The sequence below is a fragment of the Lissotriton vulgaris genome, chromosome 1_1 (assembly GCF_964263255.1).
Source record: "Lissotriton vulgaris chromosome 1_1, aLisVul1.2, whole genome shotgun sequence".
NCBI lineage: Eukaryota > Metazoa > Chordata > Amphibia > Caudata > Salamandridae > Lissotriton > Lissotriton vulgaris.
The window spans coordinates 974,097,797-974,386,154 of record NC_141685.1 but is presented as its reverse complement, the minus strand read 5'-3'; the positions used below and the strand labels follow the sequence as shown (position 1 = coordinate 974,386,154).

The 288,358-nt window shown below is 47.3% G+C and overlaps 1 protein-coding gene across 1 annotated transcript; it reads left to right on the top strand.

Annotated features, from left to right (window-relative positions):
- Nucleotides 1-107,255: 107,255 nt before the first annotated feature.
- On the top strand, nucleotides 107,256-281,995 carry LPAR2 (lysophosphatidic acid receptor 2). Its single transcript, XM_086960218.1, has 3 exons — nucleotides 107,256-107,824; nucleotides 235,591-236,342; nucleotides 280,317-281,995. Exons 2-3 carry the CDS (start codon nucleotides 235,610-235,612, stop codon nucleotides 280,613-280,615), a joined length of 1,032 nt encoding a protein of 343 aa, XP_086816344.1. The 5' UTR covers nucleotides 107,256-107,824; nucleotides 235,591-235,609; the 3' UTR covers nucleotides 280,616-281,995.
- Nucleotides 281,996-288,358: the final 6,363 nt, after the last annotated feature.

The window sequence follows — 288,358 nt, the reverse complement described above, 5'->3', positions numbered from 1 at the left end:
CATGTAGAGCAACCCCAGGTTCCGCAGGCCTCGACCTGCATGCTTTAAATGATGCTAAATTTCCAGGAAAGGATCGAATCATTGTTGAAACTGGCATTGGTGTCTGTATACCTGCCGGTAGCTTTGGATTAATTGCCCCTAGATCTGGCCTGGCCCTGAAAGGTGTACAAGTGCTCGGAGGAGTAATTGACAGTGATTATCAGGGAGAGATTAAGGTTCTCCTGCTTAATAGCAGTGAGACGGATTTGTTCATCAAAAAGTCTGACCGTGTTGCTCAGTTACTGATTATGCCTGTCTTCAGTGGTGCGATCAAAAAAGGCTCTGCCCCAACGTTGCTAACTGTGCGAGGACAAAAAGGCTTCGGATCGTCTGATCTTCCTGGAGCTAAGATATGGGTGCAATCGCCTAAAAATCCTCCTGAACAGGCTGATATTATTGCGACCGGTCATGACAACACCGTTTTGGTGATGAAGCCAGGGAAAGATGGCTGGGAAGCTGTCCCAGCTGATAAATGTTACTTACGAGAATGATTAAGGTCTGTGTTTGTATTCTTTCAGATCATTCTTTGGATTGCTGCTGCAGGATGTGTCGGCGCTGGACTCCTTTTGGCCTGCTACGCCGGGAGAGGAGAGGATCCACCGACGCCGGTTGATGGGATAATTCGAGCCCCGCGGTCTGCGTGGGCAACTTCGACCAACTTCTGGATTACACTCGCAAAGCGGGTGACGAACTCTCCACATTTCTGTCTTACGCCCATGAAATCAGTCACTGACATTTTAGCGACCTGTTTGGTTGCTGTCCCTGCATCCACTGAGACTGTGCGACATATTTTTAATATATCTAATGCCCGACCTAATGTTATTCTGGGCGACTTTGCGGCCCACGAATTTTGTCCCTCATGTACTGCTCTTCCAGACCTTGATGTCCCTATTCATTCCCGCATTACTACTTTTAATATTACCCCTGGAGACCTATGTTTCATCATGACTTGTGACCCTAAAGCTATTACTGAGTGCTTGAAGCTGAAGCTCCAAGCCGCTACCTCCTTTTCAGCCCATCAACGTTTGTAATGTTCAAAGAGACTTCCGAATTCATGTCTTTCAGTTAAAAATAATATGACCTGTAAACGTTTATTAGTAGCAACTAGCCATTATCGTTCAATGTTATTGCCAGCTGGATGGCTCTTCTCCTGCGGGAATTCATCTTGGCCCTATATTCCTGCCAATATTTCTGGTGGCCCATGTGCCATCACTAGATTGAGTTTGTTAATGTTTTCCTCACATCCTACTTCACATTCCCGTATTGTACGTGATTCAATGTCATTGCATGAAGATTGTGATTCCTCTGTTCATCTCTATTCCAGATCAGAGTACCTTGGTTTAGCTTTTTCTATCATTGGAGTGCCTGCATTGGCCGTTTATAATGCCAAAACAATCGGCAAAATGGCCTGTTGGATGGTTAAGTCCATTAACCAAACTTCCACTGTTTTATCTGACCTCTTATTAGATGCCCAAGGTGAACGTAGAGCTATTTTGCAAAACAGGGCCGCCATTGATTATCTTCTGCTGAAACATGGACATGAATGTTCTGATTTTGAAGGTCTGTGCTGTTTTAACTTGTCTGACCATTCTAAAGCTATCCAATCCCATATTGACAAACTCCACGACTTGACTGCAGAAATTAGACAACATATAGATCAGGGTTTCTTTGACTGGCTTTTTAATTGGCTGCCTGACTTGCATTCCTTACGACAGATTTTAGGGGGGGTTATTGTCGCTATTTGTATCCTGATAGCTATTTGTTGCTTTATTCAGTGCATCCCTTCCTTGCTCCAATTTTTTAGACTTAGTAAGGGTCGTAGATCGATTAATTTTGTTTCCTATTATTCTTCTACTGATGTTAGTTCCATTTAGTTTGTGGTTAATAGACTGGAGTCAAGGGGTGTAATGTAATGGCTGCCTTTTTGCTGGCTCTTTGGAGAAGGAGAATGATGGAGAGTGACTCCAGCCTATCACCCCCATAGCATAGGGATTAGGACTATAGACAGGGACCCTGTCTTACATATATTAGGGCATTTTCGTGCCATTTTCCTTAAAGTAAGGCTTATGAATTTAAGTTAGGGGATAGATATATAAGTATTAGTTATGATTTGCTCATTTGCTAACATGCTGGGCTATTTTCCATGGAGCTATGCATATTGTGGGCTCCGTAGGCCTTAAACGAGACAGACTCCATTTTGCTTTCTGCCCGGTAGCCGAGAAGGCTTTCTAGGTCAAATGTAGTGTTTTAGTTTCAAGCTGTTGTTCGCTTGGAGAGAACCGGTTCAGGCTGACCCTTATCGAAGGAATGTATTTTTCTCCACTCCGAAGACACAACTTCAGGCCGGCCGGCTGGGAAAGTGTCCTTGGTACGGGGAGGTACAAGAATTTGGTGGGCGGCAGGTTACTGGCCGTGAATTTCCATGAAGGAACGGGCTTTGATATTAGCGAAGGTGTTAGTCAGTTTGTCAGTTAGTCCGTAGGCGGCATCTAGCCGTTAGCATCTCTGCCATTATTCATCTTATGGTGGACAAGTCGCCATCTTTGAAGTCTGAGAAAGATTTAAGACCGAAACTCTCTGAGAAAGACTGAACGAGAAGCAGCGCGGAGCGCACTGATACAGAGAGAGAGAGACGGTAGCTAATAATCAGCAAGGTTCCGGTGTCCTGAAGGGAAGCAGACGAGGTTTAGCCTAGCGGTGCAGACATGTACTTGTGACGGCTGGGGGTGACTGCAAGGCGAGCCAGGATACAGAGACGAGAAGGGAACCTAGATGACTGCCGAGTCCAGACTTCCCACTAATCAGGTGACCTCCGCCTAACTCTAATAGAATGTGCACTCTAATCTTTACCTTTTCTTTGCAGAAGTTATGTTGCATAGTAATGTGATTTGTGTCTACTGTTAATAAATATCCTAATTCTTATGGAATTATCGTGTGCCTCATGTTCATGTTCAATCTTGGTAAATGTATCTCCTAGCCGAGCGTTGTTTATGTGAGCGGATGTGAAATCCCGATCAGGTAAATAGTGATCGAACAAAGAGGGAGTGAGGGGACCTTTGATGCCAAGAATAGGAGGTACACCATATAATTTGGGAACCGTATCAAACGTCATTATTATAGTTTTATCCCGAGTAGGTAACTGAGATATTATCCTGATGATTGTTCATAGGAATGTGGTCGTCGTTGATATACGGCGTTAGTGAGAACACTGGGGAGGATTACCAGTGCCGATACCCACAGGATTGTGGCTTGAATAAGTGAGAGCGCTAGGAGGTCGAACTAGCGTGTAGTTTCGCAGGATTGCGAACGGTTTGGAAAAGGGAGCATTGGGTTCTGCAGGCCCATGTGTAGACGCACCGGATTGTGTGTCAGATCTGCCCTAGGGTAGACCGGTCTGGGTCAGGGTGGCCGCGAGACCAACTGATGTGAATAAGATATTGTAGAAAATCTATGTATATTCCCCATCCTTAGGTACGACCTATATATATATATATCCGTACATCTATCCATTGTGAATACTGTCTAAGGAGGGAAGGTGAGTACGTTTTGGCTGGGTCATAGGGGCCCCTGGGGGCTGATCCCATTTCAACGGAAAATCCAGCCATAACAAAGGGTCGTAGCCTTTTTCACATATTTTCCATGGAACAGAAAAAGCCAGCAGACAGGATCACTCCAGTGTGTTTACAGCCTTCAGAGGAATTTTAGATCTAACTTTTAGCTGTTTGCTGTGCTCTAAATCAAACAGTCTAGGGTTAGAGGACACTCTCTTCACCTTCTTGGCCCCCAGCTCTGGAGCACCGTGTAGAGGTGCCTTAAAGCCATTCACTTCTTTGTGGCTTGCAGAATAGCAAAAAACGAAATCTTTTACCGCTAGTTCTTTCTTCCTTTCCAGATTTCTTTAAAAATCAATATCAGTTCTCCTTCCTCTGGTCTTGTCCTCTGGTCCAAGAAGTCCATGTGGGCATTACACAAGCTTAAAATAAAATCAAATCAACTTAGATTTGGCCCTACACAATTTTGGCTTGCCCACATCTACTTCCTGAGGCTCCAAGCAGACACTGAGCTCTATCTTAATATCTCAAAATTCCTTTCTCAGAAGGTTTACTTTTTAGGCTTCATTTTAGCCACCCCGATGTCCTCCCTCAATCTTCTCTCAGAATAATTGAAAAATATGTGGCACTGCTCCTGAAAATGTTTTAACCCAAAAGATAATTTGTGTTAGACGTGGTGCTTTCTGCAGGGTCATCCCAAACTTTCTGCCTTCAGCCTCCTGTTTTCTGAACACACTTTGTTGGCTTTGCTCACACAGGTTTCGGATGCAGCTTAAGTAACACAGCACGCTGGGGGTGAAGATGAGTGAACTAAAGACTTATCACAGTTCCTACCATTATCAGAAATCCCCACCCTCACTGAATGCATCATGGTCTTGGCAGCCATTAATTATTATCTGCATATATGCTTTGGGTGGCACTACCAGCAACTTTCCAGTCACAGATTTGTATATGAGTGAGAAATTATTGACAGGGTCTATTGGCCAGGATATCTAATTTCCCCGCTTCAAATTTAGCTAGAGTGATAATTACTTACCGACTGGAAACATTCTACTTGGACATATCCTTGAGAACGACAGATAAAGGACGAAACATGAGTCGACAGAAATCGTTAAGGAGGAATTAACAGCAACATATCCACAGATTGTCACTGAACAATTACACCTATAAACAAGGGACCAATAAGCAACTAAGATTGTATTGAAGATATAATGTCTAACCCTTATGTGATACTTATTTGAAGTAAAATTAAAACATCACTTACCTGAATGTTTGAAGTTGATATGTGAGACATCATCTCTTTACTATCTAAGAAACATAATTGTTATAGATATTACGATGTACCAATGAACATACAAATGGATTTAAAAAGATATGGCTGTAGATATTTATACATAATGAGTGTTTCACTATTCTGTATTTTTTTTGTTGGCTTTTAGGACTCTGCACACTTTACCACTGCTAATCAATGCTAAAGTGCATGTGCTCTATTATTAAAGCATAGCAGAATGGGTTTACACCCAATTGGCATATTCAATGTACTTGCAAGTCCCTAGTAAGGTGGCACTACATGTTCCCAGGCCCTGTAAATGAAATGCTACTAGTGGACCTGCATCACTGGTTGTGCCACCCACTTAGGTAGCACTTTAAACATGTCTCTGGCCTGCCATTGCAGCCTGTGTGTGCAGTTTTAAACTGCCATTTGATCTGGCAAAATTGCCTGGCCCAAACTTTCCTTTTCAATACATATAAGTTACCCGTAGGCTGGCCCCTAAAAAGCCCACAGGGCAGGATGCAGTGTATTTAAAAAGTTGGACGTGTAATTTTAATTTGTACATGTCCTTGTAGTGATAAACTCTTACATTTGTTTTTTACTATTGCAAGGCCTGCATTTCTCACAGTATAACATCAGAGTTACTGTATTTCATTTAATAAGAAGTAACTTCTAATTGGGACCAGGTGGACAGATCGAGTTTGGTGTCTAAATAATTGCAATTAAAAGCCCTCTTTAATGGTAAAGTCTGATTTTTAATAACAATTCTGAAAATGCCACATTTAAAAGGTTTAGAGTCAACAGCATGCAGCACACTGCTTCAAAAATGTGTTGGAACTTGGCACCCTGGTCCTCGCAGTCCCGCTGCACGCCTGTGCGATGTCCTCACACTGTGGTCCTAAAGTCAATCTTAAAACCGGCAATCTCCCAGGGCTGGAAAAAGGCAGACAGCGTCTCTAGCCTCGAGCGGCAAAATATTCAAATTTTAGTTTGTTTTATTTCTGAGATGTTCACTTACTTTCCAACTTGACTTAATTAATCACAATAAAGTTGTCCAAATATCCATAAGCTTCACACAAAACAGTTGTGCCCATTTAAAAGTTGGCATTTTCCTGACTTAGCCATTTGGTGTCTACAGCCTGTCTCTGGGTCACATAAGTAAGTGTAGTTGACACTTGGGCTTTGTGTATTCCTCCTAAAAAGTCACACACAATAGGGAGCTTAGCTGTGCCTGGATGGGCCATCACTGGCAGGATGGGGGGAGCAGCTGAACTCAACCCCACTTACACTTGAACAGGCTGTGTCCTGTCTCCACACAAAGAGCTGCATAACCCCTGTAGTTTTTCTGGAGCCAGGTCCAGGAAGGCAGGGCACCTTTGCACCTCAAAGGCCTACCTCTAGAACAAGGGTCTTCAAACTGGGGGGCATCCTAGGGGGTCCTCAAGTGATCCCAGGGTGGCGCCAGGCTCTGGCCAAAAGAAGCACTATGCGATAACAGTGTTGTTTTAAGCTGAGAAAATGCCACCACCAACATGTTTTACCATGTATTTCCTAGCTGGGAGTATGTGTCAAAAGGGAAGGGAATCCAAATACTCTACCAAACTCCCGCCTCCACTTCCGTCAATCACACTGTGGATACTTGTAAGTGTTAGTAAGGCCTACCTGACCAGAATAGTATGTTTGGCAATCATGCATTTGATTGCATTTTTAAAACCTTAATTGAATTTAACTCCAATGTTTACATAAGTCTAAACATATTTAAACAATTGAATGGAATAATTGTGAAACATTCTGAGGAGGCCTGATGCTTTTTTTCCCCACTCTTCAGTACATTTATGGACTTGTGGACTTGTGGATGCTCTGCCAGAAAGAAGGACTGGTGTGCTGCTGAAAGGATTTTCACTCTACTGGACTGCAGCTTTGAAGGACTTCTGTCCTGCTGTCCTGATCTGCTGACCTCTTGCATGGGTGAGAAGGACTTCAACCCAGAACCACAGAGTGACCCCAGAATGACTCCAAGTGCTAGTTGACTGGTGTCCTGATCTGAAGCCTCAGGAACAGAACAGGCTTCCAACAACCTTGTGCCTACACCTAGACTTTTACACTTGTGAGTCTACCTTGCAAAGTGGTGCCACCACAGTCCTGGACCCTTGGAAGTGATTAAGGCAGGAGTCTTCAAACTGGGGGGCCTCAAGTGATCCCGGGGGTTGCCTGGCTCTGGCCAAAAGAAGCACAATGCTGACAACTGTACCTTGCTTTAGGCCCAAAAAAATGAGCTGCAACAGGCCGCTCTGTAATGGGCCATCACTAACATTTGTTGTCATTTATATCCTTGCCGGGTGTGTGTGTCTAAAGGGAAGAGAATCCAAATATTTGTCAAAACCCCTATGTCTAATGATCACACTGTGGATACTTTTACATTAATAAGGCCTGCCCGACCAGAATAGTATGTTTGGCAATCCTGTTTTTAATTGCATTTTTAAAATGGTAAAAGAACTTAACAGCATTGTTTAAATAAGTCTAGACCTATTTAAACATTGCCAATTTAACAGAATAATTGTGAAAAGTTCTGAGGGGGGCTCCTATCATTCCCCCCCACCCCCACTGGTGGAGCATGGCATTGAAAAGTTTGAAGACCACTGGCTTAAGGTGCTCTACTAGCCTCTGTGACTCCAGCGGAATCGAAGTATCTCCTCTTCAGCGTGGCACAACTCTGAGAAGAACCGATGCGTCACTGTTGCTGCGTGGATTGGGCCTATCGCAAAGACCTGCATCCCCGCTGCATCCCGCAACCTCTTCAGAACCACTCGTGAGCAGCACATCCTCATCTCAGGCCCTCGCATCCCTCAATGACTGCAACCTCAATGACGATGATGGACATCGCAGCCTTGCAGCTCCTCTGAACCAACGAATCGCCTGACTGCGCGATGCATACTCGATGCAGGACTACACATCACAAGCCCTCGTCGCCGGGATCCTCAATGATGACACAGGTCCTCACATCGTAGTCTCACCGCATCTCAGACCATTGCATCACTTTGACAGCGCAACACATCTTCTGTGCAGATTTTCACAACGCTCCGCTATCCAGGTTTTAAGTACTTTGTTCAGCAAGCCTAACTGGGTCCCTGTAGCCGGGAGGTGCTCTATTGCAGTCAGCCTGAACCTTTAACTTTGTTTTGGTCTGGCGCGACCAGATATCCACAGTTGGCGCTTTGTGCTTTTTGGCGTCCTTTTCAAAAAATCTTTAAAACTGCATATCTATGGTTCTACCAATTGGATTTTTGTCACTTTGGTCTTGTTTTACTTATTAAAGAAAGCTCCGTTTTTTTGTGGCATCCTTTTATGCGGTGTTTTTCACTTTATTACTGTATGACGTGTTCCACAAATACTTCACACATTGCCTCTAAGCTAAGCCTGACTGCTCTGTGCAAAGCTACCAGGGGGTTGAGCACAGGTTAATTTAGGGTTGGCTTGTGACTCACCATGACAAGGATTGTGATTGCTGCTTGACCAGTGTTCATACCCCAGTCAACCAACAACCAAATATCTTTGCAAGTGAGATTGTGTTTTCTGATTAAAACTACCAATGCAATCTTAGAAAAAATCCTACATTACAGTTCTTGTAATGGGTAGTAGACCTATCTGAGCCGTACATTCGTATATGCAGTTGTTATCGCTGAACGTGATTGGAATGTTTTTTTTACAGTGGTAGTTGAAACAGGAGTTGTGATATGCCTATGCAATCTTTGGGGACCAGTTTGACAGCGCTGTCCATTCTGTTACCAAACTAATGGGCAAGATATCTCTTCAAGGGGTCAAAGATGGGAATTGATCAGCAACAACAAGCACTGGAACCACAGACTAAAGAAACAGAACATCTTAGGTCAGCTTTACTCTAAACTTGGCGTTTAATGATGCCACCAACATCGAAAGCAATGACAGCATAGCTCTCAAAAATAGAGGAAGTCTTACGGTATAGACCGACCTTTGGACAGAAGATTTGTGACCCTGCCCAGTCATTCCTGGGTGGCAATACCGAAGAAGTAGAAGGTGGTCAGGCCAGAAAAGCTGGACTCTTTCATTTTTAATAGGAGGGAACTTCCTTTCCTTTACCAGTGCACAGAAAATGTTTTTCATTTGTAGAAAAATATGTGGCACACCCTCTTTCCCCTTCCACATCTTTCTATCTTTCATTACTATCTTCCTCCCTATAAACTGTTATTTTTCATAACAGACAAAGGGTGCATCTAAGCCAGACTTTCAGGATATCCACACGTGGGAACTTTATAGATAATTAACAAAAAGAAGAAGAACCCAGAGTTAGTTCTTGTTGGGAAAATATGACAGAGATCAGTACCTTTTGGGGTAACTCATGATGATCCTGTTTTCGTCCAAAGTACTAATGATAATCTCCACACCTCCAGAGCACAGGCGTAAATTTGAATATTTACTTTTTGGGGTCTTTTTTAAGTCTGAATCAGGGCCTTTATTTAGCATGTCAGAGCACTGTAAGTGGTCCTTCTATGATTTACATTACAAAACACATAGACAATTGTTTCTAAGTGCAAAAAAAAAAAAAAAATTGGGCTGTATTGTGTTACTGATCAGTGGGCTGCAGATGTACTATTTTTGTTCGCTATCAGCCCTTCGATGTCTATTGCCCATTTGTAAACTTAAACATCCAGCGTAGACCTTTCAACAGAAAAGAAACTCTGCTTTCTATGTGGCGTTTCAGTACCAGTGATTGGCAGGGTGGCAAATCGTCCTCCATTTTGCAAGTGTTTCCTGCACTCGTCGCTCCGGCTACCCTGCCCACACAGAGGCAATGCGGGATGCCAACCGTCCTGCATTTTGATGCCTGCCACTCTTGAGTCCCTCAAAGGACAATCATTAGAGGAGCCGTGGGGCTGCCAGGAATGCCACAGTGAGCTGCCTGGCAGGGTGCCCAGCTCTCACTCTTTCAGCCCTTTGTTATCTGTAAAAGGGGTGGTTGTTGGGGGCTGACAGGAAGGAGACACAGCCCTGGAGGGGTCCTGCACCATGCAGCTTCAGACGCACATTCAGCTTTAGAGAAGCTAATACTGCATAAGCAGCCCTGAATGTGTGAAAGAGCACAATGCTGGGGTCCTTTAGTGGGAATATGCTTTTGGGATTATTTCCTCCGGTAAACTAGTGGAATGAGGCACCAAGAGAGTATGATTTGCCCAGGATCAAACAGTTTGTTGATGGATGAAACCCGAGACTTCAGCACAGTTCTACTTGCTCCAAACACTATAAATTGACCACGATGTTGCCTTTTGGCGAATATCCCATGAAACTGGGCACTGTCCCCCTTTCTCAAATAATATCCACTCCAGTGTTTAAACGACACATTTCTACATTTATTCTAAATACTCTAGTTCTTGCTAAAAAGGAAATTGAGGAATATGTTCAAAACTGATTGCCACAAAGTACACATTTTGACCAAATGTGGAGGCTGGGATTATTGTTCCACAACAGTTTCCAACTAGTCCACAACTAAAGTGGCAGTGATTCTGATTGCAAGACCAAACGACTCCTCTGGCCAACCCTAGAAAACTGTTTCTATTTTCAGCATATTTAAGGGAAGTGGGAAGCTGATATTAGATGTCACGAATCTAGCCGTGGGGGGCAAAAGAGCGGGTTGTGATTATCACTATCCCTTTTTATTGTACAACTGGGTCTCTGGTTCCATGGCTAAAAAATTCCCACTGGACCATATCTGGTTCTGTCATCTGCCCACCCCAGTGACTTCGCAGCTCATTAGGGGTCCTATAAAGGATTGTTAAAGCACTTTCTACCTGTATTGAGGTTGCTTCCAATCTCCCCCATATTTTCATATAATGAGAAAAAAACACATAAGTAGAGTATGAGACCTTTTCTTTGCTTCCTACAATAGGCTTAATGCTCTTTCACACTATTTGGATAAGAGAATTGTTTATTTTCTACACATACCTCTCAAAAGTTGTGAGCAGTCAAGGCTTATTGAAGGAGGTTGTACAAGGACTTGAAATAAAATATAATATGATATAATAATGCCACTTAATAAGCTCAGCATGTGGTTACAGTTAGTTATATATGTTTTAAGATTTCTTTGATTTAAAGTAGGATGGTATAGAATGAGACACCAAATACTCAAGCAAGAATCATAGCCCTTCACTGCTCCTCAATGAAAACTCACACACACAAAGGGGCCTACTCACAAACTGTATTATGTACTTATGTTATGTTATGTTATGTTATGTTATTTTATGCAGATTTGAAGAAGGAACTATCACCCGGAAGGGTAACCTGGCGCTGAGCAGGCGTGAATCTAGCCACACCGAGAGCCCAGTGGGACTACTTGAAAAAAGAGGTCTTCAGTTTCTTGTGGAATTCAAGAAGTGAGGAGAAGGCTCTCACGTGTAGTGGTAGGTCATTCCATGTTTAGGAGCAATGTAGGAGAAGACCTCTCGGCCAGATCTAGTTTTCCATATGTATGGCATGTGACCAAGTAGGAATCCCGGTGAGGTGAGGTGAGGTGTTTGGAAAGTTTGTGAAAGCCTATGCGATTGTTGAAGTATGCTGGTCCAGTGTTAAGTAGTGCCTTGAACGTGTGGGTGAAGAGTTTGAATAGTGCTTGTTTGTGAATGAGGAGCCACTGGAGCTCCTTCAGGTGGGGTGTGAGTGTGGTGTGGGAGGTTGAGTTATTCCTGCTGCCAAATTCGGAAGGGTCCGAACCATGTTGGGGAGTTTTTGTTGAAGGCCACATCCAAATACAGTGGGTGGGACTTCATTAGATTTTCAGGGAACTTTTAACCACTGCCACAGAGGAATGACGGGAGTCCCACCAAGATCTAAATCACTCCCTTTGTCTTCATCCAGTGGGCGATTTCAGTCAGACAGGAATTGAACTTGATCCGAGTACTGGACATCTTGCCCTTGAGGACGCAAATGATTTGCGTGGTATCATTTTATGAAAGTAGTATGTTTTGTTATACTACAATAATACTACAAACATACTACAAAATGCTATTCCCAAATCTATGTGCAGAATTTCTGCTCCTGCCTATCTTATCTATATCTGGGTGGAGATCTACGACCCAACTGCCAACTCTCCGCACTATGGTCTGTTGGAGGGGAGGGACTGGAAAATAAGGAATACTTAAGATTAAAGGGGAGGGGATTTGAGAAGAGTAAGGAGGTGTTCAGGAAGGGTCAGAAAGGGGTTGCCACCCACCCATAAAAGAATAAGTGGATTGTTAGTCACAATCAGGGCCGGACTGGCTGTAGCGGGCACCGGGGAGTTTCCGGGTGGCCCGGAAGGGTGGGGGCTGGCTCTGCAGTGGTGGGGGCCAGTTTTGCAGCATTGCTGTAATATTGGCCCACTGTTGACCGATCTGTTTACTTTTGAAATAAAAAGATTTATAAAAAAATAAAGAAAGAAAGAAATAAAAACAAAAAATATTGGCCCACTGTAACAAAAGCGGCAGTGGTGCTTTGACACTAGCACCACCACCTCCCCCCTCTCCTCTCCCTAGGGCCTGTTGAGAGGAACTGCCAGGGCTAGTTGCTGTTCCCAGAACGGCAGTGTTCACAATCTGCACTTCTAAAGTTACCACAGATAAAAAGGGACTCAAAACAGCAGTAAATTACTCCAGCTCAGAGATGAAGTGTAAATCCAGCAATTTCTTTTCATTAGAAACTTACAATCATGAGTTTGCCTCCATCCCTTTTCTCAGGGGGTGAAGACGCGTAAGTGTACACGTTTGAGTAATTTTACGCTCAGATTTCGTGAATAGCCAAAAGCAATAAAATTACTCAAAATTGTTAGAATAAATTACACGTTTAAATTACTCAAAAGTGTAATTTACCCTATGTCAATGACCCCAAAAATGTCTCCGCTTGTTGAATGTGTCCTGCGAAGGGAGCCACAGTAGTGGTTGGAAAAAGAGCGTTGGTCCAATGTAAACTCTGCTTTTATATACTGCCTTTTCTATCAACGCATTACCTGATGCATAGTGATAGGGCCAGGGTTCTGCCTGCCGTGAAGAGCGAACTAAATACTTCATTGTGCCAAGCGGCAATAATGTTGTCAATCAGTTCCGTGTCAAGACACATTGACCTTATAGCCCTTCTGGGTCTAAATACCTGTTTATCGACGCTTTGGGCAGCCTGTGTTTGTGTTGTTCGGATCGGCAGGCTGCCCGCCCATCCCTTTCTGTTGGTAGAGGTCACCACTGCAGGCCGCTCAAGGTGTTCAATGAGGAAGAGAAGGAGCAAGGTGTGTCTGCGCTATTTATAGAGCCAGGAATTTGAGACGCTGCCAGAGCTCCAGTCGGTGCTTTTATTTAAATTGCAGGTGATGTTTGCACAATGCTGCAGTGCAAACGTTAAGGCCTGGTGTCAATGACCACACACAGCCACGCGCAGTTTGTAATAAGAATACACGCCCAGTCAGCAGTCACTGGCAGAACGCAAAATGGCGGGGCCCATTGCAGAATGTGATGAGGGGCTCCTGAGTCTCCCATATCACACAGATATTCATTGGCCGTGGGCTGAATGGGGACCCTCTACAGGGTTGGCTCCCTCCCCCCTTGTCGCAGGAGTTGCAGGGGCCTGTGTTACAAACTAGGCTAGTATAAGGCGCTAGTTTGTCACAGTGGGTAAGGAAAAGTTTCCTCTCTGATGTCATGGAATTCCATGGTGGCACCAATTGTCCCTGGCCTTTGTAAATTCGTGAAGCAGTCTTGTTGTGTAACTGGGTGATTTTTTTTCAAACGTGGCAGCTGTTGGAAATATCTGGTTTTCATTTTTGCGTGAAGCTACATTATCCGTCTTCTTCGAAAGAAGTGATGGTGGGTGTGGGTAGGCCGCTGTTCACTACCACCACAGGTAGGGTGACCAACCATCTGTAAATTTCACAGACCATACATGATTTGGATCTCACGTCCGTTGTCCGTGATGATACCTTTTACGGACACCTTTTGTCCTCATTTTGGAGTTTGAAGGAAGCGGCGCTGTTTACCCTGTGAGGAGCCTCAGCTCACTGATGGGGTCACCTCACACTCATCCTCGGAGCTCAAGAGTAGCCACACCCCGGCCTCTCAAGGATTGGGACGGACCCATTGTCATTCTATATGTGGCTGATTGTCACATACAGAATGACAATGGGCCAGTTACGGCTGTTACTGCACGTAGTGGCCTCCTCCTGCATCAGTCTAGGGCAGGGCATTATGTCAGATAGAAGGAATGTACACAGAGTCCTATGCTGCTACGTATGGATACCGTTTATGAAAAGATGATGGCGAAAGAAGTTAAAAAGAAGGGGTTATAGTTCTTTCACAGTGTCATAATTTTAGAGCTGCCGAATTTTCAATATTATATTCAATTAAGGCATGGCTGCTGCTTTTTTCTGTCATGCAACTAACAACCATTGACACAGCCAATACTTCTGACTTGTTTTAGGTATAATGTTACGTGTCGTATTACATATCTTGATGCAATGACAGCAGAAGCAAAATACCAGTCGGGCGGCACACTATGCTAAGCACAGATTTTTAGCTTAGCTGTTTTTAGCCACACCCTAACTACATCGAACACCCCCTTTGGAGAGCCCACCAGTTTTTTCATCCCACTTAAAGCCCTGGAAACAACATAATGTCACAGTCACCTCACGTCCTGGCACTGTGCATCATGCAGGACTCATGACTTCAAGGTTTTCAGATTGCCTACATGCAGGGGCATAATGAACCCTCCCAAACCCAACCCCTTGCTTTAGGAACTACAGCAGGGCTGGAGTTTTCGATGGGTCTCTTCTGTCTGAAACTCTGCAGACAAAGGCTCAGCTCATAATTAGGGCTCCCTTTTTCCCGTTTTTACTGATTTCTACAGATAAATACAGACAGGAACCATTGTGTTTCCTGTCTGTATTTATTTTTAAAAGTGGAAAAATGCTGATATCGTGTCTTCTTTGAGTGACTCCCTTTGCTGGGATTAATGATTTTCAGGCCAGTAGCTGTAGATATTGGCAGCATGGGAAATTACAAAACTGAATGAGATTTGTTTAAATTACAACATATCTCAACATGTATTTGTGCTATTATGCTAATTTTTTCATGTGGGGTTACTATTCTTTTTATTTTTTGCTTTGTAATGTGCTAAAACCTGAAAGGCCTCAAAGTAGGAGTGCACATTTATCTGTTGAAGAAATGCAGAAATATATGAGTTATCCCCTCATGTGTTCACAAAACACGAAATAAATATGGATAAATACCAATAAGATGGTCAAAAAATAAATATGGATAAATACAGACGGAATTGTTAAAAAATAAGTACCATAAAATCTGGAGCCCTACTCATAATTAATGTGAAAAGGTGGGTGAATGAGTAGGTGAAGAGATGGGTGGATGGCTGGATGATTAATGAAAGGGTGAATGGGTGGATAATGAGAGAAGATGGATGGATGAGTGAGTGGAAGGATGGATGAGAGAAAAGGTAAATAAATGGATGTATGGGTGGAAGGGTAGATGGATGGGTAAAAGGGTGATTTTGCACTCATGCCAGTTGGTCACCCTAACCACAGGCAGAGTCACAGGAGGGTACATATCAGTTGGCGCTGTGAAAAGAGAACACATAACAGGCATAAATAAGACTTGTGAACAACAAGCACTTAAATTGCACAAGTTCTTGTATTTTTGCCATTAGTAGCTGCGTCAGGAGAACAGCTGATGCGATGTGCCCTTAAGAAAACCCTACCATATAACATTTAAACGCTATTTCATAATATCTTGTGGAAAGTAAACCTTTTTTCCAAAATAATCTGGTATTGGAGTGGCAATGGAAAATCACAGATCATAATCACCTCATAACAAGCAATGCTGGAGCTTGAAATCACCCTCTCCCTTGTAGTTCCCAAAGACCATCCCGCCCACTACCAACACCTACAATGCACTATCTGACCCTGCACACAAAGGTAAGTCAGACGAGAAGCAGCAAGACCAACACGGCTACTGGCAAAAGAAAGCACCAGTTCGAGCTTCTGTCCCACACTGACGCCGGCGCTTAGAAACGGAAATATTAGCACTATATAGACTAGTCAGGATGGAGAGCTCTGCACATAAAAAGATAGGATATGCCTATCTTTTTATATGCATAATTCTCTGCCCCGACTGTGGAGTCTCTACAATGGTAAACTTACTATTAAGTCAGTGTTTGTGAATATCAAAAGTAAAGTAAACGTACACAAAAGTGTATTTTTACCTTCGTGAATTAAGTCCTTCAACTTCAAGTGCTCTTCTGGAGCAATTTAGAAAAAAAAGTAGCAAAGGTCTGGTGCGTAGATTCATGCACCTGCGCTGCTGGCATATATTTACAACTCTCTCCATATTTATTAAAGTTCTATTCGCCATTGAAAGCTACACTGTTGGTAGATTTCCATGCCAAAGCTTCTGTGCCCTAATGCTATACACAGAGATCATCCACAGAAAGAACACATTTTTGAACTTTTTTGTTTCTGTTCAGGTGAACTTCAGGTGTTTGTTAATAGCCACAAATGTCCAAGTTTTTGTGTTCTCTACATTTAACTTGGCACTTTGATTGAAAGCCCCTCCCCAAACTCATCATCCATGGCATGGGAAGACATGCTGATGCAAGTAAATCTGTATATTTTGTGTAGTTAGTGAAGTGTCTGAACAGAAATATCTGCAGGTATTCAGCTTGTAAATCAAAATTTGTCAATTCCTAGATTTTCTCCAGTGCATTGTGACCTCAGATTCCATTGTTACTCACAGTGCCACACTTTACACCACACACTCACTATAATCTAGGCAATGGGTAGTGTTAATCATAGGGATTTTGTCATAAAGAAATCTGCAGGTCTGTCTCAAGCGGCTAAATCATGTTGATCACTGAAGGAAAGACAGGACGATACCCACCCCTACTGTTGTGCCCATGTTTAGGTCGAGCCTATCAGATAGTGCTAATGTCTGGCTAAAAACGACATATTGTTAGCTTACAGTACTCTTAATGCCCGCCCATTGCTTTGTAGTGTAGTTCCTATATCCCTGATTGGCTCTGCGCATTGGAATAATATACACTATAGTTTTGACATAGGACTGAGGTCAGTATGTATCTATTGAGTACATTAAACTTAATTACTTGTGTGTGCCAGCTAACTCAGAGGCCACTAGAAATGTCTCGAATGAACAAGAAGGGATTAGTTTCTGACAACCGCATAAACATGACAACTTTATTTTCCTTACAATCGGAACAATCTCAGAATCGTGGAAACAATAGATAACCGTTTCAATCAGTCAATTGTGCATGTTTTGTTTCTACAAAGTTTACACAGAAATATGTAGACGGCGTTGCAATAAAAAGGGTTTATTGAACAGTCTTATTTCTCATGCAAGAGATATGAACTGCAACAATCGTAAGACAGAATGTGAAGTATAATACATACAGCGTTAGCAGTAGGATTAAATATTGCTGCAATAGCATGGTCTGTAGCTATGACATATATTCATAAAAATACATACATAAATAACACAGGCTAAAATACTCATCTGGTGCTTCTAAAACAATCCTACCCCAGTGTACCTAACTTAAGTGTAGTACGAGCAAAGAAGTAGGTGCTGTTCAGCTATGGTTTAGTTTAGCTATAGTTTAGTTTAACTATAGTTGCCAAGCGTCCCTCTAGGTTCTAGTCTGCTCCATACCTTAGAATGAGAGAGGTTGGAATCTCTTTCCCGGCTCTCGATCTCTAGCACCCTGCAAGGGGAGTCCGAAACAATTCAATTTCAATTTGATTGAATATATGATTTGGAACTCCATAGAGATCCACATATAACAAAGTGACAAAAGAGCAGTATGAAGATAAAACAACATATTAAACCAGCTTATTATTGACATGGTATAACAAATTTTCATGCAAATCATTTAATACAATTCTAAAAAGCATTTAAAAATTTTTTTAATTCTATTGCAAAAAATTTCATTGGGAGGACAGAAAATAGCATCAATGAGAGACCTTGCTTATAAAATGCCCAATTGTATGCATACTGGTCTCACCCACGAACGACGATAAGCCATTAGGGCAGGACAAAAAACAAAACATGTACAGTATCTTGGACCGACGTATTACAAAAACTGCATATGTTAGAGATACCGTACCATTTGGCCAATAACTTATTCAAAGGAAGGAGATCCTGCCTTAGGAGTAGCCAAAAACGTCGCAAACCATGGGACATGTTCCAAGAGGCATAAGGTTGTAATTGTCTAAATAAATATGAATTAACAACTTGAGTAACCCCCTTCTTTAAAATGGTTGAGTTGCGATCCCTTTCGAAGCTTAACTTCCATGTTGCCTGTTTTAATGTAGTTTTTAGCTGTTGCACAGAAAGGTCAAAAAGGGTTGCTTCCTCCAGATCCAAGAGTATAATAGCCTTCCTAAAGTTCTTTATGAGTAACAAATACTCTTTTAGGGGACCCATTAACTCTTTTTTAATGAGAGATCTTAGTGTGGCTGGATTTCCTTTAATTAAACAGGCAACCCAACGAATCACTCCTGCCAAACCCTGTACCCAGCCATTTCTTAAGCCAAATTCTAATCGAAGGGATGCTGCAGTGCAACTGTTATTGACTGATGTTAGATTTCTCAAGAGGGAACCCTCAGTAACGTCCAAAAAACCCCATTCACCTAAATCAATGAGTTCTATACCGTAGAGCAAGGTTGCAGGGATTTTTGCCCGGAATGCTTCTAAAAGATGCACGAAATGTCTTTTACTGGTTGGTTTATATAAGGCTCTCAGCCCATTTCCCTGCGACTTTGCTTTGCGGGAACTGTTATCTATATGGGGCTTGTTACTTAAATTGCTACTAACTATTTTACCTAGAAATACATATGATTGTACACTTTCCAATTTTTGACCTCCCAGCTCCCAATTGATGTGACCCAATTTCTGTTTTTTCCTCCCCTCCATACACATTACCTTGCTCTTAGAAATATTTATTTTCAGATAGTGTGCTTCGGAGAATACGTGTAGGGCATGCAGACGGTTATTAAGGCCTTTCGGGGTAAGGTCTAAGACTAGTATGTCATCTGCATACATTAAACAAGAAATGTATGTGTCTCCCAAGCGCGGAGCAATTCCTTCACAGAGGGATATGGTGCGGGGAAGGTCACTAACATAAAGAGAAAACAAAAGGGGAGCTAATAGACAGCCCTGTTTGAGACCATTGGCAGAGGGGATGGGCTGGGAAAGACCCCTTTCTCCCCCCAATAGTACTCTACACCAAGTATTGTCATGCAAGTCCTGTACCAAGTCTAGAAGCCTGGGTGGCATACCGAGGGCAGATAGTTTTTTCCACAGCAGTGGTCGGTCGACCTTATCGAAGGCTGTGGAAAAATCTATAAAAGCCACATAGACTCTCCCTTTTCTGGCTCTAACATATTTATCGGTTATTACCTGGAGGGCTGTTAAATTATCCATAGTACCGTGGTTCTTCCTAAAACCAGTCTGTTCGAGTGGGAGTATGTTTGAATGATCCACCCAGTCATTTATTCACTTCAGTAAACATCTTGTAAAGACCTTGCCGATTGCATCCAACAATGCAATCTGGCGATAGTTTTGAGGGGACAAGCGATCACCCTTCTTAAACAGTGGAACCAGGATACTTCCCTTCCAGGAAGGTAGAACCTTGCCTCTCAGTAGGCAAATATTAAATACGGGACAGAGTAATTTACTCCATTTGGCCCCACTTTGCTTTAGTATAGAAATGGGCAATTCATCGGGGCCCATTGCCCCAGAGCGCCGCATTTCTCTGATGGCTAGGTCTATGTCTTTTTCTGAGAATGGTACCATGGGCAGACTATTCTCCTTTGGCCATGATTGTGGGGCCACAAAGCTATTACTTGCATAGACGGTAGAAACAAAGTCCACCCATATTTGTTCCTCAATTGGGATGGGGAGAGGTCTTGTTCTCAATCCACACCCCTCACCTATAAGGGACCAAAACTGCCTCATTTCACCGTTAGTAGAGGCTTCTCTTATTTTTATCCAAATGGCATCCTCTTTTTCTTTACGTATTGTGGACAATAACCTTCTCCTTTTCCTTTTTAACGATGATATTGTTCGTGCTGTATCAGCAGACCTAACTAAATATTGAGCCCTTACTAATTTGTTGATTTCTATATTGAGCAATCTCAGGGGGCTTGGAAGTATTCTAGCAGACTTTTTCTTATTAGAATTTTTAGCCACCTCTATTACTGCCTTCATAAACAAAGAAAAGTTTTCAATTTCCAAACCATACCAGGAAGGAAGATCATTTATTGCTACATCGAGCAGTCCCTCCAAATTTCGTTGTGCTCTTGCATTTCAGTGACACCTTCCTGATTTAACGCCTAAGTTTATCCACTCACTATTTAAAGACCACTGATCACATTTAGGGGGCTTTACATTCACAAAGATAAAAATTATTTTGTGGTCACTGAACGGCGTTTCAATAATGCTGAGATCCTTCAGTAGCTCAAATGAGTGAGTCCCCACTATTACATAGTCCAAAATCGATTCACCCTGATAGGATTTATGCGTGAAGTTGGCAGGGGAATCCGAGGGGAGTCTCCCATTTGCAATAATTCCATCCATATCTGCCAGCTCATTTAGGAGTAACTTGCCTCGTTTATTTGTTTTAATATTTTCAGGGAATAATGCCGGAGGAATATGGAGAGTTTCTTCTTTGAATTTATCACAAAATAAATTCATGCTTAAATTGGAAATTTTGCAATTTAAGTCCCCTACTAGAATTATGGCAATCGCGGGGTCTTTCTCCCTAATACTCTGAACGTAAGAAAAAACCTTTTTCAAAGTTACATTAAAGCCAGCTTCCGGTGGAATGTAGGCATTGATCAAAACTACGGGTTTAAAAACTTCAGTGTTGCCACAACTGAATAAAGTTACTGCTTGAAAAAGATTGCAGGGGTCCATATAGTGGGCATAATTCCAATTTAGTTAGTTCGATAAAAGACAAGCTATCCCCCCACTGGCATGTCCTCTCTTATTAATGGTGGCACTGCCTTCCAATACAAAATAATCTTTCCCTGCCTGGATTTTATCTGGGCACCATGTCTCCTGGAGGCATATTATATTTGCCTCCAGAGACAGGAGGAATTGCATTTTTTCCGGACTATTTTTTAAACCAGCTGCGTTCCAAGATATTATAGACATCTTGTCGCTAAAGATGCGGATTAGACGTTTGGTTGTTTAGGGGTTTTCCTGCAAGAACTCCGGGTAGCCAGTTCCATTGATGACTTTCATCTCCGGAATCAGGTTGGCGAGATAGCAAAGGCGGATTAACATAGGACACTGAACGGAACAAGTCAGAAACAAGGGAGCTGGATTCTTGGCGAGGAGAATGGCAGCATCTGGTCAGGACGTCAGTTGGGGACTGGACTTTCTTCCGAACTTGCCGTGGTGAACCGCGTCGTGCAAGTAGGCAGTCGAACCGGGGACCGAACCGTGGTTTGCCATGGCAAGTGAAGGCATATTTATACCTTGAAGGTGTTTAGGAATGCCAGTATTGACGTACAAGTCGAGCATAAGACCGTCATGAATGAACCCCTAAGCAATAGATGTTCATGCATAATAAATTAGTTCTTGGAGAAATCAATATCCAAGCAAGGGGAAGTCCTAAAGGCTTAAGAGTCTGGTTTTCCAAGAACTCGCTGTGACGTAGATGAACGGATGTAGGTGGCCATACCTGTATTTGGTTAGCATGAGCAATGCCTAAATAAGGGCTGGATTTCTATGCTTAAATAAGGGCAAGTGAATTGTACCTATATAAGGGCATAAATCAGGAAATTCATACAGAATCTAAATCGACACACAACAGCTTACAATTGGTTGGCTTTATTGTCACTCCTATTTACTTGCTTCCTATTCGATAGCTCACCTTGTTCGCCTTGTGTTTGCCTCGACCCTGGAGCATAACCTCTTTACTTGTATCCTCTACCGCTCAGTTTGAGAGAACTACATTTTCTTTTGCTTAAGCCCACCATGAGAGTGCATGTGTTTTCTAGATCTCTACCTCATGAGTTTTCCTCCTTTCTGCTTTTCATGTGATTTCTCATTCTTGTGCTTTCCTCCTTTTCGTCGTGTTTCGCTCTCTCATTGTGTGCTTCGCCATCTCCCTGCCCCATACTCAATTTCACAGTCTCTTGCTTGTACACTTGTTCCAGTCCTCAATGTTGCTCTCCCTTGTTTGCTGCTTTTCCTCTCCCATCCCACTTCTTGTCGCTTCTGGCTCCAACCCGCTCCTCCATTGCCACCAATACCTGAAGTTCTATTTTTTGATAACTTTTATTTTTTATTTTTTGGGGAGAAGCTGGCAACAAATTGCTGCTGTGAGTCCTCTTTTAAGTAAAGGCACTTTTGCGCTGCTTCATTTTGATATTTTTTTATTTAACGATCCATCTTGGATCAGTACATAAGAAAAACATGGCGCCTGTGTCACACCCATGCTGCATGATGCTTGTGCAAAGCTACAAAATGACATGCTGATACACTATAGCACTTTTATTTTACTTTTGTTCATGCTGTACAGCCGGTGCCGTACACCATGAACAAAAGATATTGGCAGAAGAAATAGGTTGCAAGGCGAGATCTATTGGCTTTTGCCAGTGCTTGTTAATCTTACTACAAAAAAGCCTTAATGAATAGGTAATTGGTGTACGTCTAGGCAATTTTAAATATACTATTGGAGGCCCCTCACAGCTCATTGACAAACTACTTTGGGTTGTTTAATGAAGCGTTCATGTGTAGGCGAATCATTCGCTTTGGAGATCGTAGTAGAGATGATTCAGTGTCCTAGCAAGAGCATCTAAGGCAGGGGTCTCCAAACCGGTCCTGGAGGGCCCGATCCATTCCAGATTTTTTAAATTACTACATGTATCTCAATGGGGATATCCCAAAAATCTGGCATGGATCCGGCCCTCCAGGTCCGGTTTGGAGACCCCTGATCTAAGGGGTCCTCACTGCATGTAGAGCAACCTGTCCAGAGTGAAGAAAAACACCACTGGAAACTGATGAAGCATGCCACCCCGGTGGGTGAGGGTCCAGTGTCCTAAAAGGAGGACTCCTTTCCTGAATCTAAATAGGTGTAATGTCTACACTAGTACAGTAATAATTAATGAGTGATCCGTGGTTTAATATACTCTTGTTATTTTGTTGATAATAGCTTTACATTAGGCATAGTCACTGTCACGTTTCCCACGTCTCTGTTGATATACCCAACTAGCAGATGCACCTTTGTCTCCTGATGGGAGGGTATCTCTAGAATTACACCACTGCCTTTTGAAGATGTCCCAGATGTATCTTCAGAGCTTCTTGCAGATGTCCCAGGTTTTTCCAGATTTGCATAATTTTTTTCTGAAGATTCTCTTGGTGTATCAAAATGTGCTTCCTTGCCTCTCGAAGGTGCCCCAGGTGTCTCCAGATTTGATCAAGTGCCTCTCGAAGATACCCTAGGTGTCTCCAGCTTTGATCCAGTGCTTCTTGAAGATCTCCCAGGTGTCTCAAGATTTGATGCTATGCCTCTCAAAGGAGGCCCCGGTGTCTCCAGATTTGATCCAGTGCCTCTTAAAGATACCTCAGGTTTCTCCAGATTTTCCCACTGCCACTTGAAGATCCCCCATTTGTCTCCAGATTTGATTTGGTACCTCTCAGAGGTGCCCCCAGATTTGCCCAGTGCCTCTTGAAGATGCCCCAGGTGCCGTCAGATTTGATTCAGTGCCTCTTGAAGATGCCTAAGGTGTCTCCAGATTTGCCCAGTGCCTCTTGAAGATGTTGCAGGTGCCTTCAGATTTGATCCAATGCCTCTTGAAGATGTCACAGGTGCCTTCAGATTTGATTCAGTGCCTCTTGAAGATGCCTAAGGTGTCTCCAGATTTGCCCAATGCCTCTTGAAGATGTCACAGGTGCCTTCAGATTTGATTCAGTGCCTCTTGAAGATGCCTAAGGTGTCTCCAGATTTGCCCAGTGCCTCTTGAAGATGTTGCAGGTGCCTTCAGATTTCATTCAGTGCCTCGTGAAGATGCCTAATGTGTCTCCAGATTTGTTCCAGTGTCACTTGAAGGTGACTAAGGTGTCTCCAGATTTGCCCAGTGCCTCTTGAAGATGTTGCAGGTGCCTTCAGATTTGATCCAATGCCTCTTGAAGATGTCACAGGTGCCTTCAGATTTGATTCAGTGCCTCTTGAAGATGCCTAAGGTGTCTCCAGATTTGCCCAGTGCCTCTTGAAGATGTTGCAGGTGCCTTCAGATTTGATCCAATGCCTCTTGAAGATGTCACAGGTGCCTTCAGATTTGATTCAGTGCCTCTTGAAGATGCCTAAGGTGTCTCCAGATTTGCCCAGTGCCTCTTGAAGATGTTGCAGGTGCCTTCAGATTTGATCCAATGCCTCTTGAAGATGTCACAGGTGCCTTCAGATTTGATTCAGTGCCTCTTGAAGATGCCTAAGGTGTCTCCAGATTTGCCCAGTGCCTCTTGAAGATGTTGCAGGTGCCTTCAGATTTGATCCAATGCCTCTTGAAGATGTCACAGGTGCCTTCAGATTTGATTCAGTGCCTCTTGAAGATGCCTAAGGTGTCTCCAGATTTGCCCAGTGCCTCTTGAAGATGTTGCAGGTGCCTTCAGATTTCATTCAGTGCCTCGTGAAGATGCCTAATGTGTCTCCAGATTTGTTCCAGTGTCACTTGAAGGTGACTAAGGTGTCTCCAGATTTGCCCAGTGCCGCTTGAATATCCCCCAGGTGTCTCCAGGTTTGATTCTGTACCTCTCAAAGGTGCACCAGGTGTCCCCAGATTTGCCCAGTGCCTCTTGAAGGTATTCCAGGTGCCTTCAGATTTTATTCAGTGCCTCTTGAAAATGCCTAAGGTGTCTCCAGAGTGTTTCTTGAAGATCTTAGGGTTTCTTCAGATTTGGCCAAGTCTACCTTAAATACATTGGGGCTGTCTCCTACTCTGTTCCAGAAAATCTATTTTTCAAAGTATTGCTTATTTAGCACCATGGGCCATATGTATCAAGATTAGTAAATGCAATTTCCAACTTGCAATTTAGTCAAAATCACAATTCCTAATGTATGAATGTTTTCCAAGTGGATCGCAAATTGACCAACCTCATGAATATTACTAAGGTAGGCTGCAGTTTCCGATCCATTAGGAATTGCCGACATCACAGGGATGGTAGCCTGCTTGGGTCAGCAAAACACCATTCCTGTGATTGCTTTTTAGGTCTCGCCTGACGTAAGCAGCACATACACTGCTCTCGTCATACGAGGCTTCTTGGAATTGAACGATTCCAGAAGCCGTGTCCCAGCTCCGCCTTCAGTTTTGATCTGTGCGCATTGTTTGGTGTCACAAATTGTGCCAAAGGCAGTGCAATGATTGCATCGAAGGCATGTCAATCCCTCCTTGTTGCCACCCTGTCTCCTCTTAGCCCCGCCCAGCCGGAATGGATCTCTCACTTGCGGCGTGATACTGTCTCCTTCATTAGCTGGGTCGCACTCTTTCTTTTTCATTGTGAGCGTGAGCCGCAGCTTGAGCACTTGAGTCTCTCCCCTCTGCACACTCCGGCGTGATACCCCCATGCTGCAAGTGTGTACACAGTGCACTAGTCGCACCTAGAGTTGGTAATAGGCCGGCTTTCTCCCCGCACCACCGGTGTTTTAATGACCCTGCCAGTAGAAAGATACCCCCATCACATAAAGCTGGCATTTTAGACCTTACCTGTCCATACTTCAAACTGCAGTGCAGATATAAATAGAAAGCACTGCACCATGTGTTCTGCGGTCGCGCTCGCGATCCAGGACTGACACTGACTGACTGACTGACTGATATTGACTGACTGACACTGACTGACTGACACTGACTGCCACTGACTGACATTGATTGACGGACACTGGTTGACAATGACTGACTGACACTGACTGACACTGATTGACTGACACTGACTGACTGACACTGACTGAGTGACACTGACTGACTGAGTAACACTGACTGAGTGACACTGACTGACTGAAACTGACTGACTGACACTGACTGACACTGACTGACCTTGACTGACTGACACTGACTGACTGACAATGACTGACTGACACTGAATAACTGACACTGACTGACTGACACTGGCTGACACTGACTGACACTGACTGGCTGGCACTGACTGGCTGACACTGACACTGACTGACAATGACTGACTGACACTGACTGAAACTGACTGACACTGACTGACTGACTGACACTGACTGACTGACACTGACTGACACTGACTGGCTGACACTGACTGACTGACACTGATTTACTGATACTAACTGACTGACTGACAGACACTACTGATTGACACTGACTGACACTGACTGACACTGACATTGACTGTGACACTGACTCTCTGACACTGACTGACACTGACTGACTGACTGACAGACTGGCACTGACACTGATTGGCTGACACTGACTGACTGACACTGATTTACTGGCACTGACAGTGACTGACTAACAGACACTGACTGATTGACACTGACTGACACTGACTGACTGATACTAACTGACACTTACTGACTGACACTGACTGAAACTGACTGACACTGACTGAAACTGACTGACACTGACTGACTGACTCAAACTGACTGACTGACACTAACTGACTAACACTGACTGACTGACATTCACTGACTGACACTGACTGACTGACAATCACTGACTGACACTGACTGACTGACAAGGATTGACACTGACTGATTGACACTCACTGACTGACACTGACTGATTGACACTGACTGAGACTGACTGACTGACACTGACTAACTGAAACTGACTACCTGACACTGACTGAGACTGACTGACTGACACCGACTGCCTGACTGACACTGACTGACAATGACATTGACTGTGACACTGACTGACTGACACTGACTGACTGATTCACATCGCCCTCAATTCTCACCCCTACACGGAGGTGCCAGCCATTCCATTTCTCAGAGGTGCAGGGCGCTCATGATACACAGGGGCCACATATGTACACAATCATTCGAGGTACTCGAAAAAATGGAAGAGGACACACATGAACCCAGAGGTACAAGCCCTGTTCACTGTACATGGAGGTGCAGATTGTTCCCAAAAAATACAGACATTCACTGTACTTTAAGATGCAGTCACTCACTGCACGCAGACATAGGCGCAGAAATAAGAGCCACGGTCACACATGCAACACAGACCCTTGGTGTACGTAGAAATAAATGCAGGCACATATTGGGTGCATTCACTCACTCTGCACAGAGGTACTCAAATCAAACTTGTACAAAGTGGCTCTTACAGTGCACATCGATACAGACTCTGGGAGCTCGTGCACTCAGAGCCTCCCCCTATACACAGGGGTACAGAATTCTGCTGTACACTGACAAACCCTACATACACAGTCAAAGCACCATCAGTTTACAGGAGATACAAGTACACGCCGTATGCAAACATCCTCCCTTGGCCTTCTCTTACCCTCGGTTCCTTCCTGAGGCTGTGCACATCCTTCTTGCCTGCTGAAAAGCAATATTTCTCTCCAAGTGTTCCCATACCTGGCGTGTCACACAGTTTGGTGCTTATTTTCCCTCCATGTTAAAGAACAGTAGCTGTTTCAGTACCCAGGCTAATGTGCTGCATAGCTAAATACATATAAGGTGCCAAAGGCGAGACGGAGTGCATTGCAAATGCTTGTTAATAAAGCAATCTTTTTCTTTACAATACAGCTTGTTTCCCTCAACGGAAATGGGACTGCGTTTGAAAAGAAAACGTTATTTTTTTGTTTGTTTGTTGAAGAAGGCGCAGTGGTGCTATGGAACACTGCCGTCTCTTAAACACACTTTTTTCACACTCACAGAGGGGAAATAATGGTGATAGGGAAATGGAATTCAGTCGCAAAACATGAATACGTATCATTCCGATTTGGGATTTTACAGGGACACCCCTTCCAAATACCGAATCTGTATTTGGCTGCAAACTCAAAAAGCAATCCGGTGACATTACTGAATCGAACTTTGGCTTGCATACATACCACATGCTATTTTGCTGTTGCAAAGGGGTATTTTCTAAACACAAAAAAGCTTAGTACATCTGGCCCTATATTACCTAACACAGTAGTAAGAATGTCTTATTTTGTTCAATTTTCATTTGTGGCAGTTATTGCTGTTTTGTGGAAAGGTACAAAACCGTGTTTGCATTTTTTTGCACACAGATAAAAGACGAACTTTGACTTCTAATGGAAACTACTGTCCACTCTTTCTAAAATATAATCTAGTGCCCATGCCCACCCCGGCGTAAATGAGCAGCCCTTTGGCCGATGATGAGCAACCGGTCGCCAGCTCGCGTCACACTGCGCCTGGAACAGGAGATCAGAGCACATGTCATAACTGGAGGGATAGAAAGCAGCTCTGAGGGTGTTAGCAGAGGGCCCCTCTCCCCCCAGGCGCTTGCACATCTGGCTGGGCCACCCAGAAGCTGGGCCCCACTGAAGCCCCTCACCTCTCAGCTGGAGGCTTCCCTGCCGCCAAGGGTCTGTTGTTGCAGCTGAAACAGCTTTTCTGTGAGAGTAAGGATCAGGGGTCCATGTTACCCGCGCCGGCGGCGGGCTGCTAGTTACGTCATGGGAGCTCGCGCGACCTGCACCTTTGCGCATCTCCGCGAGGGAGGCCGCTTTTAACTGCGCACCTTTGAACTACATGGGAGGCAGACTGCAAAATGCACCCTGACTGAATGCGCACACTGGAGGCCCCCGGTAAAACTGCACTGCTGGACTGCTGCTTCAATACTCACTCACGTGGGAGACCGCAGGATCGAAACAAGGATTGGCAAAGGCAATAGGTGTCGCCTTTGGACCTATTAGCTTTGCCAATTTCTTTTGGCTGGGATGTATAGCCATCGGGACGGTGTGCAGCATCTTCAGAAAAAAACGAAAAAAAAGTTGCAATGGCAGCCGTCATTTCACTGACGACACGAGTGCATACGTCAGAGCGCCATTTGCTTTAATTTTTGTATTTACAGATTCAAGATGGCAGACGTTAACCGGATCGGTAAATAAAAACACAAATAATTTTTTAGGACATAAGTGCCAATTAAAACAAGCATCGGTAAAGCCGATGGTCCCGCCTACAAGACATATTGGCTTAGGCAATGATTTCTAATCGTGCTGCACAGCAGCGCTGAACTGAAAGTAACGCTAAAAAGAAAGTTCTATTACTCAACTGTCACATCGTGTTGCATACACAGCCAACACCGATGCACTTATGACACATCTACAAAATAAGATGAGTGTAGTAATGATGAAACGATGTGGGTAGTTAGAACGCTTTTATTCATGAAGAAGAAACCTTCAGATGCCGTCAGCTTGTCAACATGTGGCTCGGCTGCTATGTCAACATTCTATAGCAGGCGCCGAGCTGTCAGAATGGACTCCACCAAGGTGAGGGGAAGGACAGGGGGGAAGTGGGGAAAGGGCGAGGGGAACATTCCAAGTTGCAACACATCATCCTCCCTAAGGGAAAAGAAGAAGAAGGAAAAGAAAGAGAAAAGGATGGAACCGGAAGGGCCGGGGTGAAGGTAAAAAGGAAACACCTCCCCCCATAGTCCTGGCCCATGGTCTTTCGCAGAAGACCCTCAGTAACTCTCAAATACTTTGTGTTCACATTACAGATCACGATCTCATTATGTATTGTTTGTGCCAATGAGGAGAGAGCCTAGGTCTATCACTCTTCCTGTCTTGTCTGACCCCTCCATTGATGTCTCCACCCTCCATCCTTCTTGAGCCTGACCTAGCTTCTTTCCCCCCTGCGGGCACCACCCGATCATGGCTCCATAATCTACCATCCTCCATGACTACTGTGTTCTTTTTTGGCATTCTGATGGTACTGGGAGCATAAAACTTGTCACCCCCTTTCCTTAGTCTCTCTGGTTTCCTGACGTAGACATTTTGTCCTCGCTGGAATTCTCTCTCCTTGACTCCCCACTTCTTGTCGTACCATTCCTTGTATTTCCATTGATTGGTCTCGATCCTCCTCTTGATCTCTTTAGGATCGGTCTCTTCTATTTGTTTTCTTCCCATCCAATTGGGGGTCAGCTTCGTTCCAGCTTTCCTCCCTCTCAGTAACTCGAATGGCGTGCATCCTGTAGTAGACTTTGGCGTGGTGTGATATGCCCATAGCATGTCTCTTATGGCTTCCTCGATGTTCTCCCCAGCCTGATTGGCCAACTGCATGCACTCTTTCAACATGCGGTTTACTCTTTCCACCTTGCCATTAGCTTTGGGGCAATACAGTGGCGTGCGGATATGGGCTATTATTATTATTAATATTATTATTCATAAATTTTTATAGAGCGCGTAGTCACCTGTGAGTATCCCAGCGCTAGGAACAGTAAACCTGAGGGTAGTGAGGGGCAAGGGGGTGTGGTAGGGATTTATGGAAATAGGAGGGTTTTCAGACGCTTTCTGAAACGTAGATAGTTGGGTTCTGTTCTTATCTCGTGGGGTAAGGCGTTCCAGAGACGTGCTGTATGAACCGAGAAGCGTCTTCCACCCGTGCGGGCCTTCTTAAATCTGGGGATGGTGATGAGATGTTCCTGATCGGAACGAAGAGATCTTGGGGCTTTGTAAGGTTTAATGAATTTAGCTAGGATCGGAGGTCCTTTGTTTTGCAGCGATTTGTGGGCCAGGCAAAGGGCTTTGAACTGCACTCGCTCCCTAACGGGGAGCCAGTGGAGGAGCCTCAAAGCCGGTTTGGCTGAGGCTCTGGCAGGAGTGTTGGTGACGATCCGGGCAGCCGCATTTTGGATCCTCTGTAGCCGGTTCAGGGTGGCCTCAGGAGCGCCCAGATAGATGGAATTACTGTAGTCGATCCTGGAGAGAATTAGGCCTTGGATCAGTAATTTTTTTGCGGTAGGAGGGAGTAGGGGCAGGATCTTTCGAATTGATTTGAGGAGCCCAAAGCATGTCCCGGCTACTTTTTTTGCCTGTTGTTAGACGGAGACCCAGAGGGTCGACCGGGTACAGAGGGAGAGGCCTCCGGTGAGGGCCGTCTCCGGCGATCGTACAGACAAGTAACTTCCCCCCCACAAATGGACACCACACAAGGATGAGATCTGCACACTTTATATAGGGTTCTTGAGGCAAGGTTATCAACGATACAGTGGGGGCAGGACACGAGGATCCTCCCAATTCTAGTCTCTGTAGGGTAAGGGGTAGCGGGATAGTCTTGGTACCGGTCTGGTACAGGGGCGGCCAGAAGGAGCTCACAATCCTCGAGCTCGGGGGTCCGCAAGGTCGGGCCGCGGCAGCGCCAGCAGGCTAGGATGATAGTTCTCGGCAAGGGGGGCCGCGGCAGCGCCAGCAGGCTAAGATGATAGTTCTCGGCAAGGAGGGCCGCGGCAGCGCCAGCAGGCTAAGATGATAGTTCTCGGTAAGGAGGGCCGCGGCAGCGCCAGCAGGCCAGGATGAAGGCTTTACGACGAGGAGGGCCGCGGCAGCGCCAGCAGGCTAGGATGAGGGTTCACGTTGCAGAGGGGCCGCGGCAGCGCCAGCAGGCCGGAGCGATGGTTCACAAGGATGGGCCACAACAGCGCCAGCAGGCCAAGGCGAAGGTGCACGTTGCAGAGGGCCGCGGCAGCGCCAGCAGGCTTCAGGGATGGTTCACAAGGCAGGGCTGCGGCAGCGCCAGCAGTCCGTCAAGGATGAGTTCCTCTAGGTGTCTCTCGACTCCAGGATACAACTGCCTTCCTGCTCTGGAGCTGCCCCAGTTATAGGTCTGGTCTCCTTTGATGTCCGGACCCTCGCGCTTGGAGGTCGGGAGGTCCGGGATGAGGGAGTCCAGACAACCAGCAGGGGGGTGGAGCCAGCGCCCGGGGAGGCCGGGGGCGATCGACACCTGGCGGGGGAGAGCCATCGACACTCCTTTCTCCCATTGACCTGCCAAGTGGTCTCTTCACCTCCTGGGTGGATGGTGGTGCCTCGATGTCGGGGCCTGGCCAGGCCCTGGGTTGGGGTCGAGCCGAGGCCACGCGGCCTCGTGATGCAGTGTCCAAAGATGGCGGCTGGGCCGGGGCAATGGTGCTGACGGAGGCCCGGGCCAGCCGACACTGGGGTGTTCGGGAGCAGGCGTCCCGTTGGGGACGGGTTGCGGGTTGCCTCGTGGGTTGCCGGGATGGTTCTTTCTGGGGATACAGGGAGAGCCGGCGTCCGGGCCCTATCATGCGGGGAGGGAGCGGGCCTTTCACGAGGCCTGTCCAACATGCGTCCCCCCCAGCTGAAGGCAGGGAGAGTCACCCATCCTCTTGGGTACTCTCCTCGCCGAGGCGGAAAAAGCGTGACAGGCCGTCCGCGTTGGCGTGGTCCTGGCCAGGACGATGCTCCACAGTGAAGTCCATCCCCTGCAAGGAGATGGACCATCGCAACAGTTTTGGGTTCTCCCCCCGCATTTGCATCAGCCACTGCAGGGGTCGGTGGTCTGTCTGTACCCTGAAATGGGTACCGAAGAGGTAGGGCCGGAGTTTCTTGAGGGCCCATACCACTGCGAAGGCCTCCCGCTCGATGATGCTCCAGCGCTGTTCTCGAGCCAGCAGGCGTCGGCTGATGAAGGCCATTGGCTGATCGACTCCCTCGGCGTTGAGTTGAGAGAGGATTGCCCCAACGCCATGATCTGAGGTGTCCGTCTGGACTATGAATTCCCGGCTGTAGTCGGGGGCCTGGAGCACGGGGGCGGTGCACATGGCGGTCTTCAACTTCTCGAAGGCCGCTTGACAGTCCGGAGTCCATTTGACTGTTTTGGGGTTTTTCTTGGAAGTGAGCTCTGTGAGGGGCCCCACAATGCTGCCATAGTCCTTTACAAACCGCCGGTAGTATCCGGTGAGCCCCAGGAAGGCTCGGACCTCGGTTTGGGTGACAAGTGGTTGCCAGGACTGGATGGCAGCGATCTTGAGCTGAAGGGGGGCCACCAGACCGCTCCCCACTTGGTGTCCGAGGTAGGTCACGGACCCCTGGCCAATCTGGCATTTGCTGGCTTTGATGGTGAGGCCGGCCTGCTGGAGGGCGTGCAGGACTTCTCTGAGGTGGTGGAGGTGGTCTGCCCAGTGGCGACTGCACACAGCAATATCGTCCAGGTAGGCGGCGCTGAATTCTTCGAGGCCCACCAGTACCTGGTTCACGAGTCGTTGGAAGGTAGCTGGAGCGTTTTTCATGCCGAATGGCATCACTTTGAAGTGGTAGTGGCCATCCGGGGTAGAGAAGGCGGATCGTTCTTGGGCCCCGGGGGTGAGGCCGATTTGCCAGTAGCCCGCTGTTAGATCGAAGATGCTCAGGTAGCGGGCGGCCCCCATGCGGTCAACTAGCTCATCTGCCCGGGGGATAGGGTGAGCGTCAGTTCTGGTAACGGCGTTCAGGCCCCGATAGTCCACACAGAACCGGAGCTCGGGGGCAACGCCCGGGGCGGCAGCCTTGGGGACCAGTACGACTGGGCTGGCCCAGGGGCTGTCAGATGGCTCGATCACTCCCAGAGCCAGCATTTTGGTGACTTTGTACTGGATGCAGGCGCGCACCTGATCTGGCACCCGGTGCGCCCTGTGTCGAATAGGTGGACTATCCCCGGTGTCCACGTCGTGAAGGCACAAGGGGGTGACCCCGGGAGTGAGGGAGAACAGGTTTGCAAATTGTAGCAGGAGAGCTCGATAGTCTTGGCGTTGCTCCGGGGACAAAGCATCGGAGAGTCTGACCCCTTCCACTGAGCCATCCTGTTCACGGGTCCTCAGTAGGTCAGGGAGGGGCTCGGAGTCTTCCTCCGTCCCACTATCTGTCGCCATCAGTAGGCTGAGTTCCGAGCGTACGAAGTGGGGTTTGAGTCTGTTGGCGTGGAGGACTCGTAGGGGGTTCCGGGAGGACTCCATGTCGATTAGGTAGGTGACGGGGCCCTTGCGCTCTATCACCTTGAAGGGTCCTGTCCATTTGTCCTGTAGGGCACAGGGTTCGACCGGAGACATCACCCAGACTTGTTGTCCCGGTTCGAACTCGATGGAGGAGGCATGCTGATCATACCATTTCTTCATGTCCTCCTGGCTGGCTTCAAGGTTGGCTTTGGTTAGCTCCCTGAATCGCCGGGTCTGGTTGCGGAGGGTCAGGAGATACTTATATACATCTGGAGGAGTCTTCTGGGGGGCCATCTCCCATCCTTCCTTGACCAGGCTGAGGGGACCCCAGACGGGGTGTCCGTACAGGAGCTCAAAGAGGCTGAAGCCCAGGGATTTCTGGGGGACTTCTCGATAGGCGAATAGGAGGCACGGAAGCAGCACGTCCCATTGGCGACGTAGGGGTTCTTCTAGGCCCATGATCATTCCCTTGAGAGTGCGGTTAAACCGCTCGACCAGTCCATTTCCTTGCGGGTGATAGGGGGTTGTGAATTTGTAGGTGACCCCGCACTGTTGCCAGAGAGACCTCATGTACTTCGAGATAAAGTTCGTGCCCCTGTCGCTGACGACTTCCTTGGGGAAGCCCACTCGAGAGAAGATCCCCATCAGGGCTCGGCCTACCACGGGCGCTGTCACGGTCCGAAGAGGGATGGCCTCGGGATAGTGGGTGGCGTGGTCCACCAGGACCAGGATGAACCGGTGCCCCTGTGCCGTTCGCGGGTCCAGGGGCCCCACAATGTCTATTCCCACCCGTTCGAACGGGGTGGTGACGACGGGAAAGGGTTGCAAGGGTGCTTTGATCTTTCGGCCGCTCTTCCCGCTGGCCTGGCAGGTGGGGCAGGCCCGGCAGTGGTTGGAGACATCATTTCACATTTTGGGCCAGTAGAAGTGGGTTACCAGGCGGTTGTACGTTTTGTCTTGCCCCAGGTGTCCAGTGAGAGGGACATCGTGTGCCAAGTTCAAGAGGAAGTCTCTGAAGCGGAGGGGTACCACCAGCACCCGACTGGCCCCCAGCTCAGCAATTCTTTGCTCACTGTAGAGCAGGTCATTGTCCCAATAAATCCAGTGGGCCCCTGAGGTGTCTCCTGCGCTCTGGGCGATGGCTTGCTGCCGGAGTCCCTCGAGGGAGGGACATGTTCTCTGCTCCTGTCGGAATTGTTCCTGGGTGAAACCACCCTCTTGACCCCACTGGGCCAGTTCGGGAAGGTCCTGGAGCCGATCGGGCCCTTCTTCGTTTTGTTCTGGAGGACTGGCTCCTAGGGTGGCTCCCTCTGGGACGATCGGGGGAGGAGGCTCTGGCCATTCGGGTTCTTCGGGACTGGGGATGGCGCGGGCGGCCATGGACCGGGTCGATACGCAGGCCCATTCAGGGAGGCCCAACATCCCCAGGTGCTCTCTTCTTTCGACGGCTGCCCAGGGGGAACTTTCGAGGTCGCTCCCCAGGAAGCAGTCCACGGGTGCATCATCGCGGACAGTTACTTTCAGCATTCCGGACACTCCTCCACACTCGAAGGGGACGCAGGCCATCCGACACAGGCTTTCTGAGTTGTCGGCTGACCGGACGGGGCAAAGGATGTTTGGCAAGATCTGGTCCGGGGTCACCAGATGACAGCGGACTGCGGTCACACTGGCCCCGGTGTCGCGTAGGGCTTCAGCCCGGCACCCATTAATGTTGACCCACTGGCTGTATTTTTGCGTGTTGGCGGGTAGGGGGGCCCGCGGGATCATGTCTCTTTCCCCTAGGCAGACCAGGGACATGGCGGCTGGTTCCCACTCGGGCTGGTCGGCCTCGTACTCCTCAGGGTCTTCTGGGGTTTGCTCTTCTCCCAGGGCGGCGGCAGCGACCTGGCGGGGCATAGGGTTCTGGTTCTTCGGGCAATTGGGATCATTGGCGTAGTGGCCGGGTCGCTGGCATCGGTGGCAAGTAACGTTGGCCCGGAAACCTGGACGCATCGGGGGGTTTCCCCTGCCGGCCGGGGGCGGGGCGTTGCTGGCGGGAGCCACCGGGACGGCGTCTCTGCCCCGACCCTGGCCTCCTCCTTCCCCTCGGGGGCAATGGGGTCCTTGGGTGGTTCTGTTCGGTTCGCTGGGCCCGTTTCGGGCAACTCGGGTGCTTTCCCATCGGTCAGCTTCGGCGGCGAGTTGCCGAGGTTCAGTCAGTTTACTGTCGAGGAGGTGCTGCCTGAGCTCGACGAAGCAATTGTTAGAAAGGTGCTCCCACACAATAAGGTCAAAGAGTTGCTCGTAAGTGGTCACCTTGCTGGCCTTGATCCACCCCTCGAAGGCTCGGCTGAAGAAGTTCACGTACTCCACCCAAGTCGTACCCGGGATCCGTTTGCAGTCGCGTAACCGCTGGCGGTACATCTCGGGCGTGAGTCCGTATCGAGTGAGGAGGGCGGCTTTCATGTGGTCATAGGATGTCATCTGATGGTCCGGGAGTTGCAGCAGGGCGTCTCGCCCTTCGTTGACGAACCTCCCCCATAACCCGGCTCCCCAGTCGCTCCGGGGAATCCGGTGGGAGGTCATGGCTACCTCATAGGCTTTGAACCATTGCTGGATATCATCGTTCCGGTAATACTCTCTGACGACATCCTTGGGGATGTGGACTTTAGGGTCTGTAGTGGCAGGAGTGTTCGGGCGCTCGGGAACCCTGAGATCTTTGTTCTGTTTCCGAAGCTCTATTTCTTTTAGGTTGCGCTCATGTTCGTAGTCTAGCTTTTTCTCTACTAACTCTCTCTGTCTTTGTTTCTCTTCCCGCTCCTCTCGGAGCCGCAGGTGTTCCAACGTTATTTTTTGTTCCGCCAATTTAAGTTCTCCATCTAAACGAAGTCGAGCCAGTTCCAATTCATGGAGCCTGCTTTTTTCCCGTTCCCCGATCTCCTCCGGGGAGAGACCCGATCTTCTTTCTTCCGTCGGAGTGGTGCTCGTTTCCGGTGCCTCGAGGCTTTGGTTTCGGGGTACGGCCGTACCCGTCTCTGCCCAAGATTCCAGGGCCTTTTTGAAGTCTTCTTTCGTGCTCAGTCCTGTGGTAGCAATGCCTAGTTCTATGCAGAATTGTTTTAGTTCTCTGTGGTTGTACTCTTCTAGTTTCTCCATCTGGAATTTTTCTGTGGTTCCGCTCTCTTTTGTTGTCATTGTGGTTGAGTCGTGGGGTGAGTTACTCTCTGTACGATTACGCGTTGGTTCGGATCGCGCCGCTGGCCACCAATGTTAGACGGAGACCCAGAGGGTCGACCGGGTACAGGGGGAGAGGCCTCCGCTGAGGGCTGTCTCCGGCGATCGTACAGACAAGTAACTTCCCCCCCACAAATGGACACCACACAAGGATGAGATCTGCACACTTTATATAGGGTTCTTGAGGCAAGGTTATCAACGATACAGTGGGGGCAGGACAAGAGGATCCTCCCAATTCTAGTCTCTGTAGGGTAAGGGGTAGCGGGACAGTCTTGGTACCGGTCCGGTACAGGGGCGGCCAGAAGGAGCTCACAATCCTCGAGCTCGGGGGTCCGCAAGGTCGGACCGCGGCAGCGCCAGCAGGCTAGGATGATAGTTCTCGGCAAGGAGGGCCGCGGCAGCACCAGCAGGCTAAGATGATAGTTCTCGGCAAGGAGGGCCGCGGCAGCGCCAGCAGGCTAAGATGATAGTTCTCGGTAAGGAGGGCCGCGGCAGCGCCAGCAGGCCAAGATGAAGGCTTTACGACGAGGAGGGCCGCGGCAGCGCCAGCAGGCTAGGATGAGGGTTCACGTTGCAGAGGGGCCGCGGCAGCGCCAGCAGGCCGGAGCGATGGTTCACAAGGATGGGCCGCAGCAGCGCCAGCAGGCCAAGGCGAAGGTGCACGTTGCAGAGGGTCGCGGCAGCGCCAGCAGGCTTCAGGGATGGTTCACAAGGCAGGGCTGCGGCAGCGCCAGCAGTCCGTCAAGGATGAGTTCCTCAAGGTGTCTCTCGACTCCAGGATACAACTGCCTTCCTGCTCTGGAGCTGCCCCAGTTATAGGTCTGGTCTCCTTTGATGTCCGGACCCTCGCGCTTGGAGGTCGGGAGGTCCGGGATGAGGGAGTCCAGACACCCAGCAGGGGGGTGGAGCCAGCACCCGGGGAGGCCGGGGGCGATCGACACCTGGCGGGGGAGAGCCATCGACACTCCTTTCTCCCATTGACCTGCCAAGTGGTCTCTTCACCTCCTGGGTGGATGGTGGTGCCTCGATGTCGGGGCCTGGCCAGGCCCAGGGTTGGGGTCGAGCCGAGGCCACGCGGCCTCGTGATGCAGTGTCCAAAGATGGCGGCTGGGCCATGGCAATGGTGCTGACGGAGGCCCGGGCCAGCCGACACTGGGGTGTTCGGGAGCAGGCGTCCCGTTGGGGACGGGTTGTGGGTTGCCTCGTGGGTTGGCGGGATGGTTCTTTCTGGGGATACAGGGAGAGCCGATGTCCGGGCCCTATCATGCGGGGAGGGAGCGGGCCTTTCACGAGGCCTGTCCAACACCTGTGTTGCAAACAATAGGTCTTTTTCGAGCCAGACGCCTAAGCTCTTAACCTCGGGTTTTGGGTCTGGGGGCGGGCCTAAACAGGGTGGCCAGATGTTCTGTGACCAGATGTTCTGTGACAGGGAGAGTCCCTTCTGACCCAGGAGGAGGATGTCGGTCTTTGAACCGTTAAGTTTGAGATGGGATCGGTTCATCCATCCTTGTATCTGCGTCAGACAGTTGTAGAGGTCCGCAGTTTGTTGGCTTGGGTGAGATAGGGAAACCACTAATTGTGTATCGTCGGCGTAGCTGACGATGCTCACTCCGAAAGGGATGACAACCTCCTCCAGTGGGGACATGTAGATGTTAAACAATGTGGGGCTCAGGGAGGAGCCCTGAGGTACGCCACATTGGAGGGGTTTTTCGGAGGAGCGGGTGTTGTTCTCCCAAATCTGAAAGGACCGATGACCCAGAAAGGACGATAGCCAGGACAGTGCTTTTCCTTCCACGCCGACACTCCTGAGACGATGAATCAGGAGTTGGTGGTTGACGGTGTCGAAGGCCGCACTGAGGTCGAGGAGGATCACTGCTACTGATCCTCCAGCGTCGAGCAGTGCTCTGGCCTCTTCCACCGCCACCAGGAGGGCGAAGCCGGTGCCCTGCCCTGGGCGGAATCCCGTCTGCGATCTTTTCAGCCGATCATTGGTTTCCAGAAATTGTGAGAGTTTTCTGTTTACCAGCTTTTCGGCGACCTTGCTAGTTCCCGGGAGGAGGGAGATTGGCCTGTAGTTGGCCAAATCCGCGGGGTCAAGGGAAGGTTTCTTCAATAACGCCTTGACAACTGCCACTTTCCAGTTGGGGGGGACGACTCCCTGTTCCAGCGAAGCATTGATGAGCTGGGTGAGGCGATCGTGGGAGATACTCTCTTGAGGAAGCGTAACGGCGCAGGGTCCCTGGGGGAGCCGCTTTTGATGTTATTGAGCGTGCTTTCGACCTCCTCGTCGGTCACTTGTCCCCAAGAGGTGAGACAGGGGGCGATAGGAGTGTTATTGGTCTCTTTTTCCTCGCGCGAGTTGGTGGTTGGAATTGAATCAAGGATTTTCTGGATCTTATCTGTGAAGAAATTAGCTACTTTATGGCATTTTTCCTCATCAGCCTTGGGGTCTGGTGGGATTCTGGGTCCGGAATCGGGGACTTTGAGGAGTTCTTTTAGAATAGTGAAGGATTCCTTGCTGGAGCACGCGGAATGTTCTATTCTTTTTTGGAAGAATAGACTTTTGGATTTTCGGAGGGAGGTTTTATAAGTTTGTAGAGCAGTTTGGTAAGTGTCCTTTTTATCCTTAGCCTTATCCTTCCTCCAGGAACGTTCCGTTTTCTTACATTCCTGTCGAAGGGATTTAAGCTCCAAAGTGTACCAGGGAGCGGGGGTAACTCGTTTGGTATGTTTGAGAGTAGTCGTTTTGGGGAGGAGTTGATCCAGTGAGGATGTGATCCAGAAATTGAACTGGTCATCGGCGATGATAGGGTCACTGGAGAGAGTCGGTACAGAATTAGCAAGGGTGTTAGCCCATTCCTCTGGGACAAGCTTGTGCCAGCGTCGATTGGTGACTCGGGTTTTGGAGGGTTGTGGGGGGGCTGTGAATAGATGGCAGAAGAAAGGGATTAGGAAATGATCTGTCCATGGGAGAGGAAGGGGGGAACCAGTGGTAATGTCCGTGATATTGGTCAGGACGGGGTCCAGAAGATGTCCCGTGTCGTGGGTGGGTCCATTATTGACCAACCGAATGTTAAATGACCACAGGTCATGCAATAGATCGGATGCTATGAAGTCTGTCGGATCTGCGAGGTGGAGGTTAAGGTCGCCCACTAGGAGAATGTTGGGGGCGGAAGAAGCTAGTTGTGCCACCGTCTCCGTAAGGGCGTTGATGAATTTTCCTGGTAAACCCGGCGGTCGATATATCAGCAGTCCCGTTATGGAGTGAGCTGGGGAAGTTTGGAGAGTGAAGTGGCAGCTTTCGCAGTCTTCAATGTTTGCATTTCTGGTTCTGCAGACAAGGCGTTCTTTATGGATTATTGCCAGTCCCCCTCCTCTCCCTTTAGGTCTATGCAGGGTTTGGATCAGGTAGCTCGGAGGGAGAGTGTTGACGATGTCAGAGTCAGAGCTTGCAGAGAGCCAGGTTTCTGTGAGAAACAGTACATCCAGGCTATGGTCTTGTATCAGCAAATTGGTTTCATGCGCATGCTTGGGGAGGGAACGGCAGTTAAGAAGGCCCATCTGTAGCTCGGGCTTTACCGGAGTCTGGGTGCCTGGGTTACAGCGTGCGCAGTTGATATAGGGTTTGCCTTCTACGTGAGTGTAGTGACAATCCGGCTTTTTCTCCAGGTGGAGAGCCCGAAGCGTATCACTTGTGTACACCAGGCGCTCAGGCGGCGAAACCGGCAGAGTTCCTGGGCCTGGGTCCGGCTGGGCCCGGACGGGCCCAGACGGGCTTGCCTTAGGCACGCCTTTATGGAAAGAGGGGGTGGGCATGGCCTAGCGGGTAGGCGTGGCCTCGCGTTATCAGCGATGGCGTCCATGTAATGTGATATGGAGCAGTCATTCAGAAATTCCTTCATCTCTTCAGAGATCAGCTGCACCCCATTGTCCGTTACCAGTGTTAAAGGGATTCCTTCTCTCAAGAATACCTCTTTCAGGAACTCAATGATCGCCTTTGTGTTCACATTGTGGACAATCTTGCAGGTTATCCAGCTTGAATAGTAATCCACCAGAACCAGTAAGTACCAATCCTGGGGCCCTTTGCCATGGATGGGCCCGGCTATGTCGAAGCCTAACTTGTCCCATGGAACCTCAGGAACTTCCACCGGTGACAATGGTGCTCGTCTAGTGACTTTAGACTTGTCACTCAGGCTGCATGCGTAGCAGTCCCGCACTTTGTCCTCCATCTCGCTGTCCATTGCTGGAAACCAGTAGTCCATACGTAGTCTAGCTTTGCTCAAACTACGGCCCAGGTGTCCTTCGTGCGCTAGTTCCACGATCTGGCTCCTTAAGGCTTCCGGCGGGACCAGTTTCCCAGACTTGAGTATGAAATTTCCTTCAACTGATAGGTCTTCCCGCACGTTCCAGTACGGTTGGATCTCGGTCTCCATATCCTTGCACTTCTTTGGCCATCCTGTGAGTATATGTCTCTTCACCTTCTTCAGTACTTCATCTTGTTCCATTTGGGTTACCCATGCATTCTTTTCCACCGCAGCTAGACTCATCTCCAGGATTCAGTCACCCTTCAACGCTTCGTCCTCCTCTCTTCCTGCTGGTGCTCTCGATAAAAAATCTGCAACCCTATTTTGTTGCCCTGGAATGTAAGATACTCTGAAATTATAGGCTTGCAGTCCCACAGCCCATTTAGCTATGCGGGGCGTCATGCTTTCCATGTCCTTCTTAGTAAAAAGTGAGACCAGAGGTTTATGGTCTGTCTGTACTTCAAATGGAATACCCCAGATGAAAAACTTGTAGTGACGGATGGCCCAATAGACCGCAAGTGCCTCTTTTTCGATGGTCGAATAGTTTTTTTCTGATGAAGTGAGGGTTCTTGATGCAAAAGCCATGACTTTGACTTTACTCCCCTCTCTTTGCGCCAATGTCGCCCCGATTCCTCTGTTGCTGGCATCAGTCGAGATGATGGTGGCTCCATTCGGGTCGAATTTCCCAATGAACAGGGCTTCAATGATTGCCCTTTTTATGCTCTTCATGGACATCTCTTGCTCCTTCCCCCAAGCAAAGACACTGTCTTTCTTGATCAATTCTCTTAGAGGCTGCGACACCATGGCAAAGTCCTTGATAAACTTAGCCATGTATTCAGCAAGTCCTAAGAACGATAGTATGTCCTCTTTGCTATTGGGTGTGGGAGCGTCTCTCACTGCTCTGACCAAGTCGTACTTAGGCTTGATGCCACCGAGCTTACTCCTAGCTTGCACTTGCTTGGTTTGGTGGTGAACCCAACCTCTTTCAACTTCTCTAACACCTTCTTGGCCATCTCATTGTGTTCTCCCACGCTACCACCATAGATCAGAATGTCGTCTTGGAAACAGATCGTGTTCCTGCAGTCTTTCAGCACATGTTGCATGACTCTTTGGAAGGCCGCGGCTGCTGACGCCAAACCAAATGGCATTCGCTGAAACTTGAAGTTGCCAAAAGGGGTGGTGAATGTCGTTAGTATTTGCGAATCAGGATGAAGCTTGATTTGGTAATATGCAGAGGACAGGTCTAATACACTAAAATACTTGGCCCCCCGGATCGTGCTTAACATTTCACCGATCCTGGGATGGGGAAACCTGTCCACCAGGATATTTGCATTTAGATCTCTCAGGTCCACACAGAGTCTTATGCTGTTCCCTCCATCTTTGGCCATGATCACAATTGGGGCCAACCATGCTGAACTCTCAATTTCAGTGATGACTCCTTGACTAACCAACCTTTGAAGTTCCTGCTGGAGGGGTTCTCTCATGCGCAATGGTATGGATCTAGTCTTGTGCACTACGGGTACTGCCCCTTCCTTTAGAATGATCTTGTGCATATAGTTCTTAAATACTCCCAACCTTTCGCTAAATACCTCCTTAAACTCCTCGGTGAGGTCCCCCGCTATGCCTACCGGGTTGATCAGTAACACCTGCTCTTTGTTGTTCGGGTCTAATTTCATTCCCAACTCCTTCTGGTGTTTCCAGCCCAATAGGGTCGAGCCACTAGTGGATACATACACTTTCCCCACCGTGTGCCTGTCCTTAAATGAGATTCTCATTGTCACCATGCCCTCTAATGGGATTCTTCCTTTGTTGTACCCCTTGGGACTGATATCAGCTTGCATCATTTTGACAGGATGGTTTGCAAATGTATCCTCAAACACACTTTTATCTACCAATGTGTAGGGTGAACATAAATCAGCATACATACTGAACTTTACACCATCAAGTAAAACATCACATTTGGGATAGATGTCATCATTATTTTCATCCGCATCCCCCACTTGGAAAATAAAAGATTTCTCCCCTGCCTCTTCCTGGGGAGACTCCTCTATGGCATTCACCGCTTTGCTGGGAGCCTTACACACCTTGGAGTAGTGCCCCCACCTGTTACACTTCCTACATTGTACATTTCTCTCCGGGCACTTCCAATTGTTGGCCAAGTGATTGGGACTACCACATTTAAAACACACCATAGTACTGGTCTTACTGCGAATCATCTCCTTACTCTTGTCCCCTACTTTACAAATGGTTTCACCCTCAGTGTGGGTCTTATTTTCCGCCCTCTCCTTGTTTGTCCCCTCCTGTGATTTCATTTCCCTCATACATCGCGTGGTGTGTTCTAGGCCCTTAGCTATATTTATGGCTTCCTCTAAGTTAGGGTTCTTGGTGAGTAATTCCTCTTGTGTTTTGGTATCATTGGTGCATCTCACGAGTTGGTCTCTAATCAACGAGTCAGTGAGTTGCCAATTCACATGTGGCTGATAAACCTCTCAACACTGCTATGTAAGCACTCACCCTCTCCTCACTCTTCTGCACCCGCTTAAAAAACTTATGTCTTTCCATCACCACATTTATTTTTTCTTTGAAGTGAGACTCCAACTCCCTTAATGTGCTCTCATAGACACTGATACCCTCCACAACTTCTTCTTGATCATCCTCCACCAACCTCCCTGTAATATCTTCATAGATTTTCCTCCCATGTGTGCCTACATTGTGGAGTAGTATGTGTTGTTTCCGTATATTTGAATAATTACTACCTCCTATGGCAATGAGATACGATTTAAATATGCCTTCCCACCTCCTCCAGGGAATAACAGGTTCTCCTAAATCATTCAGGAAAGGTGGAGGCTGACTCATACCTGCGCCAGCCATTGCCATAAATTACCTTACAGTTCCTAATTCACCTTTCAAAGAAGAGGGAGTAGAGGAATAAATGGTGAATCTGAAGAGGTGCACTGAGAATGAGGTTTCCTCTGTGAACAGGCTAGTAAAACCGCAATATTCCCCCAACAAAACACAATTTCCTACATTACGATGTGATTTCAGCAAGACCCAATGTTGTTTCGAAAGTCCTCTTTCTTTTACTACTGTTTGTAGTCAGAGTAACCAATGGAAGTGCAAGCCCCCTCCCCTTGTTGGCGGGAACTTCCTGTGGAGAAGCCTCTTTGGAAGAAGTTCCTGTCAGAACGGAGATGCTTGAAGAAAGGATGACCCGAGGAGAGCTGCTCTGGTAAATACGTGCTGCTTACTCCTAATTTCCTTTACACTCGAAAAGTTTTGCCTGGATCCCTGATAGAATGCTGTGGCCGCTCGGATTGGGGGAAAGTACGTCGGAGGAACCGCTATTCCGTCGCCTGGGACCCAGCTGGTAATCGCGCTTGCCCTGCGCCTCTGTTTATGCCAAGGTGAGGTGTTTCCAGAGCGGGCGCAGAAAACAGATCTGCGCGCCGTGAGGTGACAGAAGCGCTGCGCGTGTGTGAAAAGTCAGTCAATAGGTCCGCAATCAGCCCCTTTTTCCGCCACTCTATTGCGCCAAAATGCGCCGCAACAGTTGGTTTTGTAGCTTTCCCTCGACGTCACTCTCCAATAAACGACAAAACACCCCCTGTGCCCGACCTGACACACAAGTTAACCTCCTTCCACACAGAACTTTAGTGCTTTAACGCAGCTCTTCTCATGGACTCGCTTTCACTCGAGTCAACCAGTACCCCCTGTGCCCGACCAGGCACACGAGTGAACTTCCTTCCACACAGAACCTAGTGCTTTAACGCAGCTCCCCTCATTGACTCGCTTTACCCCGAGTCAACCAGAACACGGTAAGTCCTTCACAGTATTCCTTTTCACACCGATGATACACGCGTCAGACCACAGCAGTAAATCACTTAGCTCTTATCTTCTAATCACCGTGGACTCCGTGATACTTCCTTTGACAAGTAATCAATTCACTCCAGGGGAACGGCATCCACTGTCCCTGGCACAGTCTCCTCACCTCGTCGCCATAAAATGTAGTAATGATGAAACAATGTGGGTAGTTAGAATGCTTTTATTCATGAAGAAGAAACCTTCAGATACCGTCAGCTTGTCAACATGTGGCTCGGCTGCTATGTCAACATTCTATAGCAGGCGCCGAGCTGTCAGAATGAACTGTACCAAGGTGAGGGGAAGGACAGGGGGGGAAACGGGGAAAGGGCGAGGGGAACATTCCAAGTTGCAACAATGAGCATTTTTTTCTTTTTATACACCGTTCAAAGATGAAATAGTAAATAAAATGCCATGAATGTCGTATTTAAATGGCACAAGAATGTACGAAAGGCAGTCGAGCGCCTGCAGAGGGTCCAACAGAAAGACAAAGTCTACTTGTAAATTGAATTTGAGAGGTAGCTGGTTTTTAAGAGCAAAAGTGTCTGCCACTGCATCATCAAGTTGTAATAGTATTAATCAATATACTAGAAAGCATTATCACGATGGGGCGGCTCCTCTATTAGGGCGAAGGAGTGTTGCCCCACTGCTTTCTCGCAGTGCTAAAAGCATAAACATAAATTGGTATTTTAAATACCATTTTATATTTCAACTTCTCGCGCTGCGAGAAAGCAGAAGGGTATGCCTGGTTGGGGGCAGGCGGGAGGGTATGCCTGGTTGGGGTTGGTGGGTGGGCGGGCTTGAGGAGTGGCTTGTTGTCTGTTTGGGCTGCCCTCTGGGGCCGACCAAACCAGTCATGCGCACTCTACATTTTCTCTATGAAGGCTGCATGCAGCCTACATAGAGAAAATGGACTCCCTCCAGGCGCCCGGCTGGGTGCTGTCCGCATCAATCTCAACGCTACCATTGCAGCGTTGTGATTGGCTTAGGGAAGGGAGGATGCATTCCTGTTAATGCTGAACACAGGACCACTGGAGTCAAGCTATCCTGGCTGATGACGGCTGATAGCCAGAAACCGGTCCTAGGATGCTTGATTCTGGTCCAGGGAAGACATGGCTTGGCAGTTCGGGCTGGACTGTTCTCATGAGGCACAGGGTCAAGGCTGATTTGCATATGGCCATGCCTGAACTGGGGTGGTGTGAAGTGCAAAAAAACGATGGATTTAGGCCCAGATCTCTGTATTGGGGTGAATGTATAACATTGTTCTGCATTCTGTCCATCAACTGTTGTTTTTGCATTTGAACACGGGACCAGGCCAGGAGCGGAGGCTGTGCAGGACCCAATAAGGTACGTTAAAAAAGTGTTTTAACCACCCCCCGCACGAACCTCCACAAGACCCCCCACCTGCCTGCCCCCCCACCTGCGAGTCATGTGAGACGCGACTGATTATCAGTGAGATCATTTCCGTGTACTAGCATTCTGCATATTTGCCAGTAATACAGGATGTGGAACTTGGGTTGTGTATGCTCATCTCATAACATTGCCCTCTATACCATTCAGTGTAAAAGTCACTCCTGGAGGGGACTATGCTAGAAGCAGTGCTTAATTTGAGGTGGTGGTTTCAGGTGCTGGGCACTGGGACTCAATTTTCAGCACCAACACTTATGACAGTCTACCATATGGTGGCCATGGTTGTCTAATTTCGAGAGCAACACAACAACAGTTGTTTATTAATTCAATGTAAATTAAAATGACTAAAACCTGTCACCCAAACCATTCTTATAGCTTTGGAGGCCTGGAATAGTCTGAATTGTCCCACTTGTAGGGTGTGGTGGTTAGTAGTTGTGTTGGTACTATCATTGGCAGTGCTGACAGGGGCAACAGGTGGTTCAAGTGGTAGTGGCTCCCATACAAATTAAGCACTGGGCAGAAGTATCTGTAATTTTGCATAAACAAACTAAATCACTGCATTTTTGTACTTAAGACGTCCCAAGGAATGGTCCTAAACATGAGAAAACCTCATCCACTTTAACATTGTATTGATTAATGTCACCTAGGTCAAGGAATTACCAGTAGGTGCAAATCAGGGACTTACATTCATTATAGTTTACGCTGTAAATGACGGTGTGCGGAACATATCACGGCAAGGAATGCACGTGAGAATCTGATTTAGGAGTTTTGGAAAATGCCACATGCGAAGTGTGGATATAGCCATGGTGGCGTGGTGTGCTTTAATGCGATTGCGTCCGTGTAGACGCATCTATGCGGACACACCTACGCAGATGCGATCGCATTAAAGCACACCATGCCACCACTGCTATATCCACACTTCGCATGTGGCGTTTTCCAAAACTTCTAAATCAGATTTTCAGGCACATTCCTTGCTGTGATACGTTCCGCACACCGCCATTTACCGCGCAAACTATAATGAATGCAAGTCCCCTGATGAAGGGCAAGCCAGAAATACATTGGGCAGAAATGGTTGAATAATGATGCAAGTCCTATATACTATGGAAGTAATAGTATGGAACTGAAAACAAAATAAAATATAACTTCATGAAACAACCAATACGAAATATTCTGACATTTTTTTGAAGATGTGCCCATTGGGGACGTTACTCTCACGGGAAATAACGCTGGTTCTTTATGTTAATTCACCCTCTCACTCAGGAGGGTTCACCAAAAAGGCACCCAAAAACTTTATCAACCTTTGATTACCTAAATACACAAGGAGTGCGAACGTCCACGTTTCCAATTGGATTTCACATTATAACCCCACAATGTCCACTTGGCCCTTATCTTATGGTGGCCTCCTGGCTGGTTGGGCCTAAGCCCGGCACTGGAAGCTTTGGCTGAGAATATTGACTCAGTGCTGTGAATGAGGGAAGGGATGGGGATTGGTAGGGTCTGTTTGAGGCTATGCCGAAAGGGAAAGGGAAAGGGAAAAGGAAAGGGAAAAGGAAAGGGGGAAGGGAAAGGGGGAAGGGAAAGGGAAGGGGGCGCTGTCAAAACATTGATGAACCAACCAGGGGTCATAGAAGGTATATACAGCTTTGGCATGTTCATTTATATCAGTGTAAACTGTGCCCGGATGTGGATCGGAAACACACAGTCACCGGAAGAAGAGTACTCCCTGTCACAGTTGATGTTCTATCTCAAATTACAGAGAAAGATTGCACACCCAGTTTGTAAGCAGGGATAGCTGTGCTGCTTGTAAGCACAGGCAGTCTGACTGTGATGAATGTAAACAGAGATATACAACACGCACTGTTATTAAACAAGGATTACAATGTTGTTTGTAAGCATTTCTATGCCTCATGTGAGCAAGTCAAAACTATATAAGCTAGGGCTGTTGTTACAAAGTAGAGGCATGGCGCAGGAGAAGATGGTAGAACAAGCATTGGCATAGCCAATAGGTCTCGCCTTTGGGACTCATAAGTGTTTAGCCATGCAGCACATTATCCTTGGTACTGTGCCATCAAGGATTGAAAAGCGTATTCTGAATGCCATGCAGAGAAAAATGCACAAGACACAGTGCATACATGCCAACCTGTGTAGACATGAAAGAAGTAGATTTAGAAAAAATAAATAGGGACATTTATTCCCCCATTAACGTGCATTGAATAGGAGGTAATTTTACTTACGAGAAATACAAAATAAAGCAAGTTTTGGCTTTAAAAATCAAGTCCTGAATCAAGTCTGTTGGCATGTAGGAGAGTGTTGCTGATGTGATGTACAAGATGGGTAGAGGGTGTCGATTTGTCAGAATTAATTTAAGAATTCAGGTAAAAGTGGGCTGTGGCACAGTGGCATGCAAACATGAACTTCTTTTCAACACATCAGCAATTCAAAGTGTAAATTGGGTAATGTAACCGTGCATGTGCAGTTAATAATAGCTATTGTTCTTAAAAAATTATTAAAGGGGCTTAGACCCTGCCCATTACTTACCTTTAGTTACCCTGAACTTAAACATGGCGTTGCATGTAAAGGAGTCAGATGTAAACCTTACTGCTGAAACAAATTTTGCAGGCATTTATTTTATAAGGATATCTCAAACTTATTTTGAAAAACGCACACCTGTTAATTCTGTTCGGTAAAGAATGCAAGCACAAAAAATTATTTAAACATGTAAGGTAGCTCAGGCGGTTACTGTCTCTGATGCAGATATCTCTGTGCATCCCGCTGAGTATAAGTGTGATAAAACGAACATCATTGATTTCGGAGAACACGTTATTCACAACACTACGAAATAAAGCTTTTATACCATGGATGACGCAAGAGGCTGTATTCAACTGGAGGTATAAAGTCTGAGCAAAATGAAAGGGCATTAGCATTCTGCATAAGGTAGCCACGTGGTTTGAATTCAGCGTGCAAACAGTTTCAATTCAGGCTTTCTTTTACTAACCACCGTAATTCTGCACTTTAACCAAAGTTATTCTATTGAAGACCACAGCTCTCAGACTGCACTGGGCTGTTACATGACAGAGAAAACGCTGCATCATAGGTGACACGGAATGCGGAAACCATCTCAAGTTGTTCACATGGCAGACGTAGGGTACCCTATACAATACTACCCGGTTTTCCTTCTTAATTGCGTGCTTCTACTTGCAGCCCTCAATTTATAATAAACTATAACAACCTGACAAACACCAGAAAGGAAAAGCAGGCTGGGACGACGAATCCCATCTATCATGGTGTTCCGCGCTTCGCGTGGACTCTTCTGAAAAGCGCCTTCATATCTTGCTCTCACTTCACGCACTTTACCTTTCTTGTTGTCCATGGTTTCCTGGTGCAGACAGCACGCCTTGCAGGGAAAGAAGACAGACCAGAAAAATCCTGACAGGGACGGCTCTTGCACAAAGTTTAGCAGGAAAGCATGGCATCCGTCAAGAGTTGCAGAAGGATAGTTTCAATCTGATTTTGCAGGGCCCTTACTTAGGACGCCAAGCACAGGCGGGGGAGCTGCACCGCCCCCGGCGTCCTTGGGAGGGAGGGGTGAGGGGGGGGGGGGGGGGGGATGAAGCAGACCACGACAAAGAGAATGTGGAAATGGCCGCTTTATTGGAACAGGTGCGCATCACATATTAAATAATCCTTGGCAAAAAGCCTTCCAAATCTAGGCCTCACTAAATACGTAACAACCCTAACCCCGCCCCGCCCCCTCCCCTAAAATTTCATGACCCCTCCCCCTCCCCCACCCATACAATACAACATTTCAAACATTACAAAAACATTATAAAACATTACATCACCATCTCAGCCATTACAACCTATAAATTCAAAGCCCTCTGTTAACCAACTCCCATGCCTGCCCCTTCACACCTGTCAATCCCCAAAAACGTGTAATCAACTAAAAATGACCAACCTATCCTTTCCCTGTCGATAACACAACGTACCCATTAATCAACAAACCTCTGCGAAAAATTGTCCAAAAACAAATAGACCCTGCACGTCACCTGCTCCAAGCGACAGAGAACAGCAAAAAAATACCTGCTCCCCTGTTCCAAGAAAACCAACCAAACTAATGGCTACATAAGAAAAATATTAAAACGTAAAAGGAAAAAACCTGACTGACCAAAGAAAAAAGGAAGGATGGGAAACACAAAAATATATAAAAGTTATAGGGAGGGAGGGTGGGAAAAAATTCCTGCCTAATGCTCCCAGCCACCAGGTCACCAAACCTAAAATGGTGGCTGGGAGCAGGAGCCCAAAGCATTTATGCTTGGGCTCCATATGGGCTTCCTACCAAAATTAGCCCAAAAACTAAGATGGATGCTGCTCTGCCCTGACAACCCCCCCCCCCAAGCCCCTCCCAAATTGCCCAGGGGAGGACCTCCCTTCGGTCGGCTGTCCCCCCAAGCCTCCCTTGGGAGGGAGGGGTGAGGGGGGTGAAGCAGACCACGACAAAGAGAATGTGGAAAAGGCCGCTTTATTGGAACAGGTGCGCATCACATATTAAATAATCCTCTGCAAAAAGCCTTCCGAAACTAGGCCTCACTAAATACGTAACAACCCTAACCCCGCCCCGCCCACTCCCCTAAAATTTCATGACCCCTCCCCCACCCATACAATACAACATTTCAAACATTACAAAAACATTATAAAACATTAAATCACCATCTCAACCATTATAACCTATAAATACAAAGCCCTCTGTTAACCAACTCCCATGCCTGCCCCTTCACATTTGTCAATCCCCAAAAATGTGTAATCAACTAAAAACGACCAACCTATCCTTTCCCTGCCGATAACACAGCGTACCCATTAATCAACACACCTCTGCCAAAAACTGTCCAAAAACAAATAGACCCCGCACAGCACCTGCTCCAAGCGACAGAGAACAGCAAAAAAAAAAACTGCTCCCCTGTTCCAAGAAAACCAACCAAATTAATGGCTACATAAGAAAAATATTAAAACGTAAAAGGAAAAAACTTGACTGACCAAAGAAAAAAGGAAGAAGGGAAAACACAAAAACATATAAAAATTATAGGGAGGGAGGGTGGGAAAAAATTCCTGCCTAATGCTCCCAGCCACCAGGTCACCAAACCTAAAATGGCGGCTGGGAGCAGGAGCCCAAAGCATTTATGGTTGGGCTCCATATGGACTTCCTACCAAAATTAGCCCCAAAACTAAGATGGATGCTGCTCTGCCCTGACAACCCCCCCCCACAGCCCCTCCCAAATCGCCAAGGGGGGGGGAACCTTCCTTTGGTCGACTGTCCCCCAAGCCTCCCTTGGGAGGGAGGGGTGAGGGGGGGTGAAGCAGACCACGACAAAGAGAATGTGGAAAAGGCCGTTTTATTGGAACAGGTGCGCATCACATATTAAATATTCCTCTGCAAAGCCTTCCAAAACTAGGCCTCACTAAACACCGCCCGCCCCCTCCCCTAAAATTTCATGACCCCTCCCCCACCTATACATTATAACATTTCAAACATTACAAAAACATTATAAAACATTACATCACCATCTCAACCATTATAACCTATAAATACAAAGCCCTCCGTTAACCAACTCCCATGCCTACCCCTTCACATCTGTCAATCCCCAAGAACGTGTAATCAACTACAAACGACCAACCTATCCTTTCCCTGTCGATAACACAACTTACCCATTAATCAACAAACCTCTGACAAAAACTGTCCAAAAACAAATAGACCCCGCCACCCAGAAAGGCGGGGGAGGGAAACTACCCCCCTTTCTGCCCCCCCCCGTAGGAAGAATTCCAGAAAGCTCTTACTTCTGAACATTCAAGCATCTAGACAAAACTTCTCTCAACTCCAAGAAATAAAGATCCATTCCCAACTTGGATAAATGGACTCCATCATCATGGAAAAGTTCAACTGACTCAAAGCGGATATCCCTGTGGGACACTCTCCCGAAACCCAAATGACGGCAAAACCTGGAATTCTCTGCATTCACCTTCTTCCTAGCCCAGTCAATGGCTCTAGGATTCACTGCCCCTCTCCAGATTCTTCGGGGAACTAATTCTGTCCATAACACATGGCAACCAGACCAACGCTCCTTAATCAAAGATAAATCCTTCTTAATCGCCTGCAATAAAACCACTCCTTTCACCCCACAAAGATCGTTCTCTCCTAGATGTATCAATAGAATATCCGGCCATATCCCTCTCACCATCGCCTTATTCAAACTTGGAATGAGTTCCCTCCAAAGCATGCCCCCTTTCCCCTTCCACACAATATTAAACATTTTGTCATTGAAACACAACATTTGTCCAAAATAACTTTGTGCCGCCTGAACCCGGGCCCATTTGATGAAGGAATGCCCCACTATCCAAACTTGCACTTCTCGAGACTGGGGCCCAGCTCCTGAACCTGTGAAAAGAAAAAGAAAATGAATCTCAAGGCAAGGAGGATGACGCATGCGCATCTCCCGCGTTGCCCCTCACATAAAGCTGAAAACAGTTAGAAGACCAGCGCCCTAACCGCATTATATCCCCTTGAGACCATCCCCTATTATGTGCTTCTGTAGCTGCACCAATCCTAAAGGAATGTGTTCCATATTGCTCCCCATCCAACCCAGTCTGCAGAGCTTTACACAACACCATGCGCAGTTGATATACCGTAACGAGCGATCCGTTAATGTGCTGAAAAACAGGGTTGCAGTCTGACCCTCCTGACATTGTCTTCCAGCAGCGAGCTAAACACAATGGACAGGTAACTTTAGGAGACCTTGCTTCCAACCAGACCCCTTTTCCAAGCTTCCTCTGATCGGTTTTAGAACTAGAAAGGCAAACATGCACACCTCCATCAGAGAAAAACACTTCTCGCCAGGAAATTCCCTTTTTTGATTTGGAACCCAATAACTCCGAGACCCGAAAGGCCCCAAAAAACATAAACGCCATCAACACGGCAAACAAACAAGCTTCAAAATCATCCCTGCACACTAAAGGCAAAACTTCCAATACACGGGCCAAAGTCTGCCACGAGAGAGGAGCACGGAACAAATGAGTACCTCCCTGCTCCCTGGCCCAACCTTCAAGCATTCTCTTACCAACTTCACCAGCCGAAGGAGAATAACCTCAAAAGAGTTTCCCCATAAAAGAAATACCGGCTAATTTCCCTGCAATGGTCACCCGTGAAAGACCTCTCTCTATAAGGTCCAAAATGAACTGTACTACATCTTCAGACAGACGCCAAGCTTCTTCACGTCTACGTGCCCCGGACTCCAAAAATTCCTTCCATGCCAGGGAATATGCCGTACGCGTGGACACAGACAAAGAACCTACCACCAGTTGTAATACCCTACGTTGCCTACATACCACAGATGTTCCAGCATTGGGGGCGGTGTCCTGTCCGCCTCCTTGGCCAATCCACGGAATCTTCCCCACTGCGAACGAGACAAAGCATCAGCTATGTCATTGTCCACACCGGGAATGTGCAAAGCTCGAAATGTAATGTCATGCTTCAGGCAGCCGAGAACAAAAACTCTCATTAACTTCAGAATCTGTGCATCTCTAGCTGACTGCCTGTTGACGATCTCAACTACTGCCATGTTATCAACCCGAAACAGGACCTTCTTTTGTGCCAATTCCTCCCCCAAAGGGTCAATGCCACCAACAATGGGAAAAGCTCCAGATATGTGATGCTCCTCCCACCATCCCTCCAGTTCTGTGGCCACTTTTCCACACACCACCTGCCGTTCCAGTACAAGCCAAAACCATCGCTGCCTGCAGCATCTGAAAACATTTGCACATCCCAAAGAACATCCTCCTCTCTAACCAGTGGCACACCATTAAACGAAGTGAGAAAAAAGGACCACATTCGCAAATCCTCCTTCACTCCCGCTGACAGGCGGACACGATGGTGAGGCAAATGCTGACCAGCCAAAGCTCTGCCCAGTCTCCGACAAAAAGTTCTCCCCACTCTGACCACCCACAAAGCAAAATTAAGATGTCCTAGCAACACCTGAATCTCCTTCACCTTCACTTTCTGTTTCAACAGCATACAGCCCAGCAATTCTAGCATTTTCATTTTTTTGTCATCCGGCAAGCGAGCCCGCATTGCCACTGAATCGATCTCAATACCCAAAAAGGATAAAACTGTAGCAGGTCCCATTGTTTTTTCAGGAACCAAAGGCACCCCCATCTCCTCCATGAGCACATGGAAGGTGTCCAGAGCTGTCTGGCACTCTGCGGAGCCCGGGGAACTAACAAAAAAGAAATCATCTAAATAGTGTGTTACCAACGTATGACTTGAGTGGTGCACGAAATGCCACTGCAAAAAGGTGCTGAAACATTCAAATAAAGCACAAGACATGGAGCAACCCATCGGTAATGCTTTGTCCACGTACCATTTACCTTCAAAATGGATACCCAGAAGATCCCAATCATCTGGATGGACTGGAAGCAACCAAAATGCAGACTTAATATCACATTTTGCCATCTTGCAGTTGCACCCGCGGTCACTACAAGTGACATGGCCACGTCAACTGAGGAATATGAAACCGAGGCAGCCTCCTCATCAATGAAATAATTCACCGAAGACCCCTCAGGCCACGACAAGTGCTGAATTAGCCTGTACAGCCCTTGCTCTTTTTTGGGCACCACTCCAATAGGTGATATTATCAAGTTCTGGATCGGCCAGTCATCAAAAGGGCCGGCCATCCTTCCTTCATGCACTTCTTTGCTCAATTTTTCTCGCACCACCCCACTATGTTCAGATGCTGAATTCAAGTTATCCGCCCACCTTCTCCGCCTTGGTCCCAGATAACCTAAATGAAAACCATATTAAAAACCTTCCAAAAGCTTCTGTTTCACTCCTACATCCTCATACCCTTGAAGTGCCTGTTCTAACTTTGACAGTCTAACTGGCGTAGGAGCCCTTTGTCCGAGAGCCCTGTGCCCCTCTACCTCCCGACCCCCTTGAAACTGCTGTGGGGTGCCGGATGTACCTGCACCTGTCTGATTTCCTTGCTGGCTACCTGGTGGTTTTGGCCCCCAACATCTAACAAGGGGATGGCGCTTACCACAGTTGGAGCATTCATGTCTGTAATTGCAATACTCCCTAGTGCATAGCCCTTTGTTGAAGTCCCAGCATGCTCCAGTTCCAGCCTGTGTAGCCGATCCGCTTCCCACCCCACTCCGGGTGGGCTTCCCCTGAAAGGGCCGATAAATTAACGGCAAACTACTAGCTGTAAAAATAGTTTTGCCGCCTGCAGCCGCCCCCATGATATGCTGCCATAAAGCTGTATCTAACTCCCCCCACTTTGCTTCCGGATCCCATGCCATCCGAGCCCGAAACTCCTCATCGTATTGGGCCCATGCAAAACCTCCCCCAGTAAGCTGGGCTTTTCGAATCACATCCATATATTTAAAGATAGACACGCTGCGCTCCTGGAATTTCTCACATTATGCGCTTGCATATATTAGAAACGCTGCTGTCCAGTTCTCAATAGTCAATGGCACTTTAGGGCGCTTAGCTAATTAATATTCTTCCTCCTTAGAAACTTCTTTTGATCTGACCTCCCTGTGAAGGAGTTTCAATATCTCAACATACTCACCCTTCCAAATGCGCTCTTTTGTTGTCAACATTAAATGAGCGCCCAAAGGTTTGGTTACTCCCATGTAAGGCAGTTTCTTAATTTTCAATTCCTTACTATCAAGCAGCTTTTAACACCCCCAGCAGCATCTGTGTTAGTCTCACTCTCCACCTTACCCCCGATACCCCAACGCTGTCATCAGTGCCCACACCTGTATCTTTAACATATTTTCCTTTAAGAAACCTCCCCTCCACCACCCCCAACCCCCTCCACTGCTGTCCCCACAGACACCATTGTAGATTTGGCCTATTTAACCTTATTCTCACCTGGCTCTAAAGAAGCTGCTCTAGCTGACTCTGACCGCCGCGCTGAGAATTCCTGTGCATTCCTTTTCCGAGGAGCCCTCACAGATGGGCCGCACTCTCGTCTATCCCGAACCTTATGCGCCACTTCGTGAACCTGTAAAACACTATGCGACACATGAGAGGGGCCTCCATCTCCTGTAATTCACCTTCTTCTGGGCTGTCATCATCATAATCAAGCAAAACCGGCTCCACCACCTGAAGCCCAGCATTCTCAAAATCCGCACCACGGGTCCTACCGGACCCTTCATTACCAACGCTAGCTCTCACAGGCTCTGAACATCCTCCTGGGGGGGAGCCGACTGTACCCGCCGGTACTCCCCCATGCGCTGACTCTGTAGCTCCATAGCTGTCGGCAAGGTCGACCACCTAGACCTGCTAGTCGTTGGGGCCAGTGAAGTCGCGCCGGACCTTCGTATACTGACCGTGACGGGCTCCTCTGTGGTACGGAAAGTGCTAGGCTCCACCCTCACTTCACCTTGGCGAAACTGGGCCGTACAATGCCCTACCGAGTCCGGGCCGCTGCGCGGATCTGGGGCCTGAAAAGAAAAATTTTGGACTGGTGTGCTAGGATCCCTAAGAACCAAAGCCGCCTCAGCCCCCTGCCATCTAGGAAACACTGAACCAGTTGACCGCCTTCTCATCCGACCTAACTGTACAGCCCTGCTCGTATCCACCAACAGGGAATGCCCACCTAACTCTTCATCCTCACCCCAACTCTTAACCCCTTCTGCTGCTCCTTTCCCCTCACTTCACTTCTCTCCCCTACTCTTGTCAAAATTCAGACTCCCCTTGAGCACCCTACAAGAAGACCGGTCATCCAAACCACGGCTCCGTAATCCTTCTGACCAGGAGGGAAACGTGTCTAAACCTTCCCAAGCCTGAACACTGCCTGCTGGCTCCAACTCCCTACCTAACTGAGGAAAAGAACTGGGAACAAAATTACCCACACTCTCCCCTGCTGGAATGGACCATGAACCGGCTGACATACCTCCAAATGTTTCCCTCCCCTCCGTCTGTCCCAAACCATAACAAGACAAACCTCCCTTGCTGGAACCCCCTTCTCCCACTTGTGCCCACTCTCCGTCTCCTTTAGAACTCCCTACCACAGACAAAACGTCCCCTTTAAAAGATGCTGGTGTAGAAAACAGTGAGGGGCTGCCAACAGTCCCATCATCCAAATACTGGTCATCTCCCAAATCAATATTGGCCCCAAATCGCACCTCCTGTGACTCAGAGGACACGCCTCACAAAGTCTCCCTGGATCAACTATTTCACAGCTTGCTGCCCCCTACACATGGGCGCTCTTTTGAAAATGCCACGGCGCGTTAAACGAAGAAAATCCCGGCTCCCCGCCCGCTTCCCAGCCGCCTGCCCCTCCCCCAACTGCATGGAGTCTCTTCGCGCCACACGCAAAGGAACGCCCGCTCCCGCCGCTTTAAAGCTGTAAGCGAAGAGGAGCGCTTCTTGCTCCCTTTCCGGCCTCTGCGCCTGCCAGAATTCGAGGAGGCCTCAAACCCGACCACACGCTCCACAGAAAAGGCCCCCGCAGCCGAGCATACCGCAGCGGGGGACATCATCACAACTTCCGCCACCATACGCGGAGGGTTGCGTGACGTGCTAGGCACCTCCCCGCCCCCAACACGCCCCGCAGTCGACGGGGCCGGTTTCGGAGCACAGGGCCGGGCCCTCTCACTTACCGGAGTCGCCCGGCGCTTCTTCGGTGAAGAACAGGCTGCGACAGCCTCCGCAACGCCAGCTGAGGCCAGGCGCGGTGGGCGCGCCGGTCCCCGCCAATCACCAAATCCATTCTCCCCGCTTCCGAGAGAAGACGAAGCGCCTCCAAAACCCGATGATCCTCCATCACCACAGTAAGTCAGCACTACGATATATAAACGCTAAATATAAAACGAAATAGCGCTAACTGTAAATACCTAACCAACCACTACAAAAATTCCTGCCTAATGCTCCCAGCCACCAGGTCACCAAACCTAAAATGGTGGCTGGGAGCAGGAGCCCAAAGCTTTTATGCTTGGGCTCCATATGGGCTTCCTACCAAAAGTAGCACAAAACCTAAGATGGACGCTGCTCTGCCCTGACAAACCCCTCCGCAGCCCCTCCCAAATCGCCAGGGGGGAACCTCCCTTCGGTCAGCTGCCCCCCCCAAACCCCCTTTAGGGCGAAGGGTGCCCCCTGGTGGGTGCAGACACCAGAACGAGGAACAACAAGTTGTCCCGTTCCAGTTGCGCGTGAGGAGCGCCGAGAGTTGTATTTGTGCGCGTGCAGTGACGTCAGACAGGAAGCGGGTGCCATAGACTGCCCAGAAAAGCCACCCGCTGTGGAAGGAATGCAGCTGCACCCTGCTCGCTCCCGAGACCCAAAGGCAATGGGAGTGAACTTTTAAAGAAAAGGCGGGACATTCACCCGTCTTTAGTCATTCGCGTGCTTTCATTATTGAAAGCCACACGCAAAGGCCAATGGAATGTGTGGGAGTTTCCCGACCCACACGGAGAAGTCTCTAGGAAGTTTGGAGTGCTTACAAGAAGTCTCCCCATAGAGCAGCACACTGCGCTAGGCTCGACCTAAAAGGCGAGGTTGATATCGTAACATTTAAGTGTGTCATTAGAGAAGGGGGAAAATACAGGGAATGTGGAAAGCACACGCACTTTCATGGAGCGCTTTTAAAAAAGAAAAGAAATTCCTAAAAGGTAGAGACTTGTGGAATAGTAAAAGAAGGCAAACCAGTAGATGGTAAACAGGCAATGTTCCACGGGAGAGGCATGCTAGAAATGGATGGCCTTAAACAAATACAACTGTTAAATAGAAAGCAAGAAGGTAAAAGTGACAAAACAAAAAGCCAATGGGAAGCAATGGGTGGATTTGCTTTCCAGGTCAGATACTTGACTTTGTTAATGTTTTTAACCCCTTCTGTGCTCATGACGGCCTGGAGCCGTCAAGATGCACAGTGGGTGTGTGCTCATGACGGCTCCAGGCCGTTATGGCACCCACCCACGGGGGAACCGCTGGCCCTCCCCCTGTGGGACGCCGATCTGGGTAATTTTACCGGGGAAGGCAGGGGAAGCCCTTCCCCTGCCTCCCCCCTTACCCAGTCCACATCATCAATGACTTCAGCGCGCGAGGCACGCTGACGTCATTGGAGGTTTACCTTTTTTCCCCGACGCGCTGGAAGCCATTTGCTTTCAGCGCAATGGGGAATTTAAATAAAAGAGGCATGGGGGATGGGGTTTTCCGTTCCCCCTATGCCTCTTTTGTGCATTCCTGCTGCACAATCGCGTGATCGTGCAGCAGGAATGCCCACTAGACGCCAGGGATTTTTTTTTTTTTTTAAAGGGACAACTGTTTTCTGTTTGGGGCAGCGGCCCCTTAGGCAAGGGACACTCCCCTTTTTGGGGCAATGTTGTATGGATTGGTCTGCCCCCCCTGGGGGGCAGACTTCACCACTGTTTATAAATAAATGGCCCACTGGACCACCAGCAGAAATTTTTGGGGAGTGGCCCCTTGGGCAAGGGTCACTCCCCTTTGGGAGCATTGTTTGTGGCTGGGCAGATCTGTCAATCTGTGTTTGATATAGTGTCCACTAGACCACCAGGGATTTATTTGTGGAGAGTGACACCTTGGGCAAGGGTCGCTCTCCTTTGGTGGCAATATTTGCGGCTGTGTCGATTGCGATGTGTTTTTGAAAAATTGGGCCCACTAGACCACCAGGGATTTATTTGTGGGGAGTGGCCCCTTTGGCATGGGTCGCTCCCCCTTGGGGGCATTGTTTGTGGCTGTCTGCGCCCCTGGGGGGGGCAGGTGCCACTTTTTTTTAATATTGGGCCCACTAGACCACTAGGGATTTATTTGTGGAGAGTGACCCCTTGGTCAAGGGTCGCTTTCCTTTGGGGGCAATGTTTGTGGCTGTGTCTGGTGGGCAGTTATCGCCATGTTTTTAAAAAAATTTGGGCCCACTAGACAACCAGGGATTTGTTTGTGGGGAGTGGCCCCTTGGGCAAGGGTTGCTCCCCTTTGGGGAGCATTAATTTGTCCGTTTCTGCCAGCCTGGGGGGCAGATCGGCTGATTTGTTTTTTTGTAGGGCCACCAGGCCCCCAGGGTTTTCTTTTATGTTGGGGAGCGGCCACTTGGACAAGGGTCTCTCCCCTTTATGGGAGGATGATTGTGGCCCTTTCTGCCCTCTTTGGGTGGCAGAATAGCAGTATGTTTTTAGGCCCATCTGCCCCCAAGGGGGGCAGAAGCCACTAGACACCAGGGTTTTTTAAATGTTTGTGTTGGGGAGTGGCCTTAAGGGCAAGGGTTGCTCCCCTTTTACGGTGATGTATATTTTATTAATACTCATAGGCACATCTACCCCTTAGCTTGGCTGGTGGATTATGTGTGGACTTGTGCATTAATTGCATATGTGATCGTAATGTTTTTTAGTGTAAAACTTTTGATTCTAGTTTGCGGTTTCGACAGTGGTTGTTCTGCAGTTTTGCATAGTTGCATTTTTTTGGTAAGAAAAACATTTTTGTTGTATTTACTCCACATGAGTATTATTGTCATGTATAAATTATTTTTTTGTAAGTGGTGTCATAATGGCAGCATAATTAGTTAGTGTTTTGAGCAGGAAATTCTTTGTGATGTGTTTTGCATTGTCTTATGTGTAATTTTCTTTTCTCTTTCTTTTTTAGTGGGATATTGTTGATCCATATTGTGTCTGTGCAGAGAAGGTTGTGGTGAGTTTAGCTGCTTCTGGCAAGTGAGTGGTATCGTTTTGGAGTATATAGTTATTTCTGATAAAAGTGCATTTTGTTCATTACTTATTTTACAAAGTGTTTGTTGTTGTTGACTTGTTTGACAAGTTACCTTTATTAGTAGGCATTATGGCTAGCCGCTGAATGACTGCTCAGCAGGTGGTTGGTCTGCTTCTTGAATCTTCCTCTGAGCAGGATTATGAGACTGACAGTGCGTCTGAGGGAGAGGAGGGAGGGGAAGATTCAGGCAGTGAGTTTTCTCTTCACATGAAATCATTGAATGATGAAGGTACTCTCAGTGCAGATGAAGCTACTCTTGGTGTGGATGAAGCTACTCTCAGTGCGGATGAAGTGCCTGTTTTAAAGGAGGATACTGCAGTGCTGATGGTGCAAGAGGCATCTGGGTTGCAGCCTGAGGTTGCTAGGCTTCCTATTGGAAGTGCTGGACTCTGGGTTGATCCAAACATGGCGCAGTGGGTTTTTCCTGCCTTTAGTGGTGATGCAGGGTGTAGAGTGGATTGTGAATATTTTTTGCCAATACAGTTTTTTTAGTTGTTTATGGATGATGTATTTTTGGGTGAGATTGTTGAGCAGACTAATTTGTTTGCTGAAGAGTTTTTGAGGGAAAACAGTGACATACTTAGGCCCCACTCTAGAGCTACCCGTTGGACTCCTACAAATCTGGAAGAGATGAATAAGTTTTTGGGTTTGACTTTATTGATGGGTTTGATAAGGAAGCCATCCATGGCTTCATATTGGTCTACCAGTCCCTTGATGGCAACGGCCATATTTCCTGCAGTTATGACTCGTGATCGATATGTACTTTTGCTACGGATGCTGCATTTTATTGATAATTCTTTGGCGTTGCCACGAGATCACCCTGACTGTGACCTTCTTTTTAAGATTTGGCCTGTTCTTGATCACTTAGTAGATCGATTTTCAGAGATCTATACTCCAGGTAAAGAAATATCTATTGATGAGTATTTGGTCTTGTTCAAGGGCTGTTTGGTTTTTAGGCATTAGGCAGTACAACCCTAGCAAGAGGGAATTAAGCTGTATATGTTGTCTGAGAGTAGGACAGGATATGTTTTGAATTTCCGTGTGTACACTGGTAGGGATTCCACTATCGACCCCCCTGGTTGTCCATCCACTATGGGTGTTTCAGAGAAAATTGTGTGGGATCTTGCTAGAGGACTGTTTAACAGACGCCACCATTTGTACCTTGATAACTTCTATACTGCTGTGCAATTGTTTTAGGAACTGTTCAAAGTGGACACTTTTGCTTGTGGCACAATCCGCTCTAACCGTAAAGGTTATCCAAAAGAGCTTGTTTGCAAAAAACTTCAGAGGGGACAGTGCAGTTCCTTGCGTAGTGATGAACTACCAGCTGTGACATTTGTGGACAGGAGGGATGTGTACATGCTGACTAACATCCATGATGAGAGTACTTCACCTGAGCCTCTTTGGGGTCATATTGCTGAAGTGCGCAAACCTGTGTGCATTTTAGACTACAATAAGCACATGGGTGGTGTTGACAGAGTAGATCAGAGGTTGGAACCTTACACTGCTATTCGCAAGGTTTACATTTGGTATAAGAAGTTGGCCATCATTCTCTTCAATTTAGCAACTTTCAATGCTTTTGTTGTGTTCAAGGAGTGTTCTCCTGCGTCAAAGTTGACTTTTGTTCAGTTTCAGGAGTCTTTGATAGCCAGCCTTGTTATTGTGAAACAGGCAAGTGTTCCTAGAGTTAGAGTGGTGGAGGATGTGGCTCGATTGAAAGATCGCCACTTCCTGATTACATTCCTCCCACACCCTCAAAAGACTTTCCCACTAGGAGATGTAGAGTCTGTTGGCGAAGAGATACGTGGAAGGAGATTCGTATGTACGGCCCCGAGTGTCCTTCTAACCCTGGGCTGTGTGTGCCTGCTTGTTTTAGAGCCTACCACACGCAAAATAATCTTTTTTTAAATTCTTTTTATTACACTCAAAAGAATCTTTGGGAGCATCCATGAGTGGTAAAGTGAACTGCCTGGTCTGTATTGTTTGAACATTTTTAATCTGTTTCAAGGTTGGCATTAGTGCAATGTATTTAGTTTCAGATTTTGTGTTAGTAGATTTGTATTTATGTGCAATTTGTTTGTGTTTTCTTTTTTGTTTAATAAAATCCTAACTGTGATGGCGGTGTGTTTAGGCTGGCGCTTGTCTGGTGGTGTGCGCGACTGGCGCTTGGCTGGAGGTGTGCGTGGACTGGTGCTTGGCTGGCGGTGTGCGTGGATTGGCGCTTGGCTGGCTTTGTGCGTGGATTGGCGCTTGGCTAGCGGTGAGGGTGGACTGGCGCTTGCCTCGTGGTGTGTGTGGAATGGCGCTTGGCTGGCGGTGTGCGTGAACTGGTTCTTGGCTGGCAGTGTGCGTGGACTGACGCTTGGCTGACGGTGTGCGTGTATTGGTGCTTGGCTGGAGGTGTGCGTGGATTGGCGCTTGGCTGGCGGTGTGCGTGGATTGGCGCTTGGCTGACGGTGTGCGTGGACTGGCGCTTGGATGGCGGTGTGCTTGGACTGGCGCTTGACTGGCAGTGTGCGTGGACTGGTGCTTTGCTGGCGGTGTGCGTGGACTGCTGCTTGGCTGGCGGTATGCGTGGACTGGCACTTGGCTGGCGGTGTGTGAGTAGTGACTTGCTGCTGGTCACTACCCACACTGCTAGCTGAGCGCCACTCCACACAATCCATCAGCTTGTTTGGTTGCTGTGTCAGGAACGTGGGTGTGTGAAAGTGATGGGCCCTTGAATGGCGCTGTCTGCTGATGTGAGTGCTGTAATGTGATGGGCCCGCGGCTGGCGGTGTGAATGGTTTTGTATGTCACACGTATGAAAGGTGTATGAATGACTTGCAAAGAGGTTGGTGCCTTGTCGTGGCTTTACAGCTCACGAGCTGTGAGTCAATGGTTCAGTTTCTCGTCCTTTCAATTATTAACAGTGCATTACATTTTTGTGAAATCACTTGCTAATACAATTGAATATGCTGAACCATCACTCACCCTCATGCCAAATCCAACCAGTATGTGTGTGTGCTTGAGGATAAGATGGCTGTGCAGTAATATTTGTCTTTTTTGTCTTTTTTAAGCAGGGTGTACCTTGTCCCTTTTTGTGAATGTTGTAATGTGTTGGTTTCGTGCTTGGTGGTGAGAATGGTCTTGTGTGTATCACGTATGAAAGGTGTGTGAATGGTCTGTAAAGCGGTTGGTGCCTTGCCGTGGCTTTACAGCTCACGAGCTGCGAGTCACTGGTTCAGTTTTTTGTCTGTTTAATTATTGACAGTGCATTTCATTTTTGTGAAATCTCTTGTTAATAACATTTTATATACTGAACCATCACTCGCCCTCGTGCCAAATCCAACCAGTATGTCTGTGTGTTTGAGGAATAGATGGCTGTGCAGGAATCTTTGTCTTTTTAGTCTCTCTGCCAAGGTGTACATTCCATCTAAGAATAAACTACCACCTGTAGATATTGTCGTCAACCCATGTGAGAACATGGCCATGTCTCTCTTGTAAATCCCAACAAATAATTTTATCCACAATGTCCTGCAAACCTCAAAATGTCTGTCACATTTTCCTTGCAATATTGTGCCAAAATGTTCACACTGCAGAAATAAACAACTAATTATCTCAAAACGACCTGGTTTTGCAAGGGGGGTCACCTGGATTTTTGGCCCCGTGCTCGGCGGCCATCTAGGGAAACCTACCAAACCCACACATTTCTGAAAACTAGACACCCGGGGAATTCTAGGGAGTTATCACTTGCATGGATCCCCCAACGTTTCCTTACCCAGAATCCCCTGCAAGCCTCAAATTTAGCTGAAAAAGTCACATTTTTCACACATTTTTGTGTGGGAAAGTTGTGGCATCGGGCTGACCCAAATTTCCTACCACCCAGCGTTCCCCCCGGGTCTTCCGATAAAAACGGTGCCTCACTCGTATAAGAGGCCCAACTACCCGCGACAGGCAAGGGCCCAAAACGTTTCAGCTAAAGTTGAGGTTTGCAGGGGATTCTAGGTAAGGAAACGTTGGGGGATCCACGCAAGCCATACCTCCCTGGAATGCCCTGGGTGTCCACTTTTCATAAATGTGTGGGTTTGGTAGGTTTCCCTAGGTGGCCGCTGAGCACGGGACCAAAAACCCAGGTGACCCCCCTCTTGCAAAACCATGTTGTTTTGTGATAGGCAAATTTTATGTTGCCTCACTACGTTTTGGGCCCTTGCCTGTTGCGGTTAGTTGGGCCTCCCACACGAGTGAGGCACCGCTTTTATCGATAGACCCAGGGGAACGCTGGGTGGTAGGAAATTTGTGTCAGCCCAGTTACGCCACAATTTTCCCACACAAAAATATGTGAAAAAGGTGATTTTTTTCAGCTAAAATTGAGGTTTGCAGGGGATTCTGGGTAAGGAAACGATGGGGGATCCACGCAAGCCATACCTCCCTTGAATCCCCCGGGTGTCTAATTTTCAGAAAAATGTGGGTCTGGTAGGTTTCCCTAGGTGCTGGTAGAGCTAGGAGGTCAAAAACTACAGCTAGGCACTTTGCCAAAAAAGGGTCATTTTTCACTGCAAAATTGAGGTGTGTCCACGTAAGCCAACCCACACAAGTGAGGTATTGTTTTTCTCTGAAGACTTTGGGGAACGCGGGGTGCATGGAAATGAGTGCATCTACGCAGATTCCAGAACTTTCCACCACAGAAATGTTGGAAACATTCGTATTTTTGCCAATTGTTTAGGTTTGCAAGGGATTCTGGGAACAGAACCTGGTGGGAGGCAGTCAAGTCACCCCATCCTGGAACCCTCTGGGTGTCTAGTTTACAGAAATATATAGGTTTGCTTGGTTTCCCTAGGTGCCAGCAGAGCTATAGTTCAAAAACTACAGCTAGGCACTTTGCCAAAAGAGGGTCATTTTTCACTGCGAAATTGAGGTGTGCCCATGTTGCGTTTTGCGCTGTTTCCTGTCGTGGGCACTAGGACGACCCATAAAAGTGAGGCACCATTTTTCTCTGAAGACTTTGGGGAACGCGGGGTGGGTAGAAATTTGTGCATCCACGCAGTTTCCAGATCTTTCCATCACAGAAATGTGGGGAAATTTTGTTTTTTTTTGTCAATTTCTTTTGGTTTGCAAGGTATTCTGGGTAACAGAACCTGGTAGGAGGCAGTCAAGTCACCCCATCTTGGATTGCCCTGGGTGCCTAGTTTAAAAAAATGTATAGGTTTGTTAGGTTTCCCTAGGTGCCGGCAGAGCTATGGTTAAAAAACTACAGCTAAGCACTTTGCCAAAAAAGGGTCATTTTTCACTGTGAAATTGAGGTGTGTCCACGTTGCGTTTTGTGCTGCGGGCACTAAGCCTACCCATGCAAATGAGGTACAATTTTTCTCTGAAGACTTTGGGGAAAGCAGGGTGCCTTGGAAATTTGTCGATTCACTCAAATTCCAGAACTTTACACCATAGAAATGTGATGAAAAGTGTTTTTTTGACAAAATGTTAGGTTTGCAAGGGATTCTGGGTAACATAACCTGGTGAGAGGCAGTCAAGTCACACCATCCTGGATTCCCCTGGGTGTCTAGTTGTCAAAAATATATAGGTTTTCTATGTTTCCCTAGGTGCTGGTAGAGCTAGGGTTCAAATTGTACAGGTGGGCATCTTGCAAAAAAAGGGCAATTTTTCATTGTGAAAATGTGGTGTGTTCACGTTGGGTTTCGAGGCATTTCCTGTTGTGGACACTATGCCTACCCTCAGTGCCATTTTTATTGGGAGACTTAGGGTAATTCAGAATTGTAAAGCAACTGTTATTACCTATTGACTTTTGATGCATTTCTGCATTCCAAATGAAAGACATTGTGTAAAAAAAAAGTCACTTTAAAAAATTACCGCTAATTCTCATGCTAGTATGAGTATTCCCAATTTCGGAAATGTTTAAATAACTACTGTTTCTAAACTCTATATTTTGTTCCAATTTTATAAGTACATAGGTGTCTATCATACCGAATTTTCGATGTATACATTTTCCCACAATAATTGCTATATACCTGGTACATAATAAAAAGCCATTGAAAATTGCTTCTCAGTTTTTGACTCTGGATTCGTCGAGTTCTTGGTGAACCTACAAGTCCTATATATCCCCACAACTAGTAAGGTCCAGCAGATGTAACAGTATATTGCTTTCAAAGATCTTCCATAATTAGAAGAAGTTACAAGTGAAAACGTTGACAAAAAAAGCTGTTTTTTTCAACTAATTTAAAAATGTTCCTATATTTAACTGTTAGTTTCTATAAAGAAACCTTGATGGATTTACACAAATGACCCCTTGCTGAATTCAGAATGTTGTCTACTTTACTAAAATGTATATATTTCCAGGATCCATTATTGCTTTCATACCAATTTCTACCATTAACCGGAAGGAGGTTGAAAGCACAAAAAATAGCAAAAATAGGCTATGTCCCAGAAAAATGGCAAAACTGTGTAAAAAAAAGTTGGTTTTCTGACAAAGTTTATCATTCCCTAAAAGCTGGGACAATGTTGATTTCAGCCGCACAAACCCTTTTTTGATATCATTTGTATTAAAAAACCCAGACACTTTCATTTGCTGCCCTTTTTTCCCATTGTTCCAAAAAAACAAAATATAGCTTTATTTTGGCTAATTTCTGGGACCTCTCCAGGGGAATCCACAAACCCTGGGTACTTTTACAATTCCCATGATGTTGGAAGAAAAGGACACACATTTAGCGTGGATATACTATGTGGTCAAAAAGTTACATGGGCCTTAGAGGGCACTACCCCAAATAGCCAAAAAAAGGCTTAGCACGGGGGGAAAGGCCTAGCAGCGAAGGGGTTAAAGGTGGCTTACAGCAAATAAAAACTAAGGGCTATGGCGCGGCTGGTGCTGACTGTCATAGCCCTTTTTGTTCCGAGGTGGGGAGGGAGCAAAAAAGGACACGAGAAGGGGTGAGAGGGTCGGCAACAACATAATATGAAGGGGTGGAAGGGACAGGGTAAACAACAAGGACGTGGGAGTGGGTGGGAGGGATGGAAGGGGTAGAGATGAGCTACAAACTCATGCACTGATATGGAGTGTCCATTTAAAAACAAAAAAAAAGTAGCTCGACAAGCGGCGGCCAGTGGAAGGTCACTGGCAGCAGACACAGGAAATTGTATATGGTCCAAGCTCCACGGATGACGGCCGACGGAAGAACTGAAGAGAAAGTTGAAGCAGGAGGACGCCCTGACCAATGAGAAGCAAGGAAATGAGACCGACATGGGAGCTAATCAATGGTAAGTAACAGTAAGCATGGAGTAAGCTTTAAACCTGTTTTCAAGCTTCTTCTTTTTTAGTTTACAATAGCTCTTGCTAAGGCAATTCCCTTTCCTCTCCTACCGCTCCACCATTACCCCCACACCTCCGCATGCATGCTATAGGTGAAACCTAAAAAGGACCACAGGTGTGGAGAGTTGAGGGTAATGGTGGAGTGGGTAGGGAGGGAATCGAAATGCAGCACACGGTAGGCAGAGGGAGCAGTACAAGAGGGACAGAACACCACAGATGCACACAGCCGAGAGACAACAACACAGAGTGGGTAGGGAGGGAAGCGAAAAGCAGCACAGGGTAGCCAGTGGGGGCAGTACAAGAGGGAGGGAACACCACAGATGCACAGGGCCGAGAGACAGCAACACAGAGCGCAGGGTGACTGGAGAGAAGAACACAGATGAGAAACAGCAGTGCAGGGGAGAAAAGCACATGGATGAGAGACAGCAATTTGGGAGGGGAGAGAAGCACATAGATGACACAGAGCATCACGGCGCATGAGGGGGAAAGAGAAGCACACAAGGGAGGCTGCTGGAAAATACAGGCACACACATGGAAATATTAGGCCAAAAAAATTTGAGAAAGCAGCTCGGGGAATAAAAGTAGATTGTTGAGAAAGAAAAACATGGAGCTGGAGTGGGGAGAGAAGCACATGAGGGAGACAGCTGGAAAACACATACACACTCATGAAGTGCTCATATAAAAATAAAAAAGTGGCTGCCTAAACATGAGAAGCGGAAGGACACACATAAATAGGCTATGCTTCATGCTCAACATGGACATGCACGCCATTGCAGAAGAAGTAAGCAAATGAGAGTTATAATAAAGCCAATCAATGGCGAGCGATGGGCTGGGTTTAAGCCCACTGTAAGATCATAAGTAAACTGATAATGGGTCTTTTGCAACCAGTCTGTAGGCTGTCTGGTAGGCCTGACCTATAAATATACATATTCGTAAAAACTTGCATGAAAAAGTGACCTTCAAAACTAGAAGTTGTTATTTCTCCTTCCTTTGTATAAACTTGACCTCTCCTTACCCTCTTACCCACGGGTACTCATAGTACGGCCCGCGGGCCGCCAGCTGCCCGGCAAGCTTTTCTTGGCGGTCTGCGGACCTTGCAGACATTCTACCTGTGTTTTAAAAAAAAAAATTAAAGATTGTCAGCAAACACCGCCACAGCAGCACGGACTCCTACACACTCTGCTCTATGGGGGCCAGGCGATTCCAGCGATATACAGAATTGAGATGCAGGGGTGCTCAGAAGAGGTGAAATACAACAATGCCTTATTAATAAGTAAATGGTCTTTTAAAAGACCTGTGAAGTACTCGGCTGCAGCTGTGTGTGTGTGTGCCCGGGAAGCTGTCTCAGCACAGGCTGCCACACACGCGGGGTGAGGTGACAGATAGTGGGAGACAGACAGAGGGAGGGAGACAGAGACAGACAGAGAGGGAGACAGAGAGAGAGGGAGACAGACAGAGGGAGACACGCAGAGGGAGGAGGGCAACAGAGGGAGGGAGACAGACAGAGGGACGGAGACAGACAGAGGGAGGAGGGCGACAGAGGGAGGGAGACAGAGACATACAGAGAGGGAGACAGAGAGAGAGGGAGACAGACAGAGGGAGGGAGACAGACAGAGGGAGGAGGGCGACAGAGGGAGGGAGACAGACAGAGGGAGGGAGACAGACAGAGGGAGGAGGGCGACAGAGGGAGGGAGACAGACAGAGGGAGGGAGACAGCTAGAGGGAGACAGAGGGAGGGAGACAGACAGAGGGAGACAGAGGGAGGGAGACAGAGAGAGAGGGAGACAGAGAGAGAGAGAGAGAGAGAGAGAGAGAGAGAGAGAGAGAGACAGAGGGAGACAGAGAGAGACAGAGAGAGAGAGGGAGGGAGGCAGAGGGAGGGAGGCAGGGAGAAACAGAGGGAGGGAGTCAGGGGGAGACCAAGGTAGGGAGAGGGAGACAGACGGAGGGAGACAGATGGAGGGAGACAGAGGGAGGGAGACAGAGGGAGAGAGAGGGAGGGTGGGAGAGAGAGGGAGGGAGAGAGACAGAGGGAGCGAGACAGATAGAGGGAGAGAGACAGAGGGAGGTAGACAGACGGAGACAGAGGGAGACAGACAGAGGGAGACAGACACAGGGAGACAGAGGGAGACAGACAGAGGTAGGGAGACAGAGTGAGGGAGACAGAGGGATGGAGATGGAGGGAGAAGGAGGGAGAGAGAGGGGGGAGACAGAGAGATGGAGGGAGACAGATAGAGGGAGACAGAGAGCTAGAGAGATGGAGAGAGACAGATAGAGGGAGGTAGAGATAGAGTGAAGGAGGGAGACAGAGGGAGGGAGACAGAGGGACGGAGACAGAGAGGGAGACAGAGGGAGGGAGACAGACAGAGGGAGTGAGACAGATAGAGGGAGACAGACACTGGAGGGAGACAGATAGAGGGAGACAGGGAGAGGGAGGGCGACAGAGAGAGAGGGAGACAGCGAGAGGGGGAGACAGAGAGAGGGAGACAGAGAGAGGGAGACAGAGGGAGGGAGGCAGGGGGAGACAGAGGGATGGAGAAGGAGACAGACAGAGGGAGGGAGAGGAAGGGAGACAGAGGGAGGTAGACAGATAGGGACAGAGAGAGGGAGACAGGGAGAGACAGAGAGAGAGGGAGGGAGACAGAGGGAGGGACAGAGAGAGGGAGGCAGAGGGGGGGAGGCAGAGGGAGGGAGTCAGGGGGAGACAGAGGGATGGAGAGGGAGACAGACAGAGGAAGGGAGAGGAAGGGAGACAGAGGGAGGTAGACAGATGGGGACAGCCAGAGGGAGACAGACAGAGGGAGACAGACAGAGGGAGGGAGACAGAGGGAGGGAGACAGAGAGAGGGAGACAGAGAGAGAGAGACAGAGAGAGGGAGGCAGAGGGTGGGAGACAGAGGGAGGGAGACAGATGGAGGGAGACAGATGGAGGGAGAGAGACGGAGGCAGGCAGAGGGAGACAGACAGAGGGAGACAGACAAAGGGAGAGAGAGAGAGATGGAGAGAGAGGGAGAGAGGGCACTAGAGGGTGGGAGACAGAGCAACAGAGACATAGAGAGGGAGACAGAGGGTGACAGACAGAGGGAGACAGACAGAGGGAGGAGGGCAACAGAAGGAGAGAGATAGAGGGAGGTAGACAGACGGAGACAGACAGAGGGAGGTAGACAGACGGAGACAGACAGAGGGAGACAGACAGAGTGAGACAGACAGAGGAAGACAGACAGAGGGAGGGAGACAGAGGGAGACAGACAGAGGGAGGAGGGCGACAGAGGGAGGGAGACAGACAGAGGGAGGGAGACAGACAGAGGGAGACAGACAGAGGGAGGAGGGCGACAGAGGGAGGGAGACAGACAGAGGGAGGGAGACAGCTAGAGGGAGACAGAGTGAGGGAGACAAACAGAGGGAGGGAGACAGAGAGAGAGGGAGACAGAGAGAGGGAGACAGAGCGTGACAGAGAGAGGGAGACAGGGAGAGACAGAGAGAGTGGGAGGGAGGCACAGGGAGGGAGTCAGGGGGAAACAGAGGGAGAGAGTCAGGGGGAGACCAAGGTAGGGAGAGGGAGACAGACGGAGGCAGACAGATGGAGGGAGACAGAGGGAGGGAGACAGAGAGAGAGGGGGGGAGAGAGACAGAGGGAGTGAGACAGATAGAGGGAGAGAGACAGAGGGAGGTAGACAGACGGAGACAGACAGGGAGACAGACAGAGGGAGACAGACACAGGGAGACAGACAGAGGTAGGGAGACAGAGTGAGGGAGACAGAGGGATGGAGATGGAGGAAGAAGGGGGGAGAGAGAGGGGGGAGACAGAGAGATGGAGGGAGACAGATAGAGGGAGACAGAGAGATAGAGAGAGGGAGGGAGGGAGAGAGGGAGAGAGACAGAGAGAGGGAGGTAGAGATAGAGTGAGGGAGGGAGACAGAGGGAGGGAGACAGAGGTACGGAGACAGAGAGGGAGACAGAGAGAGAGACAGAGAGAGGGAGGCAGAGAGTGGGAGACAGAGGGAGGGAGACAGATGGAGGGAGAGAGACGGAGGCAGACAGAGGGAGACAGACAGAGAGAGAGGGAGACAGAGAGAGAGGAAGACGGAGGGAGGGAGGCAGACAGGGGGAGACAGACAGAGGGAGACAGACAAAGGGAGAGAGAGAGAGATGGAGAGAGAGGGAGAGAGGGCACTAGAGGGAGGGAGACAGAGCAACGGAGACATAGAGAGGGAGACAGAGGGTGACAGACAGAGGGAGACAGACAGAGGGAGGAGGGCAACAGAAGGAGAGAGATAGAGGGAGGTAGACAGACGGAGACAGACAGAGGGAGGTAGACAGACGGAGACAGACAGAGGGAGACAGACAGAGGGAGACAGACAGAGGACGACAGACAGAGGGAGGGAGACAGAGGGAGGGAGACTGAGGGAGAGAGCAGGAGGGAGAAGGAGAGAGGGAGGGAGAGAGATAGAGAGAGAGAGATGAGATGAGAGAGAGAGAGAGAGAGAGAGAGAGAGAGAGAGAGAGAGAGAGAGAGAGAGAGAAAGAGAGAGAGATGTGTGTATGCTGGGTCTGGTGGCTCAGTGGACGAAGGTGTCCGCTGTAGGGGCCTGTGTTCAACCTAATGGTTACAGTTTTTTTTGTTGCTCTAGCCCCTCCCCCACTGACCCTGGCCCCACCGGTGGGGCCTTTGGCCACAAACCACACTGTAAATTTGGCCCCGAGAGAAAGTTTGTGAGTACCCCTGCTCTAACCTGTGTATGCCTTAATCTCTCCGAGTGCAGCCTCAGCTAAACCGCATACATATCTTCCTTACTCTAGTTTTGTATTACTAACAAGTTGGCTACACCTCACTTCATAGATCACACCCAACCCTTCTTTGCAACCATACCTCTGCAACCTAACAACAATGAATCTCCTTTAGTCTATCCATTTATCCCACCAACCATTTGCACAAAATCACACTAATACTCTCAGCAACTCCTTTTAATGTAATCTGTCGCAAAGAGACTATAAAGATTGCCTGGAGGGGGTTTTGAGCAAAACACTAATCCCAATAAACAATAACCAATGGATTAAGAACTAACATTGGGCTCCAGGGCAACTTCCTTTTTTTCTCGCAGTTATATATAGTTATACGTAGTGCGAACTAGAGACCCGCAGGCATCAGAGCCCTTTACATGAGCACCAGTTGCATTACAGACAGACGCATTCATTTTTAGGCACGGAGAGATTAAGTGATTTGCCCAGAATCACAGGCTGCTTGAGCCTCCCACCAGAATCGACCCTGGTTCCTCAGCTTCAAAGTCAACCGCTCTAGCTGTTAAGCCACAGCCTCTTGTTCTACCCTACGTAAAGCACCTTAATGCCACATATGGGGTAGTAAGCACTTATACAAAAGTTTACTGCTGCGGTCTACACAGTGCAGAGAGCTCCACTAATACATTAATGGGCGAGCCAACATCACTTTTCCCGAATACGTAGATAGAATCACCCCACTCACCACAGCTGAATACACAAATGGGGAAACGGCACTTCATCACTGCTGAATATTCCCATGGATGAGCCCTACTTCACTGCTACTTGAATAGTCACATGGGCAAGCCCCCTGTAACCACTGCTGAATAATCACAAAGGCTCTTCATTCCTGGAGAGAAAAGAGCCCTACTTCATCACTGCTGCATATTTACATGGGAGACCACACTTCATCGCTGCTGTATATTTATTATATGGGAGAGCCCTACTTCACTACTGCTGCATATTTACATGGGAGAGTCAAACTTTATCACTGCTGTATATTTACATGGGAGAGCAGCACTTTATCACTACTGCATCTTTACATGGGAGAGCAGCACTTTATCACTGCTGCATATTTACATGGGAGAGCAGCACGTTATCACTGCTGCATATTTACATGGGATAACCCCACTCCAACGCTGCTGCATGTTTAAATGGAAGAGCCCCACTTCAAAACTGCTGCATATTTACATGGGAGAGCCCCACTTCATCTCTGCTATATATTTATTACATGGGAGAGCCCCACTTCATCGCTACTGTATATTTACATGGGAGTCCCCACTTCATCTCTGCTGTATATTTATTACATGGGAGAGCCCCACTTCATCACTGCTGCATATTTACATGGGAGAGCCCCACTTCATCACTGCAGTGTATTTACATGGGAGAGCCCCACTTCGTAACTGCTGTATATTTACATGGGAGAGCCCGACTTCATTACTGCTGCATGTTTACATGGGAGAGCCCAACTTCGTTACTGCTGCATTTTTACATGGGAGAGACCCACTTCATCCGTGCTGCATTTTTACATGGGAGTGCCCCACTTCATCTCTGCTGTATATTTATATGGGAGATCCCCACTTCACCACTGCAGCATATTTACATGGAAGTGTCCCACTTCATCTCTGCTGTATATTTATATGGGAGATACCCACTTCACCATTGCAGCATATTTACATGGGAGAGCCCCACTTCATCTCTGCTGTATATTTATTACATGGGAGAGCCACACTTCATCGCTGATGCATATTTACATGGGAGAGCCCCACTTCATCACTGCTGTATATTTATATGGGAGATCCCCACTTCACCACGGCAGCATATTTACATGGGAGTGCCCCACTTCATCTCTGCTGTATATTTATTAGATGGTAGAGCCCCACTTCATCACTACTGCATATTTAGATGGGAGTGCCCCACTTCATCTCTGCTGTATATGTATTACATTAGAGAGCCCCACTTCATCGCTGCTGCATGTTTACATGGGAGACCCCCACTGCATTGCTGCTGCATAAATACTTGGGAGAGCCCAACTTCATCACTGCTGTATATTTACATGGGAGAGCCCCACTTCATCGCTGCTGTGTATTTACATGGGAGAGCCCAACTTCATCACTGCTGCTTATTTACATGGGCGAGCCCAACTTCATCACTGCTGCATATTTACATGGGAGAGCCCAACTTCATCACTGCTGCATATTTACATGGGAGAGCCCAACTTTGTCACTGCTGCATATTTACATGGGAGTGCCCCTATTAATCGCTGCTGCATATTTACATGGGAGAGTCACACTTCGTCGCTGCTGCATATTTACTTGGTAGAGCCCCACTTCGTTGCTGCTGCATATTTACATGGGAGAGCCACACTTCATCACTGCTGCATATTTACATGGGAGTGCCTCACTTCATCTCTGCTGTATATGTATTACATTAAAGACCCCCACTGCATCGCTGCTGCATAAATACTTGGGAGAGCCCAACTTCATCACATGGGAGAGCAGCACTTTATCACTACTGCATCTTTACATGGGAGAGCAGCACTTTATCACTGCTGCATATTTACATGGGAGAGCAGCACGTTATCACTGCTGCATATTTACATGGGAGAACCCCACTCCAACGCTGCTGCATGTTTAAATGGAAGAGCCCCACTTCAAAACTGCTGCATATTTACATGGGAGAGCCCCACTTCATCTCTGCTGTATATTTATTACATGGGAGAGCGCCACTTCATTGCTACTGCATATTTACATGGGAGTCCCCACTTCATGTCTACTGTAAATTTATTACATGGGAGAGCCCCACTTCATCACTGCTGCATATTTACATGGGAGAGCCCCACTTCATCACTGCAGTGTATTTACATGGGAGAGCCCCACTTCATCACTGCTGCATATTTACATGGGAGAGCCCCACTTCATCACTGCAGTGTATTTACATGGGAGAGCCCCACTTCATAACTGCTGTATATTTACATGGGAGAGCCCGACTTCATTACTGCTGCATTTTTACATGGGAGAGACCCACTTCATCCCTGCTGCATATTTACATGGGAGTGCCCCACTTCATCTCTGCTGTATATTTATATGGGAGATCCCCACTTCACCACTGCAGCACATTTACATGGAAGTGCCCCACTTCATCTCTGCTGTATATTTATATGGGGGATCCCCACTTCACCATTGCAGCATATTTACATGGGAGACCCCCACTTCATCTCTGCTGTATATTTATTACATGGGAGAGCCCCACTTCATCGCTGCTGCATATTTACATGGGAGAGCCCCACTTCATCTCTGCTGTATATTTATATGGGAGATCCCCACTTCACCATTGCAGCATATTTACATGGGAGAGCCCCACTTCATCTCTGCTGTATATTTATTACATGGGAGAGCCCCACTTCATCGCTGCTGCATATTTACATGGGAGTGCCCCACTTCATCTCTGCTGTATATTTATTAGATGGGAGTGCCCCACTTCATCTCTGCTGTATATTTATTAGATGGGAGAGCCCCACTTCATCACTGCTGCATATTTAGATGGGAGTGCCCCACTTCATCTCTGCTGTATATGTATTACATTAGAGAGCCCCACTTCATCGCTGCTGCATGTTTACATGGGAGACCCCCACTGCATCGCTGCTGCATAAATACTTGGGAGAGCCCAACTTCATCACTGCTGTATATTTACATGGGAGAGCCCCACTTCATTGCTGCTGTGTATTTACATGGGAGAGCCCAACTTCATCACTGCTGCTTATTTACATGGGTGAGCCCAACTTCATCACTGCTGCATATTTACATGGGTGAGCCCAACTTCATCACTGCTGCATATTTACATGGGAGAGCCCAACTTCATCACTGCTGCATATTTACTTGGGAGCGCCCTACTTCATTACTGCTGCATATTTACATGGGAGAGCCCCACTTCTTCGCTGCTGCATATTTACATTGGAGAGCCCAACTTTGTCACTGCTGCATATTTACATGGGAGTGCCCCTATTCATCGCTGCTGCATATTTACATGGGAGAGTCACACTTCGTCACTGCTGCATATTTACTTGGGAGAGCCCCACTTCATTGCTGCTGCATATCTACATGGGAGATCCCCACTTCATTGCTGCTGCATATTTACATGGGAGAGCCCAACTTTGTCACTGCTGCATATTTACATGGGAGAGCCCCACTTCGTCACTGCTGCATATTAACATGGGAGAGCCCGACTTTGTCACTGCTGTATATTTACATCGGAGAGTCCCACTGTGTCGCTGATGTATATTTACATGGGAGAGCCCCACTTCATCGCTGCTGTATATTTACATGGGAGAGTCCCACTTCATCGCTGCTGTATATTTACATGGGAGAGCCCCACTTTGTTGCTGCTGTATATTTACATGGGAGAGCCCCTATTCATCGCTGCTGCATCTTGACATGGGAGAGCCCCACTTCATCTCTGCTGCATATTTACATGGTAGAGCCCCACTTCATCGCTGCTGTAAATTTATATGGGAGAGCTCCACTTCATCGCTGCTGTATATTTATTACATGGGAGAAACCCACTTCATTGCTGCTGTATATTTATTACATGGGAAAACCCCTCTTCATCGCTGCTGTATATTTATTACATAGAAGAGCCCCACTTCATCACTGCTGTATATTTACATGGGAGAGCCCTACTTCACCATTACTTGAATCCTCACATGGGAGACTCCATCTGAGTTTTCACCTCTGCTGATCTACACACACATGAAGAGCCCACTTCACCGCTGCTGAACATGGTTGAGCCCTTCCTTCACCACTGCTGAATACACACAAAAGGGAACACCACTTACCACTGCTAAATGCACACATGGGGTTCACGACTACATTGCTCTTGAATACCCAGGAGAGTCCCACTTCACGCTGCTGAAAACAGTATTGCCTGAAAATGTGAGTACTTATACGATTTTGAATGAATTTTTCTAGAAGTAAATACTTCCACAAAGGAACACTTCCCAGAGTGTCTACATAAAAAATATATTGAAGAAAGGACAGTGTGGAAGAGGTTTAAGAGTTTGATGGTAAGGGTAAAGGGTCTACTGGTTAAGCATATGGGTTAGGGGTTAAGGCTAACTGGTGTAGATTTGAGGCTTTTGGGGCATAGGGTTAAAGGTTTGAGTAATAGGGTTAGGGTTCTGATGTATACGGTTAGTCATTAACGGTTAAAGATTAAGGCATTCACAATTAAAAGTTGGGTTAGGGGTATAGGATTAAAGGTATAGGAGTTAAGGGTATGGTATTAGGGTTTAATGGTCTGGGTTAAAAGTATAGATTAAAGGGTTAGGGGCATGAACAGTGGCCCTGGGTGGAGTTCCAAAACTCCATGCACTTCAATGGCTGAGGGCGGGGCAGGCCGATGAGGACATGGAGGGAGTGGGTGGCAACAATTTGTTGATTATCACAGGGGTGCAGGATGTAGGAGGGGTGCAGGGAGCTGCTCTCCTGGCAGTAACATGTGTTTAGTACTGCATTTGGTTTCACTTTGAAAAAATATTATGGAGCTGAGAACACAGAGGGCTCCTTATCCAGCCTGTAGAGGCCCAAGAGAAGAAAGGAACCAGCTGCAGACAACAAGTGCACTAGTGGACTAAGAGGTAAGTGTGCATTTAAGCCTCTGCATCAGGAGCATCTTCACCCCTCACTGCTTTAGCAGCTATAGAGGGAGTGCGGGAAAAAAAATCCCAATTCCTCACAAATAGAGTCCGAGGATGACGGCAGGATGAAGCGTGACACCCTTGAAGACGTTCTTGGTTGCTTCGTCGGTAGGAGAAGGTTACAGCTGGATTCAGCTTTGGAGGGTTTGAAGGGATCACCAATTGTCTTCGGTTGAGCAGCTGGATGGGTGCGACTTGGGCAAGTGAGACCAAAAGTGACACAAGAAGGTAGGATTTGAAGCTGAGCGAGCAGTAGCTTGAGTGCTGAAGGTGACCAATAGTGTTGACAACAAGGTGTCACGATGTAGTGTCAAACGTTTTCCCCGAAACGGCACCACTGTACATGGTAATGCGGAAAGGCAACAGCAGCGGAGTGGCTGTAAGATGAAGCATCCTCATATCGCTTCACGGTTATTTGGCCTCCCTGTGCTGAGGGTGATACGGCTGGAAGTGAAAGTAGCAGAATGTGGGCCTCAGGCGGTGTTGACGTCCGGCTCTGGCGGGACCTCGGGCCCAGGCTCCTTGGAGGGAGCCCCGCGCTTCTTGGCAGACATTTGGCGTGCAGCCGGATGGGCACTGCTGCCCTTGCGACCCAGAGACTGTGCCTTTGAACATCCTCGGCAACTCTGCTGCCCAGTGGCCCCTGAGCGTTTGCCCATCTAATTGACTCATTTTGGTTTCGGTGGTCCCCCAATCCCTTTCCCTCCTTGCTCCTGTGGCTGCCCTCCTCTGCTCTGCTCCTTTAGTCATGGACTTCTTTACTTTCTTTTCTTTTGTCCTGGCCGCCATTTTGCTGCTGCCTCGGCCGCATCTTTCTCCTGACCCTGGCCCACCATCTTGTTCGTTCCCTCGGCCTTACCCTTCTCCCTCGTTTCCCCGTTAATGATCTGATTTGCCTTTTTTCCATACCCCAGTATCCCTCCCACCCTCCCTACTCCCACCCAATTCTACTATTTGTATGTATATGTATATAGAGATAACTCTAATAACTAGTATATGCTGTAGACCATTGCACTCTCTACCATTCCTATGTGACGCTTAGAGTTTATCCATTTGTATCGCTTCCTTGAGTGACTCTCTTCCTTGTGTGACTTTACAACTTGTACATTTGCAATTTTTTCTGTTTGTATCTTTTATGTAATGCATGTAATCCTAAGTCCTTATGTATTGAAATTGGTTCTTATGTAAAGTGCTCTGACACCTTCGGGTAAAGTTTGCGCTATATAAAATTGCATTACATAAATAAATAAATAAATAAAATAAAGGTGCTTTTGGCTCACGCTGCGGGTTCCGCTGTGTAATCTTATCATCGCCAGAAATTTGTAGTAATTCTCTCCAACACGGTCAAGTTGAAGGAGAGATTTATTGTCAGGAACTACTGATGAAAAGCAGCGTGACTCCCAAGACTTTCGATGCCGCTTGGTGCAAACCACCTCTAATTCACCTTAATATTAGCTATCAAAATAATGAGGCAGGCGCTGGCAACAGGAAAGTGAAGAACAGGTTTATTACTCCAGGAGGAGAACACATCACATCAGACACCGGGGCTATCGTCAGGAGGTGCTCTAACTGCATCTCTGTGGTTCGGCCTTTTATATACATTTGCATCAGTTTATTGCATGGTTAAACATCTTTTTAATCCCCGCCTTAGGCTAGGTCCCACACAAACCTAGCAGCAATCATCCCCCACCCAGATGTAACAGATGATCGCTATATCGCAGCTGGACATTCCGACAGGATCTAAAAACACGTGGGATCGGTCAGATCTAAGGGTTTGGGTTATTGATTAAGTCAGGCCCCTTTGTTGGTGAAACAAGCCCTGCAGTGTGTAGGTAATAAACAATGTCCACAGGGGTCGGTTAGTGCCTGGGACCAGATTGAGTGGCCAGGTGCAGGGAAGGCGGATCTCAAAGGGGCTAGCCTGTGCATGGAGGATGAAAGGACAAACGGGTTTAGCACGGGAAGTGACTCCGGGGCTTTGTCATGATGACAAGGTTTTACAACCCCAGTACATTTGTTCAGGCTTCGTCAGAGCACTGGGGGATGATAGCGAGGTCAGGGTGACACACAGGTGACCAGCAGAGTATGAAATGGCCGTGATGTCTAAAATGGCTGCAGCTTATGCGCACGTAGAGGCTCTTGTTAGGCAAGATGGCGCAGGCAATGTTCATGCTTGCCGTTTTATATTTAAAAGCCCTCCCATTGAACATAATTTAGCCATCTTGCTAGTCTAGCTCAATGTCCATAATCTTGGGGCACAGGGTACTTATGTAAGGGAACACTAAGGTGGTATACAGTGTAACCTCATATTGTCAGTACTGGGATCAAGAGAAACATTGATATTTTCCAACCCCAGTCCTTCGAGATGTCTCATAGCTAAACATGTAGTTGGGCTGATTATTGTAGTTTTTGGTGGCATACAGGTTGTACAGGCGGGCAGATACACAGACAGTAGGAGAAGAAGATCGTTATCAGTACAAACAGCATTGTCAATAACTTATGCAGTGCAGGTAACAAACTGGGAGATGGTGTATACAAAAAGGTATTCACTGTACCACAGTTTAAACATGGTGATGAGCACAATTATACGTATTTTCTCAGCTGCTTGGGGTTGGGAGAGTAAACTAAATTGTGTAACATCTTCCCCTGCCAGTTCTCTAAAAATTTGTTTTATGTTCACTGCTAGATTCAAGAATGCCCTCCAGTCATTGGAAGAGAGAGGTCGGACACGATGTCCCATCCTGTCAATGTTTCTTACTTTTAACTAAACATCTTGACCTCAGTACTCATTCAGCAGGACTTACTACAACATTCCTTTCACTTTAGTTCAAATCATTTTTATAAACATTATTCTTGTTTCTGCATTATCCCTTATAACCTAGCTACTTCATTAGGTAATGAAGGACTTGCGATGTCCATACAACTTATATGTAGGGTGACCAGAATCTTAAAGCCAAAACAACTAAGGACATTTCACAAAATTGGACGAAGGACTACGATTTTACTTCAAGCGATGAGCGCACTCCTTAGTAGAGAGTTAGAGAACAGTCAGTAAGATCGTACATAAAATGCAATTTTTAAACCCAGTAGCTTGTCTGTTGATTAAATTGTTTTCTTGAAACAACTGCTAACCCTGTTTTGTATAACGAGAAAAAAACATCTCCCACCAATTTTAGTCGATTATCTTTAAAAACCAGGACATGAGCTACATTTCTTGGAATTTTCTGGGACAGCTGGTTAAAAACTGGGACCATCCTGGCAAAACGGGGACGTCTGGTCACTCTACTTATGTGCAATGTGTGTGGTAACATGAACGATGATCGTTGTGCCACTAAGGCATTAAAACAAAAGCCACTGACATATAGCTCCCTTTTAAGGGCCAGATTAGGGGACATCAGTCGTCTTACCCATCCTTTCATTTTCAGCCAATTAAATTCCATCATTTTACAGAAAGGAGGGGTAGTAACATGGCGAAATATGTTATTTTGCTTCTGTCAATTTGTTTAAACACTGTTGTGTTAAAGCCAATTAGACGTGTACTTGTGAGGTACATTGTCGTCATTTATTCAAAAGCGAATTCACAGCATTCCGTGAAGTGAACGGCTAAGGGTGAGTCCACCCAGTTGTCTTATGGAATTGATCCCAGCATGGTCATTCCTGCACAGCGTAGGTAGGCTCACAGAGAGAGAGAGAGAGAGAGAGAGAGAGAGAGAGAGAGAGAGAGAGAGAGAGATTGGGAGTGCACTTCAACAAGTTTATCCAGTGCACTTACCACGTAGAACAGTACAGGACAATTCACATATTTAAGCACATAAACCAAAGAAAAACACAAAACGCACAGTCTTTCTATTCACAATACAGAATAGGACGTGATAATACATGTACCAAGCATGAAGAAAAACGCAGCGTTAGTTACACAAAAGGACTTTTTCATGCACATCGCGCATCTCATAGTTCATTTCAATTTACCCAGGGTCCAGGCTCCTTCCTTCCCCTTTTGACAGTAGAAGATCTAAGCAGATGACCTGAAAATACTTACTTTTTTTCTGATGGCTAGACACAAGTACAGTCGTACTAATACTTACAGTGGGGTCCCCCAATATCTAGCCGTGATAATCCGAGTTGATGTGTATGCGTAAAGTAGGGATGCCAGTCAGATGTGCAATGGCACAGCTCTTATGTTTCTATGTGGATGGAAGAAGAAGTAAATCTCAAACATGACAATGTCTCTAACTTCTAGTTGGTGGGAGATAGCACGAACCCAAGCCCCGGGGCCCTTCACTTCTTCATTTAGTCAGTTCATAAATCAAAATTCATCATTCTCACTAATGCGCGTCACTTTGGTCTTAATAGAATAGAAAGCGTTCCTAGGAAAAGTGAAAGGTTGCACACTTGTGATACCTTCTAGAGCTGGGCTCTTTGTACTGCAATAAACCTTCAGGCTCCTTATGTAAACTGCCCTCCCATTCACTGGCCTCCAGGAGACACATTTTTTTGGTTTAAAGCACTTTATTGAGTCATTCACAAATAAAAAGAAAGAAAACAGTTGCCACAAAGAAGCAGTGCATAAAATACAATCCTATAGTAGCGCAGCAGTGCGCAAGGGCTCTGCAAAATGTAACGTTCGTCTAAATGTGATGGTTGGTGCGTATGCTGCAACAAAATACTTCAAAATGAGCAAACCCCCCCACTCCTTCCCAACCCCTCAAAACCCCCCTCCTCCCCCGTCCAGTGCCACAGCCCCTCACCCACCTCAACCCCCCCAAACCGCCCCTCTTCCCCAGCTGCCCACAGTCCTAGACACGCTGGTCATCTGAATCCGCTAGTGTAGTCAATCTCAACAAGCGGAGATATCTGGGGCATGTAAGTTCTGTAAATTCCCTTACAAGCAGTGAGTGAAACGGTTGCCACAGGTCATTAAACTGCTCCACCTCTCCCGCCACCATAAGCGACAATTGTTCTATTCCCAGGACATGCCATAATCTATGCAACCAACCTGTTGTGGAGGGGAGTGTGGTGGTGCGCCAGTGAATAAGTATATTTTGCACGGCAGAGCCCAGTGCTATCGCAATTTGCCTCCCTCTACGAGACCTCAGAGGATACATTAGCCCATTGGGTAAGCCCAACAGTACGTATGCTGGGAAGCGGGGCAATTCAATATTGAAGTTTGAGTCAATCTCATCCAGGATCTCCTTCCAGTAGGCGGACAGTAATGGGCAGTCCCATAAAACATGAGTGAGGATGCCTATCTGCCCGCAGGTTCGCCAACAAGTGTTGTCGATGTTGCGATTCATCTCATGCAGTCTCTGTGGTGTGTAGTACCAGTATGTGGACACTTTAGTGAATGTTTCTGTAAGCCCAGTGTGGTATGCGGAGTGGCGAGCACGATAAGCGATGTGGTCCCAATCCGTGTGACTGAAGGATCTCCCCAGTTCTCGTTCCCAGCGTTCCCTACCAGGGTTATAGAGATCAAAGGAGAAAGGCTGCAAGAATTTGTACAGATCTGAGATAAGTTTTGTATCTGAGGTGCGTGTTACAAGCCATTTCTTATAGGGGAGGAGCTTCCGATCTGCCGACTCACGCACCTGTGGCTGCAGCGCCCAATGGCGCACCTGCATGTAGCGCAACCGTTCCGTTTCAGGCAATTGATATTCCCTCCTAAGGTCTGAAAACGGAATAACGCCGTCCTGACTATATACGTGAAATAGCGCTCTGCATCCCGCAGCTCGCCAGCGCACAAAGGCCCCTGGTTCCATCTCAGGATGGAAGTCCGGGTTGTCAATCAGTGGTGTGAACGGTGAGGGGAAGGTGGTGAGTGCGTGCACCGCGTTTGTGGTGTCCCACACTCTCATCGGAACCCGTGTGATGAAAGACGCGTATAGGTTGGGTGGGCGATGCGCCCTATGTAAAAAGGGCACCTCTTGCAGGGTCCGGCCTGCCACCGCCTGGTCCTGAAAAAGCCAGTGTTTGTCGGACTCCCACTTGCTCCACTCCACTAGGTATCGTAATTGAGCTGCCTGAAAATATTTGCGTAAGTCCGGTACCCCCAGTCCTCCCGCCTCAGGTGCCAATGTAGTCAGGGACCCTTTTAAGCCGGGGCTTGCGACCCTGCCATATGAAACGTGCAATGTCCGCCTGAATCTGCTGGAGCCATCCTGTCGGGGGCTGCAGCGGCAGGGCTCGGAACAGGTATAGCGCCTGCGGCAGGATGGTCATCTTCACCGCAGCAATTCTGCCCAGCCAAGACAAGGTGCCTTTGCTCCAGCGACCCAGTTCTTCCTTTATTTTCGTACCTAGGGCGGTGTAATTAGCGGTCACCATACCGGGCAATGTGGGTACCAGAAGTATGCCCAGATAGGGCACCAGATTTCTAGACCAGTGCATGGGGAACCGGCCCTGCAAGTCAGTTCTAGTGCAAACAGTCAGTGAAACGTCAAGGGCCGCTGACTTCCCCATATTCATCTTGAAGCCTGCAATGGCAGCAAAAGCCTCTAATTCTTCCACGCATGCTGGGAGTGCCCTCTCTGGATCAGCTAGTGTCAATATGATGTCATCTGCATAGAGACTAATGGTATGGGTATACTCCCCCATCCATATTCCCAGCGCATTCGGGTTTTGGCGGATCCTCTGGGCGAGGGGCTCCATATAAAGTGCGAATAGGAGCGGGGACAGTGGACCCCCCTTCCTGGTTCCCCTTTCTATCGCGAACTGTCGGGAGCTGCAGCCGTTAACTCGCACCACTGCCGATGGGAACTTATAGCAATTGAACACTAGTGTGCGAAATTTCTCACCGATATCCGCTTTCGATAGGACCTTCTCTAGATATGACCAATGCACCCTGTCAAAGGCCTTCTCCGCATCAACTGCAAGCAGCATCCTCTCCCCGGGTATCCGGGAGGCTTTCTCTAGTATATGGACCACCCTCTTGGTGTTATCCACCGTTTGCCTCCCGGGGACGAATCCGGCTTGATCCGGGTCTACCAGTCCCGGGAGATGAAGCGCCAAACGGGTCGCCAGGATCCCAGTATACAACTTGAGATCTATATTCAAGAGAGAGATCGGTCTGTAGGAACTACATTGCGTCCGATCTTTCCCCGGTTTAGGGATGACCGAAACAGTTGCTCGAAGTAGATCTGGGGGATAGCTCCAGGAGTGGAGAAGGAATTACAGAGGCGTGTGAGGATCGGGGCTAGTGCAGGGCAGAACGTTTTATAGAAGAGTGATGTGTAACCGTCCGGGCCTGGGGCCTTCCCATGTTTAAGCCTAGAGATGGCTGTAATCACCTCCTCGACTCGAATGTCCCGTTTGAGGTATTCCGCCTGTTCTGGAGTGAGAGAGGGAAGGTCAACCGAGTCCAGATAGTCCGCTTCCGCCTGTGCCGACGGAGGTTCGCCCGTATAGAGGTCAGCATAGAATTGGCGAAAGCCCTCTGCTATCTGGCTGTCCTCTGTAACGGACACTCCAGTAGAAGTCGATAGCTCCTTCACCAAGCGCCTTTGATGCGCTTCCCTGAGCTTGTGTGCCAGAAGCCTGCCACACTTGTCTCCACCCGTATAATATGCGTGCTTCAGGCGTAATGCAGCATATTCCGCCCTGTCCATATCTAAGGCTGAGAGAAGTTTCCTTGCAGCCTTAAGTTGCTTCCAGATTCTGGGAGCCCCCGTCCTCTGGTGAACCTGTTCCAGCTCTCGCACCTTACTGGTGAGTTCATCCCGCTTCTGCTGTCGTTCCCTATTCTCCGTGGAGGAGATGGCAATAAATTCCCCTCGGAGCACCGCTTTCAACGCCGCCCACTGTGTCGCCCGGGTGGTATCAGTATTATCATTGTGCATTTGGTAGTCACATATCGAGTCGTGAATATGCTTCACCACCGACTTTTTATACAAAAGGATGTCCCTGAGGTGCCAGACCCCGCGCTTGGGCGACATCGGCGGCAACTGAAACGTCCCCGTAAACAGGGCGTGGTCCGACAGAGAGAGAAACCCTATCTCGGAAGCTGTGGCCAAGTCACAGACCAGCCCTGTAACTAACAGGTGGTCAAGACGTGCGTAGGTCTGTGCGTGTGAGTAATTGGAATAATCCCGGGCGGTGGGGTGAAGGCGGCGCCAGAGGTCGTGGAGATCTAACTCCTCCAGTTGGCGTTTGCCCGCCTGCGAGATTTCCCCTGTCTGCGGGTACCTCTGCGTTGATCTATCCAGGGAAGAATCGAATACCATGTTCAGGTCCCCCCCTATAAGTATGTGCCTGTCTGGGGTGGCGGTGAAATCCACCATGACCGAATGAAGGAATCGTTCTTGGTGTTCATTGGGGCTATACATTGACCCGATGATGAATATCAACCCCCCGTATTTAACCCTGTAAGCGAGGAGTCTACCTTTCTGTTCAGCAAACTTATGCAGGACCTCCCCTTTAAATGTTCTGGACACTAGAATGGCTACCCCAGCGGTCTTGGTAGTATTGCAAGAGAAAAATTGTGTGGGGAACTTGTGGGAGCGCATCCTCTGACAGTCCCTGGCCAGGAGGTGAGTCTCCTGCAGGAGACAAATGTCTGCGTGTGTGTTTTCCAGTAGGGAGAGCACTGCCTTCCGCTTGACAGGATTATTCAACCCTTTCACATTAAGGGTAACTACTGTAAGAGCTGTCATCTGTGTGGATGAAACCTAAGTTCGAGCAGTAGGTTACAGCCCAAGCGGGGTGGCTGTGGTGCAGATAGTGTGTAGGAGCACTGTGGCTGTAGCGACTGATTCAATAGCACTGGACGATCCCTGTTCGTCCCCCCCAACCCCCGCGAACTTCCCCCAAACAACCTACCCTCCCCCCTTCTTCCCCGTCCCCCTCTACACTCCAACAAACCCCTCTTGCAAACAACCAAACACCCTCCTCCCCCTCCCTCCTTCAAACCCCTGAAACCCCAACAGTTGTCAGTCCCAGTCATGCCCAGTGGGCAAGTCTGTGGTGAGTTATCAGAGTGGACATCCGGCTACTTACTCCTCCTTCCCCCTCCCCACCGCCCCCCTCCCCCCAAGACCCGAACCTGCTACATCAGTAAGGCTGTGGTGTTCTCCCCCCCGGAGCTTCATTATGCTGTCAGCGCTACATCACCGTTGGAGGCACCGTCCCTGGCCACTTCGTACACCGCACTCGCCATGCCAGCTCTAATGGTAGGCGAGTCCGGTCGTCTGGTGTTAGCAGACGCTCGTCTCCGCGATACACTCTGCCAGCTGTCTCTGGGGCCGCGTCTCTGGCTCAGTGTGGTCGTGTCTTCCTCCTCCGCCGTGATCCCCAGGACCTCACACGTTTCTTGCAGCGATCTGAGTTGATGCATCCTGCCATTCCATCGAAAGATGAGGCGGAAGGGGTGACCCCAGGCATAGGATGTTTCATGCTCTCTCAGAAAGTCAGTGGCGATCTTAAAAGATTTCCGTTTCTGAAGAGTGATGGCGGACAAGTCCTGGTATAGTCCCACAGAGTGACCACGAAAAGTGAATGAAGGTTGCTTCCGGGCCTCAGCCATGATGCGTTCCTTCAGTGGAAAGTCTGGAAGAAACTCTAGGATGTCCGGAGGTGGCGCCGATGCTCGTCGCAGCGGTCCAACCCTGTGCGCTCTATCGATCCGGACCGGGAGCTCCAGTGGCTCGCCCAGGATAGCTCTAAACAGGTCTCTCAGGTAACCAGCCACATCCGGGCCTTCTTCTGTAGACGGAATTCCCCGGACTCGGATGTTGTTTCGTCGAGACCGGTTTTCAAGGTCCTCATTGTGCGTTTGCAGGTCCAGATGCTGGTCTCTGAGGTGCAACACCTCCTGTTGCAGCTGTACAATGTCCTCATTGAGACGATGGTTTGTACTTTCCACTGTGGCCACTCGCTCCCCCAATTCATCCACCTCTCTGCGCACCTCCCGAACTTCACCCGCCACTTCCTGTTTTAATGTCTGACAATCGTCTCAGAGGGTGCTGAACAGCGATTCAAGGAACGATCTGGTGACAGGCGGTTCCCCTCCACTCGCACCCTGCGAGCCCCCGGCTGGGCTTGAAGATGGTTGCCCCCTGTCTCCTCTTTGCTGGGACCTATTGAGCATTTCGGGGAGAGTGCCCCCCCTGCTTGGTGCCTTTGCCTGACGCCATCTTGGATCGAGCGTAGGCCAGCTCACGACACGACACTCCCCGCTCCGTGGGTGCTTTCCTGGGCCAAATAGGGGATCGTCGGTCGTCACCAGCGACAGTTCCGAGCACGGCCGAGACGCGCGCCAACAGCGCCGCTGTACTAGGCTTCAGGCGTGGCTGAGGTGGCAGGCGCCATTGCGCCGTTCCCCCTTCCTGTAGGCCCCGTTGTCCTCCGGTTTCCGCGGGCTCCGCCAGTCGGTGGTGCCACTCCCGTGCTCGTCTCCTCTGCTAGACCCCGACCACACCGGACGGGAGAGGCGCTGTGCGGCCCACCGGGTCGTCTCCGGACCCCTCAGTTGTAGTTGCAACGGAGGCCTCTCATGCCATCTCTGCCGCCTTCCACTTCCGCCCAGTCGTGAAACCAGTAGCCGATGGTCTACTAGTATGCGTCAATGCAAGCTCCGGGACCTTCAGGGCAACCGGAGTTCCTTCGGTGCCTTATGGACACCCACCAAGCCGGGGGCCCCTCAGGGGGGACCAGGAATGCAAGACTCGGCATAGAGCCCCGGGTCCGCACCCCTCCTGTTCCGGTTCTCTCCCAACGGGCGCTCAGTCGAATAGGCCGACGCTCGTGCGCCGCCCACCGCTGCTCCCACGGGGTCGGCCCGGCGGTCTCCGCCAGCAATCAGGGCTGTCTGGGCGTGATGGTGCAATACCTCCTCTGGCGGTGCACTCCGACCGGCGGTGGGCGCGGTGTGCGTCCTTCCGACGTGCTTCGGGGTCGGCCTCCTCCTTCTCCGACCCCCGTTCCGGACTTTCAACGTCATCCGGCGGGCTGTCCTGAGGCTAATTGGGGACTAGGACCAGACCAGGGTCTGCACGTCTGGTTCCGCCACCTGTCCCTGTGCCGTTGAGCTCCGGCGGGGGAGAAAAGGCTATATTTCAAGGCTCGGGCCTAGTCGGATCGGGGAGCTGCGAGAAGAAGCATCCTCTCACTCCGCCATCTTGGCCACGTTCCTCGGAGACACATTTGTCTTTCACATGTGGACACCGGGTTCGGGTCTGTTTTTCACATCTCATTTGGTCACTTTGTTAGCAACCCAGCCATACAAAAGCATTCTCATATGGGCCCATACGTACATGACACATACACACATACATACTATACAAACATTTCACGTACTCAGAGATAGTTCCTACACACAAAGCGCAACTTCATAACATTAGCCTATTTTCGCCTAAAGGGCAGTGTGCTAAGCCTTTCCAACCCTCAGTTGAAACACCGCTATAACCTAAAGAAAAAGGATGCGAGGGGCCAGCATCTAAAACACATCAATACGCGTGATGATGAAGATTTTTAACCCACCATGAACCAGACTCATCTCTGAGATGCAGTCTTTGGCACCTTGGTATTGAAGCCCAGAAAGGTTCAGTGTGTGGCAAGGTTAACTAATGGCAGAATCATTCACTACATGGATTGTTCAAAGTACATCATTACAGACCGCGTTGTAGGAAAAGGTCGGATGCCAGATGTATTCAGCATAGATTAGGGGGGGTGATGTATTAATGCTTTCATTTTTTTTAAAATCAATCTACAGTGGTCTGGGGCTGTCCCCATTCGCAAAATAGGGAAACTATAGGAGGTGGCAAGTTTCATCGGGTGTATCCTTGTTTTTAAGGGTGTGCATCTTTGTTACATTGGCAAGACCACCAACAAAATTCGTTTAATGTTTGCGTGGAGATCGGTTTTCGGGCGGATGGGGGAAAACAGTGCAACTTTAGTTCAAAAAATGGGCTTTTCTTGTGATGATTCTCCAAGCCCTGGTTTTGGCAATGCAAGTAATTTAGGGAAGCACATCTCTCTTTTCATTTAATAGATTTACACCTTACTTCTGTCTAATGTTTGACTGGATGGCATACCCCTGGTAAGGCTCAGGAACGTTTAAAAACCTCCTCTAAAAGTTGGCTTAGATTATTAGAGTGGAACGTGCACCGCTTAATTTGTGCCAGTGCTTTTTACAATGCCTATGCATTTACTTCCTAATGTGACAGTTTAAGCCCTCTAGCCTAGGGCGGGATGCACACAGCACAGGAGCCAATACATTTTGCAAATGAATATTAGTGTATATCAATTGAAACTGACAAATTAAGCACTGGGAACGTGGGTGGGAAGGTAGGTGAAACACATAATGTGCAAAATAAAAAATTCTATGTCTAGGACCTCAAGAACCAGGATGCACCTTGGATACACAATCACCTAATATCTGGTTAAAGTACTCCCTTTGGGAACCATATAATAGTAGTAAAGAAATGTTCAACAAAAATGTGTGCTTTTGCTCCGTCAAGGGGGCTGCAAAGTAAAAGAGGCTGAATTTACTATCCTCTTCATTGACATATCTAAACGCCAGGATCTTACAAAGTGTTTATGTTGCTTTTGACATAGGAGTTGCATATGTCGGTTATATACTCTTCGGTCTCTTTCCTATCTATGAGCGTTTTTTACTATTTTATCGATACCTGTTTGTTCGTTGTTACTTCTTTTATATCTTTTTCTAACTTTTTACAAGCTTGGTGAGCTGCTTTTCGCATTTCCTTATCTAGTCTAGCTTTCTTTCTTTTCTATTCATTGGGTTGCTTCTTTCTGCCATAGACCAAAGCTGTCAAGCATGGCTGGCGTAGTTCTCTTTTTGCAAAGGGCTATTCCTAGCGTTTTCTATTTTATCGGGGTCGAAAGATCCCGTCAGTGGCCACTGATTTTCCCGGTCTTTCCCAGCGCGTTTATGCTATTGTTCGCTATACGTTACAGTGGCTAATCCATATTTCACATGCATGTCCTTATTAGGGGTGCCTTCCGGCTCTGCCGGATAACTGACCTCTAATAAACGGTCCGGCCAAAACAATCAATCAATTTTGAGAAGACAGGCATGACGTAACAAAGGTCAACAAAAAATCTCAAATCAATTTAGGCAAAAAGCCTGCATTACGTGTCCTTCGCTAGCTGCAAGGAAAGAGAGTATTCGTAATCTCTGTTTGTTTGCACGCAGGGAATATCTCAACTAAGGGGAATACTAGTATTCGGTCAAAGTTATTCAACCAGTCAAACAATCAATAATAAGTAAGAATCGATTTTTCACGACCTTACCCGGACAGTTATGGACAGTTTCTTCGTCGTCCCCTTCCAGCGCCCGTTTATCCTCTCACTCCAACAATGCGGCATTCCTGTAAGGTCCCAGTCAGGACCGTAGGTCACTCGAGAGAGAGGTCCGTTCGGAACTGGTGAAGTTCAGGTTGATCGGCAGCCAGACGAGGGTCCTCTCAAGGCAGGTTAACCCCAATCGGTTAGTTGTTCACTCGGTCGTTAGGACCTCTCTCACTGGACCAACGTGTCTCTAATGGGCCCGACGTTGGTGCGCCAATTGATGAAAAGCAGCGTGACTCCCAAGACTTTCAATGCCGCTTGGTGCAAACCACCTCTAATTCACCTTAATATTACCTATCAAAATAATGAGGGAGGCGCTGGAACTGGAAAGCGAAGAACAGGTTTATTACTCCAGGAGGAGAACACATCACATCAGACACCGGGGCTATCGTCAGGAGGTGCTCTAACTGCATCTCTGTGGTTCGGCCTTTTATATACATTTGCATCAGTTTATTGCATGGTTAAACATCTTTGGAATCCCCGCCTTAGGCTAGTTCCCACACAAACCTAGCAGCAATCATCCCCAACCCAGATGTAACAGATTATCGCTATCTCGCAGCTGGACATTCCGACAGAATCTAAAAACACGTGGCATTGGTCAGATCTAAGGGTTTGGGTTTTTTATTACGTCAGGCCCCTTTGTTGGTGAAACAAACCCTAACGTGTGTAGGTAATAAACAATGTCCACAGGGGTCGGTTAGTGCCTGTGACCAGATTGAGTGGCCAGGTGCAGGGAAGGAGGTTATCAAAGGGGCTTGCCTGTGCATGGAGGATGAAAGGACAAACGGGATTGGCACGGGAAGTGACTCTGGGGCTTTGTCATGATGACAAGGTTTTACAACCCCAGTACATTTGTTCAGGCTTAGTCAGAGCAAAGGGGGATGATAGCGAGGTCAGGGTGACACACAGGTGACCAGTAGAGTATGGTATGGCCGTGATGTCTAAAATGGCTGCAGCTTATGCGCATGCAGAGGCTCTTGTTAGGCAAGATGGCGCAGTCAATGTTCATACTTGTCGTTTTATATTTAACACTACACAGCTGCAGGTCATCACTTGCCAGGAATAGCAAGCATAAAAGTTGCAGTTATGATTCCAACCTTTGAACAGTAACATTCTGAGCATGCACTTGACACTGTAACATCATACCATCAACAAGACACCATCATAGAATACTACAATGGGCTTCTCCTGGCGGCAGCTTGGCAGAAAAAGGCTCATAATGGACTTGGGAGAGTGAGAGGAAGGGAAGGGAAAGGGGGAAGGGGAGGATGTAAGAATGGAAGAGTGAAAGGGAGAGAGGATATATGAGTGAAAGGGTGGATTGATGGATGATGAGAGAAAGGATGGATGGAAGACAGAGAAAGGATGGGTGGAAGTATAAAAGGATGGATAAGAGTATGAATGGATGGAGTGAAAATATGGAAGGATGAGTGAAAGGATGGATGAGGGAAAGTATGTATGTAAATATGGATGAGTAACACAATGGATGGATGAGTGAAAGGCAGGGTAGATGGAGAATGAAAGGATGAATGGCTGGACGAGTGAAAGGGTGAACTGATGGATGGATGAGTGAGTGAAAGGATGGATGGCTGAGTGAAAGGGTAAATGGGTGTAAGGATAGATGGCTGAGTGAAAGGGTGGATATATGGATGAGCCTAGAGGAGGATGATGGATGGATGGAGTGAAAGGATGGATAGATGGATCAAAAGGGTGGATGGATATACTAAAGGATGGATGGATGATTGGATGGATGGATGAATGGATGGATGGAAGGGGAGAGATAAGTGGAAGGATGGATGATTAAGCGGATGGATTAGTTTGATGGGACGAAGGATGGTTGGATAGGGGTGCGGCTAGATGGTTGTGTGAAAGGGTGGATGTATGGATGAGCCATGGGGAAGATGATGGATAAATGGAGTGAAAGGAAGGATAGATGGAGCGAAAGGGTGGATGGATAAGCAAAAGGATGGATGGATGATTGGAAAGATGGATGGATTGAAGGGGGAGATAAGTGGAAGGATGCATGATTGAGTGGATCGATTGGTTTGATGGATGTGTGTCACTGGACTAGTGGCGGCTCTCTTTTATGGGCTCACTACACTCTCCATGTTTTGTGGTCCATTTATATTGTACCAAGAGTGAATAATTATTCTCTCTTGGTACAATAAAAATAAAATGTAGACTGGCTTCGTGTTCAGCAACAAACTGAGATAGACAGTGACATTGTTTGATTGCTGACACAAGTGAATGAAGATGGCTTCGCCATTCTAGTACTGTAAGCATGTGAGGGAGAGACAGTGAAGGAGTAAGTGAGAGTGAGTGAGAATGAGTGACAGTAAGGATGAGTGCAGGTGAGAATGAATGTGAGTGGGTGAGGGAGGGAGAATGACAGTAAGTGTAAACGAGTGTTACTGTGTGTGAGCAACAGTAAGACTCAGTAATTCAGAATGAGTGAGAATGAATGGGAAGGAGTGAGAAAGAGTGGGTCACAGTAGAATGAGTGAGACTGCATGAATTAGTGAGAGAGTGAGAATGAGTCAAAGTGAGACAGTAAACTTAGGGAGTTATTTACAAGGGGCCTGCACCACCAGAGCGTCACTTTTTAGGTGCTCGTCTCTCAATCATATCTATGAGGTGACCCAAAGCCTCATAGGTGGGTTTGCATCGCCTCATAGATATGGAGTAACAAGGCAGCGCAAACGCTGCATGCCTTCCTCTGTGTCAAGGAGGTGTTCCATGGGCATTGCATGGCTGTTCCCACGCAGCACCCATGGATATTGACGTTGTCCTAGATTTACAAAGTCATGTAAACTTGGGGCAGTGCCAAACCCTTATGCCTCCCCAGAGCAGGCGTAATGAGGAGAAATGTTTTAATTTTGTCCACTATTTTCCTTGGTTCGTGTGTGCTGCATTCTGAAGCACACATAGAATGAGGACAACGCCTTCATGTATTGTTTTTGTGCAGGAAGGTGTCCCTTCCTTCCCAAAACAATCCTCCCAACAACGCAGAACAAGAGTGCCTGTGTTGGCGCTAGGCACCAAATTGTGCACCAACACTGGCTGAAAGGACAGCAATGCACTGTATCTCGTAGATATAGTGCATTCCGGTGAGCAGCCATCACAACGCGGGCATTACCACGCGCTGCTATGACGACGCTGCTTTTACAACGAAAGTCTTTTCAATGACTTGCACTGGAGGGCGCTGTTGGAAAAGGAATAGTTTAATTTTCTATTCCAACACCTTCCCTACTGTAACGTGGGCTGGAGTTGGAATAGAAATGTAAACTATTCCACTATCCAACGCTTACAGCACAAGTTGTTGTAACGACTTGTGTTGTAAAAACAGCGTCGTAATGGCACGCGGGGTAAAAACCTGCGTTGGAATGTCATACAACCGAGTATTCTTGCCCTTTCCATTTGGCATAGGGCAGAGCAGCAATAAAAAGTCTTGTGGCGCTGCCCTGCCCCAAATCTTTGTAAATGAGGCCCTTAGTGAAAGCAAGTGTGAGAGAACCCTTCAAGAAGAAGCTCACTGTAACTTGGACCAAGGATTAAGCTTACCGCTTATAAAGGCACCAGCCCCCACTGGTTAAGATACTGGTTTAAAGGTATAGGCAATAGAAGCTAAGGCTATGGGGTTTGGCTCAGTACATATTGCAGAGAGTCTTGAATGGGATCTGTCTTGCCGGAGACACCCAGTGAAGAGCTTGAATGATGGCAGCAATGTGGCAGAACTTGCTTACATGAAGTGGTTTTCTGGAGGCATTGTTCTGGGTTCAGTAGAGAAAAGAAAGGAGTAAATGTGCAAGAAGTTCATTAAGTTATATTTTTCAAAAAAGGAGACCATTGTATTGCTTGCTCCTGATTCCTGCAGGCTAATGATACCTACCCTCGGTATGAAGTCCCTACCATGCTTTGGTACCCAGAGTGATAAATTGAATAAAGATCTGAAACTGGTCTTTTTCTTCTGGACTAATGCTGGTGCTGCTGGTCTGATCCCAGGACTAACTAAGGGATTGCTCCTAATTTGGTTATAGTTCAAGAATGACAGCAGGAAAAATAATTGATTTATCTTTAGGTACAAGCAACAGTGGGTTGTAATCATTGGTGGAGGACTTTATCATTTACCGGGTGAAGGGGTAATATTTCAGAAATTCCCTTTTATTACTGTAAATGTCTCTTGATCACCTTGTCCTGATGAAGACCCTCATATTTGCTCCAGTTGTGATTTGAAACATCAAATATATCCAGTCCACTCTCTTCCCATCTTTTAGATACTGAATTAGTTATGAAGTTTGAAGTTCGAAGTTTGTATTACTTTAGCACAGTTACTTAAAACCATTGCTATAAATGTCAGCATTAACACATTTATCGTATTAAGAAGGACAAAGCTGAAAAACAACTCTCCAAGCTTAAAAACCGTTACACTTATAAAGGAAACAGTCTTGTAATTACCAAAATAAACATATTATTGTGCTAGACCTAAAATAAAAGATGAAAAATGACAAAGGATACTAAACCGAGGGACAGAAGAAGTCTCTAATGAGTTTTTGAGGGGGAGGGGGTGGGAACACAGGAACCAAAGAAGGTAAAAAAAAGATTGTCCAAAAATCTCAAAATTTTCCAGACCTTACAAGTACTTGAGTGTCTGTGGACGTGAAACACAGGGGCGATGCCTCCCAGCATGTCCTGATGCCCCATTTTAAATACAAAGGTTTTAAGAGAGACCTTCTAGGGGCAGCCAGGGCGGGCAGCAGCACAAGAGATGCAGCCATGATTCAGAGTGGTAGTTGCACAGTCTGCAAGCCCCCCCTCACTTTTTGGGGCCCATCTATTAAAGGCCGTTGAACGCAGGCCTAGAAGTCGCATAAACATTATGTTCTTCCGTGCCGCTGCATTTAAATTTTCCTGGAGTTAAGATTGCGGTTTCCCTGGAAGCTACGAGGAGTTCAAGGGAAGCAAAATGGTAGATGTTTTTACAGCCTGAAGGTCCATGCGATGGGAGATTAGTTTAACCTGCTTATTGATAAGTTTTTTCCAGAGTGAGTATTGAATGGTGTCTGAGAGAAGAGATAAGTAATCAATCTCTAGCACTGTTATGGCCTTCACAATCGGAGTGTTCCAAGGGTTACCAGAACTATAAAGAGTTTCTTTTAGCAGGGATTTTAAGTTATTATTTCCAGCTTTTAGTGTCCTTATAAAATATTTCAGCGTGTCTGCCTCACAATGGATTGATTGTCTTTGTAAGCCCAGCTCCAATCGTAGTCTTGCCCGCTGGATGAAACTTGGGAGATGGAAGATTATTTTGAAGGTGGAAATTTGAGCGAGACCAAGACTAACAGAGCATGCGCCAGAGAAGGCCTGCTGCCTGTAAGTTAGGGCAGGAAGTAGAGTAGCTTTGGTCACCTTCAGAATGGATTCTGCAGAGGGGCTGCTCAGGGACAGGTTCAATCGTGTCAAGGAGTATGTAACTGCTCCTGCTCTCTTTTTCAGGGCAGCTAGATGAGCTACTGGTCTAGACGTCTCGTTGAACCAGACTCCCAGGTAATTATATTTTAGGGTTGTATTAATCCTGGTATGCCCTATGTTCCACTTTAAACTTTTCTTATTCTTGCATCTGCCAAATATCAGTACCTTGGTCTTTTCCTGGTTGATTTTGAGGGCGTTGACGGTATTGTATGTGTGAAGCATACTTAAGGCTCTTTGGAGACCCGATTTTGCTTGGTTCATTATTACAATGTCATCAGTGTATTGTAATATGTGCAGAGTCCTTTTTGCAGGGCCCAATTTTGGCGGAAGAAGATAACTATTCTCCAGGAATGTTCCAAGGTCGGCTGTGTAAAGATTGAACAAGAGAGGGGCAAGAACGCAGCCTTGCTTTAGCCCGTCTTCAATGGCGATTATTGAAGAGACTGTCTTTGGGCCGGTTTTAATTTGCATCCACGTGTTCTTATGCAGGGAGATGAGTGCTCCTAGAAGGCTCTGCGGAATCCCCCACTTGTTCAGCTTCCTCCATAGGGTGTTACGAGACACTTTATCAAAGGCCGCACTGTAGTCTATAAAGCAGCAGTAAAGTGGAAGATGTTTTTTTTGTGCTGCTTGTTGACTCAGAATGGCTAGAGTTGTAATATTGTCTATTGTGGAGGCCGATGCCCGAAACTCTGTTTGGTAATAGGGTATGATGTTATTTTCTGCAACCCATTTTTCAAGTGACCTAAGAAGACATCGGGCGTATGCCTTTGCCTCAAGATCTAGTAGGGCGATGAGTCGATAATTGGCCTGTAGTGTGGGATCTCCTTTCTTAAATATGGGGCACAGAGTCAAGCCTAACCATGAGTCCGGTAGCTGACATGACTTAAACACGTTGTTATATAGGGGAGTCAAACATTCCGCCCACTCTTCCAGGGCACCTTTGAATACCCCAGCAGGAAGGCCGTTGGGCCCTGGGGCTCCGTCGTTCTTCATGGCTCGCAGATATTTAGAGACCTCAGCTACAGTGGTCAGCTCATGAATTTCTGTTTGGATGGAATCAACACGGTCTCTTAATTCAATCACCACAGGGTCCGAGGCGTCACTGCGATATAGCTGAGTCACGTGCAGGGCCCAATCTTCTTCACGAACCGCGTTTCCTCTCATCTTGTTCGTGGAACGGAGCTTGTTCATGTAACTCCAAAACTGGGACTGATTATTGCCCTTTAGCAAGGCAAATATTTTTAGCCACTCATTCTGATCTTTTAGTCTCTTGGCCTCCCATGAAAATTTCTTGAAGGCCTTTCGCAGTGAGGCTACATTATTGGCAGTGTGTACAGTTCCGATCAATTTGTGCCGGCGCACAGCCCTTCTAAGAGTCTTTCTTTGGGAGGCAAATACTTGATCATAGGATTGCTTCGGGTGTAGCCCGGGTGATCTATGATGAGCCACAGGGCCCGCTAGGAGATCTTGTAATTTAACAATGACATTGTCCAACCGGTGATGTAAATCTGTGGGAGCATTGTTCCTGAAATTAGGAGTTTCGTCCTTAAGCCAAGTTCCCACCTTGACAGAACCCGATGAGTCCCATTTGATTCTTCTAGCCAGGGTATGGAGTTCAACCCGCGTTGAGTACCCCACTTCTCTTATTTCAACGGCGACTGGCATTTGCAAATGCATTGTTACCGTTAGGGGTTTATGGTCGGTCTCCGAGCGATAGGGAATGTCCATCCTAGCCAGTTTATTTCCCAGAAGCGGTGATAGAAAAATATAATCAATAGTTGAGATATTCTTGAACGTTGGCAAAAAATGAGCACCCGGGTGCTGTTCCAGGGTAATTTGCTGAGCAGAGCGGAGGTTGTGAATTGTTAGAAAGGTGGTCATCGCTTCTTGCTCTTTGGTTTTCGTTGCTGATAGGGCGTTGATAGCAAGGTCTTTGATGTTAAAGTCCCCTAATAACAGTACCTCCGTAGACGCAAATTCCAGTAAAAGATCTTCCAGGTGTTTTATCAGTAAATCTGTTACAATTGATTTTGTGATTTTCGTTTTATTATGGTAACAGTTAATTAGGAGCATGGAAAAAGCCCTGCCTGAGAATGAGAGGCCGGTGATAAGTGCAGTCTGCCCTGTTGTCATGTTCCGATGAATAGGTGTGGCCTTTATCTTACACCTGTGCTTGATGAAAATAGAGAGGCCCCCAGAGGGTCTTCCATGTGAGTTGGCCTGGAAGGCTGGTTGGAAAAGTTCGTAATAGCCGAGCAGAGGCGATGGGGATAAAGACCAAGTCTCCTGGAAACAAATGATGTTGCTTTTGTTCAGAAATTCCACGGCTGATTTTAAGGCAAAAGTTGACTTAAGCCCGGCCACATTCCAGGATGTGATTGTTAGTTTAGAGTCGGACCGATTGGCTTCCTTGTTAGGAAGGGCACTCCTGGGCAGAGATGGTTGGAGGCTCTGGGGCAGGATGCCCGTGGCGGCTGTCATTAGCGTGGAAGACAGGGCAATTGAGTTTGCAACTTATCAGGCGTTGATTGTTATGGCATGCAATGTTTATAAGATTGTCCGCTTTCGACGCTTTTGAAGCTAGGCATGGGTTGCACCCCGGGACCCCTTCAGTACGCTAGTAAGTTGCTTCACTGGGGCCTGCGGGAGATGAACGTGGGGATATTTTTGTTGAGTAGGGACCCACATTTCGATGCCCCAATTTTCAAATAGACTGGCTTCCCTGAAAATTGCGTTTCTGATGGATTCCTGGGACCATGTTGTAATGGTGGCCTCTGAGTCCCCTTTCCCTGGTATTGAGGAGAACTTGACCGATGTAAGGTCTGATGAAGTAACCCCAGACAGTGCTGGAACACAGTTGAATAAACAAATAAGATTATTTCTGTTAAGAATGTCATATGGGCCCTTGTGGTCGTAGTGAGGATAAAAGACGAGTTCTGCTCCATTTTTCGGGTGCTGGTGATTCTGACTCCTAGCTATTTCAGTAAGAAGTGCTGGCGCCTTCAGATGTTGGGGACGAGCTTCAGGTGGATGATTGTTCCCCCCCCGGTTGGGTTGTCATTCCCGGGACTTGTGTCAGTTCGGGCAAAAAATGCCTCTGCGTGTGCATGGAGGAATCCCAACCGACTTTAGTTGGATCCTCTAGTGGATGGCACGCACAGCGGCCTATCGCTTTACCCTCTATCGCACTTTGAAGGTCCATGTTCAACATTTTGAATTAGTTGATTTGACTGTGACCATTTGTTTTTCAAAAACAATGTGCAGCCAGATTCCTTTTATCTCACATTTTGATCACTTTGTCGCTCTGCTTTTTATGTGTTTCACTTTATCTGTGCATGGCACCACCATTTCACTATAGCACCTGAATGAATTTTGCAAATATTGTTTTGTTTGAATGACTTAATACAAACTTCAATCTTGGGTCTTTGTCCAAGTGTCAGTTTGTGAATTACTAAGAGTGTTTTGATCTCCAGACTCAGAAGATATTAGACTTGCGCATTGGGCTGTCATCCCTAATTTAATTCCATGTTTCAAAGGAATGCAGGGTGCCCTGTTAAGATTACATATGCTAGTCTGAAAGAGGGCCGTTTAGAGCATTCATGTTTTTACTCTGCCTATACTATTAACCCTTTAAGTGCTGCGAACGTCCAACGGCCGTCGCGTGCACTACCTCGCTAGTGCTGCGCACGACCGTTGGACGTCCGAATCCCGTTAGCGCGATCGAACGTCCGCACTGGGGCGGAATGTTCGACGCGCTAAACGGGTTAATTGAGCAAAAGACACACAATTGATGGACGAAATGCAGAACAAATCAAAACATTCACCCCAGTCAAGAGATCTGGGATAAATCCATCATTCTTTTGCTCACCATGTCACCCCAGTTTAGACCTGGCCATATGCAAATCAGTCTTGACCTTGTATCTCATGGGAACAGTCCAGCCCGAACTGCCAAGCCAGGTCCTCCCTGGACCAGATACAAGCATCCTAGAACCGATTTGGGAGTTTTACCCCTCTTTAGCCAGGATAGCTTGATTCCAGTGACACAGTGAGCCCAGGACCCAAGTCTGGGCATACCTGGCGCACTTAGGGCGAGAAAGCAAAAGACACACAATTGATGGACGGAAAGCAGAACAAATCAAAACATTCACCCCCAGTCAAGAGATCTGGGTTAAATCCATCACTCTTTTGCTCACCATGCCACCCCAGTTTGAACCTGGCCATATGCAAATCAGTCTTGACCCTGTGTCTCATGGGAACAGTCCAGCCCGAACTGCCAAGCCAGGTCCTCCGTGGACAGGAAACAAGCATCCTAGGACCGGTTTCGTGGTTTCACCCCTCTTCAGCGAGGATAGCTTGATTCCAGTGGCACAGTGAGCCCAGGACCCATGTCTGGGCATACCTAGCGCACTTAGGGCGAGAAAGCAAAAGACACACAATCGATGGACGGAATGCAGATCAAATCAAAACATTCACCCCAGTCAAGAGATCTGGGTTAAATCCATCATTCTTTTGCTGACCATGCCACCCCAGTTTAGACCTGGCAATGTGCAAATCAGTCTTGACCCTGTGCCTCTTGGGAACAGTATAGCCCGAACTGCCAAGCCAGGTCCTCCCTGGACAGGAAACAAGCATCCTAGGACCGGTGTCGGGGTTTCACCCCTCTTCAGCCAGGATAGCTTGATTCCAGTGGCACAGTGAGCCCAGGACCCTCGTCTGGGCATACCTGGCACACTTAGGGCGAGAAAGCAAAAGACACACAATTGATGGACGGAATGCAGAACAAATCAAAACATTCACCCCCAGTCAAGAGATCTGGGCTAAATCCATCATTCTAATTTGCATATGTCTGGGTCCAAACTGGGGTGCCGTAGTGGGCAAAAGAACGATGGATTTAACCCAGATATTTTGACTGGGGAGAATGTTTGCATTGTCAGTGATCCGTCCATCATTTGTTTGCTGTAACGCTTTTCGCCCTAAGTGGGATGAGTATGCCCAGATATGGGTCCCTTGATCACTGTGCCACTGGATTCAAGCTATACAAAAGGGGTTGGTGATGGACGGAGCTTCTGAATCAATCAGACACTCACACCCAGTCAAGAGATCTGGGTTTAATCCATAACCGTTCTTTAGCCCACTCTGCCACCCCAGTTCAGACATGGCTATATGCAAATCAGTCTGACCCTGTGCCTCATGGGAACAGTGCAGCCCGAACTGCCAAGCCATGTCTTCCCTGGACCGGAAACAAGCTTCCGAGGACCGGTTTCTGGCATTCCAGCCTTCTTCAGCCCGGCTTGCTTGAATCCAGTGGCAAAGTGAGCAAGGGACTCACGTCTGAGTATACCCTGCCACACTTATGGCGGCCAAAAGCGGTACAAAAGGGGTTGGTGATGGACGGAGCTTCTGAATCAATCAGACACTCACACCCAGTCAAGAGATCTGGGTTTAATCCATAACCGTTCTTTAGCCCACTCTGCCACCACAGTTCAGACATGGCTATATGCAAATCAGTCTGACCCTGTGCCTCATGGGAACAGTGCAGCCCGAACTGCCAAGCCATGTCTTCCCTGGACCGGAAACAAGCTTCCGAGGACCGGTTTCTGGCATTCCAGCCTTCTTCAGCCCGGCTTGCTTGAATCCAGTGGCAAAGTGAGCAAGGGACTCACGTCTGAGTATACTCTGCCACACTTATGGCGGCCAAAAGCGGTACAAAAGGGGTTGGTGATGGACGGAGCTTCTGAATCAATCAGACACTCACACCCAGTCAAGAGATCTGGGTTTAATCCATAACCGTTCTTTAGCCCACTCTGCCACCCCAGTTCAGACATGGCTATATGCAAATCAGTCTGACCCTGTGCCTCATGGGAACAGTGCAGCCCGAACTGACTGGGATGAATGTGTGACATTGATCCACATTCGGTCCATCACCTGTTTTGTTTGCAATACCGCCATAAGTGCGCTGGGGATGCTCAGACGTGGGTCCCAGGCACTCCACACCACTGGAGTCAAGCTAGCCGGGCTGATGAGAGGTGTTACCTCGAAACCGGTCCGGTCCCCGGATGCTTGATTCCGTTCTGGGAAGGACATGGCTTTTGTAGTTCGGACTGGACTGTTCCCATGGGGCACAGGGTCAGAGCTGATTTGCATATCGCCATTGTCTAACCCATGGTGGTGTGGAGTGCAAAAAAACGATGGATTTGGGCCCAGATCTTTTGACTGGGATGAATGTGTGACATTGATCCACATTCGGTCCATCACCTGTTTTGTTTGCAATACCGCCATAAGTGCGCTGGGGATGCTCAGACGTGGGTCCCAGGCACTCCACACCACTGGAGTCAAGCTAGCCGGGCTGATGAGAGGTGTTACCTCGAAACCGGTCCGGTCCTCGGATGCTTGATTCCGTTCTGGGAAGGACATGGCTTTTGTAGTTCGGACTGGACTGTTCCCATGGGGCACAGGGTCAGAGCTGATTTGCATATCGCCATTGTCTAACCCAGGGTGGTGTGGAGTGCAAAAAAACGATGGATTTGGGCCCAGATCTTTTGACTGGGATGAATGTGTGACATTGATCCACATTCGGTCCATCACCTGTTTTGTTTGCAATGCCGCCATAAGTGCGCTGGGGATGCTCAGACGTGGGTCCCAGGCACTCCACACCACTGGAGTCAAGCTAGCCGGGCTGATGAGAGGTGTTACCTCGAAACCGGTCCGGTCCTCGGATGCTTGATTCCGTTCTGGGAAGGACATGGCTTTTGTAGTTCGGACTGGACTGTTCCCATGGGGCACAGGGTCAGAGCTGATTTGCATATCGCCATTGTCTAACCCAGGGTGGTGTGGAGTGCAAAAAAACGATGGATTTGGGCCCAGATCTTTTGACTGGGATGAATGTGTGACATTGATCCACATTCGGTCCATCACCTGTTTTGTTTGCAATACCGCCATAAGTGCGCTGGGGATGCTCAGACGTGGGTCCCAGGCACTCCACACCACTGGAGTCAAGCTAGCCGGGCTGATGAGAGGTGTTACCTCGAAACCGGTCCGGTCCTCGGATGCTTGATTCCGTTCTGGGAAGGACATGGCTTTTATAGTTCGGACTGGACTGTTCCCATGGGGCACAGGGTCAGAGCTGATTTGCATATCGCCATTGTCTAACCCAGGGTGGTGTGGAGTGCAAAAAAACGATGGATTTGGGCCCAGATCTTTTGACTGGGATGAATGTGTGACATTGATCCACATTCGGTCCATCACCTGTTTTGTTTGAAATACCGCCATAAGTGCGCTGGGGATGCTCAGACGTGGGTCCCAGGCACTCCACACCACTGGAGTCAAGCTAGCCGGGCTGATGAGAGGTGTTACCTCGAAACCGGTCCGGTCCTCGGATGCTTGATTCCGTTCTGGGAAGGACATGGCTTTTGTAGTTCGGACTGGACTGTTCCCATGGGGCACAGGGTCAGAGCTGATTTGCATATCGCCATTGTCTAACCCAGGGTGGTGTGGAGTGCAAAAAAACGATGGATTTGGGCCCAGATCTTTTGACTGGGATGAATGTGTGGCATTGATCCACATTCGGTCCATCACCTGTTTTGTTTGCAATACTGGATTCAAGCTAGCCTGGCTGAAGAAGGGTGACATACCCTGAAACCGGTCCCAGGATGCTTGTTTCCTGTCCAGGGAGGACCTGGCTTTGCAGTTCAGGCTGGACTGTTCCCATGAGGCACAGGGTCAAGAATGATTTGCATAAGGCTGGGTCCAAACTGGAGTGGCATAGTGGGCAAAAGAACGATGGATTTAACCCAGATCTTTTGACTGGGGGAGAATGTTTGCATTGTCAGCATTCCGTCCATCATTTGTTTGCAGTAACACTATACTATTAATTGAGCCCTCCAAAGAAATGTCAGATGGCTCCATTAGTTCAACACTCGATGCTGGTGTCTGCCTGATCGGCCAGTCACAGGTTTGTACTCCTGCACGTCGACTCAGCTGTCCATGCTTTCATGGTTGGTAATGTGAGTACCGTGAAAGGGGCAATAGTAACACCTGTCATCAGGTTATAGTGCCTTTAAACAGAAGAGCAGCATGAAGCGCAATATTCGAAACAGGTCCATTATTTTCAGTGAAAAGCTTCACCATCCCCTGGGAGCCCTCCGTTCTGCATTATTATTGCACAGAATGGAAGCCTCAATGCTTAGCAGGGCATTGTTCGGGCGTGCCGTCTCTATATTCAGGCCCCAGGAACCCGGGGCGACCTCTCTCCAGTTCTCAGGCTAATTTACCTTACGTTGTATTCCCAAGGTGCTGAAAGGTGAAACCCTAAGCATTCGAGCATCTATCTACGTGCTCATGTGTTCCCTGATATTGTCAGTAACGCCATAATTAATGTCGGTGTGGTATTTCAGTGCTACTACGTTCTCTTTAGGGCACAGGGTGCGCTTTACGAAAAATATAACATTACATAACATAAATACCTTTTGACATTCTAGCTTCGTTGCACAGCTGTTAAATTACAGCCTAGAAACTGAAGTACTGCAGTCGGCCCTAGTGAGGCCTCGCCGTGCCATTCACACCTAAAGTGACTTCAAATACCCAATCAACACCCGTGTGAAAATGTGCATTGGACTTCGCCTTATTCCAACAGGGCGGCCTTTCTCCGAGTTCTGCCTCGTCTTTCGTGTATTTTATTCTCTGTCCTGTAGTATAAGTTGAAATTCAAAGAATCGTTTTATTTTGTTGGAAAATATTTACTTGAGGTATTCCTGCTTTGCTTTTGTGAGCACCACCTTGGTTCTTCCGTGCACCGCGGGTTCATCAGTGGCTTGCCTGAGCTCCGCTGTTGTAAACTTATTTTTTACACTAGTGTAACCGCAAACGCGTTTGCCTCTAGGCACTTCTGTCTGTCTGGCTTCGGAGTGCCTTTTTGCGCTATGTGTGCACATCTGCCGTATACGTTTATGCCGTGAGTGCCTACAACAAACACATGTGAGGTCTAGGTTTTCATGGTCGTAGCTACCGTGGTGCATCAGGTGCAGTCGCACCGGGCCAGGAGGTCTCGGGAGCCCACTTGCCCATGCGTATTGCTACATCTTGCTACAGAATCATCAGGCAGGCGTTCTGTGTTCACTGCTGGCAGTAACTAATACCCAATGCATCTCTGAGGCGCCACCTCTGTATGGGTTGCAGGAGTCACACATTATATGGGATCCTTAGTAACTGTGCCTGTTTCTGATGAATGTTTCTTGTTCAGTTTGTAGTTATGCTCTGCGTACAGTTGTGGTACGAGTTGCGTATCACAACTGGAGTTGTGCTGAGTTCCTGTGCGTCTATGCGCCCTCGGGCGGTGCAGGTGGGCACCTCCCCTCGGATGCCCGTGGCTCCGCCCCTCTGTGGGCGGGAAGAGGTGAGCACAGCGGGAGCGGAGTCAGGGAGGCGGAGAGCCCAGCCGGAGCCACCGTCCGACCCTGGGAGAGCAGCGCAGCGAGCCGAGCTCCGAGTTTTCAGACCCGAGATCCGCGGATCATGAGCTTGGAAGTTGGATCAGGACCCGCTCCGATGTGGATTCGTGCTTAGGATCTGGACTTTGGGATTGAGTTTCGGAGTCCGCCCTGCGGAAGGTGACCTGGGAGTCCTCAGACCCTGGAGAGCGTCTCTTCGGATCCGACCTCTAGAGGGCAGCCTCGAGTCTGAGCCGGAGCGGCAGAGGCAAGCGCGGATCCGTGCACCGCGGGGTCTGCCCTCAGTACTGGAGTCCGCATGACTGTGGGGTCGGCGGGTTGCAGGAGCCTGCTCGGCACAGAGGAGCGGGGACAGTAGAGGAGACCCCGAACCAGCAGGAGCATCACTCGCCCCAGATAAGTGCTCTGATCCTGTCGGACCTGTAGCCCTGGGTGTGCGCCCCCCACGCACAGCAGCTGACCGACCCTCACAGGGTATGCGCATTCCACTCCTTTATGTATTTATTTTATTTTTATTTTAAAAGTTGTATATAGCGCTAGCTTGACCCGTGGGTATCAGAGCGCTTTAGATATACACAGGAGATAAAGGTTGCGTTGCATAGCATGATCTAAGGAAGCAAGAAAGAACATAATAATTAGGCAAACGGGGCGGGGGAGGGAGACAAAATAAAGTAGGTGGTTGGCACAGTTCAGTACCCACCTATCCTTGATGGGTTTACAAGCCAGGGATCACCCCGCCCCTGACTAACTGGCTTCTGTTGTGGTGCGAAGTGAAGGGTGTAGCCTGAGACCATCTGACCAGAAAACGGGAGGAGGTACACTTTGCGCCTGTCGCTCCTCTGTTGTACAGTTCTGATACCTGCCAACCTGAACCAACATCTTAGCGTGAGGAGGGGGCGGGGTCTTGTGCCAAGAAGTACCTACGACTAGGCACGTTTGAACCCCACCTCGCACCCTATCCCACCCCCCCCTCCTCCCCCCCCCCCAAAAAAAAATCTTGCTGAGGCTGGTACCCGTGTCCTGGGGTATTTTCGCACCCCTTAATGGGCGTTGGCCAGGGCTTTAAGTGGTATGAAAAAAACTGGGGGGTCTCTCAAAGGCGCGTGGTCAGTGTAATTAGGGGCGTGGCTTTAAATCACTTACGCAAAAAAACTGTGCTTGGCATAGTGTGCTGCCCGACTTGTATTTTGCTGTTTCTGTCATTGCATCCAGATATTTGATACAAGTAACATCATACCTACATTAAGTAAGGGATATTGGCTTGGTCAATGGTTATTACTTGCAGAAGATAAATAAGCTGCAACTATGACTTGTATATAATATTGACAAAGCTTCCAAATAAATCCCTGGTGACCCTACCACAATGTTGCTGCTCCAGAGTTTCAGAAAGAGAAGGGAAATCCAGAAAGAAAATGACTCTTAAAGGATTTCCCTTCGCCCACAACGCTCCCCTGGCATGACGTCATGGTGTAACTTCTCTACTACTGAGAAGTGAGCAGTGTGAGCAGAGCACATCCATGTGCCTGGTGCTGTCTCGAAACAAGTCTCTATCAGGCTTTGTTTTGCGCCCTGGCACCTTTTTTCCAGACTGCAGTGACAACTGTCACTGCAGTCTGGGAAAAAAACGGACTGCCTGTGTCAGGGCTCAAAACAGAGCCCGATAGAGACCCGTTTCGAGGCCCCCTGAAAAAAACTGCCGGTGCTCAGACCCCTTGAGACCCGGCCCACTTAAAGCCCTGGCGTTGGCTATTCAAAGCCATAGAATAACGAGCTGAAAACTACTATTGACAGTGGTTTTCAGATGGTTTTCCTGCCGCCTTGTGACATTGGCTCCTCACCGGATCACCCTGTGATGGGAGCCACTACCGTGTGTCACACTGTGGAACCGTGGGAGCTGGCAAGTATGAGTTCTGTCGAGTAAGGGGTACGTACATCTGGGGACCAGGTGGTACTACTTGGCACTGCCGGGGGTGGGCACAGAACTCCCCTGTGCTTTATAACCCGGAAAAGTGTTGGGTACAGCTGGAGACCACCTAGAAAAGGCTGTGAGAAGGGATCGCTACCTTGTAGTAGGAAGGGGGGGGGGGTATGCAACTGGAGTGTATGTGTATGTTTGAAATGTTGCTTCTCTACCCTAAATCGAGTGTGTCAGACAGAGGTAAGCGAGTGCTGTATCTAACGGTGAACTCTGCGGTCTCTCGGCGCTTTACCGAGTGTGTGTTTTGGTGTGTGCACTGCACGGTGAGGTTTGCACGCCGCCCCCACTGTTCTCACTGCTGTGCCGATGCTTTAGAAGTTTGTTCAGGCTGTGCCCATCCTTTCTGTAGCTTTTCTGCTGTGAGACTGCCCTCGAGTGTTCTATATGATGGGGGCTGTTGTTGAAAAACAGCTGAGGGTTTACAACATACGTTTCATTTACGGCACTTGGCGTTTGCAGGTAGAAGCTGAAAAAAGCATAATGGAAATGGGTATCGTAGTCTGTGCAGAGGTGGCAAGCTTTGCCAGTGTGAGACAAGAGGGACGAGTACTAACGGTCTTAGCTGACAGATGGATGGACAGAATGCAGAACGATGTCATACTCGTCCCACAACAGGGATCTGGGCCTAAATCCATCTTTTTAGGTCTCGCCTGTCGATGCGCATGCGCATCGAGCAAGCGAGAGTATTGGGACTTATCCACTCTTTATCCACACTGCAAGGAATCGTGGCGATTCCTTGCAGTGCCCGTGATTTTTAAGCTCAATGCGCATTGAGCTTAAAAGCGCGTGCACGTCCGTCTTTGTTTACCCGCTCCGCCCCCTCCCCTTCCCGCCGTCTCACATTTCCCCCTGCCGCATCAAAGGCTTTCACGGCCGGCCGGTCGTGAAACTGAAAGCATGGCCGGCCGGCCGTGTCAATTACATTTCAAAGCCCGCTCTCCCTGCTCCGCCCCCTGCTCCGGCCGAGACGCATTTCTCCTCCCTCCTCCCCCCTCCTGGGTCAGGTTACCCTGCTTTCTCTTTTTTTTTCACTTGCCACCCCTACAGCCGCCCCCTCCCCTTAATTATACAATTTAGGAGGTATTTTTTACATTTACCGCCAAGAGCAATGACATTTCGCTAGTTGATAATCCTAAATACAGTAATCTCTGTAATGTGGTATTGTTTCAAGATGTTTCTGTAACTATTCTACAATATGTTATTTGTGAGTAATAACATTTTGTATACACCAAGTGCCCATGTACAGACAGGTCCTGAACTAAGTCTTCATCGTCTTACAGAGGGGCTACATAATGTTTAGTTATACACAATCTTACACTCTAGATTCATTTTAGAACGTGTGCCGTTCAAAATAATGCCCTACTACTGAACCCCGCCCCCCTTGCATACTATTGGTTACCAGGACGTCGAGCCTCCAGGAACCATCCAGCTACTGCACCACGCGGTGCACGCATGCCGGAAAAACTCACTACATTAGGCGTGAGCTCTGCCCGCCGGCTCACTTTCAGAGCCGCACGGACATTGAGAGGAGGTAAGCTCCAGGGACTGACACGCTTGACCCGCTGCCTTTAGTTAGACAGTTGTTTGGTTTTAAAAAAATATCCACTTCAATCGGACTTTCACTTTCCTGCCACGCTGTCACCACGCCGTAATCAGTTATTTGATTTTAAAATTAAATCGCACTTTCCTTTGGCTTTGACGTTTTTAAACATGAGCATTTGCACTATTTTTATGATAGAACACGTAGCCATGAACCGGCCCACTATGGCATTGTTGAACACCCGATTGCGCTTGTACAAGAGAACATGGCATGCCGGTATCTCACTCACGTTTTCACAGGTCACACGTAATTTTAATATGAGACATCCCATACCGTAGCCACCCTCACCCTCACTCACCCTCACTCACCCTCAACCCCTCACCCTCAACCCCTCACTCTCACTCATCCTCACTCACCCTCAACCCCTCACCCTCACTCACCCTCAACCCCTCACCCCCTCACCCTCACCCTCACCCCCTCACCCTCACCCCCTCACCCTCCACCCTCACTCACCCTCAACCCCTCACCCTCCACCCTCACTCACCCTCAACCCCTCACCCTCCACCCTAACTCACCCTCAACCCTTCGCCCTCAACCTCTCACTCACCCTCACTCACCCTCAACACCTCAGCCTCACCCTCACTCACCCTCACTCACCCTCAACCCCTCACCCTCACTCACCCTCACCCTCAACTCCTCACCCTCACTCACCCTCACTCACCCTCACCCTCACCCACACTCACCCTCCCTCAACCCCTCACCCTCACTCACCCTCAACCCCTCACCCTCAAACCTTCACCCTCAACCCCTCACTCACCCTCACTCTCACTCACCCTCACTCAGCCTCAACTACTCTCACTCACCCTCAACCCCTCACCCTAACTCACCCTCACTCACCCTCAACACCTCACTCACCCTCACTCACCCTCAACACCTCACCCTCAACCTCAACCCCTCACCCTCACTCACCCTCACCCTCACTCACCCTCACCCTCACTCACCCTCCCTCACCCTCACTCACCCTCACCCTCACTCACCCTCACTCATCCTCACCCTCACTCACCCTCACCCTCACTCACCCTCACTCACCCTCACCCTCACTCACCCTCACCCTCACTCACCCTCACTCACCCTCACCCTCACTCACTCACCCTCACTCACTCACCCTCACTCACTCACCCTCAACCACTCACCCTCAACCACTCACCCTCAATCACTCACCCTCACTCACCCTCACTCACCCGCACCCACCCTCACCCTCCCTCACCCTCACCCTCCCTCACCCTCACCCTCACTCACCCTCACCCTCACTCACCCTCACCCTCCCTCACCCTCACCCTCACCCTCACCCTCACTCACCCTCACTCACCCTAACTCACCCTCACTCACCCTCACCCTCACTCACCCTCACTCACCCTCACTCACCCTCACCCTCACTCACCCTCACCCTCACCCTCACTCACCCTCACTCACTCACCCTCACCCTCACTCACCCTCACCCTCCCTCACTCACTCACCCTCAACCCCTCACCCTCACTCACCCTCACTCACCCTCACTCACCCTCACTCACCCTCACTCACCCTCACTCACCCTCACTCACCCTCACTCACCCTCACTCACTCACCCTCAACCCCTCACCCTCACTCACCCTCACTCACTCACCCTCAACCCCTCACCCTCACTCACCCTCACTCACTCACCCTCACTCACTCACCCTCAACCCCTCACCCTCACTCACCCTCACTCACCCTCACTCACTCACCCTCAACCCCTCACCCTCACTCACCCTCAACCCCTCACCCTCACTCACCCTCAATCCCTCACCCTCACTCACCCTCAACCCCTCACCCTCACTCACCCTCAATCCCTCACTCACCCTCACTCACCCTCAACCCCTCACCCTCACTCACCCTCACCCACCCTCACCCTCACTCACCCTCACCCACCCTCACTCACCCTCAACCCCTCACCCTCACTCACCCTCACTCACCCTCAACCCCTCACCCTCACTCACCCTCACTCACCCTCAACCCCTCACCCTCACTCACCCTCACCCTCACTCACCCTCACCCTCACTCACCCTCCCTCACCCTCACTCACCCTCACCCTCACTCACCCTCACTCATCCTCACCCTCACTCACCCTCACCCTCACTCACCCTCACTCACCCTCACCCTCACTCACCCTCACCCTCACTCACCCTCACCCTCACTCACTCACCCTCACTCACTCACCCTCACTCACTCACCCTCAACCACTCACCCTCAACCACTCACCCTCAATCACTCACCCTCACTCACCCTCACTCACCCGCACCCACCCTCACCCTCCCTCACCCTCACCCTCCCTCACCCTCACCCTCACTCACCCTCACCCTCACTCACCCTCACCCTCCCTCACCCTCACCCTCACCCTCACCCTCACTCACCCTCACTCACCCTAACTCACCCTCACTCACCCTCACCCTCACTCACCCTCACTCACCCTCACTCACCCTCACCCTCACCCTCACCCTCACTCACCCTCACTCACTCACCCTCACCCTCACTCACCCTCACCCTCCCTCACTCACTCACCCTCAACCCCTCACCCTCACTCACCCTCACTCACCCTCACTCACCCTCACTCACCCTCACTCACCCTCACTCACCCTCACTCACCCTCACTCACCCTCACTCACCCTCACTCACCCTCACTCACCCTCACTCACCCTCACTCACCCTCACTCACCCTCACTCACTCACCCTCAACCCCTCACCCTCACTCACCCTCACTCACTCACCCTCAACCCCTCACCCTCACTCACCCTCACTCACTCACCCTCACTCACTCACCCTCAACCCCTCACCCTCACTCACCCTCACTCACCCTCACTCACTCACCCTCAACCCCTCACCCTCACTCACCCTCAACCCCTCACCCTCACTCACCCTCAATCCCTCACCCTCACTCACCCTCAACCCCTCACCCTCACTCACCCTCAATCCCTCACTCACCCTCACTCACCCTCAACCCCTCACCCTCACTCACCCTCACCCACCCTCACCCTCACTCACCCTCACCCACCCTCACTCACCCTCAACCCCTCACCCTCACTCACCCTCAACCCCTCACCCTCACTCACCCTCACTCACCCTCAACCCCTCACCCTCACTCACCCTCAACCCATCACCCTCACTCACCCTCACTCACCCTCAACCCCTCACCCTCACTCACCCTCAACCCCTCACCCTCACTCACCCTCAACCCCTCACCCTCACACAGTGCAATAGGTCTCAGACCATTTCAGTTACAGCTTTAAGAAATGTTTATGGCTTTTTTATTTGTAATTCTTTAGCATTGGCTACAGGAAACAAAAATGCTAAACATTTACAAAAAAAACCCATAAACAATTCTAAAAGCACTAACTCTAATGGTGCGAGACCTATTGCATTTCCAATGCTTGTTTTTCCCCTCATGCCATTCCAGTTATGACCCAGCCATAGCAAATCAGTCTTGACCCTGCGCCCAATGGGAACAGTCCAGCCCGAACTTCCAGGCCAGGTCCTCCCTGGACTGGAAACAAGCATCCTAGGACCGGTTTCGTGCTTTCAGCCCTCATCAACCAGGATAGCTTGATTCCCAGGGCACAGTGAGCCCAGGACCCACATCTGGGCATACCCATCCCACTCGGGGTAGGGTCACCAACCGGACCGTCCGTCATTTTAGTATGCTGTCTGTAAGGCGTCCGTAATTTGGGGATCTCAAATTACGGACATTTTACAGACATCATACTAAAATCGAAATAGTAAATTTCAATAAGGAATGCTGTTTTCCATGCGAGAGGCCCCGTGAGTTTAAAAGATTTCACTCTGGCCCCTCGCTCTTATCTTTTAATGTATAGAGGCTGCCTGCAGCCGCCCCTCCCGGACCTTGCACAGACTGTGGACTGGCCCATTGTCATTCTGAGACTGCAGCTGATTAGCACTTTTGAATGACAATGGGCACAATTGTAGTGACAGCATGTGGTGTGCCTTCTCCTGCATGGGACTTAGTGCAAAGCATTCTGCTTTTGTCTTGGTGCCATGCTGGGGAAAATAAAAATAAAATATCTAACAGCGTTTTCTCTGTACATTTTAAAAGACAGATTTCAACATACAAATAAAAAAAATACTATTTATTAATGTTTATTGTTACTAGCACAAATCTTGATTGCAGAAAAGGCCAGATGTACTGAAAAACTGTGAAGTGCACGATTGGCTCAACCTTATATAAACTTATTTTGACTTGAATTTATTTTGGTTGTCTATTTACTTATATATTATTGTGCCACCTCCCCTGATATGTCTGTAAAACTTATGTTTTGTCCCAAATTTTTGTCCTGAATTTTGACCTTCTGTCCTGAATTTTTGTCCTGAGTTTTTACACTAACCGTCCTGAATTTGCACCCATTCCAGTTGGTAACCCTAACTCGGGGTAACAAATGCAAAAAGTACAATTGATGGAGAGAAAGCAGAACAATGTCCAACATTCACCCCAGTACAGAGATCTGGGCCTAAATCTATTGTTTTTTTGATCATCATGCCATTCCAGTTTGGGCCCAGCCATATGCAAATCAGTCTTGACCTTGCGCCCAATGGGAATAGACCAGCCTGAACTGCCAGGCCAGGTCTGAGCAGACAGAGCATGGGAAGTCAGCCTTAGGAGAAAGCTAGTGCATGGATGACGACCTGAGTGGAGAGGCCATGTGTTAAAGAGTTCGAGTTGAGATGCCACAAATGGACACTCACAGAAGAGGCTATAGACTGTCCGACTGGGACATACAATAGGCCTGGGCACCAAAGTAAAAGGGACTCCGGTTTAGTGAATCAGCTAGCTAAAAAAAGTGCCCCACACTTGCAATTTGCGGAGTTTTGAACTCTTACACACACGCTGTACACAAGCAGCGTTTGTGGCAATAGAATAGAAATCTAAAGTAATAACAGGCCCACAGACCATCAAAAGCAGTCTATCACACTGACTTGTCAAATCAGTCCTCTGGCAATGCCAGGTTACCCAGTATGTCAGGGCGACCCGGACCACTGACTTGCCAGCTGAGCCTGAAGTTCCTGTGAAGAATAGATGTGAAAAGCAGCTAATCTAAGACCCCCAATGCTGCCCGGCGTAGGGTCACCTTTAATTCACTGGATTGACTATCAAAATAATGAGGCAGGCGCTGGGAACTGGAAGACAAGAAACAAGTTTATTTCTCATGAGGAGAACCTGTCAACAGACACTGTGGTAATCTGCTGAGGTGTTCTGCTGGCAACTCCTTCTGGCTCTTCCTTTTATACAGGTTTGACACAATGCATTTGTTTTATTTATCCTGGTTACAGGCTTGGAGTCTTCGCCCCGGGCAGGCTTGTCACACAAGCCCAAAATTGTTCCATCCACATGGTTACACAAGCCTAACATTAATTCTCCTCCCACCCTGGTCAAAACATACAATCTAATCTTGCAGCTGGACCTTGCTTCAGGGTCTACAACATGTGAGACCAGCCAGATCTAAGAGTCCGTTCTGTTGATAAAAACAGGTCCCATTGTTGGCAAAAACAAGTCTTGCTGTGTGCAGTGCAATAAACCATGTTTGCAAGAGTCTGTTTGGTATTTGGAACCTGTTTGTGTAAGGTTGTTAATGGGTTTGCCTGTAAACAGAGATGAGAGGAAAAACGAGCTTGTGGCAGCAAGTTATTGTTTGTCGTGGCAATAGTTTATAGCCCCCAGCTCACATACCAGGTTGTCCAGAGAGATGCTAGTAAGGGAAGGGTGAAACAAAAGGTGACCAACAGAATACAAAATGGCTGCGGTTGGTCAGAATGACTGCAGTTTATGTGCACGTAGGAACTTCCATCAGACAAGATGGCGCAGGTAATGTTCACGATTGTAGTTTTGCTTTTAACAGTCGCCCCTTTGAACATAACTAGACAGCTTGTCAGTCTATTTTGATCTCCATAATGTCCTGTATTTCATGCTCATATATTACTCTCATTTTTGTTAGCTGAGTGTCCATAGTCTTAGTGCGCAAGGCACTTATACAAAGAGAACACAAAGGTGGTAAACAGTGTACACCCAAACAACAACCACATATTGCCAATACTGGGACCAAGAGAACCATTGATATTTTCCAACCCCACTCCTTCAAGATGCCCCAAAGCGAACTTCCAATTGTCCAAGTCTCTGACCTTTGATGAATTTCTGAAGACAGTCTGTGGAGATGTTCAATTGCTTCATAGACAGAAGGTGAACTATCAGGGATGTAGATGCAGAAACTGGCACCGATGATGCAACATGCTCCTCCACGGTTCGCTAGTACCACGTCCAGGACCATGCGGTTTTGTAGGACCGCTTGAAGCTCGGCAGTGTTGTTGGTGAGGATGCCAGCTGTGACGTTCAGGGCAGTTTCTACCGCTTGTGACAGATGTCGGATGGCCCGGCTGTTCGCCATCGGACCCCATTGCGGGATGAGCCCTTTTGCTGCGTCGAGGAACTGTGATGCGGCAGAGTCTGCTTGATCAGTGTCTTTAGAACGCTTTTCTCGATGATGCTCTGCATGGGCTGTGTAGGTTGGTGGCAAAACAAAGGCGATGTAGCGCGTGCTCCCCCAGTCTCTTGGGAGCCAGGTGTAGGCTTTGGTTCCACAGACAAAGTACATATTGGGTGATGCAACAAATGCTGGAGGGTTGGCAGTGTTCAAAGTCCTTACAATGTTACAAGTGCTGTGACCCACATTCTTAGTCCCACGGCCTTCAATGCATACAAGGCCGGAGACGTTCATCACAGATAGGGCCACAGTCAGTGTTGCAGCAGTTCTTTTCTTCAGGTAGGAAAATGTGGGTCTATTTCCACTCGTTCTTTGGAGGGGACATTCATTGGGAATGTCGCATTGGAGGTGTGAGGGCAAAAGGGAGCGGTTGTTCTTCCAGTTTTGTTTAACCAGAACTCGCTGTAGAACTGAGCGATTGTCCCATCGAAAGTGGCATTGTCTCTGTAACTTTCTTATAGGAGCATCATCCAGGCAAGGCAAGATCCCTGAACAGAAAAGGGTGAAGGGATGAAAGGGATGGAGTGTTAAGTGGCATGTGGTAGCAGCCCAGACCCAACAGTTGGTGGCATTTGCGGTAAGATTGTGCTGGTGCAGCATCTGCACAAAAGAATTATTCCAGAATTCTTTGCGTCGTTCTCAGAGATGTGGCAACAGTGATACCAGATAGTGTTCTTTCTTGGTGGTTGGTTGCATGGTGGGTGACATTATTTTGTATGCAGGAGCATTCTCTTCAATGATCCAGAAGGTGACCATTAGCAGGAGACAGGTGAGAAATGCTGCTACAAGAGCAATTGTCTTTGTGCTATGCAGGTTGGCAGTCTTGGTGTCTTTTCGGTTGCTCTTCAGGTGCTCAGTTTCTTACATCATCTTCGAGGGGCTCAACGACAGACAGGGCCACAGACTTTTTGTCTAGTGTTTTTCCTGGTAGCGTTGGTTGATTGCGCTACCGATCTGAGACCTTGACTCAGTTAGTGGCCTGGTCGTTGGAGCACCCTCCTTTCGTCGATCTTTCTTGGATGGCACCGCGGGGTCGGGAAACTCTGTCAATTCAAGTGTCCCTTCTTGCGGGTAGCAACTCAGAGCAGGTCGGTCTTCTGCCAGTACTTCCTCTTGCACCTCCACTTCTTCGCAGGTTGCCAGCGTTGGAGGGACTCTTTTACAATGGTGTGCGTGCAGCCAATTTCGTTTTCCTTCCACTCGAAGGGCAGTTCGGGTGGTGATCAAGACTTGCCAGGGGCCCGTCCACCTGGGCTCCAGACTCTTCGTCCTCTGGAAATTTCAGACGAGGACGTAGTCACCAGGCCTTATTTCGTGTCCCGGGCCCCTGGATGCGTCTGGTAAGGCTTGCTGCACCTGTTGGTGGATAATCGTTAGCTCGTTTGTCTATTGATACAAATAATCTGACATTACTATGTTCGGGACATTGTTAATGGAGGTTGGTTTTGGCGCCGCCCAAATGCTCATAGGCCTGCCGAATACCACCTCATACGGGGTCAGTCTGTGTTTAGTTGGGGTGGAGCGCATTGATAGCAAGGCTAATGGGAGGGCGCGGGCCTTTTCAACCCATTCGTGGCAACTATTTTGGCCAGTTTTAACTTCAATGTTGCATTGTGTCTTTCTACCAGGCCCGCTGATTGGGGGTGGAAGACTGCATGGAACTTTTGTTTTACCCCAACCCTTTCAGTATGTTCTGTATCACTCCAGCTACGAAGTGGGGGCCGTTGTCGCTCCATAAAATTCTACAAAGACCTTCCCGGGGAAGAATTCTTTCAGCAATACTTTTGCAGTTGCTAAGGCGGTATTGTCGCGATGGGGTATGCTTCCACCCATTTGCTAAAAGCGCACACAACCACCAGAACATATTTTAGACCATGGCACCTCTCTAGTTGGATGTAATCCATTTGAAGGACTTCAAAGGAGTGGTCAGGGACTCCAAACCCTCCCCGTGGTACTACTGTCCCCTTCCCTGGGTTGTGTTGTAGGCAGACTATACATTGTTGTACTAGGCGCTTTGCAGATTCTGTTATCTTGACATTATGCCATACTCTGGTGATTAGTTCAATCATGGGGGTGGATCCTATGTGTGCTGGTAAATGTGCCATGGTCAATATGGGGATTAGATAGGCATTGGGTAACAGCCATTTATTCCCGTCTTTAGTTCTCCAGCAATTTTCCTCGTCTTTTAGTCCCACCCTTTCCCACTCGGTCAATTCGTCTTGTCTGCCTGTCGTCTGTATGTCCCTTACAGTGGTCCTAGCGTCAGTCCATTGTTCAGCTTGTGACCTGGTAACATACATTTGTGTCGTAGTTCTGTCTTCTGCCTTGGCTCGGGCAGTAACGTCTGCCAGCGCATTTCCCTGTCCAATTAGATCTGTCACTTTCCTATGTGCTTGGCATTTTATCACTGCTAGCTTTCTGGGGAGGAGGACTGCTTCCTTTAAGGCGGAGACTAAATCTCCATGCAGGGTGGGTGTACCGTGTGAAGTCAGGAACCCTTTTTCTTTCCATAGAATCCCAAAATGGTGAACCACCCCGAAGGCGTATTGGCTGTCAGTGTATATGTTAACTGTTGTGCCGGATGCTAAAATACATGCTCGTGTGAGGGCAATGAGTTCTGCTGCCTGGGCGGAACGTTGGGCAATACGGGCTGTTTCTAGAATGTTTCAGGCTGTGGTGACAGCATATGCAGCTGAGGTGGTACCATCAGGGAGTTTGATGCACGAGCCATCCACCCATAATTCTCCATATGGCTCTAGAAAGGCTGTGTCTCTGAGGTCTACTATACTCTTTGTTTGTTCATCGGTTAGTGTCACACAGTCATGAAGTGGATCCACACTAGGATCATTTTCTGGTAGGGGTATCAGTGTGGCTGGATTGAGGCTGGTGCATCGCTTTAGGGTAATGTGTGGTGCTAGCAGGGTCAACTCATATCCTGTCAGTCGGGCGCTAGTCAAGTGTTGGGTTTTGGTCTGGTTCAGTAGTGTTGACTGCATGGGGTACTAAAACAGTGACTGGATTGGAGAGCACAATTCCTTCTGGCGTATTGATACTGCTGCAGCTGCCACAGCGCGCAGGCATGCTGGCAGTGCTCTGGCTACTGGATTGAGGGTGGCAGAGAAATATGCACAAGGGCGTTGTTTGTGACCAATTGATTTTGATAGGACAGACAATGCACATCCCTCCCTTTCGTGTGTTTAGAGGAAGAATGGTTTGGAGTAATCTGCGGTTCCGAGGACTGGCGCTGAGCAAAGGGCATTGCGTAGTTCTTTGAAGGCTGATTGGTATTCAGGGGTCCAGGGGAGAGGTGAGGGGATGTCTTTAGCTAGAAGGGAGAGAAAGGGTTTGACAATGAGGCTAAGGTTCGGTAACCACTGTCTGCAAAACGAGGTGAGGCAGATCAAAGAGCGGACTTGCTTCTGATTTTTGGGGACAGGGGTGTCTAGTATTGTCTGGATCCTGTCAGGTGTGAGTTTCCTCCCTTCCTTTGACAAAAGGTGACCTAAATAGGTTACTTGAGGATTACAGAACTTCAATTTTTTCTGGGAGACTTTGTGACCATTCTCAGCAAGGAAATGGAGTAGTTTGATGGAGGCTGTGACGGCTGTTGGTATGGTGTCTGCTGCTAGAAGGATGTCATCTACATATTGTATTAACGCTACTCCCTCTGGCAATTGTATGGCGTCCAACAGTCTTTTAAGCGCCTGGCTATAGATGCTTGGGCTCTCTGTGTACCCCTGGGGTGCTTTACAAAATCTATACGAACGAGAATTTAGGGTAAATCCAAAAAGATAGCGGCTGTCCTCGTGTATAGGTATGGAAAAGAAGGGGTTCTTGAGGTCGATCACGGTGAAGGTGGTGGCAGTGGAGGGGATTAATGTCAAAATTGTCATGATGTCGGAAACTACTGGGTATTGTGGTTTTACAATTTTGTTTCCCTCCCGCAGGTCAATGATGAAGCGGTAGGCTTTCCCGTCTCCCTCTCCCTGTCTCTTTACAATCGGTAGTATGGGACTGTTACAAATGTTGCTCTCTACTTCCTCTACCACCCCTGCCTCTACCAAATAGTGTATGATCTCTGTCAGTGCTTTATCACCCTCTGGCGATATTTTGTACTGTGGTATTTTCGGTAGGGTTGCGTCCTGTCATAATGTTACGTGTACTGGGTCAATCATCATTCATCCTACATCTGAATCAACCCTAGCCCATAAGTGTGATGGCAAAGTGTCTAGTAGGGATGCGTCAGTCTCGGAGATGGAAAACATGTGCTGAAAAGGGTTCTCTCTATGGCGTTGGGGGTTGTCATTCAGGATGACACGCACTCCGTCCGGTGAGCATCTGATAGTCGCATGGAAGTGTTTCAAAAGGTCGAGACCCATAATGGCGTCCGGGTTGTTGGAGGAGAGAAGTAATGTTGTGTCGATAATATTGTTTTCAAGATTAAAAGGGATCGGTCTGGACAAAGGGTTGGTGGAGGGCGTACCATCAAATCCTATTGAAGTCACATGTGAGCCAGACAAGGGTGCCCTTGGAATCAGTTGTTTGGATAGTGCTCCCGTGTCTACCAAAAAGGGCGACTTTGTGCCCAGGACCTTTGCGGTAACATAAGGGCCTTGCTGATCAACATAGAGCTCGACTGGATCCCTCCCTTGCCCTTGGCTGTCCTACGCGAAGTCGTACGTGTTGTCGTAATCTGACTGGTGGTACTGGTTCTGTCTGGGGTGATCAAATGCGTTCGCCCTTCCTGGCCTTTCCTCGCTAGCTTCATTCATGTACCCTCTCCCACGTCCTCTTCCTCTCTGTCCACTTACTATTTCCCTCGCCCCTCTGCCCCTACCGATTCATAACAGAATCGGGCATTGGGACTTCCAGTGTCCGTACTCCTTACAAAACGTGCATTGATCCTGTCCTAGGTCTTAACGTCCTGTATATGGCGTCAATGAACTATTTCTGGGCAGCTGCGCTCTAGGGGTATTCTGCTGGTATCCTCCCTTATATTGCTCCCTTCCTGTATTCACCCCTTGAAGTTGCGCTATCATTACCCTTTCCTTCAAGTCCTTCTTTTTCTTTTCTGTAGCCCCATCATTTTCATTTTTCTGGTGTTCATAGTACTGGGCCATCTGGAGGATGGCTGCTGGTTTAGAGGCTGCCCAACTGCTTTTGCTGGTCTGCAGCTTCTGCGATACTTCCGGCAGCAATCCCTTAACATAATTCTGTACAAACAAGTGGTGTCCGGTTGCGGTGGACATGTCTTGTCCGCTGTAATCAGAGAACACTGTTTCGAATATGGAGAAATACTCCGAGACATCTTCTTGTGGTTCCTGGTGGCACGCGGTTACTATGGACCAGTCGATCTTTTTCTCCGGGATCATAGTTTTTACTTTATGTACTATCTTGTCAGGGAGGTCTAATATAGCTTTTACTGGTTTCTGACCAGGGTTTCTCTGTTTATCTAGTGTGCTGAGTTGTTCCCAGGTATGACCAAGTAGTTCTGTGTGGTCTACTTTCCTAATCTGTTTCCACACATCCGCTGGCAGACATAACCCGAAGAACAAGTCTACGTCGGCAAGTGTCGTTATTGTTGATCCCAAAGCGGTACCTAGCTCGGTCTAAAAGGCGGTGGGGTTCTTCCGTAAATCCGGCAAGGATTTACAGAATGTCAAGATATCTTGTCTGTCCCATGGCTGATACACCCAATTGTAGACCACCCTTCCTCTAGGGTCTTGGTGGTTTATATCGTCGTCAGTCCCTTGTCCTCTAGGAGGAATCCAATAAGGGGCAGCTTCTTTTATTGGCATCATTGTATCTGGTTTTTCTATTGGGGGTTCTGCTATTTTAGATGTCCTGTCCTTATCTACCTGTCCTTGTTCTATGAGATGATGGAATACTTCTAGTGTGGATGAAAAGAGTTCTGTCATATCGTTGTCGCCTTCATCTCCAGTGTCTACTTTCCTATAAAGAGCCACTAGTCGCTCGGGCCCTACATCCTGGTATTTCTCTTCATACGCAGTAAGAGTGTGGTAACAGAGGCGCACAGTAAAGTATTGTTTGTGGTTTTCAACATAGGAGTTGCATATGTCAGTTATATATTCTTCTGTCTCTTTCCCTTCCATGAGGGCTTTAACTACTTTATCAATGCCTGCTCGCTCGTTTTTACTTAATTGCGGGACCCTAGGCAACCCTTTTTCCTTTGATTTTACCTCTACTACTGTATCTATTGATGAGGCATTTGGTGCAAAGACTCGGTTGGCGCAGAGGCGGTGGAGACCGAGACAATTGTGCCATCTCTGGCTATATTTTGGGGTTCCTGGCGTTGTACTACAGGATAAGTAGGGGCGTAAGGAGGTGGCATGTAGATGATCAGTGGACCTAATAATAAATCGTCATCTACTCTGTTTCGCCGGTAACTCGGGGTAAAGAGTCGAGGGCGTTTTAACAGGGTATTGACCTGATATCTTTGACTATTGTTCCTTTCAATCGGTTTCTCTTTCTTTTATGTCTTCTTCTAACTTTTTACAAGCTTGGTGAGCTGATTTTCGCATTTCTTTATCTAATCTAGCTTTGTTTCTTTTCTTTCGTTGGGCTGCTTATTTCTGCCACAAACCAAAACTATCAAGCATAGCTGGTGTAGTTTTCTTTTTGTGAAGGGCTATTTCTAGCACTTCCATTTTAGAGGGGTCGAAAGATCCCGTCAGTGGCCACTGATTTACCCTGTCCTTCCTAGTGCGTTTATGCCACAGTTCACTATAAGCTACAGTGGCTAATCCATATTTTACGTACCTGTCCTTATTAGGGGTGCCCTCCGGTGGTGCCGGATGACTGACTTCTAATAAACGGTCCGGTCCAAAACAATTTCCAAACAATTTAGACATAACAGGCATGACATATTTATCGGTCAATATAAATATCTCAATAGGGCTGTAGACAAAAGTCTGCACTACCTGTCCTTCACTGTCTGCAAAGAGAGAGAACTTTCCTATTCTCTGTTGTTTGCAAGCAGGGAATGCCTCAAATAACTTCAAAGGGGAATACTAGTATTCGAGCTAATAATCAATCAAACAATCAATTGGAGTCGTTTTTCACGACCTTACTCGGACCGCATGGACAGTTCTTCGTCTTCCCCTTCCAGCGCCTGGTTGTTCTCTTACTCCAACAATCAATGCGGCGTTCCTATAAAGTCCCAGTCAGGACCGCAGGTCACTCAAGAGAGGTCCGTTCGGAACCGGTGAAGTTCAGTCGATCAGCAGATAGACGAGGGTCTCTTTCAGGCAGGTGCACTCCAATCATTTAGCCGTTCGCTGATGGGCCCCAACGTTGGGTCGCCAATTGTGAAAAGCAGCTAATCTCCTAAGACCCCCCAATGCAGCCCGGCGCAGGGTCACCTTTAATTCACTGGATTTACTATCAAAATAATGAGGCAGGCGCTGGGCACTGGAAGACAAGAAACAAGTTTATTTCTCATGAGGAGAACCTGTCAACATACACCGTGTTAATCTGCTGAGGTGTTTTGCTGGCAACTCCTTCTGGCTCTTCCTTTTATACAGGTTTGACACAATGCATTTGTTTTATTTATCCTGGTTACAGGCTTGGAGTCTCCGCCCCGGGCAGGTTTGTCACACAAGCCCAACATTGTTCCATCCACATGGTTACACAAGCTTAACATTAATCCTCCTCCCACCCAGGTCAAAACAGGCAATCTAATCTTGCAGCTGGACCTTGCTTCAGGGTCTAAAACATGTGGGACTGGCCAGATCTAAGAGTCCGTTCTGTTGATGAAAACAGGTCCCATTGTTGGCAAAAATAATTCTTGCTGTGTGCAGTGCAATAAACCATGTTTGCAAGAGTCTGTTTGGTATTTGGAACCTGTTTGTGTAAGGTTGTTCATTGGTTTGCCTTTAAACAGAGATGAGAGGAAAAACGAGCTTGTGGCAGCAAGTTATTGTTTGTCATGGCAATAGTTTATAGCCCCCAGCTCACATACCAGGTTGTCCAGAGAGATGCTAGTAAGGGCAGGGTGAAACAAAAGATGACCAACGGAATAGAAAATGGCTGTGGTTGGTCAGAACGACTGCAGTTTATGTGCACGTAGGAACTTCCATCAGACAAGATGGCGCAGGTAAGGTTCACAATTGTAGTTTTGCTTTTAACATAGATGCTCATTGGTGAGTGGTGGGGGATGCCGTAGAGCCTTCAGTTAAAGGAGGCATCCAGCCCCAACACACCACCGCAACAGTCACCACAGCGAGGTAGTGTGTCCCTTTCTTGTCTGTCTTCTTGGAGTTAGGTGGCAGTGTTTGTTGGATGCCTTCTTGGGTATTACTTTCCAAAACATCCTTTTGTTCTATGCCTTAGATTATAAAATGACCCTTTGTTGAGTGTCTTATTGAGTTTTAGATTACACATTTTCCAATTGTTGGATGCCTTAGATTACAAAATGTCCCTTTTGTTGGGTGTCTTCTTTGGTTTTAGATTACAGAATGTACCTTCGGTGGGTGCCTTAGGTTTTAAGTTAAAGAATGCTTTTGTTATTGGATGCCTTCTTGGGGTATAAGATACAGATTTTCCCATATTTTGTCTTTCTTCTTGGGTTTTAAATGACAGACTTTACAGTTGTTGGATGTCTTCTTGGATTTCAGTTTCCTGAATGCCTCTTTTTTGGATGCCTTCTTGGGTTTTAGTTTACAGAGTCTCTTTTGTCAAATGCTTTCTTGAGTTTTAGATTACAGAATATCCCAATGTTGGATAGATTCTTGGGTTTTAGAATACAAAATGTCCCTTAGTTCAATGTCTTCTTGGATTTTAGGTTACAGAATGGCCCTTTGTTGGATGCCCTCTGGGGTTTTTGATTATAGAATGTCCCTTTATTGGATGTCTTCATGGGTTTCAAATCACAGAATGCTTCTTTGTTGGAAGCCTTAGATTACAGAATGTCCCTTTTTTGGATGCCTCCTTGGGTTTTAATTTCAAGAAAGTCAAGCTGTTTGGTGGGTATTATATTACAGAATGTCCCTTTTAAGTCGACTAAGAGACATGTTGTATATACTTTGTGCCCATTGCTTTTCATTTGTTTCTTTCAATGTCCTTCAAAAATCCTTGCTTCCAAAAGGTTAATCTTTACTATTTGACCCCCCATTTCATCTCCTGTTCACTCCCACAGAGCAGCGCCCCAATATATGTAGCCTTTCACTTGTCTAGCATAGCAACTGTAAAAGGGACTACTTTTTCCTTTGTATAAGAGCATTCACACGGGCGCTGAAAGTTTTCAGTCGCTCCAAGCTCCCACTTTCGTTTCTGTAAACAGGGCTGTATTCTTGTTATTTCCTTACATTTGCTATGCATTCAAAGGTGTTTCCCTGGGGGCATTTGTTTACTTTTCTTTCTGTAACTTCAAAGGGAGAGAACCATAATTAGCAGATCAATGATGACTGCACTCTTTCCTCTGGCTGCTAGCCATGCCCAGTGCCGGCTGCCCCTGGCCCTTTTCCTTCCACCTCGACAGCTGCTATTCATGCACCCAGTTCTGTCTCGCCCTGCTACTTCACCACTTCCCCCACTGATGCTTGCAATGCCCACCCTTACGCTTGCCACAGCCTGAATTAACATGTGGTGGTGTTTAACAAACCTCTGCTGTTTCTGTGGCATATAGTTTCAGTTTCAAGGCACAAGAGCCCTGCCTCTTTGTGATCAGTGTCCTCTCTGAGACAGCTGGCGTGCTTCCTTCTCTGTGAAAGCCCAGACGTTTGCATATGGCTTCTGATCTACTGTTGTGGTTCAGCCTAGGCACCCGGAAAGGGGGTGGGGGGTCATGGACTACCATATGCTGAAGGTTTGTTTCTCGTCTTTCTATTTATCAACCACCTCCCTAGACTTAGATAGGATGTGCGCTAACGCGTCTTCACATTGCGTCACGTTCCCAACAAGTGCAGAGTCTGAGCACACACCTTCCCGTCCTTTAGTCAAGAAGAACAGCTGTAGTCCTCTCTCTCTTCCACCTGGATATATGTCCTGCTGATTGGCTGTGATGGCGGCACCGGGACCAGGGGTAGATGTTCGGTCGGGCAGGAGGGAAGGCGGCCGACATGTTGGAGAAATTCAACAATCTGAAGGAGCAGCTCAAGAAGTTAGTGGAGAATATTAGGGAACTGGGGATCATCGTCGGCAACTCCAGCCGAGCTGCCAAGCTGGACTCAACAGAAGCTGTGAGTGCCACCAGACTGGAATCACTCATGCATCTACAAGGGAAACAGCGTAGTACCATTTTATTGGCCACTGACACCCCATTATTCCCTGAAAACCCATCCCGGGTTTGCTTCAATGACTACCCCAAATCTTTCCTGAGGCGTGAGGAGCACTGCCACCAGCCTGCTACTCATATCACCCCTCCCCCATTGAAAACATACTGGAGTACACGTAAACATTTCCACGGTTTAGTCTGAGTGCCTTGTCCCCCCCTTTTAGTCTTGGAAATATCCGCTTTATCATTGCAAGACCCAACTGTGGCAGGTACAATAGAGTTAAAATACCCAATTGGATATACTATCATATTTTCTTCATGAATCTAGTGTGTGGTTGGAGTTATCCCTCTTTGAAACAGGCGGAGTGAACAGGTTTGGCATTTTTATAAACCCCTACATACTCGCATACCTTTTTTCCTTGTTACATGATAGTAACGTATGTAACATTTGTCAGGGCTGAATTGGTTTCCAATCTGGCCCTGCCTCTCTCACTGCAATTATATGTCAATTCTGTATCCTTCTATCTTTCTGATATCAACTAAATTCCAGTTTGCCAATAGCAACTCTTGGGTAAAAGACCCAGTCTTCTGCAGATTGAAGAGAGCCTGGCTGATGAGGATTATGAATCCGAAACCGGCCCTCGGAAGCTTGTTTCCGTTCCAGGGAAGGCATGGCTTGGCAGTTCGGGCTGGACTGTTCCCATGAGGCACAGGGTCAGACTGATTTGCATATGGCCATGTCTGAACTGGGGTGGCAGAGTGGGCTAAAGAACGGTGATGGATCCAACCCAGATCTGTTGACTGGGTGTGAGTGTTTGATTGGTTCAGATGCTCCGTCCATCACCACCCCCTTTTGTACTGCTTTGTTCGCCATAAGTTGGCAAGGTATGCTTAGACGTGAGTCCCTTGCTCACTTTGCCACTGGATTCAAGCAAGCTGGGCTGAAGACGGCTGAAATGCCAGAAACCGGTCCTCGGAATCTTGTTTCCGGTCCAGGGAAGGCATGGCTTGGCAGTTCCGGCTGGACTGTTCCCATGAGGCACAGTGTCAGACTGATTTGCATATAGCCATGTCTGAACTGGGGTGGCAGAGTGGGCGGAAGAACGGTGATGGATCCAACCCAGATCTGTTGACTGGGTGTGAGTGTTTGATTGGTTCAGATGCTCCGTCCATCACCACCCCCCCTTGTATACAGAGGTGTAGCTTCGGGTGGGCGCGGGTGTTTGAGGTGTGACACCCAAATAATTGCTTTATTAAACACAGTGCAGTGCGACAATCGTGTTACGCCTCACTACATTCAAATGTCACCAGTCGCCACTGCTCAACACCTATCCCTTATACACCTACATACATGTTTGCGTTTGTTCACCCCCTCTGTGTTTTCCCATTGTTCTCTTGTAATTAAAAAAATTGTAATGTATGTTTTCTTCCCTGTGCATGCCAGCCCACCTCCCACGCCTCTCTGTCATGGCATCCCCTAACAGTGTTATTTATGAGCTTTTTGTCTGCAGAGCTGCAGACAGAAAACGCCCATGAACAACTAGCTAATGTTTTAGTGGTACCCAAATCTCCTGCCACGGGGGCCGAGGGCCAGTTTTCGACACTTTAGCTGCTTAAGTGGGGGGGTTCACTGCTCCTCAGGCACATACACATATCCGTTCTAATACATCTAGTTAGTTCTGTGGTGCCTTTGCTGTAATTAGGAGTACTGTGCTGCTCTTTCAAGATAAAAAAGCATTTGCAATGCAATAGGTCTCGCATTTGCGAGAGTTTAACCTATTGGCATTGTAATTGACAATGCCATTTATTTACGTTTTAAAAACCAACACATAAATAAAAGGCAGTGCCCTTTACAATGCCAATGGCTCAAACTCTAACAACTGCGAGACCTATTGCATTGCAAATGCTTGTTACATCCTGCCTACACCAATCCCCTTTTCCGGTATTTTCAACCACTCCCTATGTTTATTTTTGCATTTGTATATAGCTGGAACACAACGGAGTGCTTTTATCTAAGCACCAGTAACAACATAGATGGTCTCATGGTTTTTAGGAACAGATTATTAAAGTGGTTTGTCCATCATCACAGGATGGTGGGCTGGCGCATAGACTCGCATGGCTACAAACTTTGACATAGCCAATTGATCTTGTATCAGCGAGAGCTAATGGCTGGGCTAGAGTAAGATTTAGTTGTCATGTGGGTAGGTCTAGAAAGGACTTTAGTTTATTCAACAGAAACATCTGTTTTTAAAGAAGAAATATACACCTGCATACATACACACAGACGTCTTAGTCCACTGATCTGCTCAGCTGTCTTTAACGCTTTGCTTCCACCAATCACAGCTCCCAACATGAGCAATAGGTTAGACAGAAGTGCATATCAGTGCCAGTGCCAGGTGGCCAATACTTTACCCAAAGTTTTTTCTACTTTCCATTATTCATCCATTTGATATTTGTAGTCCTCCATGTCTGTTTAAACTATGTCTTAAGGTTATAGTAATTCAGAGCAAATTGTTCCCTTTTTACACCAATAGGAGTCATTGTTTCCTGTTATGTGCATTAAAATTTAAAAGGGTTTCCATACCTATTCTAAGTGCACCTGCCCGCTAGGAAGCGTCTGCGCTAGTCTAGTAAAATTGTATGCAATAGACAATGTTTTAAAATATTTATTGCAAGCATATGGCTACCACATGTAGGTGACCGCATGTTTTCTTTTTTTTCTTTGTAGTTATGTATCGTATGCTTGCAAAGAATTACCATTGCACCCGCTTGCAATGCAAGACGTAAAGTTTTCAGCAGGTTTAGATGCTAAAAAGTCCATAGGTTGGATGTTATGGGTTTTAGTTTCTGGAAGGTGCCTTTGTTGTATGCCTTCTTTGATTTCAAATTCCAGACTGTACCTTCGATATATGTGTGGGAGTTAGGACTGCCTGTAAAGGTTTGCACTTGGAAGCCACTTAGAAGTGCACTTCCGACAATTACTGTATAGCGCACAACCCGATCAGCAGATGTATCTTCAAATGCTCAATATATACTGTGTTCCTAATTGCCCAGTTGGATATATCTTTTCGCCCTCAGAAGGATGAGATTATGCGGGTAATAACCAAATACACAGCGAGCTTAAATAAGCAGAGCCATGCACCTTGGGACCCAAAACCTGTTCACCTGGTGCTCATGTGGGCTTCTCTCTCTCACTGACTCCAGTGCTATCTAGCATCTTACCTACATACTTGGCATTTCTCCACCCTGTCTGTGTGTCAGACTTTGAGGCTGCTTCTCATGTGGGTACTTTGGGGCAGATTTACAATTACTGGCGCATCCCTGCATATCGGCAGGGATGCGCCAGTAATTGTGCGCCGCAGCTCCGCCACCCTTGATGCGCCGCATTTACAATGCGGCGCACCATGGGGCAAAAACGGCACAGATGCGTCATGCATCTGTGCCGTAAAAGCGGCACATTGCTGGAGTTGCGTCGCAAGCGCGATGCAGCTCCAGCAATGATCAGGGGGGGGCCCTATGTGCACAATGCTGAGTCAATCCTTACGCCTGCTTCAAGCAGGCGCAGGGTTTTGACGCAGCATGGGCCCAAAAGTGACTGAGTGAAATCTCAGCCACTTTTAGGAGGCGTTCCTGCGCCGGAACGCCTCCCCCTGCGATGGTACGCCTCTTCTGACGCAGGGCTTTACAACGTGATGCATCTGGGAGATGCGTCACGTTGTAAATACCCCGCACCATGGCGCATCTTTTGCGCCGCCGCTGCGTCACAAAAGTGACGCAACGGCGGCGTAAAAGCGGAGCAAGGGGCTTGTAAATCTGCCCCTTTGTTCTTGCAACCTTTTTTTTTTTTAACACGACACACCTGGTTATGCATATGTGCTTTTTCATTTGCTGTGCACTATAGCATGCTGCAGTGGGCAATACTGGTTGTTAAAGGCCTTGAACCAGAGTTCGGCTCTGGCCAATAATGAGGATGAGAGACTTTAGCAACTGGTGTTACTCCGAGGTAGAAGGGCTATTAGGTTATCAGAACATTCCACTTACTAAGGTTAGAATGTTCTCAATTAAAAAGGGAGAAGTATAAAGACAAACATTGGAATATTGCAGAGCTTGGCTTTTACCAGCCATTATAAGCCCAGAGCTACTTCATTGTCTTCAATGGAGCTCTCAACATTCCAATGTTATTATTTCGCTTAATTCTGTGTTGACACCATAAGACCCTTTTGTATGTCTGCTCTAAAGACGACAGATTTAGCTGTCTCACTAGCCATATGCAATCAAAATAATTCATAAACTTAAAAATACATGCATCTATACAATCATTGAACGGCAATTGGTCGGCCCATCATCCATTAGTCTATTCAACTTTCGTTCCCATTTTTCTGTCATTCACCACGGCATACAGTCTGCGGGAATGCTGTCTGTGTTGTGAGTGATGGTATTTTCCAAATTATTTTCTATTAGGTTTCTATCCCTGTCTCAATTGCAAGGCCTGCAAGAAAAGTGTGAAAGTAAAGAAATATCCTGTCCCAGGGAGAGACTCTAAGAAAATACTGTTGAAACTACTTAACTGCAACACTGGTTTCGTAGTTTATTGCCTGATGTGTCCGTGCAACCTACTTTATGTGGGTAGCATGGTGCATCAGGCAAAGAAGAGGGTCCTAGAACTCATGCGGGCAATAACCAATAGGGATAAGAATTATGGGTACATGTTGGATAGGAATGAATTCTGAATGTAATGAACAGCAGTAATCTGTATAAATGTGAAAAATGTAATGCCTGCTCCGAATGTTGCTGAACAATGAATTTTTCAGAAAAATATTTTTTGATAGATTGGCTGAGATATTTATTTAACAGACTATAATGGTTCTTATATAAAAACATCAAAGAAGGATATCATGTATATAATATTAACCTGCCGAATATGTGATGACGTGAGAGGTCGACAAACACTAAAATTGATTAAATAAGAAATGTGTCCATTCAGGATATTATAACAGAATGGGATACAATATGTGGTTGGAATCCCCTCACATCTTGGCATAGATTAATTATGGAGGCAACTGCCCATTCAGGGCATGATAATGACTGTGGCGATAATGAAAGCATTTGACGGTTTAAATGTGGCAGTTGGTATTGTATCAAATGAATTATATAATTTTTTTCAATACAAAATGTGGTTTTATGTGTCATATAAGCATATTCAAAGATGGTCCCTATGATAACGGCATCTTTGCTGAGTCCCATTTTCAATGTTAATGAATTGGTGTTAATGAGAGATTTCACAAGTCCGTTCTTTATCATAATGAAATGCTTACAAAGTATATAATGGGTTGATGAAGTGGAACACGCTGACATTGACAAAGGCCGGACTGTCCGCTGTGGTGGATTGGAAACAATAAAGTTTTTTGAAAACGGCTTGTGAGTGCACTTGTAGCTTTGTGAGAACGAAGGATTTGGGCAGTGATATTAGCGGTTCGTCACCCCTTTGTGGCAGCACCCGCCTGAGAAGCGAGCGGCAGTTCGTTGACGAGACATATATATCATGTGAGCAAGGTCCCTTGTTGGCATATTGGATCAGTGAATAAAATATTTGCAAGGCAAGAGGAGTTTGTGCTCTTTGATTCCGTTGAGAGGGAGACGGCAGGGTGGATTAAAAAATGTGTTATATAAGTGTAAGCATGAGCTTGCCACAGTCAGGGCTTGTATTAGAATCTCACCAGGTCCTCCAGGGAGCCTGCTCTATGAATTCATGCTAGCTTATTCAAAAAACATACTTTTTGTTGTTAGTGCCTCCATAATTGATCCCCCACAATCCTGGGCTTGCACCCCTCCTTGGTGGCACCCCAATCTCAACTCGCTCCTTGAGAGCACAGTCACACCCCACCTCATGCCCCTCACAGACTGCTCCTCCCTTCCTCAATGTCCTAACCATCATTGAGCATGCCTCTGCTTCTCCATCGCTTACCCTTCGTTTGGCTCGCAGTAGTCTCATATCGCAAGTTGAATGCACGTCCCAGTCGGAACATCATGCCTCTCCTTGATGGTGCCTCTTTTCACTAAATCTTGAACTCCTCTTTGAGAGTGCTTCCATCCCTAAATCGTGCCTCTTTTCACTAAATCTTGAACTCCTCTTTGAGAGTGCTTCCATCCCTAAATCTCACCCCCCCCCACCTTTAGCTCCCCTCTGTATGCCATTTCCAAACCTCCACTCTTGAGCACTTCACATTGTCTCCTACTACTTTTTAGGTCTTGCCCACTAGACCGCACATGTGCTGTCTACTGCAATAGGTATTGTTAGTGGGCTTTGAACCTGTCCATTACTTATCATTGGTTGGCTTTATTGTCACTCTCATTTATTTGATTATTTGTCAGCTTCTATGGACTTTCCTTCCTCTTTTTTGCGGTCTCGGTGTAGATAGTGCATGCACTGCCTCCAGGGGAGACATGCTGCATCTACTTGTGGGCTTCAGCCTCCAGCTTGCTGCAGCTCATCCTGGGTTCTGCATGGTGGTTCTCGGCTTTGGGGTGCTGTCCCTCTGCAAATCAAAAGACGTGTGCCCCTTCCAGGCGAGATCCTCTGTTAGTATTCTTAACTGTAGTGGGAACGATCACCCCCTCCCAGAGTGTAAGTGGGTAGGAGCGCACTGCTTGCTTGCAACAGCGCCGTTACCCCATAGCCTTGAGCAAATATCCTCCGAGATGCTTTAGGGATTCATGTCTAGGCTCAGGATTCCTGGATCCTTTCTCTCTCCCTCACAAATCGCCGTTACCCCATAGCGTCTTGGTAGTTGTAGTTCAGTTTTTCACACAAAGTTCATTTTATTTTTCAGCTAATGCCGCCTTTCGAAATTGTATTTCTAGACACCAGTGCTTCGGGATTCCAACCTGCACTCAGAACCGTTCAACTACATGCACAATCCTAGTACTTCGTCCATATACCTTTTCACTTCATGCACCACCCCTTCTCCTAGTATTTTCACAGCAACTCCACAGTATTTTTCCTGCAATCGCCTATTATCTCATTATAACCCTTTCCAGTACTCACCAGGCTCTCTTTAACCCCAATCAATGTATTTCTTTCTTTTGCCCTTTTCATTGCCATTAGTTCCCCTTTCGGGCAACACACGGCTAGAAACATTCAGTTACGCAAATCCCAATACCTCCTCCATGTCCTTTTATTGCAATAAACTTCTGCCGTAAATTAAGAAGTGTCCATTGAAAACCAGATCAGTGGGGAGGATCCCTGTTCCTGCTTGTAGCATTTGAGCAAACCCAAGGAGGGAGGAACATAGCATGGTCAAGATCACATCGCTTTTGAACATGAAACATGTGGTGGTGTGTTTAGACATAAAACTGATAGTGATGTATACACTGACTCATTCTTTTTCATTGGTACACAGAGTTCCCCTGAAATGCTGCAGTGTCTATGTTGCCAGAGCAGTGCTCTGTTAACAGCTGGTGGGCTGATCCTGCTTGGCTTGATTTAACCCCTTGTGCGCGGCCGCGATTCTGCGCCTGTGCGGCTGTTTTTAAGAGTGGGCGGGTTCATGACGGCCCCCAGCACCGTGGTGCATGACGGCTGGGGGCCGTCATCAGCATGGAAGGGGTTAATAAAGATTAACATGAGATCGGCCTGTTGGAGGAGAGTGGGGAGTTGTGTTTGCAGGAATACTCGACGATTAACTTCTGTTTCAATGTGTCTATACCATTAAATTGTAAGTGGCAGAATAGTGTCTCTGCGCTTGTTTGTGTTTGCCGCGCCCCTCGAGCATGGACGCAATACTTGTCCTTCCACTGCTCGCATTCCAAGCATTACTTTTTACCTTTTGTTTAGGCACTCCACAAGAGTGCTTGTTTTCCAGCTGTCTCCCTTGTGTACTTCTCTCTCCCCTTCACTGTGCTCTATGCTGCTCTCTTTTGCCATTGTGCTTCTCTCCGCAAGTTCCATGTTGCTTTCTATCACCTGTTTCTTTCCACTTGCTTCCTCCATATTGCTTCTGCCCCACCTGTGAACCCTGTGTTGCTTATGTCCACTACCCCCTGTGTTGCTTATACCCCCACTTGTGCCCTCTATGTTGTTTTCAGCCCCCACCCGTGTCCTCTGTTTTGCTTCCCCAGCGCGCTCCATGTTGCTGCCCTTCACCCACACTCTCCATGTTGCTTTCACACCACATATGCCTTCGCTCCACTGGGGCTTCCCCCTCCTCACCCCACCCCACCCCTGTTGCTTCCTTCTACCCACCCCACCCCTGTTGCTTCCTTCTACCCACTACAAAAAAAGAAAAACAAAAAATTACTGTATCATTTTATAGGTGGGAGCATGTGTGGTGCACACTTTTTGAAACTGATACCCAAAGGTAAAACCTACTGATTTGCCAATGCTTGTCGGCCAAGTCATACCTTGGAACGCTTTTCAACACTGCTTCCCATTGTGATTTTAAATTGCACACATTGAGCTCTTGCCAGCTCAGTACACTCTGTTCCCTCAAACTATGCAACAAGTTTTCTCGTAATGGGAAAGTACTTCCCAGTTGAGGAATGCATTTTAGTGACTCAATGAAAGTCACATCACTTAATTTGAGCCAGTTGTTGCCAGTGAGGGCCACGCCGCGCTTTAAGTGGGCTGGCTCAGTACTGGCAGTTCTAAAAAGCAATTTCTGAGAGAGGTCTCTATCAGGCTCTCCGTTTTTGCCCTCACCCTCAGGATACAAAATAAAAAAATCTTAACTCTGCAGCAGTGCCACCCTTCACTGCCTGTGATGCAACTTCAAAGAGACTCGGTATAGTTCTTTCAAAGTCTCACCATTTCAGAAGTGAAACATTTTCAAATCTATATAAATAAAAATGTAAATGTTCGTTTGTTCAAAATCACAAATCTCCAAAAGTTCTTTACCGATTGCTTTGAAATTTTGACACAACGTTGGATTCAAATAGGGGCGTGTTTTTATATACACAACTTTGGATTCCAATACGCGTGTGTCGAATACGCGCGTGTTTTTAATCGAAAGCCCAAACGGACACATAAAAATGTCAATGTTCGTTTGTTCAGCATCTTACATCTCCGAAAGTTCTTCACTGATTGATTTGAAATTTTGACACAACGTTGGATTCGAATACTCGCGTGTCCAATACGCTCGTGTTTTTAACCGAAAGGCCGAAAAGACAATATCGATTTCGCTGCTGCGCAACAAGGGACGCATAGAGACAATAGTCTACAGATATTAGCATGGACAGTTGGTGTTAGGATGGTAGCCCGGGACGTGGGTGTAGGGAGGAGTTGGTTCACTTTGTAACATTAAGAAAGGACGCATAGAGACATAGTCTACATATATTAGGATGAACAGTTGGAGTCAGGATGGCAGACCGGGAGGTGGGTGGAGGGAGCAGGGAGGAGTTGGTTCACTTTGCAACATTAGCACGTGGCAGGGTACAGCTAGTATGTTATAAAACAAAGTCATAGCTGATGGTTATTTATTTTGTGCAACTAAACCATTGACAAAGCCACTAGTCCTGGCTTGTTGTAGGTGTAATGTTACTTGTTTTAATATATATCTGGAGTCAATGACAAAAGCAGCAAAATAATAGTCGGTGGCACACTATCCTAAGCACAGATTTTCAGTTTACGTGTTTTTAAGCTAGGCCCTTAATTACATCTGCCATGATCCTTTGAGAGACACCCCCCCCCCTCCAGTTTTTTCATCCCACTCTACCAGGCGCAAGGCTGGACAAGCGCGCATTTAGGGCCCGGCACCCCGGCCCACGCAACGCCATTGGTCAGTGTAGGGGGCCGGCGGCCCTATGGGAGGCCGGCCCAGAGAACTGCTTCCGGGGCGGGGGTGACGCACGTCCGGTGGGGGGGGAGTCAGAGGCCATGACCTATTTAGGGCATGAGCGCGGGGGCCTCGGCCTCTTTCCCCTCGCCTGCACCAGACTTGCTCTCACCTCGCTGGACCCCGTGTTTTCCCGCTCCCTAGACGCTAATAATTTAAACTATTTAAACTTGTGATTGTCCCCCCCCCCCACTCCTTCTTCGGGATCGGCGGAGTCGTGTGGAAGGCCCGGCGGCTGTGAGAGCAGAGCGGAGCATCCGGAGAAAAGCGACGGCGATCTTCTTGCAGCCGTCCAGCGACACCCAGCTCGTCATGTAAGGTGTCGGGGCTCTGTGGGCTTTAGGCGGTGTGGACGCTCAGAGAGGAGCTTTGTTGTTTGCTAGTCCGGCCCCATTGGCGTCTCTGGGGCCCGCACCTGACTGCAGCATCCGGATTGTGGTGTGCAGGCTCCGGCATCCTCCCTGTCGACCGGGCGGGAGCGGCAAGGGCGGGGCTAGGGGGAATCTAGGAAGTGACTCGGGGCCCAGTGTTGGTGAGCATCAGCAGGCGCGCGAGGGCAGCATGCCGGCAAAGGGCCAAAGTTATAAGCACAAGGATAAAGATCCTGAAATAGCGCAGTTGCTGAAATTGGTGCTTGCGAAGCTCAGTAGGGATGAAGGCAGCAGCGATGAGGAAGCTGGGGGACAGCCTCCCGAACCAGAGGAAGAGCCTCTGGTTGTACTAGACCGGTCCCGCAGGCACGGGGTGCCCCCAAAAGCGGCCTTCCCACCCCTAGTTAAAAACCTAAGGTTCAGCAGCATGGAAGGAAGGGCAAGAATAAGAGGGGGGCGGGCAAACCAGATCAGGACAGGCGCCCCCCTACAGGTGTTCCTCTCGAACCGGTGATCCATATTGTTCCACCCCCTGTGCCGCCCCAAGTGCCTGTGGTACCGCACAGCAACAGCCCTACTACTCCGGTGGTGCCCACACCGAATGATGAAATGGGGGCTGTTTTGGCAGAAATCCGGGGGGCATTGTCAGCACTGATTCCTAGCCCTGCCACCTCTGATGCAAATAAGGGCAGCAGTCCTGTAGTGGTTAATATCCCCCCCCCCTCACACCCGTAGCACAGCCAGTAGATGCTAGTCCAGGAGGTCCAGTAGCGGAGATTTTGAGTGCCCTGAGGGCATTGACGCCGGGGCCGAAACCCCGGGAAACTGTGGGGGTAGGAGCATCGCGGGTGGTGGTGTCTCCCCCTCCTCCCCTTGGGACCACAGCGGCTATTGCTCCGTGGGCGCCAGGGATTCCAGAGGGCGGCGCGCTCAGCGAAATTAGCAGGCAGTTAGCCATCCTGGTAAAGGCGCAGAGCAGCAAGCAGCGCAACATGTGGCCTCAACCCTGCAAAAAGCACCTGAATCTTCAGGAGGTAAGCCTGAAGGCACGGGCAGGGAGTCAGAAGGGGTGGCTAAGGTGGGGGGGGTCAGGGTTATGTACTGTCCAAACCGGGTAGGTTGGCGACGCATGTAACACCCGAGGTGAAAGAAAAAATCTGGAAAGGAGAATACATTGATATGTTCTCTTTAATTAGGCCAAAACGCTGGGAGGTAGAAAACAAAGAAAAAAAGGGGAAGGACAGCTCTTTTAAGGACAGGAGACCGAAGGTTGAAGAGTCCATTACAAATTGGCTCTTTGGCTTTCAAGTCTTCATGACGGTCATCACTGAGAAAAAGCCTGAGTTGGCGGCGTCATTGGTATATTACATGCATAAGATTCTGAAAGCACACACGACGCATGGTGGTACTGCATGGTTGGATTATGACAGAGACTTCAGGTGGGAACAGGTTCAGGACCCAGAGATGGGGTGGGATCAGGTGGAAGTTAGAGAGCATGTATGAGAGATATGGGGGGTTCCAGTCTAATAGGCAGCCCTTTCGGCCATCCCAGGGAGGACCTGGGGAGAAGAGGGGTACGTGCTGGGCCTTCTACAAAAAAGTCTGCACTTGGCCCACAGGTCAGTGCAAATTCAAGCATGCATGCTCCTTCTGCGGGCACCCCTCCCACCCGGAGTTCAAATGTATCAAAAAGTCCAAAGAGAAAGGAGGAGGGGGCAGGGATATTAAGCCTCCCCAGCCCTAAGCTGCCTACTCCTGTAGATATAGGGAAAATGATTTATTGGCTGAATCAGTACCCAGACCGGTCAGCAGCCAAACTACTGTATTTTGGGTTTTCAGAGGGTTTTCGCATCCCGGCGCAAGGGGTTCCCCCTGTAGAGTATTGTAAAAACTTACTATCTGCTCAACTGCAGCCTAAGGTGGTGGAATTGAAAGTGGAGAAGGAACTAGGGCTGGGGCGTGTTGCGGGCCCTTTTCCGGCCCCGCCACTTCCTGGTTATGTGTGTTCCCCCCTGGGTGTTGTACCCAAGAAGGAACCGGGACAGTTTAGAATGATTCACAATTTGTCAGCGCCAAAAGGGGCCTCAGTAAATGATGCGATTGACCCAACCTTGTGTTCAGTGACATACTCCTCATTCGACGCTGCCCTGAAAAAATTGAGGGACTTGGGACCCAAAGCGATGATGGCCAAAACAGACATGGAATCAGCATTTCGCATTTTGCCTGTGCACCCTGAAGATTACAATTTGTTAGGCTTTCAGCTAAATCAGCAGTTTTATTATGACCGGTGCATGCCGATGGGGTGCGCTGTGTCTTGTTAGTACTTTGAAACGTTTAGTTCCATGCTCCAATGGTTGTTTTCTCACAGGACTGGGTGCAAAGATGTAGTGCATTATTTGGATGATTTCATGGTCATGGGCCCTGCTGCGTCTGCTGCATGTGCTCGGGCTTTAGAGCAGTTAGTGGCCATGTTCAAGGAGTTTCAGATACCTTTGGCTCCCGGAAAGACAGTGGGTCCTGAGACATGCATGTCCTTTTTGGGCATTGAAATTGACACAGTGGCAGGCGAGTGTAGGTTGCCGCTAGACAGGGTGCAGGCCTTCTCTCGAGCAATTGATTCTGCATTGGCCAGTGCCAAAGTAACTCTACACCAATTGCAGGTATTGGTAGGCCAGCTGAACTTCGCCCTCAGGATTATCCCAATGGGCTGCCCCTTCTCGAGATCAATAGCTAGGGCCATGGTGGGCTTAACACAGAAGCACCACTGAGTGCGCCTCCAGGCTGAGGTGAGGGAGGACCTTAGAGTGTGGCGGGATTTCTTGGAACATTTTAATGGCGCTGTTGTGTGGCCGGCGCCATCGGTGTCAAACACAGAACTGGGCCTGTTCACTGATGCAGCAGGCAGCATTGGTTTTGGGGCAATTCTTGGTCCTCAGTGGTGTGGTGTCGAGTGGCCAAAGGAGTAGCATAAGAATGGCCTGACCAGAAACGTAGCTTTTTTGGAATTATTCCCAATCCTGGTGGCAGTAACCATATGGGCGGAGCAATTCAGGAATAGGTCAGTCATGTTTTGGTCAGATAACATGGCAGTAGTGGAGGCAATTAACAGGCAGAGTTCGACATGTAGGCATGTTCTGAGGTTACTGAAGCGCTTGGTGTTAATATGTTTAAGACTGAATTTGCTGTTCAGGGCAGCACACATTCCCGGGGTAGATAATCCTGCTGCTGATGCTTTGTCTCGTTCCAAGTTGCAGGACTTCCGGAGATATCACCCCGAGGCGGAGTACCAAATGACAGGGTTTCCACCATCACTGTGGAGGATTGGAGCCCCGCATTAGCGGGCTGGTAGGTGCCTCATTGAGTGAACGCACTCGGAAAGCATATCAGCAGATTTTTTTGTCTTACAGGACGGTGGTGCAAAAGTCGGGTATTGCAAATTAGTTTTCAGACCAGGCAATGTACTTCTTCCTCCAAGAACTCAGGGATCTAGGCAGGCCACTCTCTTACGCTAGGGCCCATGTGTCAGCGGTAGGTTTTTTCGCTAGGTTGGCGGGTGCACACGACCCTGGGGCATCATTTGTTGTCAGGAAGGCTCTGTCAGGGTGGGCTAAGTTAGAGGGCGGTAGGCGGGATGGTAGGCGTCCTTTAGACGTTAGGATCCTGGGCAGCATCTTGGGGGTCCTTCCTAGGATATGCACTTCGGCATTTGAGAGCACGCTATTCTCAGCAGTGTATTCTTTGGCCTTTTACGGGGCTTTTCACCTGGGAGAGATTGTGGGAACTGCTAGAAGTGATCTGGATGGGGGGATTCGGTTTGAGGACACCAGGATTGCCAACGGGGAATTGGTGGTGGTCCTGAGGAAATCTAAGACTGACCAGTCAGGCAAAGGGGTGGTGATACATCTGAGCCCTGCGCCTGCGGCGCCTATTTGCCCGGTCGCCTGTATGCAGGCATACTTAGTCATCCGCCCGAGGGGGAGGTGCCAGGCCCTGTTCATTCATGAGCAGGGAGACTGTGTGTTGCAGTACCAGTTTAAAGCTGTGCTGCGGAAGGCCCTGATAGAGTTGGGACTGGGGAATTCTGGTTATTCATCTCATTCCTTTAGGATAGGGGCAGCGACACTAGCAGCAGGGGCAGGACTGTACTCTTCGGCAGTAAAAAAGGTGGGGCTTTGGTCCTCCGAATGTTTCAAACGATACGTAAGGCCTGAGTTGCTATGACAGGATAAATTTGACTATGCCTGACTTTTCTATTTCTTCTCCGATTACTAGTATGCCGAGAAAGGTGGTGTGGGTATTGGGACACTCGTTCGTTCGGCGCGCGGTGGTGCGGTTGCAACAGCGGCGAGCGCGGAAACCACCTGGCTTGGAGGGGACTGAATTCTTGTGGCAAGGAGTGGGAGGAATGCGTATTCGGCATCTGCGGCGGCTCGTTGAGGCGATTAAAGAACGCGAGGGACAGAAGTCCCCGGACCTGATCATCATCCATCTGGGAGGCAACGACATGGTAGATCGTGGACGCTTGGCCGTTAAAGAGGCGCTGCTCACAGAATTTGCATGGCTGGGGAGGACCTTTCCACAGGCCAGGATCGCATGGTCTTGCATGATCCCACGACAATCTTGGGGCAATGGAATCCGGGCTAGGGTTTTGAACGTGTCGGTCAGACGTCTGAATGGGGAGTTGGCTAAGTTGTGCTCAGTGAAGGGTCGCTTGGTCCACCTCCCACACAAATTGATTTCCGGAGCTGCAATGTTTCACCAAGATGGAGTTCATTTGTCGGACATAGGCACGGACACATGGATCAGGGGAATTTGGTCCTTTGTGCAGAATTTGCTTGAAGGGGGAAGGGCGACGGACCTGTGGGCCCTAGTCACCCTTGTGGCGGTAATGAGACATTGGACCATTGACATACACTTACACAATGGACGGGAGTCTGCCTTGCGCACTCCCTAAGCCAGCACTGAGGGGAGAGACGGTAAGCTCTCACCAGGGAAATGGAGGCCACCGGCTTGGGAGGCTAGGGCGACAGTTACGAGCCTCCTGGGATCCTGGGCAGCCTGGTGGCCGAGGGGTGGGCCCTTGGAAATGGCGGACAAGGACTCGAGGGTTGGGGCCCACCACTCAGAGGGCGCAGGTGGGTTGCACCTGGCGTGGGGAACTCGGCCTGGGGAGATGCGAGCCAGAGGGCCCCTTGGTGCTGGGGGAAAGAAGAATTGTTAATATTAAAAATGCAATTTTGAAGAATGATTAATGCAATTTTGATAATGTTTATGTTTTCCTGATCTTATGGATTGTCATGTTTATGATTATTGTTATTAACCACATCCGTGCGGCGCAGATTTACTGCCGGTGCTGACCCCTAATAGAAACGGGCGTGGTCATGACGGAACGGTTCCGTCATGAGCACAGCTCGACTTATGCTCATGACGGAACCGTTCCGTCATGAGCATCGAAGGGGTTAAACATGGCCGTTTTACACCCACCCTTTATCAAGGAATTCATTTGAAGGTGGGTTTGGGTGGGCGTGGAGCATGCTGGGGGATCCGGGCACTAAATGCTTTGGGCCACATCAATCATTTTTGGGGACCGGCACTTATTTTTTCTCTTTAGGCATTTCTCGAGAACTAGAGAGGGAAAAACACAAAGGTTAAAGAAGGAAGGAGAGAAAGATAGGAACGTTTCACAAAGGGAGGGAGGAGTAATCTGCTGGAGTGAGATAAAGGGGCTGGGAGTCCCCGGTAGTGGATTAAAGAGGCATGAGGTGGAGTGAAGACAGTGCAGCCTTGCTATTCAGCGCGGTGCTTCTGAGCACAGCTTTGGGCGCCAGCAAACATTGTTTATCAAATTAAGCACTGCAGTAGGTCTATACCACACGTGCATATTTAACTCCTGTTAATTTTGTATCCGTTGTGAGTGAACTGTGGGTTTTTCTTGGTGTGATCAAAGGGCATTTTTGTCGTTTCAGGTAGTTTGGAGGAGATACAGGGTCCGTGTCAGTGAAATTTAGGTCCGATTTCTCGATGCGGCACATTGGAAGCAATCCCAGGGAATTGCCATGGGTTTGCAGGGGGCTTCGGCAGCTGTCATAACTCATGACATGAGAGGAAAGACACTTGTATTAGTGTATCTTCTTTGCCCTCGTCTCTGAATGGAGAACCCACTCTGCTAGTGCTCCCAATCTACAGTGCTTCTGTATGTGACAACCGCCAGTTCACCAGCTAGAACACCAGAGGGGCCTCCAGAGAAAATGAGAACTGAAAATAAGGGAGTAAAATAACATAAACACGTACTCGCTGGATCCTGTCACTTCTGGGTCATCAACGTAAAGACGTCCGTGAGACTGGAAGAAAGATTAGGCGAGGCGGCCAAACCAGGCCTAATCCAGAGGTAAACAGAGCTTTGTTACTCTCTCGGTGAACCGATGAGATAAGGGGGTCGCAAGGCCTTGGACAATTACGCCTTTTCAGTGCTCCCCAGAAGACCCTCGTCCTCGCCCCCTCCGCTCACAATCCTCGTCAGCTCTGAAAACGGAATGTTTGGACTCCTGATGGTCAGGTGAGCTATTTTATTATCAAATCTGTTTAGCGTGCTACAGATTCGCATTGGAAGTAGTAGTTTGCTTCCCACAGTTGGCGCAGACTCTCTCCTTTTCGTTTCCAGTTTACACACATGGCCTGTGTAGTCTGTTTTCTTGCATGTGCCGCACTCTGCGTGAGTTCCAGGTTTGTCCGTAAACCGAGTCTGTGAAAAGTGTATGGCGCGAGGGCGGACATGTTGTGGGGACGGCTTGCCCGTTCAGACTTCAGCCCCTACCAGCCCCCGAACTCCATCTTTATCAATCTCTGCTCAGAATGTATTAAAGACGCGTGGTATTCGTAAATAAGCGTTTTCGGTGGGGCGTTGGTTGGTGTGATTTCCAAATTTCGCAGGGTTTGGGCAAAAGTCAAGAAAACTTTTAAGAGGAAAGGAGTTTGGCTTTTGATGTTTCCGAGAAGGCTTCCGAAAGTTGCCTCGAGGAGATCATGACGTCACCGCGAGCGGGTCAGGAGATCCTACGCAAGCCCCCTCCCCCTCCCTCCTACCTCTCCCCCAGTCCTGCGTATTGGTTCCTGTTGGCATTACTAGGAGGCTGGCACAGGGGAGGCGGCGGCCGCCTGCACCCTGAGCAGAGAGAAAGCGGTGAGCACGAGTTCCTTTGTTTATGTCTTGGGTGGGTGGGACATCTTCCCCACATGTGCCAGTTGTGTCTGGTACTTTTGTGACACACCTCTGCCCTCCATGGGCAGGTATTCTGGCCTTGTCCGCAGTTCAAAAGCTGAATATATGTATATATCTCCACAGTGTGTATTATACCAGATTTTAAAATTAAAATATATTTTTATTCTCCACAAAACAGCATTTTTGGCAATAACAGCCACTCCTCTACTGGCTAAAAAACAAATTATGCTCCCAGCCACCCAAATAGTAGAAAACGACATATTTAAATTTCCTCTGGCGCCCTGAATGGATCAATCCTTTACCAATTGTAACTAGATCTCCAGGTTAACTGTCCCACAGTCCACTCCTCCCTTCCTATATACAATCCGTCATACTTCCCGTTCTTCATCACCGTATTATGTTTTGGTGGCAGATTCATTCCCACTTGTTCATATTCTTGGGACTGAAGTAATTATAGTCATAATAAGTCCTTTAAATGTGCCGGTACTCTCAGGTACTGAGTACACGCATTTTTTCATGTTGAGACCTATTGGTTTTGTCAATGCTTGTTTGGTTAAGGTGTCTGTATTACATTTAATATACAATTACATGTAGGTTAAAAAGCACATTTTAGCTATAGAATATTTTGTTCTTTTTAGTTACCTGCCTGGTCCCCCTTCCCATATTCACTGATCCCGCCCCTTCGTACTCACAATCACAGTTCCCATACTTTTTTATGCACTTTTAAGATATGAGTGGGCCTGCGTGACAGGCTGTAGAAGCTACACAGGATTTAGAAACAACGCCCATTAGCAAAAATCCTTAGTGGAGGGACCTGAAACAAATTCTAGGTTGCAGGGAGGAGATAGTGTATACTGCTTTCCAAAAACTGTTTGAATCGTGATAAGAGGGTTCCTGTCAGGGATTTATCTGTTGTGTAACCTTTTTAGAGCTTGTGTTATTTTAGACAGACAGACCCTTTTCATCTCCCACAACATTCATATATTGCCACTATGCAGTGGCGGCCGGCATGGCTCGTGGGTAGCTGGCAGGCGGTCGCATTGGGTTGGGCGTGGTGGGTTTGCGAATGCGGGAGGGTGCGCATAATAAAAAAATAAAATTACAAAAATTAACTTACCTTGCCGCCGGGTCCCGCGTCTCTGCTCTTTCTCTCCTCGAGGAACAGGAAGCACAGCTAGTCCCATCTGACCAATGTTGTGATTGGTTGGCACACAGGCACCCCTGACCAATCCCTAAACACTGCAATGCAGCGTTGTGGTTGGTTTTGAGCATCCTGGTTCGACGCTCAAACAGGAAATGGGGGCCTGGGCATGTTCTCCACGCAGGCTGTAATTCAGCCTGCGTGGAGAACAGGGAAAGAGCGCATGACTTGTTTGGACACCCCGAGAGTCATGTCCAAACAGTCATTGTGCACTTCGGAGTAGCCAAACCACTCCTCTCCTGCCCTGCTCCCAGAGCAGAGCAGCAACCTGCAAAGCAGCCGGAAACATAAAATGTTAATAACTGAAAGTCTGTTATTGCCATTTTATGTTTCTACTTCTCGCACTGCTTGAAAGTAGTGGGGGACGCTCCTCTGCAATAGCGGAGGAGCCGCCACTGCCACTGTGTACTCTAGGTTGAAATTAAATATTTATTGATTGGTGTTCGGTTTGATCGGGTACCAGTGAACACCCTGTACGTACATTGTCGGGATTGCGTACAGGAGTTACATGAGGTCTTTGTCAAAGTTGGCTTTGATTAGTTGAAATATGAACTCATCTTGTCCCCAAGCAATCTCTTTTTCAGTGCGCCCCTCAATTGGATGTTTAAGGACACCTTTGCAGTGCTTAATTTGAGCCAGGGATTTAGTGCTGGAATGGCAGCTAATTGTCAATACCGGCACTTCTGGCAGTCTGCCACACGGCGGCACTGTGTGTGTTATTTAGAGGTGAGCAGAACAGTTGTTTATTAATACAATATACATTAAAACAACTAATGCCTGCACCCAAACCATCCTTATAGCTTTGCGGACTTGAAACAGTCTGAATTGTCACACTTGTAGGATCGTGATGGTTAGTAGTTGTGTAGGTACTGGTGTTGGCAGTGCTGGCAGGGGCAATGAGTGGTGATAGCTGCAGAGGTCTCCTGACAAGAGCCCCAGCACTTTTTTTTCTTCCACAAATTAAGCACTGCGTTTGGTTTCCAGTTCTTCCATTTTCAATCATTGTGCCTAGGTAGGCTCTAGTGAATTTCTCCGTCTTGCTGTAATGAGCTGCACTCCCATCTTTGACATCCACAAACTATGTCTTATGTTCAGCACTTGGCCTAATAAAGTGATGATTTTCTGCTAAAATATCTATCTTCATTATTTAGCACCTGATCGCCTCCAGGTGTAGAGATCAGGGCTTCTTCGGCACAGTGAAGCACCACCCTGCGTTTCTTTAGAAGCCGCTTCCCAATGAACCCAGTCTCGGCCCCCTTCTCCGCCACAATGCCTTTTGCCTCCTTTATACCCACCCTGTGCTTCTGTAGCGCCACCCTTGGGGCATGCCAGAATCGTTGTATAGCAGCGGCCCCAGGAACCTCAAGTCGTGTGCATTTATAGCAGCACCACAAACCCTCCATATCCTCCCCTACTGGGCTTCTCTCTGGAATCCACAGCCCCTTAATAACGAGGTTATGTCTGAACAGGGCGTAGCTTTCATTAGTGCAGCAGGTGCAGTGGTACTGGGGCCAGAACCTTGGGGGCCCTTTAATTCCTGACAGTATAGCATTTTACTACCAGAAAAGCAGTCAAAGGGCCCATTTTCCTTGCCTGCACCAGTGCACGCACCAGGGCCCACTACATTCTTGCTGTGCTGCTCCAGACCCCCCCCCCCCCCACCCCCCCTCAATATTTTTAGAGCGCGCTCATCACCCCCAGTGATACCGCTGTAAAAGTCGGCTTTGCTACACCAAAGTTGCCAACTCCCGTTGCATCTCACTGGGGAAAACGCTTTAAATACGTCACCTTCTTCTGGCCAAGATCACAGACTGGCCATGTCTGAGGTTTCCGCTTTCTCGTCACTTCCTTCTAGCAGCAACAGTCTCACTTCAAAGCTGCTAACTGAGAAGACGTCTCCCGCGCTGTCTGCTTCCCGTCCGCGTTAATGACCCTAGGAAATGTCACTCGCCCGGGGCTGACTGAGATCGAGACCAGGTGGGAGCGCTGCTAACTTCAATGAGGAGGGCTGGCATTTTTTTGTAAAACTCCCCCTCGAATATACTTTAAAGAGGGGGCTGCACTGAGCAGGAGCGAAAAGATGTCAGGCAGCCGGAAGCTCAAAATACTGCACTCTGCCTCTGCAGCCCTCAAAGCAGTGGCGGCTCCTCCGCTAAGGCGGGGATTCGTGGCCCCATTGCTTCAGCTGCAAGTTGAATGCAAAGAAATAAAATCATTATAACGTTAATTATTATTTCGTTTTTTTGCATTCAGCTTTCAGCTTAAGCCGGGTTGGGGGGCTGGGGACTTGGTTTCGTGCGCGTCACAGGGGAATGAGTGGCGGCTGCACCTAAAGTGCGCATGACGCTTTGACTGGCCCTCTCGGGCCGGCCAAAGCTTCATGCGCACTTTGCTCTCCATCGAGCCTGTAAAGTTAGCCTGGGTGGAGAACATGCGGAGCCTGCTAGTCCCTGTCTGAGCTCCAAACTACAGCACTGAGACCAACCACTAAGGTAGCGTTGTGATTGGTTAGGGTATTCTGGCAGGCTGGGTGCTTCCTTCCAAGTGGAGAGGAGGACGGCAAATGAAGAGGCGGCGGCTGCGGTTGATGGAAAAAAGGTAAGTGCATTTTTTAAAATTATAATTTCCCTCCACGCCCTCCATCCCCTGCTTCACCACCCATGGTCGGTAGCAGCCGCTACTACCTCAAAGACACCTTGGTACCTGCACCTAACAGCCCCTAATGCCCCTATTCGTCTACTGTAACATGGGTTCCCAATGAGCTTGGGTGGTCTCTTTTAAATCCTGGCCAGCAATCTGCTGTGGTGAGCTGACTCATGGTGGGCTTTTTTAGGTCTCACCTACACCTACCAGGTGTCTTTTAGCTGTCTGTAAGGGAGAAGAATTCCCTGTGGACCATACCAAAACTTACAGTGAGCTTAGAGCCTGCCTGTTGCTTACCGTTGGTTGGCTTTCTTGTCAATCTCATTTGCTTTCTTTGTATTTAATGGCTTGTCTTCCTCTAATTCTAGTAGTCCCTCCCCTGGAGCATAGCCTCTTTATGATACTTTAATTAGCTGACTCAGTTAGGGAACTACTCTTTAATTTGTCTTTCAGCACTGTGAGAAGGCGGCCTGGTATATGATGATCACTAATTCTAGTGAGCACCTTGCACCAATCAAAACGACCCTTATGGTGATTGGTTGTAAGTCAACCTTATAGACCAGCTATCCTAATGGTAGCGTGGACAAAGCAGTTTTAGGCTAAACTCAAGAGGGCATGTGAAGCCAGCTGTTTTACCATATGCAATCCTTTAAATATCAAATGAAAGGACACCACACAAGTTATATATTATAAAATATATGTATTTATTTCTAGAATAATCCCCTATACTCTTTATGAGCACAGAAGCACGCGCGTTAAACAAAGAAGTCAATGTTACATACAATAAGCTGCACAATTAAGGATAGGCCTGGTGGCCACTCAAACCATATATTAAGAAAGTGGTATAAGTATCACGTCACGAACAATGAAGAGGCCTAGGGCCTTGAGAATCGCTGGGCCTACACTGGACTAACAAAGGTTAGGACATAGGAGGCCCACAGGATGCGGGTGCAGTGTCTATAGGCAACCGCGTTTACCATACAAGTCAATGGTGTGTAAAAATCAGAAAGTTATAGGTTTAGGAGTCTTCCGACTGGACTAGAACTTAGCCACTTTAAACTAGGACACTAGAGGTGTAAACCACTATAGGAGCACTGGGGTTAACTCGTTACCTCAACCACAGCAAGCGAGTGCATAGGTGCCAAAGTGTGTCGGGTTTCGTCATGGAGTTCTATGGAGCCTGGAGGTGAAGATTCTGCAGGCGACCAGGAGTGAAGAGTCCGGTTGGATCCAAGGGTGGATCGAAGATGTAGAGTACCTGAAAGCAGGGGGGACAGAGTTCAGGTCACTAGCCAGTGACCAGCGAGGAACCAGGAAGGAACCAGGCGATGTCGTGTTGCGATCAGGTGATGTGGAGGTGTTTGTCTCTGCTGCCACGTGGACCAGGTAAGATCGAGGACGTCCAGAAGGTAGTCACGGGCTGTCCCATGAAGGCTCTCGCTGTCGGCGGTGTCGGTACTCGAATCTGAGTCACCAAGCCTTGGCAAATGCAACCCGCGCAGGAATCGAAGATGTCTCTGGATCGGACCGGGAAGGTCAGATCGGTAGCTCCTTTTCAGGGGAGCTGGGGCCAGTCTGGAGCAACCAGACCAGCAGTGTAGTTTCGATGGATCGTCGTCACAGAGGCCACTAGCCAACGGGCAAGTGACCGGACAACGCGTCGAGCAGGAAAATGCAAAAGGGCCCCACGCAGCACTCAATGAGTGTGGAGAGGTGATCTTCGGTGCACAGGCTGCTCTGGGCTGGGGCTTCTCAAACCCCAATGCACAGCTTCGAGGGGACCTCAGGAGCTGCACGGGAAGCACTTTGCTGGCTTTCCAAGATGGCCGGTCCCACGTCTCACGTCGCCTCCACGGGTCTCACCTTTGCTAGGACTGTGGATCGGGCTGTTGGAAGTCTGGGAGTCCAGGTCTTGTCGGTCTCTGTCGTTCAAGCTCCGGCGGGAGCAACGGCAAAGAAAACCTTTGAGCGCTGATGGTGCCTGCTTGCACAGGGTGCCACTCCTTGACCATAAGGGTGATTCTTCAGTCTTCTACGAGGTGTAGGATGTCGAAGGGTCCAAAGATTTGTTTCAAAGTTTCAGTCAGGATGATGTGAGGTGCATTGGTACAGCTCCTACCTTTATTCCAAATCAAGGGGCTGGATCACCTGCTAGGTCCCTCCTATGGGTGGGACCCAGGAAGGGGGTGGTTACACCCCTTTCCCTTTGTCCAGTTTCGCGCCAAAGCTGGGGCTGGAGTGCCCCAGCACCGGTTTGAACAGGACTTTGCATGGGACATCTTGTGTGCCCCAGGCAGTGTCTAGTTTCATTCAACCCTCCCTGCTACAATCCACTATCTCCTGTCTGGGGTGGTGTAACACCTCCCTGTGACAGGAAACCTATTGTCCAGGCCTCCCCTGCCGGAGTTTCAGTCAGCAGCAGGAGGCCAGACTCGTGTCTGTGGCAGCAGCATCCATTTTGTGATGCTGGGGCTCTGGTTAGTTTTAACCGCGTTTAAGCAAAGTAACATGTCTTCTCCCTCTAGAAGGGTGGAATGCTACCCCCGTCGCCAGAACTGGCGAGGGGGTAGTATTCCAAAGCATATGACACCTTACACGACATGTTTTGATAAAGCCAAACCAAAGTTAGCAGTGAACCGCGAGGTTCATAATGCACTTAAGAGTATATGGTATGGCAATATCCCAGAACAGCTAAGGGAGTTGGTCCCGACAGCTGTAGACAGGCTCAGCTCATGCTAGAGCACCATCTCACATAAAACCAAGCACTCTGCCTCCAGGATTGTTAAGGCCTGCCATAGGAGTGACTTATAGGTATATATGTGTCCAGATATAGGTTTAGATATAGGTATACTATATCTAAGCAAGGGGTGATTACATGACCTTGCCCCAGCTGAGTGATCAGCCAGTTTTGTCAGTTTGGATAGCCAGCCAGGGGTGGCAATAGATATGCTGCAGCCCCTGGTTGGCCTTGGATACACCTATGCCCTGGGTACCTATAGTACACTGTACAGGGGCTGATAAGGTGATCCAATTCTAATTGGTGATGTACCTAAAGTACATGGATGTGAATTTAGAGAGAGAGCAGCAGGCTGTGGGTCTGATTAGCAGGCCCACAGCCACATTAAGTCGAAAACCAGTGAAGCAAAAAGCAAAAATTGGGGTGACCATAGGAAAGCAGACCCTACTCTCCTACAAGCACTCATCAGAGTTCTGTCTCCTTCTTGTGTTATTTCTCCCCCACACTCAGCGTCTCTTCCCCTCCTTTCGACGCTTGCCCCAACCCAAGCGCTCCGTGTTGCTCCCATATCGCCCAACCCATCTTTACTTTTTTTTTTCAGTTCATCCCCCTCAGGCTTAAAATTCTCCGATGCTCCCCTACTCTCTCCCTGTTGATTCCCCAAACTCACTTCTTCATTGCTCCTCCACACCTCCAGCAGTCTTACAAATGCTTTGAGAAATGCACTTCTATGCAAGTGTTTTTTTTTTCTTAATATCCAGCTCCAAGTAGCATCCATTATATTAGATTTGTAGGTAAAATGAATAAATACCAATACAATGCTCTACGCATTTGTGGTGGCCCATACATGTGCATACATCTTCACGCATGCGTCCACGTACTGAATGAGCTGCATGATGGGTATGTGCTCACAAGCATCATTGCTTCTTTTTTTCCCTTTTGCCTTTTGCTGATGCTGCACAGCATCGGCAAAAACCATAGTCAAAGCCAATAGGTCACAAAGGCGAGACTCATTGAATTTATCAACGCTTGTTTTAATTTGTTGCATGGCAAACCTCTGGTATAGGTTGCTGATAGGTCAGGAGGGGGGGGATATTCCTTAGATTGCTGGCTTCTTGGAAATCTTTGGTTTGTTTCTGGCAGACCATTTTTGGGCCCCTGGAGTGTATTGACGGATTTCTCTAGTGTTTGATAATGGAGGCTACTGGAGTGCCATAGTGGGCCTCTGGTTGGCCTGAGACGACTACGGTGGGACATGATACCTTGGATGGGTCACTGCCTCTGGCCCTCCCTTTCCCCAGTGTTGTGGTAGTGCTTTATGGCCAATTTCTGTTCCTTATTGCGTTACAGGAAGCCCACCCCTTTGATACTCCTGGAGTGTTTAACTTAGAAGGGTGTCCAAGACGGGATTGGGAGAAGGTCGGATCTGCTTAAAAATATCATTTTGTGTAGTTGGTGTTTCAGTTCGTTGGCACGTGTGCCTAGGAGTTTAAAATAATTCCTTACAAGTTGCTCCAACCGGAAAACTCCACAGCATCTTAAGTTAGCCTCCCCAGTTAATGGATACCTTGAGAGCTATTTTTCTGCCTTTTGCTGTTTATAGAATTTTTTAAGATGTCTTGAAGTGCTTTTATGGGTGTGGTGACTTACTAGGAGTCAGTTCATGGTTTTTCGTAAACCAGATGCCACTTGAATTTTAGGCAACACCCTCCTTGCTGGCAGCAGACAACACAACCTAGGCCAGCTGCTTCGGGTGTGGAGGGCAGACACGTGGTCACCTTCCTCCGCCTCTTTCTTTGCGTTAAAAACTCAGAAGTGAGAAATGGTGCACATCTTCTCTGAGTATGAAAACTGCAGTTTGAACTCTCCCTAAGGACTGAACGATATCTGCTATTTGACTGTTACTAGGAGTACAGTGCTTTTGTATTGGTTATTTTTTTTTTTTGGGTGCGTAAGAGAGATGGTAATGATTTAGGGCTGTAACAAACGGAAGCTGTCCAACATGTCTACCTAAATCATTGTTTCTGGCCGCAGAGGTTTATTTTATTTATTTGTAGTTTTTTTGGGAAGGCCTGGGAAAAAATGTAATTATTCCAGCACAAATCATGAAATTCCTGGTTTTCAGATAATGCGAAATTCTCGTAATATCTCAAAATTTAGCATGGTGCGGTGTTTTGTAACTTTTAAAAAAAAATTGAGTAAGCACCTTGGGTAAAACAGTCTTGTGAGTTACCAGCAGGGAACATGTAGAGACGTTTTTTTTTTTTTGTAAACTAGTCTCCGGCTGATAAAATGATGTGATTTTGTACACCTTTAGTGGTGGGCCGGCCAAATGGTTCGTCCAGGTCGATGGGACCTGGCATGTTCCAAGGGAGTAATAGATCATAGTAAAAGGCTAGTTTGATTTCGACAGTTGGGTACTACATCAGCCTCTCTGAGGTAGTTTTGTGTTGTCTTTACACATTTGTAATCGTTGGCTGTCTGGCTCAGAAACACTGGGAATTAGACCTATGAAGGCCCTGACACGTATTTTGCTATTTGGTGGGATGTGGGGGTATGGAGAGAGAAGATGCTGCCAATGATGGGACCTCAATCCCATTAGTATGTAGAGGGGTGAAACTTTTAAACGTGTATTTAAAGGAAATCGGTTGAAACTATATAGAGAGCAAAAAAGATAATCTAAAAAAACTAACAGCCAACCAGAAAATTAAGAGGAGTCAAAGTGCTGTTTTCTTTTTTTTTTTTTAAACTTTGTTTAAAAAACGAAATTTTTAATATTAGATGCATAAAAGTAACTTATTGATTTTCTTTGTATGATTAAGCAAGCTATTCTATGTGTATATATGTAGTAGTATTATTTAAAAACTGTTATTTGGTGTAATGGTTTTTGTTTTTAAAAAAGACCGATCACCCAAAATAAAAATCTTGATGTCTTTTCGAGTGAGAACATTCATAACCCATTGTCAGGTCTTGCCACCTATTCCAAGGGCACTATGATTACTGAACAGTGCTCTTTGAATAACCGCTGGCACCGGGCTCGTCAGTACTCATGCACTGGTCTTGGGTGCCACGTATTCTTCTTTGAACCTTAGCTCCCAAGGGCTAGTGAGGAGGAATTGAGCTCATGAGGGCTTATTTTGGGACTTGATGAGGGTTTGGAACACGGATACCGTATACCACAAATTATTAATTCTCATCGATCACTTAGAAGTTATAACTATATTTTCAAAACATTGTAGGCACTTATTTATAAGAGCAGCACATGGACATTTTAACAAAAAAGATTGTAGCATCTTCTGAGGCTCAGATAACATTGCCAGGCACAAACAGCCTGTCTTTTCTTGGAGCTGTGCTCATTACCCAATACTGAAGGTGTGCAAAGTTGGCCTTTTTTTGTTTTTTTACAACTTTTGTGCAGGTCTATAGGAACTTTAAAACTTATGACGTTTTTCACTTTTGAAGATCTGTGTGTAAATCATGAGTTTTACTACAATTTAATTAGCATCTGAGTTTAACACAAAAATAGTTCTACGCAAAACAAGTAATAGAAAACCATTTGTTTCTTGTCTTTTGTACAATGCAGTAATGCTTAGCAAGGAACTGCAAAAGGTGAAATTGTAGGGAAAAATATAAACGTACTTACCAGCATGGCTGAGTTTAAGTACAGTGAAAATGTTTGTCTTGCAATATAAAGAAAAATAATTACATAGGTGAAGGTAAACAGGGCAACAACGCAAAGGGGCAAAGATGGGAACTTGGCAAAAGAGAAAACAAGTTTGTACGGCGCTACTGCCAGCGGAAGACACACTGGTTAAGCTTTTCAATCACTGGCTTAGCCAGAAAATGTAAAATACCCCTGACTTTGAATCCTATTTCTGACAGAACTGTAGCGGGATAGTTTAACCTTCACAAGAAGAGTTCCCTTCACCCTTCCATCCATTTATCCTTTTCCCTGTCCATCCATCTTTTTACGTATTGGATTATTTACCCTTACATCCATTCATCCTTCCGGTCACACATCCTTTCACTCTTTGTTCCATCCATTCACCCTTGCATCCAGCCATAACTTGACTCTTCTTTCTTTTCATCATTCATTCCTTCCCCTTCGTTCTTCCTTTCCAGTTTTCTTTCATTCAACCATCTGTCTTTCATCTTCCTTCCAGCCTTAAAACCTTTATATGCATTTTCTTCCCCTTCTATCTACAAATCTTTATTTTCTCAGGCTATATCTCTTCTATCTCCCCTTTCTCTATCTTGCTCATCTTTCTATCTGCATCTCTCTCTTTCCTTGACTTCCCATGTTCATTATTTTCTTTCTTGCGCTCTCCTTCAGCCCTTTGCCCACACCCCTTATTCCGTTAGAGTATTCGTTATTATGAATTATGATTTGCAGACCTGCAGATAGAGAAGGCTGTAGATAGTGCTTAAATTGAAGAAAAAAAAACTGGAAAAAAACCACACCCCTTGTAAGTGGGAACCGCAGCTTGCGCCTACCATTGCCACTGCCAACGCTACCAATGACAGTACCGACGCAACTACCAACCATCACACTGCCACAAGTGTGACAATTCATACAATTCAAGGCCCCCAAAGATATAAGAATGGCTTGGGAAGCAGGTATTGGTTGTTTTTAATGTATATTGAATTAATAAACAACTCTTGTTCTGCTCATCTTTAAATTACACAAACAGCCCCACCATGTGGCAGCTCTCATAAGTGCCAGTGTTCACAATTAGGTGCTGGTGTTGGCACTGGAAACCACTGGCTCAAATTGAGCACTGCTGTAGAAGCTAAAGTGGGTGGTTCATGACACCATTAATTTCCTGCCATCATGGTTCGGGCTGCCCGATTATTTGCAAAACCCTTCCTTGTGAAAGCAAAGCCTGTCCATTACTCCACTGCACTTCTTTAGTTCAGGGCCCACTCGCTCCTTCCTTTCAATGGGTCTGAAAGTAACAGGCTGAATGATGTTATTCTATGTGTAGTTTTTAAAACGCAAAAAAAATAATTGAAAAACGGTTGCACTTGAGTAGCCGCACACTTTATTTCAATATTGTGTGGAATCCCAGCTGATTCTGTTACTTACATTTAGGAAGAAGCCCTGTTTTCATAGGAAATGTATTTATGCTTAGAAAGGTTCTCTGAAAAGCAGTTAGACTCTTGTGTTTAAGAGCGACCAAGTGAACGTATGTTTAGGTCTGGCGTTAGCCAAGATCTTTTGCTTTTAGTAAAATTACACATAGTTTATGCTTATGTACAGTGCTTTCAACCAGCCTTCCTCGTCCATTGATGCATTGTTGTGAAAGTCACATTTTTCTTCTGCCCACTACAGCACAGTACAGCATGGGACACTCCACTTTAGTCTAGGCGTCTGCTAACTTCTCTGTAAGTGATGACATTCTGTGCTTTCACAAGGAGCAAATCTGCACACAAAGTATCTCACTTAATGGCAATGTGTGCTCCAAAAAAAAGATTTTTGTTCTTAGCCAATTTGCTTATATTTTGTTGGGGATCCCCATAGCTCCCCAAGAATGACATGTTCTAAAAAAATAAATGACAAAACAAGTATTGACAAAGCCAAAAGGCTGACAGCCGTCTCTTGACCTATTGGCTTTGCTATTGCTGGTTTCCAATATTCACTTGTAGTAGAGGCGGTGCTATTCTCACTAGAGGGGATTCACTGTTTCCATGAAAGTGAGATGCGACCATGGCTGGCTTTTGGTATAGGCGAGCTGGGTCCAAGCCCTGGGTGCCAAACTTCAGGGGGCCTTACGGAGCTCTTTGCATTAAGGCCCTGCAAGCAGCAGTCCCTCTGCCTTGGCTCTAGTGATTCAGTCTATAGCGCTTCAAATCATTCAAAATATGTGGCAGACGCTGTTTTTAACACCTTATGAACACTTTTCTTGCCTGCCACCCCCTGCTGCCACGCACCCACCCCCAACAAGCCACTTGGCACCAGCCGGTAATCCAGGTAAGGTGGAGGAGGAGGGAGATGTTTGTGTTCAAAGGCAGATCATTGAGGTAACCAGGCAGGGTCATGGAAAGGACCCCAGCTGCCTCGTTTTGTTGACCAGCAGCAGCGTAGCACATTTCTTTCCACCCAGGGCGCAGTCTGAGCAAGGGCTGGCCCTGGATGGGACAATAGCTCTGACAAATCTTCTTATGTCCTGCAAGCCTCTTTTGGTGGGGTGCTTTCCCTGGTATGCTGGTATTGTTCCCCTTCTGGTGGTCATCTCTTAGTAGTTTCGCCTGGCTGGCAGGTGGTGGGGTTCCAGAGAGAGTCTCTCTTTTTTTTCTCCAGTTTTATATAGCGCAAACTCGAGCTTTACATGAGCACCAGTTACATTACACAAGGTTACATTCATTTTTTAGGTCTCGGCCTGCGAAGGACTGCGCACATGCGCAGTCGAGCAGGCGAGATTTAATGATGTAGAGTGAGTTTCACTAGCGAGGTTAAGCCCCGCCCTTCTTTTCCATTGGCTGGTGTCACCTTTCATGCTAAACGGTGGCCAGCCATTGGAGAAGAGGTCCTAGTGACGTTCTTCTTTCTCTTTAAGCCCCGTCCTCTTCAGACTGGCTTACTTAACTTGCTGCTGGGTTAAAAGGATTCTTATCTTCTTTATGGGTCAAGATGGCCCCATAAAGAAGATAAGGAACCTTTTACCACAGGAGGAAGTCTGGGCACCCAGTCTGAAAGGGACGGGACTAAAAGAGAAATTTCTTTCATGCTAGTATGATCGCGGTACCCGCGCATTACTTTTAAAATTTTACAGGTAAAGCGCGGGTGCTGCGATTATACCAACATGAAAGAAATAGAAAAAACATCTATTTCTTTTATTTCAGTATATTCGCGGCACCTGCGCTTTACTTGTAACATTTTAAAAGTAATGTGCGGGTGCCGCGTCTATACCAAAATGAAAAAATAGATGTTTTTTCTATTTCTTTCATTTTGGTATAATTGCGGCACCCGCACATTACTTTTAAAATGTTACAAGTAAAGTGCGTGTGCCGCGATTTTACCAAAATGAAAGAAATAGAAAACACATCTATTTCTTTCATTTTAGTATATTCGCGGCACCCGCGCTTTACTTGTAACGTTTTAAAAGTAATGCCCGGGTGCCGCATTTATACTAAAATGAAGCCCATCTTGACAGGCGGGACGCTGCGCATTGGCCTCTGGCCCGTGACTGCGGGTGGGGACAAGGTGGCCTCCTCTGTGGTTGCTCGTGCCTTGAGGGAGTTGGTATGACACTCTGGGCAATCAAGGTGGAGAAGGGGGTGTGTTGTGTCCAGCGCTGCTGCCTCAGTGCTGGGGGGTGGTCCGGGCGCCTGTGTGTTGCACTGTCGTGTCCCTGGTCGGTCGTGTTTCTGGGTCAGGGGCAGTAGCTGCCCACAGCGAATTCCCCCCACCAACCCCCCATGAGCACAGTGGCTTTGTCCTCCTGGTGGGTACTCGGTGGTCGTCCAGGCCTGGTGGTGTGCGCGGGCTGGAGCGCCAGGGGTGTAAGACCGCGGCGCCGGGGGTATGTTTTCAGGTCGGACTCCCTGGAGCACTGCCGTATGGTACTTGGAGGACATTGTTTGCGCATAAGCAACAGAGACCTCTGCATCACTTCTGCAGTGGCTGAGAGCCGGTGTCCAGAGCTTTCCACCCCCGCCGGTGGGCGCTCCACCCCTCGGCACTGCTCTGTATTCAGCCTTCTTTGAGCAGTGGTGCTGGCTGCATGCAATGAGTTAAGGCACGCACAGTCAGTATTTCCAGGAGCAACGAGTGAGATCCCTTGCAGTGATTGCGGAATGTGGTTGCTCTTTGTGGTATAGAGGGCTTTGTAGACCCTGTGCATGGTTTTGAATGTGGTTGTTTCGCTATTGCTAACATCGGGTGACCTGCACAGTGAACAGGCTTGTTTTCCGAGTGGTGGGTGGTTGGTGGCCTCCGGCGCGGTGACTTACGCCCTTGGGCTTGAGGGGGACTGCCTGGCTCGCCGTGTAGCAGCCCAGGTTTTTGTCATTCAGAGGGGAATTAGACCGTTCGGGGCCTATTCGGGAGTGGGATGTGGGTGTTGGTCAGGGAGGCCGCGTGTTCCCTGGCATTGCCATAGGCATGCTGAGGCAGGGGAGGGCGCACTGAGGCTTCATTGGTTCTATCGGGAGCGGCATGAGGCTGGCTCGCTGCCCTAGATGGGGTGTGGCTGAGTGGTTATGTTCCATATGTTATTAACTTGGCATGCTGAAATAGCTCAGTTGGCATGCTGAAATAGCTTAGTTGGGAGAGCGTTATACTGCAGATCTTAGGTCCCTCGTTCAATTCCGGGTTTCGGCTCGGTTATTGCTATGAGGCGGCACAGAGTCCCGTACATAGAATCTAAACGTTCTCCTATAGTGAGGTTCATTACCATTTGGAGATTGTTGTAATGCCATGCTAGCATAATTTTCTGTGGTTCATAATTTAAGGACATTTAATTGCTATGTTTAGTGCATGCGTTTAAAATGCTGATTTGGCATAATTATTTTACTTTGCAGAACTGCTGCCGTACGCAGGGTCAATGCCATATAGCACATGTTTGAGTTTTATCTTCGATTCAGACCGTAGGGGATCTGAGGTTGCAACTTCTGTAGGTGTTGTGTTTGCCCTAATGTTACTTACCTTTACTTTAGCTGGGGCATGTCGGTGCCTCTCTATCTACTCTTTCAGTTCCTAGTGACGGGGCAGCGATTCTGCAACGCTAACCGCACTATTGCTTTGCGCCCAGCCACTTCGGCTACTGGTGATGGGGTATTGCGTGCAACCAAACCATACTAATTGTTGAAGATCTTGGGGCATGCTGCATGCACTCAGACGTTAATTACTTTGCGGGTGTTGGGCATTTAACCTTCAGTCCAAAACGGTCTTGCATTTACATATTATGGAACATATTTATTGCACCCAAATGTTGTTTGATATTGGGATGTGTTTCTTGCTTAAACTGGCGGCACTGGTTTTTGTGCACTCATTTAGATGTCCTTACATGAGATTGCCAGAGGAATTCATGCCTTCATGGGCGCTGGGCACCAGTCTGCAGCTCTCCCCGAGGCACATCGTTGCTTTGCTTCTGGGGCTTCTTCGGGTAGGATTTCTTAGCATCCCGTTGTGCGGATGGGTTGGCTCCAGGATGTATTTTAGATTAATGCTGTAGGTACAGGGTCAAGGGTTGATCATAGATGGGCCAATGACAAAAGAAGTCGAACTAGGTGACACGCTTCGCTAAGCATAGGGATCAGCTTGCATAATTTATACAAGGACAATGACGGAGCAAAAACAGCCTACCCTTACTCCAAACCTTTACTCTTTGCCTAAAGGCACTTGTGCACAAAATGCCATAGGTCTCATCTTTATTACACATAAAGCAACTCTGATTGTAAACAGGTGGCTTTTTAGCTTTATCTTTATTAGTGTTTTTCACACTTTCATGAACATAACATGCATATATATGCGTAGATATATGTGTGTGTATATATATATATATATATATAATATATATATATATATATATATATATATATATATATATATATATATATATATATATATATATATATATATATATATATCCAGTTATAGTTTGGATTTTTTTCAATGTTAAATCTCAAAATTCTATTTGGAATAACTTTGGCGCCGGTTGACGAATCTGCCTGAAAATTTCCTCAAAATGGCCTCGTTGAGCTCCGGTCCTTCCCTGAAAGTTTGGGGGGGGATGCGTCAAGCGGGGGCCGAGATAAAAGGGGGGTCCCAAAACGCGTTTTCCCCATGTTAATTTCCATAGGGTGGTCGACCTCACTTTTAGCCCGAACGGCTGAATGGATTTCCACCAAACTTGGCAAAATTGTAGGGACTGGTAGCCCGATGTGCCTTTGCTATGTCTCCTTTTTTTGAAATTGGAGGTAGTTCTAAAAAGAACTGTTTTTTTTCTTCTTTTTGTTGTTTTATATTTTTTTTAATGTTTTTTTAACCATTTTGTACTTTTTGGGGGTTTTCAGAACACTTTTATAATGTTTTTGTATTTTTCGAGGGAAGAAACGAAAAAACAGGGAATTGAAAATGGCTCAACTGGAGCGAAAAAGAAAGAAAAGAAATAATTAGGGTTGATTGGGGCATTTGTGGTTGTCCCCAGCAAGGACGATGAGCTTTACGCTCTGTTCTCCGTAGGAGATGGTCTTCCCACAATATTTACATGTGATTCTGAAATCTGCAAATCGGGGCTGAATGCACGGCATCGTCTCACTTTCCTCTGGTGCAGACGCAGTGGGTTGCTTCCTTTTTGAGCTGGTTCTTGTTGATTGGGGAGGGTTACTGGCCAGTTCCCTCATCTCTGCAGCATAATAGTTTATAGGATGCTTGCGCTGCATGTGGCGGATCATCGTGTGATTTCCAAAGGAATATTTTTTATTAGGGTTCCCCCTAGAAAGTTCCATGTCACAGATCAGGCAAGTCACCTTGGCTGCATTTACCTTTTTCTTCCCCTGTGGAACCGAAAAAAACTCCCAAATAATGAGTGGTCTGGGCTGGTATGGGGTATTTTGTTCTTGGAGAAATGTTCTCCTCCCTCCTTCCTCCTCCTCCTCCTCCTCCTCTTCCTCCTCTTGTTGACCACCAATGAAATCTTGTGGTGGTCCTCTTGGTTGTTGTGGTGGTGGTGGTGGTGGTGGTGCAGATGCACCAGCTGCTGCTGCTACTGAAGCCATTATAAAGATCAAAATGGTACAGAGAGGTACAAGCAGGTCTTCCTCAGTCAAAGGACAAAGTCAGAAGAAGGAAAAAAGGTGGGGTCTTTCGTCAGAAGGAAAAAAAAAATGTATTGAACCAATGAAAAGTGTTATTTTCAGGTCACATGACCAGTGGCTTCATTATTATGAAACCAAAACTGTTATGAACCAATGAAAAGTGTTATTTTCAGGTCACATGACCCGACGCGCTTACGCTACGTGCCCCGGGGCGCGCCCGGGGGCGCGCTCCGGGTCGCGTAGGGTAAGCGCATCGGAAGTTTACAATGTGCGATCATATTCGCACGAGTGCTTCCGGGTGCGCTTACGCCGTGCGTTTCACGCAGACGCGGCTACGCGATACGTCACGATCATGTTTTCGTTCGCGATAATGGCGCTTACGGGACACTACCCGGTGCGCGCCCCGGGGCGCTTCATATAATTACGCTTTCCGGTGCGCTCCCTGGGGCGCGCACCGGGAGCGCACCAAGGCAAAAAAAAAAAAAATATATATATATATATATATATATACATATTAAAAAAAAAACGGAAAAAATTGTAGGGACTGGTAGCCCGATGTGCCTTTGCTATGTCTCAAGATATATGCTCAAGTGGTTTTAACGAAAGTTAACTTTGAAAAAATATATATTGGGCTACATTGGGTTATATATATGTTAGAGCCCAAATGTAGCCCAATGTAGCCCAATGTAGCCAAATGTAGCCCAAAGATGGCCACCAGAGACAAAAAAAACAAATGTAGCCAAAATATTAGCCAGATGTAGCCCAAATATAGCACAATGACAGAATGTCCCAGAGTGTTCTAAAGAACAACTAGTGCGCTAACAGTCTTACTTATAAACTGAATTAAAAAAACCTTTGAAATTCACTGAAAAAACCGTAGGTTTCACACCAGTTATAGTTAGGAATTTGCATTTAAAAAACCTTTGAAATTCACTGAAAAAACCATAGGTTTCACACGTTATAGTTAGGAATTTGCATTTAAAAAACCTAATAAATTCACTGAAAAAACCATAGGTTTCACACCAGTTATAGTTAGCTGGAAATTTTACTGACATAAAACCATTGAAATTCCCACGTTATAGTTAGTTGGACTCACTATAACTTGCGCGTGCAATGCACTGCTGATGACGTCACATATTACATCACTCATGACATGGTCAGTGACATCACTCATGACATCACTGATGACACCATCCTTGTGACATAGTGACAGACCTCCTTTCACTGTAATGTAACACTTGAAACACATATTCAAAAATAGAAACTAATTTTTTTTAAAAAATTGAGATACCCATATCAGTTACAACAACCAATTCAGTAATTCCACTATCTATATACACATCCACTCATTCACCAACAGTTCTATATAGTCACTCATACATATACCAGGGCTCGACAAATCTAAAAATTCTTACTAGACCTGCAGGTCGAGTGAGTAGACTTTTCTACTCGACCCAAAAGCAATGCACTCGACCCACAAACTGATCGCATATGAATTTTTTTCAAAACCTTTACAGCGCCAACAACCCAAGAAAACGTTGGCCAACCAATTTAACAGCAAATTTGATTAATTTATCACCTAGTTACCTCACTATGTGTGTATCAAAGTGCTGTGGTGAACGTTTCTGCAAACATACATGGCAGATACCCCATAACCCTACGCTGCAACACACACCGCCAAATCAAACTCTCCACATGCTGACGCTGCATCCGGGAAAAGCTAACCCTTTTTAAACAGTTTACATGGGCGCAGCACGCACTGTAAACAAATTGTTCAGACTAATGCAAGAATCCTTAATAATTAAGCATGCCCTCTGAACGATGCAGAAATGATGTGCATCAGAGAAAAAGCCATACATATGCTGAGGCGGGTCAAAAACAGTGCAAAATGAAAATGGATAAAAATACGTCAATGAGAGAGGACTGTGCTTGGCAGGCAGTGTAACCATCGCACCTGTATGTCAGTAGTCAGTGAGCCACCTCTGAGAGTGCTCTGCTGTGCTTTCCTTATCATGACACGGTTAACCATCAACAGTGGCATGTTTTCAGAATGCAAGCAATGGGTTTCGGCTGTACTAGTATCTTAATACTTTGGAGATTTCTGCGTGTCTAGATTGTATGGGTATTGTACAAGGCATTGAACTGTACTTTTGCGTTTGGTAGTCCATGCAGAGCTCGCCAAGTGCGAGAAATGTGATCAGATTTTGGAAGATTATTAACTAATCTAACTTTAAAAAAATCTGCTTCTTGCAGGCTAGTTATAATATATGTGGGGAAGCCCAAGTAAGGCTACTAGAATAACCCAGGCCATTTAATCCGCACATTCCCTGGTTGCCCATACAGCTTGGACTTTCTTTAGACTGCAAGCCTGTATTTGCTCCCACCCTTTAATTCTATTATGTAAAGTTAAGCTGCGTTAAAAGGCAATAACTCAATGAGTGGTGGCTGGAAAGTACAGAGATGTGCGTATTTTAATTTATTTACCCTATGGTCGAAAATATTGAAACCAGGCATTCGAAAATATCATATTTGTCGTTTGAGAGAGGAAATGGGGTTACCAATAAAACCCCTAAATGCCTCAGAATTAATATACAAAAATGTTTATTAGCAAATTTATGATGTGAACAAAAAAAATGTCATAGATTCAAAATTATTTCATTCATTATGTATTTATCAAACATAGAATACATTTCAGAAATACATTTTTTTTTTACCCCAACTAAAACCTAATTTCAGCACACGATCCCATAGCAAAATATAATCTACCCAGTATTATTGTGGAAATAAAGACAAAATAAAATAAAATTTGTCACTCTCCCTCACCCACTCATGTGGCATGCATGACATCCTATTTTAACATCCTATTTTCTGGTCCAATTGGTGCACCCACTTACATACAAAGGTTGGACAATATTTTATGAAAAGTACAGCTGTTTCAGTATTTCTTTATACTGGTTTACAAAGCCTTACTCAAGATGCACCAAGTATCTAAGCACCAGATATAGACATAGGTCCTTAGGGCGTACTCTGAGTCCTGGAATGTTACTGACAGTGGCTTTAAACCGACCCCACTGTACCGAGACTGCCCCGCCTGTGCCCAATGCCAAATGAATATTCCTATAGGTCCCAGGGCCAGGATGTGGTGAGCGCTGCTACAGAGAGCCCTCCCCACGGGGAGGGAGCGCCGAAGCACCGAGGGGCAGCCGCCGGACCTAGCTCACGGAGGCTGTAAACCTTACTGCAGCCGTGTGTGCAGTGGTAGGAGGTGGGTGCAGAGCCGCATTCTGTTAATGTACTTGGCCAGCATGGGATGGGTGTGTGTGTGTTCGTGAGAGGAGAGGTTCCTTAGACATTACTGTCAGCCAGTGTGATTGCTCCAGAAAGGTACGGGGGACAGGCTGTAAACATTACTGCCGGCCGGGCGGCCATGTCTGAAGCGCTAAAGGGAGGGGTAGGGGGGGTTGCAGGCATATTCTGTTCATGTACTTGGAGAGCATGGGATGTGCGTGTGTGAGGAGAGGTTCCTTAGACATGACTTTCTGCCAGAGTGACTGTGTGCTCCAGAAAGGCCGGGGGTGGCTGTAAACATCAGTGTTTAATTAATTATTTATTTATGCAGCTCGGTACTTCACGGACGTCGCGGCAGCTTTAATCTCATTATTCAAGGCCGAGAAACCCCTTCGACGGCGCTGGGATGGGTGGGCGCTCAGTGGGGGCATGGTTGCTTGTCATGTACTCGGTGGCCTGGCCGGGACGCGAAGCTTCTGGAGGCAGAGGGTGGCGGCGAGGACTGCAGCGGACCCCAGGGCTCCAGTTTAGAAGGTGTAATAATGCCCAACTGATCCGACACTACTCCGCTTCGTAATAGATGGATTTCAAGATGGGAGTTTCTGGGCCCTGATAAGATGTCTACGGAAAGTTATAGCTACACTGATAAGTCATGATTTTAAGAAGGTCTGCAAAATTAAACCTACTCACCTCCAAATAGCCCTGCACTCCGTCCTGACACCACCAAAGACAGCGCGTGGTGTCATGCTGCGTCACTGCTGCACTTTAGGCAGTACAGCGTGGGGGCAGGCCAGGGCCGACATTGGTAGCAGTTTTGCGCGCTACAAGATTGACGGCCCTGGGACCCACAGAAACAATAGCCAGCGCACCACACCACCACCACTAAGTTAGGTAGTGCGTGCATGCTGCCCCCTAGAGCCTTACAAGCATCACAGTGTCTACCTATCAAAGGTTTCAACAAAGCTCAGATGTCCGTCGTTGCCGCCATTGTAATGCTGCCCCCTAGAGCCTTCACCTGCTACTGCAGTGCCAGATAGCACTCGCCAGGCCGGTCAAGTAGACCTTGAAACTGACTCGCCCTTCAGGAAATTCACTCGCATTTGCGAGCGGGCGAGTACATTTTGCGACCCCTGATATACTCACTCATCATATGAAGTGATACACCTATACATCCTGTTACACACCGACAGTCATCCAAAAGTAACTTGCACACATACTCACACATGCAAATAAACTATTGAACATCCATTTATTTGCATATAGAGCAATACACACACTACCACCTTACTTCTATTGAAAATTACACATATTTATTCTCTTAAACAATCACTTTTCGAAACACATACTTATTTAAACAGGAACTCTTACAATCTCTTACTCTCACATATACTCACTTATATGCATCAATATTCACATATTCTAGATTAAAACATATGTAGTTACTGTTTAAAACACTAGTGAGACAGTAATCTACTCACTAACATACACATATACACACTATTCAACCATACAGTCCTGCACATATGTAGTCTTCAAAATACATACAAAAAAAGAGTCAGTCACTCATGCATCAATGTTGTAAGTAATTCCAACACTAAACAATACAAACACTCATACTGATACTAATAAAACATCTAATAACCCATGTACATACACATGTACCTACTCACCAACCCATGCAGCTACTTATACACAAAGTGAAACACTAATACATATATTAAAAATGTTAAACATTACTCACTAATATTTATTTTTCAGAAAGACACACATTCACTGGATCGTGTCATCAGTGATGTCATGAGTGATGTCACTGACCATGTCATGAGTGATGTAATATGTGACGTCATCAGCAGTGCATTGCACGCGCAAGTTATAGTGAGTCCAACTAACTATAACGTGGGAATTTCAATGGTTTTATGCCAGTAAAATTTCCAGCTAACTATAACTGGTGTGAAACCTATGGTTTTTTCAGTGAATTTATTAGGTTTTTTAAATGCAAATTCCTAACTATAACTGGTGTGAAACCTATGGTTTTTTCAGTGAATATATATATATATATATATATATATATATATATATAAACATCTGCATATCAATACCAATATTAATGCATACTTACATATACATAGATGCACACATGTGCATGTTATGTACATGGGACGTTAAAAAACCTAATGAAAGCAAAACTAAAAAGCCACCTAATTACAAACAGAATTGCTTAAGATTAACTAAAGCACAGACCGTTGCATTGCAAATGCTTGTTTTTCTTTCGATTTTTGGCACGGGAGATTAGGTGATTTGCCCAGAATCGTTAAATGCTGAGAGTACGACGAAGCTCTAACCTGGTTTCACAGTTGCAAAGTAGGCAGCAATACCCATGCCCATTCCCTCGAGAAGGATTCTCCCTTTGGCATCCCTGTAGCCTAAGGAATGATCCACAACGGAACCCTTTAGAGGGCCCAGGCCGACATTTCACTGCCATTTCCAGTCAAATACAGACCACTTTTCTGTTGTGATTCTCCCAGCCGTTCAGAAGGATCAGCACTTTTTGAGCTCCCCTTAGAGCTGTGTCAGGCTGAGAGCTGTGCAGGTCATCCTTAACCATTCATTCCCTTCCCCCTTACAGCTGTGCCAGTCCTGACCGGAAGTGCGCCGTAACCTCGGAGCGCACTCTGTGTTTTGAGTTGAGGGGGTCTTCATCTGCAGCTGATAATTAGACTTCCTGCCCAGGTGGTACGTCCTACTCCGTGGTCTTCAGCTAGGAGAGATAAGTCAGGTTGTGAGAGTTTGGAAAAGCTGTTTTAAATGCATTTTAGTTCCTGCCTTTAAAAACAAACCCCCTCTGCCATGCAGTGCTATAAAGCACACCCTAACAATTTTGAGGGTAGTAGGTAAGCAGGCCTCTGCCCCCGCTTCTGTTACATCGGCAGACAAGCAGAATAAATGTCAAGGGATAGTGAAGAAAAAAAACATTAAAAAAACTATTTTTTAATTTGGAATCTATCAGATTTTAGTGAGGGGCGTGGTGTGGTACCGATGTTGTTTAGCAGGATCCGCCCGCATCACCACAGGCCATGATTGATTGTGCCATGGTGACGGGGTTGGGCTAGTCTGACAGGTTGGTATGTGGGCCGTTTTAATGGTCTGTTGGGCCAGGCTGCCCTTTGGATTTCCCTGCTATTACGACAAACATTGCTTACAGCAAGAACAAATGCCTTTCTTTCATACCATACCCAAATCCATCTAAAGGTGTCTTCCACTCATAACATTTCAATCCTCAACACCACTCTCAACTCCATCCAAAACGGACTGTCAACACATCAACTAATTCTGAATCCTTCCAAAACGGAATTCCTTCTCCTCTCAGCCTCACTATCTCCTCCTCCTATCCAATCTAGGATGAACAATCTGAACATTTTCACCAACAAGCCTATCATTGTTGACACTGCCAAATCTCCAGGTGTCATCCTAGACAAAAGGCACAACTTACGTCCCATATCAATACCATCTCCAAGATTGCACATTACCAACTACACCTTCTCTGGGGGCTTCATCGCTTCTTTCCTGAACAAGACCTAAAAACCATAGTCCAATATTCGGTACTTTCCAGATTGGACTACTGCAACTCTCTCCTTGCTGGCCTCTCCAAATCCCACCTTTCCCCTCTGAAATTCATCCTCCATTCAGCAGCTCGCTTCGTATATGGGGCTAAAAGAAATGATCACATCACACCCATACTGTTGTCTCTTCGCTGGCTTCATATCGAAGCGAGGTCAATTTACAAGACTGCCTGTATCACCCACAAAGCCTTGCATACCCCCACCCTGTTATAATGTTGACGGTCTAGTAGTTGGGGTGGGAGGAGCTAGGTGGGCTGAGGGGAAGAGGTGGGGTCAGGAACAGGAAAGGGCAGTTAGAGTAGGGACGGGGACCGAGCAGAAGGTTGAATAAAGAGCTTGTGAAGTAGTAAGTCTGTGTCCCTGTGTATCTGTGGGTTGGGACACGACAGCTGGCGACGAGGGTGGGATGAGAAAGGAACCCACCCACGAACGCCCCGTCCTGCAGCGTGGAGTGAGCTCCGCTGTAACGAAGCCCCTGTGGCGCCAGTGACGAGCCCCCAGGAGTGGCCAGATCTCCCCTCGCAAGGTGAAGAGGGTCGAGGAAGGAAACGACGGTCCAGCGGACGAGCGCTGACGTGCCCTGAAAGAGCGCTAAGTTGGAGCGCCTGAAACGCGGCGCGCGCGCTATTCCCGGCGGGAGCCGGAGACGCCCTGAGACTGCCCAGGTGAGCCTGCACCGCCGCGAAGGTGGAAAGAGGCGAAGAAAAGCCCCACGCACGCGCGACCCCACAGAAGCCAGCGCTTCATCAGCCAGAGGCAGCCGAGTCCAAACAGGCGGCAGGGGATGCGCGAGACCAGCGCAAGGCAGACGACGCTCACCTCAGCACAACGCGAAAGTGCCCAGCTCAATCGTGAGTTCTCAACCGCCGAGTGCATGTGTGTCCAGAGTGAGAGCCGGACCTCGTGGGCTGCAGAGGGAGGCGGCCATCTTAAGGTCAGGCGACCTAAGGGACAGATCCTACTTGACTGAAAGGCGGCCATCTTTGAGTCAGGCGAAAGTTGAAAACAAGCCCTGGTACATCCAAATTGACATTTTGTGGCCTGATAACCCAGCATTCATTGCCAGACAAGTACCAAACAAGCAGTGGTAGTAGCAGAGAGCGACAGTGAAAGTAAACGTTGGTGACCACAACCAGCGTCAAGTGCAAGCCGAGAAATACCACTGCCAGAATGTCCGACCCTCCCGCGCAAGACGCCCAAAACCCTGCCCAGAAAAAGGAGGTCAAAGGCACGCATCTGCGTGCGCCGGAACCTTTGATAATCACCACTGGAAGTAGCATGGGCCTGAAATGGCAGGAATGGGTGGAGGACTTTGAGGACTATATCAAGGGTTCTAGAATTGAGACAGATGAGGACAAGATAATAACCCTTCGCAATCTCGGAGGGCGCGAGCTCAGCAAGATAGTGCGAGAGATCCCAACCAACGACGGTGACACCTACGTCAAAGTAAAGGACATACTGAACAATCGTTTCCTGCACAAAAGAAACGTTGATTATGAGAGACACAAGTTTCACCAACAGCACCAGGACAAGGATGAGCCACTAACGTCCTTCATACACCGACTAAGGCGTCAGTCACAGTACTGCGACTTCACAAACTTCTCCCCAGATGCGGCCATCAAGTCTCAAATTATCTCGGGATGCCACTCAGAGTCGCTGAGACGAAGACTACTAAGGAAGCCACAAGAGTTGGCGGAAATCGAGGAAAACTCACGAATATATGATCAAGCCGAAGAAAATGCAGCGGAGATCGAAGTTAAACCCAGCACTAGCCGAGAACATGCCAACCGCGTCTCCGACCGACGACATGACCGACAGGCCTACCGAGGCAACCCACGTGACAGATCACGCCGATCCAAATTCTCACCCAGACGCCGAACAGATTACCGGCCAAGAGACTCAGAAAGGAGAGACCGACGACCCGAACGCACAAGACGGTGCTACAGGTGCGGGTATGATTACCCCCACATTGACTCGTGCCCTGCCATGGGCCAACGCTGCCGAAAATGCGGACGGTCCAATCACTTCGAGGTCATGTGTAGCGAGTATCACCGAGAACAACGTAGCGGTGCTGATCGACGCACCAGCCAGCCAAGGTCCTCAAGGACAGAAACCAAGCGGCACCACGCCAGAGCCGTTCAGAATGAACCTGCTCACTCCCCAGCGTCGTCTCACTCCAGTCGTGAGTCCAGACGGTCCAGATGGGATCGCCGATCCCCCTCGAGAGAGTCCAGATCCTCCTCATCCAGGCGATCGGGCTACACCACCGAGTATGTCAACATCGCTGACAACGATCAGCTCAAACGTTACCCCCGGCTCGACATCATGGTGGGCAATCATGCAGCGAAGTTCGTCATGGACAGCGGTGCCTCTCTCAATTACATCTCTGTTGCTGAGCACGAGCGCATGGTCCCCAAGCCTCACCTGCGCTTTGCACCCGTTCGAGTATACACATGGATGGCGAGAAAACCACTCCCATGCCTGGGGAAGTTCGACACCACCCTCACACACGGCGATATCACCATTCCCGCCGTCATTCACGTCATCAAGGGACCTGATGCCGACTGCCTGCTAAGCCTTCCGACTGCGGAGCGCTTACGCCTTGTTCACATTCTTTTCAACATAAACGACAGCTCCAACTACGCTGTGAAGTACCCAGCCCTATTCAAGGGCCTAGGCAAACTAAAAGGCCGACAAGTACACCTACACATCAACGAGCGAATCAAGCCCATTGCTCAACATCCACGGCGAGTGCCGTTTCACCTGCAATCCGCGGTGGCTCAAGAGCTGCAAGACCTTCTGGATGCCGACATCATAGAACGCACCGAAGGACCCACTCCCTGGGTGTCCCCGGTAGTGGTCGTGCCAAAAAAAGGGACTCCCGAGAAAGTCCGTCTCTGTGTAGACATGCGCCTGCCAAACACAGCAATCGAAAGGGAGAGGCACCCCGGCCCACACCTGAGCGATATGATTACAGCCCTCAATGGAGCCACGGTCTTTTCCAAGCTAGACCTCAACAAGGGCTATCACCAGCTCGAGCTAGATGACAGCTCTCGCTCCATCACCACGTTCGCCACGCACCTCGGCCTCTTTCGATACAAACGCCTCAGTTTTGGTGTGTCCTCAGCAGCTGAAATTTTCCAAGAGACAATTCGACTTATCATCCACCACATTCCAAATTCTCTCAACTACAGCGATGACATTCTGGTGTATGGCACCAACCTCCGAGAACACGACATCGCCCTTGACCGCGTCTGCAGGGCTCTGCTAGACGCAAACCTGACCCTTAATAAGGACAAGTGCGAGTTTCATCAATCGACACTGAAATTCTTTGGACACATTTTCTCATCCAACGGCATGAAACCAGATCCCGACAAGGTGGCTGTGCTCAACAATACCAAAAGCCCTGAAGACGTGAACGATCTACGCTCCTTCCTTGGGATGGCGAGCTACTGTGCTCGCTACATCCGAGACTATGCCACGATAAGTCATCCTCTGAGGCTCCTCACGAAATCCAACCAGCCCTTTGAGTGGACCTCAGACTGCGAGCGTGCCTTCAGAGACATCAAACGGGCGGTTGAGTCGTCTGACTGTTTGTCCTACTTCAACCCCAAACGCAAAACAGAGATCACCGTAGACGCCAGTCCCGTAGGCCTGGGTGCGATCCTGGCTCAATATGACGACGACTCGGACCAAAGGAGGATCATCGCCTACGCCAGCCGCAGCCTCACGGACCCGGAAAGGAAGTACTCTCAGCCTGAGAAGGAGAGCCTGGCGGTCGTATGGGCGTGTGAGCACTTTCACATCTTCATCTATGGGAAGCACTTCACGCTCATTACTGACCATCAGGCACTCGTGACGATATACGGTAACCCGAAGAGCAAGATGCCCCCCAGGATCGAGCGTGGGGGCCTCCGGCTGCAGGAATACACCTTTACAATCATTCACAAACCGGGGAAGGGTGACAACCCTGCTGACTACATGTCTCGCCACCCCCGAGACTCTCCAGCACCGACTTCATCCATAGCAGAGGAATACATCCACTTCGTTTCAAACCATGGTCGCCCCCCAGCCATACCAATGGACACCATCCGCGAAGCAACCAACAAAGACGCCGTTCTGCAGATCGTGATGAAGCGAATACTGTCCAATAGGTGGAGGCATCATCCGCAAGATGATGAGGAAAACCCCGATGTCAGAAGTGAACTCCAAGCATTCCGACACGTCGCTGACGAACTTTCAATTACTGAAGATGGCCTTCTTCTAAGAGACCACCGGATAGTCATCCCGGCCACCCTCAGACAAGGCGTAGTTGATCTAGCGCATGAAGGTCATCGTGGGGTCGTCTCCACCAAGAGGGCGCTCCGAGAGCGTGTCTGGTTCCCCGCTCTAGACCAAATAGTCGAAGCCACGTTGAAGGACTGTCATCCCTGTCAGCTAACTGGTCCCAGCACGCCGCCGGCACCGCTCCAAATGACCCCGCTACCTGACGGCGTATGGCAAGAAGTTGCAATGGATTTCTACGGGCCCCTGCAGTCAGGGAAATATGTGATCGCCATTGTAGATGAATATTCCCGGTTTCCAGTGGCTCAATTCATCCCGTCCACCAATGCCACCTGTACCCTCAAAGTACTTGAGGAAGTCTTCGCAACCTGGGGTGTTCCCAGAATCATCAAAACGGACAATGGGCCCCCATTCAACGGGCACGAATTCAGTGACTTTGCGAAACAGATGGACTTCCAACACCACAAGGTCACCCCGCTCTGGCCACAAGCCAATGGAACTGTTGAACGTTTCATGTCCACCATCAAGAAAACCTTCCAACAGGCCACTGCCGAGAAAAAGGACCTGCAAGCAGCATTGAATGAAGTCCTCTGTGCATACCGAGCCACTCCCCACTCCACGACGGGTGTCTGCCCTGCCACTCTCATGCTCGGGAGGACACCAAGAACTCGGATTCCAACCTGGGAAGGCGCACTGAGGAAGCCCCTCTCAGACCATCAGATCAAAGACATGGCTGCAACAGATCGATATCACAAGGAGAAGATGAAGGAACATGCTGATCTCAAACGGAGGGCCCGATCCCCTTCCCTCAAGGAGGGCGACAGAGTCCTTGTTAAACAGGAACAGCGCCAGAAAACTGACTGTCGTTTCAAAAACGAACCCCTTACAGTTGTGCAGCAGAAAGGCACAATGGTGACCGCGGAGTCAGAGAACAGGCGGGTCACTCGGAACGCATCCCACTTTAAGAAATGCCCTCCTGAGAAGCGTGACTGCACGCCCCCTGCCTCCGTGCCGGAGAACGCTGAACATCCAGAAACAGGCACACCTGACTCGGCACCCTGCATGGAACCAGAACCTGTGGCCGAGACCGCTGTGCCCACCCCGGGTCGCCCACGACGCCAGGTACAGCCTCCAAAGAGACTGATTGTTGAAATTGACTAATTTCACTTTGCTGTTTTGTTAAGAAAGGGGGAGATGTTATAATGTTGACGGTCTAGTAGTTGGGGTGGGAGGAGCTAGGTGGGCTGAGGGGAAGAGGTGGGGTCAGGAACAGGAAAGGGCAGTTAGAGTAGGGACGGGGACCGAGCAGAAGGTTGAATAAAGAGCTCGTGAAGTAGTAAGTCTGTGTCCCTGTGTATCTGTGGGTTGGGACACGACACACCCCTCGCTATCTGGCTAATAAACTCAAAATCACAGGCGGCTCTTGGCATTCATGCAATGCAGAACACTTCCTGCTGGAACCTCCTACCTTCAAAAGGGAAAGATTTATGGCTCAGTCCTTCATCCATCCCTCCGCACCACTGCCTCATGCCAGACTTTCAAAACAGATCTTAAAACTCTTCTCCTCCAAACACACCTCCTGGAGTCATTCAACCCATTTCTTGACCCCTATGGCCATCTGGCACTCACATGAGGCCAACTTTTTAAATATTTATTTTATTCCTGTGTTAACTTAACGCTGGCACCATACATTATTTACAGTGTATATATGCAACTTGTCAGCATTGTAACTGTATATATGTAACTTGTTAGCGTGTTGTGTCTATCTTGTTTACCTTTAGTAATTTACCCGGTTCCTTTTGTAACGCACTCGTGACACCCTTGGGTAATGTCCGTGCTATATATAATTGCATTAAATAAATAAATAAAAGACCTATCCAGTTAAAACTGCCCTGATCTGCACACGAGGTCCACTTTGTTTTGTCAGCTCTCGGCCTCGCGAGTAGGCCGCTTTTATTTTGGTGCCCCGGGCCTATTTACTGCCGACCGTGCATGGCGAGATGTTATTTCTACCTCCGGCTCCACTAAAACAGTGTCTGATCTGCAGAAACAGGAATCCTAAGGGGTACCCCCAACCCTATCGGAGATCAGGGTTTAAAAGCACAGCAGGGGTAGGAGAAAGCTTCCCCATGAATGAAAGCCCCGGGGGCAGCAGCGGGCATGTGTATTATGGGGACATTTGTATTGTGTTACTAAATTGCAAAATGGCCCCTCAATAATGTATGCAGCGCACACCTGGCTCCTCAATAATGTATGCAGCGCACACCTGGCTCCTCAGAAAGGTATTGTTTTCACATTCCTTTTCGAGCGAAGCGTGTCGCTTCTCCCCGTCAGAGTAAGGCGCTGCATGCGGGCCAGAATTTAAAGGGAAACCGACATCGTTTTTTGCCAGACAGCTTGGAGGTGGGTTAACTTGTCCTCTGCAAACTCAGCGTGCACGCTGATGGATTTAAGTTCTGTTGACGTCCAGGCAGCCTTTCATCCTTCTGTTCTCGAAAGAACGAATTTATTCGAGCTGATAATAGCAACACGTGTTAATTACAGTGACGGGCAAACACAAAACGGGTCATATGTTTTCCAGGGAAAACGATGCCTACTGAATCGGCGAGGGTCTCGCTGGGAGCCCATATAAGTAAGAATTATGTACATGTAAGGTGGACAAGCGAATAATACTCGGCAATATCTGTGCAAACATTTAAAAATAATCACCAAGCACAGCTTGAGTGAGATGTAAATGAATGCAGCCAGCAAAGGCAGAAATGCATAATCCGATGCAAATAACGGCCGAGCACACGATGTAATCATAGACTGGGAGGTGTGGGCAGACCTGTCAAACACAAACAATATATAGGGCACTGGCTGGGGAGGGAGACAGGCAGCCCAACCGGGCCCGACTGGCACTGTGAACAGTGAAGCACACCCTCTGATTTGTTGCAGCAACTTTGAAATATCAACTAATAAATCTAAATTTAAGTTTGAAAAAAATAACTTTAACGAAACAGCGAGGCGCTACTTCGATGCCTTTGCAGCAGAAACCACACTTAGCAAACTATGTGGAGGGCAACAGACGTTGATGCAGCTCGGGGAAAACTTTGGATTTGTGAAGGAATTCAAATACAATTTAGTGGGATTGTTTTACTTCACACTCTTTAAGCACTCAGCGGCTTATTTAGAAGCCGCTCGCGTCACCTTGTCCCATATTAACAGCGATGCACCGGCCGCGCAAGGGGCTTTATAAGCCCCTCCGTTTTCTTCAATTAAAAAAAAAAAAACAAGGAGATTGTTGGGTAGCAGGATACGCAAGCCTCTTGTTGTACGTGTTTTTTTATTTTGGCGAAAACTATGGAGAATACTATCAAGCAGCAAAGTTATCCAGCTTTGCAAACAGGAAAAACCGAAATGTAATTTGTATCATGACTTGGACCACACCCTCTTTGTATACATTGCTTGTGTGCAGAACAGCTTGAGTAATTATTGCATATGCAGTCGTTCAAGAAAGCTGGATTGTCATTCGTAGACAAGATGAGAGGCCCTTTCTGTGTGTTGGGTCGCAGCAGCTTGCAGCGCGAGGCTTTGCAGCGCCTGCTCGCACGTGTGTGCGTGTGCGTGCGTGCGTGCGCGTGTGCGTATGTGTGTGTGCGTGCGTGTGTGTGTCTTGGCGACCCCTCGCGGTTGATAGTCGCACTGCCTCCGAAAACGTTTGTGAATTGCTCGACCTGTGGGGTGCGGAGGAGAGGTCAAAGGTCACATGCAAACCCCTGCCATCTGGAGCTGTCTCCAGATACACATTCCTGCATTGCTGTCATTCCTGGGTGGGGGTGCTGCAGGGTTTAATCCCAAACTTCTGTACGCTTTACCCAGAACGCAGCACACGTTTAAATACTTTTTTAGCTCCTGGTAAGAGAGAAAAGGCATACTTCTTGAAGAAATGAAGGAGGCGCCATTTGAAATGATTCAACACAGTATTAAAAAAAATGACTAGGCCTAAATAGAAATGCTTTATTTGGATCATCCCGTGAATTGTTTTGTGTAGATCAGATAGTTTTCATCGGTTGATATGTAACCCTGTTACAACATATGGAATTGCCTTGAAAATGTGCAAATGGGATTGGCCAAGTAATGCCACGTGACTGCTCAGCTAAACCCGTTGGTAATACTGCAGGCTTGGAATGAGGATAGCACACCTCCTATAAGTGTACATTGTTGAGGGTGTTTCAAGGGAGTAGCCAGAAAACGGAAATACCTCCCAGTTAGAAGTTAGAACTAAAGCTCTGATCACACCCAGCAAGCGAGCCCAGCTCTCCCTATAAGAGCTAGCTCCCTTGTCTCTTCCATCCAAGCATCTATCCATTCATCTTGTCACCCTTCCATCTGTCTGCTGATATCCACTGTTTCACCTTTATATTCTTCCATCTACTCATAGTTTCATCCATCATTCAATCTTTCCCTATTCCATTCATCCATCCACTCACTCTGCCTTCCATCCATCCATTAGTCCACTGTACTATCCATCCATCCACTCTTCCATCCATCCATTCATCCACTGCAATTCATCCTTCCATCTACCCACTCTGGCACAAATCCATTAATTCTGCCATCTAGCCATAAATCTACTCTTCCACCTATTCACCCATCCATTCACTCACCCTGCCATCCATTCACTCATCTCTTCACACACTCCTACATCTATCCATCTTTTTACTCTGCCCTCCTTTCACCTCTCCATCCACCTTTTGATCCCTCTACTCAGCCATCGTTTCCCCTGTGTACCCACCTATCCATCCATCCCTTTGCTCTGCCATCCTTTCACCTATCCAGCCAGCTATCCATTCACTCACTAGTTCGTTTATTCCTTTAGTCTACCTTCCAGTCACCTGTCCATTCACTCAACCATTAACTCATCCTTCCACCCACCTATACACTAATTCATTACCCTACTCTTTCACCCACCTACTTATCTAGCCTTCTTACCATTCACCCATCCTTCCATTTAATATCCCCTCCCTAAATCTTTCCCCTTTCTATTTCATCTTTCATTCTTCCTGCCCCTGCTTGCTCTTCTAATGACACTGTATTCCTTTATAGACTTCATATTTTTTTGTCTGTCCAGTTGCATACAGAAGAGGCCATAAATAACCCTACCCCCTCTGTAGCTGCTAAAGCCAGAGGGTTCACAACTCCCCTGGGTCGTATAATGCTTCATACCCTGGGCTGACGAGATACGGAGGGCATTCGTAAACGAGTAGGACGCGACACAGTGGGAGTGCTATGGATTGAAGACTGTCTGTCATGTGGCCTACAAGGATAATATGTTCTTGTACTTCATGAGGTCTGGGGTTTGTGCTCCTATAGTGTTTCATCGCTGCACCTCTGCATTTGCTTGAATTGAAAAGGTGTGCGGGATAGGTTGTGTAAGCATTGGATGCTAGTTTATGGGTGGATCGAAAGTGTCAGAGTGCAGTGTCATACATGGTGTCGTGTGTATGGCAGAGTCTGCTCAGACCGTGCTGCAACAGAAGGGTAGGAGAAAAGTATTTGAAGAAATGCAGTCCTGTACACAGATACCTACCATTTGGAGCGGTTTGTGTCATACAGTTTAAACCAAGGTGAATATATGCAAGGGGAAGCTCATGAGAGGGAGGAGTGAAATTCATGAGTAACATCTGGTGTAGTTTATGATCTAAGGCTTTGATACTCTAGTACGGCCCGGGGGCCGCATGCGGCCCCCCTGACCTTTACATGCGGCCACAATCAACAATAGCACTGGGCTGCTGTTTACTCGACTCAGGACAAACAATAAAAATATGTTCAATAAACAGTCAAGCATTTATTTAAAGGTTAACTGGTGTTAAAGAAAGAAAATAACTAGGGAGTCCTGCACCGCTTATCTTTAGCAACATCTTAATTTTTAAAGACATCTTGCCACAAAAGTGTAAAAACATGACATATTCTCGTCAAAACTCAAAGTGTATTCAATTAACATGCAGATTGTTTTCACCTTTATATATCAGCACATTGAGAAGTATCAAATTAAAAGCGATAGTTTTCAAACATGAATTTAGAAACATTCATTTCCCCCCTCCCCCCACCCTGACAACAGTGCCAATTGTGAACTAAAGAGGCAAGTCTGTTATGTGCACTCTTTGGTTGGCCTATTTTCTATGATCAACATTGTAGTTTATTAAATTAAGCAAAGAAGAAGGTTTTGTACATCACTCACCCTGAAGTCGTGTATTTCAAGGTCCTCTTATATATGATAATGAAGAAAAAGGAAGGAAAGTTTAATAAAACTATTGCTCAGGATCAAACATTTTGGTAAAGTGGGGAAGCTGGTATTAATCCCAGGTTTTATAGTTTCACATTGTTCATATTCCAAGGCTTTTTAACGCACAAACAGAAAGACAAGTGCCTTGATGAAAGTCAACAGCACTATTACATTCTGTGTGCGACTACATCACTATAGCATTTAACAGACTATGAAACAAGCATTTGCAGTGAGCTAGGTCTCGCATTTGCGAGAGTTTAAGCTATTGGCATTGTAAATGACTATGCTTTTTATGTATTTAAAAAAAAACATATAAATAAAAGGCATTGTCATTTACAATGCCAATAGCTTAACCCCTTCGACGCTCATGACGAGCTCAGCTCGTCATGAGGTACACCTCTCGTACGCTCATGACGAGCTGAGCTCGTCATGAACGCATAGGTTTCCGTTTAGCGTTAGCGCACAGCGGAAATATGCGCCGCATCGATGCGGTTAAACTCTTGCAAATGCGAGACCTATTGCAAAGCAAATGCTTGTTATCACATACACTCAGTCACATGCCAACATGACAACTTGTTTTCAGGAGTTCCCTGAATCTCGGGAGGTTCGGTTCTGCCCATAGTTTAAGGCTCAAGTCAGTCTTTAGCCTTGGATCATGGACCCAGAGAGATCTAATACTTGGTTAGTTATTGGCATAGGTATGTCTAATATGTCCAGCTAAAAAAGTGGTTTGGTTTGCAGCCAAAGGGTACAATGGTTATTTGTGAATTGGCTTCATTGAATTAAAATTTATGGAGTCTCATTCAGGATTAGATGCAGGAAGACGTGGTGAATCTTAGTAGTGGAATACTAGTAGTCTCTAGCGTACTATTCAACTGAGAGTTATCAGAAGAATACTGCACAGTTTTCATGTCTTTCATTGTGTATTGCGAAAGGCGGAAATAAAAATCTACAACTCTTGTGCCATAAATACATATTGTAAGAGAAGAAAGGAATGATATGTGTGAAACCAAGCTAGCTGGGACCTAAAGAGGAAGGTCTGGGAATGCCTGACCTATGCGTCTTCTATCAGGCAGCACAACTAAGATTTTTGGCAGTGGACCAAAAGAGACAGATAGAGCTGAGTGCGTGTTTGTCCCATCCTATCTAGGTGGGAAAGAGACTGCTGTATCAGGCGGCATGGAAGAAGAAATTGCGTATACACCTAGCCGATCAATAGGACGTTCTTATGACGATAGCAAATAATTTTACGACATGCACAAATAGCAGCAAGACATTGTTAAAAATATTGTACCGAAGGTATTACGCTCCAGCCTAATTTCATAGGATAGACCCATCCAGATCCCAGAGGGGCAGTGGAGGTGATTGGACACTGACACACGTGCTGTGGTCCTGACCGGTGACCCCATGGTATCAAAAGAGGCCTTAAAGTGGTTGATATCTAGAGGTGATCCCACAGGGCACATTGGCAGTCAATCTACCCACGGCGCACAAGCAAAACCAAACTCCTGTTCCACTGGCTTCTAGCAGAAAAGCAGACCCTACTACATGTTGGGACACACAGAAGATACCCACGGCGGACCCCATGGAGGATGTGATCTCAGAGGTTTTGGTGGGTGTTGGTTGTGCAGACGCTCTCCTTGTGACGACCGCAAGGGAGGGAGAGAAAAGGTTTTTGGAATCCATGGATGCCATTAATTGACTATATGAGGAGGAAATGTAGGGGCTGTAGTTCCCTTCCCCCGTTGTCGAAGGATCAACATTTTGGTGTAAGGAGGTGAGGGAGTAAATTGGTGATGTGTTATCCCTGCACTGCATGCATTGGAGAAATTGACATGGCAGGTGAGAAAACTAATAGAGCTCTCCCCCTCCCCATGACATTCCATGTGCTGACCGCGTGACACATCTGTTTCTGGCACGGGCGGTTGATTAAAAGGAAAACCAGGGACTGTGAAGAGGGGATGTGTTGCTAGAAGCAAATTGGTGATGGAGTGGCGTATTGGAAATTGTAAAGAAATAGCTGAAGAATTGAACCGGTTTTGATGTTGACATATGTGACGTCAGTTTGTTGATTACAGAAAAGTAAAGACCTGTAATGAAAGCTGGTTGAAATGTCAATAAAACAAACGAAAAAAAATGTTTCTTTTTGCACGCCGGGATGGAACCTGTTTTTTTTTTTTTAATCAACTACATTACATTTTGAAAACAAGCATTTACAATGCTATAGGTCTCGCAACTGCAAGTTTTTAACCTCTGGCATTATAAAAGTTTAAAAAAGAAAGTGCGCGGTTTTCCTGAAACGGGCGCTGCTCTTCGAATTAAAGTAAATACCAAACAAATAAAAAAACAGTGCGGTGTCCCCGAAGCGGGCGCTGCATTCAACTTTAAACTTTTGAAAATAAAATGTAAACTGAGTGCGGTGTCCCTAAAGCGGGCGCCACGCTCAGCATGAACATCCAACAAAAAAAAGCTGCCGCCATTGTCAATAAAGGAAATACGGCTCACCCACTAGATAAAGCATGCCATGTAACAAGCAAAGTAAAAGCTCCAGTCCTTATCGACGGTACCAAATGGAGACAGGGCGGTACCAAGTCGGGACTAACAAGCCTCATAATGAATCAGAAGCCAGCTTGTACCAAGGACAATGACACAAGCCAATTGCAAATATGGGGGGAGAGTGGGCGGGGCTTCCACAGCATACTCTATTACAGAATGCCTTGCAGAACGAGTAGCGCATGCGCACTGCCTCTAGGATCGACCTAAAAAAGCAGTGAAGTACGTTCCAATAACTAAGACGTCACATCCCTCCTCCCGCAGACCTCTATTGACCAGGCGCCCTTCTCCAGAGTTTTCCATTCAAACTACTGCTCAAACCATCTGTTTAGCAGGAAGACCCCTGCCCTCTGTCTCAGCCCCCTGGGTATAGGGCACTGGACACATCAAGCACAACAAAATGCTCCCAATTGTCAGGTAGGGGGAAAATCATGAATAACAGTAACGGCGTGGGAGTGAACAACTGATGAAAAGGAGGGACAAATAGGAAAGATTAACCACTTGAAAGCAAGGATTTGTAAAGGACACTGAAACAAACAAATGAATAGCAATGGGTGGGCTGTAACCCCACAAAGTATATAGAACACGTCTTGAAGAGACAGCACAGGTGCTGCCTATGCTTGACCTAAAAATGTGAATGACACCAGTGAATTAAGAGTGTTGGCTGAAATCCCTATACAGTAAAATCTAAATGTCTTGACTGACGCCAGACCTATGAATCACAAGGAAAATAATTGTGAAATAAAAAAGAAAGAACACATTTCTAACCTGCGTTCTTGTGAAGTGAAAAATACACAAAACGATTACTATGGTGAAGCGAGGAGAAAATAAAATTAACAAAACACTTGGCGGCAAAAGGGGGAGGGCGGCAAAAAACATGAGTTTGGGAATATCTAATGTATTAATTCTTCTAGCCTGGATGACAGGTGGAGAGAGTGATGGTAGTAAAAAGGAGGGGGCGGCATTTTTCAAATCTCTCCTAGGGCGACAAAACGCCTAGAAACGGCCCTGTAAGCAGTTTCTCACGGTGTGGCTCGCGACCGCAGCGGGGTTGTGATGGTCGCTTCTGAGAAGCATCAAAATAGCTCACGTGGTTAATGCATGGGTTGCGTAAAGGTGCTTGCTTCCTGCAGGAAGTTACTGGTTTGAACGGAGGTACAGCTGAATTAGCAGATTATTTATTCCAGTTGATAAACATAACATTATGGTACTGAACACTATTTCCGGGGCTACAATGCTCCATTGGCTATTACAGCAGCAACTTACATAGGACCAAATGTATTCTACCAGCACAATGGCTCAAAAATATTCAGGGCATAAGATACAACTACCACGTTTTCTTTTTTTGCTCACATATTGCATTTGAATGCACATTTTAATATGTGAGTCAAGCTAAAAAACTCCTGACGAAGCCTACTTATCTAAATGGAACTAGGCCTATAAGAAGGCGGAACAGTGGCCTGGGGAATGTGGGTGTGGCCATTCCCCGCCTTCCGGGCACTTCAATTTGTCAGTTACTGCTCCAGAGAGGGGGATGCACAGTGTATACATATCGAGTACACACCGCTGCAGGTGATGCTCACCTAGCCTATCGAGAGGCAGCCCTGCATACCCTTCATCATGCAACCCTAGGGACAGATTGACATTTTTTTTCACACAAAGCAGCATGACAATCTGCTGCGCTGCGTGAAAGGGAGAGAGAAGGAATGTGCCGTACATATCAAGATAAGGCACATTCCTGTCCTCTGCTGGCATACAATCTGCAGCCCGGCGCCAACGCAGGCAGCCTTGCGCCATGTAGTAAAGGTGCCTGCATTACAGGCAGGATTATATATGCGCAGGAAGTGACACCTTTCTACACAAAAAATTCCTTAGAGGCATTTTTCTCTTTCTAAGTCGGGGGGGGGGGGGGCAGCACACTCGGAAAGAGGAAACAACGAGGAGAAATATTAATTTTGTTGCATCTAGAGAGGGAAGCGTACTATTCTCACGCTGTGTTGGAAAATCTGGGAATGCCTCGGAATACATGGGTGGATACGTGGGAACACCCACGCTCCACCCATATAACGCCCCCACCGCACAGAGTATCGCAAGGCAGCGACTTGCACTGACTGGCAGGCCATGCAAGGTGACCTTGCATGACTTAGTAAATCTCATTCTAGGTTTTGCATCTCCCCGGGTCCCCTTGCGAGGCAAATGGGCGACACAAAGCCTTAATCTGGGCACAAGCTTGCAGTAAATCTGGTGCCACTGTGATTAATAGTGCCTCGCCAGTAAAAGGTGACAGAATCAAGTTGGCACAGGTGTCAGACATGCAACCAGGCAGGAAGTGGGTCACCGGTTACGAGGTCCTGGGCGGATTCCAGTAAGGCAGGGCACCGAGTAGTAGCCACTGTTAAAATAATGAGTTTCAGGAAATAAAGTCAAAAGTTAACCTTCAAGAGTAGTGAACAGCCGCCTCCTTCACTGGCAACCAGCATCATGAGTGTCACGATGAAGCAGAGAGCTAGAGAGACAGCTGGGGAATGAGGAAAACCTGATAAAACCATAATGCGAGTCAGAAACCAGTTGTTCTCAGTCATGGATCCAAGGATGACTTTCTGTCTATTAACCCAGATTCAATGTCCTCTATTTGGAGAAGACCTTTAAAGGTGCTGTAGGATTGTGGGCTTTCTTTTGTAATTTGTAAAATGAATGTATTCATGGTATAGCACTATTAAAGTTATTTGAGTAGGAAAAAGTGAAAAGTTTGAGTTACTAACCGCAGGGGGGTGGTAGACTATACTCTTGTGTGCTCCCTTTTTAGGTCAGTCTACAGACAAATTTAGGTGTCTGAAAAACTCCATGTTTTCAGTTCTTCATAAAGTAAGACAAATCATGGCAATAGAGAGTGGACTGGGCATTCACCTGCCCTGTTCAGCCATAGGTTTTCATGTGTTTTTCATGATTTGTTACTGCTTGGATTATGCTGCCTTTCAAGGCCATTGCATTTCACGATGTTCCTGTACGTGCCCCTTTTTTGGGTTTGCGGATAGGGACGTAAATTTGTCATTTTGTTAGACTAGAGGCAGCAAATGCGCTTTTATGTATTGGTATATCAACTACATTTTTAAATGCTGATTTATGTTTTTTTTTTGTTTCTAAAGTGCTTGCTCTATAAAGACCCAGTTCTAGTCACTAATTTGGTGTCATGACAACATGTTGCATTTCCAGAATTTGTTTTGTTCACAAAATAAGGAAGTGTGCCTGCATAGATCTTCTAGAACAGGGGTCTCCAAACCGGTCCTGGAGGGCCGGATCCATGCCAGATTTTTTGGATATCCCCATTGAGATATATGTAGGTATTTTAAAACCCTGGCATGGATCCGGCCCTCCAGGACCGGTTTGGAGACCCCTGTTCTAGATCATAAATATGTACGCCTTGCTCCCGCGCTGCCGGATCACGAACACGTACCTGCAATTCAAGTTGGTCACAGCCCTAGTACCTCAGACGCAAACTTTTGCTATGCAGGACGTTTGACGTTCACCCCTTAGAATGCAAACTTCATCTTCTTGCTCCGTTTCATTTCACTCTTCTTTTTAGGGTTCAGCTTAACTTTTCTAATGCAGTCTGTTCAGCAAAGCGTCCCTGCTCCCAACTTTCATATTGTTGTGGCCCAAGATGTTGCATCATAATGGGATTTTCTTTGTAGACAGCTGGGGCTAATGCATTTTAAGCTGCCATTCCTCAGGCCATTTTTGAGGGGTGATCGGAACAGAATCTGAGCGAGCACACATTCCTCCTGTGAAGGCTGAAGACACACAATTGATGGACGGAATGCAGAACAAATCAAAACATTCACCCCCAGGCAAGAGATCTAGGTTAAATCCATCATTCTTTAGCCCACTCTGCCACCCCAGTTTAGACCTAGCCATATGCAAATCAGTCTTGACCCTGTGCCTCATGGGAACAGTCCAGCCCGAACTGCCAAGCCAAGTCCTCCCTGGACCGGAAACAAGCATCCTAGGACCTGTGTCGGGGTTTCACCCCTTTTTCAGCCAGGATAGCTTGAATCCAGTGGCACAGTGAGCCCAGGACCTGGCCTGGCAGTTCGGGCTTGACTGTTCCCATTGGTTGCAAGGTCAAGACTGATTTGCATATGGCTGGTCCAAAATGGAATAGCATGGTGAGCAAAAAAACGACGGATTTAGGCCCAGATCTCTGTACTCTGGTGAATGTATGACATTGTTCTGCTTTCTGTCCATTAATTGTTGTTTTGCTCCTGTGAAGACTGAGCATACGTTTGTATCCCAAGCTCTCATGTCCAAATTGATGGGTGCGAGTGACTCCATGAAGAGATTTGTGCCAAGACTCCATTTCTTTTTGTGCAATCGACGGGAGGGATTTTTAATCCCATCTTCCCCTCTTGACCACATTGTGTGATCCTGGACTAATCACTATATCTCTTGCACCTACAATCAAGCGAATCGGAAGCCCTGTGTAATAACTACATGTTTGCTTGCAGCAGACGCAGGCTTGGGGCAAGAAGTCTTTTTTTGTGTATTTTCAGCCCGTGTTCTCCTGCTCTCTGTTTCCATGAGCTTCCTTTCCGCATTCCTGTTCTGCAGCCCCCGGGTCAGTGGTGGACTTGTTATTTTGACTTGTGTTGCTGGTGCCTGCCTGTCTAGCCTCCACCTTGCCTGTAGCCGGGCATGAGCAGGTGTCCACGGAAGGAGCTCGGATATGGGCTCAGCCGCTGGTCTGCTTGTGCCAGAGACAGACTGGCATACATGCAACCCACTGGAATTATGCAGAAGTAGAGGTTCAAAATATGTGTTAGAGGTGGCTAATTTCTGGAGCAAGAAAAGTCCAGTGCCATGTCGAACTTTTTTTGTGGCAGTATTTCACTATTTCTTTTTAATCAGCATTCACCAGCAGAAAGGCCACCAGACATGGCGTGCCAGTAGTGTGGCCATGAAATCCAGACATTCCATCAGACTGTCACTGTCTGTTTTCTGATTGCTGGGTTGGGTCATTAGTAGTGTGTTAAATAAGCTTTCTTCGTGTTTGCTTGATTGTTAGTGTACTGTAGTGATTAGCAGTGTTTGGCGTGGGTAATCGGAAGTCTTTAACAATTCGGGGAAGTTATGTGTAGTGCGCGGCTGGAAGTGTGTCTCTGATGCAATTAAGAGCATTACTAAGAATAGATTTGGGTCATGGGAGGATCGGGTTTGGGATACCAGAAAGGGCTGTGTAAGGGTTAAAGGTAAGGTCAAGGTTAGAAATGTGGGTCAAAGTTTTAGTAAACTAAGAGATTATGGTTAGGACTTGGGCAAGGGTCAAAGGTTATGGTAAAGGTTGAGATTCACAAATCACAATTCAAAACTTTTTAGTTTATTATTTTTTTAAGGGAGGGCTGAGCATCGCACTTTTGGGAATAACAAGGACAAAAGATAATTTTTAAAGCACATGTGGACAGTACCATTGAACAGAACGGAAATAATTTAAAGATACTTGTACAGGAGTTGAGAGTACTGTTCGCAATATGGATTCGAGCTTTGTAAGACATCCATAAGCTGAGCCATTCCAAGGGTCCGAGGAAGACGGGCTTGCCTCCAGCATCCCCCTCCACATTCCTACTTCTGAACCCATGCAGTGAGGCCAGTTCGGCAATGAACCTCTTTCTAAGATAACAGAAAAAACAAGCATTGACAAAGACAATAGGTCTCGTTGGCTTGGGAATGTTTTGTAGCTATTCTTTGCAGTGTGGCTAAAACTAGAAAGAAAGTTCTGTGATGCAGTCAGAGTTAATGCGCTTTTTTTGAATGCATTAGCACTGGATACATCATAGACTTTTTTTATATTATTCTTAGCCTTGCTGCACAGCAGTCACACTGCAATACAGCATGGCTACAAAGCATTGCCAAAGTCAGCAATGCCCATATGTACATGAACAACAGGTAATGACAGAGCCAATAGTCTCAAAGATGAGACCTCTTGGCTTTGTCGATGCGTGTTAGGTCTTGGCTTTGGCACAACACATCTGTGATTCTGGGCAAATCAGTTAATCCCTACATGCATTAAAAAAAATGTGACATTTGGCAAAAAATCCGATCACATAAAGAAAGACATTGCACCCATGTCCTTGTCTTAGTCAAAATAGATTTGGAAGCAGATAATCTGCTGTCACAATAAAAGCAAATAACATCTGTTGTCATAATAAACATTACTTTCAAAAGAGAAATGGGCTTCTTTGAAGTGCATGTGGCAAACTAAAACTAGTTACAAAGGTCAAGAGGCTCAATAAAGACAACAGTGAAGTTAAAAAATACAAGCGGAACCTCAATCACAGCGCGATCAGCGGAAGAACAGCAATCAAGCTGAAGCAATGAGTACATGGTCCATGCTCCAGCCAAAAGGTGAGAAAGTGAAGTGGCATGTGCCGGCCAATTAGACAGCAGCAATTAAGAGTGACAGTGAAGCAACACATGTTAAGCAAAGCAAGCCCCTTGTTGTATACAACATCTCTCGCAAGTAAGAGCACATGCGCTCTCGCAGGTGAGACCAAAAAAAGACTTAGTTCTTCCACATAAGGTCATAACATTAAAATAGGCAAAGTAATTTGAGGTGAATACTCCAGAAGGTAACTGCAGTATGGTAAAAAAAAAAAAAAAACCTGCAGCCTGTGGCTGTCCTACAGTCCGCCGCTTTAAGATATGCAGTAGAAAATATTGTAAACCTTTTTACACCTTACTCCACCCTCCCTCTTCTGTTAGGCCTTAGACCTCTGGATCTGTTCTAGGAGGGAACAGAAACAGGCACTATACGAAACATGTTTATAAACCGCTTTAAGCTGCACTACTCTGAAAGGGGTGGTCGAAATATTTTTGTCAAAGTATTTTACTGAGATCTCCACTCTTAGCCCCACCACCAACCAACAACTGCTTGCTGGATTTGAGGCAAAACATGTCCCCATTACCGATTCGCCCCATACATTCCCGCAAAGCCTCTTGTTTGGGGCTAACACGATCATTTGAACTTTATTCCACATCCACCTGTTCCCTGACCGCTTGACTAGGCACGCCTGCAAAAACCATCTTTTGAGGACCAAGCTGGTGACCTACGCAGACCGCGTGGATGCAGTCTATCCTTGGATGGGTGTGGACTGCCCTTGATGATGATAGCCAAGTTACTTGTGGTAGGGACAGGGAAAGCGAGGCGCTTGGCTGTCCATTTATCGTTATAAGCGATTGTAAATAGAGAAAATAACCTGCCACTTTTTGAAGTAAGCGACGTTTAGTGTATGGAAACCTTAAATAAAGCTCTCGAGAAACAAATAATATACGGTGCTCCAGAGCTGAATATTCCCATGTAAAGGCACCTCTTGATTTTCAAACAGTTCTGTAGCTTGACTCCCGCTTTAAAACGCAATAAATCCCTTCCCGGCATCCCTCTGTACACACACAAACCATAGGACATCCAAGCCTTTTCCCACAGAGGTAGTGTTTCCTAAACTTGCAGAAAGCATTAACATGTTATGTTATGTTATGTTATGTTACGACTATTTATTGTGCGCACAGATACTCCAGCCAAGGAGCGTCCTGGCGCAGAGACAAGGTAGCACGTAACACAACAACAGGCTAAGAACAAAACTAAGGAACAGCTAAAACAAGAAGGTTTTTATAGCCCTCCGAAAGGTCAGAAGGTCCTCCAGCAAGCGGATTTCAACAGGCAAGGAGTTCCATGCTGACGCAGCCATTACCTTAAACGAGCGGCCTCCCATACGGCTAAGCCTGAATCTGGGAACCACCGCAAGGGCCAGACCCTGAGAGCGAAGGCTACGGGCAGGGACATAAAAAGACAGACAGCTCGACAGGATTTCCGGGCCTGTACCTCTCAAGATTTTAAAAGCAAGGCACAAAACCTTGAAGAGGATGCGCTTCCTAACCGGAAGCCAGTGTAGGGAACGAAGGACACCTGTCACTGAGCAGAATATGGGCAAACCCACAATCGCCCTTGCCGCAGCATTCTGAACCCGTTGTAAGCGGGTTAATTCGGCCTGGTTAGCCCCAGCCAGGAGAGAGCTGGCGTAATCCAGGCGAGAGATGATAGTAGCCTGGATCACCAACTGCCTGGTCGGGGCATCAAAGAACTTGAGAACAGGTCTCAAGCCCCTCAGGAGACCGAAACAGCAGGCCGCGGTTCTTTTAGTATGGCCTACAAAAGAGAGGCCCGCATCCAGCCATACCCCCAGATTTTTCACTTCCGATACCGGGATCGGAGTAGGTCCCAACTCTGAGGGCCACCAGTGGTCGCCCCACAGCTCCACTCCCTTACCGACGACCATCACCTCTGTTTTAGTGGCGTTTAGCTGGAGGCAATTGCCTGTCAGCCAGCTAGCCACCGCCTTCAGTCGCATGCAATCGTTTACATGGTCTGGGCAAACAGGTGAAACCAGCAAAACAATGAAGAGTTCAAAGGTGAGCCCCTCCCTTTGCATAGGTAACCTGGAGGGAGAGGGCAATTTTCAAGAGGAGAAAGAAAGAAAAAAAAGAGGTTGTTGTTGTGATATACGGGGAATGCGGCATGTGGATTCAGTTGTTGATCACTCAAGGTAAAATATAACAACATGCTAGCAAATTCCAAGCACTGGCTCTGCCCCACTCCACAAGATTTATTTAGAATGTAACTACTTACCACTCACTTAGAGTGGGGTGCTAAATCTGTACGATAAGTGTGGAACCACACCCGGCCCATGCTACATTGCAGCACATTTAGCACTTTGCAAACTGAATGGGGAATAATGTGTTGACAATAAATATGGAATAACTTGAAATTCTATTTAGTGAGTCTTACCACGCTTATATGCTCGGAGTTCCCTAAAGCAAAAAAATATTTTGATATTCATTTAGTCTTGTGGTATTTCCATATTTTCATTGTGAAAATATTGCATATTTCTGAAACAGTCAATGACATAAATGTGCGGTACACACATTAGATTACCACACAGCTTCATTTTCTTGACTGCTCTAAATTGAGTGTCAAAGTGTTTTTCACCACTGTTGCGGCAGCAAATCCCATTCACTATTCAAACACAAAGCCGAAATATGTTCTTTCAGAACACTCAACAAGGACAAAACTAAACTTACAGCCCACGTGTCTATGTAAACCAACTAGCAAACCGAATCAAGGCAAATGGAAGAAATAAGGTAACCCATCTCTGATAACAAGGCCATAAGGAAGAGGCAGGCTTCTCTGTACACACGTTCTCCTACTCGCTGGGTTCGTGCATTCCTCTGCAGACTTTGACACTGTCTTTTCAACTTTGAAGATAAATGTGGCACTGCAGCTCACCAGTTGCTTCATGTCATATTAAAAGCTGCCCCAGAAAGGCGCCACTTCTGCAGCTTGATGACTTCCAGCCTCTGCTCCTCCTACACAGTGCCAAATCGTGATCAACCGCTGCAGGCTTTGTGTTGTGCAGATAAAACCTAGGCACGCGGCCGCCATCTTCAAACATGAATGGTGGTGGTTCTGAAGCAGGCGCAGTGTTAATAAAATAAATGTGCGCGGCCTCCTGATGTGGCCCGGATGGAGACACATTAAAGCGGGGGACTTGCTCATAAAAGAAAGGTGTGCAACATTTACAAGGAATTCCATTTCAACCAAAAAACAATTTGTTTCGAAAAACACATGCTATAATGGTAACTAGTTTGAGTGATATTGTACTTGGTCCCTGCTCTCTGGGAGGGATGAACACTGAAAGAGGCATGACAAACGCGTGCCATTACCAAATGGGAAGAATGAAAAGCAGAGTGACAATTGAGCCAGCAAATAGAAAGCCTATGGGCGGGCTGTAAGCCCATAGTGTGAACTTATCTCGAACACCCAGTGCATGCGCTGCCTAAGCTCAAACAAAAAACTTAGTTGGGCAGTTTGTACAGTAGCATGGCTGCAGATCTGTTGATTTACGCACAAAATAAACAATTCACCTGCTAGTGGGCAAGTATCGTACTTTTGTGGGCCAATGCATCATAAACTTACAAATTCTCATTATTCTTCCGATTTGGTTTCTCTGCCCTTCTGACTGCAACATTTTTAGACCATACTTGGGTCTTCTTAGATGTGTACCCCATCAAAGATTCCTGTCTTAACTTACTATCAGGCTACTTGTCCGTAGTGGATGGCCTCTGGCCATTTTGGTTTGCAAGTGCATAGTCTTCCCCCGTTGACTGCAGTCTCTTCGACAGGAGGCCCTGCCCTCTAACATACCAAAGCCTGCTGAGTCTAAAGCTTCCCTCTTCCGGCATTAATTGTGTCCGGAGGTCTTTATTTAATAGAGTGTAATTGTCTTTTGTGGCCACACTGCCATAGGGTGGTCACCTTTCTGTGGCTACCCTTTTAGCATTTCTTCACCTTGACCTATATGCAACCTGTAATCTCAGTGACGACCCCTATTTTACTGAGGTAACTTTGTATGCTGGCCTACGACAGGTGAACCTCAACTTCCTCATACAACTCCAGGACATTCAGATTAATTGAAGCCCATATTTTTCCAGTATTTGGCCACAGCAATGTTCAGCTTCCTCCTGGACCTCTCCACTGCCCAATGAGATGCCACCCGTTTCCAAACGAACCTGCGGTCAATTTCGGACCAAATTACCTTTCCTGCAGCAAGTGCTCTTGCTGCCTTTCTCGAACCATCCTTCATTTTAGGTAACAGCTGTCCTCCACCCAATAGCATGCTTCTTTGTGGCTAAGGGGACCCCCATTGCACTGGTGACGGGTGTAACAACAGTAAGAATACTGCTGCGTTGCTGTGACCTTGCTTCACCTCAAAATAAGAATTAGGCCTCTCCTTCAGGATGCTATCTCTTTAAGGTGCACTAATACCTCACAATATGCTTGTGCCACTGAGCAACTCATTGGCCTCACTTGCCAATTAATTATTACCCCTCAAGTTGGAATCCCAGCGAAATGAAAGCTAATGGGTGAACAGGAAGGAGGTGATATGCAGACTCAATGTATGCTTTTGCTCTTTTTGTGTCCCCAGAGCCCAGATGCCCTTATCCGCTCCACTGCATCGTCAAAGAAGCTGTAGGATACAAAGCAGTAATCTCAGTTTATCCAACCTGCATTGTGGAAACGAAACTTGGTGGACTGACCAAAGCTGACGGTGGTCCTTCTCGGGAACAACTCCTAAAGGGGATGTCACACAATCGGATAAGCAGGGAAGTGCTCCGAGAATGGTCCTTAAACCCAAGGTCCAGCAGCTACTCTCAGCCCGATCCCTGAAAACAAGGTCGACATGCTGGGTAGGCCTTTTTGAGTACAAATCATATGGTATCCTTTACCACGTTGCCCCTGTATTACATCACTAATTGTCAGTCTTGGTACTCATGAAAAAGTGAATTGCCAGAGCAGACTGGGTAGGCGTCAACCGTTCCAATCTTGGAACCGCAGCTGAAGCACACACAAGTGAGACTACTTCATGATAGTCCCTTGGATCTGGAAGAAATTACAATTTGATATCCATTCTATTCCCCCACCACTCACCTTTATATTCAATATTGGTGGTCCTGAAGAAGGTGTCTTTAAAGTGCTAATTCGCCACTTAAAACGTGCGTTGACCTGGATGTCTGATACCCAACCGACAACACAGCCACAGAGACTGTTTTAGCTCCGTCTTTACTGTGAATTTTTGAGTGTATGCGATTTAGGTTGGGTGAGAATGTATGATGGTATGTTAGGTTAGTATGCAAGTGGGCAATAGTTAGGGGATGTGTAATTAAAATGAAATGATTAGGTACTATTGTCGGTGATGGAAAACAACATAAATGTTGATTTGTTACAACTGATGAAATTGTTATGAATGTGAAATAATGTGAAAAAGAAATATTTACTCCAAATGTTTTGCTTTTTTTTAATCTCTTTTGTATGTTGAAATAAATTATGGAATAATCAAATAAAAAAAGCAATAAGAGACAGATATTGTAAGTCTGTCATGTTACAATTGAGGATAGCCCCATAGAGCTGTTGTCCGCCTACATAAAAGTCATATAGGCCTAGTGGGAGTTTTTCAGATTTTCTATTGTTTGTTTCCCCCTTCTCCCAGACTTAAAATTAATTTTCATGGGGTACCTTTAGACCTTGATGGTCCTAAAACCCTGCCATGCTGTATCTCCTTCCTGAGCTCCCCCCCCCCCCCCCCCCCCCCCCGACTATCTCTGGTTGCTCTGCTACCCAGCTGAGGTTTCTGCTGCCCCTACTGCTTACAGGGCCCTCTCTTCGAACCCTTCCAGCACTGCAACTGCCTCCTTGGTTCTGTGGTGCTCCTTTCGTATTTGCCGTAGCTTAGCCTTGTGTATGGGTCTGGGTGCCAAACCAAACATGTGTGCCAAAGATTCATTCCATGCCAAAGTTCTCTTCGCCATGGGGTAAAAATGGGGGGCCTGCTGTGCTTCTTTTTACTGGCTCGACTCTTAACTTTTATGTATTCTGGGAATGTGTGTGGCTTGCCCCACACGCGCTATAATCATGCCTGAAGTTAGAGGCCTTCAGCATGAGCAATCTCCTCTGTCAAACCTCGCCCCAAGACGTGAACAGGACTATCTGCCTGGTTATGGGGAGTTTGTAGGCTGATGAAGGTTATCCCTCCCGTCTTCTGGGGGCCGTCTTGATACCCTGCGCTTCCGCTGGGTTATGCCCCCTCTCCCCCAATAGATTGGCGAGATGGGCTTCCACGTTTCTCCTTCACGCCTTTTCCATGCCTACCTCTGTCTCTCACCTTCTCTCTTGCTCTTCGAGTCCCATGTTTCCTGTCTCTCCAAACCGACCGCTCTCCATAGCCCTCCCATTTTCTCTCCCTGTTTCCTCGATCTTTCGGCATATTAGTGTCCCCAGACCTTCGTTTTCCTCCTTCCAGGCTTGTTGTTGTGAGAGATAGTCGGGCTGGCCGGGTCTAGGGAGCACGAAAAAGCGAACCCCGTCAGAACCGAGCGAACTTGGTTCAAAGCGGGGGCCCGCCTCGGTTTTTCATCTGTAAAAACAACAGTTATGTTATGGTTTATGTTAAGAATTCCCTTGAATAGATTCAAGAAGTGTCCAAACACTTGAGAGAAGGGAGGGTGGAGGAATATGGGTTCAGGATATGGTTTTCGAATTTCCTGGCGCACCCGTGGGGGGAGGGGGGTTGATGGAGGCGGGGTGGGGGGGGGGGGGGGAGGTGCATTCTTCGGGTGTGAAGATAATAAAGCATGAATCCTTGGCAGGGACTGGGCCTCTGTCTAAGAGCCAGACAGATAACCTTGACCTAAAGTGAAATATAATCAGAGGGTTGAAGGATAATCTTTCAACAGCAGCTCGATAGCCGTGATCGCTCTGCAGCTGTGTGTGAACAGGACCGTACAGGCCCCTCCAGCCCCCCTCCCCCCAACCCCCCCCCCTTTCCGGTCAGTGAGGCGACAAGGGAGCTAGGAAGGGCCCCCCCCCATACTAGCCTAGCCCCTACAGACCATTACAGGTAGTCTGGGAGCTCGTGCTCTCCTGTTCACACCCACAGTTTAGCCTTTCACTCCGGGTTAGGGAATCAGCCTTACTCGGGAAAAAGACCCACCATTCCTTCCCGTTTTGAAATCCTCGAAAGTCCTACCCTTTAAATATACGTATTTGTAAACGTTGCTGTATTTTTTCAACCTTGCAGTTCTGCGTGTTTTAAAAAAACAATAATTTAAACAACTTTAAAGCACTTTTCATGTGATTTTTTCCCCTCCAATATTTGCTGTTTTAACTTTTTATCTAAAAAAAGGACAAAATACAGGTTTTTGTTGGTTTTCCCAGCCTGATTATTATTTATTTTTCAGTTAATAAAAACCACTAGAATATCCGTGTTAAGAGGGCATTCTCACTATAGGTGTGCGAGCCACTTGAGGCTTCATCCTTTCAGCTCCTTGGACCGTCAGGCCCAAAATAATCCGAGCTTTAATGTTTCTTTTTCCTGTCACGTATGCCCTACCATCATGTGACCAGAATAAAAACAAAGCATAAACCTTTGGTGTTAGAAAGGAGGGAAAGGGGTAGCCATCTAGTGGATGAATTTCATAATGTGTAACCAGAAGACCTATGACCAATCCAGGCTTCCCCACTTTACTAAATGTTGTGGTCCCAGGCTAATATTTAATTTACAGAGCCACCTTTTTCTTCGTTATGAGATCAACTTCCAACGCATAGGTTCAGTACTAATGTAATCTGATGTATTAAGGTGAAACACTTCTGCATGTTAAAGAAATACTGTTTTAGTTTTAAAGAGACTATCATATTTTCACATGAAATCTCTTTCTGTATTTAGATGCCAACTATTTTCAGGGATCAGCTCGTGCACAGGATCTGAGAACCTCTGTTAATTTGTTAGCTCCCCCCCCCCCCCACAAAGTGACACATGCATTTTAAATCAAATCAATAATTTCACGAATGAATGTGCAAAATGCTGAATCCGTCATCATATAAAAACTAGGGTGGGCAGAACTTGCAGAGTTTTACTTTGCAGAATCCAGTGAGTTACATGAAAACTCTGCAAAATTCTGCAGAGTTCCGCCCACCCCAATATCCTCCAAGATGACGTTTTGTACATCCTCTAAAATGACATTTGTCACATGTGATCAGAAGTTTCCATGTGCTGCCATTTTCAGTGAGCACAGAGTTCACGGTCAAAAAAACAGTCCTCTGCCCAATTCTAAGCTCACAGGCCATTCTGTGAGAAAGGTATCCCGGTACGGGTATATCTGCTCACTTCCAAGCACTGACGCCACTAGTCGAATTATGCTCTATAAACAAAAGTAATAACACTGCTATCTAATAAACAGAACAATTCATTATTAAATAATCAGACCAACCATTTGTACCTGTGTTTTTTGGGCCAGGAACCTTGAGCTTCTTGCTCCAGTCCCCGGACGTGCTTTGCAGAGCCGGTCACTCTGTCCCATCTGCGCAGCTGGTGGTATTCTGTAGAGCTCTGCGCATTGTTTTGTATGTTAAATCAGGGTTTTTTATTGGGGTTGTGTTGTTGTTTTTTAACATGCTTTGCCACTTTTTGATGTGTCTGCCTTGTGTTTTTTAATTAATAATATTATTCCTTCTCTCCTTTTCATGTTGCAAGTTTAATGGTGCATTAGCAGTAATGCCATATCTCTCTCCTAAAATTAATACATACATGCAGTGATAAGGTAGTGGAGTACGCGGGGAAGCCCCCTGATGCATATGGTGTACAAAAAAGTGCTGACCGGGATATTGGGCCAGAGAATCCGGAGTACTCTCTGAGATGCAGCAGTGCCCAGCGCCTCGGGGACAGAGGTGGCTTTAAAGTGCTACAACACGGAAAAGCAGACTGCACACATGACTTAAAAAGGTTTGTGTATGAGTGTCGGACTCCGACTTTAGCTTTAGCCGGCCCAGTAGTGGGAGGCAGCAGGAGGAGTGGCCGATGTCAACCCTCCTGCTTGTATATTCCAACGGGGCCTCGCGTGATGAGCCACGCTGAGAAATGCACAAGGCCAATATAAGCATGGGCTGTGGGAGCTCGAAAAGTGAGCGCTCTGCCCATGACTACAGACCGGCTGAACTCAAGAGAATATCCTGGCATTTCTTCAGCTCAGCCACAACTACGTTTCATTTCATATAATATTTTTTTATTCTGTGTAGTGAGGCTCAGCTTCTGTTAACTTAAAACATGAAAATAATCATTTGCGTTGCTGTCATTGTCATAATGAGATTTCTTGATGAAGGTAATGCATGACATAAGCCCGCGTACAAGGAAAATATTGGCTGTGCTGTTTAGAAGATTTGCACTAGTATTGACATAATAACAGCCCTTTTTAGGTCTCGCTAGCATGCGCTGCATCGCCTTGCGAGACTCTATTGTTGCCGCCTTCTGTGCCGAAGGGAGACAGGAGATGGCACGCGCGGACAGGAGATGTGCACGCGTACAGACAGGAGATGTGCACTCCGTACGCATGCACATCTCCTGTCCCCGGAGGCTGGCAGCGCGCGCATCGCGCGCTTATCGCGCGCTTTCAGTTTCCCTCCCCCAGTCGGCTTCACGGAGCCGGCTTGTTTACGCATGTTGCAGTGCAAGGATGTGTGATGGAAAAGATCTTTGCTTTTAACCTATGAATTATGGCCCTGTCAAATTTACATATTCTCTGCTATAGCTGGTGACAACTGATTGTCTGTCTGTCTTCGGACTGACATTAGAGACTCTAAAAGTCACCAAATCCATTAACAGTGTCTTTACCATTAAAATACGCCACTTGTGCCATGAGGGGAATGTCACCAAGCATAGGAATTCTGGCGCTTAGACGCAGAACAAAGATGCTGCCTACATATATTTTCTGCAACAATGGTTGCAAACTTTTTAAAGCTGTAGCATACCCCCTACATGTAAAATGTCACTGGGCCACTTTAAAATGACCAACACATTCACACAATAATTCTATAAAAATGAAAATACTGCAAATATGTTAAGTAGACAAGAGATGGCACCGCGGACAGGAGATGTGCACGCGCAGACAGGAGATGTTCACTCCGCACGCGTGCACATCTCCTGTCCCCGCTCAACACAGCGCGCGCATGGCGCTCTTTCACTTTCCCTTCCTCCCCTTCAAAACATTAACTCGGACAATCCACGGCCACGGATTGAGGTATGCATTTACCAACCTTGCCCAGTGTGTGCTCTCTGAGGTTGGGAATGTTGGAATGTATTATTGTTTTTGCTCCTCGTGTTCACATTTTTTATTAGCTAGATTTCAATCTGCCGTCATGCCGTCTGAGGCCAGCTTCGTAATGTTATGTTATGTTAGAACTATATTTCTTGAGCGCACGGCTACCCAGATCGGGTGTCCCGGCGCTTTGGCAGAGAGTCCTGAACACAACCAAGAAAAACCCAGCGGCAGAAACACTGTAGGCCCACTGGTTAGGCGGAGAAGAGGAGCGTCTTGAGCTCCTTTCTAAAGGCCAGAAGATTGTTAGCCTTGCGGAGTGACAGAGGGAGCTCATTCCACAAACTGGCCGCCATAAACTGGAAAGACCGGCCTCCCATCCGCACGCGTTTGATCACTGGTACCTCCACTTTAGCCAAGTCAGCAGATCTCAAACTCCTCCGGGGAACGTAGAGAGCAATCCGCTTCCTGAGGTAAGCTGGGCCAATGCAGTGGAGGGCTTTAAACGCCAACGTGAGGACCTTGAAACTAATTCTGCTAGGGATAGACAGCCAATGCAGCCTGCCGCGCAGTAGAGAGGCACTGGCTCTCCGTGGAAGGACAAAGATGGCTCTGGCCGCCGAGTTTTGGACAACTTGCAATCTGGATACCAGATATTTAGGCAGACCAGAGAAGAGTGCGTTAGCGTAGTCTAAACGCGAACCCACAAGTGCTTGCACGATGTTCTTGCGATATTGAAGGGAAAGCAGTGGGAGAAATTTCCTCACCATCTTCAAGATACCAAAACATTTCCCCGCCAGGCCCGTGATGTGGGGACGAAAAGAAAGACTGTCGTCAAATACCACACCCAGATTTTTTACTTGGGCAGATGGTTTCTCAGGGGGGAACATGTCGGAAGGCCACCATGATTTCCAGCCAGGGTCCTCAGCACAGCCAAAAAAGAGCAACTCGGACTTATCCGAGTTACATTTCAGGTTCTGGTGCTGAAACCATGCAAAAACAGCACTCAGGCAGTCTCTGATTCTGTCGCCATTAAAAACCTCTCCCTTCCTGCAGGTAAACAGGAGCTGGGTGTCATCAGCGTATGAGATGACCCGGGCTCCAAATGCCTCCGCGACCTTCGCCAAAGGGGCCACATAAATGTTAAATATGGTGGGGCCCAGGATAGATCCATGAGGCACCCCCACCTCTAGCGAAGGCATTTCCGCGGAGAACGGAGGAGCCCAGATCACCTGCCGACGGTCGGTTAAGAAGGATTTAAACCAGTCCAACACCGTCCCCCGCAGACCTACCTCCCTGAGTCTTAGGAGGAGGCCGGCGTGTGGGACGGTGTCGAATGCCGCCGACAGGTCCAGCAAGACCAACATAGCCTTTCCCCCAAGATCAAGCGTTTCCCTGATGGCGTCGGTCACCTCCACAAGAGCTGTCTCCGTACTGTAATTGGCACGGAAACCAGATTGGGAGTCATGCAGCAGTTTGTTATTCTCTATAAAGGTGGTAAGAGTATGCTGAACATGTTTCTCCGCCACCTTCGCCAGAGCAGGGAGGAGGGAGATTGGTCTATAGTTGGCCCACTGTAAAGGGTCGAGCAGAGGTTTCTTAATGAGCGGGAGAATAAGAGCATGCTTCCATTCTTTAGGGACCACTCCAGAACTCAGAGACATGTTGAGCAAGGGGTTCAGCAAGTTGTTAATAGCTGGTGCCACCGAGCTCAGGCATTTAGCCGGACACGCATCCAAGGGGGATCCAGATTTCAACCGGGAAAGCAGCTCCAGAGAGGACTCGCAGGATAGCGGGGGGAACGTCGAAAGAGTGGGCGCCAGCTCGGCTGCAGCGGATGGAAGGGCCTTCAGATCACTTTCCACAGCTGCAGCCACTTCCAGGGACCCCACCCGATCGAAAGAGTCCTGAATCCTACGGATCTTGTCCACAAAGAAGTCAGCAAGCTGCTTGATCCACTCCTCAGTATGGGAGTGAACCCTAGCGGCCGCCACCGGCTCTACGAATTCCTTCACAATTCGGAATAGTTCCCGGCTCGTGTTATCAGCCTGGTCTATTCTATGCTCGAAGTAGATCTTTTTAGCTTCGGCAATCTGTCTGTGATAAGATTTTATCGCACCCCTGTACTTCAGTTTCTCCTCAGGCGCATATCTGCGCCGCCAGAGCCTTTCAGATCTTTTGCAGTCCTGGCGCGCTTTTCGCAGAGTAGCGGTGAACCAAGGAGCGGAATCCTGGCAGGGGGCTGTCCTGACCGGTTTCCGAGGGGCAAGCTCCTCGAATCTTGTCCGAAGCCAGTCCTGGACTAGCGGCAGGTCGACTTCTAAGTTCCCAGTCGTAATGCAAGGATGTGCATGGAGTGCGTCAGCGAGCATGTCAGCTGACACCCGGTGAAAGGCTCTAGTTTGACGAGACCCGTCCTTATGAGCTCTTTGACTCGTCTGGTGCTCAGCTAACAACACAAAATTAATTAAATAATGGTCGGACCATAGAACCGGCAAAGGGGAGGACACCTTAATTGGCACAGTGGAAAAGATTAAATCCAACGTATGCCCTTTCACGTGCGTTGGACTATCGATGAAAGAGGTCAGTCCGAGCATAACATCTTGAGTTAGGGTGACCGCAGCGAGGTGCAGAGACTAATCTTGCAGATATTACACAATAACCTCTCATATTATCGTTTAGAGACAGGTCCGGTTGCCCCCCGCGAGCAGCAGAAAGATCACTAGCGTTGTCCCATTTTTTTCCTGGTATATGTTACGTAGTTTTGCTGTGCCCATTACATTCGTGCGACAAGGTCCCAGACCGACCTCCTGAAATCACCAATGAGATTCTGGCCAAGAACGTGAAATAATCGGTTACGTGGGGGTGGGGCTTTGCCGTGTGTAGAGATGCTAAAATGACGTCAATCTTAAACAATTTTTTTTGCAGTTTTAATTAGCAGCGAACTTGACCCGAAGGTATCATCAGAGCGCTTTACATGAGCACCAGTTGCGTTACACACGGACACATTCATTTTTTTGGGCGCGGGGAGATCAAGTGATTTGCCCTGAATCACAGGATGTTTGCGCCTCCTGCAAGACTCCAACTGTTGGAAATGCATTCCTGTTGACTCGAGCTGTCACGAGCGTTCAGGCATGTCTGGATGCTCGTGACAAGCTCGTGTTCCCTGCTTCGTGTTATGTTTTGAAACACCTAGAATGTGATGGCTGTAACACATTCTGTTGGTCTGGCATTACTGACTTGATCTTCAAGACGTGAGCATCAAAATAAACTCCGTCCCTAACTACAACGTTATTGCGTCCTTCATTGACTTTCCTACACTGGCGACGAGCGGGAGCTTCATCACCTGCGCTTAAGACCTTGGATTATTTATATTTATTACTATTCCGAATTTTTTTTTGTTCGGAAATCTCCGGCGCTACCAAAACAGCGTTGGATTACGGCTGTTAGGGAAAGCGGAAGGACTACTGGATTGTCGAGTTTCGGACCAAAGCTCTACCAAAACAGCGTTGGATTACGGCTGTTAAGGAAAGCGGAAGGACTACTGGATTGTCGAGTTTCGGAAGGAGGCTGAATTTCTGGAAACGTAATTTCTTACTTGGTTTTCTTCTACCGGCATTATTTGAAATCCTGCTGCAAGAGATCAGTGCGCTCCATTCTAATTGCGCAATCCCACGTTTACCATCGCGCGACCTCAGGCATCACCGCGCACGACGACCAACGTGACGTTTTGCATCATCGCGCACATCAATTACCACGCAGCGTTGCTAAGCAACTCATTGCCGGTTTTCAAGCAACTCATTGCCGGTTTTCCTTCGCGCAGAACCAGAAATCGTTTGTTCCTTTTCCTAAAGTACTTTGGAACTATTACTGGAACTCAACTAAGGATAACTATAAACACTAAATAACTATATTTATTCATTTTTTTTTTTTTTTTGACTGTATTGCATGATTTTGGTCATTATTCATTCGTATTTTACAATTACTCATGAATTACAATGCATGTGTTTTCTTAAGTAATCATACATAGTTTTACAACAGTTTTAAGAGCATTCATAGTGTATAAATATTTAAGGTAACATGTCTGGTATTGTACCTCCTCCCTCATTTTTGTCAACACCTGGAGAGCCACCCATGGCTTGGGAGATTTGGGAACCTGTCTTTTTGGCTTATGTTGACGTATTAGAAGAAGGGGAGTGTGAACCAGAAAGGAAATTGTCCTTGTTAAAACATTGTTTAGGCGGCATTGCTCTGAAGGAATTTAAAACTTTACCTGTTTTAGTGAACCCTGGAGAAATAGATGTTTATGAGTATGCTTCACAACAGTTGTGTTTGAGATATGGGAAAAAGAAGAACGTGGTCATGGAGAGGTTTATTTTTTATTCTCGGAAACAACGTTCTGATGAACCTGTTGAGGATTTTGTTTCAGCCTTAAGATCATTGGCTGTGACATGTGATTTCGAACATATCTCTTATGAGCAAGTTCTAAGGGACCAGATTTTAATGAGAACTAATAACAAAAAAGTACAAGAGCGTCTTTGGACAACCTCTGATATGTCTCTCAACAATGCCATAGACATTGCTAAATCCATAGAACATTCAGAAAAGTTTGTTAAAGAAATCAGAGGTAATGACAAGAGTGATGTTTTCAGTGTATCTAAAGACAGGGATAAGTACAAGAAGAGTTTTTCTCAGAGAAATGAATTGTCCGCTAGGACAGATAACAAATATAGGAATCAGAAATATGACAAAAGAACCACTAAACTATTGTGTTTTAGGTGTGGAAGTGATGGTCATTTAGCAGATAATAAGAATTGTCCAGCACTAGGTAAAACTTGTTCAAAGTGCTATAAAAAAGGCCATTTTACCAAATATTGCAAATCCACTTCTGGTAAGACGAATTGTGTACATGAATGCTGTGAAGAGTCTCAATCTGATGATGAAGGAACGTTCCAAGTTAACACCGTTATCAATGTTTGTGAGGATGGTGATTGCAAAAAATTCCCATCTTGTTTTATAACCGTTGATAATGTGAGTTTAGAAATTTTTGTAGACTCATGTGCTTGGTACACATTAATTTCCTTACACGTTTTTAAAGATAAATTTCCGAATAAGAACCTATTTGATTCTGATATCTCCCCTGGTGGTTATACGGGGCACAGAATTGATTTAATTGGATATTTCATAGCAGATATACAATTTTCTGGCAACCACATTTCAGGGAAGATCTATGTGTCAAGATCTGGGTTGTCACTTTTGAGCTGGCCACACCAATACCAATTGGGAATGAAAATTGACCCAAGGGCTGATCCTCCCGTGTATATTGCACAACCTGTGAGTGTATCTAGTGTCTCTGCGGACAGTTCCTTACTTGTTGAGGAATTACGCCAATCCTTTCCCACAGTGTTCAGTGGTACCTTGGGTCGGTACAAGGGCTTTGAACATGTCATCAAATTGAATGAGAATTCTATCCCTGTAAGGCACAGAGTAAGAAATGTTCCATTATCCTATAGAGTCAAACTTAAGGATATGCTAAAAGATTTGTGCGAGAAGAACATTATTGAACCTATCGAGTCGTCACCTTGGGTTTCTCCGATTGTCATTTCAATTAAATCCAATGGTGAACTTAGGCTATGCATTGACCTTCGCAGTGTCAATAATGCCATTTGGGTTGATTCTCACCCTTTACCAAACCTCCATGAGATGGTGTCAACATTGGCTGGTGCACAAGTTTTTTCATGTGTTGACCTAGCCAGTGCTTACCACCAGGTTGTACTTGCTGAAGAGTCCAAAAACATTACTGCCTTTATCACACCTGAAGGGTTATATAGATTTTGTCGCATGCCCTTTGGACTGGCAAGTGCTGCCTCCGTGTTCCAGAGGTTAATGAGAGATACCCTGGAAGGTTTGAGTGGTGCAATAGCTTTCCAGGACGACATTTTAGTTCATGGGAAGGATGACTATGAGCATGATAGTAATCTGAGATGTGTGATTGCTGCATTGGCACAGAAGGGCCTTACACTTCGCCTTGATAAATGCAAATTTAGGCAAAAGGAGGTAGAATATCTTGGTCACACTATTAGTGGAATGGGAATCAAACCAAAGAAGAATCACGTTAAGAGCATTGTGGATGCTCCTGTGCCTACATCAAAAGAGCAACTTGTAGCTTTTCTAGGTCTCATTGAGTTTTACGCTAAGTTCATCCCAAATTTTTCAGTAAAAGTTGACCCATTCAGATGTCTGTTGAAGAAAAATGCAAAGTTTGTTTGGACTGATATAATGACACAAGCCTTTGAATCCTTAAAATTGTTCATAGTGAATGCCCCCTGTTTAAAACCCTTTGTCATTGGTGTGAAATGCATTATCATGGTAGACGCCAGTGCTTCTGGTTTGGGTGGAGTTCTTTTGCAGAAAGACTGTGAGAAAGAATGGGTTGTGGCATATGCATCTAGGGCTCTACGTGATGCTGAAAAGAATTACTCCGTTATAGAGAGGGAGTTACTGGCATGTGTTTGGGGTGCTGAACACTTCAGACCCTTTTTGTGGGGGACAAAATTTTTGATAAAAACCAATCATAAGCCACTGGTTTACCTCATGGCCCCGGGTGGAGGAAGGACTATGTCAGCACGACTTGCAAGATTAGCTTCTAGGTTGCAATCTTTTCAATATACTATTGAATATGTTCAAGGGAAGGCGAATGTTCATGCAGATTGCATGTCCAGACTGATTTCTGAATCTGACATTCCGGGAGTTGTGCATGAAGAGGAGTGTGAAGTTGCCTTCAATTTTAAAGACGTCAATTCTGTGTCCAGCGAACGTTTTTCTTTACAGGAGGATGTTTGGATGGAAGAGATGGATAAAGATTTGGAGTTAAGCTGTGTAAAGAAGTACCTCATACAGGGATTTCCTGAACAGAGGAAGTTATCTGGTAACATGATAGGGTTTTTTAAGGTCCAGGAGGAACTTGCTGTCGAGAATGGTTTGATTCTTCGTGGCGACAAGATTGTTCCACCCTTTCAACTTAGGAATTCCCTACTTGAAATTGCGCATGAAGGACACCTGGGGATTTCTTTCACCAGGAGGCGTCTGAAGGAGTCTTTTTGGTGGCCAGGTATTGACTCGTGTGTTGAACATTTTGTGCGGAAGTGTACCCAATGTTCTAACAGTGATAAATCTGCAGTTGCTTTACGCCCTGAGCCATGTCCCATCGATTTACCCTTAGGGCCCTGGCGGAAATTGGGGTTAGACATCATTGGGCCTTTCAGTTGTTTACCAAAGCAAGAGGCTTTCGGCATTGTTCTTATAGACTATTTTTCTAAATGGCCTGAGGTCAAAATGGTTAGGGAAGTTACTTCAAATCAAGTCATAGAATTCTTAGATGAGACCTTTTGTAGGGAAGGGATTCCTCAGGAAATTGTGACTGACAATGGCCCACAGTTTGTGAGTAAGGAGATAGAGCTTTTCTTCGCTAAATGTGGTATTGTCCATAGGAAGATTGCAGTTTTCCATCCTGAGGCGAATGGTCAGGTTGAACGCTTCAACCGTGTGGTCAAAGAAGCCATACAGCTCTCTATCAAGGGTAATCTAAACTGGAGGAATGCTTTGCAATCTATGTTATTGGCTTATAGAACTTCTCCCAACTCTGTGACTTTGGTCACACCTTTTGAGCTTTTGAGAGGGCGGAAGCCCAGCACCAAGCTAGTCCCTTGGTGGCTAAAAAAAAATTTAGCTGGTTTCGAAAATTGTTCTAAAGTTGATTTTGAAGCTGTTCTACACAGGGTTCAGTCGTATAAGGAAAAGATGAAACGCGATATGGCCAAAAGAATTGGTTCCACGTCTAGTCGTTCTATCAAGGTGGGCGATCTTGTTCGCATTAAAAAGAAAGAGGGTGTGAGTAAAGGTTTTCCTGTTTGGTCAAATCCCAAGAAGGTTGTTGAAGTTTTTAGAAATGCAGTTAGACTTGATGGTGGTTCTGTCTGGAATTTGAGCAGGGTTTCCTTGTTCAATGGTCCTTTTCAATTGATGGAAGATTCGGACAGCAGTGTTTTTTATGATGTTGGAAGAATGAGTGATAATGGCGAGTGCTCTCACATGAGTGATAATGGGGAAAGCCCCCAAGCTGTGTGTGATTCTGACAACACCAGAGCCGTTCGCTCACATCGCTTACCTGCCAGGTTTAATGATTTTGTGATGAATTGATCTTGTTTTTTTTTTTTTTTTTTTTTGTGTTTTTTTTGTTTTCTTTCTTTTAAGGGGGGAAGGTGTGTTGGAAATGCATTCCTGTTGACTCGAGCTGTCACGAGCGTTCAGGCATGTCTGGATGCTCGTGACAAGCTCGTGTTCCCTGCTTCGTGTTATGTTTTGAAACACCTAGAATGTGATGGCTGTAACACATTCTGTTGGTCTGGCATTACTGACTTGATCTTCAAGACGTGAGCATCAAAATAAACTCCGTCCCTAACTACAACGTTATTGCGTCCTTCATTGACTTTCCTACACCAACCTCGTTCACTTTAGGAATATAAGTGCTACCTCATCTCATCAAATGCGTTTGTTTAAGATACAAAATAGTTACTGTCCCATAGTTAAGTTTTCAATTTCAATCCCCTGAGCTCAGAGATCTGTCAATCTGTTATGTTTTATTATCAGGGCTGTACATTGGATTAAAAAGTGGGGGTCCCTGAAAGGGGTGTGGTTTATACGATTAAGGGTGTGGCTTAAAAGTGTACACTAAAATTCCCAAATAGCGCCATTCTACCCACACATTTCCATAGAGTCACAACTGGCAGCTGACATCCCTGCTTCCCAAGCTTCAAAGTCAGCCCCTCCAGTGTTAAGCCACATCTGTTATCCTTTACAATGGGAATATACGCGCTAACCCATCTCATCAAATGCATTTGTTTAGGATACAAAATAGTAAGTGTCCCATATTTAAGTTTTCAATTTCAATCCCCTGAGCTCAGAGATCTGTCATTCTCTTATGTTTTATTACCAAGCCTTTAAGTGGGATGAAAAAAGTGGTGGGCCCTGAAAGGGGTGTGGCTTATACGATTAAGGGCATGGCTTAATCATATACACTAAAATTTCCAATGAGTGTCACCCTACCCACACATTTCCATAGAATCACAACTGGCAGCTGGCATGCATGACTATTGGTTTGTGCACTTTGCAGAGAGGCCAAGGATTGGATGATCACATATTCTGAATACCTTTCTGCTCCAATGAGAGAAACACTCACTGCCTACAGCCAGAACTCAATTGTGCCTCGTTATAAACACCCAGATACGACTTAATTCAAACTATGCATTAAAGGAGAGTAACATGCTGCCCTGAAATCCTGGAAAAAAGCAAACACTCATAGGGAATGTACGACTAAGTAAAGCATGTGAAACATAAGCAGGAACAACATGGATTACCTGAATGTTTTTACTATCACAGTTCTAAAATCGATCAGTGTTTTCCTATGAAAAGCTAAGGACATGAATTCAGAGCCCAAAAGTCATTACCCAGTGCACATTAGTAATTCACATATGTTATGACCTATTGCAACCTGTTTTATTTTTATATTTGTTAATGGTGCTTATTTGTATGTGACTAACTCTGGTCTGCTGTAATGATTCTTACATTTTTAAAAAACCTTAATGGTTTTGACTTTGAATACTGTCATGTGAAGGATACCTTTATCAGTACTAGGGCTCACATGGCCCCAATTCTGCACATCAACCCTTTGAATTTATTGGTGCAAAGCGCTGACACATGCATTGGAATACAGATCTATTTATGAGACGGATGACACGTCAAACAGTCAATAGAATGAGGTGAGCGAGAAATATACTTCTAGGACACTGAAAAGCCCACACTATGTATATTTTAAATAACTGATAACAATAGGTCTTGAAGACAGCTGTGTTGTCAAGCCACCCCTAAAAATAACATTCTGAACATAAAATGACCAAGTAATTGAAAGACTCCATAGAACTGGGTGGACTTCCCTAATATGATAGGAAATGAGCCTGTGCGGCTGTAAATTAGTCCTGCTTTTAATTTTAAAGAAAAAGAGTGCAGTAAGAATTTACCAGTGGTTCTGATTGGTGGACATTCTTGACTTCATGGCTTATGTAGGATAAATACACCCCTTAAGAATATGCCTTTTCTTAATTTCATTGCATTGCAGTGTATAGAATTGACGAGCAGGTCACATTAGGAGTGTCTATCCTCACTCCATTACCTGCTTACAGCAAGCCAAACAGAGTGGAAAAACGTGTCACCTTTTCCCAATCAATATTAAATATTCGTAGGAAATTGTATTCGTGTTTCAGTGCTACATCTTCTGTTAAAAGAGATGGGTACCACTACGTACCTACTCAACCAAGGGCTACACAAGCATGTGAGGAAATGCTGAAGACCTGGGCTTTAGCTGTCTCCCCATGACAAGCCTTATGTGATCAAGTAATTCATAAATAAACAAGCATTTGCAATGCAACAGGTCTCGCATTTCACGAGTTTGAGCTATTGGCGTTGTAAATCACAATTCCTTTAGTTTATGTTTGGTTTTTAAAACATAAATAAAAACATTCTCATTTAGAATGCCAATAGCTTAAACTTGCAGAAATGCGAGACCTATTGCATTACAAATGCTTGTTTCCAAAGCAAAGCGCCATCATACATGTTCTCACAACTAGACTCGGGTATGCTAGTTTCTGAAACAATCTTAGAGAATTTTTTAATAAGTAGGGCCTTTTGATTTAGTGTTATACAAAGATTGCAGTCTACCACATGTTTCCATCTCTAGCCAGCCTTTCTAAAATCACGTAGACCAAATCTAAGTCTCATCTAATTCATTTTGACAGACTTTCTTAATGTACATACTGAGTATGTTTCACTGTCTGGTTGTGCGTAAGAGTTACCCACCCAGCTAGACGTTTTTCAATGTTAAATTTGAAAAGATCTTCAGTAAGTGTTTCACCACCCTTTTCAGTAAACTCGTAAAACTATTATATGACACACCTTGGCCCCAAATTCGAATCTGATCTGCACTTGTGACAACCAGGCTGGAAAAAAAGTAGGCACCTAGATAGATTGCATTAAGCAGAATTTAGCCAAGAGGATAACCTGCACGAAAGACCTCATTGCTATAACTTAGTACTGGAAGAAATGCTGCCCTTCATGAATGGGAACGAGGAAGGGGCCAATCGGCTCACTGGATAAAAGAGACATTTTGTCCGAAAGCAAGTCTGATGTTTTAAGGGCATTGACTTGAAACGCAATGCTATGCCTTTTAAAATTCTGGAAAGGTGGCAACCCTACTCCAGATCCCTGTGTACCACCACAAGTAGGCCAAAGACAGAAAACCGCGTCAAACCCCGTACACAGCAGACTGTCAAAGGTGGGCTTTGGACTGAAACTTGTAACTGGTTATCAGCTTCAGGGCTTTGGAGTAAAATAGACTTTTCTTATTGCCTGCTGAACAGTAGGAGGCTGTCAGCGGACCTGATTCAGTTTGCAAAATATGGAGCACATGTTTCAATAAATGGGCTGCACTTAGTACTGCACATTGTTTCCTGCTTCAGTTATCCTCTTGACGGCAGCCTTGCTTTATTGATGGCCAGTTGGAGTGTGATGGCTGATTGAGTGGGCAAGTAGGTAGTCTCTGCCCCTGATTATTGGAGAAGCCTTTGCTTGGACGATCCTTTAAAGTCCTGTCTTGAAATAGAATTGATTTAACCTGGAGGCTGGAAGGAGGAGGGCAGAAACACTCACAGGTGAGGTCAGTAGTAACCAAGAGCAGTCTTCAACTAGAGTGACATTATTTTCCTGAGCAGCACCTAGTGTGTATAGTCGTGTGGGGAAGAATTATTTTACTGAGGGGGTAGTTGTAGTGGGAAAGAATGGCTTGTGTACAGGGACTAGCATGTTCAGAGTAGAGCAGAGTGCTCCTTTCTGCCCAGGTGCAAAGCTTTCAGCTGGCCCTTTGAACTTGGAGGGGCTTTCGTCTGGTTCTTAAGCCAACAGCACTAAGCATGCTGGTACTTGTAGTTTCAATGTTCTCCTAAAAGAGTATGGGCGTACAAGTCCCAACGTGTTTAATCTTTTAATCTTTTTGACTTAGATAGCCAGGAATTGCTTAAAGTCACATGTTGGATTGAGCCATTTGACTGATGTGCAGTTATGGGAGGGTTTCTGATTTTACAGGATATGCTGGGATGGGAAGAAGACTGGCCTAAGGGCTGTACAGCATGCACTGGACAGGATTGTATCGGAGAAGAACCGGATATGGTTGTGCAGGACAGACCACGTTATGGGTATATATATATATATATATATATATATATATATATATATATATATATATATATATATATATATATATATATATATATATATATATATATCCATATCTGTAGGTATCAGAGCGCTTTACATGAGCACTTAAAGTTACAGCTGGACATATTCATTTTTCATATGCACGGGGAGATTAAGTAATTTGCCCAGAATCCTAAGTTGTTGAGTGTCCCTTCCAAGTCTCTCCCGGTTCCACAGCTTTGAGGTCGACCGCTCTAGCCACTAGGCCACATCTTCTGCACCAACAAACCTTGGTATGAAGGTTGCAAGGTCAAAGCTGGGCTGTCTGTCCTCCAAGGTGGTCTGTACTCCGCTGGACAGCACTTCTCACTCAGTTTTGGAGTTCCTGATCAGATGTAGCGATGTGTTTGAACCCCCTCCACTCCAATGTATGGATCTGTGCTCAGATGTCTTCTCTCTTTTTCGGAAAGTCCTCTACCTTCCGACAGAATTTAAAAAATCCTAGGACTGAGGATTTAACATTTTGACTATCTCCTCACTGTAACAGATATATTAATGTTCCCTTCATCCATTCTTCAGTCACACTAGGGATGCTCCCTCACAGCTCACTCACTTGTTCTGCAGTGCGGAGACGGGCAAGGGAGGGCTCCCTACCTCTCTGAGTCTAGCCTACCGAGGTGACTATATCAGAACCAAAGGTGCAGCAGACATGAAACACCCATGCCAACAAGGCCACAAGTGTGGGGTGAGGGGGCAGGACCAGGTGTACCACCAAGGGGCCCAACGATGGTGAGGTCTGAGCATTACCACTGATTCCTCACTCGTATGACGTGATGGAAACCCCCCAGTGGTGACCACAGACGTTAAACTTCACAGAACCAAAACCAGCCTCCAACCTCTCGGTGTTCTGTTTCCAGTTCGAAATGAGCTAATATAGAACGGAAAACCACATGCAGGCGAGCTAGCACCCAGAGCTGCATTCTGGAATTACTGTCAGTTCTCATCCAAAATGAAACAGCTAGTTAGTATGTGTATTCTGGTTCTTAGAGCACTCCAAATTTCAACACATCAGTAATGTAAGTTTGCGAAACTCATAGGCATGAGTTGCTATACAGTGTGACTATGTTTTGCATTGCAACATTTATGCATTGCTTATTACCCTTGTGGTGGGGGAGGTGTTACTGAATCACTTGTCTGCATGGGCAGCAACCTCCTCCTTTTAGGGTGTTGTCTTTGTTTTTTGATTCTATGTTGGAAGTGTTTCCATGTCGAGTGTGACGTCCATCGAGACGTGGTTATGTTAAGGGAGGCAGCTTAGCAGTGTGGTGGATGAATAGGTGTGGGAGATAGACATGTAGTTTATGGTTGTCTGCACGCTGGCGGCTTTGAGCAGCCCTGCGGGTCCTTTATGCTACTTCTTATGATCATAGTCCACTCAGATATTTATTGCACTGGGTTATCCAGTCTGATTTTTTAATTTAAAGTTTATGGTCCTAAACGGCCATGTTTGTAGACAGAAGTGGTAGGTTGGGTGGTCTGCTGGGATGGACTTTGGTAATATCATCCCTTATCAGAATCTCATTATGAGATGTAAAGAAGTATTCCTATGTTGCAAGTTGGTATCTAAAGAGGTGGCCTTGATTGGAGTCCTCCGATTGGCCAGCAGTTTGTGGCAGAACTCTTCAGTTACGTCATACCAGCTCAACGACTGGTTTATGGGCTGGTAATGTTCTCTGACGGAGATAACCCTTAGCAAATCTATTTTATCCGAGTGTTAGTATTTCTAGCAGTACAAAGGAGTTAATATGCGCCCTCTATGAGCTTCAATTAGTTGCTAGGCACTGAGTGTTATGGTATTATTGTGGGCTAGAAGGGTTATATATGAATTGACATCACTATGTAATAAGCAGGCTAACCATAGGTCAGCCCTTCCCAACTTACCTGGATATGATGGCTATGCTGTGTGTGTACTAGTATAAGTTTGCAGGTCCCTAAGCTAGGAATTGGTATGCATTGTGAATATTCGGAAATGCAATATGCAGATTAGTGGTGGCCCAGGTTTGCCGAGTCATGAGTTGGCATATATTATGCTCTTTCCTTTTCATGCAACGAAGCGCATCAACTGTGGTTACTGCTCTGTGTGAAAACTTAATTAATCTGCCCCTTTGTTTCTCTAGGCCAACCACTCTCAACATATAATGCCTAGCTGAGTGGATGACACGTGACTCCCACACCTTGTAGTCCTCATTGTCTTGAGTAATTTTTCCTATACATTGATGTACACTTTTTTATGACCGATTGTCTCATTGTCATAATATTTTTGTGATGTAAAGCGCTCTGACACTCTACACTGGAATGAATAGCGCTGTAAAATAAATGTGACAAAGAGGAAAAGGGAAGATGAGGGACACCCTTAGAGAGCGGTAATGAAGGAATCTGTTGAGAAGGAGGTCATTGCTTGCCGACAAAGATTCTCATACAGTGCACCACCAAAGCTAAAGCCGACCCTGGCTCAGGGTCTGTGGGTGGACTGAGTAGTTATCCTGGTCAGCCAGTCATCCCACTGAGTGGCTGTCCTTGTAAAGGATGGATATTTCAACACAAAGATGGACGGAATGCTGAACATTCTAGCTAGCTTGGTTGATGAGGGGCTATACCCCGAAACCGGTCCCAGGAAGATTGTTTTCCTGTCCATGAAGGACTTAGGCTGGCCTTTCGGGCTGGACTGTTCCCATGAGGCGCAGGGTCAAGATGGATTTGCACCCAGCTGGGTCCAAACTGGGATAGCGTGGTTAGCAAAGAAACATTGGATTCAACCCAGATTTGTGACTGGGGGTGAATGTTTGACAATGTTCATCATCTTTGTGTTTGCAGTGTCCTTGCTTAGGAGTCATCTCAATATATGGCTGTTCAGTGCTGAGTTGTTTACTCGGTGGCCATCTTGATCTGTGACTTGTATTATTTAGTGCCTGTCCTGGTCTGCCAGTGGTCACTCTCAGTGTCTGTCCTCCTCCGCATCTACATGCTGTCAGACTCCCGAGGATGCCCTGGTGTGAGGGTCTTCCTAACACCTGGTGGATGCTATGGTCTAAAAGCGGGTTGACTCACAGATGACATGGTGTGCGAGCAGTTAAACTCTGCCACTGTCCTGGTCTCATTTATTGATGTCTTTTATTTATAAAGTATTAGATAGCGCAAACTTGATCCTAGAAGGGCATCAGAGCACTTTACAAATAGTTCAATAAGTAGAAAGTAGATAACCAAGAAACATATACGCTGACATTGTCCGTTGAGACATATATACGCTGACATTGTCCGTTGAGACATATACGCTGACATTGTCCGTTGAGACATATACGCTGACATTGTCCATTGAGACATATACGCTGACATTGTCCGTTGAGACATATATACGCTGACATTGTCCGTTGAGACATATACGCTGACATTGTCCGTTGAGACATATACGCTGACATTATCCGTTGAGACATATACGCTGACATTGTCCATTGAGACATATACGCTGACATTATCCGTTGAGACATATACGCTGACATTGTCCGTTGAGACATATACGCTGACATTGTCCGTTGAGACATATACGCTGACATTGTCCGTTGAGACATATACGCTGACATTATCCGTTGAGACATATACGCTGACATTGTCCATTGAGACATATACGCTGACATTATCCGTTGAGACATATACGCTGACATTGTCCGTTGAGACATATACGCTGACATTGTCCGTTGAGACATATACGCTGACATTATCCGTTGAGACATATACGCTGACATTGTCCGTTGAGACATATACGCTGACATTATCCGTTGAGACATATACGCTGACATTGTCCGTTGAGACATATGTCGCTGACATTGTCCGTTGAGACATATACGCTGACATTATCCGTTGAGACATATACGCTGACATTGTCCATTGAGACATATACGCTGACATTATCCGTTGAGACATATACGCTGACATTGTCCGTTGAGACATATACGCTGACATTGTCCGTTGAGACATATACGCTGACATTATCCGTTGAGACATATACGCTGACATTGTCCGTTGAGACATATACGCTGACATTATCCGTTGAGACATATACGCTGACATTGTCCGTTGAGACATATGTCGCTGACATTGTCCGTTGAGACATATACGCTGACATTGTCCGTTGCAAATCAAGAGTGAGACAGTGAGTTGTAAACCAGGACTCTGACAGAATGTGCAAGATCTAGTTGGAGAACTGCCTGCGAGCAGTTACACTCTGCCACTGTCCTGGTCTGCAAACGGTCAGACTATGTGGCTGGCATGGGCTGTGAGTTGTTATTTAATGGTTACTCTTGTTTGCCAGTGGCCAGACTCTGCCTCTGTCCTGGTCAGTGAGTGGTTAGACTCTACAAGTGCCCTAGCCTGCGAGCTTTGGTCAGACTTCCACTGGCTGGCTAGACAGCGTGGTAGAGGGTTTGGCACTGAGAGCCCATAATGAGTACTGTACAACACACACTGACCTCCCTCTGGCCCAGGGCAGGGGAGTGGACAGGTGCTTGCTACAGTGTCTAAGACCGGAACAATGCATTTTCCGTGCGTCATATTATTAATAAGTAAGTGGGCGGTACTCCTTTTATCAACTCTAGAAGAATGAAAGGCCATGCCAGTCCCAGCTCCGCACCAGCTCTGCATTTTTTTTCCGGAATGCTGTCGTTTTCGCGTTTTCCTGCTTTTTGGCGTCTTGGCTTGTAAGTTAGCTCAGTGGGTTGGCGCAATTGTTGAAGAGGTTCAGTTCCAAACTACATGTTTAAATCCTGCTAAGATCCTCCAGCAGGTAAACATATTTTTACGGCCCTCAACCCCAATGCTTTCACTTTTAGCATCGAAAGGATAAAAGGCTAATTTCACCTTTCTAGAACACTAAATCTGGGGGATATGTTCATCCAATACGAATCTCAGCAGTAAGCACATCAACCCACTGAGGTATCGCACCGACTCTTTTAAATTCAATTCAGGTTATATATACTACATTTACTAACCAGACTGCAAAGTTTGCTGTGCAGCCGCGCTTTGGAGGAGGGAGGCAGTTTCCAGCCTCCTCTTCCTCTCTCTGTATTTTGACTTGCCTTTTCTTGCCTCTGGAGCCCTGCCATGAAAGAGTGCTCAGCCGCGGCTTGTTTCCCTCCTCTCCCCAGCCCCTGCCGTCGGTTCTGGATTCCTCATTGAATGTGTGTCAAGCATAGACTTGTCTGGAGTCCCGGATCTGTGGCGGGTGTCCACCTCAGGCACGAGCGCACTGCAGAGGGGTTTGATGCTCGGGGAGAAGGGGTGGAAGAGGAAAGGGTGGGCCTTCCCACTCTGAGGTGGTCTCCAACGCCCCCCTGGTTTGTTGTTACTCTGCTCCTGCCCCAGGTAGTTTCCACAACATTTACGGTTTTCGTCAACACGGCTGGCAGGATTTTCTGTTCATGCACTGCCCTTACTGAGAAAACAAGCATTAGCAAAGTCAATATGTCGCGCCTAAGGGCTATATTGGCTTTGACAAGCGGTCAATCGGCTGGGGAGGGCACACGAAGGGTTGGCGGGTGGGGGGCTCGTGTGAGTAACAGAACAGTTAAACAAAACAAGCATTGACAAAGTCAATAGGTCTCGCCTATACAAGAGGTATTGGCTTTGCTAATATGTTGTAGCCGGGTTGTACACCAGGGTGGCAGCTGTTCAGCATTGCTAAAGTTAGTGGCATAATGGAGAGTGGTGTGGAGTGCTGTAAAGTAGAGTGTCGTGGAGTAGAGTGGGGTGGTATGGAGTTGAGTAGCTTGGAGTGGGGTGAAGTGGCATTGAGTGGAGTGACATACTGTTGTGGAATGTCGTGGAGGGTGTAGTGTCAGCGAGTGGAAGAGCATGTAGTGCTGTTGGATGGGGTGTTGTGGAGTAGAGTGGAGTGGCATTGTGTTGGGGAGTACTGTAGAGCACAGTGGAGAGGCTTAGAGCATGTTGCATAGAGTGGAGTGGAGTGGCATAGATTATCATAGAGTGGAGTGGCATAGAGAAGTGTAGATTGAATGGAATGGCATAAAGTAGCATTATGTGGAGTAGACTGTCAGAGTGGAGTGGCGTGGAGTAGTGTGTCATAGACTAGAGTGGAGTAAAGTGCCATAGAGTAGCATAGAGGGTGTTGTGCAGAGCGTCATAGAGTGGAGTAGTGCCATAGAGTGGCATAAAGTGGAGTAGAGCGTTGTAGAGTGGAGTGGCATAGAGGGTGTTGTGCATCATAGAGTGGCATAAAGTGGAATAGAGTGTTGTAGAGTGGCGTAGCATAGAGTGGATTAGAATGTTATAGATTGGAGTAGAGTTTAATAGAGTATAGCGTAATTGAGTGGAGTGTTGCCGAGTGACCTAGAGTGAAGGGGCATATAGTACAGTGGAGTTGAGCATATTGACTTAAAGTGCATTGGTTTTGAGTGCAGTGGCATAGAGTGCATTGGCGTAGAGTGCTGTGGTGCACAGTGGCATAGAATGGTGCAGAGTAGCAGTGCAATGGCATATAGTTGATTGGCGCAGGGTGGAGTAGAGTGGCACAGAATTGATTGTTTCAGAGTAGAGCGAAATGGTGCAATGTAAAGTAGAGTGGTGCAGGATAGAGTGCAGCGGTGTAGAGTTACGTAGAGTGCAGTGGCGTGGACTGTAGAGGGGCAGAGAAGATTAGAGTGGCATAGAGTGCATTGATGTAGAGATGAGTGGGGCAGAGTTTTGTTCAGTGTTGGAATGTGCAGCCTTGCAGAGTAGAGTGTATTAGAGTGCAGTAGTGTAGACTGTATTGGCATAGGCTGCAGTAGCGTAGAGTGCTGCAGTGTAGAGTGCTGTAGAGAGCAGTGGCATACAGGACAGTGGTGCAAAGTAGACTAAAGTGGCTTAGAGTGCAGTGACGTAGAGAGCAATGGTGTGGAGTTGCCTAGCGTGCCGTGGTGCTGAGTAGTTGGCATATAGCGCATTGGTTTTGAGTAGAGTTGCATAGAGTGCAGTGAGGTAGAGTAGATTATTTCAGAGTAGAGTGAAGTGGCCTGGAATGGTGGTGCACTGGTGCAGAGCAGAGTAGAGTACATAGATACAAAGTGAAGTGGCAGAGTTCAGTGGTACACCGTAGGTTAGGTTGGCGTAGAGTAGTGTGGTGCAGTGGCACAGAGTAGACCGTAGAGGACAGTGGTGTAGAGCAGAGTAGCATAGAGTAAAATGGTGCAGAGTAAAGTAGCATAGAGTACAGTGGTGCAGAGTAGAATATAGTGGCTTAGAGTGCAGTGGTATAGAGTCTTGCAGAGCAGTGTATAGTGGTATACAGGGCAGTGGTGTAGAATGTGTTGGTTCTGAGTGCAGTGGTGTAGAGTGCAGTGGTATAGAGTCTTGCAGTGTATAGTGGTGTACAGGGCAGTGGTGTAGAATGTGTTGGTTCTGAGTGCAGTGGTGTAGAGTACAGTGGTGTAGAGTGCAGTGGTGTAGAGCAATGCAATAGTTCAGAGTGGAATACAGTGGTGTAGAGTGATGTGGCATAGAGAACATTGTTTCAGTAGAGTGAAGCGGCGTAGAGTGGAATGGTGCAGGGTAGAGTGGATGGGTGCAGGGTAGAGTGTAGTGGTGTAGAGTGCTGGGGTGCAGAAGTAGTGGCATGGAATGTAGTGGCGAAGAGTGCAGTGGTGCATAGTAGAGTGCATTGGTGTACAGTGCATTGGCGTAGAGTGATGCAGAGTATAGAGGCATAGACTGAAGTGGTGTATAGTGGAATACAAGAGTAGGGTGCAATGACAGAGTGGAGTGGCGTAGTGTGAGTGGTGAAAAGTAGAGTGCAGTGGCGTAGATTGGTGCAGAGTAGAGTGGAGTGGGGTAAAGTCGAGTATGCATGGTGTGGTCGCGTACTGCCATTACAGAAAACATAGCTTCAATTGAAATGACTGTTTCATTTGCACAGACATACAGTTTTAATGGTAAAAGTATACAGAGCACTATAAAGATATTAGAACAACAAAAAAAAGTATACAGAGCACACACTATAATATGTAGATATGTCATCACCTAGTGTATTGATTTGTTTGGATGGTATTGACATATTTGTTTCCACCACACTTCAGAATTACCCCTAGTCGCCAGCATGATTGTTACATAAATCCTCTTACTTTAAACTCAGAGAAAGAAAAGTAAACACCAAGCTCTCTCGGGGAGCCTGACATTTGACCTCTGTCTTTGAATGCACAGCAAATGTGGCAAGATAAGAACAAGATGTAAAGGCATGTTTGCAGAAGGAGTACTCTGAAGGATACTGTAAATAAGGACTGGGCAAGGGAAGGGACAAACCCAAGCTGGTTAGCCTAAAACAAAGAAAGCCAGCAAATAGAATGCAAGAAAATGTGAGTTAAAAATCAGTCATTGGTAAGCAACGGACACAAAGCATTCCCAGGCTTTCAGAATGTGCCAAATATGTTCTTAGCTGTGCTGTCTGGTAGGCTTCAACTTAAAAAGCGCTATTAAGTGGCCACGGCTGACTCTTTCAATGTGGTTTTTTTCCTACTTCTGGGAGGTGGGGAACGAAACACGAGAGGGAACATGTTAGGGGAGAGAAGAAACAGGGACAGTCGGGCGAATGTGAGTGGGAAAAGAATCAAGATGGGGTCGGGTGGGAATGTTAAAAAAAAAAACTTGGTGCGGCCCGTGTTGACTGCATCATAGTGCTTTTTTAAAGTGAAGGAAATAGTGCCCGAATCACTGCATGAGCAACAGATGGCTAGCAGAGGGACACTCATTTAAATGTATTGGAAGGTAGCAAATAAGAGTGACAATGTTGCAAACAAATAAGTAACAGGCTGGTCAGTACTGATTGGCATTAGATGGGCCTCTGGGCTGAATTTAGAGTTTGCAGGACAAGATACTTGGTCGTAACAGACACAGAGTATCCTGTCAGATCAACCTTCCTCGGATGGTCCGACAGAGTGAGGGGCATTAGATGTAAACCAACAGACTGTTTGCCCTAATTTGAGTGGGCAGTCAGATGGCTTTATTTTAACTGTCTGGTATATCTTGATGGTAAGGAACAATTAAAAAATAATAATAAGATGTTCCTGCACCTCAGGAGATAAATCCCATGGTGTGAGAGTCATTATTTTTTGTATTTCTCTTAAAAAAATCTCCCATCTGAAACACCATGATGGCAGTTCCTGCAAATGTATGGAGATGTCTGTGGGGCTGGTGGACATCTCTAAATTCTGTGGGTGGAGTAAAGGGAGGGTGGCTGACATAAAGTCCTCTGCCACCCTGCCCGCCTTTACTCTGTCCGCAAAACTCTAAATGAGGCTCTTGGTCCACAGTTGCATGGTGGGTGAAAAACAATGATTTGCAAAGCTACCCATGGCGATTGGCAGTGGTTATACTATTTGCAAACATGTGTCTCATCACCTTTTGGGTGTCTGATTGCCAGTAGTTTGCATGTTAACCTGAGCCATGTGCAGCTTTCCAAGTTTACTACTGCCAATCTTTTGAATTCCAAAAAGGGGTAAATGTGCATCAATTCAATAAATACTTATGTGGGTGCAGATTTTCTTTTATTTGGTAAACCAGTCACGCTGCAATGGGAAAAAACCAGCACAGATATAGCAGACTTACTCTGAGCCAACTGCCAAGCCATGAATGTATTTTTTGGGGGGGTGTCACACCCCAAACACCCATCCTGAAGCTATTCCCCTGAAGACGTACTATACATTAATATAGAGCGCATGGTGTTGTAAGAGTTAGGAGAGGTCTGTGTGTGGGTGCAGAGTCTCCTGTGTGAGAAGAAAATGGGCTAGTGTTGTACGTGAGGTCACACATGCGCTCAGGTCATGTCACTGATCTAGGTGTCCTGGTGTGCCCGAGGATGTGTTGGATCGGGATAGACTGCCAGGTCCTGCGAGAGTTAAGGGAGGTGCCAGGGTGCAGTGTGTCTGTATGGGCAGAGCATGGGATAGTGTACTGTGTGAGACCAGAGATGGGCTCAGATTATATCACTGTATTTAAGCGTGCTGTTGCGCCCGAGGATGTGTTGGATTGAGGTAGAGATCATGGTCCTTTGCATAAATTTTGATAGAGACCATGGTCATGTGTTGGATCCGGGAAGGGGGAGAGGTGTGGCACAGCAACCAGAGCGGCTAACTCCGGAGCAGGGGACTCACGGTTCGATCCTCGGTTCCTGCAGCAGCTCAGCTCAGCATCATGTGACTCTGGGCAATAGTTCACTTAATCTACCCGATGGCCCCCAGCGCCTGGATACCCTTAGGGGTGATTAGTTTGCGCTTTACACATGTGGAATTGTATTTATTTTAAGAGTGCATGATCCTGTGTTGGATCGGAGTAGAGTGCATGGTCCTGTGTTGGATCAGGTTAGAGTGCATGGTCCTGTGTTGGATCAGGTTAGAGTGCATGGTCTTGTGTTGGATCAGGTTAGAGTGCATGGTCCTGTGTTGGATCAGGTTAGAGTGCATGGTCCTGTGTTGGATCAGGTTAGAGTGCATGGTCCTGTGTTGGATCGGGTTAGAGTGCATGGTCCTGTGTTGGATCGGGGTAGATTGCATGGTCCTGTGTTGGATCGGTGTTGAGTGCATGGTCCTGTGTTGGATCAGGTTAGAGTGCATGGTCCTGTGTTGGATCGTGGTAGATTGCATGGTCCTGTGTTGGATCGGTGTTGAGTGCATGGTCCTGTGTTGGATCGGGGTAGAGTGCATGATCCTGAGTTGGATCGGGGTAGAGTGCATAGTCCTGTGTTGGATCGGAGTAGAGTGCATGGTCCTGTGTTGAATTGGGGTAGAGTGCATGATCCTGTGTTGGATCGGAGTAGATTGCATGGCCCTGTGTTGGATCGGGGTAGAGTGCATGGTCCTGTGTTGAATTGGGGTTGAGTGCATGATCCTGTGTTGGATCGGAGTAGAGTGCATGGCCCTGTGTTGGATCGTAGTAGAGTGCATGGCCCTGTGTTGGATCGGAGTAGAGTGCATGGTCCAGTGTTGGATCGGGGTAGAGTGCATGGCCCTTTGTTGGATCGGGGTAGAGTGCATGGTCTTGTGTTGGATCGGGGTAGAGTGCATGATCCTGTGTTGGATCGGAGTAGAGTGCATGGTCCTGTGTTGGATCGGGGTAGAGTGCATGATCCTGTGTTTGATCGGAGTAGAGTGCATGGCCCTGTGTTGGATCGGAGTAGAGTGCATGGCCCTGTGTTGGATCGGAGTAGAGTGCATGGTCCTGTGTTGGATCGGGGTAGAGTGCATGATCCTGTGTTTGATCGGAGTAGAGTGCATGGTCCTGTGTTGGATCGGGGTAGAGTGCATGATCCTGTGTTGGATCGGGGTAGAGTGCATGGTCCTGTGTTGGATCGGGGTAGAGTGCATGATCCTGTGTTGGATCGGGGTAGAGTGCATGATCCTGTGTTGGATCGGAGTAGAGTGCATGGTCCTGTGTTGGATCGGGGTAGAGTGCATGGTCCTGTGTTGAATCAGGGTTAGAGTGCATGGTCCTCTGGTAGTAGGAGAGGTGCATTGGTGCAGTACTCTAAATGACGCCTATGAAATCAGCTGCGCCCCTTCCTGACATTATTGACTGAGACCACACAGACTTTGCTAACCTGTAGAATGTTGGAAATACCAGAGCTCGTGGCCAAACATTTATAGGGTTTCCCACCTGCATCAAATACCATTTGGGAGATCCAGTGAGAGTGGCCTCACCATCTGCATATAGGTGGGCGAGCCACTGAAAGCTTGAGCCAGGCTCGACCCTGAAGTCAAGGTTTGGCTCAGCTCGAGGCCCTGTTGTAACGACGCTTAAATTGTGTGATTTTAGACAAATATTTGATTTCACCAAAAGTACGTTCACTTCAAAATCACGTTTGAAAGCACTTTTAAATCTGGGAGTTTAGAATTCCAGCTGTACCCAAACCTATTGTTTGATTTAACCCCTTCCATGCTTGTGACGAAACCACTCCGTCACGAGCCACGGGTGGCGTGTGCTCATGACGGAGTGGTTCCGTCATGCTGCTGCCGCTTCCTGTGCGGGCGAATTAGTGAGTGGGCGGAGTCGTGATGGAACCACTCCATCATAAGCACAGCCCGCCCGTGGCTCGTGACGGAGTGGTTCCGTCACAAGCATGGCGGCGCCGCGAGACCCCCTCTCCCCCCCACCCCCCCTCCCCAGCGCCGCGGTGGAATTACCACCGCGGACAAGGGGTTAATAGACTATTTATTTATAAAGTTTTATATGATGTCGCTGTATAATACTCAGGGACACATACAGGATTCACATGACATCTGTCTTCCCTATTGGTTCACTAATGGCACTGTTGCCAGTGTGGGTACAGGGGCAGGAATGGTTCTAAGTTAGTGTTTAAAAAGTATCACTGTTAACGTCTCAGTGCAACGTTTGCACATGTTAAAAAAATAAACTTTTTTTACTTTTGATGCGACTGTATCCTATGTTATGTGATGTTTGATATATGATTTACTTAGGAAATATTTCAGTAGTCTGCTTGCCCGCGGGCTGTAAGAGCCAAGCCAGACCCATGGCTCGGCTCGGCTCGACTCTCTCTGTTCATTTTTTGACTCTTCCCCCTCTACATCTGCATATTCCATTTGTGGAATTGGGACCAGCGGAAGCGGCGGCTGTATTCTAGCGTGACCAAATGTCTTGTATTTCCCCATACCTTACTGGGTAGAGGTCCAAGCCTTCCAACGCCCTCTTTCATTTTCAATATATGTCTCGATTTTGGTAACAAAGGTCAAGTCATTCTGCAAAGCAAAATTGAAACTATGATCTCGTTTCACAGGCACGTCTAAAGTGATTTAAGTTATTATCTCTTTCCGGCAGCACAGGAGGGTGTTCACTCCGTGCTTGCAGCAGAGGTAAGATAGTGTGGGGAGGGGGGGGCGGGGGAGAGGGGGGGGGGCGGGGTGTAGCTCATATTGGAGGTACTGCCAAGGTTACGTCATCTATACACACACACACACACATTTACATAGCTACACAGAAACCGCGACAGGCCAGACATGAAAGTAACACGAAAGGCTTTAGTCCTACGTTTAAGTCTGACCTGTTCCGGTTTTTGCTTCTCCGAATCTGCTCACCCTAATATATTCTGAATTGCTCCCGGGCGCTCGGCCTCCTCTCAGCACCACCCCCTCCGTTATGGCACCCCTCGGACAGGGAGCCCTTCACCTATGAGAGAAGCTCAGGTCCACCGGGCGAGAAAGCTCCACTGTCTCACTCCACGTGGTCTCTCTCTTCGGTGTTTTATTTTTTTTATTTTTAAAGTTCCGAAACCGTGCACCCCTCGTGGTTTCTATCAACGTGGCTCTGCCTGAGAACCGTAATTACTTTCCGGGGCCTATAATTTGCCGTCTGGGCTCTGGCCCTCTGCTGCTATTCTGGGCTGCCTCGGCTGTCAAGAGCGCTCATCCTGGGCCTGTGCTGGCAGTGAGGAGGGCCCCGTCTGCTCTCTGACGAGCAAGGCCCCGATGCCACATCCTGGGCCGGTGTGACCAATGTGCGGGTTATCGGCCTGCTCTACCCGGGGACAGCTCCACCCTGGACTGGTTCCTCCAACCACGAACACTGGAGCCTCAGCTGGGTCTGCCAGGGCGCGCTGCATCCTGGGCTGCTTCTAGCAGGCCGCGCCACGTGCTCACTCATACGGGTAGGGCAACAAGTGCCACATCCTGGACAGGTGTGACCAATGAGCGGGTCCTCGGCCTGCTCTGCCCGTGGACAGCTCCACCAACCACGAACACTGGAGCCTCAGCTGGGTCTGCCAGGGCGCGCTGCATCCTGGGCTGCTTCTAGCAGGCCGCGCCACGGGCTCACTCATACGGGTAGGGCAACAAGTGCCACATCCTGGACAGGTGTGACCAATGAGCGGGTCCTCGGCCTGCTCTGCCCGTGGACAGCTCCACCAACCACGAACACTGGAGCCTCAGCTGGGTCTGCCAGGGCGCGCTGCATCCTGGGCTGCTTCTAGCAGGCCGCGCCACGGGCTCACTCATACGGGTAGGGCAACAAGTGCCACATCCTGGGCCCGGCCGGCGGTGTGACCAATGTGCGGGTCCTCGGCCTGCTCTGCCCGGGGACAGCTCCACCCTGGGCACGAACACTGGAGCTACAGCTGGGTCTGCCAGGGCGCGCTGCATCCTGGGCTGCTTCTAGCAGGCCGCGCCACGTGCTCACTCATACGGGTAGGGCAACAAGTGCCACATCCTGGACAGGTGTGACCAATGAGCGGGTCCTCGGCCTGCTCTGCCCGTGGACAGCTCCACCAACCACGAACACTGGAGCCTCAGCTGGGTCTGCCAGGGCGCGCTGCATCCTGGGCTGCTTCTAGCAGGCCGCGCCACGGGCTCACTCATACGGGTAGGGCAACAAGTGCCACATCCTGGACAGGTGTGACCAATGAGCGGGTCCTCGGCCTTCTCTGCCCGTGGACAGCTCCACCAACCACGAACACTGGAGCCTCAGCTGGGTCTGCCAGGGCGCGCTGCATCCTGGGCTGCTTCTAGCAGGCCGCGCCACGGGCTCACTCATACGGGTAGGGCAACAAGTGCCACATCCTGGACAGGTGTGACCAATGAGCGGGTCCTCGGCCTGCTCTGCCCGTGGACAGCTCCACCAACCACGAATACTGGAGCCTCAGCTGGGTCTGCCAGGGAGTGCTGCATCCTGGGATGGTTGAAGCAGGCCGTGCCACGTGCTCACTCATACGGGTAGGGCAACAAGTGCCACATCCTGGGCTGGCACTACCAGTGAGTACCGGAGCCTCCGCCAGATCTCTCGGGGAGTGTCTCGTCCTGGGTCCGGTCTGGCAGTGAGTGCCTGATCCCCAGCCACGTCTTTCGTGGGTGCTGCATCCAAGAACGGTTCTAGCATTGAGTGCCACGTCCTCCGTCACTTCCGGCAGCTAGTGTGTCCTTCTGACCATGTTCTAGCAGTGAGTGAACCCTCCAGGGCCGGCCACAGGATGCATCTTTAGGCCCTTCTAGCAATGAGTGCTGTGTTCTGTGCTGTAGTCTAGACCGGTTCTACCCGCCCGTCCGGGCTCTGCTCCACCCTCAGCCAGGGCTGACAGTAGGTGTCCATCCTCGGCCGGTTTTCAGGTCTCGCCTGAGCCAGTGCATGCACTTCTCTGGCAAAAGTTTTAGTTAGTGGGCTTGAAAAAGCCGACCACAGCTTTTTGTGAGGCATAGAGCGTGCGGTTATGCGCACGCGTGCCTCGCTCTGCTTTGCTCGCGTTTTAACGCTCCTCCCCCTACCCCACCACAGAGCGCGTCTTGTTTCATGTCTACAGGTAATTGCTTTTGATATCGCGTCAAAAGCATGTTTGTGCGCTCATCTCCATTCTCCCCCGCACCCCCTCTTAAAACACACACACAATTACTCATTTCGCCCCCACCATGGTTTATTACACACCATGCCAGGGGGTAGGTGCTTTTTCTTTATTTCAGCCCGCTTTCTTTTGAGCATACACTACGCCCCCACCACACCTTATCACACGGCATGGTCGGGCGGCAGGTACTTTTACTATATTTTTAGCCCGCTTTCTTTTGTCCATACACTGCGCCCCGCCATGGTTTATCACTCAGCATGGCCGGGCGGCAGGCGCTTTCACTTTACTGCAGCCCCGCTTTCTTTTGTGCATACATCGCGTCCCCGCCACGCTTTATCACACGGCATGGCCGGGCGGCAGGTACTTTTACTATATTTTTAGCCCGCTTTCTTTTGTCCATACACTGCGCCCCGCCATGGTTTATCACACAGCATGGCCGGGTGGCAGGCGCTTTCACTTTACTGCAGCCCCGCTTTCTTTTGTGCATACATCGCGTCCCCGCCACGGTTTATCACACGGCATGGCCGGGCGGCAGGTACTTTTACTTAATTTTTAGCCCGCTTTCTTTTGTGCATACATTACGCACCCCACCATGGTTTATCACAAAGCATGGCCGGGCGGCAGGCGCTTTCACTTTACTGCAACCCATTTCTTTTGTGCATACACGAGTCCCCGCCACGCTTTATCACACAGCATGGTGGGAACTTTCACTTTGTGGCAATGTTTTAAATGCTTTTGTAAATATATATATCATGGTGCGCTCAATCATAAAGCATGGCTGGTCAGCTTTCTTTAATTTGTCCCATGCCGTACACAACACGCATTGGAGGAATGAGGGGGACAGCAGGCAAGTACACCTTCCAGCTCAGGTGCATTGCTCCTCTCCCTTGCGCTGCATATGTCTGCTCATACTCTGTCCCTGCATCTGCTAGCACTTCCACAAACTGGCCAGCCGCAGCCCTTCTCGTTTTATTTTAATTGGTCCTGCGCCATAGATAACAGGCATGGGAAGTCGCCTTATGCCATCTGGTGTACTTCGTGAAATGTGAGACGGCAGCCTTACTGTTGCCAACACTACTTGGAGTCCTGTCCATGAGGAGGAGGAGGTGGGTAAACTGTGTGTGCTGTTTCCGTTTGTGTAAAAGTTATACAGCGGACAAGCAATTCATTTTTTCTATTTCTTCACTTTTGTAACAATGGCGGTATGCTGCACAGCATGTCCCCATTTCTACAAATGTAAAGAAATAAACAAAAAAAGTTGTTTGCCCACCATATTACTTTTACACACAACGGAAATGCCGCTCTTCAGAGTTCAGCAATTACACTAGCATTCTCTCATTTGGAAAACCTCTTTTACATTGTTATCCACACACACATCAGGCACATAGCATTAATTGGCAGGTAAAACATCAAATACTGACCACTTGCACACATAACTAATTGTACTTGTTAAGCACATCCGCAGGTGATGCTACAAAGATAGGTTGCAGGTCTAACACGCCGTTGCTGCACCCCACTGTTGCTTGAATGTGCGCCCCCAATGCCCATCGAGTTCATCCTTCTCACACAACCTTCCTGCTGGCAAGCGTCCAGTGATATACTTGTTTTTCATGGCTCATTTAGGAATTCCCCCCCCCGCGTGATAATGGGGACAGCAATATTATTTACAGTTAAAAGTGATGCTATCACATACTTCACAAGTATGCTAACCAGGGCTATAAGTGGAATGAAAAAACTTGAGTGGGAGGTCTCTCCACGGGACGTGGCTAATGTAATTAAGAGACACCCATCTGGTATATTGCTGATCTGTCATTGCATCCAGATATATAATACAACAAGTAACAAACAGCTACTATAAGCCAGAACTATTGTCTTTGTTAAGGGTTGTCAGTTGCATAACATAGATAAGCAACAACTATGTTTTTGTTGTATAGAACATTAAAATGATGAGACCAACAGAACTTTACCGAGTCTCTTTGAAGGTACACCAAAGGCAGTGAAGTGTGGTTCTGCTGCAGAGTTAAGATTTATTTTCACCATGAGGGTGAGGGCACAAATAAAGAGCCCAATAAGGACCGTCTCATAACTTGCTTTTCAGAAGTGCTGGTGCTGAGCACCGACAAGACCCGGACCACTTAAAGCCCGGATTCTAACCCATTATACCATGTAACCCCACTCACTAACTCATGAGCGACCATTGTTGTATTTAAGTTCTTATTTTTCTACCACGGAAAGAGGAGGAAAATCAGGTAATCCTATCAAAGTATTTTACTCATAATCCACGTTTAATCAATTTTCCCATTTAACATGATGACCCAATGTGTATTTATTTTTTAGCACTTTATATTTCACCACAGCATGAAGACCTGCACCCTACCTCTGCTGCTAACAAGCTACCATTTACGGTGGCTCCTAGCACACCCGCAAGAACTGTAGAGTAGTGCTGTAGAGTAACTGTAGAGTGGTGCTGTAGAGCTCTTCAACATAGCTTAAAAACATTGCAAAAGCCAATCACTGTGGCCAAAAACTTACAAAGGTCCCAAAGGCGAGACCTATTGGCTATACCAATGCTTGTTTAGAGAGAGACATCCGCCCGCTGGGTTGGTCCTGGCATCCACTGTCTCTTGCCGGGACACTTTGCCAGTGAATGTCGCATTCTGGGGCTGCCACACTCTAGGCTGGTTCTATGGCTAGTACATCAGCCTTGTTGCCATGGCAAATTCAAGCTCTGAGTGTGTCTTCATGTACCAGTTCTAGCAGCAATGGCGATCTTTTGGGGCAGTTTCATTAATATTTGCTATATTCTGGACAGAATCTGGCAGTGACTACCGCACTCTATGCCAGAGCCTACCAGGCTTGAATCCTTCATCGTGGGCTGGTTCTAGCATATACTTTTATTCGTAAGCACAGCACGCTGGGTTGGTGCTAACACTGCTATGTTTTGAGATGATTCCAGCATCCTTTATGTTGTACAAGCTGAGCATGTAATGTAATGTAATGATGATACTTGTAAAGCGCACTGTTACCCCATCTCGGGGTGTCCTGGCGCTGAAGACCGCTGGGGAACCCGTCCTGGCTTTCCCTGTGAGATGGTCCCTTCTGGGTATCTCCAAGGTGAAACCAGGCATCCCCGGCGTCTGTGGGGGGCCGTTGTAGAGATGAGGCAAGCTTAATGCCCAGAGTTGCCGAGTGTGATCCCTGGTTAGAGTAGGCACTGAGGCGAGAATTATCGAGTCCATTGACCCTCTGTCCACGACCCTGCCGCGTCAGGAATTGAACCCTGGTCCCGGGTCGTTCTCTGCTTCCGGGTCTGCTGCCTCTAACCAGTGAGCCACACCACTCCACTATGTCCAACAGTGAAGTCATCACTTGGGAAACTAGAAAAAGGCGGATTTACCTTTTGTGTATCTTAACTCGAGAAAGACGGTCACTTTGTTTGAAAACCGAATGGACATCTACTGAGACAGAAATTCTAAAAATCACAAACGAATAAATATATGTTATGAGTCCTTACAAGCACAGTATGATGCGCGAAAAAATATGTATTCTTTTATTTTCATAATAACCTTCAGCAATCATTTTTCATACATATAAATCACAAGGTTAAAAAGAAGCTAATAATAGTCCCTAATCTTCTAATACATTGTCAATTCCTAGAAATTTTCATTGCATAATGTACACAATATGAACATCTAATACTTTAAAAAATCCCTTCTTTTTTTTATTAAAATACAAAACTGTGACTGTTAATGTATTAGAAGATTAGGGACTATTCTTAGTTCCTTTTTTAAACTTGTGATTTTAAATGCGCACCATACTGTGTTTGTAAGGACTCATAATATATAATGTTTATTAGGCTGTGATTTTGAGAAATTCTGTGCCAGAAGATGTCCATTTGGTTTTCAAAGAAAGTGCCCATCTTTGTCAATTTAAGATCCACATAAGGGAAATCAACCTTTTTCTTGTTCTTAACTACCCTGTCCCTTTTTTTTTTAATTATCAGGTAAGGGTGACGCCTCTTCTTTTTTGAGTGTTGGATCACTTGGGTGACCTCATTGCTAAAGGGCTTAGCAGCACAGCTGGCAGGCAATTTTTTAGAAGTCTTTAAGGCGCTTGATCTCACAGCAAGGCTGTGCAAGGCCTCTGAAGTCTGGTGGAAGGTCAGAGGGATTTCGGAAGGGACACTAGGGACAGTCAGGTGCCCCGTCCCATAACCGCACCTCGGTAATCCTCACGCTCGACATCAAAACACCTCTCACACAGGCCAAAACAAGCACACTCCCCACGGTGTAGCTTGCTCTCCGTACGGTAAGCACTGTAAAGCCTCACACATGGGTAGTAAGCACTATACACATGCTGCACAACATGACAGCTGGGTGAGGCATGTGCTTGGAAGTGAGGCCCTGTCTTGGGTTGGACCTGACTGTCATCTAGCGTGCCGGCATGTGCCAAGTTGATGAACCCTGAACAGGTGCCATGGCTTTATTGGTGTGGGTGAACTTGGGTATGTAGGTGAGGCGATCCATTTCATCGGTTGATCAAGAGCCAGTAAGATGCGAAACCAACATCTGGACTGCCCGAGCAGCCCTAACTGTAAATGTTGCCCCTGTCAGGAGGTGAGGGGTTTATTTGAGTGGCGATGCCCCCACGGCATTCATGCTTTCAAATGAATCCCTCCCATGCCCCTTTAATCGCGCTTAATGTAGGATGGGGTGGGGTACAAGGCAACTCTTGAGACCTGCCATCCAAACCAGCGTGGTAGTTATTTAAGAGAAAGAGAGGTCGCTTTTGCTGTGTGTATGAAGGGCTACGGGTTACGTCCTCCGCCTAACCCGTGTCAGCTGTGGTGTATCACAAAAGGACCAAAAATGACATACAGGAACAAAATACAAATGCAGACAATAGGTTACATGGATCAAAAGTGACACTAGTGAGCAGCCAAAATACATGAGGTAGCAATTGGTGCATTACAGGAGAAAAAAAAAAAGTGAAATTGGTGCAGGTTACAAAAATGTACAAAATACAAATAGAAGTATAAAATTGCAATAAAAGGCAGACACTCCATCACAAGAACAAACGTTACGTAGGCAATGGAGGCACTTGTGCAAGTAACTAGAACAAACAAAATGTGTGAGGTAGCAAACAGTGTGTTACAAAACAAAAGTGACGTGTGCAAGTTCCAAAAGGGTACTATACACAGGTATTGGGATAATACTAAACATTTAAACTACCAGAACACACTGGGGAGGAAGTACCATAAACCTGGCCAATAGACTTTCCAGTAATGAGAGGTCTTCCTTCAAACGAAGGCAAGGGTGTGAATTAGACTTGGAGGTGTCTTTGGAGGATAAGAACTTTAAGGTCCCGTTTGAAGGCCTGTGAGGAGGAGGTAGTCCGGAGCTGAGGCGGGAGTGAGTTCCAGATTCTCACTGCGTTGCCTGAGAAGGATTGGGCCATCGATCTTTCCTTCTTGAAAGTGGGGGGTTCAAGCAGCAGATTTTCAGCATTCCGAGATGGTCTAGAGCCTCCAGAGAGTTTCAGTTTATTCGACAGGTAGCGGGGAGAGGAGGAGTGCAAGGCTTTGTGGGTGATACAGGCAGTCTTGTAGATAGCTCTAGCCTCGATGGGAAGCCAACGCAGGGAGGATAGCAGCGGTGAAATGTGGTCGCTTCTTTTAGCCCCATAGATGAAACGGGCTGCTGAGTGTAGGACCGATTTCAGGAGGGACAGGTGGGATTTGGGGAGGCCAGTAAGAAGAGAATTGCAGTAGTCCAGTCTGGAGAGGACCAGCGATTGCACCAGTGTTTTGGCGGATCTCAAAAGAACAGCATGATTATTGCCGTCTCGTGGGCGTGCAGTGTGTAACCGTGCTGCAGTGATTGTAGCCGAGTTGTTCATTTTGAGCCTTACCTGGCTAATCTATCGTTACCGGTGGATAATGCTGAGTCTTACAGGGAAGTCTGACTTGTCAGAGGGCAGGCACTCCTCACGTGGCTGACAGAGTCCGAAAGCCCAGCTCGGCCGGTGTAGAGTAATTCAGTTCATAATGCTTATTTAGGGCAGAAATAGTAATTTGTTTATGTGAATGTTCTAGGCAGCCTAGGAAGGGACAGTCACACGTGCCTTGATGCACCTTTGACTAGTCGTCAAGGGTGGGGCAGAGTCAGTCTCCTAAGGTGATGCAGCTTGGGAGGTGTATCGAGGGCGCAGGTCACGTGCATGTCCAGCCTGCCAAACCCAGACAGGGTGGGTGGCAGCTTCAAACATCCCGATATGTGGCGCTATCTAGATTTCTTTGGCAAGTCCGCCTCAGAAATTGAAGGTGTTTTGTACGTACAGCGCTGCATACTGCCAAGGCCAGCGTCGCAGCACACCATGCCTTTGTGAGCCTCCTACCCAGCACTGGGCATCATTCCCGCCTCCATGCCTCCTCGCACCAGGAGCAGCGTGTGGGTGGGTCACCACCGCAGGCATGGCGTCGAACCGTTGTCCAATTTTGCACAGTCACCCCGGTTGCTCCCGCTTGCCTGTTTTCGCTGCAGCTGCCAACATCCTCCCCTCTCAACATGTTGCGCTGTCTTGGCCTGGAGGAGTAGGTTCTTGGGCAGAGCGCATGCCAGGAGGGAGTGTTTCGTGACCTGCGCTTCGACACCAAATATCTTTCTGGAAAAGCAGGCTATTTTCACCCCATGAAGATCGACCCTTCGCCTGACAGTGGGACAGCGGCGCAACCACGTGGAGGCAAAGCCGCCAAAACCTGCTCAAAATCACGCCAGAAGATATTATGAAAGCAGCAAACATCATTGTGTTTTTTTAAATCAAAGTTTGCATTGTTAACCACAGTCGCTTTCATGTTGGGTCACCACCAGTGACTACTGTCCGCAGAGGAAGGGTGACAGGTTGCCCTGTGTCAGACATTCAGGCCTCATGTGTGCCCAAGAGTGGCAGTCACTCTGTCACTTGTAGTACTTGTCCCTTTTCTAGCTTCTACAGATATTATTTTTGTTTTATATTTTGTGGGACTTTCACTTGGGTCTACTGACATGTTGATGGCGTGAATCCCTTCAGAGGGTGTCGGTCTGGAGCTGTGGTAAAGATACCAGGAGTCTGTGGAAAGTAGTGGAGGATGTGCAGTGAGTAATGGGCTGAGGCTGTGGGATCGGGTGGACTGTGGGATCGGGTGGACTGTGCAATCTTTTTTCATCGTTTACCTGGTAGGGCCTTATTGAAAATGTAAAAAAAAGTGATTTTAAGCATTTCTGTCCAGCTTTGCATGTTTTGTGTTTCACCATGAATGTGATAATCTTGCTGTTGAACACAGAGTTTTGTTGTTATAGGTTTGGGGTAGTTTTGTTGTCTTTTTGGAGGAACCATAAAGGAAGGACCTTTTATGATTGTTTCTCTTTCAACTATGCATCCACGAGGCTCGCGTTGGCCAGGAGAGTGAAGTTGATGTTGCTGTCAAACAATATCCCAAATTATGCCCCCCTGGTCATTCATTTCTGGTGAATTAAGCCGCATTCCAGGCTGTATTGAGGTGCCCACTTAATCCTTAAACAGATTCTCTGCTTTCTTTGTGAACGGGGAGCCAAGCCTGTTCACTCCTACCCATTACTCGTCTTCTGGCAGTTTGTCTGTCCATTGGTAAGGTCCTTTGGACAATTCTTTCAGCTCGCCTTTGCTGTAAGTGTTGGCCGCATATGGATAGTTCCTCATGTGGTCAGCAATATTAGGAGTGTATGGAATTTACTTAATTTGCATGTTTGTAATTACACCACATTCTGGCAAAAATTATGTATAATTAGGCAAAATGTGAATCCATCGTTTAGCGCTATATTTTAGGGCATGATACATGCCTGCATCAAATTTTGGCGCAATAGTGCTTTACATGGTAACAAGATAGTGTAAAGAAGCAAAAGCACGTAGAACAATTTCTGCTTGCATTCTGTTATTCCCAACAGTTCAGTCAATTTCCTTTCTGGAAATGGCGCATAATTACATGAAGTGGTTTAAAAGTGTAATTTTGGGAGTTTCACAAGCCAATGCAGTCATGTAGGTTTTTCTCACATACATGGTATCTAGTTGTATTGTATATGTATGGCATTTGCTGTTTCATCCATGCGATGTATCCGGTGTGCCGAGATTGGGAGTTTTCTTCCAGTTTTAGATTGAATCCCACTTTTGGTGATAAATGTTTTGCTTTAGGATTACGGACATCACCACCTATTACTCTCTCTGCATGTAAAGGGGGTGGGACAGTTTCTGTGCATCAGGCAAGATCGCAGAAAAAGGTAACAATTTACTTGTAATCAATCAGATTTTATTATCATTTTTCAAGTGAAGGAAGCTTGTCTTATTCTTACAGAGAATCCCTCGATTGCCTGGTTTGTACAATATACCTGTGCTCTGAGGCCAACCAGTCCTAGTTAAAAAACCTAGGCACTGCTAAGAGTCGTCAAAGTGGTGTGCAAAAAAATGTGCTTAAGTTAAGACATTAACCTGTGGAGCCAGAATATGCACGTCTTTCCTGAGTGGCTTTGTGTCATCACTTTGTTGGGGGGAGGAGGGTAGGACCTGGTGGCCCGAGCATCTTAGCATCTGTATTGAATCAGGCTCTTGTATGGATGTTACCACTTTTATTCAGAAAGGGGTGGTGCTGTCTGGTTAGCCAGAAAGAGGCTTTGAAAATGAGTACACGGCTATATGACTGGGATATATCCCTCTAGATTGATACCATGCCAATCGTGATCCGCTTTGAACTAAACGATTGTGCTTCTCATTTCAGCTCAGACCCGGCTCTGAGGATGGCGCACTGTTACTACAACGAGACCATCCCATTCTTCTACAATAACAGTGGAAAGATATTGAACACAAACTGGACTAATAAGGACCGGCTCGTCATTGGCCTGGGATTGACAGTTTGCCTCTTTGCGCTTCTCACCAACTTGCTGGTCATAACGGCTATCGTCATCAACCGTCGCTTCCACTTCCCGATCTACTATCTGTTGGCCAACTTGGCGGCAGCTGATCTGTTTGCTGGAGTTGGTTACACATTTCTCATGTTTCATACTGGACCGAGGACCTCACAGCTGTCTATTAAAACCTGGTTCCTTCGCCAAACTCTTATTGACACTAGCCTCACGGCATCAGTGGCCAACCTGCTGGCCATTGCTGTAGAGCGGCACCAGACCGTGTTCACCATGCAGCTCCACAGCACGATGTCCAACCGGCGTGTCACCATCCTGATCGTCTTCATCTGGATCGCAGCCATCCTGCTGGGCCTCATCCCGTCTTTTGGGTGGTCCTGTCTGTGCAACATCAAGAAGTGCTCGCGCATGGCCCCGCTCTACAGCCGCGACTACCTCGTCTTCTGGGCCATCTCCAACCTGGTGGTCTTCCTGATCATGGTGGTGGCCTACACCCACATCTCTATCTACGTGAAGCGCAAGGCACTGCGCATGTCACAGCACACGTCCTGCCACCCCAAGTACAGGGAGAACATGATCAGCCTGATGAAGACAGTGGTCATCATCTTAAGTAAGTGATTTATCTTTGGTAAACTCTTTGTTGTGTGTTATTCAGACCTGTCTTCTCATGTCGTACCCTGGCTGGGTGCACCCTATTCAAGTAACCTCTGCATGTTAAGCACTCTGCACTGCATGACCGCTCCAGTTTACCACCACTCCTGACCCCTGGTGGCCAGGAGGAGAAATGCAAGAGCCCTCAGAACTCTCTCTTCTGCTATCTGCCCTTTGGAAGTCCTGTCTCAGCCATTCTCTCTCTTAGGATGCCCTTAGCCGCTGCATGGCACCTGAAGGCTCTAGTGAAATGTGTATTTGATCTGTTCTGTAGTGTATTGTTAGTGCACATTGTTTGCATGATTAAACAGTGCACTGTCGCACACCTGATACATGTTACACTGCCATATAGGCGTGAGCCAATCAGAGTCAAGCAAGAAAAGTAATCCAAAATAATTGTTTTTGTTCCCAAATATTCCAGAGTACACACAGAGGCAGCATGATTCCAAACACTTAGTGCTGAAGAAATGCCCATCCTGGCCTTTTCCTACAAGATGTTAGAATTCACTTTATACCCTGGCTATCCATACTGACATTCACCCACTGCATTTCGGACAGTGAGCCTTTCGTCAGGGGTAGCTGTAATAAGAAAGAGGCCCATCAGCAACCATAGATATTCAAATAGATATGACATAAACAAATACGCTATTGATCTTTACATAATGTGCAGTCCATAAAAGAATGGCGTCAAAATCATTTTGATGTAGTGCACATTGTTTGCCATCAAGGCATGGGACCCAGTCCATCAGCGGTGTTACGAATGCTCAACTGTGTTCTTTATTCTCCGCTAGCGCATGGGTGCACAACAGTGGTCCAAGAAGGCCGAAACCACACCACACTTTAAGGATAACCTTGATCTATGTATTTGAATTCCATTTATAGTCTTGGTTATAAAATGTATCTTATGTGTTTAGCCTGAAAATCTGTCATGGCCCTACACCCCCCGGACCAACTTTGGACACCCCTGTTCTAGCATACGATGGGTTCTATTCTTCATATGGTCAAAAGCCACCAGTGCTCAAGCATCCAACTTGTTTGTTCCTTCCCATCCCTGCTGTGGGGTTGGCGCCAGGGCCTGCTGCCACTCTCTCCTGTTCCTGCCACTAAGAATGCTCTTAGGGATGCAATTGTCGCATGCTGTCTCTGTAAACTGACTGATGCAGAGCCCATCAAAACATTTGCCGGTCCAAGGACCACTTTCATATTAAGCTGACCCTGCCTTACATTTACAATGTGTTTTCGAATAATGTCACGGGTACAGGAGTGCATCAGTGAATATAAGTATTTGTGTCCTGTGAATCTTTTCTCAAACCCTTGGGTATGTAAGCACACTGGAACCCCATTACTACGACCATTTAGATGGAAGTGTCCGCCAGGACAGGATCCAGGCCAGGTTTTATCTATAAACATGGACTATGTGAATGGTACTCATTTAGATGAACTGCATGTATCCCATGGGGTTATCCTAACAATCTGTTGTCATGGTACTGGCTGTTGGGGCTGTTCAGGAGATACTGGTTGGATATTAGTGAGCACCAATTAACCATTTAATTGTGATGCTCATCGCTCCCTCGTTTTGTCTCCACGTCCCAACTATGTGATATTCTTTATTTTTATTTTTGGAGACCACAAAATGAAATCTATCTCTTTAATTTCTCACTGAGAGTGAGGACACTGCCGTCTTGACAAAGGTATGAATGACTTGTCTTGTGAGTTGTTGTTGCCTGTGCTTGGAGATGGAATTAACAAGTATGAGGGTGGACTTTGATGTCACACATTGTCATGTGAGGTGAGACTTCCGGGTGTGAGGTGAGGCTTCTTACCCTGGCCCAGTTACTGTTTTGTAACCTGGTTCTGTCGTAGGTCTAGGAGTGGGAGAGACTCCTACTGGTAAACTGTGACTCTGCTCCATCAGGATGGAAATGCTCCTGCACATAACCATCACCTCTTGGCAGCATTTTGTTTAACATATTTTGCACACATATTTATATTATTGAGCCTCTCTACTGAGAAGCTGTGATTGAAAACATAGTTCCATCTGGATCACTGGTCTCTTAGCTACCCCTCGCCTGACCACTGATGTTCTGCAGAATTTGCTTGGAGAGCTGGACATAATAATTCAGTGGTGACTTGGAGAGCAGGACGCCATGCTCCAGGGGTGGCTTGTAGAGCTGGACGCCGTGCTCCAGGGGTGACTTGTAGAGCTGGACGCCATGCTCCAGGGGTGGCTTGTAGAGCTGGACACCATGCTCCAGGGGTGGCTTGTAGAGCTGGACGCCATGCGCCAGTGGTGGCTTGGAGAGCTAGACGCCATGCTCCAGGGGTGGCTTGGATAGCTGGCTATCATGCTCCAGGGGTGGCTTGTAGAGCTGGACGCCATGCGCCAGTGGTGGCTTGGAGAGCTAGACGCCATGCTCCAGGGGTGGCTTGGATAGCTGGACGCCATGCTCCAGGGGTGGCTTGGATAGCTGGCTATCATGCTCCAGGGGTGGCTTGGAGAGCTGGACGCCATGCTCCAGAGGTGGCTTGTAGAGCTGGACGCCATGCGCCAATGGTGGCTTGGAGAGCTAGACGCCATGCTCCAGGGGTGGCTTGGATAGCTGGACGCCATGCTCCAGGGGTGGCTTGGATAGCTGGCTATCATGCTCCAGGGGTGGCTTGGGGAGCTGGACGCCATGCTCCAGAGGTGGCTTGGAGAGCTGGACGCCATGCTCCAGGGGTGGCTTGTAGAGCTGGACGCCATGCGCCAGTGGTGGCTTGGAGAGCTAGACGCCATGCTCCAGGGGTGGCTTGGATAGCTGGACGCCATGCTCCAGAGGTGGCTTGTAGAGCTGGACGCCATGCGCCAGTGGTGGCTTGGAGAGCTAGACGCCATGCTCTAGGGGTGGCTTGGATAGCTGGCTATCATGCTCCAGGGGTGGCTTGGAGAGCTGGACGCCATGCTCCAGAGGTGGCTTGTAGAGCTGGACGCCATGCGCCAGTGGTGGCTTGGAGAGCTAGATGCCATGCTCTAGGGGTGGCTTGGATAGCTGGACGCCATGCTCCAGGGGTGGCTTGGAGAGCTAGACGCCATGCTCCAGGGGTGGCTTGGAGAGCTGGACGCCATGCGCCAGTGGTGGCTTGGAGAGCTAGACGCCATGCTCTAGGGGTGGCTTGGATAGCTGGACGCCATGCTCCAGGGGTGGCTTGGATAGCTGGACGCCATGCTCCAGGGGTGGCTTGGATAGCTGGCTATCATGCTCCAGGGGTGGCTTGGAGAGCTGGACGCCATGCTCCAGAGGTGGCTTGGAGAGCTAGACGCCATGCTCCAGGGGTGGCTTAGAGAGCTGGACGCCATGCTCCAGGGGTGGCTTGGATAGCTGGCTATCATGCTCCAGGGGTGGCTTGGAGAGCTGGACGCCATGCTCCAGAGGTGGCTTGGAGAGCTAGACGCCATGCTCCAGGGGTGGCTTGGAGAGCTGGACGCCATGCTCCAGGGGTGGCTTGGATAGCTGGCTATCATGCTCCAGGGGTGGCTTGGATAGCTGGCTATCATGCTCCAGGGGTGGCTTGGATAGCTGGCTATCATGCTCCAGGGGTGGCTTGGATAGCTGGCTATCATGCTCCAGGGGTGGCTTGGAGAGCTGGACGCCATGCTCCAGAGGTGGCTTGGAGAGCTAGACGCCATGCTCCTGGGGTGGCTTGGAGAGCTGGACGCCATGCGCCAGTGGTGGCTTGGAGAGCTAGATGCCATGCTCCAGGGGTGGCTTGGATAGCTGGACGCCATGCTCCAGGGGTGGCTTGGATAGTTGGCTATCATGCTCCAGGGGTGGCTTGGAGAGCTGGACGCCATGCTCCAGAGGTGGCTTGTAGAGCTGGACTCCATTCTCCAGGGGTGGCTTGGAGAGCTGAGCGCCATGCTCCAGAGGTGGCTTGGAGAGCTGGACGCCATGCTCCAGGGGTGGTTTGGAGAGCTGGACTCCATGCTCCAGAGGTGGCTTGTAGAGCTGGACTCCATTCTCCAGGGGTGGCTTGGAGAGCTGAGCGCCATGCTCCAGGGGTGGTTTGGGGAGCTGGACGCCATGCTCCAGGGGTGGCTTGGAGAGCTGGACTCCATGCTCCAGTGGTGGCTTGTAGAGCTGGACGCCATGCTCCAGGGGTGGCTTGTAGAGCTGGACGCCATGCTCCAGGGGTGGCTTGTAGAGCTGCACGCCATGCTCCAGGGGTGGCTTAGAGAGCTGGACGCCATGCTCCAGAGGTGGCTTGGAGAGCTGGACTCCATTCTCCAGGGGTGGCTTGTAGAGCTGGACACCATGCTCCAGAGGTGGCTTGTAGAGCTGGACGCCATGCTCCAGGGGTGGCTTGTAGAGCTGCACGCCATGCTCCAGGGGTGGCTTGTAGAGCTGCACGCCATGCTCCAGGGGTGGCTTAGAGAGCTGGACGCCATGCTCCAGGGGTGGCTTGTAGAGCTGCACGCCATGCTCCAGGGGTGGCTTAGAGAGCTGGACGCCATGCTCCAGGGGTGGCTTGGAGAGCTGGACGCCATGCTCCAGGGGTGGCTTGGAGAGCTGGACACCATGCTCCAGGGGTGGCTTGGAGAGCTGGACGCCATGCTCCAGGGGTGGCTTGTAGAGCTGGACTCCATGCTCCAGAGGTGGCTTGTAGAGCTGGACTCCATACTCCAGGGGTGGTTTGGGGAGCTGGACGCCATGCTCCCGGGGTGTCTTGGAGAGCTGGACACCATGCTCCAGAGGTGGCTTGGAGAGCTGGACTCCATTCTCCAGGGGTGGCTTGTAGAGCTGGACACCATGCTCCAGAGGTGGCTTGTAGAGCTGGACTCCATTCTCCAGGGGTGGCTTGGAGAGCTGGACTCCATTCTCCAGGGGTGGCTTGTAGAGCTGGACACCATGCTCCAGAGGTGGCTTGTAGAGCTGGACTCCATTCTCCAGGGGTGGCTTGGAGAGCCGGACTCCATTCTCCAGGGGTGGCTTGTAGAGCTGGACACCATGCTCCAGAGGTGGCTTGGAGAGCTGGACTCCATTCTCCAGAGGTGGCATGTAGAGCTGGACCCCATGCTCCAGAGGTGGCTTGTAGAGCTGGACTCCATGCTCCAGAGGTGGCTTGTAGAGCTGGACTCCATGCTCCAGAGGTGGCTTGGAGAGCTGGACTCCATTCTCCAGGGGTGGCTTGTAAAGCTGGACACCATGCTCCAGAGGTGGCTTGGAGAGCTGGACTCCATTCTCCAGGGGTGGCTTGGAGAGCTGCACGCCATGCTCCAGGGGTGGCTTGTAGAGCTGGACGCCATGCTCCAGGGGTGGCTTGTAGAGCTGGACTCCATGCTCCAGAGGTGGCTTGTAGAGCTGGACTCCATGCTCCAGGGGTGGTTTGGGGAGCTGGACGCCATGCTCCCGGGGTGTCTTGGAGAGCTGGACACCATGCTCCAGAGGTGGCTTGGAGAGCTGGACTCCATTCTCCAGGGGTGGCTTGTAGAGCTGGACACCATGCTCCAGAGGTGGCTTGTAGAGCTGGACTCAATTCTCCAGAGGTGGCTTGGAGAGCTGGACTCCATTCTCCAGGGGTGGCTTGTAGAGCTGGACACCATGCTCCAGAGGTGGCTTGTAGAGCTGGACTCCATTCTCCAGGGGTGGCTTGGAGAGCTGGACTCCATTCTCCAGGGGTGGCTTGTAGAGCTGGACCCCATGCTCCAGAGGTGGCTTGTAGAGCTGGAAACCATGCTCCAGAGGTGGCTTGTAGAGCTGGACTCCATTCTCCAGGGGTGGCTTGGAGAGCTGGACACCATGCTCCAGAGGTGGCTTGTAGAGCTGGACTCCATTCTCCAGGGGTGGCTTGTAGAGCTGGACGCCATGCGCCAGGGGTGGCTTGTAGAGCTGGACACCATGCTCCAGAGGTGGCTTTTAGAGCTGGACTCCATTCTCCAGGGGTGGCTTGTAGAGCTGGACTCCATGCTCCAGAGGTGGCTTGTAGAGCTGGACGCCATGCGCCAGGGGTGGCTTGTAGAGCTGGACGCCATGCTCCAGGGGTGGCTTGGAGAGCTGGACGCCATGCTCCAGAGGTGGCTTGGAGAGCTGGACACCATGCTCCAGAGGTGGCTTGTAGAGCTGGACTCCATGCTCCAGAGGTGGCTTGTAGAGCTGGACGCCATGCGCCAGGGGGGGCTTGTAGAGCTGGACGCCATGCTCCAGGGGTGGCTTGGAGAGCTGGACGCCATGCTCCAGAGGTGGCTTGGAGGGCTGGACACCATGCGCCAGGGGCATCTTGGAGGTTCATGAAGCCTTGGATTCTGCAGAATGAGTTCCGAAGGAAGGTTTGTTTATGTTGTGTGTTTGGTGGCTCTGGGGTTGCCTTTCCTCCTGGTTGTCATAGGGTTATGTTCCCTCCTAGTTTGTTTTGGGGTTGCATACCCTTCTATCTGCATTGGGTTTGTTGAGGTTGCATCCCTACCTGTCTGCCGTGGTGTCGCATGCCCTCTTTGCAGTACTGGGGTGTACCCCCTCCGGACTCTACTGGGGTTGCATGCTCTCCTTCCAGTACTGGGGTGTTGAATGCCCTCTTTGATGCCCTGAACCTGCTCGTCCTTGTTTTACGCACTGGGCAGAAGCGGGTCTTTTGTGTAAGGTGATCATTGCATAACTTGTCTGGGGAGGAATTCCGGATGGTATTACTTACAAGAGCTTCGTCTGCATTCCAGAACTACTGGAAGGACGTTTTTTTATTTTTTTAGCACAAATATTCAGTGCATTTGCATTTCAGCAAGTTAAGACTCGCCATAGCAGTGTTACTTCAAAGACGCTGCTGTAATTCACTGCTGCCACTGCGATCCATGCGACTTACCTGGTCGGGGCACTGGCGCCGCGCTGCCCAGTTTTGAGGTCAGCGAGCAGGTATCTGCCCTGGCAGCCACTGGCTGTGGTTACATTGCCGTGGGCAGTAGGTGATCCCTCGCCGCACTCACGTGGCCACGTGTCTAACTTGATGATTCATGGCGCATGTGAGTCAGATCCAGCCTTTCGCCTGAAAACTGAGGAATGGAAATATAAACAAGCATCGGCAAAGCCAGTAGGTCTCACCTATTATAGAAGAGCTATTGGTTTAGCAATATGTTTTTTGCCATGTTGTACACCAGTCTGGCTGCTGTTCAGCATGGCTAAAAGTGGCAGGGAATGTCCTAGAGTGGCATGGGCGGAGTAGAGTGTCGTAGACTGGATTTGTTGGTGTAGAGTAGATTGGCGTGGAGTAGATAGAAGTAGAGTGTTGTAGAGTTGAGTAGAGGGGGGTAGAGTTAAGTGGTTCAATGGCAGAGAGTGTCGTAGAGTACAGTGTTGTAGAGTGGAGTGGCTTAGATTGGAGTGGGGTGGAATAGGATTGGAGTGGATTGAGGTAGTGGGGTGGATTGGTTTGAAGTAGATTGATGTGGATTGGACGGGTTTAGATTGAGTGGAGTGAGGTGTTTGGCGTGGGTGTACTGGAAGGTGTGGATTGGATTGGGGTGGATTGAAATGTGGTGAGGTGGATTGGAGTGGAGTGGATTAGATTGGTTTGAGGTGGGTGGATTGGATTGGGGTGAGGCGGATTGGAGTAGGGTGGTTTGGAGTGGGGTGAATGAGAGTGGAAGGGGTAGATTGAAGTGGACGGCTGTCGATTGGCTGTAAATGGGGTGGATTGGATTGGAGTGTGGTGGATTGAAATGTGTGGGATGAAGTTAACTGGGGTGGGGTGGACTGTAGTGGTGTAGATAGGATTGAGGTGGGCTGGGGTGAATTGGAGTAGAGTAGATTGAACTGCAGTGGGGCGGATTGGATTGGGATGGATTAGATTGAGGTGGATTGGGGTAAACTAGATTGGATTGAGGTGAAATGGATTGGCGTAGGTGGATTGGAGTGGGGTGTGGTGGGGTAGGGTGGACTGGAGTTGCATAGATTTGATTTGGCTGGATTGGATTTGTGTGTTGATTGGATTTATGTGGGGTAGATTGGGTTGAGTGGGGCAGATGGTTTTGGATCGGAGTGGGGCAGATGGTTTTGGATCAGTGAGGACCAGATTGGTGTATGGCAGGTTGGAGTGGGGCGGATGGTTTTGGATTTGGAGTGGGGCAGATGGTTTTGGATTGGCGTGGGGCAGATGGTTTTGGATTGGAGTGGGGCAGATGGTTTTGGATTGGAGTGATGCAGATGGTTTTGGATCGGAGTGGGGCAGATGGTTTTGGATCGGAGTGGGGCAGATGGTTTTGGATCGGTGAGGACCAAATTGGTGTGTGGCAGGTTGGAGTGGGGCAGATGGTTTTAGATCGGAGTGGGGCAGATGGTTTTGGATCGGAGTGGGGCAGATGGTTTTGGATCGGAGTGGGGCAGATGGTTTTGGATCGGAGGGGGGCAGATGGTTTTGGATTGGATGGATCAGATTGAGGTGGATTGGGGTAAACTAGATTGGATTGAGGTGGAATGGATTGTGGTGGGTGGATTGGATTGGAGTGGGTGGGTTGGATTGGAGTGGGGTGTTGTGGGGTAGGGTGGACTGGAGTTGCATAGATTTGATTTGGCTGGATTGGATTTGTGTGGGGTAGATTGGGTTGAGTGGGACAGATGGTTTTGGATCGGAGTGGGGCAGATGGTTTTGGATCGGAGTGGGGCAGATGGTTTTGGATCGGAGTGGGGCAGATGGTTTTGGATCGGAGTGGGGCAGATGGTTTTGGATCAGAGTGGGGCAGATGGTTTTGGATCAGAGTGGGGCAGATGGTTTTGGTTCGGAGTGGAGCAGATGGTTTTGGATCGGTGTGGGGCAGATGGTTTTGGATCAGAGTGGGGCAGATGGTTTTGGATCAGAGTGGGGCAGATGGTTTTGGATCAGAGTGGGGCAGATGGTTTTGGATCAGAGTGGGGCAGATGGTTTTGGATCGGAGTGGGGCAGGTGGTTTTGGATCGGAGTGGGGCAGATGGTTTTGGATCAATGAGGACCAGATTGGTGTGTGGCAGGTTGGAGTGGGCAGATTGCTTTGGATTGGAGTGGGGCAGATTATTTTGGATTGGAGGGGGACAGATTGTTTTGGATTGGAGGGGGGCAGATTGTTTTGGATTGGAGTAGGGCAGATTGTTTTGGATTGGAGTAGGGCAGATTGTTTTGGATTGGAGTGGGGCAGATTGTTTTGGATTGGAGTGGGGCAGATTGTTTTGGATTGGAGTGGGGCAGATTGTTTTGGATTGGAGTGGGGCAGATTGTTTTGGATTGGAGTGGGGCAGATTGTTTTGGATTGGAGTGGGGCAGATTGTTTTGGATTAGAATGGGGTAGTTTGTTTTGGATTGGAGTGGGGAGGCGGGTTGGAGTGGGGCGGCGGGTTGGAGTGGGGCAGATTGAGTGTGAAAGAATGGAATGGGGTAAATTGTTTTGGGTTGAGGTAGGGCGAATTGCTATGGAGCAGATTGGAGTGGGGCAGATTGTTTTGGATTAGAATGGGGCAGCTTGTTTTGGATTGGAATGGGGCGGCTGATTGGAGTGGGGTGGCAGATTAGAGTGGGGCGGTGGGTTGGAGTGGGGCAGATTGGAGTGGGGCGGAATGCTTAGGATTGGAGCGGGGTGGGATTGCTTAGGATTGGAGCGAGGCGGGAATGCTTAGGATTGGAGTGGGTGGGAATGCTTAGGATTGGAGTGGGCGGGAATGCTTTGGATTGGAGCAGGCGGAATGCTTAGGATTGGAGCGGACGGAATGCTTGGGATTGGAGCTGGGGCGGACTGTTTAGGATTGAAGCTGGGGTGGAATGCTTTGGATTGGAGCGGATGCCGGATTGCTTTGGACTGGAGCGGGGCAGATTGGAATGTGAAAGAATGGAATGGGGTAAATTGTTTTGGGTTGAGGTAGGGCGAATTGCTATGGAGCAGATTGGAGGGGGGCATATTGGAGTGGGGTGGGTTGAGAGGATTGGAGTGGATTGATTGGATTGGTCTGGTGTAGATTGGATTGAGTGGGCGGATTGGTGTGGGGTGAGGTGGGTGGATTGTCGTTTATGGGAGTGGGGCAGATTGGATTGGGGTGTACTGCTTGATTATGTGTTAACGATTCAGAAAAAGGGGTGGTGATGAACAGAGTGTCTGAATTAAGCAGACCACTCTTACCCAGTTCAAAGATCAGGGCTTGATCCATCGCCGTTATTTAGCTCACTGCACCATCCCAGCTCAGAACCTGGCTATATGCAAATTAGTCTGTCCCTGGCCCAGTACATCATGGGAACAGGGCAGACCAAACTACCAAGCCAATTCTTCACCAGAAAGGAGACAAGCTTCCTGGGACCGGTTTCTGGCATTTCAGCCGTCGTCGGCCCGGCTTGCTTGGTGCAGTGAGCTAAAAAACGGTGATGGATCAAGCCCTGATCTGTTGACTGGGTATGAGTGTTCTGTTTAATTCAGATACTCTGTCCATCACCACCCCCTTTTCTGAATGATTATGTGTTAAAGCATACTTTCTGAAATTACACATAAGAAAGAAACAATGTTGCTTTGCAATAAGATAGTCCTCATCTTTTGAGAACAGTACCCACGAGCAAAATCAAAGTAAAACGTGAGTGTAAAGTGGGAAAAGAAAATTTGGCAAAATAAAAGAAAGTTAACTGTAGAAAATACATTTTTTCATTTTGTTTGTCCTACTGGGTGCATTTTTGCCAGTCACACGCCCTCTGTTTTCAGGGCACTATAAAAGTTAAAAAGAACAAAATAGTACCTCAGCCAAGTCATGAGCAGCGGGCGTGCACTGATTGAGTTGAATCCATCAGTGGTTGGTCCCTGCTCTACCAAGAGGAAGGGAAGTGATGTGAGGTCTGCATTGACGAATTACGAGGCTGTAAAGAAGAGTGCCATGCAAGCCAACTAATGGTAAGCAATGGGCGAGCTCCAAGCCCATTTTGTTCGCAACAGTGTTTCGCAAGCAAGATGCTTCTGCAGCGCATGCTCTCTCAGGCTCGATTCTTTCTAGTTTCGGGTGGAGGAAGATGGCGGCCGGCTAGGAAGCTCGGTCGGGAGCTCCACACTTACAGATGAGATTGAGAAGCACGAATATTAAACCTATCCTAAAATAATGATATCGGCAATTGACAATAGTAATTGAGCAGCGACATACCTCAGGAGGAGGAGAAATACCAGGGAAAGGCATTTTTCGAGCCGCGGAACGGAACGGAACGGACACAGCTCCTGGCTCCTGGCGGAATTGACGGGGGTAGCGAGGTATTGACGCGGCCCGTCTCTGATCCTGGTTTCACATCAACCTTGACCCTGGGGATTCCGAGCTGGGCAGTGCAGATTAAACGCCACGACGGACGTTCCACACAGATGGGCAGCAGCCTCGGGGGCCCAGCGCAACTGCCGGAGAGCGCAGGGAAGAGTGAGCTTCCACTTCCGGGGCAAAGACGGCAGCGGTAGCAGCAGTAGCGGCACCAGCGCTAACAAACAGGATTACCCAAAACATTTGCCGAGGTGTTGGAGGCACAGAGGGGAGGACTGCCGGGGAAGTCAAGGGAGCGTCAGCAGGCAAGATAGCAGGAAATCCCACAGGAGAAGAGGCGGCCCGTGTCTGGAAAATACTTGGCGTTCTCGTCCAGAGAGTGAGAAGCTTGAGCTGTGGAGCGAGAGAAGCAAGGAAGACAAGTCAGGTTTCTGCCTCTACTGCAGCCACATGAGCCAGGTACGAGGGGATGAAAATAGCCAGGGGAGGATTGCACTGGATTTAATAGAAGGGTGTAAGGAAGGTGAACAGCAGGTTGAACATAAGATAGAGGCTGAAAAAGATAACTGCTTAGAGGGCAGTGGAGCAGGAGTGTTTGATTTATTTTCAAAGACAAAATTTGAGGCAGAAGGGAAAGATCGGGGGAAGAAAACGGAACTTGAAAAAGGAGTGATATCAAGCTACTGCCTTAGAAATAGGCAGTTTTCTAAAAGAAGTTATACACAACCTCCTAAACAAGTAACCCTGCCTATTCAGAAAAAATACAAGAAAAGCTCTACTAATAGGGAGCCAGAGCGTCAACCCAAACCAAGACCAGACAAAGCAGGAGCCCTCTCTGAACACAAACTTAAGATCACACCCTCACTGAGATCATTCTTTAAAGTGCAACAACCCTTGCAAATAGTGGGGAAAAGCCCTCGCATTCTGCTACCCCCCCAAATTGGAGAATCTCCCAAAAACCTGATTGATAAAGATCCGAAAATGAGTACGGAATTAAATAGTGATATAAATATACAAAGTGAAAATACGGAAACTCCTGAGAATGTACCTAACCGTCCCGGAACCACCGTAATTGAATCTGCCGCAAGTACATCCAATTGTCCCCCAGACTATCCTCCTCCTCAATCTTTCCTAGAGCAAACTGGAAAACTCATGGAGAGTTTCATGGAGAAAGTTCTAGGAGAGATGAAAGAAAGATTCTTGGTATCCGAGTCTAATCAGGCCAAGATCCAGGAAGTATGCGAGACCTTAGAACAAAAGCTGAATTCACTGGGAGATAGAGTGGCTGCAATAGAATCAGAGGTGGTGTCACTCAATAAAAGAGTTGAATCTAACCAGTCAGAGATAAGAAAATTAAGGGGCTCGGATAAAGCCACCAAAGAAAAACTGGAATCCCTTGAAAACCAGGCAAGAAAAAATAACCTTAGGATTTTAAATGTACCAGAAAATCTAGAAGGGCAGGACATAAAAAACTTCTCTATCTCTCTGCTTGAAGAATTCTTTCCATGGACAAAGGATTTGAACTTGAGTGACGATATTCAAAGAGTACACCGAGACCCGTTCAGAAAGAGTAGAGACAGAAAGACGCCTAGAAGGATTTTAATAAATTTCAAAACATACACTCTAAAAGAGAGAATCCTAAGTGAAGGTTTAAAAAGCAGCTCCCTAAAGAAAGACAACTGGACCTTTAGGATACGTTCGGATATGTCAAAAGCCACACAAGATAGACAATGGGAGTTAGGTCAATATATGGCCGAATTGAAAACTCTAGGAGCAACGGTCCAAATGAGATTCCCCGCCGCACTGCGAATCATGTGGCAGAACAAAATGCATAACATCAGAGAACCAAGTGAGGTGGAGGAACTCATTGAACAGATTAAGACTAAGCTACGCACTGAAACATAAATATAAGGATAGGTAACGTTTTAAAAAAAGATAAGTGTGGATCTCGAACAGGGCGAACAAAACGCCCAAAAGAAAGACGGGAGGCTTCCTCGGGGTGGGCGAAGATAAACACAGAAAAAATATAAAATCAAGTAAAAAAGACACCATGGGTGGGGAGCAAACTAGGGAAAAAACTGAAAAAAAAGTATCCTCAAGAACGAATCAATGGAGTACACAAGAGAACGAGAAAAGAATGGAATTCAGGAATAAAAACTTAACAGAAAGAAAAGGCCATGTCTAATTCAGTGAAAGACTTCAAAATCTTGTCATGGAATGTAAATGGGCTCAGAACACCGAGTAGACGGAGGAGAATCTTTGAATATTTAAGATTAGTGGATAGTGAAGTCATCATTCTGCAAGAGACCCATCTCTTAAGCCAAGAATGGGTACATATAATAAAGTCACTGAACTGGATAGATTCTTACGTCTGTACAAACCAAAATTGCAATATAAAGGGAGTTGCAATACTCTTTAAAAAAACACTTAATGCAAGAATTATACAGAAAACAGTAGACAGCAAAGGCAGATGGGCTGTAGCAAGAGTGAAGATATATGGAAGTAATCTAATAATAGCGGGATACTACGGTCCAAATATTGATGACTCAAACCCTCTACAAAACTTATACTCAGAGCTATTAACAACATCCGACCCAATTCTGCTCGGGGGCGATTTTAACATTATGATAGATCCTAAATTAGATAGAGCCCCTCCAGGAAGGCAATCAAATTTACCAAAAATGAGAGAATGGCTTAATATTTATAAAAGAGACTTAGAACTGATCGATATGTGGAGAGAGAAAGGGAAAAAGGAGCACCCATTTACCCTACATAACAAAAAATTAGGACACAAGTCCAGAATTGACTATTTTCTGATCAGCAAAGACTTTCATAGAAGCATCAAAACTCTGGAGCATTTGCCCGAACATTTGTCTGACCACTCAGCGGTTCAAATAACAGTGCACTTTGAAATAAAGAAATCTCAATTTAGATGGACAATAGATCGCACTCTCTTTCTGGACCCAAAAATAAGGGAAGATCTGAACATAACCTCAGCAAACTTTTTTGAGGATAATAAAGTAGGTACCTCAGAGCAAATTACCTGGGATGCCTACAAAGCAACCATCAGAGGCAAACTTATAAGCCTGGGGGCCCACAGAGCAAAAATTACCAAGCAAGAGATTAAAGAAAAGGAAGAGAGTATAAGTCAATTAGACGTACGAATCAACATAGAACCGAATCCCGAAACAAGAAACACATTGGAAAAGGAAAGAAAAGATTTAAGAGGGAAGCTAGCAGATTACCTCGAAGACAGAGTTAGAACTAAATGGGAAGCTAGTAAACTTGCCACCCACGAGTACGGTGAGGGATGCGGAAAATTACTGGCCTGGAAAACTAAAACGGAACAGACTAGAAACAAAATAGACAAAATACAATTAAGCAATCAGCCTGGGACATCGTCGGAAGAGTCAGAAATCAAGCAGGAATTTGAAAAATTTTTTTCAAATCTATATATGGAAGATTCCTCCTCTACTCCAGAGCAATTAGAAGAATATCTGGATTCTCTAAATTTGCCGAGATTATCAGACCTGGAAAAAGAAGAACTAAACGCAGAAATTACAATGGAAGAAGTAAAATCAGTCCTGAAATCTTTGAAAAAAGGGAAAGCTGCTGGGCCTGACGCTCTTCCAAATGAACTATACTCAGCATTAAAAGAAACTATAACCCCCCCTCTAACAAGTTTACTAAACAAAATATATAGGGATAAAGAAAAAACCCCGGATACCTGGCATGATGCCATTATAAGTCTTATTCTAAAACCAGGAAAAAACCCCACAGCCTGTGAGTCTTATAGACCCATATCCCTACTAAACTGTGATTATAAAATTTTCACAAAAATAATAGCAGACAGATTAGCTCGGGTAATGCCAAACTTGATACATCCAGACCAAAAGGGCTTTATAAAAGAGAGGCAAATATTTAACCTAACCCACGAACTTTTTGCAGCAGTTGACTTAGCTACCAGTGAAAAAATACCCCTCACAATAATAACTTTTGACGCTGCTAAAGCGTTCGATCGAGTTAACTGGTCTTTTCTAAACAGACTTATCAATAAATATAATCTGGGTCAAAACTTTAGTCAACTAATATCTGAGACTTATAGAACCCCGAGAGCAAAAATCCTAGTTAATGGGAATCTAACTAATAATTTTATAATTCAAAGAGGAACAAGACAAGGGTGTCCTTTGTCTCCCTTGCTCTTTAATCTATATATTGAACCTTTGGCAGCCACATTAAGAAACAACGAATCAATAATCCCTTTTAAACATCAGGATTGGATCAAAAAAGTGGCCTTATATGCGGACGATTTAATGATTTTTACAGGGAATTATCAAAACTCCTCCTCAGCAATAAACAAGGTAATTTCAGAGTTTGGGAAGGTATCTGGATATTTAATAAATGAATCAAAAACTGAATCAATGAGCTGGAATACACAACAAAATAACCAATACACAAAGGATAAACTAAAATACTTGGGTATAATTTTAGTAAAAGATCTCGAAAAAATCCCCGAAATAAATTTGAGTAAGATCTCGTTAGAAATGAAAAAGCTTCTGAAGGTATGGGATAAGCTACCTTTAAACATGATAGGAAGATCTAATTTGGTGAAAATGTCGATCCTTCCTAAATTTACCTACCTTTTTAATGTCATACCATTGGAGTTTAAAAATAACCAGTTGAAAAAAATACAAGGAGATATAACGACTTTCATATGGGCGTCAAAAGGCTCAAGGATTGCCTGGAACAAAATGAGAAGAAGGAAACTACAAGGTGGAATAGCCAGTCCAGATATTATGGAATACTATAGAGCTTTTCAATTTAAGAATGTAAGATCATTGGTGAACAGCTATGTTTTTTACCCTCAATATCTCCAAATACTAACAAATAAAGTTGACCATTTCCTGTTTAAATTTGGACATCCCAAATTCTTTAAAAAAATAAAATTAAAGATACTAAAAAATATGGCAAAACTCTGGTATCAAGTAAGAAGCGCATTAAACATTCCTTACTATAGTTATGCTGCCCCTATATGGGACTCACCAGGCACACCTGAATGCCTAAAAGACGCCCTAGCAACTCCTCTAAGAACGGCAGGAATCAACAAATGGGGACAACTGATGACAGAGAACTCAATAGTATCATGGGAACAACTTACAGAAACCACTAAAGGGACCCTTTCAAAATTTAAATATTATCAACTTACAAGCTGGGCAAGCTCCCTGTTGGAGAAAAAAACGGGAAATGTAGAAATAGAGAAAGAGATCATGAAGACCTCCCCAATAAAAAAGGAAATCTCTATATGGTACTGGGCTATAATCACGCCAAGAGATGATGACGTTTCATTATCGGAATCGACTTGGAGTAAAAGCATCATAGACTCAGACCTCGATAGCTTATGGAAGAAATCCTGTGAAAAAGTTTGGAATATCATTAAACCAGCACGTTTAAAGCGAAACCACTTATTCACACTGCATAGGGCATATTGGACACCAAATAAACTGTCAAAATTCAAAGGAGCAAGTATAAAATCCTGCCCCAAGTGTGGACTAGAGAAGGCGGACGACATACATATGTTTCACAGATGTCCACGACTAGAACCCTTCTGGCAGGAAGTAGGTAACACGATATGTCGGACATTGGGAACAAACCTAAATGTAAGTACAACATTAATTATTTTTGGGATATGCACTGAGCTAAATGTAAGTAACGAGAGGTTAACCAAAAAACAAGAAAATTTATTATTTGTCTTGATACTTCTTGCCAGAAGAGAGATTTGTCTGAACTGGATAAAGCCAACGCCTCCGCTGCATGGAGATTGGCTTAATTCCATTATTACCATTAACAAATTAGATAGAAAGGGGAAACTCTCCAAAAAATTTAACTTTTGGGAAATTTGGGAAAACTACTATACTAATTAATATACAAGAGAAATTTGATTAAAACAACTTGTCCGATGATTAAAGCGGTGACAATAATTCAGATGGGAATAATTTCCATCGAGTAGCCAAAAAAGGCTAGCTCTCCTTCCTTGCCGCCATGAATTATTGAATATGGTAAAGGATACAGGAGGACTATAACATGACAGTTCCACCAAAGGGGTACTCTATGTGGCCGGAAAATATGAGAAAAGAGTGAAGGAATAAAAGTGGAAGTCTTAAAGTTCTCTATTGTAATCCGTATACATTCATTCGCAAAATGAGGATATAAAAAAAAGAAAAAAAAAAAAAAAAAAAAAAAAAAAAAATGCTCTCTCAGGCTCGACCCTAAAAAAACACACTTAAATAGTTGCAGCTAATTGTACACTCCACTCTCCTATCTCTACCTTTATGGTCCAATACAACGCGGTGGAGGGATTTTTTTGTTTGCTGTCCCAATTGTTAGAGTTGTGTATCCTTTCCAATATTGACTGTGATTGGAGTGTAAATTGCAAAGGTGAAGGATTTAAGGAGATACAGAGTATGTTTTGCGGTTCTGAGGTGAGTGGGATGTTACTCTAGCCATGACTACCTCTTATTTGATTCTATTGCAAAAATAAATCAATTTCTTTGATGCTCCTGAGGGCTATGAATGTTGGAAGGGGAGATAGTACCAGCTGAGGCAGAGAATTCTCACCAACACACTCCACTAAAAGCTGCTCCTGTGTGGAGAAGGTTCTTATAATGGGTTGTTTCTTTCACGCCTCTGTGAGTCGGTGGTGTTTGTATTTTCACGAATTCTCTCCCAGCACCCTTTGAGACTCTGGCTCATTTCTCTGCTCTTAGCATCTCTGGGCTGCCCACAGTTCACTGATGTCCATTTTGCGTTTACTGTAATTATTTCCTTCCGGTAGAAGCGACTACAGGAAGCAGAGCGGGTATCTATGCTGTGGTATGTACATAAACATAGGGCAGCAGTGTATAGAACACTTAAAAACCGAGCGAATTTGGTTCTTCAGAATACCGTCACTCTGAGAATGCATATCGAGGTGAGAGTTGCGTTGTCAGAATCCTTAAGAATTCTCAGATACAAATTTGAATGAGCCGGAAATTTGAGGCACATGCCTGCATGCTATTGGACTGAATGAAATTAAATGTACTGTTTTACTGGGCTGCTTAGAAAGCAACAGCAGGTCAGCACAGTTTGAAATAGGTGGAGTCTCCAATGCCTAGAGGAGTATCCCCACTGCCTTGTCCAAGCCTCCACTCTTAGCCATTTCTTTTCATGTATACTTTATAGATGGCTGCCAGAAGGACTGCATTTGAAAGTTTAAAGGAGAATCATTTCAGATGGGCTTCCATCCTGGAAGGAGTATTAGTAGGTGACCCGTCTATGTGACTGATGATCTTAGTAGGACATGAGGTTAGATCTTTTAGGTGCATTCAGCGCTGTTGATCACTCTTTATTCCTCCAAAAGTTGGAGATGCCTAGTATCAAAGGTACTGCTCTGACCTACGTGATTTCCTCTCTAGCTAACTGCCACCAAGAGATGGCATTTGCACCTTTGAGTCTTCTGTCAAAATCCCAGGGTTTTGCTCTTCCACCTTTCAGTTCCTTTGGTACCTTTGATATTTATTGCCCCCACGTGATGCTACGGTGCAGGATCCTGTATGTACTCAGATGGTGCACAAATCCTCTCAAGTCTTAAGAAGGATGCAAGCAAGATATGTTTTCAGCTGTAGGGGTGAAACTTTGGTGGACATCTATTACATTTCAATATTAAATCCAACAACACCAAAATTCTCCTCCATTGCACACACTCCAATTAATAGTGTTTACCTCGCTCTAGTCACAGAGTATGGGCCCTAGCTCTCTATCTAGAGATGGGATTTGATCATGGGCTTGCTGGGTGGCTTCAGAGGCGATGATCACTCTCCTGGCCTTGATGTTTTCTGCCCTTTCCTCAGTAAGACCCAGAGCGCTACTTCTCTCTCCTAACCTGTAGTTCAAGTAATGGATCTCATTGCATCATCATGTCTAGATCATGGTACTGGTCTTTAGTCACAATGCTTCATATTTGTATCAAATTATTCTTAATAGTAGATAACAGCATTTATCTTTAACTCTTGCCACAAACATCAGTTTACCTTCAGCAAATGCAAACTGTGGCAGAGCTTAAGAGGTGGAGACTCTGAAAATAACATCATGTGCTTCCAGTCGCAGCGCGTCCGCTGCCAAAGTGGCGTGGCGGGCCGGAAGAGGGAGCTGGGAGGAGAGGTGGGGGGGGACAAAATAAAAAATAAACTAACCTGATCGCCACCGCCGTCCACTCCATCTCACTCTTCCTGCTTCTGGGACAGGCTCCCAGACTGCACTGCAGCCAATCATAATACTGCAGGAAAGCAGGGTTAGGATTGGCCTGAGCGCTATGACTTTGCGCTCCCAAACAGACTGAGAAGCCTGTGCTTGCTTTCTCCAGCAACGCTGCTGGAGCTGGAGAAAGCTTCACTGCGCATGAGATGTTTGGCTGGCCTGAAATGGCCGTCCAAACACCTCATGCGCAGTGAAAGGACAAGGGAGTGCACTACCACTCTGCCACCAAATTATCATCCCCTGGACCCGCCCCCTAGACTCGTCAGAGTCAGAACCCCGTTAGAACCCTGTTTTACTATCTTTTTAGTTGTGGGTGGCGGAGTGGGGGTGCTACTCCGCCCTAATGAAGGGGCTGCCGCTGTGTACTCCCTTCGATTGAGGCTCTCTGTTGCCTTCTGGAGGCAGCACGTTAAATTAAATTAAGAGCCATGTCTCAGTCTTTCTATCTTACCTACAAGCCATAGAGCCTAAAACACTCTGTGAACTCTCAAGCAGTGCCAATTAATTGGTTACCTAAAAGACTTTGTGTTTACCTGCTGTATGTTTAAGAGCCAAAATGTCAATCGTAGCCACATGTCCTGTTTAACAGGAGCAAAGTAATATTCTGGAAGCAGCACCAGACTTCCATATTACCCAGGAGCACTCCCTCCCTACCTTCTTTTGTGGTTCATCCTGCTCAGAAGCATAATGAATCCCTGACAGTGTTGAAATCATGAGGCTACTGAGGTGCTGTCTGGGTAGGAAAAATGAAACCGTAAATCAACCTGGCACTGTCATCTAGGAAGGGAAGGTCCCATTCTAGGTGTGCCTCTCTTGTCACATGTGTATAAAACAAGGTTGTACATTTAATAATCATTATAATCTTATGAGGCTACTAATAATTTTCTAAAGCTTGCTTCTATATTGCACTTGATACTGCAGCATTTAATGTTAAGTGTTGCATGCAGTTATCCATTTTAATGGTACTCTTCAAATATAAACAAGGAGTAACTCCTCTCCTAAGAGCATCTCAGACTGTCCTCTCCATCTGAGCCAGTGCAGTTTTTTTTTTATTTCAATGAGTTTTTTATTGTTTTTACATACACATAATCATACACATAAAACATACACTTCTCTTGGAAAACTCGTTACAGGGTTTCAGCCATGGCTCGCTGATTTGTGTGGCGCTACTTTACAGATTTTTCCGTGCAAGGTTGACCCCCTTATCCAATTGTCCCCTTATCAGGTAGGGGGGAGGTGTGAAGAAGGAAAGAAGGGAGAAAGAAAAAAAAAGTAAGAAGAAAAGAACAAGAAGTTTGCTATTCTTACCATTGTCTCGGCTCCCTAAAATGGGGGTATGCTGTACTCCGGCTCGTCGATATGTGTTGGTATTGTTTATGGCGGATCATAAGTGTCCAGCTATTTGTCTAGGGCCTCCCACATGCCCCTGTGCGGTTGCTTCCATGGTGATTGTTGGAGGGTGGTTGTGTCAGCCCCCCTTAGGTATGTCACCCAGTTGAGCCAGCCCTTGAACGTTGCCTTGGAGGTGTCTTTCCATCTGGTGAGGACTATTTTTACTGCCGCTGTGATTAGCAAGCCCACTAGGTCTCTGTCTTGTTGTGAGTCTAGCTCAGTGGTTAGGAATGCAGTTGTGAGGGAGTCAAATTCTGGTTTGATTGTAGATCAGTGTTTTGTTTATGAAATTGAAGATTTTAGCCCAGAATTCTCTGACCTTGGAACAGTGGTACAGTAGGTGTGAAAGGCCACACTTCTCCTTGTCACAGTTATAGCAAAGGTCGTTTTCTCTGAGCCCTAAAGTCGCCAGATGGGCTGGTGTCCAATAGATATTGTGCAGTAGCCAGAATTTTGTTTGTGCTAGTGTTAATCAGTTTTCAGAGCCAGGTATCATTGGTGCAATCCACAGGGCAGCCACTTGGTGCATTCCACATGTTTTCTTTCATTACTTCCTCCAGACTGTAGCTCCAAGGCTGCCACACAGCTTTGTCTGACGCTCTGTTGAACATTATTGATTGGAGAAAATGCCACGGTATTGGGTGCTTATTGGCTAATGGTTTCTAGTTGTTTGTGAGTGGTGTCTTGCAACTCTGACCTCTGGGGATAAAGAGAATCCAAGAACAAAGTAAACCAATATGTAAAAAGAGCATCAACACCCTAAATTAGAAGCCATAATATCGTGCATTTAAGATGCAGAATTCACAGATGTAAATGTTTCAGTATTACAGAACAGTGTTTTATATTCATAAAATTACAAAATGTTTCACAAATCAGTCCTGTGCTGTAATTTGCTCAGACTTTTTTCCTTTATTTTCTACTTCAACGTGTTTCGGCCCCTTGGAAGCTTTTGCAAGGCTTTAAATGCAGATAAGTCAATCCCTTGCATGTAGCTGGATCATATTGTGATGGGCTCTCCAAAATAAAATGCAGTTTGCTCAGAGTCATTACAAAGATCCGGGTCCTGTCATGTGATATAAAAACATAATATGTATATAATACATGGATGCCTACAATCCCAGTATAGAAGCTTGTCTCTAATTCCGTTATTATAGTTGTGTCTGTAATAGGAAAATGGAGTAACAGTTCAAATGAATTCGCTTATTACAGTCGAGTTCTGATGTCACATTGCCTGCTGCCAGAGCCTGCAACCAAGATAAAGGCAGGATATGGACCATCATTAAAGCTGCTATTTAAGCAACAAGTATTTTGTTCTCATGGTTTGTTTTTCTAAAGTGAACATTGATCAGCAAAATGTATAGAAACTTTCATTTTTTGCACATAGTTCATTACAACAAAGAAAGATTTGCATTAAACTGATTGCCATGTTTTTGCAACAAATATCTCTAAGCCGCACTACAGAGTCTGCTTATATTCTTCTTGTCTGCAACCATACCAACTCTTTCACACGCAGGAACAAAAGCCCACGGATTTAAGGCATTTGCGAGAAAATTGATGGTGTGATAACCTATTAGAAGAAATAAAATTCCCTCTGCCATACCTTAAAATAATATCGCATGTCACATCAGAGCTACATGACCTTATGAAGAAACTCCTAGGTGACGTACAGCATCCTTATAATATACGGCAGGGGATGCTATAGCTTAGATAGAAATACTGAAGCCATTCCTTTGCATTCTTAAAGGACGAAAAGACAAAAATAAGCTGTCTTTATCCCGTCCTTCATCCCCATCTCTAGGGATTCCTGATGGGCGATGCTAGAAGCTCCTCTTTCTCACTGCTGTGCAGGATGTCTTATGAAGCAGTCTTTTCTCTCACCCGAATGAGCAAATAGGGTTTTTGTTGTTTGCACTGGGAATTTCCCGCCAAGCTAAATACAGATGGCAGCTTACAGGTGCTGGTCCCTAAGCCCTGTCTTTGTTTTCTGCCTGTGCCTTTGCAATGACGTTAGTGGATACTGAAGAGAGGCTAGAGTTTGTAAACATGATGACTTATTGCTCCCCTAGGGAGGCGGCTAATAAGCGTGGCCTCCTCTTCTCCCCAAGGCCCCCAGCACTGCAGTGTACCAGGTGATTAAAAGGGATTTCTGAGAATGGCTCTTTCTGCAACACTCTCCATCTCAAGTGGATGAAACAGCAAGAAATTGGACAAATAAAAACCTGGAGTTTGTGTAACTAAATTGTTTTCTTGTGAAGTTAAAGCTGGGATTATAGTTTATCTCCATTTTAGCAGTCTGTGTGCTTTTTAAGAAATGTAACTCCAGAAGCACATGTTGGCTAAATTTCAGCCCTCGCGACTTGTAGACGAGAGGTAATCCCATCGTTGTGCAAATACCACCGAGATTATCCGCTAGAATTAACGGGGGATTTTGCATAGCTTGCCTCTTAGTAGCTGTCGCTGATGTTTGCCATGGTTTCATTTTTTACACCGACAAACGATGGCTGGCCTAATGAGAACACCTTTTTTTACCTGCGTCAGCACTAACTGTAGCAATGTCCTACTCTTTGACTTTCTTAAAGTGTGCTTCAGTAAACTCCAACACATATACAGTTTGAGGTTTAGAAGATATAGCACTTTTTGGCAGTACCAGCACAATACTTGCAAAATTCTGCACCATACTTGTAGTGACTTTGGAAGGCTGGCTCCCAGTAAGAACATTTAGGAAACCTAGGAGCTAGAAGGAACCTAGGAATCTGGAAGAAGTAGTATTTTCTGCCAAGGTAGGTGCAGTTCGTGCCCCAAGGGGCACACGGCCTCCGAGGACTGGTGTCTGCTGGGACTTTCACAGATAGGGTTATTCATGGTCCTGCCCCAGGTGAAGTGCCATGCCCCCTGATGCCAGATCCATTCGATGCATGTGAACTAGAGGCACCTCACGTTACTGAAGAAATCCTCTCTGGATCCTACAGTGTTAAAAAACTTCAGACCAATCTCTTTACTACCTGCCCCGGCCAAAATGCTTGAGATGCACCAGAACCTTCACCTGTCTGCTTTCCTGGACTCCTCTGGATTCCTTGATCAGACCCAACATGGTTTCAGAAAACTACATAGCACGGAGCCCGCACTCACTGTAGTGACCAATAACATCAGGATGAATGTGGACAAAGGACAGACCACGCTGCTGGTTTTACTGGATCTGACCGCTTCATTCGACACCCTATCTCCCTCAGTCCTAACATCTCGACTGGGGGTGGAGGGGCCTGCCCTTAACCTTCTATCCTCCTTTCTAGAGCTTAGAGAGCAGAGGGTTCAACTGGGCAAATACCTCTCCCCTGTAAAGTCCTTGCAATGTGGGGTGCCACAAGGGTCGGCCTTAAGTCAGACCCTATTCAACATCTACGTGTCCCCACTTGCTAGACTAGCAAGAGCTCAGGGGATGGAGGTAGTGTCGTATGCAGACGACACTCAGATCATGGTGTCCCTGTCCCGGTCGGTCAGCACCTCAGCGTTCAATTTCAGGAGTTGCATGCAATCGGTCGCCGATTGGATGACGCTTAATTCCCTGAAGCTGAATGGCGACAAGACTGAGGTGCTGATCTTCGGAAAGGACAGGGATGCCTGGTCGAGTGAAAGGTGGCCGCCATCACTGGGAACCTGTCCGACTCCTTCACAGTCGGCAAGGAACCTGGGGGTCATTTTTGACACCGAGCTGGCAATGACCCTACAGATCAACAGAACTGTAGCTACCTGCTGGGGAGTCTTAAAAATCCTCAGCCGAATCGCTCACTATTTATCCCCGCAGGCAAGAAAACAAACAGTAGTAGCACTGGTAGGATCGCGATTGGATTACTGCAATGCGCTGTACACCGAGATTAACAAGGGACTGGTACAGCGCCTGCAAGTAACACAGAATGCAGCGGCGAGATTTGTGTTGGACCTTCCTTGCTCTGCTTCCGCTACACTAGCCAGAAAGAACCTTCACTGGCTACACATTGAGCAACGAATTTCTTTTAAAATCACTTGCTTAGTTCATAAGGCTCTTAGGGCAGGACCGGCCGACGGCCTGGGATCTCTGCTTTCCAACTATGTACCCAGCAGATGCCTCAGATCCTCACAACAGAACCTCCTTGTAACCCCTCGCACTAAAAAGACAAAATGGGGAGGAAGAGCCTTTGCATCAGTGGCCCCTCGACTCTGGAATGCCCTCCCCTGTGAGCTCAAGGCCCTTTCATCTCTGCCCCTCTTTAAGAGAGCTCTTAAGACCTGGTATTTTAGGAAAGCCTATCATTAAGCATCTCCTGGTCATTTAATATATTATGTTAGGCGCCTTGATGCCCATTGGGCTGAGTTCAGCGCGTTATAAATCTATTTTCATTCATTCACTGTTTGGAAATAATACACTTTCAGTGAGCGACGTCACAGGCAGTTTGGGGCACCTGGTCATTATTAATTGGTGAATGCAGAAGAGAGTGGTGCTGATGGGAACGATATGGGGCAGAAGTAGTCAGAGCTGTTTTTAAGGGGCAAGCGAGTGTCTCCTTGGAATTAAGTGATATGGTGCTTTATGACTCTGGGACTGTGAGAAGTGCTGGTGGGCACAGCGAGGACGGGAATCCAAACCGCCAAAATTCAGATCATTTCAAGAAAGCACATTTCTTTTGGGTGTCCTTTGTGTGCCAAGACTACACTTCCCAGTACCAATGGATGTTACCAGCTAGACATTTCAGCTTCCAAAGTGTTTGTGCATAAACATTAAAGTTCACTAATTGTAAGCGATATACTAATTCTCAGTAAGAGATTTTGGTTATATTGAAAATAACCCTATTACCTTTTCTACATGGGTTTTTGAACTTATTTATTCAAGCTGATTGTTCTTACTTGCGCTCTCTTGTTTCCACTAATGCCAATGCGGCATGCCTTTGTTTTTTTTCCACTGAAAGTATAAGGACATGTCTATTCTTATGCTCAGCGTGCACAGTTTCCAGTAACTCGACATGAAATGCTTAAGGGCACACTCATTTGGTTACCATACATAGTTCGGTAGTGTGTACATTCTTCAGAGGACACAAGACTGAATTCTTGTTCGACAGGTTCTCTTTAAATGAGAAGTAGGTAGTTCTGGCTAGTTTGACGACTTCCTGCCTCTGCTGGCCCAGGGCCTATGTAAGACAGTAATGAATCTGATGACCTTAGGAGCCTGGTCCACCTGTTGACGTCTACTTCCAATATCCATGATGGCAGGAGGGAGGAGTAGTTTCATCAGGACTTAGGTCGAAGTCAACCACTCCCAAAGTGCTCTGCGGTTAAGGTGGTGTTTGCCAAGCTCTGGTGAGTCGGATTCCGTAATGTGATGTAAGTGGTAGGGTGTGTCCCAGGATGCGTACATAATAAGTGCGTACACAGTGAGGTCTAGCCCAGTCAGCACTCAGTCTGAACTTTGATGTACTAGCTTAGGCAAAAGGTTCTTGCTCAGGAGCCTCTTCCCGGAGCCGCTCCCTTCTAACTCGCTCAAGTCTGTTTTGGTTTCATCCAATGACACAAGCATTTTCTACAGGAGTGAGTCCGCTTTGCAAGTGCAAGCCCTCCACACAGCCTGGAGATCTAAAGGAACCCTCAATTGAAGGTCAAACATTGCCTTACAAGTGCCAGTATGCCAGCCACAGGTCTTACCAGGAGAGCTTTCTTTCTTTTTCTAGATGAAAGCAACGTAAAGCAAATAAAAGTCGCCACCTGTAATTTAGTTTGTCCTAACCACTGGAAAACAAGATGCAGATACTTTCCCTATGCAAATTTGTCCTGATGTCTCTGTTTTGTGTTTTTATTCTCACTATTTTTTTCTTCTTGGCTGCCTCCAAGGTTACTTGTTGTTATGGAGATGGACATGACACAATGTTTCTGTTCATCGATTGCAGTTAGCTCAGATCAATCAGATGTTGAAGGTTGGGGCGGTCTCCCTCCCGCCTCCTGTTGGGCATTTGCAAGCACCGTGCTGTAACCACAGTGCGTATCCGTGGGGTTGGTTGGTTCTTAGATCAGTTATGATTATGGCCAGGGTGGCACCGATTGTCAGTTTTTCAATTATCGTCCAGTAGGTGTGCCGTCCTTATGAGGAATGTGCTCCTGGGATTCGGGTGTGGGCTTAGTTTAGTGAAGGAATCTTGCAGTTTTAAGAAAAATGTGAAAGCCCTCCACCTCCAAGGAGGGGCCTAACTTCAATCTGATATCCTCCGGGATCAAGTTTGCGCTATATAAAACTTTATAAATAAATAAATAGGTAACCCCCCATGTGGGAGAGGGGAGAGTGAAGCTGGAACAAGATCACAGCCGACCACAGCCGACCAGCTCGCCACCTCCCTGAGCCAGCACCCTCCTGCCAGCTCAGCGAACCCCAGCCAGGCCGCCGACAACCTCACGAAGTGGATCAGCAACTGCGCGGACGAGCTCGCCCCGCTGAGGACCCCGCCCAGCAGACCCGGCAGCAAGAAAGCCCCATGGTTCACCGACGAACTCAAGAGCTCCAAGAAGAACTGTCGAGCCCTCGAGAAAGTCTGGAGAAGGGAACCTACACCGGACAACAGGATCACCTTCAAGCTTGCCACCCGGAAGCACCACCAGCTGATCCGCGCCGCCAAGAAAACTGCATTCAAGGACCGGCTGGACAACAACGCACACAACTGCAAGGAACTCTTCAACATCGTGAAAGAGCTATCCAACCCCAGCGCAGGAAACAACGACATCACCCCATCGCAAGACCTCTGCAACTCCCTCGCCTCATACTTCCACAACAAGATCGCGGACATACACAACAGCTTCAACAACCAACCAACACACACCACGACCGAACAACCACCACCCACCACCACCCTCCACGCCTGGACCCCGATCAGCACCGAAGACACCATCCGCACGATGAACTCCATCCACTCCGGATCGCCGACCGACCCCTGCCCTCACCACGTCTTCAACAAGGCCGACGCTGTCATCTCACCCCACCTGCGAGACATCATCAACACATCCTTCGACACCGCCACCTTCCCTGAGAGCTGGAAGCACGCCGAACTCAGCGCTCTACTCAAGAAACCCACAGCGGACCCCACCGAACTCAAGAATTACCGCCCCATCTCGCTCCTCCCGTTTCCAGCCAAAGTCATCGAGAAGACCGTCAACAAGCAGCTGGCCGCCTTCCTCGAGACGAATGGATCCCTCGACCCCTCACAGTCTGGCTTCCGAGCCAACCACAGCACCGAGACCGCCCTCATCGCTGCCACCGACGGCATCCGAGCCCTGATGGACAACGGAGAAACAGCGGCCCTCATCCTCCTAGACCTCTCTGCGGCATTCGACACGGTCTGCCACCGCACCCTAGTACAGCACCTCAGCAACATCGGAATCCAGGACAAGGCTCTGGAATGGATCATCTCCTTCCTCGACGGAAGAACACAGAGAGTCCGCCTACCACCGTACAAGTCAGAGGCCACCGAAGTCATCTGCGGCGTCCCTCAAGGATCCTCGCTGAGCCCCACCCTGTTCAACGTCTACATGAGCCCCCTCGCGGCCATCGCACGCCAACACAACCTCAGCATAATCTCCTACGCCGACGACACCCAGCTGATCCTCTCCCTGACCAACGACCCCGCCGCCGCCAGAGCCAACCTGCACGAAGGGATGAAAGAGGTAGCCGAGTGGATGACGACTAGCCGCCTGAAACTGAACTCAGACAAGACGGAGGTCCTCATCCTGGGCTCTTCACCCTCCACCTGGGACGACTCCTGGTGGCCCCCCGCCCTGGGCACCGCACCCAAACCGACAGACCATGCACGCAACCTGGGCTTCATCCTGGACTCCTCCCTCTCCATGACCAGACAAGTCAACAACGTCTCCTCGGCGTGCTTCAACATCCTACGCATGCTACGGAAGATCTTCTGGTGGATCCCCACCGAGACCAGGAAGACCGTCACCCAGGCCCTCGTCACTAGCCGACTGGACTACGGCAACGCCCTCTACGCCGGTACCACCGCCAAGCTCCAGAAGAGACTCCAGCGGATCCAGAACGCCTCAGCCAGGCTCATCCTCGACATCCCACGAACCAGCCACATCTCCGGACATCTGAGAGACCTACACTGGCTCCCCGTCAACAAAAGAATCACCTTCCGCCTCCTCACCCACGCACACAAAGCCCTACACGACCAAGGCCCGAGCTACCTCAACAGCCGAATCAACTTCTACGCTCCCAAACGCCACCTCCGATCAGCCAACCACGCCCTCGCCGCCGTCCCCCGCATCCGAAGAGCGACTACAGGAGGAAGGTCCTTCTCCTACCTGGCCGCCAAGACCTGGAACTCCCTCCCGACCGACCTGCGCCTGACCCAAGACCACCTCTCCTTGAGGAAGAAGCTGAAGACCTGGCTGTTCGAGCAGTAGCGGCACCCCCCTCCCCCAGCGCCTTGAGACCCTACGGGTATGTAGTGCGCTCTATAAATGTCTTTGATTGATTGATTGATTGAGAGTCTATTTTCATGGATTCAAGTCTCATCTTGGTCAAATAGAGGAGGAAAGAAGTGCTTTAGAAGTTTGCAAGACTATACTCAGTTTAATGATGAACTATCAGGGACCACCCCTTGATTGGTTAGAATTTCAAATTTGTTATCTCTTTCCACGCAGTCTTAGGCCTTTTTGAACGTTTCTAAGCTCATAGAAATTCCAGACATTTAACCCCAGAGTGTCAAAGACTTCACAGCAGGCATTGTGTTAAACTATGATAGACCTATTGGCTTTGTCAATATCTTTACTCCTGTTGTACCGCAGTGCAATTGCTGTGTAGCATGGCTGAAATAAAAAATAAATGAAATATCTCACTGCCACCACTGGCGGGTCCTAGCGCCTTTTATTTTTTGCTGAGGGGGTGGGAAGCAAAACGGTGGGTGGGAGGGTGTGTGGGGGGGGGACACAGAGGGAGGAAGAGTGTGGGGAAAAGCACTATGATGCAGCCAGTGCTGGCCATGTCATGGCATTTTTTTGTTTTTGTTTCATTTATTGCGGGGAGGGAGGCGATGCCGGAGGCAGCACAAAGAGGGAGGCGGGAGGCAACACAGGGGCAAGTTGGATAATGGGGGATTGAAGGGCAGGGCTGGTAGCAAGCACACTAAAAATGGTGGGTGGAAGAGTGGCAAGCAGCAACCACAGAGAGCGAGTATATGGGGTCAAACAACAACAACAGAAGGTGAGCGGACAGGGTAAGCAGTAAAAATGTAAAGTCTGTAGGTGGGTGGGCGCTAGCAACAACACGAGGGAGGCAGCAGAAATAAACAAATTCGGTAGAGTGTTTAAACACAAAGAAAAAAGTAGTGCCTAAAAAATTAGCAGTGGAAGGCCGCAAGTAATAAGGCCAGGCACCGGGAAGGGACAAACACATAAAGAGGAAGGAACCATATGCCAACTGACTAATAAGACGCAAGCAAATGACAGTGACAAGAAAGCAAACCAATGGAAAGTAAAGGATGTAATCTAAGCCCACTGTAGGAAAACAAAAGGCCTTGAAGAGGCGAGACCTAAAATCTGTGTTGAATGGCACCTTCAGAAATACAGAAAATACTACAAGACCATGCAGTGAGCTACACATGAGCTACACAAATGCCGGTAGCATAGGTAATTACCTGACATAACTATGCCTAGTCTAGTTCAAACAATTGCAAAGTCTTAAAACTTCCTTCTTGTAATACTGCCTGTTACCCCAGGCGGGTTGTCCTTTGCGGAAGCTGGCCTCCCTGGTAACGCATACTCCAATAATGGGCTACTTTATTAAACGCATGCTTAACATTAAGACATGGCGATTTTGGCTGTAAAGCGGCCTCCACATGCCAAGAACTCTCCTTGAACTTCCAACCGCAAACAGTTGGCAGAAGGGCCACATGTGCAATGATGTTTCTCTGTGCCAAATTGCAGACTGAAGGAAGTCTCCAGTGACATTTGAGTAGGTGTGCAGTTTGTGGCTTAGGGTTTTTTGTGGCTTTTTTTATTCATTCCTCAACTTCTCCTACATATTTAATCTTATATCCTTTTTCTGTGAATTATTCACAATCTCGAAATCTTAGAATCCCCCCTTAATTTGTCTGATAGATTTTCACATGACCTGCTCATTCCACCTTCTAGTGGTTGGGTAGGAAATAAAAAAAACTATATATTTGGCTTGGCTCATTTTACAAATATAAACTTATTGCAAAGCGAATAGGCTGCAGCCATCCATACAGCAATGATTTCGTGCATCTTCGTCAGTCAGTGGTAACTGCCCCCGCATCTGTGACTGCTTTTCAGCCACTGCCCGCATATGATTCATGGAAACATATGGTTTATGTTTGTGAGTCAGTGTGCCTTCATACTAGAAGCGGTTTGGCATTCGGCCATTTTGAGGCATGCGCTGCCATTTTAAAAATACGAATGTAGCTCACTTGGCACTTGACTGTTTAAAAATCAACAGTCCGCAACCGCTAGCCCGCACGTTTCTTGTGTTCTTTTCACAGGATTTTAACTTGCAGGTGTAACCCCGCGACTTTGCCTGTTTTCTGGTAATCTTCTCCTAAAGCAGAGTTTGAAATGAAACCTAAGTCTTTGATCTCGCGAAGCCAGACTCTTCCTGTGAAGTCCCCTGTACGATCTTGTGGAAAGCGTAGGCGCCTGGGTGACAAGTGCAGGTATTCTCTCTTTGAACAACTGTGGCAAAGCCCACAGGTCTCACTTTTTGGCTTTTTCAATGCATACCTACTTGCTTTGCCAACGTGGTTTGCTGATATGGTTCAGCCTCAGACAACACATAAAAATTCAGAATTGGTAAGCTCATTAGATCTGTTTTTTGGACCTGCAGGCTTTCCCAAAGGGTTTTACCACAGCTGTAAAGCATCCCCGATTCTGGACAGCACGTTAAAGCAGAATAGAAAAAAAAGCTAAGATGCAGGCATTTTTCTCATCTTTTATTCACCAATCCGAACTGGATTGGTAAATAAAAAGGAAGAAGTGTGTGAAAGTGATTTTTTAGTGTTTAGAAAGCAGGGGAGTGGAAAGCAACATAAGTGCACAAAGGGCTTTTTTTGCAGTGAATTCTGTCAGCCGAGCTATCAAAAAAAGAAAACAAAAATACAAAAAGAATGACACTGGGAATGCAATGATGGATAGAGTGAGTGGAAGGAGGTAACAATTTAAGCCACGAATCAGCACATAAAGGGCAGAGCAAGAAAATGCATCCACTCACATGGAGTACTGCAAGAAAACGAATAAAGAGTCCCCTGATGTAGAACTGAGGAAAGCTACAAGCCATCAATTCAAAAGGATTTAAAGAAACTATGCCCCAGGGGAGGGACAGATACTTTAAGAGGAAGAATAGTAATGAAATTAGAAGCAAACAAATGAGGTTGACAGGAAAGCCAACCAATGGTAAACAATTGGTATTGTCAGTTCTTAATTTGTAAAAGTTTAAGTGCAGGGCCACAAAGTTTTTTGCTCAGTAGTCCGCAGCCAGCCCTTCGAGTGTTGGGATTGAATACCAAGGCTGCGAAGCCTTGATCCAATTCATGCCTCCTTTACTCACAAGCAGACATCTCCTGCCCCTTTATCTCACTGTCTCAGGTTCCTGCTTTCTTCCTTAGTCGCAGTGTTTGTGATTATCTTCCTCCTCCTTGTGTGTTTTCCTTCTCTAGGTCTTGGTCAAAGTCTAATAAGCAGAAATACGTTCTGAGCCCCAAAATGAGTGCTGGTGGGCCCCATCTGCTACCACTGGCTCGAATTAAGCACTGGGTATTGCCCACAATTGGTCCTCTACAATCAACAGCTCTCTGCTTAGGCGATGCCTAAAATTGGATTACCGGCATACAGACACCAGTCGATGCCCATACTCTGAACATGTACTAAAGGCTTGACCCTGCTGAGACTCCCAGCCTAGCCCTGCCTGTACTCTCAGCACCTGGCTGAGTCTGTACCCTGTGCCGAAGGCTAGCCAGCACTCCCTATGCTCGTCCCTATCTTCCTCTGAGACTCCGGGCCTTCTCGTCCTCCATTCTAGGCCAGTCCTTTGGGCGATGGACAGCCCTGGCAGTCTCCTGGCTTGTTGCAGCCTGGGCTAAGCCTATGAAGCACAAGACCTCAGTGTAGATTGCTTCAATAGTTCTCTCTATGAACACTGTGCGATCTTGGCTCAATGGCGGTTTGGACTCGGTGAGAGCCTGAACTCAGTTGGAACGGGTGGAGGACCCTCTACCTTTTCCATCAGTAATTCTAGATCAATGGCAAAGAGATAGACGTTGATATCCAGACATAAGCCCTGGTTGCTTTGTGGTGGGAGAGAGAGCCTCTCTTTTTTAAACCTATATCACCCTTAAGCTAGCTGAACAATACTTTCTTCTTGGGCCAATGTTGGTTGAAAAGTAGGCCCAGTGAGCTTCAGGTCTCTGTTGTGGTAGATGTGTAATAAATCGCACCCCGTTTGTCATTGTCTGCTTTGGTTCTACAGGCCAGCACACCAGAACCCATCATAAAAAACCAACACAGGCACAATATGACACGTATTCAGCTCCATGCAGCTCCCAACAGTACTTGCTGCCCACCCTTGATCTTTGAGAACATCTCTGTGTGATCGGGGCAGACACATTCATAGGCTGATAAACCACATCAGAATTCATTGACGTGACCTCACGGCTCCATCGTGCACCCAGCATGGCAGTGAAGCCATATACTTGCTTACGTTTTGCTTCCTCAAGAGCACATCTTTTACTCTCACAACCGTCCCTCGCAAAGCTCACTCAGAATCTTAGAGCACATCACACCTGTAGGGTGCCACCCGGCCTCTCCCTTACTCTCTAGCACCTTCCCAACCGGAGGGCTGTGCGCAGCCCCAAGCAGTAGCGGCTGATGTGAAATAAATGTGGTGAGGCGGGCTTGGCAGCGAGGAAGCTAAAATGTTGGTTTTTTTTAAAAAGAAGAAAACTTGCCTGCCAGTCTTCCGCTTGCGGCATGCTCCCTGGGCTTCTCCTCTTTGCACAGGCTGAAGCTCCCAGCTTCCCCTGCGGCCAATCCTGACGCCGCTCTCACCATGAGAGCAGCGTAGCGATTGACTGGAGTGCACTGGTTTTGCACTTCCATCTGGAGTTAGGATCCCATGCCTGCTGATCTCTCCACCCAGCAATACAGCTGGGTTGGAGAGATGTCAGTGTGCATGAGTGTTTGACAGGTCTGAGACGGCCGGCCGAACCCTCATGCGCAGGGCCCACCACTCCTCCTCCCCTGCTGCAGTCATGGGCGTAGGAACTGTGGGGGACACGGGGGACATATCCCCCCCAGATTTTGGAGTGGGGGGGACGCAGGGGACAAGGGTGGGTCTACTTTCTGAGAGGGAGATTAGTAGGCCTGTAGCTCACGAAAAAAAGTGCGAGCGGAGCTGCGTGACCTAATGGTTCTGCACTTGACCTGGCGCCTCTCCAGTTACCTGTCTGTGAGCCGCCAATGATCCGATAGTCACAGCATAAGGTGACGTCAGAGGCCACTCGCCCCCCTGCCTATGCCCTGTTCAACTCTTTGTGTGGCGCAGCACCCCTGAGGCTCCGGGATTTATTTATTTCTCACCTCAGCTGCCTGTAGCCAGTGGGGAAGCACTCAGAGCATCAGTGTCAAAACACCGCGACTTTGACATCGCATCGTCGTTCACAGCGACGGCTCGTGGAGGGAGTTACGGTGGGGCAGGAGGGTGGGGAGGGGGAGGGGCAGGTGGAGGTTGCTAAAAACCGGCATATGGATAATTGCAGGTAAGTAAACAATTTAATTAATAAAACGAATTTCGTAGCTCGCACTGCATTGCATTTTGCGATGCAAGGCGCACTACGAAATTCGTTTTATTAATTAAATTGTTTACTTACCTGCAATTATCCATATGCCGGTTTTTAGCAACCTCCACCCTGCCCCTCCCCCTCCCCACCCTCCTGCCCCACCGTAACTCCCTCCACGAGCCGTCGCTGGTCGTTCGTTCACATCGCAAGCTTTTAGTACGCATGCTAAGACTGCGCGATGTCATTAACATCGCATGCAATTACAAAGCATGCGATGTTAATGGCATTACAGCGCAAAGCGGTGGTTATCTTTGGCAAATACAGCGGATTAAGCGGTGGTTTATGCAGCGGATTAAGTGGTGGTTTTATATTTGGCAAATGCAGTGGTTTATAAAAGGGGTTTTATTATAAAAGACCGGGATTATAAAAAGGGTTTTGCCGTTTTGCCATATAAAAATGCTGCGGATTTTACAAGGGGTTTTGGCAAAACGGGATTTGTATGCAATGTTGATGGCAAAACGGAATATTAAAAACATCACAGTCACATGCCATTTAAAAATGCATACTGGATGGATGGGTGTATGGGTGAATGGATGCATGGGTGCATGGATGGATGCATGAATGATTAATGGATGGATGCATGATGGGTGGATGGTGGCTGGATGGCTGGGATGAATGGGTGTATGGGTGAATGGATGCATGGGTGCATGGATGGATGCATGAATGATTAATGGATGGATGCATGATGGGTGGATGGGTGGATGGTGGCTGGATGGCTGGGATGAATGGGTGTATGGGTGAATGGATGCATGGGTGCATGGATGGATGCATGAATGATTAATGGATGGATGCATGATGGGTGGATGGTGGCTGGATGGCTGGGATGAATGGGTGTATGGGTGAATGGATGCATGGGTGCATGTATGGGTGCTGGGTGGGTGGAGTGGGCGGGTGTATTAATGGATGGATGCATAATGGATGGATGGGTGTATGGTGCCCGGATTACTGGGATGGATGGGTGTATGGGTGAATGACGAGGGCAACAGAGGGCAGAAGGCCACAAAAAACGAGGGCAACATAAGGCAGAAGGGCACGCAAAAACGAGGCAAACAGTGGGCATAAGGCCACAAAAAAAAACGAGGGAAACATAGGGAAGAAGGGCACGAAAAACGAGTGGAACAGAGGGCAAAGGGGCACGAAAAACGAGGCAAACAGAGGGCAGAAGGCCACAAAAAAACGAGGGAAACATAGGGCAGAAGGGCACGAAAAAAGAGGGCAACAGAGGGCAGGAGGCCACAAAAAACCAGGGCAACATAAGGCAGAAGGGCACGCAAAAACGAGGCAAACAGAGGGCAGAAGGCCACAAAAAAACGAGGGAAACATAGGGCAGAAGGGTACGAGAAATGAGGCAAACAGAGGGCAGAAGATGCAAAATGGATGAATGGGTGTATGGTGCCCAGATGGATGGGATGGATGGGTGAATGACAAGGGCAACAGAGGGCAGAAGGCCACAAAAAACGAGGGCAACATACGGCAGAAGGGCACGAAAAACGAGGGCAACTGAGGGCATAAGGCCACAAAAAACGAGGGCAACATAAGGCAGAAGGGCACGCAAAAACGAGGCAAACAGAGGGCAGAAGGCCATAAAAAACGAGTGCAACATAAGGCAGAAGGGCACGCAAAAACGTTGTCAAGACGTGCTAAGTATAGTCGCCGATGTGACACGCGATCCTATTACATGGCCACATTTGCGTCGCAACTACGTGCGATGTGAAAATGGCTGGTGTAACTGCCTTTACGATGTAGTTGCCACAATGCGAACGCCCGTGATGACGTTGAGGCCAATGGATCGTCATACAACCTAGCCAGTGGCAGTGCACTGATTGATTTGCTGACCTCGGACTCCTCGCCCCCGTGTCTGTTGCCGGCTTGAAGACAAAAGGGCTGCAGCAGCACGCTCCCACTAAGTGTGAGGTCCCTCCTGCGTGAGTACCTATCCCATTGAAGTGACAGACTTTTGGTTCGGTTAACTTGTAAGTAAAGCCAAGGGCTGTTACACTGCATTCATCTGTCGGTCTGTTGTACTCGTTTTTCCCCCTGCCTCCTTCTTGCTTTCTCGTTGCGCCTCTCCCTCTCTTCTGCTCTTTGACTCCAATTTTAGTTTGCTATTTGCTGAACTTTGATTTTACCTGACATTGACATGTGATCAGCCAGGTGTGACATGACAGTGAAATGTTGTGCTCCCCAGTTTTAGGATTCCAGTGGCTCTGCCTAAAACCCATACCCTCCTCTTGTGTAACGCAGACTCAGCTCCAGTGCGCTGGCCAGCAATGACATTCCACAACAAGGGAAATGGAAGACCCATGGCTTGACCACTGTGTATCTAATGATATTATAGAGTACGCTGATAACATTAATGGTAAGCTACATTTATTCAGGCAGAACCACTCTGAACCCGGAGAAAAATATGAGGGCCCTTTTTGCAGGCGCGGCAAGTGTAAACTGAGTTGCCCCATTATCAGTGCTTTAAATGGGAAAAATAAGTGCAGGTACTCATTAAAATTAGTTAGAGGTGTGGGAAAGGGGCGGGGCTAGCGGTGGGGCTAAGGGTAAGATATGATGATACATAATGACCTCTATATCAGTTACAGCACATATCAAAACGCATAAGGAATGCGTTTATGTTGAAAAAAACACATCTTTATTTCATTGGTAGACTAGTGTTGATTATGGCATCTGTTGGGACGTTCATTTATCTTATATAAATAACGTTATAGAATGTTCTGCTGATTGGATTGTTTGAGAGCTGTTCTTCACACGTTACTATTTCCACCTGCGTTTGGGCCCTTATTTATTTATTTATTTATTTACTGGCATTTTTAAAGCGCAACCAAATACCCGTAGGTGTCTCGGCGCTTGACTGCAGTAATGTCTATCCTAAGAAGTAGGTACGGTGAGCTGAGGATGTGAGTTACTGGTCAAATAACCAGGTTTTTAATTGTTTCCTAAACTGAAGGAGTGATGAGCTGGATTTGACGTAATGAGGTAGGGAATTCCAGATCCTAGAGGCTGCGGCCGGAAAACGACGGTCGCCCCAAGTAGCTGTTCTGCTGCGTGGAGTGATTAGTTGATTGAGTGTAGAGGAGCGGAGTGTTCTGACTGGATTGTAGAGTTTTAATTGATCTTTAAGGAAGCGAGGCCCCTGATCCTGCATCACTTTGTACACTATACACATGGCTTTAAACTTTATCCTATTTTGGATGGACAGCCAGTGATAGGTTCTCAGGGTATCTGAGATGGGGGTGAATTTGGGTTTTTTGGAAAGCAGGCGAGCAGCCGCGTTTTGTACAGTCTGTAGTTTTTTTGTGACTCTTTTTTGTGCATTTAGAAGAAGGCCATTGCAATAATCAAGGGAGGTAAGAACCAGTGATGTAACCAGGGTCTTGGCGGCCGTGTCAGGTAGAAAAGGCAAGATTTTTCTAATCATCCTGAGTTTGTAATGGGCCGTGGAAGCTACCTTGTTAGCATGGGTCATAAAGTTGAGTTGGTCATCAAACATGACTCCCAGGTTTCTTGCCTTAGAGGCGGGACAGGGTGGGGTGCCAAAAGTTGATGGCCACCAGGCTGTGGGCCAAGATGGTGAGAGCTTGCCAAAGATGACCACCTCCGTTTTATCGGAGTTTAGCTTTAGGCAGTTGCCTGCCATCCATTCTCCGATTGCCATCATACCAGCTTGGAACCGTTCGGCCACCTCCTGACCATTATCCTTAATGGCCAGAACGAGCTGCGTGTCGTCGGCGTATGAGGTTAGGCTCATCCCATGTGCTTTGATGACACTAGCAAGGTCCGACACGTAGATGTTGAAAAGTGTCGGACTGAGGGATGAGCCTTGAGGAACCCCACACGGTAGCGACCGACTGGCAGATTGGAATGGGCCGAGAGTGACCGCCTGCGTTCTGTTAGCCAGGAAGGAGGTCAGTAGATCTTTTGCCGTGGACTGGATGCCCATTTTTTCGACACGGTTGACCAAGATCTTGTGGTCAACCGTGTCGAAAGCTGCAGAAAGATCTAAGAGCACCAGCAGGGCTGTTCCTCCCTGGTCCCGGATGGTTCTAATATCATCTGCTGCCTTAATGAGAGCAGTTTCCGTCCCATGGTATTTGCGGAACCCAAACTGGGTGTCATCAAGCAGGTTATTTCTCTCTATGTGGTCCGATAGCTGTTGGTTCATAGCTTTCTCCGTGATTTTAGCTAAGAAAGGGAGACTCGCTATAGGCCGATAGTTTTTCAGCTCTTGTCTGTCCAGATTGACCTTTTTTAGTAAGGGCTTAATCAGTGTGTTTTTCAGGGCATCTGGGTAAAACCCAGAGCTCAGTATTGAGTTGCAGACATGGGTGATGACAGGGATAATGGTGTCTGCAACCGAAGTTAACACAGAAGTGGGGCAAGGGTCCAAGGCTGATCCTGATTTAACTGAGTTCAGTATGGTCCTAGTTTGATCAGTAGTTAGAGGAGTAAAGCTCGTCAGAGGATTGCTCAAAGTTATCAGAGGAGGGGGAGTACTGGTGGTGCTTGATTCTGAAGTGAAAGTTTGGTAGATGTTATTTACCTTCTCAAAGAAAAACTCAGATAGAGCGTCGCATAGTGATTGCGAGGGTGGAGGAGTTAAGTCTGGTGTGTTACCTGATAATGTTTTAGCTATATTGTATAGCTGTTTACTGGAGTTTTTGGCTAATTCTATATGTTTAGAGAAGAAGAGTTTTTTTGCTTCTATTATCATGGACTTATAGGTGGCTAGGGCCTTTTTGTATACATCCTTACTTTCGCCATCATAATCTCGTCGCCAGTGTCTCTCCTTATTCCTTGTTAGTTGTTTTTGTGTTTTTAATTCTTTAGTGTACCATTGAGCAGTTGGAGTGTGCCTATTTCTAGAATGGGATTTGGTTGGTACTAATTCCGAAGTGGCGACCCTCAGCCATTCATGGAATTGATGTGTGGCAACACTGGGATTGTTGGATAGGTCTGGTTTGAGTTTAGTTAATAGTATGTTTAAATTATTATAATTTAAATCTTTCCAGGCTTTGAAAGGACCAGACTTGAGGTGGGGGGTCTTTTTACTCAGCGAGTCTTTGATGGTCATACTAAAAAATATGGCCGAGTGGTCTGTCCAGGTCATCGGGAGAATGTCGGTCACATGTAGATTTTCGATGTTAGTGAAGATGCCATCTAACGTGTGTCCTGCTTGATGGGTCGGGGCGTCAACCAATTGCCTAAGACCTATTAATTCTAGGTCTGACGTGAGGGAGATAGTATCATTGTCCAAGTGTTGCTCAAGATAGAAATTAAAATCGCCCATAACCGTGGTGGACTCATCTGTGGCTATAGATTCAGTTATCGTCCCCAGGTTGGTCAGGAACGCTGCTCTGGACCCCGGAGGACGGTATAGAAGCACTCCCTTAAAACTGAAAGACGGAGAGAATTTTATTATAAAATGTAGGGCTTCGCATGACAAAGCCGGGATGGGGGAGGTACGAATTTCGAAGTGATCTTTAATTATGATGGCCAGACCTCCACCTCTGTTTTTCACCCTGTCCTGCCTATGGACAGTGTAACCAGGTGGAACTGCCGTAACCAGGTCTGGGGCCGATGCCTCATCAGTCCATGTTTCGGTTACGTATAGTGCATCAAGATTGTTATCAATAATAAGGTTGGCGATCTCTTGACAGTGTTTAGGCAAGGATCGTGCATTGATAAGGGCCATGGTGATATGATTTTCCTTAATGTTCTTGGTGGCAGGAGTAGTGGTGGTACTTTTAATAAAGTGAATGGGGATATTACAGTGAGGACAAATAAAGGTAGTACCTGTGAGAATGAGTGCCGGGTCAATGATGGTGCAGCAGGAGGCGGGCGAGGGGCGAAGTTGCAGCAAGGTGCACCGCTGATAAAGTAAGGGACAAGCAGGGGTTATGGCCCTGGGCCCGGTCCCGGCGCGGACGGGCGCAGACGGGCTTGCCTCTGGCGCGCCTCCGGCGCGCCGTCGGCGCGCCCGCTGCGCCCGTCCGCTGCGCGGACGGGAAGCCTTCATCTTATATCCGACGTGAGGAGGGTGGGAAGCGTCCTGCATCTCGAGCGCCACCCCTCCCTCACCCAAGATGGCCGAACCCTTCTCTCCAGGCGCCCCGGATACCAATGCGCTCTGGGAGTCGGTTACTACTTGAATAAACATAATTTATCCACTTTACATCTTCGTTTCCTGCTTCAACAGAGGGGCACACAAAGGAAAGCAGCCTTTGTGCTGAACTAAAAGGTGAAAAAAACATCTTTGGGAAGGTAGAGGATTGTTTGGCGCTGCTGCTCGTGCACTTCCCTAAATTGGACAGGATTAATGACTGGCAGCCGCAGCCCATTTCACATGCCTGATGGAGGAACACTTTAAGCTGATAGCCGTTGCGCACCTGATCAACAGTGCAGGGTCGGTTTAGACCCTGTACTGTTGATCACAACATGACACAGGGCAAGCCCTCTCAGACCTCTGCAGTGGGGCCATTCAATTGAGCACTGCTGGAATCTCCAGCAGCGACTCTGCAAACGGCCTTTCATGCGCTCTGTGACTTGCAAGCTCCTCGTAAGCAAAGCGGCGTCTGCCCTGAGCTGGAGGAGTCACTGAACCTGAGCCTGCTGTGCTCTCAATGAGGGTACCGGTACTCTTCCCTCAACTAAGAAAAGTGCCGGTACTGGCGGACAGAAAATTCGGAAGTGCCGGTACTCAGTACCGGTGAGTACCGGCCCATTTAAAGCACTGTCCATTTTCAAATCTTTTACCATTAATGGCCTGACAGTGTTCCCAAATTAAAAATTGATTTTCCTACTTAAGCCGCTTGTGTTTGTGATTCACAAAAAGTGCAAGAGATTTACTCACACTCTTGAACCAGCATTTAAAATGTGTGTAGCCCTTATGACCTTACTGCACCAGTCGGTGCCTGTCCACCTTTAGAAGTGTCAGCCCTGCTAGGGCATCTTCTTGATAAAACATGTGCCAAGTGCCACATGCCCTCCAAGCTTTCTGTTTGTGTTTGTATGTGACAGCTGTGGGTCATCTTGAATTAGGGACACTCAAGTGGGATTTCAGGAAAAATTATGCTTTTGAACACTGTACAAATTAGATTTTCAGCTAAGTGACTTTACATTTTTACTCACTCCCTTACATATTTTGGGTGCAAGGGCAGGCTATGGCAGAGTACTGGTGGACTATAGGCTAGAGGTTACCTGCACCATGTTTGAGCCTTCGTGCAGCTCACACACACTCACACTCTCTCCTAGTTCTGTGTTTCACAATTCTCTATTGCTCTTAAAACTATGTGGAGTTTTACACCTGATGGTATCTCGGCTCAGGATACTGCTAGTGAAGTTTTTGTCTCAAGTCCCTCAGTTTCATTTCTTTGTACTTGTCACCATTTAGCAACTTAGAAGGATGATCTTAGTACCACATTTGAGTAGCCAGTACATCTTCCAAGTCCACTACTTTCCTGCCTTTCTTAATATTTCTCTTCATAACTATGCGATTGTATACATTTAACACGCGTACGGTCTCTCAAAATGGGCGATTTGTATAGGGTCACTAGAAAGTCCACAAGATTGTCCCTGTCCCCCCCAGAAATTTAGTGTCTCCTACGCCCATGGCTGCAGTGCAGTGACCCCGCCCACCCCAGGACTCGAGAGCAGGGCGAAAAATAAAATGGTCTAAATTAAGATCATTTTATTTTCCGTTTGCCTCTGTGAGCAGTGGGACAACGCTCCTCCGCCATAGCAGAAGAGCCGCCCCTGCCTGAATGTATAAATAAAGGAGTGATCGCTCGTGGTCACTCTGCGATACCAAGCAACTGGGGTCAGTTACGCCATTTTGCATACCTTAGGGGCCTGTACTCCTGAGTCACCCGACATTACAACACCCACAGGCTCACAACACAGCAAAAGCAGCATTACATTGTGTTTTTACCCCACCACAAAACCTTTTCAACCGTGTTTCACAAAGTCATTAGAATACATTAAGCAACCCGTCATGCCCACTCGTGAAACGCAGCCTATAAACAATGGTAAAACGTCAGGCTGGAAAATGGAAACCGTCAGATCCTGCTGCACAAATTAAATGTCAAAGGCCTGCAGCACACACCCCACTGCACATACAACACCATCACTAAACAAAACATAGAACTTCCAATCTTCCATCCACTGAAAAAAACAGTGATTCCAAAACACCGCGGCTGTGGTCAAGAGAAACCGCAGAACCATGTGGTAGGTCACCCAGATTTTGTTAGTGCTACAAGACCACACAAATCATAGTATTGGTCCATTCTGTTAGCTATTATATACCGAAAGAATAATGCATTTCAATAGAGAACGTGGTGGGCGCAGTTGCCTCTGAGCCCTCTCATAGAGATAACAGAGAGACTAAGAATTGCAGAAGAACTGAAGAAAGACTAGGGTTGCCTACCTTTCACTGACACTGGAAAACAGACTGCACTGAAGCTCGATTGTGGAAGAATCCTAATCGGAGCGAGCTACAAGGATTGCTTAGTGGGGATTTTGTGTAACTGTAGAGATTTATTTGTGTAAGTGTAAGCTGCAGGACACAAGCTCAAAATACACTTGTATAGATGCAAGTCTCAATTAATAGTGGACTTCCATTGATTGAATATGGAATATTCCCACCAGTAGGAGCCACGCAAGAGGTTCACCCCACCACTGCAGAATCTAATATCTAGCTGGCACTCACAGGGCATACACCACTCAGAATAAATTCGGCATTTTTCTGGGCCAATCCTGAGTGGTGCATGCAAAGGGCCTGGCCAATTCCCAACAAACCCTGTCCATGCTAGGGGATAGCAGCCATTTTATGCCTTCCCTCTGCCCAGCAGATACAGTTGGCTGTGACTTTCTAGTGGACAGCCAGACAGAAATGTCCATGAGGCTGAGAAAACAGTTCACTGCACTTTTTCCTACCACCTGGGTAGAGCGGGCATACGCGCTGTAATTTACTCTGCCTGGATATTAACTGCCAAGTGGATACATTTAAAAAGTAAAAGTACTGTAATGAAGGTGCATGACTTAGTTCAAGCGCTTATCACTAGGTCATTTGCTCTCTCCTGGCAATGGATGTATTACTTGTGTTGAAGTTTTGGCGAAACGTCTGATGCCCCCGAATGCACCCATATGCTAAAGACTCTCTCCTTTTTTCCCCAGGTGCCTTCGTGATCTGTTGGACGCCGGGGCAGGTGGTCCTCCTCTTAGATGGATTGAATTGTCAGAAGTGCAACGTCCTGGCGGTAGAGAAGTACTTTCTGCTGCTGGCTGAGTTCAACTCTGTCATCAACCCCATAGTATATTCTTACCGCGACAATGAGATGCGGGCCACCTTCAAGAAAATCCTCTGTTACTGCTGTAGCCGACGGTCAAACTATGGCGCCTCCATGAAATCCACCCATATGGAACGGCGAATGCTCTCCAGCAATGGACACAATATGAAGGACTCAACGCTGTAGGAACTTGAGGGCTAATATCCTCTTGAGACACCAATTGTCCAGCAATCGAGTGATTAACAGCAGTGAAATTACCACAGACCAAAAGGATGTTTGTGTTTTAGATGGTCTGTGGCCACTCCATGTCCCAAAGTGTAAATGTTATGAGGAACCGCGTGTCTTTGGGAATTCTCACAAGGATGTTCACTTCCCCCATGAGCAACACCTATATGTATACTGTGGTCAGTAGACCAATGGGGTGATCCACTTTTGGCCTATAAAGCTACAAAAGTCGCATCCTGTCACTCTGGAAGCATGGCCGCTGAAGGTCAGTAGTAGCCTCTAGACTGGCGAAGCCCACCGCGCCCCTTCGACACATTCTACAAGTTGGAAGCCATGTTTTGAAGGCTGTTCTGTTGCATGTGGTTAGCTCGCCCCTCAGTATTATGACGTCATATTTCAGTACTTCTATTTCCGTTTCTTTTTATAACTATTTTTTTTATTATCTCAGTTGTACCAAAAGGACAACCGCAGTAAATTGGGAAAAGCAGGCCATTGCTTTGCAAATCTCTTCACATACAACACCGTCCATCACAGATCACCTCTCTTGCCCATAGCCAGGGCCACAACAGTTTCATGGACTACTAAGGCACTTTGCTGTGGCTCCATGGTGCCACCACTACAACCATTCTTTCCTCTTCTAAAGGTGCTTCAAATGCAGGGGAGGGTACACATGTTTCTCCTGCTTTTTAATTAGCTCCATTAACAGACTGTGTCCGCACATTAGATGCATTAGAAAATATTGTGCGTTTCCTCCATTGAACATTACAGACGATGCTGCATCAAAGTTCATCTACAAAATTGCATAAAGCGTGTGTGGCAGTCTTTCCATGCTATGAGTAAAACACATGGAATGTGTTGCACAAACAAGTTGATATGACCTGTGAGTCATTGAGTTAAGACCGGTGCATTGCTCCTTAGAAATATTTGGATTCTCCAGAAGCATGGTATATCTTTTTACATATGTTGTATGTAGAAAAACACTAAGGTCACATAAGTGGACTTCTGTTCCATGGTCACAAGCAGAAGTATGAGGGTTCTGTTGTTGCAGGTGATTTAAAGGTTATTCACTACCCTGCTGCCACCATTCTAAGATAAGTAATAATACATTTATGGACTATAGTGTTCCACGCCTGACCAGTCACTGTACTGTATACCATTTATCACCATCCAGAGACAATTGTGTTCTGGGCATTTTTTGTCACAGTGCCTCACTTTGCTGTATGTTCATCCTCTTCTTTGAACTCCACAGCTTTTGTACATTGAATGCTACCTGTATTGTGTCTTTCTGTTTTTTACTGGTTTTAATTCATCCAGTATCTAATAAACCTTTTTTCAGATATATCGACCTCGCAGATCTTGGCCTTTTTCGATTCACAACCCAAATAGGCCTCTCTTTTATTGCCAGCAAACCTCTAAGCAGGGTGTGGTCAGTAAGGTGTGGGTGGCAGCATACAAACACACACAAGTATTTTGCATGTGTTACCCCTTGGGGAAGTCCCCGGGGTGTTCTCATAATCGACGTTTATCTATGTCAGCCATTAAACCGAATTTCAGGCATCACCTGGCACAAGTTGTTCACAGATTTTATCTCTCATCAGATGAGAGCCCATCATGGTAGATGCATACTATGTCACTTTATTCATACCAGAGATAAAACACCTTAAAACGGAGGTCTTTAAACTTTTGGGCTCTTAGTTATCCTGCAAGCAAAATGGCTTGTAGTCTGACCTCCTTCCAAAACATTATGGCAGGGATTGGGAACCGGTAGGGGAAGGGCTGAGTTCAGGATGTGGGGATTATAAGTTCATATCGAGGGGCCTTTTCTACAGCCCATACTCCGTATTAAACACGAGACTGCCTCCTGTAATTGGGGATGATGTGACTGCCTCACACTCCTGGGCCCCAAAGCAACCGATCCAGCGTTTGTTATCAGGCTGTCCCCTGTGCTCTTTCACCCTTTTCCCACATTGCCTAGACATCTCTCCAAACTCCAAACAGACAGACATTTAGAAACAAAACTATTCCCATTTGTTGCCCCCCACTCCCCCCCCCCCCTGCAACAAGGGAGCCCTAATTCTAACAAGGAAAGTGAACCCTGTGCACCTTTTGTAAAGTAAGACAGTCATAACTGTCATGTAGTGGCCACCTCTCACCCCTGAGCCCCACTGCTGCAGTATCTGCTTGACTAATGATAGCTGTTACCATGTGAAGTGGGCACTCTCTGCCATTTGTTAAAAACAAGGGACCCTATTTTGTCTCACCTGCTCGGCACCCTCTCTTGGAGTCAAACCTATGGTGCCTCCACTGCTTAAGTTTCCCCCTCTCTTGGGTCATTGCTTTGTGGCCCCAAAATCACTGACACAGCAAGGGTGCACTGAGTCGTAATGTAAGCAAGAAAAGACAGTAACACAGCCATAACTGGGGTTTAGCTGGCCCCCTCCACCCACTGGGCCCCTGTGCCACTGCACCACAGATACCTCTTTCTCCTGGGTAAATACTTTGAGGTTCCTGGGATATGGACTATCATGGCTCTACATCTGAATGCGCCCCTGCCACCCCCGCCACCCCCTCAATTCGCCTGAAAGGACAAGTTGGTGGGATCTAGGGGGACCAACATGCCCATGCTTTTTAAAATGTGATTAAAAACAATTCTCAGGCGTTTTATTAAAAAAGAACCTCACCTGAACAGTTGATGCAGACCTTGGGGCGCCTCTGGCTGAAAATAAAGAGGGTGTCATGTCTCCTGTGCTGTGAAACCAAGGGGGGGGGGGACTGAGAGCTAAATAAACAGACATCAGCAAATTGGCGGCTGCTTGAAATAAATCGAAATAAATGCAATTGGTTAATCTCCAGATGCAAAGGCTGCTTTGGAGCCTGTGTAGACTTTAATTGATGTAGACACTTGAAGCTTCATGGTGGCAAACGTCTATTCTTTTAAAAAAGAAATGTAAGAGGGTTGGCACCCGAGTTCTGCAATGCATCTTTTTAATGTGCTCTTATAAAAACGTTTGCACTAGGTCCAGACCAATTACATATTGCTAAAATATATGCTTTGAAAACAATTACATTATCTTAAATATTAAATCATTTTGTGACAGCATGTCTTATACTAATTCATTTACACATTCACAGTGCTTTCTTCTGCAGGCTGGAACCTTGTAGCACTATAAATATACAAGTCACTATTCCTCACACCACCACCCAGGATTCAACACTGTGACTTTCTGGCCACACTCCGACATCTGCAGTGATCGAATTAAACAATTGACATTTCATGATATAAAAGAGTGAAATTACTACTGAATTTTGTAACTTGCATTTATTTCCTATTTAAGGTGTCTGCGTTGTTTTATATGCAGTTGCCTGAAAGTGAAAGAAAAAAAAAAGTTACCGAATATTTTTTTTTATCCACGTCATTGACCCTGCCACCACACTGAATGACTTCCATTCCCAAGACAGTCGTGGTCATAGTTGGAATGTTTTACTATGCACTTCAACTGCTGTGACTGAAGACAACCTGAAAATGCAACAAATAAACAGGGTTGCACTTCCAGACTATCTTCATTTATCTACAAGTACTTGCAGAGGCATTTACACCCCGCTGGAATGCAGGCATGGGCCCCCAGACGAGCACGCCACACCGTTGGAAGGCCTTTGCCGTAAAGTGATGTTCACTGTAAATTTTATGAAGAATCCCCTCATGTTCCCCAAAACTTGCTTAGTAGTATCCTAGAATCCATTAAATGGCTTACTGCTTAATCTTAATTTGACATAACATGGCTACCGAATAGGATTTTGGGGACCGTGCCTTCTGCAAGGGTTTGGCCGACTGTACCAGGTTGTGGGACTGCTCCATCGTCTGGTCTTTGCCTCACAACACTCTGTCAAAACACAAGTGAAACTCCTGACATGAGTGTTTCCCATCATCCAAACACACACTTGCAGCTACACTGTAGGGATCCCCTAGAGAGAAGCCTACCATGTACATCGAGCTGTTGGCCTCTGTTTGTGTATTCTGTATTTATATGAAGCAATGGCATTTCCACAAGATACGCTGTACATAGCAAACTAATGGTATATGTATGATTGGTTGGATCCACAGGGCCATGAGGCTTGTGCTAAAGACCAAGATGAGCGAAGACCATAAACCGAATAGGCCATACGTTGAGATTTTTTTTTGATAAGCACATTTTATTGTTTTTAAAACACATAAAACAATTCAGCCAATACACTAAAATCACAAGTTTGAATCCATTCGTAAAAGCAGTGTAACCCCCAATCTCAATCCCCATAAAAATTACACAGACGGGATATGGAACCAGGTTAATCAGGACCCTCCACATTCCCCAACCACTTCCCCCACACTCTACTTAACGCACCCCTTGGCCTAGTAAAGGGCTTTCTCCTGGGTCGCGCACCAGTCCACCTCTCTACGCCACCTCTCCAGGGCAGGTGCGTCGGGGCTTTTCCAGGCCGCCGCTATGTCCCGCTTGGCCACCATCATAGCTGTATTAAAAAGTAACTTGTCATTCCTGGACCCATCCAACCCATCAGTGATCTCCAGCAATGAGTGACGTGGATCATGAGGAACCTCCCAGCCCAGTACCTCCGTTAGCTCCACTTCAATAGACCCCCAGATTTGTCCCAGGCGGGGGTACAACCAAACCATGTGGAGGAAGTCGGCCGTGGCATGGTTACATCTTGCACATGATGCATCTGGGCACAAACCCGCTCGATAAAGGCGCAGGGGAGTGAGATACGCAGCGTGTAAGTAGTAGAGCTGAATCAGCTTGAGTTTGGTGGAGACGGTGACTGTTCTGGGGGCCATAAGGGCATCACGCCAGTCCACCTCATCGAGGGGGCCCACCCACTCCACCCATTGATCCCTCAACTTATCTAGGGATGTGGGGGTGTTGTTAACTAGGGTGCGGTAAATGCGGGAGACCCCCCCTTACTTAAGTCCCCCAACATCGTCTGAGCCTCAGTGGGGCTATATTCGGGGAGCCTTGTGTCATCCGTAATATGCATATGGAGGGCATGTCTCAACTGCAAGTATTTATAAAACTGGGACAAATGTAGGGAGTAGCTAGGTTGGAGCTCCTGGAAGCACTGCACATGGCCCTTGGCCCATACGTCCCCCAGCTGGGAGATGCCAATATGGTCCCAGGTTTTAAACCCCTGCAGTCCATTAACTTCCCAGAGAAAAGCCCCATGCCAGAGGGGAGTACATTGGGTCAGCTTACCCGTCCACCCAGTGTGACGCAGTGAGGCCTGCCAGGCCAATAACACGGAGCACGTCACATCAGGTAGTCGGGTTGGAATGGGCCCCCCATACACCATGGCCTCGATGTCAGTGGACCCCAGTTCGCTCAGTTCAAGCTTGTAGGCTGGGTCTGACCAGCCCCCATTGAACCAATCATGGACTACCAGGAGGCGTACCGCCAAGAAATACAGATACAAGTGTGTCATCCCCATACCCCCATCGTATGGGAGAATCTGGCAAGCAGACAGAGCCACGCGGGTCCGTCCTCCGTTCCAGAGAAACTTGGTGATTAGACTGTCCAGTTCCCGGAACCAAATCCTGGGAAAACAGAAGGGGGTATTTTGTAGGACGTAACGGAATCTAGGGAGGATCATCATTTTAAACAGGGCCACCCTCCCCATGGGGTTCAGAGGCAGCGCTTTTCATTTAAGGAGGTCCTCCTTGGCCTTCTTAACCAGCGGGGCCACATTTAGGGACCAGCCCAGCTCGGGAAGAAGGGTAAACCAAATCCCCAGATATTTAAAGGACTGCCTCCGGAGTGGTATGGTAGACTGCCAATCAAAGCACTCCCTAGAAAGATGCAGGGGGACCAGCACTGATTTCCTGGGATTAGCCGCAGCCCTGAGGCCTGCTCGAAAGAGTGCAAGATCTGGAGGCAGTATGGCCCGGAGGAGGCTGGGTTAGACAGGAAGTCTAGTATTAGACCATTCCCATCCGCGGAGGCGGTCTTCAGCCCGCATCAGGGAAACCAGGGGCTCCATCGCCAGGGCGAATAGCAAAGGAGAAAGGGGACACCCCTGCCTAGAGCCCCTGGCAATGGGGAACGCCTCCAACAGTACCCTGTTGACCAGTACCTGCGCTCTCGGGTGAGTGTACAAGACCCGGACCAAAGAACGGAAGTGGGGTCCGAACCCTATCTCGGCCAGCACGCCCTGTAGGTAAGTCCAATCCACCGAATCAAATGCTTTTTCGAAATCTATGGAAAGGAGTGCCAAATATGGGGTAAGCAGGTGCCAGTGCCATACATTGAGATTTTACATGTGGTACACAAGTTTGCATGTGGGATTTTAGTGAGAAATGGTTGGGGTGGCTAGTATAAAGGTCGCCAAGCCAGGGTGGGCTGGATTCGCAGTGGAGAAGACCTTCCAAGAGCTTGGATTTCCTTTTTTTTTAACTTATTTCATTTTTCGACCCATGAAATGTTCATTTGAATGCCTGCGTTTTCTAGTAATCGGTGACATAGAAGGACCAGGAACCTGCAGTCCTGATTAGTACATCAAAGCATTACTAATGAGGAGAAGTGGTATTTGGCAAAGTGTTCCCGTAATTGCTTCTAGTATCATCTGCTCCTCGAAGGCGTTCCCATCAAAATTGACATTGTTCTCCCATGACTCCTGGTTGGAGTTAAAATGGTGACAGGTTGGCCACCATCGTAAGCAGATCCTGTATTCCAATCCAACATGGTAGGTATTCTGCCTTCCTTTGTCAACCCACTCTGTCATGATACCTCGAAAGTGTAGGTAGATGAGATAAAAGAAGCAGCAGGTAAAACCGCAATCTTGGAACCCCTTCAACCTGCCACCCTACAACAATCCACACATTCCACCCTTGCACACACCTTACCTCTCAGTCACTGAGAATGACTTATAAATACCTTTCTCTCAGCTCAGACACATATCTCAGAAAGCTAATTTCCCTGCATCACAAACCAGCTGCTAATGGCCCAGTTGTGTTTCTCTACTTGGAGATGACCCATAGAAAACAAGGCCATACTTTGCCTGGAGTCAGAACCTCCTCCAATAACCCAAGGCTGTTTGACCTTCCACCTGGTGATGTATGGCAAGGATTATTATTATTATTGTAATTTTAAACATTACATGATATAATTAAATATTTGAACTTAACGTAACAGTATTTCTTTACTGCCATTATTTTCTATATGAGGGTGTTGCAGTTCTAAAGGTTGGGCATGTGAGGTGCTGGACTTAATCCAGCTCTGAGCTAGAGTAATTTACCACTGTTTTAGGTCCTTTTTGACTGTAGTAACTTTAGAAGTGTAGCTTGTGCATAGCAAAGGGCTTACTATTTTGTGGGTGTTTGCTTGCCCATCCCTAAACCTCTACTTACTCCTCCCTAAATTGCTCTCATTTAGTTGTATTTCCCTTTTTCCAGCCACCCTCTTCTACTCCCCCCACATTTAGTACTAAGTATTAACCATGCATATGTTAGGATATCCCCATAGAAAAGGTAGAAGATGTGGAGATTTATACTCATCTGGTTGTGAAATGTATTTTTTATAGTAAATAAATAGTACTAATAGTGTAGTACCACTTTATGCACTTCAAAATGCAGTTTGTTCATCGGTTCAAACCCCTCAAAGTCCCCTACAGGGCCCTTCAGTCAATCTTTAACAACCTATGAAAAGACAAAGGTCTTGGCTG

Coding starts and splice junctions, on each gene's coding strand:
- LPAR2 (XM_086960218.1), top strand. CDS start 235,610: ATGGCGCACTGTTACTACAACGAGACCATCCCATTCTTCTACAATAAC. Junction 236,343..280,316: donor GACAGTGGTCATCATCTTAA/GTAAGTGATTTA, acceptor TTTTTTCCCCAG/GTGCCTTCGTGATCTGTTGG.